Here is a 288,358-nt window from a genome sequence, read left to right on the forward strand (position 1 = left end):
AATCAAGTGTTGCGAAATACATAGGAAACGGACTGTGTGGGCAAACTCTCCCGCCCTATCTCTCCCTCCCTACGTCTAGTTGGGAGAGAGCTCTATTGTTTCGATTGAGGGCAGGAACTGTTAAATTCTTGTTGTCATTTCCTTTGGGGTTTCGACATAGTGCTGAACTTACCCCATGTCCCTGTGATGGTGTGAGTACTCAGGATGATTTGCACTTTTTGTTTTTCTGTACATTTTATCTGAGATTTATTAAATGGTTTTTAACTCCCTATTTTAAAAAACACAGACCTCTTACCCTCAAAGAATCATATATAATGCTGCTTAAACTGGACAATGATGAACTGACTTTTCGCACCAGCACTTTCCTAAGAATGGCCATACGAGCAAGTAAGACAATGGAAAACCCTTGAAATCAGTAATTAGCTACAATGGTGTTACCTTGTATATAATGTTATGAAACGGAACTTATTTTATTGTTATTGTATAATACTTTGAAATGTTTTTAATGAATTATTGTTGTAATCGGTACTTTTATGAATTTTATGAAATTCGAATAAAGGTCTTTTGAACTTGAACTATAGGTAGGTTTATCCGTCACCACTGTCAACCGGAAACAATAGTGAGGGGGTCGTGGACTGATATAAGCACTACTCGATCTCAAATTAAGACCACAACGTTAGGTGCGCCATGTCGTAGGGATTCTGCTCCTACACAGAACTGTGCACAGAGACCCAGGACCTTAGTGAATTGTGGTGTACCAAAAAACTCACCTCAGTGCCTAGAAACCCTACCCCGCTAGCATCAGTGTCACATTAGCTCTTCGTCCTATAGCAAAGGAACCAATGATTAGACAACCCAGAACATGCGACTTAGGTTATACTCAGGAATGATGGGAAGCAAGAACACTCTTTCGTTATACTCTCATACCAATCCACAACAGGAGTAAAAAGAGACACGGGCCAAGTACAAATATTTATTTTAACGATGTGCTCTAAGATACAGTATTTTTGCTAACATAAGCAGACATACGATTAGAAATATTATGGTCAGCATTGTTACAATTCCACATTACGATAAAAAGGAGAAATCAAATTACAATGACGGTGATAACTGGTCTTATAGTGCCTAGTATAACACCCTCCCTAGTTAGGAACTATGATTAATAAAATATAGAAGGTCTCTTAAGCTTGTTTGGGGGACCTCATACCTCTAAGATCAGCAGTAGTGTATCACATTAGGATCTGCAAAAGCTTTCTGTATCTCTGGAAAAACAGGAGTCTTCGAAGTGCCCAAAATCATTCTTATAGTGCATTATTAAAGGCGCCAGAATCACATTGGCTGCAGCTGTATGTATGTTATGGCTAAAACGTGAGCCGATCACACCGAACAACAGCTACTTTGTTATGATAACCTTGGAGGCTTTAGAACACTGTGTGCAGACTAGAGTCTTGATGTAAGTATAGAGATGCTAAAAACAAGCCATTCTCATGTGAAGCATTTCACGCAGCCTAACTTCCAACAACATTCATATGTAGTGTGGTGTGCAAAAGCAGTGTAGAGGTAAAATGGTGTTTAAACTTCTAATAAGCCTATGCTAACATAGCAATGCGTGCAATAAGCCCAGCCCTCACTACAGCAGGACCTGATGGTGCTCCTGGATGCCCACGCTCAGGCCTCAGGCCTTCGGGTTGACTGGCCTAAGTCAGTAGGTATTCCCATGAAAGTGGTCCCACTGTATCAAAGACAGGGTATGCCCCGAACCCTGCTGGAGGGAGCATTTGACACATTTAAGTATATGGGGGTGCAGGTTTATCATTCCAGAGCGGACATCATAGGAGGGAACCTGGGTAAGGCAATGTCCAGAGCATGCACAGCTCTGTCATTCTGGTGCGGGCTCCCCTTGCCCCCCAGGGGCAGAGTGGCTATAGCTAAATGCTTTTACTCTCGAGGCTCCTCTACTTTTTTGCTGCCCTCTCGCATCGGCTGCCAAAGTCCATGTTTAAGGATCTGGAGTCGCTCCTAGTTGCGTTGATATGGGGAGGCTCATGGTCAAGAGTGGCACTCGGTAAACTGTACTTTCCACTCACAGATAGGGGATTGAGGGCTCCAAATTATAAGCATTACTATGCTGCTGCATGGCTTCAGTGGCCAATGAGATGGCTAGCGAGTGCCCATGTGTCAGAAATGTCCAGTTGGGCAATGCCATTAAGATGGACAGCCATAATAGAATGGCTGACGGGTTCCACTACCCCGACAAAAAGTCAGTAGGGCAACCTGCTAATGACGGCAGCCAGACGCAGCTGACTGTTCTATGTGACACCTAAGAGCCTTACAGTGCCATATGCTCCTATCCTACCACTTGAGATTTTACCAGGCTCATTCACCTACCACAACCGACCGGAGCTGGAGTCCTGGGCAGCAGTCGGATTGGATACCTGGGGCGATCTATTCACAAACGCACAGTTGCAGAGCCTGGAAGGGTTGATAGAGAACTTTGGTATCCCACAACTTACTTTCCTTCTTTATGTACTACTAACACAACAATTCCTCCACACATGGGGGGACACGGTGAAAGAGCCAGACACATCGCAGGTGCTGCTGACTTTGCACACACATGGGAAGGGAAGACATGCGTTGACGACACTATACAGTTCTCTTAACCCCGGTTCTACTTCCCTACTGGCACCATTTCAGGCATATTGGGACTCTGAGCTGGCAGTCAACATAACAGATAAACAGTGGACGCAGTGCATAAGGTACCCCAAAATAATATCCACGAACACTAGACTGAAATATGCACAGTTTAATTATTTACATCATACATATTTAACACCACACAGACTACATACAGACTAGCCTGTATGTACCCCACATCGGTTGGCTTATGCCCTTGCTGTTTAGAGACTGATGTAACGTTCCTCCACATGGTCTGGGCATGCCCCCGCCTGGGCGCATATTGGAATGAGATAGCCGTAACACTAGGGGGAGCAACTGATATATTAATACCTGTGCAAGGCCTGCACTTTCTAGTTGGTATCACCAAGCACAATTCAAAGCTGAAAAATTGTAATAAATTCTTAGAGATAGCACTGGCAGTAGCGAACTGGAGTATAGCTAGGTCTTGGAAATGGAGCGCAGCACCTGATGCGTGTGTCTGGATGCTGGGTCTCCGCAAGGCACTGGTGGCGTAACATACGACACAAGCACTGATGGCACCCCGTAACCACCCTCAGGCTAATCCTATGCAATGGCATGAATACTTGTCCTTTGTGGAAGGTAGACTGAATACATCGAATACATCTAGGGGCATATTATCAAGGACCGGTGTTAAAATTATCGCCGTTTTATCGGCAGGAAACTGCAGATAAAACGGCGATAATGGGCTTGATAATACGCCCTTGTTAATTCCCATAGAAGCCCATGTTCTGATGTTAACATGGGCTTCTATGGGAATTAACAAGGGCGTATTATCAAGCCCATTATCGCCGTTTTATCGGCAGTTTCCTGCCGATAAAACGGCGATATTTTAACAACGGTCCTTGATAATATGCCCCTCAGTTCATCACAGGGTTGAGATGGCTTCTTACCCCTGGATTTGATAACAGCACAATTGCATACAGATATGAGCAACTTGGACCCCTCCTCAGGTAGGACCTAACCTAACTAGATAAGCCCTTCGGCCTCCGTGAACACACAGGGGGGAGGTGCGCGTGTCGCTCCAGCTCCTCCCCTATCCCCCCCACTGCTCCCGCTGACTTTATAAAGCATACACATATGCAAATACCCTAGCTTTTGCACGGCTCGCATCAATACGTACATGTGGGTTATTAGAGATTGTAGAGTTTTTTGTGTTTTTTTTTTTTTAAGAATTTTTATTTGACATCTCATAAATTGCAGAAACAGACATAGAGAACAGCGTTTTAGTCTCCGAACAGATTTAACAAGTAGTAAAATAAAACAACAATTAATATAGAGAGCAGATATCAGAAAGAAAAAGGCCACGATATTATTTACATTGGTGGGCAGGGTCTAGCTAACCACTCTAATATGATTACTCCAATTCTCAATTGGTTTCCAAATCTTAATGCCCCGGGCATTAGCACTCAAACCTTTACAGGCAAAGATTGCCTTCTCTTGATTATACATACCCAAAAGTCGTGATAACCACATCTGAAAGTTAGGGAGATCTGTATCTTTCCAGCGGGCTGTTAATATAATACGATACACAGCTTTCCCCAAAAAGAGAGATGTTTCTTCTTCAATGGTGTGTGACAGTGTATTATCATAGCCCAAAATGTACAAGGTGGGGGATTCGGCCACTGGATGTCCAAACACTTCCTGCCAGAATCCCATTATCATATTTTTCAGAACTAATAATTTTTCACATTCATAAAGCATGTGGAGTAAATGTGCCGCATTTTTTCCGCATCTAGGGCATTCTGAGTTACCTCTTTTCCCCCAAGTGTGGAGTTTAGCAGGGGTAAAATATAAATCATACAAAGTCTTATACAGCTGTGCTTTCAAATTAGAAGACATATACAATTTTGTTGACAATATAAGTGACATATCAATATCAACATTGGGGTTGTTTAATTTCCTTGACCAGCCCTGCTCAACAGCAGCAACATCATCCCGTTGACTGTCAATTAAAATATCATAGATTGTGCCGATCCTGGTTAAAGGTCTTAATAGACAGTCAAATAGAGGGATATTCTCTAGTGTGATATCCGCACTTTTTAGGTCTAGAATCGTACTGATCTGAATATATTTTAATACACTATTGCTGGGAATAGAAAACTTAAGTTGTAGCTGTTGAAATCTTTGACCAGCAGGAAACAGTAAAAAATCACCAAGAGTCAGAACTCCACAAGTTTCCCATTTCCTAGCAATCATATCGTATATAGATGGTGGTAATAAGGTAGAGTGCCATAACGAAGTGTACTTATTATGCTTAGTAATGCTCAGATGTCTTCTAGTTTTCTTCCAAATACCCCAGACACTCAATATGATCTTAAATTTCACTTTTTTGAAATATGAAGGTTCAAGTTGTCTTACTAGTAGGCCTCTAGCCTTATCCCCGATAACCAGTTCAAATATTGAGGGAATATAGTTCTCCCCTGCTTCACTTCCCAGAGATTTTATACAGAATAGAGGATTCATCTGCTGAAGCAGGGCTGCCAACATATAGAATCTCAAATTAGGAATTGCGAGGCCCCCTCTTATAACTGGGAGAGATAAAAAGCGGATAGATCTCCTTATCTTCCCATAGCCCCATAAGAACTTGCTCATCTGGGATTCAAGGGTCTTGATAGTTTTATCATCCACCAATAGCGGGATCGCCCGAAACAAGTAAAGGACCCGAGGTAGAATGTTCATTTTAAGAAAATTGCCTCTTCCAATAATCGAGAGATGTATGCCATCTATCCGCTTTAAATCTGTTGTAATTCTTTGTATAAGAGGATCATAGTTTATTTTGATGATCTCGTCAGTTTTAGAGGATATACGGACTCCCAGATAAAGGCACTTTCTACTTTCCTGGAATCTATAAATTGAGTATTTTGGGTACATATAACCATCGTTGTATCCCTATTTAAGGAATACCCCGAGACTTGGCCAAATGTTTGAGTAATCTGTTCAATTTCGATTATTGCCTCCTTGGGGTGTGATGTTACTACCGCCACATCATCGGCGAAGGCTAATATTTTAGTGTCAAATGGACCCAGAGTGATTGGTCTAATTGCCTCGGCATTTAGGAATTTTATAATAAGGGGATTTATATAGAGGGCAAAGAGAATAGGGGAACATGGGCATCCCTGCCTAGTCCCACGGGATATATCAAAGAGCCTCGACTCCTGACCCATCGCCAAAACTCTGGCCTTCGGTGAGAAGTACATTGCTTTTAAAGACTTCATAAAACTTGGTCCCATATTATTTTGCTCTAAAACTGCCCACAAGAAAGCCCATGAGACCCGATCAAAGGCCTTCTCGGCATCTAGGAGGACCACCGACATCCGGCCCCCCGTGACAGCCACGGCATCAAAGAGGGCAATGACACGTCTAGTGTGGTCCGTAGTGCCCTTGCCCGGGATGAAGCCGTGTTGCCACGGAGAGACCAGACGCTCGATAGTCCCCCTGAGCCGATTAGCCAAGATCTTCGAGTATAGCTTCGAATCTGAATTGATAAGAGAAATAGGACGATAGGATGAGGGCAGTTTAGGAGGTTTATCTTTTTTGGGAAAAACCACAATATTCGTTTCCAACCATGATCTAGGGGGAGTGCCGCTGACTTGGATTCCTATAAATAAATCGAGGAGTAGGGGAGTTATGATATTACCCAGAATCTTATAAAGCTCGAGTGGAATTTTGTCTGGGCCTGCTGCCTTGCCCGCAGCTAGTTCTGCTAGAGCAGTTTGTACTTCACTCATAGTTATATCTCTTTCTAAATCTTGCCTAGTATCCGTATCTACCCTTAAGGTGCTTTCAGACTCGGCAGCCCATCTAGCCACTTCTTCTTTAATTGTATCAGAGTCAGAGGAGTCCTCGTTATTATACAGTTTCTCATAAAACTTTTTAAAGACTTCTAATATAGTCTCAGGTGTTGTAAATTCTTGACCTTCTGACTCTATGCACACAATTGAATTGAGAGATAGTTTTTGCCGAGTACTGAGTGCGAGCTGCTTCCCCACCCTCTCTCCTGTTTCATAAATCTTGTTACGGTGGGATTGATAGATCTCAGCTGCCCTTTGAGTAAACTTACTATTTATACCTGCCTTGAGAATCGCCATTTCTCTCAGGATTGAACCCCCCTCTCCGCCCTGAGCAATTATGGCAGTATGCTTCTCTTCTGTTCTGGCTAGCTCTTGAAGCTGAAGATCATTCAGAATTGCACTCTCTTTCCTCTGCCTAGCTACATAGCTAAGTGTCTCACCCCGTATTGACGCCTTAAAACAATCCCACACCGTGTTTGTAGATGAGCTATATCGATTGCAATCCAAAAATCCTTGCGCCCATGCCTTGATATGCTCAATATATCCCCTATTGACGAGCAATTTTCTATCAAAGGTCCAGCTCGAGCGAGGTCTGACCATATTATCTACGCTAACAGAGAATACTAAGGGATTGTGGTCCGCTATAATCTTTGGTAATTTAAATATTCTTGCCTGGCTAGCCCAATTACTAGACATCCAAATATAATCAATGCGGACGTTGTGGGGATATGAGAAGTACGTGTACCCTGGGTCTTGCGGTTGCTTCAAGTCCCATATGTCGGACAAGCCTAAACTTTCCTTCAATTGGGAGAGAGCACTGTAAACTTTAGGCATACGGCCAGCATATTTATTTCGAGCTTGATTATGTGCTAGATCCGTTTTTGGCAAGGAGATATTGAAGTCTCCACAAAATATAAGTACCTGAGACCAAGATGAAAGTTCCGTCTCAAGATCAATAAATATAGAGGGGTCATCTTCGTTAGGGGCATAAATAGAACATATTGTGATCCCGAACTTAAGTTCCACGATGACCCACCTGCCCATAGAATCAGCAGCTACCTGTATGGCCTCACCCAAAAATGGCTTAGCAAATATAGCAACCCCTCTAGTCCTTGAGGTATGAGATGTACATACCAGCAAGTTGAATCCAGGGACCCTTAATATTCCCCTATTCGCCCAAGGGATATGAGTCTCTTGGAGACATATAATATCGAATGCATTCTGGGTAATTATCCCACATATTTGTTCCCCTTTCCCCCTATCATTGAGGCCAGCCACATTCCAGGAGCAAAGTTTTACCCTAGCCATGCTGTGCTGTGTTTTATTTCCCAATCCTGATCTGCTATGACACCAAACTTAACTCTATATTCTACGTTAACACTACAGTTTATTTTTCTGATTCTGCTTCTACAATCATGATTGCCTTTTTAAAACATTTTCCCCCAGCTGCATCCCCTCACCCCCGCCCCTTGACCCTTGACCCCCCCACCCTCCAAAAAAAAAGGCAGTTAGACTCCATTAGAGTCTGTGGTGATGAACGTGCATTGTCACTCTAGTGCTCTCAGTCTAAACTATTAACAAAAATCCCGGACCCATAAGTGATAAATCCTAAAAAACAGAAAAAAGAGAGTGGTCATACACACTTTTTATCCCCTCTTTTTCTTCTCAGGTAAGGCTATCTAAATACTCTTTTGCCTGAACCTCGGAGTTTTTTGTGTTTTAACGTTATAGTTGGTGTGAAAATATGGTGACAAAGAAAGTCTGTTGCTTTATTTGCTGAACATAAAGTGGAGAACAGACAAAAATATTTACAAAAAGTTATTTTCATTTCCTGTTACCAGCATACAATGTAGCCTGGTTCCCCAACCTATTGTCACATTGGTAAATGTCACTGTATGGTATTGTATAATAAAAATGGCAACTTGTACTATGCTTAAACTGTGAAAAACTAATAAAGACAATTTAAAAAAAAAAAAGGACCAAGAGTGGGTGGAGAACAGGCAAGTGATATGAGTGGGAAGAGACGAGGCAAAGGATAGTGTTAAAACCCAGAATTTTGTAGGATATTTTGGGGGTTAAAGATATCAGCACATATACCCTCTCACTTGGACTGTTATGATATACACAAGTACTGCAGGGAGCACACATAGTTAGGGAGTAGCTTGTTTGGTTTCTTGGAAAGGCTGTGAAAATAATTCCAGTGCAGCTCACAAGCTATTTGCCTTGGTGAAGTACCAGAAAAGGCTAATCATTATGTTTCATACCATTAAATTGTGCTCTCACTTGATCAAACAACCAATGATTCATGGTTGAGTAGACAAAGGGGAGGAAGAGAAATCGACATTATTTTCAATGATAATCCAAAACATTCATAAGGAATTAAACCAAAGACTCTTCCATCATGGTATGACAACCAAGCCATCATTCCATTCAGAAAAAACAGCCCTTCCAAGTACACTGATCAGAGCATCCACCGAAGATACCCTGTTTCTTCTCTTCAAGATCATAAACTCTTCACTAATAGAAGGCATCTTACCAGACGTGCTTAAACCAGGACAGCTAACACAGTTACTCAAGAAACAGAACCTAGACCATAAACATTTTTCAAACCAAGGACAAGTGACAACTTTACCAAATGTTAGCAAATGAGTTACAACTCAACACACACATTATTAATAAAAGCCTCCTTAAACATAACACAGATTCAGCCCTGTTTGGCAATATTGATGACATTCTCAAAATACTAGATGTAGGGAGTTTTTTTCTACAAGTGCTTCTGGTCCTGTTATCAGCTTTCAACATGCCACCTTACTCAACATCCTATCTCCCAGGATGAACATTGAAGACACTGAACTTAATTGTTTCCACTCCTTCCTGACTGCCAGAACACAGTCAATTAAATCTAATGCATTTAAGTCATCATCTTATTAAACTGTGGCATGCCACAAGGATCATCCCTCTCGCCCCACACTTTTCACCTATACGTAGACAGCTGCCAGAAATGTTATCAGTGGTGAACATAACACTACATCAGTAGGCCAAAAATACCCAACTCTACCTTATAGCATTGAATACCTTAAAGATATCAACCTGAAAACTGCCTCCAAGTAATGGTTCATTAGACATCTGCCTTTTCCTTGAAATTGAATCCAGACAGGACCAAGATCATTCTTCTCCATTCAAACAATCCCTACCCATCAACACAAAGATGGTTGAATGAATTAGCTGCTTAGGTTTAAAACCCTTTTTTCTCACGCGTGTCGAAGTCTCGTGGTTTTCCACTTGATAGCTTTCTGAGCTTCAGCAATCATATAAAAAATATAACAAAAGTGACAATTTAACATATTGTCCTTCCTAGCAAAATGAAGAACCCCATTCAGCAGAAGACTTCAGACCCACAGTACAAGCATTAGTTCCCTCAGATATTGGCAGCATCAACAGCATCCTTGACAATCTCCCTGAATCATCAGTCTAGTGCTTCAGAGCCAAGGGTCACTGTTGCTGCAATCTGTTCTTCACGTTGAGTAGATGATTCAACAACTGCTAGATTGCCCATCTATATGTTCAAATTTGGGGAATAAAAGTGTTTATATGTTAAATTTTCAGCTTGCGCACATTAGCCTTACCCTACTGTACTATTTCATAGTTAAAATGGTTTTTGTCAAAATGTTTTTCGGGTCACTTCCAGATACCGCATTCAGCATTTCACTTCAGTTATAGATTCTAAGCTACTTCTATTATGATAAACAAAAAGGAATGGCCAGAAGCACAGGTTGTCTGACAAAAAGAAAGAAAAAATGAAGAAAATAGCACCTTCAAAGGATTTTAGTAAAACCCTCACACACCAACCTGGTTGGTGTCATGCTTCATCATCGGGTCCCAGCCTGGCGGCAGAGCGCCACCAGGCTGTGCTTCAACACCTGGTTACAGTGGAGCTGGTTCTTTTTAGGTGGTGTGAAGTTGTGACTAAGTGCGTGATATAACAATTAAAAATACCTCCAGGATACTGCCGTAAACTTTTATTCGTGGAGTCCTGGGGTATGGTTAAAAATAAACAGAGAGTGGATGATATCAGCTGGCTCTACGTGTAGCTGTGTATACCATCAGGTGGTCGACATGTTTCAGCCCAGGGAAAAATAGTAAGGGCTTTCTTCAGGACCTCCCATAAAACAAGTGAATAAAGTGAGTGATTAAAAAGTATCACATGGAATGCATATTTACACTCGCACTAAGGAGTGTGTATCATGCTTGCAGGACAGAACAATTAGTGGTCCGCAGTAACAAAATGTTGAATACCTGAAAAGGAAAATGCCATTATTAGATTCATGCTTATATGTACGGTCATATTAATCCCAGTGCTGGCTGGTGATATTTGGTGCACATACACAGTCAGGCTGTGGATATCGACAGTACTGGTGATCAATAGATGGTGCTAAGTCCTTGTCTTGGTGTCAGATTTACAAGTCCAGTCTACTTGCCAATGCACAAAGACCTATAACAATCACATGTTACCCGTATCAAACTGTCTTAAAACGTGCTTGTGTTATTATCAAGTACCTTGTAGCGTGGAGGACAATGTGTGCCTATTTGTGCCCTTTAATATCAGCTTAGCTGCATCATTCATGGTTTAAACATATTGCTTTCATCATTCGTAGTTTAAACATATTGCTTTCAACTCAGTTGTGCATGCATACCTAAACATGTGTGGTGTCTGGGCATACAATGCGCACAACAAAATACTGGTATTTACATTTATCCAGATTGAGGCTTTTCAATCTTTGTCCCGGGTATGGGGAATCTGTTAACGATCACTTTCTATGAACAGAAATCGTAAGAGAGAATGTCCCTGAAAAGGAGTAGAATGAAGCTACTTCTATTGCCATTATAGCCTTTGGGAGATGGGGAGGAGGTACATGGGGTGACAGGAGAGGTTACAAAGTACTTACCACTTGAAGGTAGGGTACTGATAGAAGAACCCCCAAAGGCCCAATCGCAACAAGGTATACATCTCTAACAAATAACACGCTGGACAGTTATGTGCCTGGGATCTCTCTCTCTCTCTCTTACTCTCTTGTTTTCAGACAAGTGTTTACATGGAGGGCTAGAGGAGGAGAAAAATCCCAGACACCAGCACTTAAAGGGGTCCATGGAAGGTGGATCCTGACGGAAGCTCTCTCACTTCTCTTTCCAGGATTCTCTGCTAAATTGAGATGTAATCTTTGAAAAGTAACTCTTTGGGATTTAGACTTAAATTAAAATGACTACTGCCACAGACTGTAACTTGTTAGGGAGGAGGTGTAGTATCCAATCTATTTCAGAATAAGACTACAGCCAAGAATGTAACCACCTGTTAAACCCTTATAATGGTCATCACAATCTCAATGTGCCCCACCTATTATATGCGGTCTTTGTGAATATTGCAGTGAAGCACTAGGGCTGTAAGAAAGATATCAACTTGAGGTTTGCTTTCATGGATACAAAGCGATGTAGATGGTTCAATTAACAATAACGTTTGTAAATATAAATAATGGAGGGGAAAGGTAGTTTAACATGAGGTAGATTATCCACAGATATTAAGCATAATCCTACCTCCACTTACTGTCTCACAGGCCACAGTGTTCTAGAGGGGACGCCCGGCTTCTTGAGTACGGTGGCTAGCCTCTTTGCCACTATTACTGTAGAATGATCTAGAGGCCTTACTGATACAAAGGGATGTGAAGACCAATAGTATTTCTATATTTGTAAAGGTATTGGCAGGGTAGGAAGTGGCAGCATACCACTTTCAGTTGATAGGATATCGCAGAGATAAAGTAAAGATGTAAAAAAGGAAAAACCATTGGACTTCGGCAAAGTTGGCTTTAATATTTGTTTGCATATATTTTTGAAGCAGCTGGGTCTAGATGCAATTGGCTGCCACTGAAGAGTTAGCAAGTTTCTTGCTTCCTATGTACCTTGGCATGTATGAAAACCCTGCAATCATTGAGACTAGGTGGACAAGAAGTCAGGATTTGGATTCTTTGGGTGAAATTAGGATGCAAAGGGTTGGCAGAGTTTGCAGTGGTAGCAGTTGCAATAGTATGACCAGCAGTAGTGGTAGTAGCACCAGTAATAACAGTAGTAGTACCGGTTTCAGTAGAATCAGTAGTACCACTAGCAGCATTAGTAGTGCCAATACTATTACTATTAGTAGTGATATTAGTAGTATTACTCATACCAGTAGAAGTAATAACAGTAATAGTGCTAGGTTAGTCCCAATACTAGTTGTATTAGTAGTGATATCAGTAGTATTACTCATTCCAGTAGAAGTAGTACCAGTTTAGTCCCAGTACTAGTAGCATTAGAAGTGATATAAGTAGTATAGCTCATACGATTAGAAGTAGATGGAGTAGTAGTACCAGTTGCAGTAGAAACAGTAGTAGTACTACTAGCAGCATTAGTAGTACCCATACTGATAGTATTAGTAGGGATATCAGCAGTACTAGACATACCAGTAGAAGCAGTAACAGTTGTAGTATCAGCTGCAGAAGTAACAGTAGTATTAGCACTAGCAGCATTAATAATACCAGTACGAGTAGTAATAGTTGTGATGTCAGCATTATGACTCATACAAGTAGAAGTAGTAACAGTTGTGCCAGTAATAGTAGCACTAGTGGCATTAATAGTACTTCAATCAGTACTAGCAGCAGTAATCACAGCAGTTGTCGTACCAGATGTACAGGTAACAGCAGTAATCGTCCCAGCAGTAATCCCAGCAGTAATCATCCCAGCAGTAGTAGCAGTACTCACAGTAGTACTCAGAGTAGTATCAGACACGTTGCGTGCAGAACAGCAAGTCTGGTAGGAGGGTGTAGTAGTTGCACATGCTACTGCGATACAAATGACCATTAAAGATATACGCCTCCTATAGTGTAAAATGTAAACAGATTTTACACCGAAATGCATTTTTTGATGATCTTCTTTCATCCTTGTTCATGTGCACGTGCTTTACAACTAAGAGCCAAGGTATGGTGGAGACACCTGCAAGGGGCTTCTGGTATTATCGCTCTGGGTGAAATAGCCCAACTCTTAACCGCATGCGCGCTAGCGGTTTTCCCGCTGCGCGCTGCGATTCGCAAAAACCCTCGTTACGTGACAAGGTCAGCTCGTCACACGCGCAGCGCAGGTAACGCCCATGACGAGCTGACCTTGTCACGAGCGCTGAAGGGGTTAAACAGGTAATGTTTGTGATTCTCTGATTAGATAGGCGTTAAGTCTCTGTGGTCCAGGACAGCAGACTTATCGCCTATCCTATAGAAAATCACGAACATTACTTCTTTACATAACGAAGCTCTGCCTTGAAAAAGCCCACGGCCAGTGGGCCACTAGGGTGAAACATGTGTTGGCTGTTTTTTTCTTCATTCCTGTTCTTGTTTCATGTATGAAAACACAAATAAAGACCACACACATGAAAAACATCAACAAAAGCAAGAGTAACGAACTTCTTGTATCTTTTTCTTATCACTTTCTCCTTCCCTCTTTCCTTTCCTCTTCACACCTCCGCCCCACCCTATAAGGGGACAGTTGGATAAGGGGATCAGCCTAGTATGTATACATCTGTAAAGTAGAGCTACAGGACCCAACGAGTCTGGGCAGAAACCCTGGAACGAGTTATCCATTAAAAGTGTATGTTATATGTCTTATATGTATGTGTATGTAAAAAAAAAAAAAAAGTGCTGAAATCAAAAAAGAAGAAAAAAAGAACGATTGACAATTATTCTGCACTAACGTTGCCAAATCGAGAGGGCACAATACTCTATCTCTCTCTATACTTAACCCCATAATGGCTCAAGCCATTTGTGAGGAATGTACCACAACAAAATTGAGCCCTGAGAACTGTAGCACAAAAGCCTGGAAATTCCACACATTACAGTTACCAACGCTTAAACAGGCCCTATGTGTTTCCATGGATTTCTTCTTATAAGATAACTAATGAGCATGCTGTAAACATTAACCACACAATGGACAGTAATCAGGACGATAACATTTTATATCTGTTATTCTCTGGGAAAATATAATTTTCCTTTGTCTGCCTAGTGTCTCCTTAAATTTTATCTGGAAGTGATTATTTGTCAACATTTTAAAACAATTTTTTGTTCTCACCTTTACCATACTGGACTTTGCACTTTGGTTTTCAAATTTTTTATTACAGGTGATCAGAAGAAACATCAAAATGAACTTGTACTTCAGTTATGTCCTAAATTCTAAATATATGTTTTTTTTCAATGCATGAACATGAACATCATTTGCAAGCTATGTCCATCTGTTCCAGAGGCGAGCCTATATGATGAACATACTTCTACTTCCTGATATACGTCAGTCAAAATATTCAAAGAAACACTCTCCTTTTCTGAACACACAGTTTAAGCAGATACATTATTATGTGCAACATAGACCATATTTGACGCCCAAACGGATAGGCCGATATTTCCGGGTCCTGGATGTGGTTTGTCCAGATGTGGAATAGTAGGGTCTCACATTCTCCACATGTTCTGGGAATACCCCGCAATTCGCACCTACTGTGAGGTAGTCGTAGAAACAACCGAGGAGTGCATTGAGGGAGGTTCTGCATTCGCGTGGACACTGCTCCCTGTGCGGGTTTTCCCTCCCAGCCAGGAATAAAATCACAAGCAGATTCCAGGACCTAGCGTACATCTTCGTAAAATGCAAGATAGTTCGCAATTGGAAAGCGGAGAAGGGGGTTGGCGTGGGGCACGACTGGGGTTGTGGAGAAGAGAGCTGATCAAGTGGGCAGGATGTGAAGAGAGAATCCACCTCAGAGATGCACAGCGGGCCTGGGTAAAATAGAACGTGCCCGAGTGTGGCGGGCACTGGTGGAATGTCTGACCAATCTGGAGCCAGAGAGGCAGACGGGATCCCGATGCAAGGGTCCATGAAGGCACTGAGTGGCCACACCTGGTGCCCGCCCAGCCCCCATTCCCTCACCATTCTAGACCAGGACTGATCAAAGGCCCTCCGGGGACCCAAGACCCACAGATACAGTACACTTGGGATTAACATTGTTAATGAGACGTAGAAGGCGATGCACCGACTCACAAGGGGAGTGGGATGAGGAGTTGAGCTGCTGGAAGGGGCTGTGTTGCCCTGGTTATTGGAGGCTCTTACAGTTATTGACATACAAGAGATGTAGCTGTATACCCAACTGATAACAGAAAACCTCAATAACCTGAACCGGGGAGTCCAAATTTAGGGCCACAGGACAGAGAGTAGAAGGTTGGCATATAATTATAATTGATTCCAGGAGCAAAAACAGTATTTTGAAAATCAAACAATATTCTTGAAGCCCTTCAAATCTATCTCAATATTAAGGTATCAGTTTATTGTACAAAGAGAGAATCAGAAACTTTCTGCCATAAATTGTAGGCCCCAGTTTTAGCCTTGGAGGATGGAGAGTAGCCACCACCTGCCACCCAGCGGGCAATTACAAGGTGGAGGCAAATATCAGGACGATGCTAGTCACAGTCTCTGTCACTGCCAGCATCCCGCCAAACTGCTGCCATGTATGGTGATATTCACCACATGATGGCCTGACAGAAGGATGGCAGCGAACCACCGTCTCACGCCACCGGGGCTCAATGGATACCCAGTGATGCCCATGAGAAAAATAAAGCTTTGGATTACCAGGGACCTTGGTCACCACCTTGGCTTTAGGAGTCTTAGTGATTGCCCTCATGCTGCTATGTATGCTCTGCATTGCATGGAGGAGTCCTGTGATCTTGTGTTTCCACCACACAGCCCTGCAGGACCACCAGCTAGACCAGTGACATCAGCATACAATTCTTGCACCACTATCCTTACGCCAGGCACATCTGTTATTATCTGTCAATGCCCAGCCATGCCTGTCATCAAGTAGATTAAATGACAGTGACAGTGGTAGGAAAACAACAGCACGGCCTACGTCCATATCTAGACCGAATCCATAACCACTTGCAGGTTCCAGGCCTCAGTCGCAAAGAGATAGCTCAGTAGCTTGAGTGTCTGCTGCAGTGATTTCTGTATGTACCTGTTTTGAGCCTTTACTAAGAACATTACTTCTATCTAAATGGGAGCTTTTCTCACTTAAAGTCTTGCACAAGCAACTGTATTGTGTGCCTGGGACCTAGTGAAACGACATTATAAAAAATCAGGAGGTACAGGATAGCAAGTAGAGACACTACCAGACAATCAGGTTTCACTGTGCATTGAGTATTTTCTTAATTCCATTGTGCAATTTAAAGCCTTAAAACATGACCCACATGCTCCACCACAACCCCTAACGCATGCACAATCCACCCTAAACAGACACAAACAAAATAAACAACATTCCACTCTTCACAACTTCACATCTTCATTATATTCACAAGGCTTCTCTACAAAAACAACACAGCTCACCAAATCACTCTCAACCACCACCTCCACCACCTCCTCACGCAGACCCAACAAAGTACCTTCTAAGCCTACTAGACGAGGAATATAAAATAGAAAAACACTATTGCTATCCTCATCCAGTTAATACCAGCACTAATGACACACCTGCTACAAGTTAAAAAAATACTGCTCACTCTTCTAGTCAACAAATACACCACCAACAAAACACAGTCTCTCAACTGTTTACTTATAAATGCTCGATCATTCTTTAAAAACAAGCACCACATCCACAACCTACTCACTAACACACCATTCATAACTGAATCTTGATTGGGAGATGACTTTGCTTCAGTGTTGCATGAAGCCGTTTCTCCAGGCTATCAAACTATCGCATGAAAATTAAATAGGCAAAAGAGGAGACAGCATAGCTATTATATTCAAGTAAACAATAAGTCTCATCAAAGCTGATGACATTTCCATACTAGGTTGGGAGTCCCTCCTCACCAGATACAACCCTACACCAACTTCCTCCTGTAACTTCCTCCTCCTTTACAGACTACCTCCTAGCAATGCAACATTCCTAGACACGTTTCAAGACACAGTTTCAAATCTTATTACACTGCACTCCAACCTATGCATCCTGGGGACCTAAACATTTGACCTAAACATTTGATTTGACAAACCCAATATGCCCGATCCAAAAACTATCATCACTGGCCTAGTCACACGGAACCTACATCTGATCGAACTCAAACCCACACATATCGCTGGGCGCATCCTTGATGTCATTTTTTGCAATTCCAAAACTAGTTACCTTTCAAACAGTTACTGAAGTCACAGGGTCAGACCACCATTTGGTAGCTTTCTAACATAAAACACCACAATTCAACTCACCTAAGACCACCTTACATGCATCTACCTATTGACCCTGAAACAAACTCAGTTTTGAAAACTTAGAAACACAGCTAACATCTAACACAGATCTAGACTCAATAAATACCATTCAAAATATTTATGAGTCGCTACAGCAAGCTATTGATATTCTGACACCACTAAAAACAACAAACCAGGACAGAAAAAAAACAAGCACCTTGGAGAAATACAGAACTGAAAAAGATAAAACAACAAATTAGAAAGCTGCAACACACCTGGCTCAAAACAAACAGCAATCACAACAAACTTCACCTACTCGAACTTACCAGAATATCAAGTCAACAATCAAAAAAGCTAAAAAAAATTGGTACTATTCAGACAGAATTCAAAATAGTAAATGTGCAAATAAAGAATTTAATAAAATTCACTGACATATTGGCAAATCATTAATCAACTAAAGCAGATACGTTGAACTATTATTTAAAACAGAGAAAAAACACCAGCACCAACCCATTTCCAAAAATCCCCTCTAAGAGTAGGCTAACCCCGTCTCTGCATTCCTTCAAACAAATATCACAACGTGAATTTATGGATCTGGTCAAAGCAAGCAGGCCAACCATCTGCCCTTCTGACCCTTGCCCTCCACAAATCTTCAAGAACACTCTTTTAACTTCCTTTGCTGCCACACCAGTAAGAAGAATCATCAATAGTTCTTTAACTATGGGATTTTTTCCAGAAGACCTAAAAAAGGCATACATGTGCCCATTATTAAAGAAAACTAACCTGGACCCACATAACCTTGACAACTACAGACCAATTAGAAATGGACCTTTCTTGAACTAACTAATAGAAAGAGAAGCATTCACCCAGATGTCACAATTCATTGAAAATAACTTCATACTTTCAAACTACTAAAGAGGATTCTGCCCAGGTAAAGGTACAGAATGTGCTCTCATCGCTATCTGGGATGACCTATAAAACACAGTAGACCGCAACAGGGTTGCTGCACTACTTTTCTTGGACCTTTCAGCTGCCTTTGACACAGTTGATCATGACACGCAAGTACAAAGACTCAACGAAGCCAGCAAGGAGGGGACTGCCCTCGTCTGGATCACATCCTACCTTCAAAACAGAAGAAATGTAATCCATATGCCCCCTTTCTCATCCAAACTGTTGTTATGATTCAGAATGTACCCCAATATAGGCCCGAGTAGTCACCTAACCTTTCACCTACATTTACCCTGCCATTGTACTACAGAACGGTTTGTGTGCTGACCTTTTACCTAGTTAGGTGCTGCATGAATGTCATGTGGTTTACCCCGAAAACTACCCTAATTTATTATGCATGAGGATTCTCAGAATCCCAGCAGGATTACCATCTTCTGCATATTAACTGTGTATAAGGTTCATCACCATTGTCATCCTCGGCCGACATGACACCGCAAGGTAGATTCCCTGAGAGTACCTTTTGGGTATATAAGCACCATATCTTTGCTGGGGCAAGCAGGGAAGAAAAGCTTCCATGCTGACACACTGACGTGAGACTCTGAGGTTCCTGCATGCATATACTCCAGCACGAGGGGTATGACCTTCTCGAGACCAAGACGGGGTCTCTCATTCTCTCACACCAGGTAATGGGGTTGGTTTTATCCTATGGGAATTCTTGGCTCTATACCTACATACATGCTAGGCACATTTAGGTCATCTAGTTAGGGTTGCATCGTAGGAGTATTATTGTCATGCATCCAAATACCTGCATATATTTATTGTCTTAGCACTATGGTATAAATCTACCATCCATTTACTCTGTTGGTGCTTATAATTATCTATATCTGTTTCTGTCTTATGGTTGTTACAGCACCCATGTTTTACACTAAAATGACGCTGGCTCATTAAAAGCTTATTGAAAATATCCCCATTGTTTATTCTGTGTATCTCTTTGAGACAAAGTGAGCACGAGTGGTTGAGTGAAAAGTACTGTACTGTTTCCACGAGGGGTCAGGGTTGTCATGTTCGATAGTTGCCAGAAACTATTGTCACCTTGGTAAGAGGGGTTCATAGTGGCACTGTGAGCTAGCTGGTATACAGGCGAGCATATCCAATGGGGGTGTCTGGAATCAGTCTGGACACCAATCCTACAGTTTATATTGTCTAAACGCGCAGATCCTATATAGATTTAAGGGAACTACACAACATTGTAACTTCACATAAGCAGGGGTCCCTCAAGGCTCTATCATATCACTCATGCTTTTCAACATGTACAGTAAATCCTTATCGGCAATGATCGATGAATTTTACCTCACATGCTATAACAATGCAGATGACATTCAAATAATCCTTAAACTGAAACTCCCTAAAGACATTGGAAACTCACAAACCTTCAGGTGCCTCAGAGCCTTCTCAAATTAAAGGCTTCCAAAACTGAAATATTCACATGTGGCAATTGGAAAAATTACGACCCACTCTGCTCCTGATGATGTGGGACCACCTCCTAAATAATCAAAGTAAGTTAGAAACATTGGACTCCAAGTTGTCAATGAATGCTCACGTGGACAAATTAGCAAGATCAAAGTTCATTACCATGAAAATCTGCGACACATTTTCCCCCATATGGGTTTCCTCACAAGCTTCAGGTTACTATCTCTCTTGCACTGTCTAAACATTATTACACCAATAGCTTCTACCACGGTTCTTTTTTATCAACTATGAAAAGACTACAACGGATTCAGAACTCTGCAGCCAGACTATTCCTACATATAAAGCCACAAACCCACATCTCTTCTGCCTTGACGGCCCTACATTGGTTACCAGTTGCCAGTAGATCCACCTTCAACCTGCTTTGTATCACCCACAAAGCGATACATGGGGTAGGACTGCTTTACATCAGGATTTAAATTACAAAATATATTCAACAAAGGAACCTCTGCTCCAGAGTGGCGCCTCGCCTCAAAGTCCCACCATACAAGAAAAAACATAGGTGTTACATATTTCTCTGTTCAAGAAGCCAAACTATGGAATTTATTACCCCCAAACATAATATCCACGGATAACTATATTACCTTCAGAAGACTACTCAGGAGGTGGCACTTACCACCATACTCAAACTTAATGTACAGCATATCCCTTTGCTTGTAAACATTTATAATTTAATTAGATGTATATATCTAGATATATGTGTTTCTTTGTACAAATAGGTATAATCACTAGGGTTTTAAAATATATAGATATTCTGTAGGTCTGCTTAAGAAATGTGTATATTACTTATAGTTAAATATACATACATATATTATTATGTGCTTAACATATTTATAAGTCACTGCATAGTTGTCATATAAGTTATTTGATTAAATGCTTATGGGTCCCTGTTTTATTCAACTATCACAATATGTAAATATTATCATAATTATCTTATCTACAAGTGCTTCTCTATTGAAATATATAGGAATAGATTTTAAAAAATAAGTTATCAAAATAAATAAATTAGCTTTAAATACAATACGCTTGAAAGTTTGGGTTTGTACAACACAACTTAAATCTCAATATATTATCTTTGTTATACATGTATACCCTTTCTATGTAGTTATGTATCTATATATTTGTTAGTTTACTTCTACTGTAGAAGAAGAAAAAAATACCTTTGACTCTCTGCAATGCACTACTCTGTCTCACCCTATATATCTCTCAGTATATCCTCTACTTCCACTCTCTGATTCATCCCAAACCTCATTCTACTACTATGAACTCTAAAATATACGTTTCTAGACACTTCCCTCCTCTATCCCTCCTTGGCTCACCCGAAACCTAATTTTACTACTACGATCTCCCAAGCAACGCCTTCTAAATTCTTCCCTTCTGTATCTTGCCTTTGACTCATCCCAATCCTCATTTTAATACTTTGATCTCCTTAATCCCTTTCTAGAGACTCTTCCCTCTTCCATCTCTCCTTTACTCATCCCAAACCTCATCTTACTACTATGATCTCCCAGATAACACTTTCTAGACTCTTTCTTCTTCTGTCCCGCCATTATCTTTTTTATTCCAGCTGACAGACCTGCATGTTCACTGCTCAAATTAACACATATTTCCCTATACTAATCCACCACTAATCCTTTTTTGATCCGAGTAGCATGCTACTCGCTGAAGATCGCTTTGATGTCTCTTCAGGGGTAGTAGGCGCTATATAAGTACAATTACAATTCCCCTCTGAAAGGTGCACCTACGAGCGGGAGGCGGTATTGAGGGCTGGACTGGAAACCAAAATCAGCCCTATTAAGTATGTTGCACCCAGCCCTACATTGCTGACTGAAGGGAGCCCCAGGCCAGCAGACGAAGGGCCCGAGTGGGAGGATTACCTGTCTGGCCTTGGAAGTCTTGGTACTTAGATATTCAGAGGGACATGCAAATGTGTTCTAGCGCTGCTGATCCAAAGATTACCCGGCTGAGATGGCACTGATCCAGCACGTTACCAGCAACAGGTAATCTAACACCACATACTCAACTGGGCCCATAAATTCATTCACAATACACTGGTAAAATTTGCTGGGGTCATGTTTTTTGTAATTCTCAAGATTAGTTATCTATAGCCCCTAACTAACCTGTCACTGATCAAAAGTTCTTTCTTCTGGTCAATGGACCATTTTAGTTAGAATTAGATGATGGTGAAATAACATAAGATTTTAATGTACTTAAACATTAGAAATGATCACATTACCTTTTTATCTTAAAGTAAAATTCATGTGAACCACTTACACAGCACAGAACAAACTACGTCTCTCACAGGAAGGAAGATTCAAAATCAATCATATACTTTCATTAATACTTTGCAATGCCGCTGCATGAAAAGGAGAGGACAGAGAGAAAAGCACATAAGCGCACACACAATTGTAGAAATATTTACCAAAAATGGTGTGGAAACCAACTCCCAGGCCTAGGAATTGGAAAGGGTCCCCCAGGAAAGATCTGGCAAACAAAGGCTTCAGGACAGGACAGACGACCTCTCTATGACCTACGCTCGCGTAGAACCCCTCTCTGACACTCTCTTCCTCCTCGAGATTCTTCTGCAATCTTCTTCTGAATTAATTTGCTTTAGATTATTGGCTCTGTAAATCGATTCTTCTTCAGCATCACTCGTCACTCCGACAGCATCCCCGTCTCAAGACTCACTAACTAACTAATGCTACCTCAATTATACCTTTCTGTATGCTTGGACCACCCATTAATGTTTCAATTCTGATTGGACAGGCAAGGGGAAGTGATCATCACACCATGCTTATTTCTCATTGTGTCTTTCAGTTCTTTATTTAAAATCCCACCCCTTAAGTTTTATACATCAGTCTTTACTCCCATCCATATTCGCAATCTAATTGTCACATATTAGAAGAAAAAAACAGTAGTTCTCAGGGACTGTCGTTCTGGACCCCACGAATGTAGAAGCTTTCAGCCTTGGATGAAGTTCAAGTTGACATGGCGTCTTCCAGCTAGGTTGCATTGCACATGTGTAGCAAACGAGAGGGAATACACTGTGGCTCACGACTGTAGGCCAATATTAAGCACTATTAAAGGAGTCAAAAAGACAAATGTTAAAATCAAATATAAACGATTTCACTGTATACCACCTATCTCTACTCTAATCCCATTTACTTAATATTATTCTTGAAGCATTAGCATTAGTATAATAGCTGGAATTAGTTTTCAGCAAGCAGGTGGCAAGCATGTGAGTTTTAAGCGGCCATCTTGTTAACTACTGCGCACGTGCAAAACGTTTCCCTCCAAGCATAGATACATCATACTACATAGGTGCAGTAGACGCATGCGCACTAAAGAATTTCAGTTACAGGCCATCTTAGCATCACTCTCGGGTTACTGGTTAGTAAAACACATAGGCAAGCTTCCCTCGAATACTATAATGTCGTGTGAATGAATTGTCATTTCCACAAACCAATTTTTAATACGAGGTTAGTAGTTACATGAGAAGATTGCGTCCGAGCAAGTCTCCTTTTTCACAAGACCTTGCTCCATCAATCCCCTCTCTGATGGTATTTTAAAGCCGTCACACAATTACTCATCCCTCATCAGATGCCAACTTTAGCAATTCTCAATTTCACTTCCCTTTCCGTTCTTACACTTATCTTTGCTCTTTAATCCCTTCATTTGTTCATACAACTTTCCTTTAATTTCTTCTAACTATTTCTTCATTATTTCTTTTGTTTGCCTTTCCATTTATTTCATATCTCCTTCTTCTCAGTTTATTAGTACAACATTTACACCATATTATTATTGATAACACTATTATTACTATACCTACTATAGGAAGTACTATTTATCGTAAGAGACTTTTGCCTATTTTGGAAAACCAATTCCCTACTGAAGAAATACTTTTTGTTAGTCTTTCCAATACATTGTCAACTTTCAGTGGTTTTAATTCTTCTTGCATTTTTGTGATATTCTTTATATATCCTTTGATTTCTGAGTTTTTATTTGGAATGTAAGTACAACAATGTTGTGCCTTCAACAGTTTACAGACTCCGCCCTCTTTAGCTAAGAGTATATCAAGCGCAAGTCGATTTTGCAAAACCATAGACCTAATCGCAACCATTTCTGTATTAATCATCAAGAAGCCTCCAGCAGTATCAGTTGATTGACGATCAACTACTGTTGACAACTGACAGATTCTATGAGAATTTAATATGACTCCCACTGAAGGTATCAATGCACTGAATATGTCACATATTATTACTGAAAAACAAGCTCTCTTTCTGGGGGTTAGTTCATTTGACTTTTCATTGCTTCCAGTGATTCTTTTCACATGATATATTTTTGGAAAAAACAATTCCAAAGTAACAACTCCCATACCACCTGTCAGGCAGCTTATATTAAGCTTTATTCCCACACATGTAGTATATTCCAGGAAATACTGGATCAGTTCCCCCTTTTAGTCCCCAACCTCCCAAAATTAGGAAGTTGTGTTCACATTTACTGGAACCAATAAATACATTATTATAGTCTGTCTTTAATCTATGGAGGCATATTTTCCCTGTCTTCAAAAAATATAGAATACTATAATGTCGTGTGAATGCATTGTAATTTCCACAAACCAATTTTTAATGCGAGGTTAGTAGTTACATGAGAAGATTGCGCCCGACCAAGTCTCCATTTTCACGAGACCTTGCTCCATCAGCACTATGTTCAAGTGAACCACAGGACCCTATGCTTCGCCCATGTCCATTTCTATAGACCCATCTATAGACCCATCAATCAATAGCAACCCACTGTTACGTTTAGCAAAGCAATTGACAGACCTAGCAACACACACAGTCACCACCTATCTCTCAAAGAGCAAAGTATTTTATTCTCCGTTATGCTAGCTCTGCGATAATGTAAAGGGCGCAGATTTGAGTAAGGGTCCAATGAACTATGTGTACTCTAAAGACCACGTGCAGGAGGTCCTGCTCACTACAATGCTGCCCAGGACCCCGATTGATGAGAACGTGCAGAGTCGTGGCAAAGAGTGGAGGGTGTGTCAACATGAAACCAACATGTCAGACTGCCTATATCAAGGATGTAGAGAGGACCAGAAGAAGGATGCGAGATGGGCATTGTAGTATGTCACACGCTCTCCTCTCTGCCCCCACTCATCATCTCAGCATATTTTTAGAGGAACTTCAGATACACCAACTAAGGACTGATGTCCCCAGAAGCAGGACTCATCAAAGAGTGTATTATATCATTCTAGCAGGCTCCTTAAGTGGAGTGTACCACACAGATGATATGGTTGAGTGTAACCTGTCATCATGATGATTTCATCATGTGTAATAATATCATCCTCACAGAAAGAAAATATTGGGAATTATAGTGAATATTACATTTTCATGTGATACATATGGTATACATATATTAACAATCTATGCATTCATGTTTTTATTGTACAAAATGCAGTAGTATAAAAGGCCATATTTCACAGGCACCCGAGAAATATGGGAAATATTTCACAATTGGCTGTGGAATACGGATTGCATCATCATAACAATAGCCACCAACCACACTCTATCTATCTATCTATCTATCTATCTATCTATCTATCTATCTATCTATCTATCTATCTATCTATCTATCTATCTATCTATCTATCTATCTATCTATCTATCTATCTATCTATCTATCTATCTATCTATCTATCTATCTATCTATCTATCTATCTATGTATCTATCTATCTATCTATCTATCCATCCATCCATCCATCCATCCATCCATCTATCTATCTATCTATCTATCTATCTATCTATCTATCTATCTATCTATCTATCTATCTATCTATCTATCTCTCTATCTATCTATCTATCTATCTATCTATCTATCTATTTATCTCTGTGTCCCTATCTATTTATCTCTTTCTATCTCTATCTAGTTATCTCTATCTATTTATATCCATCTATCTATCTCTATCTATCTCTATCTATTTATCTCTGTCTATCCATATATCTCTATCCATCTATTTATCTCTCTATCTATCTATCTATCTATCTCTATCTATCTCTATATCTCTATCTATCTTTCTCTATATCTCTATCTATTTATATCTATATATCTATCTATCTATCAATCAATCAATCTATCTATCTATCTATCTATCTATCTATATATCTATCTATCTATCTCTATCTATGTATCTCTAACTGTCCCTATCTATTTATCTCTATTAATCTCTATCTATTTGTATCCATCTATCAATCTCTACCTATCTATGTATCTATATCTATCTATATATCTCTATCCATCTATGTATCTCTCTCTCTATCTATCTCTATCTATTTAGCTCTATAAATCTATGTCTATATCTCTATATTTCTCTATATCTCTATCTATTTATCTCTATCTATCTATCTCTGTCTCTCTATCTATCTATCTCTGTCTATCTATCTGTCTGTCTCTATCCATCTATCTGTCTCTATCTAGCTGTCTGTCTCTATCTAGCTGTCTGTCTATATATGTCTGTCTCTATCCATCTATATGTCTCTATCTAGCTGTCTGTCTCTATCTATCTGTATCTATCTATCTGTATCTATATGTCTCTATATCTCTGTCTGTCTCTATTTATCTGTCTCTTTCTATCTATCTCTCTCTCTCTCTGTCTCTATCTTTCTGTCTGTCTCTATCTGTCTGTCTCTATCTGTCTGTCGCTATCTTTCTGTCTGTCTCTATCTATCTGTCTGTCTCTATCTGTCTGTCTCTATCTTTCTGTCTGTATCTATCTGTCTATATGTATCTATCGCTATCTCTCTCTCTCTATCTGTCTCTATCTATCTGTCTGTCCCTATCCATATGACTCCATCTATCCGCCTCTATCTGTCTCTCTGTCTCCATCTGTGTCTCTGTCTCTCTATCTGTGTCTCTGTCTCACCAGGCACAATTGTCCAAATTCTGAATGTGCCTACCTGGGCAATACCAAAGAGGACGCTTCCCAAAAGGCCCTTTAAAAGTCAGCTGTGAAAGCTTAAAGCTGACTTTTAAAGGGCCTTTTGGGAAGCTTTCTGACGGTGCCGTGTGTGACGTCACAGAGGCGGCAGTAAACACAGAAGATGGCTGTAAAAAAAATTCATACCGGTACCATGTATAATTGGGTCATATATGGCCATCTCGAGGTTCTGGTGACGCTTACAAACTAGTCAGCCTTTGGCCTCGTGGTTTATTGGATTGTATTGTCATTGCATTTATATATCGCTTACTACCCCTGATGAGGAGTCAAAGCGCTTTTCGGCAAGTGAGGCGCAACTCTGGATTAGTTGTGAATTAGTGTAGTGAAATATGAAAGTAATTTGAATGGTGGATAGGTTAGTCAGTTATTTGGATTGAGTAGGATAGTGGAGGGATAGAAGAAGGAAAAAAGGTGTGCATTTATATAGCGCTGGCTACCCCTGATGGGGTGTTGAAGCGATTTTTCAGCGAGTAGCTCTCTACTCTGGAACCCATAAAGGATTCGTGGTGAATTATTATAGTGAATTATGAAAGTAATGGTGGATATGTTAGTTATTTGGATTGAGAAGGACAGTGGAGGAACAGAAGAAGAAACAAGCATTAGAAATGCAATCGGGCTCGGATTTATTTGAGTTTGAGCTAATGGCATTGTAAATGCCAATGTATTGTTGCTATGTGTTATGGAGTGTGTTCATGTGGTGTGTACTGCCAGTGATCTCATTGTGAGTGTGAGAATATTGCACCGTTACTGCCTGTGTTGTCCTTCTTGTGAGTGTGAGAAGCTTGCACCTCTGCTGCCTGTGGTCTCCTTGTGAGTGTAAGAAGCTTGAACTGCTGCTGCCTGTGATGTCCTTCTTGTGAGTGTAAGAAGCTTGCACTGCTGCTGCCTGTGATGTCGTTGTTGTGAGTGTGAGAAGCTTGCACAGCTGCTGCCTGTGAGTATGAGAAGATTGCATTGTGCATCTCTGTGCTGTGCCTGTTCTTTATAAGGGACTCTTGCTCTGTTGCTGCTGCTGCCTTGGCACAGTACCTGCTGTGAGTGTGTGAGGGAATATTGCACCGCTGCTGCTTGTGATATCCTTCTTGTGAGTGGGAGAAGCTTGCACCTCAGCTGCCTGTGGTATCCTTGTGAGTGTAACAAGCTTGCACAGCTGCTGCCTGTGATGTCCTTCGTGTAAGTGTGCTCTGTCATCGGTAGTTGAGAGTGGTAGTGGAGAGTGGAGAGTGTTAGTGGAAAGTGTTAGTGGAGAGTGGTAGTGCAGAGTGGAGAGTGGTAGTGGAGAGTGGTAGTGGAGAGTGGTAGTGGAGAGTGGTAGTGGAGAGTGGTAATTGGTAGTGGAGAGTGGTAGTGGAGAGTGGTAGTGGAGAGTGGTAGTGGAGAGTGGTAGTGGAGAGTGGTAGTAGTGAGTGGTAGTGGAGAGTGGAGAGTGTTAGTGGAGAGTGTTAGTGGAGAGTGTTAGTGGAGAGTGTTAGTGCAGAGTGTTAGTGGAGAGTGTTAGTGGAGAGTGGTAGTGGAGAGTGGTAGTGGAGAGTGGTAGTGGAGAGTGGAGAGTGGTAGTGGAGAGTGGTAGTGGAGAGTGGTAGTGGAGAGTGGTAGTGGAGAGTGGAGAGTGTTAGTGGAGAGTGTTAGTGGAGAGTGTTAGTGGAGAGTGTTAGTGGAGAGTGTTAGTGGAGAGTGGAGAGTGTTAGTGGAGAGTGTTAGTGGAGAGTGTTAGTGGAGACTGTTAGTGGAGAGTGGTAGTGGAGAGTGGTAGTGGAGAGTGGTAGTGGAGAGTGGTAGTGGAGAGTGGTAGTGGAGAGTGGTAGTGGAGAGTGTTAGTGGAGAGTGGTAGTGGAGAGTGGTAGTGGAGAGTGTTAGTGGAGAGTGTTAGTGGAGAGCGTTAGTGGAGAGTGGTAGTGGAGAGTGGTAGTGGAGAGTGGTAGTGGAGAGTGTTATTGGAGAGTGTTAGTGGAGAGTGTTAGTGGAGAGTGGTAGTGGAGAGTGGTAGTGGAGAGTGTTAGTGGAGAGTGTTAGTGGAGAGCGTTAGTGGAGAGTGGTAGTGGAGAGTGGTAGTGGAGAGTGGTAGTGGAGAGTGGTAGTGGAGAGTGTTAGTGGAGAGTGGTAGTGGAGAGTGGTAGTGGAGAGTGTTAGTGGAGAGTGTTAGTGGAGAGCGTTAGTGGAGAGTGGTAGTGGAGAGTGGTAGTGGAGAGTGGTAGTGGAGAGTGGTAGTGGAGAGTGTTATTGGAGAGTGTTAGTGGAGAGTGTTAGTGGAGAGAAGTTAGATCACAGAAGCTCTTTGTGCTCCACGTGCCGCCAAGCTCTGCAGAACAGGAGCTTAAAGCGAAAGAGAGAAACTGGTGTGCTATAGGGGAGAGGAAAAAAAGAAAAGCTTCAGACTTCAGTTGAAGGCTAAAAACGCGTAGACAGACAGGTCCAAAAAAATATTAACGTTTCTTAACAGGCAGACGAGAGGATGTGGCTTAACAGCTAGAGCGGCCGACCTCCAAGCTGGTACAACTATAACTGCAGGCAAATGCTATTTTTACAGCATAAACCCGAACACATTATCTCCAGGCATGTTCGTGGTATACAGAATAGAATGGTATGTCTTATTTATTAATTTTCCTTCCCAGAAGGTACCGAGAACGAGAGACGTAAGACTACAGGAGAGAAGAACAGGAAAGATGCAAGCTTGTGTGGGAACAGGCACAGAAGGGAGAACTGACACTAGGTGACTAATGGGGATTAGGAGCAGGGTAAAGAGGAAGTGTTACACTACAAATCCCACGATGCACCGGAGAGCTGCAGCAGCACCCGGGTGGCACCAATGTCGGCCCGAGATGCCCACTGGCTGGATCCCGTAGTTTCCCGTTGAATTTCGGCAATCTTGGAAAGGAAAGAGGCCCGGCCCTTTGCCCAGAATCGGAAGGGTGCCCGATCTACGGGGAGCACGTGACATCAGAGCATGAAAAAGGGCACGCGAGAGATGTGCAGCGCGGAACCACAGGCAGACAGCTGGAACTCATCTCTGGCAAGGCGGGGGTGACCACGGCAAGGAGCGCGAGCCCGCCCCTGGGTGCCAGGGAGGGGCGCGCGGTCTGGAAGGAGGCCACCGCCTCCCTTAGTTGTGCTTCCCAGCCTGGCATTCCCGCCTAGAATGCGGCATGATTATGAATCCAAAAGTTGTGAATAACATTTTAATAATATATTAAACATTCTGCACGGAAAAGTAAATTGTACTGGACATTCGGTAAACTTCGCATTAAGCATTAAGCATCTAAAGAGCCGAGCATCGAAATGTGAGAGGCGCTTCGATAAATCATCACGAGGGGGTCGTTGCCTCTAGTCTTGTTATACGCAGATGACATCACTCAGATTAAAATTAATGTTTACCCTCCATGCATGAAACTATTATGTTCGCCTAAAAATACCGCAGGAACGAATACAGAGAAAGAGCAATTCTTGGGCGTTATAAATATATAATATAGCCAATCAGCCGGAGAGCAGCGATGCGCCGCAGTTTTCTTTCCGCTTTCTTCTGGACATCAGCTGCTGCGTAATTCTGCACACAACCCGCGGCAAGTAAAAGACACACAAACGGAGGAAGCAGGGTTTAAACTTCGACAAAGATAGAGAGCTCTGAGAGCGGCAGAAGCTGCAACGGTGTGCACAAACCAGCAAATGACAAGTCCTGATTAAATGACGACTCTGCTTCGTACCCCGTATTTCCAGTGCCCAAATGTAAACAAGCCCCGGAGACCACCGCAATGATCGGCATGTCTGGACCTCAGTGACATACGAAAGAAATTAAAGCGGCGCCATTACCGTATCCCCATTTAGTCATACAACGCAACGTAGTCATAACATGCAAGAACAAGGAAGCTGCGCGCTGAGCGCTGCAGAATTGTGAACGCGCCCGGCCATCTGGATTCACTAACGGAGGCACCCTGACAGCTCCTAATTATAATTGATGTACTTCTTTGCGCGAGCACGAACGAAATATGCCCAAAATGGCGGAACAAAACTACATTTACCCTATCACTTCAAGCCTATTAAAACGAAAACACAAGGAAGACGAATCACTGGCCAGATGACAGAAAACGCTAAGGAATGTGTGGAATTCCTCTCGCCAAGGCCCTAGGAGATACTTCTTTTTTTTCCTTCTTTAACATTAGTTCTCTAACTCCTCCCACTTTCAGTGGGGAGGAGTCCGAGCCCTAAAAAGGTTTGCATTTATATAGCGCTTGCTACCCCTGATCTGGTGTTGAAGCACGCTACTCGGTTTATGATGTTGCCAGAACCCTTTGAAGTCAAAATGGAAGTATATTACAAAATGACGTCATGGATTCTCTAAATATGATAAGGGCATGGATAAATGTGCAAATAAAATAAATGTGAAAAAGTATATAAAATACAAGTCGTTGTATAGTCCAGCTGGATTACCACAGGCAAGGCGAGCTGAAAGGGGCAGGCTACTGTACATGCAAAGAGCCGGGAAGCTGCAAGGCATCGAGATGGATAATGGGAAGCCAGCCCCGGTCCATCCCGGGGGGCGAGTGATGGTTTCCCTCCAAGTGTTTTACATGAAGTCGAAAGTTCAACTCAACATTATCTGGAAAGAATAAAAACGAAGACAAGTCACGATGTGGGAATCTCGGGCTTGTGATGAAAATGGAAGGCGCCACTCTATAAAGCGAGCCCGCCCAATGGGAAGCAGATGGCCGCCTGCTCCCGAGCGCAGCCAGCCCGCTTTCAATCACTCCAGAATTAGAGCCCTAATGAGAAACAAAGCAGGATTATTTTACTTGACATGGAGCTCCCCATACGGATCAGTAGCAGATCTGGAGATGACATCTTAGATTGCTTCCCAAAACAATGCTAACCATGTTATACTCCTCGGCTAATTGGGATTTGTAGAAGAGCTTGTAATGAGACCCCTGACCCTCACCAGCGGTGTTTCTCGTCCACCTGAAGACTACAAATTGGTTCTGGTCGTTTTCAGCCTGTTAAAAAAATCCCCATTGCTACAACTTTAAGGCAACTTTTTCTCTGAGTGGCAGTGCGCGCGAGCGGAGCCCTTAATTATCGAACAACTAGACCGCAAACCAGACAAGTTAAAAACGGGCATAAAATATGCCACAGCCGCTTTAAGCTGTCACGTCAGTACATTAGCGGCCCAATATACCAGGGGCAGATTTACAAGAACTGGCGCATCTCTGTATATCAGCAGAGATGCACCAGTTAATTTGCATCACGCAAAAAAAACCTTGTGCCAGCATGGATGCGTCACATTTACAATGCGGCACACCCGTGGCGCATGGATTGATAGATGCGTGATGCATCAATTGGCGTAAAGGCAATGCATTGCTGGAGTCGTGACGCAAGCACGACGCACCTCCAGGAATGCTTCGGAATGCCTATTTCTATTATGCTGTGTCACTCCGAACGCCTGCTTCAAGCAGGCGTGAGGTTTTGATACAGTGGCATCGTAAAAATGAACTCAGTTAAATCTTACGTCACTTTTACGAGGTTTTCTTGCATCGGAACACCCACCCTGCATACATTATACCTGATGCAGGTATAATGTAGCGCTGGGATTTACAATGTGACGCATCTCCCTAGGATGCGTCACGTTGTAAATATGTCGCAACGTGGTGCATTGTTTATGACCCCCGCTGCGTCACAAAAGGGATGCAACAGTGGCGTGAAAGTGTTGCAAGGGGCTTCAAATCTGCCCCCTAAGGTTTTATGCTTCCTTGGGGGACTCACCTCCACTTGTATACACCTGCATTTCACTATGTCATACAGAACTCCTGCTTCACAGAAGGGGAATTTGCATGCGGAAATTCACTTTTGTGTAGGAGCGGCTACAAAGGGTGCTGGTAGTGACAACAAAGTTTACTTGCTGTTTCCTAATTTTGGAACAGAAAGATACTTCTACTACTTGGAGGAAGGTGTACATTTAGAGCAGGAAAGAGAGGAGCGCGTTGCATCTAAATGTCATTTGTTTTCTTGAAGTCTACGAAATGTTGAGAGATAACGCAGAACCTTCACCAGAACAACCCCCTGAGAAAGAATACAGAAGTTATACAAGGAACAGGTTACCTTCACATGTAAATGTAGAATATGTTACATTATAGCATCATGGGATTTTTGAGTAATGGTATGTTACTTTATGTCAGTCTATGCATCACAATAGCTGATGGAGTAAGGCAGATGCCAACAGCAGCTCTGAGGTCAGTGAGCCAGTGCTGTGTGAGGAATGCCAGACCAGAGGCAAGACCTGAGAATCTATTCTCTTTCCATCAATACAGCATCCTTTTCCCTACTCAGATGTCTTTTCATCTCAGGGATTCAGACTCAGAGAGGGGGCGTTGTGGGACTTTTTTCACTCCTGCTGATATCTGGGTGATAGGTTGGCGCATGGGTGTTCAGTTTCCCATACCACTCTTTCAATATTTATCTTGTGGGGCTGAAAACTTAGGTTTGTGTGATTTGATTAATCGCTGCACCATAACAAATCTTTTTCTTAAAGGAGTGATAAGAACTAGATTTTTTAGAGGGATTGGTTTTATGTTACTGATTACCTGATTTAAGAAATCTTATGCAATGTATGTATCCCAACTTTCTGAGGGCTGTTTGCCAAGATTTTCCATTTTGTCAATGGACCAAGAGTTTAGCAACATATTATTTAGGGGGTCCAAATTGATCAGTTACCCCCAAAAGGACATTTTGGGATTATGGTGTGTGTTACCGACTGCTCAATGGCGATCTTGGCTCTTTTTTCTCAGTTAAGAGACTCCGACCATATTCTAATGAACACATTTACTATTTATCAAGCTATTTTAGCAAATTCCATAAAAAAAATTGTGAAATGTTATATTTTCTAAACTTATGAAATGCTAATATTATTGTATAGTTTACGGTTTGGTGAGACATCAAATAAACTATTTTGTAATGTAAAGGCAATCTCAAAACCCACCACCAAAACAACAAGATTCCAGCCCATGTCAGGCTTCCACAATGTACTCATTCTCGCTATTTGTCCAAAAAGGTTGTTCAAAGAATTCAGAAATTCAGATGCCTCAAGCACAACTACTTCCTGTTGTGGTAGAGGTTGTCTGTTTGTGCTGGTAGTGGGGCCACCCACAGCAGCCTAGGGTACCACTGATAACTCTGTATGGTAAGGGCTAGAACAATAGTTCCAGCAGTTACCACCTCCAACCTGTGGGATGGGAGCCCAAGCAGGGTTTGAAGACAGACTCCTGGTCCATCTGGGGCAAAGAAACGATAGACAGCTGTACGAAATTGGCTTATTAAATGAGGGGGTGGAACACCACTCAAGCAACAACCACAATCCTTGACAGAGTGAAAAACAAAAAGTCACTAAATTAACCTGTGCTCAACCATCTGGTAGCTAGGCACAAAAGTAGTAAGACTTAACCTAGTGGCAATGTGCTAAGTATTTATGCAGCACCCAGTCAGTAACAAAGTGAAAACACAATGCAAGAAAAAATGCACGCCAATATAGAAAAAGCTAGAGTCAATTTTAATAAATAAATTAATTCCAGAACGACAAACGTCCATGGACCTAGGGGGCACCTCTTGGGGATCAGGATTCACTCCAGCAGAGACCAGCAGCAGGGCACAGGCAGGTCTAGTTGAGTCTGATGCAGGACAGGTCTCTGCAGCTTATTATGTAGCTCAGAACAGGATGCAAGTCAGATAGCCACTGGAGTCTCTCTGGTGGTTCTGGGTTCAAGCAGCAGGGCCTATATTCCTTCCGTCCAGCAGCAGTAGGGCAGCAGGGAAGTCCTTGCTGCAGGGCAGTCCTTCCAGCATCAGGGAAGCAGAACAGTGTTTCTTATGAGTCTTCTGTAGAAGTGATACGAAGAGGTGGCCCAAGGGTCCCGTATTTATACCTGGTGCCAGCTTTGAAGTGGAAAAAACGTATAAACTTCCCCCCCACATCTGGTTCTGGAATTTCCTTCCTTACCAGGTGCAACATCAGTGAAATGCTTCAATCATGGAAGTGGTCAGGGATGGGTCAGGCTTACCCATCATGACTTCTGAAGTTGACAGAGGAGTTCCTTAACCTGGATGTCTCGTGCATTTGGACATTTGGGATGAGACCACGTCATGACTCCCGAGCTTGCTTTATTCTTGGAGTTGCACTCACAATGGTTCTTCCATTCAGCTGAACTTTGTTCTGTGGAAAGGTCACAACTCTAGTCAGGCACATTCTAGTTCCTCGTGTAGGAAGGTAGGTCTCCCTTTATTCTTCAGGCCAAGCAGCAAGGCAGCTCCAAAGGTGTTTCCCAGAATTCAGCCCAATCTGGAGAAACGATGGCAACCCAGCAGAGTTTCCCCTTCTGGACCAAGGTCTTCCTTCCTTACATGGGAGTGTATGGCTGCTCTGTGTACAGTTCACATTTGCCAAGTATTTGTGTAGGAAGCTAGCACATGCACTCCACTGGTGGTCAAGGCAAGACTGCCAGAACCAACTAGACTGCTTACTTCATTTGACAGATCGAAAGCTCCTCCAATCTAATCCTCAGGGAGCATTTCTCCCTGTGTTACTAGCCAGATTTTTGGAATTCCTGGACAGTGTCCAGGTTGAGGACATTTTGGGCATTTCGTGTATAGTGTGTATTTGAACTATTCTGGAGAGTAGGAGATGGTCAAAACACAGGACACAGTAAAAGAGTGGGTTTCAGTCAAGGAGGGGAACAACATACGCATTGCAGGAGGGGCTGGGAGAAAGCAGGTGAACACAAGCACACGCACTTGCATGGAGTTCTTACACAAAAAGAAAGGAATAGTTCCCATATGGCAAGCAGTGGCGGGACACATGTACTTTGGACATGCTCCAAGTGAGGGTCAAATAGAAGAGAATGTGAAGCCCATATGGCTTAACAGATTAGATGTAAGCAAATGATATAGATATGCTCTACGCCCACTGTAAGCTAACAAAATGTCTCACAAACGACAGCACATGTGACGTCTTAGGCGAGACCTAAAAAAGGAAATAGCCAACTAATGCAGCATAAGCATGGTCTACAGTGGACTCAAGCACTCTCCAGTCCAATTATTACATACAAATACCCACATAGTCCAAAGGCATTGTTCATACATGATGCACACATGATAAAGGCCAGGCTCCAGGCTGAATAGACCTTTTACAAGAGTTAACCGCTCGGCATTTTCCCACAGAGGAACAATAAAAGGGTTCTGCCAACCTCACTGTAGTCATATTACCATCTCAATCAGTCACCACATAGCCTGGGTTGAGAAGGAAGTACCCACTCTCACTCAAATGCAGTAACACGTTGGTTGTACCACTCCCACAAAAGTCAAAGAGCGCACCTCAAGTGAGTTCTGTCTAGCTCTCTTCTCAAGCCCACTTGGGACAACACCCAGGACTATTCAGCAACATAAAGCTTTTCCAAACCATTTAGAGGACTTTCTTACCAACATGTTTACTTATAATCTTTTAGAAGATGGTCTTTTTTGGTAGAGAAACTGAGTGACTGAACATTGCCTGCTTGCTGATCAATAAAGGTAGGCTGTAGTAAATATACGTTCCAAATTGTGAAAAGCAAGAAACTCAGTGGTCAAGTCTGAGTTTCTCTAGGAGGGGCCTGAAATTTCACTCCACTTATCTTAAAATAAAAATAAAACCGATTGACATTGCCAATGCTTGTTTATATGAGTCTTCCATGTTTGTCAATATTGATGTGGCATCTTCCACATTTGTGCTTCAGTTTTTATTGTGAGTGACCACAAGGTGGCACTGAAATGCAGCAAACTGGTATTGTTTAAATGTGACTTGATTCTTAGATGCAATGTTGCGTCGTTCGGAGAGGAACAAATGGCGAATCTACTGATGGCGAAACCAAAAATCTTCTGAAGAAGTGTAAAATACACAAGGGAGGAAAGCCACAAATAAGACCAAGGCAAATGAGATTGACATGAACGACATACAATCCTGGGAAATGTTGCCTCTGTGGAGTATTGAATACAAAGCTGCCTTCGGTTGACAGCTGGTAAAACTAGAGTCAAATGTTGCACAATTGTTACATAAATTGCCTAAAAAGTTCTTATTTATGCATCGCTTATTTGCTCACTTTTTTACTTTTTAGCACAGCTGCTCCCTCTCTGCAGCATTGTGACTCTTAGGTTTTGGTCTCATGTGGACACTGTAAAGGCGTATTTATGTTTATTAACTATATTTCAATTTACTTTAGACAAACCGTCACCAGCAAATTGACAGTATTGATTAATACTCTTCCTAAAAATAGACACACATTTAACCCAACCACTTCAACAAAGACCCAAATTGCAAGATTCCCTTTGCAATTAAATGGCTTTAAAAAAGTGGTTACCACCTACCTCCAGTTTCACATGTGATCCCACAGGGATACCTTGATGCGAACTGCTAGGCTTCCGTCCATTCCACTCTAAAATCATGAACATGGGTTTCCACAGCATTTAGACCTAGAATCACAGACAGGGGCTCCCACAGCATGCAGTCCTATAACCACAGACATGGCCTCTTTCAGCATGCGGACCTAGAATCACAAACATGGCATTCACAGCATGCAGACCTAGAATCACAGACATAGCTTCCCGCAGCATGTAGACCTAGAATCACTGACATCGCCTGTCAGAACATGGAGACCTTGAATCAGAGACATAGCTACCCACAGCATGCAAACCTAGACCCACAGACATGGTGTGGTATCTCCCTCTTCTGTTCCCCCCCCGGCGGCTCTGCGTGTGATGGTGCTGCTCGCGGTGACATCACTTAGAATGTCACCGCGACCAGCATTCCAAGGCGAGCGCCGGGGACACTCTGAAGGCGACAAGAGTTCGAGAGTCTGTGGCTGAGGTCACAGGAGTTTGTATCTTGAATAAACTCTTCTATGCTATTCACCACTCTGAGTACGGAGTTTCTTTTGGTGAATTCTACACTGGCGACGAGGGTTAAAGCCTCTTGTGACCTCAACACGCCCAGAAGAGCGCAGCTGTCGGAAGGAAAGATTGAGATCGGCAGCTGACTCGAGTAACCCAGTCAAGGCAGCGAGTCAAGGTGTAACTGGCTGCGACGCGGAGAGCCGGCGGAGTGTGAAGCGGCTCAAGGAAGGGACGTGTGCCCACTCGAAGGAAGGCTGAGGGATTGTCGATGCCCGGGGAAGGACGGGTGACTGACACCCTGAAGGAGAGGTACGCCTGTTTGTTACCCTGCGCGCTGGCCCCAGACCTTCCACCCACGTTTGTGTGGCGAGCTTTGACATCGGAAGCTGACGAGGGGAGGTATCTCCCGTTCATGTCGGAGCCTGCCAGCGGCAGATTATAGCGCTACGGAGCTTTAACTGAAGGCAAGAGCCAGGCGCGTAGTTTTCCAGCCCTTCGCCAGAGACTTTCACCGCGCGCCTTTGTTTTTCATCAGCTACAGGGCAGCGTTGTGTGTTGACGCCACAGGGGCGTTTTAAGACTGACCTCCCTTGATGTAACCTCCCTCCTCAGGGCAGCGCGAGAAGAGTGAATTAGTGGCGATGTAGTGCGGAACTCCCTACCGCATCTGAGGACGAAGCACAGCGTGTTGGGCTGCTGCTGGATGTTAACTGGCCAGCGCTGCGAGAAAGTAAGGAGCTTTTAGGCGACCTCAATTATCGTGTGCTGGAACACCTAGAGGCCTCTAGGAGCGCGACGTGGGAGAAGATAGGAGCCTAGGAGCGCAGTGAGACTGTACACCTCATTCAGTAGATCCAGCCACGTCTTTGAATGACCGTGGGTTGAACTGACAGCGCGGCGTGGGAAGTGGAAAACATTAGGAAGAGCAACTCGTTGTGGTGGCATTTTTGGGAGCACAGTTTTGTAACAACCTTGGTTGTACACGGATCTCGTACTGAATAGCGCTCATCTTTATGCTCTGAGGGGTTTTGGTTTTTGTGTTTTGCATCCACATCTCTGTGTAGCCGTTCTAGTTACATTTCAATGAGGGTGTAGCGTAGTGGTGTGCACCACAGGAAAGTAAACAGTCTACTGTCTCCACTGTGAAAATACGGTACTGGAAGCAACAAGGGTGATTTGCACGAGGATGTAGGTGCCCTACCAGTGGTTTATCAGTGCATTGTCCTGCACTTGTGAAGGATTGCTGACGATTTTGACCCACGTGGAGCAGTTGTAGAAGAGTATGCACATTGGGGAAAATTGAACCCCCCTGGGAGTGCTGTCCTGACAGACTGCACCAGGAAGTCATAATTATTTTGAAACATTTTGTGTAAAGCATTGTATTTTCAAGGGGCAGGTTATAGTGCACGTTTGGAGGGTAAAGTTTATCTCTGTCTGTTGTGAAGTAAGCATGCAAAATGTGACCCCTCCACCTTTTTTCTTAACCAGCCCAGGTGACCCCACCATTCTGTGGAAAAAATGGAAAAAAGTATTCCTAAATTACGCTACTGTGTGTGGGCCCAACCTAGGACTAGAAAGGAAGGTTGCATTGCTGGCCTATTACCTGGGCGCAGAGGGAGAGGAAGTCCTAGACCATCTCCCAGATTTAGGAGCACAGGAGGCAAGGGGTCTGAATGAATTTGAAATTAGCCTAAAGAAGTTAGATTTGCACTACCTCCCTAAGACCAGTACAATCATGGAGAGGTATCATTTTGGTAAGAGGGCACAAAAGGATGGGGAATCTATAGAAGATTTTGTGTCTGAATTGAGGAAGTTAGCTGCAACGTGCAAGTTTGGGGGAGCGAGCGAGGAGAGAATTAGGGACCAGTTTGTTTTGACCTGCAGGATGGAGCGGGTGCGTGAAGAGCTATGGCTTAAGGATGACCCGCCGTTGAGAGAAGTTCTCATCATAGCCAAGCAAGTAGAGCACATGTTGCAGTGTGTCAAGGAGATTAAACAAGATGCAGGGGAGAAAAAGAACGATGACAAGACCAATGTCAGTGAGGTGGTGTCCGAATGTGAGACTGTGTCTGTAGTTAAGGGTCAGAAGGTAGTGGGCAAGGAACAGAAGGAAGGCAGGCCGGGAGGATCCTTCAAAGGTACCTGTTACAGGTGTGGCAAACAAGGGCACCTTGCCAACGACAAGGAGTGTCCCGCCCTCAGATTCGCATGTAGCAAGTGTGGTAAGAAAGGCCATTTCAAACAATATTGCAAGAGTGGGCAGGGCGCCAGTAGACAGGGTAGAGACAGAACGAATGTGGTGTGCGACGAGTTTGTTGTGCAAGTACAAGAGTTGAAAGCACCTGGTCCCAGAAACCAAATGTGTGCAGAAGTTACAGCACAGGTTGATGAAGATCATGTTGATAGTCCAAAAGACACCATAAAAGTAGGGGAGGTTGACCTAGAGGCATTGTTTGACTCCTGTTCTAGAATTACAATTATCAATGCCAAGGAGTTCTTACGTGTGTCCAAAGGAAAGATAATTTTGAAGAGGTTAGACCTGAGGCCAGGAGGGTATGCGGGGCGCCCCATCTCCATGAAAGGATACTTTCTGTGTAAAATTGAGTACAGAAACAGGTCTACTGTGTCTAAAGTATATGTATCCACTGTAGGGGACAACATTTTGGGGTGGCGTGCTCAGAAGGGTTTGGGGGTGTATCTCAATCCCAACAGCAATCCCCAGATTTTGGTACAAGAGATACAAGAATGTGAGTCTGACATCACTAAAGAATTTGAAGAGGTGTTCAGGGAAGGGCTTGGGTGTTTGAAGAACTACTGTCATAAAATAAAATTGAAGGCGAATGCCAAGCCCGTTGTAGCAAAAGTTAGAAGACTCCCAATAGCCATTCAGGAGGAGGTCAGATCCGAATTGAAGAAACTGTGTAAGGCTGGGGTGATCGAACCTGTGGAAGCGACCGAATGGTTGGCGCCCATTGTGGCAGCGAAGAAGAAGGATGGGTCAGTCCGGCTCTGCATTGACTTGAGGGCACTCAATAAAGAGGTCGTTGTTGACCGATACCCCTTGCCGAACATCAACCAAATGATGAGCATGTTAGAGGGGGCAAAGGTGTTTTCCACCCTCGATCTCACCTCGGCCTATTTCCAGATAAAACTTCACGAGGAGTCTCAGGAACTCACTGCTTTTGTGACACCCATGGGCGCTTACAAATTCAAGAGGATGCCTTTCGGCCTGGTCTCGGCGGCTGCCGTATTCCAAAGAATCATGGGTAACATCCTGAAAGGCATCCCAGGCGTCATGTGTTACCAGGATGACGTGCTGGTCTTCGCTAGGAACCAGGTTGAGCATGATGAGAGACTGAGATGTGTGCTGAGGAGGTTTTTGTCCCAAGGCCTTACCGTAAAGAAGAACAAATGTGTTTTTAGCTGTGCTGAGTTGGATTTCCTGGGTCACAAGATAACGACAGAAGGCATACGTCCCAAGGCCGAACTGCAAAACACCATTGTGAATCTGTCACCCCCCAGAAGCAAGGACGAGATCAAATCATTTATGGGGATGTTAGAGTTCTATGGAAAGTTCATAAGAAATTTAGCAGGCAGGACTTACGCCATCAGGCTATTGCTAAAAAAGGAAAGCGAATTCAAATGGAGCCAGGAATGCCAGAGCGAGTTTGAGGATGTAAGGAGAGCTCTTGCTGAAGCCCCTAGCTTGAAGTCTTACCTGCCCGGCCGGGCAACGATCCTCACCACTGACGCAAGTGCAAAAGGGTTGGGGGCTGTCCTCACCCAGAAAAGCGTGGAAGGAGAGGAAACCGTAGCCTTTGCCTCAAGGTCGCTCCAGAAATCTGAGAACAACTACTCAGTCATCGAAAAAGAAGCGTTAGCGGTATCCTGGGCAGTAGGAAAATTCAGAGACTTCCTGTGGGGTACGCAGTTCACCCTCCGAACCGACCACAAACCGTTAGTAGAAGTGTTCAGCAAAAAGGGTTTGGACGCCATCTCCAGTAGGATAAGGCGTTGGGTGGTCAGCCTCCAGGAGTACACATTCAATGTCGAGTATGTCCCAGGAACTCAGAACCTTGCAGCTGACTGTTTGTCCAGACTCGTCAGTGGTGTAGAGGCAAGTGAAATGCAAGGAAAATCAGATGAAGATGAAGAAGGGTACATGGTTGAGAAGGTCTGCACCATCCAGAAGGCTTTGGGTGAAGAAACGTGGAGAAAGGCACAGGAAGAGGACAAGACTATGGAGGAAGTTTGCAGAAGAGTGAGGGATGGATGTAAGCATGGCGACAAACGAGATGAAGAACTACGGCCCTTCCAGGCCGTCAAGGACGAGTTAACCATTGTCGACGGATGTCTGTTCAGGGGAACAAGGCTCGTGCCACCAGCTACAGTGAGAGACAACCTGGTCGAGATAGCTCATGAAGGGCATTTGGGCATCACCAAAACCAAGCAAAGACTCAGGGAGAGCTACTGGTGGCCGAACATGGACCTGGTCACCGAAAGGAGAATCAGGGAGTGCATCCCGTGTTGCAATAGCGACAAGGTCCTGAGGCAACAGACACCACCCATGGTGTGTAGGCCGCTTCCGTCAGGACCATGGGACGAGTTGGCGTTAGACATCGTAGGCCCGTTGTCTGGGGAGCTGCGGACACCTTACATCTTGGTGCTTGTAGACTTGTATTCTCGGTGGCCAGAGATAAAACTCGTCAGTGAAGTCACGACAAAGACTGTCATTGGCTTCTTACAGGAAGTATTTATCCGAGAGGGGCTCCCCAGCAATATCCTCACTGACAACGGAGTGCAACTATGCTCGAAAGAGATGGAAGACTTCCTAGGAGAAAGAGGCATCAGACACAAGCGATGCGCATTGTACCACCCAGAAACCAATGGCATGGTCGAACGCTTTAACAAAACCATCAAGGAAAGCATCCAGCTGGCCAAAGCCAGCGGCATAAGTTGGAAAGAAGAGGTGTGGAGGTGGCTAGAGGCATACAGATTCACGCCTCATCAGACGACGGGTGTCACCCCGTTCGAATTGCTCCGCGCAAGGACACCCAACACTAAACTTACCCCAGGGTGGATGGTGTGGCACAAGGGGTGGTTGGACCGTACCAAGGAAAAGGATAGTCTGAGGAAACAAGAACAGGCCATGAAAGTGAGGAAAGAAAGTTACGACCAACGCAAGGCCACACGGGAGGTTGAGTTCAGAGTGGGCGACAATATCAAAATCAAAGCTCCCACAGGGAAGGCAAGCTGGTCAGAGTACAGCAGCCCCACCAAAATCACCAAACTTTTCAAGAATGCGGTCAAAACTCAAGAAGGGAAAATATGGAACCTAGGGAGAGTGGTCAGGCACCACCCTCCAGTAGATGTCACTGAAGGTGCAAGGGAGGGGGAGAGTGGTCTAAGACTGGATGGTGGTTGCGCTATCAGGAGGCCGTCGTGTGTCCCTCACCCAGGCCACAGGCCCAACAGGAGAGTGACCAGGCCTCCCAGGCACTTTGACCAATATGTAATGATGTGACTGTTGCCATTCTGCCTAATGCAAGTGTTTTCCTGTTTCTGTTTCCTGCTCATTGTTTTATCTAATGTTTACAATTTCTGCAGGGAAGGGGGATGTGTGGTATCTCCCTCTTCTGTTCCCCCCCCGGCGGCTCTGCGTGTGATGGTGCTGCTCGCGGTGACATCACTTAGAATGTCACCACGACCAGCATTCCAAGGCGAGCGCCGGGGACACTCTGAAGGCGACAAGAGTTCGAGAGGCTGTGGCTGAGGTCACAGGAGTTTGTATCTTGAATAAACTCTTCTATGCTATTCACCACTCTGAGTACGGAGTTTCTTTTGGTGAATTCTACACATGGCCTCCCACAGCTAGGGTTGGGAGGGAGCTCCGCTCCACCAGTGGAGTTTGCAGAGTTTTGTCTACTTCGCACTCCGCTTGGAGCGTGGAGTTCGGCAAAACTCCACCAACCACCGGCAGAGCAGAGTTTACAAGTGTGCGCCCAAATGGAATGAAGAATACAGCGTCCCTGGGGAGACAAAAGAGTTGGCTGGTGTCACCATAGAGACGCTATGGCAAGGACTCTAGACTGCGATTGACTGTTGGTTTTTCCTTTGCCAGTGCTCTGCTCACTTCCTGTTCCTCCTCATGGACATGGCCTGGACGAGACAGTGCCGGAATAGAGGAGTCACTCTGTATCCTGCACCACACAAACTGCGAAGGAGGAAAACAGTGTCGGCCATCGCGCGTGCCCTACTCTGCTTCACCCTGCTCTGTGTGCTTGGCCTCTGGTTGGGCATCACTGTATTCGGGGTCAGATGACTCATGAACAGCGGCTGCAGCAACAATTATGGTAGGGAAGAAAGCCCAGCAGTTCATGCATACTGCCACCGCTCACTGTAAAAAAACTGGGACTGGGAAAGAGCTGAACTGCTGCTGTTCCCTTTGAGTGCTGCTCGAGCTCTGGTGCCAGACATGTGCTTGGTGCCTTCAAGTAGTCAATGCTGCACATACACTAGTGTCAAGCGTGTGTTTGGTGCCGTCAAAGTACTCGATGCTGCACTTGCACCGATGCCAGGCATTTGTTCGTGCATAGCAAGCAAGTACACAATAGTGCGCATGCTCCTGGTGCCATACATGTACACTTCTTTCATTTATATAGTGCAAGCCAAGTACTTGAAGGTGCACATTTACCCCATTGCTGCACATGTACTCTTTGCAGTGCAACAGTACGCAATCCTGCAGGTGCGCCGAGTGCCAGAGCTGGACATTACCCTTCACCTACACTCTCCCTATATTACACTTGTCATGTTTTACCGGGACTGACCTTTTACCTAGATATTACACTGCATTTAGAATGCAGGTTTCCGCTAGTTTGAAATCTCATACATTATGCATGAGGATTCTTGGAAGCACAACAGGGCTACCATCTCCTGTATAAAATCTATGTATAAAGTTCATGCCCAACATCATCCTTAGGCCGACACAGTAATACAGCAAGGTAGGACCCCTGCGGAGACCTATAGGTATATATACATCACATCTTGCTAAGATAGACAGAGGAGACCGAGACTTCCCGGCCAACACACTGACCAGAGACGCTGAGGTTCCTGCAAGCAGATGCTCCAGCTCGCAGTGGTCTAACATCCCTTGCGGGGTGTCCAACTCGAGACCAGGATGGTGTCACATGTCTCACACGTCAGTTAATGGGGGAGGGATTCTTGGCTTAACACCTATACCCAAGCTAGGCACACAATGGTAAATTTAGTTAGGGAATGCATTGAAGGAGTATGCATCTTTTATCATGTGTTTCATATACTTGAATGTATTCATGGTTATAATAAGATGGTGAAACTATACCATAATTTTTCCTTTACAGTACTGTTAATCATTTATATCTTACACTGTCTAACGGTTGTTGCAGCACAACTATTTTAAACACGAATAACAACTGTTCAATAAGTGCGTATTGAAAACGCCCAGCCTATTTTATGCAGTGTATCTCTCTGAGACAATCTAAGTAAGCACGAGTGACTAAGCGAAAGGTAGTATATTGTTTCCACGATCCTGAGGGATCAGGGTTGTCACGTTCGATGGTTGCCAAGAACTATTCTTTCCTTGGTAAGAGGAGATCCTAGTGGAACTGTGAGCTAGTTGGTACAAAAAGGGCCAATATACCCGGTGGGGGTGATCAGATTTCGTCTCACACCAATCCCACAATACATGTCTAAACGCGCAGATCCTGTATGTTTTCAATAGGAACTACACGTCATGGCGCCACCAACGTTGGTTGGGTACTTATTAGACAGTAGAATCTGAGTAGTTCAGTCGTGCTATTCTCAGAAATCCCTATTCACAATACACCTGATGTTTGGAGTGGGTAGGCTAAACTCTGCCACAGCTGAGTAGGCGAAATATCCTATTTAATGGCTGTTGGTTAATCAAGCTTGAAGGACACAGTGCTCCAAAAATTGTGCAACACACCTTATCTTAGTTGCCTTGGAAAATACTTCTTCCTTAAAACAATGACTGAAGACGTGGATAACGTGGGCGTAGTTGTGTAAAACTTGCACCTTATAAACGACGAGGAAGATGCAAATGCAATTCCAATTGCAGAGAATATTAGAAACTGCTTGCGCATGGTTTAACACCTAGGGGTGGCATAGTAGCTTTCGTGATTGAGGCACATGAATAGTACAGAACAGAGGTATTTTATTCGTGGGTTACATTCCCAGCAGCAACTGCAAAACAAAAACATTTCACCTCTACGCAGAAGGTGATGCAACAGCGGAATACTGTCAGTTTGAGGACAATGAGGTTCCGCTCACGTACCAGGAACACTTACACTGGTTTAAAGGTTACCTACTCCATATAAGAGGTAGAGTAAGACTTGGTCCGGAGAAGGAGCGACATGGCCAATATTAGCAGCTTACACCACATCCTGACATCGAAACAATGCCAGGAGGAGACTTACTCATACTTCACAAAGAACTAATACAACTTTGCAGAAACATGATGCAATACATTATGAGGACACTTACAGTCCTGTAGTGTAGTCCCTATTATCCCAATAGGCTCTGCGCATTGGAATAATACCTTCAATAGTATAGGCCTAGACCAGACGTTAACTAGGTCTTCTATTGTCGATATTAGACTTAAAGTTTTGGGTTTGCCAGCTAGCTCAGAGTTCACTAGAAACTTTCTCGAATAGGCAAGGAGGAGTTGAACCTCCCTGGATAGACAAGAAGGGATTTAGTTTCTGACAACCATAGAACATGACAACTTTGCTCTCCCCTAATCAAGAGTGTATCTCTAGAGTCGTGTGAAAACAAAAGACAACTTATTTTACTCAGTCAGTACGTGCATTCTTAGTCTCACCAGATTGTAGAGAAAAGGAAGAGACGGGCGTGTTCAATAAAAGATGGTATTTATTGATCAGTCTCTTTTCTCATACAAGAGAAATGGATCGATATTATCGCAATACTTATGGTTAAGTAAAGTGCATACAATAAAAGCAGAAGTATAAAATAATACTGTAAAAACATTTATATGGTTTCTAAGCCATAAGGTGGTTTAAAATGGATAAAATAGATACATACACATATACATTTGACTAATCGTACTCAACTGGTGTTTCTAACTACGCCTACCCCAGTGTACCTAACCTCAGCCTAATACGTGGGCGGGAATAGAAAGTAGCAGTTTAAGTTAAGTTTGTTTTGCCAAGTGACTGACTCAAGAATTCTCTGCAAGGGGTTATTCAGTTCTGTACCTGGAATCTAGGATGAATGAGGGATGGTATCTCTCGTCTCTGGTCTCGATATTCCAGGCTGCCTGCGAGGGCTACCCGGAAGTGCCGGAGCTGGATTTCTCGGCAGGAGAAAGCAGCGTCTCGTTCTCAGCACGTCAGGAAGGCAGGGCTGCGCCAGCGGGGTCTGCTCTGCTCTGGGCTTCGGCAAGTCTGGCTGCTCCGATCTCGTCACCACCGCGTGTGTTTGCTTAAGGCAATACCAGTAATATTTATACCTGTAAGGTGCCGAGATTGACGTAAGGATGGACATAGATACGTCAATAAGGATGTCATACGAGCTGGTCGTTAGCACATTCTTTTGCTGAAGTTCTCGGTGAAATCAAAACAATGGCCGCAGGGTTTTTCCCAGGTTGTCATAGGTTTGATTTGTTTTGAGAACTCCGTATGCCTTATCAGGGGCTGGAGGAATATTGCTTGTCTAATTAGATGGCAAGCGTTATGACCTAATCAGATAACACGTTCCTGTGCCGTGGTGTGGCTTCATCAGATAACGGTTTCTGCATCATGGGATGGCTGCTAGTTAACTTGTTAACCAGAACAGGGTCAGGAATAGGGGGATCGATACAGAACCTATAGGAATACATCACACCCACTCCACGCTAACTATGGCCATATTTACGAATCTAGGCATAGTAAAACATACTGTAGAGTATCGTGTATACCTTACCACCCCAAAATACATATAATGCATTTCGAAATTATCTAATATACGGAAAAAGCAGTCACATGTATTATATGCACTCAAGCTGTAGAATAATGCTAAAGTAATCACGCATATGTATACACTATTGCTAAGTTGTATATGAGAATTTACACATTAAATGGCTCTTAATACAGAAAAAAGTTCGAGACCACTTCATCACAGAATAAAAATAATGTCTATAAGGTTTCTAAAAATAGAAATTTTAGTTCTCTAAGAATAGTTCTTACTTTAAGCAGATGATAAGTGTCCCGAAAAAATCGTAAAAATATTTTGGGGCTGCTGAAAAAATTGCTGTCCGTGAACTGGAGGGGAAATTGTTCAAGCTACTTTATTATTAAAGTTGAAGGCCAAATTCAGGGTGTTGGGAACGCCGTGTGCTAGCTTGCTCAAAAGTCGTTATTTCTGCTCTGGTGAGAACATCATATCATTGAGACTTTCGAAAAAGTTGTCAACAGCTTCCTGGGACAGTTCCACTAACTAGGAAAAAGGTGTAACCATGCATTCGTGCGCATGATTGTCTCCATTGACTTTTTGATTAGTATTGCTGACAGAGGGTCGTACCTGATCGATGCTGCTTTCATCTTGAACTTCACTACCCCTTAATCGTAGTGGTGAAGTTTCCACGAATGCCGTCATCAGGATTGGTAGCCGTTGAGGGCAGCACAAAGCATGAGCCGTTATTGGACTCAACAATGTTTCTGCATCCATTGGCGCATCTGATTGTAGCGTCAGACAGGTGTCCAACACGCATTCTTCTCCGCACAGCAAGCACCTTAATACAGGTAAAACACATCGATGCCACATTGGTCGCAATGAAAGAAACCAAGTCATGTTCAGGTCTCTAAGCCGGGAAAGTCCCAGGATTTTTGATATCCGGTCCCGGTATCCAATGGCTCGGATTGTTTCTTCCCTTGTCGCAGGTGTTTTGTCTGTGACATGGTTTGCCATAACGAAATATAAGGACTAAGAATAGGATTCCTGCAATAAGTCCCAAAATGAGGGGAAGTCCGCCAAAAATCGAATGGACGAAATCTGGAAAAATACCCAGTATGGCTTTGAATGGTGTTAATGCCATCGAAAATACTGTCTTAAATACTTTTGAGACTCCACTGGTATCAGAAATATTTAAGATTTCATTCAGGATTTCTGCGAAATGTATGGGGGAATTAGTTGATAACAATGAGTGAATCTCTGCAGTCGTCCTTGCGACTAGGAGATCGTATGTTTCTTTTGATGACGTGAGTCTGGTCGGCGTCTGAAGAAGCACTGTTTTCATTCTGCTTAAAGTATCTATTCGAATAGAAGTAATTTTCAAGTTAGGCCATGCACTTGCCTCCCTGTCTGGAAAGGAGCTGGGGAACAATGAGTGTCCACAGCACATGACCTTCGCAGTCGTAGTTATGAGATAAGGAATCCCGGGTAGAAGACTACAACATCTGCGATCCACAATTAGAATGTAACTCCCGTTATAGAGTCTTTTAAAGAATGGTTCTATCTCTGTTGCAGGTGCGCCTATCTGGTGACATGAAAGGTTATTTGAGTTCCCTTCACAGGCTCCATGCAAACTAATTCCGTTACACAGAAGTGTACCGCTTAGTGACATCGCACAATTATTGCCACTAAGAAACACTTTCTGTCCTTTATTACTGACACATGCATGTGAATAGGGCAAGTTCCATGTTGTCTTAATGTACCCTTTTCCCAATTTTTCGTACATGCCAGCCTGTATATATTTTTGGCAGTATTGAAACCTGAAGGTTGATATTGTAATATTAATTATCCCATGTATTATCCATTCACTGACAGGTCGTTCTGACATTGTCACTGGTAATCTCTCGAGTTTCTCAATGCTCAGGATTGTATAATCAGCACCCTTCTGTGCCATACTGACTTGTTTATCAGTAAGGTTAAAGATATTGAATAGTGACGTTGTGTTGATTAAACGCCAAGGCACATAGCCTGAACACAGATTTTGTAACGTCCAGCCAAGCTGTACAATAGAACGCAATTGAGACTGACCGTGTTGTAACAACAGTAAGTCTTGCGATATTATGTCGATTGCTGAAGACACAATGCTGTCCAAAGAAAAAATTCTGGAGGACAGAGTCATTAACCCATTGTCCACTACAGAAAGTGATTTTTCCAAATTAATACGGTCAATTTCCCGTATACTTTCTGCTGTCTCAATTTGAGTCACCTTCCAGGCCTCGTTGTAAGCTGCATATACAGAGGCTGCTATGAAACGTTTTTGACGCTGTTTGCGCGGTCCCATAATGAAATCACGCAAGTCAGCACCATCAGTAAGTAAAGTTAGGTGTTGCTTAATTTCTGCCAGTGTGGAAGTTTGTAGCCATTGAAGGCATAATTTGCCCACACTGTAGGTGGTTATTTTCCCTGGGTGTTGTCTTTGGGAATATCTAGGGTCTGGCCTGGTCAATGTGAACCCCTGTGTTTTGTTCAGGAATCTGTCTTGACAGTTATTAGTATCTGTGGGCCAGATTAACCATTGTTTCCAATCAGGATGTGTTCTGTTTTGGTTTAATACATAGTTTACGTCTATCTCTTCATCTGTAGAGCTATTGCTGTTCATAGTTGGCTTCGGAATAGACGGTTTATTTAAGTCTTTGATTTTGGCTAGGCCAAGACAGGTAGTTTGTTGAACAGTGTCATTCAAAAATTTAATTTGTTCTGGGATCATGCAGGCTCTAAACAATGATTCTATACCTTGTACTTGCCATTCTTTTGTACCCCAAACACTTTTTACTTCAACATTTTTGTCCCAATAATCAAAACCAAAAGTATTCATTTGTTCAAAAAATGAGTCTGAATATATCAATTTCGTATTTGTTATCATGGTCTTTGTCCCTGTCTTATTTGACAATTTGAAATAAAATGTTTCAGCATTACTTGTTTGGAACCCTGAAAAGTATGAATATTTGTCATAAAAGGTTCTTGAGCTTCCTTTTGGAGGGGTTGCACAATGTTCCCATTGATTACAATTTAATACATTTCTAGGTTGTGCAGATTTATGTAGAAAATGGTTACCATAGTGGTTGTAACAGTACATACTATCATAATTAGTCGAACCCTGCAAATAATCATGTTTGGTAAATTTAGCAGACATCACTAAGTCAGACATCATATTATTTATACTTTCAAAGTCCCAATCATCAGCAAATGAGCTTGGTTTTACAAAGTCACTCAATGAGATCTTGATTTGGTGTGGATATTTCAGGATTTCGACCGGACCATAAATTTCATAGTCAGTATTGTCCCATACTACCCCACCCGGTATAGGATTGGCTGTGAAGTTAACTGAAGAAAGTTCTCTTTTCTCGACGTGTGAAGATGTGTGTGGCTTGAGGATCAAGTTGATTTTCTGACTTGCTGTGTCCATTTTAGCATATTTTCCCTCAATGAAGCGTCCCAAAGTTAGTACCATGATGAGCCAAAGTATGAGGATAAATGCACCAAAGCCCACCCAAAATTCAATCCATGGAGAAATCAGATAGGTTTCTTTCAGTTGTTTCAAAAGTTCTTTAGCTTTATCTTTAAAGGTTTTTGTTGATGGCTGTGTTTTTGATTCACTGAGGTCTTCAGAGGAATCATCGAAGTTTATGAAGTAGCCGGATGCAGTTCTGTCAATTGTTCCAATTGCTTCAGGATTACTGTTTCTTGCATATTCGTTTGTTACTTCATTGTAGGTTGGTGTGTCTTTACTAAATGTTTTTATTTGGGTTTTCAGAGGTTTAAGTTCCATTGCATTGTTGCACAGTCCTTGTTGTTCTTCTGTAGGCGTTTCGAATGTGATTAGCCTCTTAGTTAGGACCTCTGTATTGGTAGCAAACCTTGGTGTTCTACTACTTATCGGGAGTCCACTTGGCCTACTGTTTGTTATCGGCCACATGATTGTGGTTTTACCAGGTCGATGGATACAACTCGGTTCTCCTTTTTACCAGCAAGCGGCGGTAGTACAACTGATCTTGTCCCGTTGATAGACAAGACAGGAACTGCTTTTCTGTAAGAAGGCCCAAATTCCTTCTTTACCGCAATCTTTTCTCTGACTAGATCCCCGACTTTTGGAATCCAGACAGGTCTTGCTGGGACAGGTGGTGGTTCTTCAGTGGTTGTTGGCTGCTGTTTCAACTTTATGTTGCTCAGGTCTTTTCTTGTTTTGTTTAGGTCCTGCAAAATAGCCAAACGATCTTTGATATCAAAGCATTTTTCCTTCACCACTGAAGTCTGACTGTCAAGATCTAAGACTAACATCCTAGTTCCAAACAATAATTCGTACGGACTGAATCCCTTCAGAGAATTTCTTGGCAGGTTGCTTAGACTACGTTGGACACTTATTAGATGTTTGACCCACCCAGCTCCCGAACCTAATATCCTTTCCGTTATAGATAGCTTTATGCCTTGGTTTTTTCTTTACACCATCCCGTATCCCTCAGGAAGGAAGTGAGAAGAATCCTGCCGTGCTATGCTCATTTAGCCATGTTTCCCCACAGCCTTGAGGGCTAAAGTGAAAACATTGGTCAAACGTAGCATGCTCCTAGCGTATATGCCATTTAGACTCGCAAATCTTTGTATAACAGTCCAGACGTCAGCCGAGTGCTGGGGATCTACATTATAAGTGGAAACTAGCCTGTATATGTTAATCGGACGCTTTGCTTTTTACTGTTGATCCTTTCTGGAGTGAAACGCCACGGTAGTATACCGTTTCTCTCGCCACTGCGATCTCTGTTGCAGTCCGGGCATTTTTTTACAAAAATGTGATGCTGCAGGCTCATGCCTGGCCACCAGTACACTGATTGTAATTCTTCCAGAGAATCTTTTAGTTTGAGGTGTCTGAGACCCTCGCCCATATGTGCATCTGCTATTAACAACGTTCTCCTGTCATTGTTTGGAATTACTCTATCCCCCACTCCAGGGATTCGAGCAAAAGGGACGGAGTTTGCATCAATTATGTATGTATAATTGAGTGGATAGTTGATCGGTAGCGCTGAGCAGTCGCCTTTTGATGACGTTTTCACCGCCAGCACTGTTTCACCGTCAATGTATTTCACTGTACGCTTTTTTCTAGCTACGGAAGCCGATTTAGTTGCTACCGCTGTGGCTGTCTCAGCCAATGAATTCCCTGCAACGTGAACGCCATCACGTTGATGACTCAGTGTATGTATCACGTGAGTCTTTGGTAGTTCTTTTTGTAACAGAACTATTTGTTCCCAAAGCAGTTTATGCTTGATTGTGCCTCCTTTTGCATCCTTAAAACCATTCTGAAGCCAGATCTGCAAGTATTCATTGTAAGACTGAACGCAATAATACGAATCGCACACTATGAGTGTGGGGAATTCTCGATCGGTATTTTCAAGTGCCATCTTGAATGCCAGTAGTTCAGCTCGCTGAGCTGTACAATCTCCTAGAGATTGTGTTTTAGTGATAGCTGGTTTAAACTTCCCTTCGTGCCAGCGACCTTTAACAATCGCGCACGCAGCACTGTAAGCTTGTTTACCCCCCACTGCGGGTTGTGCTGATCCGTCTGTATATATTATACAGCCGTAATGTTCTAGAGGCAGAATTTCGGTCGGCGGAGGACATTCGAATTCGTATTGGAGAAATTCTTGTGTTTTTAAGTTGGGATCAAATTCGTATACCACGTCTGTTGCAGCAAGAGAATTAGCCCATTGTATCCATCTCGGATGGAGCGCTTTAGCATTTGGAATGCTTGCTTTTGTTACAGCCTCTAGGGCTGGTATCGGTGTTACGATTATTATTCGTTTACCTTGTGCCAGGGCTCGTTCTTTTGCTATAGCTGTCTGTGTTGCAGTTAGAATTTTTTCCGTTGGGCTAAATTTCATTTCAGCTTTAGTGTACAAGTGTGATTTGAATGCAATTGGTACCTTTTCTCCCTCATTAGAGGTCAGGTATGTGAATCCACATCTTCCTGGGATGACTCGAATCACAAGATTGCGTGTGTTATCACGTGTTTCTAATTTTGTTTTTATTAACATGTCTGTTTGTAAGGATCTCAGAATTTCTGTGTGTATTTGAGTCCAATTGGTTCTTTTAAAATCTGGTTTCATTAGATCATAAAGGGGCTTGACCCTTTCTGCGTAATTTGCAATGTATGTTCTTCCGAAATTTAGGAAGCCTAGAATTGACTGTAGGCTTTTTAGTGTTCTAGGTGCTTGGAGTACGGCACATTTCTCTAGGAAATTGTCAGCCAGGCTTTGCCTTCACTTGATAATTCATATCCTAAGAACAGGACTGTTAGATGGGCAATTCTAGATTTTTTAAAGTTGAATTTGTAACCCTCTGCTGCGAACCCAAGTATTATGGTGTTCACTCTCTTCAAGTGAGTATCCAAGTCATCATGTGTTAGGTATATGTCGTCGACATAAGATAATGCTTCGTCATCATATGTTTGTAGTAACTCTGTTACTCTCGCTGAGAATAATCCTGGGCTGTTCTTGAACCCCTGGGGTAACCGACAGAATTGTTTTTGAGCGCCATTTATTGAGAACGCGGACAAATATCTGCTCTCTGGTGCTATTTTTTGACAAAAGAATCCATTAGAGATGTCTATGTTGTTTTGTATTTTTTGCGCACTATGTTATTCATTAGTGCAGCACTATGCGAGTTTTGCACTGCAAACGTTTTGCAACATGAGTTAAGGTGTCTGTAATCCAAAACTAGACGATATGTATTGTCTGGTTTGGAAACCGGAAACAAAGGGTTGTTCATTTGTGAGGTGCAAGTTTCAATCACCCCCTGGTATTCTAGTTGATCTAGGATTTCTTTTACCTGTTTTTAGCTTCTTGCTTAATTGGGTACTGTCTTTGTGCAGTAGGTTGTGTTTTTAACTGGATTTTGTGAGGAGGAGAGTCCTCATCCCATCCTACGTGATTTTTATATAAAGCAGGAGCTTGAGCTACTGCCCACTTTCTGGCAAGTGTGTATTTTTTATGAATTGGGATATGATTTGAGAAGGCAGGCATAATTATTTCTTCGCCATGAGGGCAGTCCCTGACAAACTCTGGTGGCCAGTCTTTTTCAGCTAGAAGGATGTCATAGCCCTTGGAGAGATTATCCCAAAATAGTCCCCTTATTTTCCTAGTCTTATCCCCCTCTATACGTAATGTTATTTCATATATTTTGTGAGGTTTGCTAACTCTGGTGTCTGCAGTTTCCACTTGAAGGTATTCATTCGTGTCCACTTTCTCCAGATGATTCATAAGGACTTTGCGTGCTATGCTCACTTCTGCTGCGCTGTCTAGCATTGTCTGAGCCCACTCTCCGTTTTTCAGTTGTGTCCTCAGTATTCTCGGCATTGTTAAATACTTTAATACTGGCTACCTTCTTTTTTGGAAATTGTAATTTCTTTTTTAGATGAGCAGGTTCCTTGGACTTGACGTGCTCTTCTCTTTGTTCTGATCGTCCTCTTCTTTCCGATTTCTGCGAGGAAGTCTGAAAAGATTGAGAGGGGCGTGTATCAAAATCTTGATATCTATCAGGTTTCTTTATATTATCCCTATTTCTAAGGTTGTATTTTTTCACAGAGGGCTCCCTTTGGGGAGACCTGTGTCCTTGGTTTGGAGATCTTTCTCTCCGCCGAGGAGACCTTCCTCTGGACTGGAATTTCTTTTCTTTAGGATTGGATTGTTTGTTTCCATCCCAGCTCTTTTTTTGTGATGTTAAATTATTATTAAAAAATACTTTTTCAGGACTTTCAATCAGTTGGGGTTTTACTGGTATTCCACCTAAACTATCTCTACCTAGTTCCTCATAGGATTTTTCTATAATTCTGGCAATTTCAGCTGGTTGGTCTGCTATATCTGTTTCTTTTAACCTTTGGCGGATCGCCACGTTTGCTGCTTCTCCCTTTATATTGGCTAGTAATATAGCCGAGACCTGCTTGAAGTCTTTTAGTAATTTCATACCAAGAGTTAAAGCGGGTTCTGGACCGTATTCATCTTGAATTTGTTTTAGCACATCTGGTATTACCGAGATGGATGGAACACCATGCGTTTTTGTGTAAATGGAAGCAAAGACTGTACCCCAAGTGTCACAGTCCTCCACGTGTGGTGCGATTCCCATTGGAAGAAAGATAGTCAGAATCCTGTGTTTTTCCAACGGGGTGGTGTCTGGAAACACCGCCTCTATTTGGGTGATTTTTTGTGCTAACCAGAATGGTATTTGTTCCCTTTTAGCTGGTACTTTACCTAGGCAGGACTGTATGTTCTGTGGTGTAATTTTATTTGTGTTCCCCTGATGAGGGGTCAGCTGTGGAATTTTAATTGCTGGTTGGATTGTTGAAGTCCGCATTACATATTGGACTAATTGTCTATGTACTTTTATTAATTGTTTTAGTTGTATTAAAAGATCTGCTGCAGACATTCTTTCGATGTCTGGATGTGGTGTGTATCCGGCTAGGACCGGCCACGTTGCTCCCGGTCTACCTAATGGACCGAGCCTGGTGATGTGATTATTATGTTTTAGGGCGCCATTAAACAAGAGCAGGTGCTCTTGAAATTTGAGTGGTACTTCCACCTCCTCGAAAGGAGTGTACTCATTAGGAGGATCCTCTGTTTTGTAATAGTGGAAGTGCTTTGTTACAGCGTTTGCTGCTGGAAAGTGTATCCATGAATAAAATACCTCTGTCTGCCGATATTCGTGTGCCTCTATTACGAGTATGACTGTGCCACCTCTAGGTGTCAGTCCATTTTCTATAAGTTTTAAAGTTATAGATTTTCTTACGTTGACCGGGATGAGTATTATATCCGGGTCTGCGTCTTGCATAGTATTATCAGCTGCTACTAGTTCAGCTGCTAATCTAGCTGTCTCTCTTTCTTCATCACTGTCTACCATTTTACCGACAGGAAGGTTTTTCCGTTTGTTTGCAGATCAGGTTTCTTATGGAAACAAAGATTACATGCACAATATTTTGGAACAGTGTATCCTTCAACGTTGATTGAACCAAGAACCATACATAGGAGTTCCCTCCTGCGAGGTTTGGCGGATATGACCTTTCACCCACTCCAGACGTCTTTGGAGTATTATGGGAAAAAAGGGGTCTGAGTGAAAAAGCACGACTGAGTTACTCTAATGTCTTGCGTTAGTTTTATCGCCTTTCCAAACGTTTGGGCGCCATGTAGTGTAGTTCCTATTATCCCAATCGGCTCTGCGCATTGGAATAATACCTTCAATAGTATAGGCCTAGACCAGACGTTAACTAGGTCTTCTATTGTCGATATTAGACTTAAAGTTTTGGGTTTGCCAGCTAGCTCAGAGTTCACTAGAAACTTTCTTGAATAGGCAAGGAGGAGTTGAACCTCCCTGGATAGACAAGAAGGGATTTAGTTTCTGACAACCATAGAACATGACAACTTTGCTCTCCCCTAATCAAGAGTGTATCTCTAGAGTCGTGTGAAAACAAAAGACAACTTATTTTACTCAGTCAGTACGTGCATTCTTAGTCTCACCAGATTGTAGAGAAAAGGAAGAGATGGGCGTGTTCAATAAAAGATGGTATTTATTGATCAGTCTCTTTTCTCATACAAGAGAAATGGATCGATATTATCGCAATACTTATGGTTAAGTAAAGTGCATACAATAAAAGCAGAAGTATAAAATAATACTGTAAAAACATTTATATGGTTTCTAAGCCATAAGGTGGTTTAAAATGGATAAAATAGATACATACACATATACATTTGACTAATCGTACTCAACTGGTGTTTCTAACTACGCCTACCCCAGTGTACCTGACCTAAGCCTAATACGTGGGCGGGAATAGAAAGTAGCAGTTTAAGTTAAGTTTGTTTTGCCAAGTGACTGACTCAAGAATTCTCTGCAAGGGGTTATTCAGTTCTGTACCTGGAATCTAGGATGAATGAGGGATGGTATCTCTCGTCTCTGGTCTCGATATTCCAGGCTGCCTGCGAGGGCTACCCGGAAGCGCCGGAGCTGGATTTCTCGGCAGGAGAAAGCAGCGTCTCGTTCTCAGCGCGTCAGGAAGGCGGGGCTGCACCAGCGGGGTCTGCTCTGCTCTGGGCTTCGGCAAGTCTGGCTGCTCCGATCTCGTCACCACCGCGTGTGTTTGCTTAAGGCAATACCGGTAATATTTATACCTGTAAGGTGCCGAGATTGACGTAAGGATGGACATAGATACGTCAATAAGGATGTCATACGAGCTGGTCGTTAGCACATTCTTTTGCTGAAGTTCTCGGTGAAATCAAAACAATGGCCGCAGGGTTTTTCCCAGGTTGTCATAGGTTTGATTTGTTTTGAGAACTCCGTATGCCTTATCAGGGGCTGGAGGAATATTGCTTGTCTAATTAGATGGCAAGCGTTATGACCTAATCAGATAACACGTTCCTGTGCCGTGGTGTGGCTTCATCAGATAACGGTTTCTGCATCATGGGATGGCTGCTAGTTAACTTGTTAACCAGAACAGGGTCAGGAATAGGGGGATCGATACATAACCTATAGGAATACATCACAGTCCAGCCAGCGATCGGAACAAAAAATACAGCTCACGTTCAGAACACAGCAACTAAAATGACACCACAAACATTACATGCAGTAATGGGTAAAATGCCCGCAAAACATGAACGAATGCCATTCTGGATAGCTCAGACAATAACACAGCTAGAAGCAATATTCCAAAATACTAGCCATTATGAAAAACACAATATGCTCACAATCTGCTTGGTCATGGGGATAACACCACAGATAGGATTGTACCTCGTGGGTATAGTTTTCGCTGCCATATATACCAGAACTCATTGTATCCCGTCATTAGCAGTAATACCAGACGTATTAAGACAAATACAAAATGAGTACGGAGCAGAGCCTGCTCTGAACTTGGGGATAAAGTTACTAGGTAACTATGCCCAGGTCTAAGTCATAATATTAGCAAATATTAAAGGAAAGGCAGCATCAGTGGCCATCCGCCAACGCCTAAGGGAGTTCAGTCCATTACAACAGGAGCACGAACTACCCAAAATAATTGAAACTACATATGCAGAGTTAGGCAGGGACAGTTTGGGTGGAAAAGCGCTAAAACCACAACTAATGTGTAGTCCCGAGAAGGAGACTTTTAAGCAGACTCCTACTTCTTCTGAAAAGAAGTGGGACAACAACAAAAAACAAAATGTTAAAGAAAACAGATCTCAGTCCATAGGCAGATCTCCTCCACAGGAGCCCTACGAAAGGAGGTATAACCTTAGGAATAGGGATTACATTAGGAAACCTGACAGGTATAAGAATACTGATACACGTTCCTCTCATTCCTCTCAGGGTTCATCGAAAAACTCAGAGAGGAAAGGATGGTCAGACAGACAAGAAGAGTGTACAAAGTCCAGAGACAAGCAGAACGCTCAAGACTATACTTCCAAAAAAGAAGATAAAGCCAAACCAAAACCACAGTTCAAAAAGATGAAGGTTGCAGGTCCAAAGATCAGACATGCCTAGAATTCTGAGGACTCGACTTCTGATCGGGGAATGGGCTCTGACGATGCTAGACAGTGCGGCAGAAGTAACAATATCTCACCAGAACCTGATGGAATTTCTGGTGACAGCGGACTTGAATGATTATATCACGGTGGAAACACCTGACACTAGTGTAAGTGTTCCACATACATTATATGAAATAACATTCCAAATGGAGGGGGACAAATGCAGGACAGTTAGAGGTCTCTTTTGGGGTAACCTGATGTTTGGCTATGACATTTTGTTAGCTGAGCAAGATTGGCCTCCAACATTCGTCATGGATTGCCCAAGGGCGGAAACAGTAATTTTACCAGCATTTTCTGACCATGTTCCCAAATACCCAAATATCTAAAATATACATATGCATGGGAGTGGGTGGTAGCCCAGGCCCCGGCACTATACAAAAACCATGTTGTATGGGATGAGGATTCAACCCACCACATTATTCCACTAAAATATACTGCAACTGAACGAAGGCAGTATTCAATAAAGCAAGAAGCTAAAAAGCAAGTCAAGGAGATCTTAGATCAACTTGAATATCAAGGGGTGACTGAAACTTGTACCTCTCAAATGAATAACCCTTTGTTTCCAGTATCAAAAGCAGACAATTCACATTCTTTAGTTTTAGATTACAGACATTTAAACACTTGCACTAAGACATTTGCAGTTCAAATGCACACTCCACCGCATTAATGAATAACATTTTGTGGAAAAAATACAAAACAAATGATATCTCAAATGAATTTTTTTGCCAAAAAATAGCGCCTGAAAATAGATACTCTGCAGCATTCTCAGCGCTTGGGTCCCAGAATCAATTTTGTAGACTCCCTCAGGAGTATAAAAACAGCCCGGCGTTGTTTTCGGTTAGGGTAACTGACGATGACCTGGAGGAACACTTGAACAGAGTGAATACCATCATTTTGGGATCCGACTCTGAGGGTTATAAATTCCCCACCTTAATGTCCTTTTTATAGGATATGAGCTTTCAAGTGAAGGGAAAAGCCTAGCATCTAACTTTTTAGAAAAGTGTGCGCTGCTCCAACCTCCAAAATAATAAAACCTGACTTTTCAGTTAGACAATGGACACAGAACACACATATACTCTTCGTTCCTTTCAAGCTTTTATGATAGCTTCAGAACACTTACAGACACGCGTAAACGTACACAACTTGGTTATCCGAATAGTTACCGGTCACTCTGGATACACCTATCTAACATATAATGAAGGTAAAACAGTACCAATAGCATATAAATCACATTCATACACAAATGCTGAGATGCATTTTGCATCAACTGAGAGAATACTAACAGCAGTACAGACTGCTGTAGTTAGAGAAAGAGCACTGGCTCAAGGGAAACGTACAATAGTCGTTACCCCGGTACCAAACTTAGAGGCTGCGACAAAGGCAAACATTCCCAACACTAAAGTCTTACATCCAGAATGGATACAATGGGCTAATTCTCTCACTGCAACAGATGTAGAATACAGGTACGACCCAAATCTTAAAACACAAGCATTTATGCAATATGAACAAGAATATCCTCTACCAAATGAAATAATGCCTCTAGATCAGTATGAATACCTTATTTACACTGATGGTTCTGTTCAACCGGCTAAAGGGAGCAAACAGCAATACAGCGCCGCGTGTGCTATCATCAAAGGACATATGCAGGATGCGAAGTTTCATCCGAATTGCACAAAAACAACTCAGTCTCTTGACGACTGCATGGCGCAGCTGGCCGAACTAAAAGCACTAATACTGGCACTAGTAAATACGGATCGAGAATTCCCCACACTAATCATGTGCAATTCCTTTTACTGTGTATAGTTATACAATTAATATTTATTTACATCACTGGGAACAGAATGGGTTTAAAGATGCAAAAGGGGGCACAATTAAACACAAAACACTATGGGAACAGGTAGTGGAGTTGAAAAATGAACTACCAAGGGCTCATGTGATACACACATTGTGCCGTCAATGTGATGGCGTTCACGTTGAAGGGAATTCATTGGCTGCCGAAGCAGCAAAGGGGGCTGTACATACGGCTTTCGTAGCTGCAATCACTCGTTCAAAAACAAGGATAGATGTGAGATAATGGTTACGATTATTGCCACACGCAATAACTCCGCAGTACCAAAAAGATTTCCACTCAAGTAGTGGGGGATAGAATAATACCAGATATGGATCAAAGGTTAGGATTAATTCTAGCAGAACACAAGGTTATCGGTTCTGCACATGAAGACGTTTTTTGCAACAGTTTCTCTATTGAAACAACGCTACTGATGGCCAGGGCTAAGAAAGCAGACCAAGAACTATATCTTGACTGGCGACATCTGTCAGCAGATGAAAGGCTCCACAGTCGGACTTCCAGTGCAGACACCATTACTAATATCAGACAAACCACTTGCGTGTGTTTATTTGGACCACTGCGGCCCCTTACAATTTGATGGGGCTTACAAGTATAGCAGGGTTGCAGTGGATTCCTGCTCTTGGTTCCTATGGGTGTGGCCCCAGCGCTCGGCTGACGCTCGAACTGTTATAAAAGATTTGCGAGTCTTTCAAACAGCACACTACATTCTGACCGTTGCCCCGTGTTTAGCTCTAGGGCTTTCAAGAAAGCTATGGGAAGTCTGGGTGTAGCATTGCAGTACTCCTCTCCGTACCATCCTGAGGGAAATTTGGTTGTGGAGAGGAAAAACCGGGACTTGAAGAAGTCTTGAAGAGCTAGAGTACCTTGATGCAAACTGGGTAAAACATCTGTATGGAGTCCAAAGGGCATTAAACAATCAGCCAAGAAGCTCTCTAAGGGGGCCACTCCTTATGAGGTCCTATTTGGGAGGAGAATGTGGGTACCTGATCTTGATTGTGAAGGCACAGTGGTGGATGGAAAACCTTTTGATATCCATAAACGTTTGGCTGTTTTACAGGACCTGAACAAAACTAGGGCGCTACAGAGTACTGTCCCGACACAAAGGGACGCCACTGGGTAGGTAAAAAGTGTCACGGCAAGACCTGTCTGGATCCCTAAAGTTGAGGATCTGGACAGAGAGAAAATAGCGGACAAGAAATAATTTGGGGCATCATACAGAAATCCTGTACCTGTCCTGGGAGTTGAAGGAACAAGAACAGTACTACTACCACTCCTTGCCGGTAAAAAGGAGAAAAGATTAGTCTCAATTGACCTAATCAAACCACACTATGTGGCTGATACTGAGTAGTAGGCCGGTTGGACTCCGGAGTAACAGACACCCTCCTCTAACAACTATACAAGAAGTTCATACAGAAAGACTCATCACGTTTGAAGGGTCACCAGCCCGGAATGAAGGACTAAGCAACAATGCAACGGAACGCATTCCTCTTGATGCTGAAGTTCAAAAATGAGAACTCAACTGAAAGACAAATTTCAATGCGACCAAACACGGATATCTACATGCCCCAACAATAGCAAGCTACAGTTTCCACAAAACCTGCGGAACTACCGAAAATTGATCCAACTGCATCTGGCTATTTCATTGACTTTGACACTTTTTCATTAGATCCAAGTGAACCTGAAATGACGCCAGCCCAAAAACTCTTCCACGGTGATTTAAAGATTTCCGGAACTTTCTTAAAAAGACTTACCTGGTATAACCTTGAGAGGAAGTCTGGGTATCTACAGGAATACTTTTCTTTCTTTACTGGATAGGCCTAGTAACTGTTTTTAGTACGCTTATTAATGGAACTTATCTTCGAGAAAGCTCTGCGGCACAAATAGTAAATGTGATTCTGAAACCACATCTATTATCATATCGTGAAAAGAGAGACCTATCATCAGTGAACATTACAGCAGTTCCTATACCTGATGGTATAGTGTGGGACAAGGTTGATTATGATATATTTGGCCCGACTGAACTTTTAAAAATACTACACTTATTTAAAATATTGTTGAGATATATTATTACCTCCAGTACATTTTCCGATGATTGCGATAATTAAACTGTAAATAATATGTTGTCTGATTTAGAGAAATCTGCTTCTTTTTCTAGTAATGAAATGTTAGAAGACACGTCAGACTTTGAAAAAATGTATTGCTATCAACACTATGGTCATCACTTTCTGCATAAATCTGCTAACCCTAGGAATGTTTTCATGTATCACCAAAGGGAACATTGCCCAACACCGCCAAAAAGCAGTTAATAAACATTTGAACAAAAATTTCCATATTTATCAGGGTTTAACACATCCGACCCAGATTCATATCACTATAAGGTTGCACCTACACCAGCACAGAAAATATGTTGACAAACACCAAACATATTTATTCTGCTTCCCTTATAGCACAGTTGTTTGAACAAGGTTTTGCCTTTTGGAAGGAGACTATAGACTTAAAATCCGTCTAGGGTACTAGAGACTGGCAGGCCCAGGGAACAGAGGCACTATTTAGAGCATGCCTTATTCCTCAACAAATAATGTTTTTTGAATGAAACATGTGCTACAAACAACCTGTCTTGATTAGCAAGGAATAAAGATTTGAATACACCTCTGGTGCAAGCCCCATCACACACTGAGGATAACCTAACATCACAAAAAGAGGTTACAATAGATCAGACCCTGATTGGAAAAAATGGTTAGTTTGGCCCGTAGACATCCATAACAGTCAAGAAAGATTCTTGGGTGAAACTAAAGGATTTAGTATTAATAGGCCAGATCCACGTTTTGTACAAAGACAACACCCAGGGGTAGTGACATCATACAGTGTTGGGAAGTTATGCCTTGATTGGCTACACACCTCAACACTCACAGGTGAAACAACACTTATCCTTACTTCCAGGGGATGTGGATGAGGTCCTAGGAAACCACGCCACAAATGTTTGTATTATGCTGTCTTCAGTGAGATTTGGAAGATTTCAGAACAGGAGGCAATGGAAAGATTATGAGCAGTAGATCATATTAAGCTCTAGCAGTGATTGCTAATAGGTTAATAACATTAACAAGTCAAATAAGAAAATCCCTGGAAAGGGTAATTTGGTAAATAGTTGTTTCACTCACTCACACTTCACACTACAGGCAATATTTTGAATCACTGGTCATAAACTAATTTATACCGTTCACAGTCTTTTTTATTAAAAATATATAAATAAAAAGGAAGGAATTCATTACATAATCAATTTCATAATACATATAAAATAAAAAACCTTATATTGTACAATAGATCAAAACAATATTAAAACAATTGTGTTGTTGTGCAGAGATGAAACAAGCAAAAGAATACACATTTTAGGGTGTCAACATGGTCCTAGCAAAGTTAATCAACACTTTATTTAACACAGACACGTATTTACATAATAGAGTAAAAAGAAAGCGGAACCCCTATTCAAGAAAAACCTCTAATAGTGTTACAGATTTTAAGATTCAAACGCCCTTACAGTATTTTAGACACTAATCCCATGTCACAATATGCCAAATATCAAGGATTTCCTGGGCTTGAATTCTACAAGACAAAAAAAAAAGCGTCGACGCGTTTCGGTGTAACTGCCCTTGAATGTTGGCACACCTTCCTCAGGACATATCGGAATCGTTTGGGGTTAAAAACAGAGATCCTTCCTTATGGTTAGGGATCAGAATCTTTTCAATTAGATAGTGGCTGTTTCTTCGCGCAACTGGACCTTAGACTCATTCTCTCATTGGAAATTAAGTAGAGTCGTAGGGGGTGTACACTTGCCCTTACGTCTCATGGATTGCCCTCCGGATAAGGGGACCTCCAACCATTATCTTGATCGATTTTATGAATAGGGACCCTCAAGATGAAAAGGGTGATCCCTTCCCCGGGCTGTTCTTTCCTGGTTAAACTCACACCCGCCTCAAGATAACGGGTGGTGGGTTAAAGAAGCTTCGGATGATCTTAGTTGTCTCCCTGTCTCGGGCAGCCACGGGTACGTCCAATTTTCTGGTCCTCTCTGCTGACTGATAATAACATTAACATCCAGGATATATTCACTGGTCAACATTCTATCATATGCTATAGATATACTAGAACACGATTTGTCCATACCACAACACGGGCAGTCGCAATTGTGTTCTATTATGTTATTAAGCTGGACGCTGCAATCTTTGTGCGCAGGCTATGTGCCATGGCGTTTCATAAATAGCCAGTCTCTATTTTCCTCCTACAATCTGACAGAAAAACAGATAGAAATGGCACAGAGGGGAGCAAAGTACACAATGCTGTGCATTGAAAAACTGGACAGATTACCCTTCACAGTGGCAGAATCACCGTCCACAGAATGGTTAATCCATGGCCGCAAAGCTCTTCCGGTCACAAACTTTCAATTCCAAAATTGCATAGAACAAATGCAGGCAGGCATATATGAAGAAATGGGTAGGAAATTCATCAAGGAATCTTGGAAATTGCCGTACAGATTTCAATGCCGGAGTAGGGAGAAAGAAGTATTTCTAAGTGGTACTAACTGCGAGAATACCTTAAGTGGATCACTTCTATGCCAGGATATAAGGCTTCATGGGGCCTGTAATGGTTCAGTAGGAAACTTGTCCTGTCACTTAAAGGGTGCCTCAGCTGCCGCGATCACTCCAGTATTCAGACCACTTTCAAATGAGAGTTACTTGATGCTAAATGATCAAGGTTGCTGTGGGATGTTATGTTATGTTATGTTATTTTTTATTTGTTAAGCGCACATACGCCCGAAGGCTTCTTGGCGCTGGAGAGAATCAAACATAACAATACATAAAAGACACAAATCACTGCTTACAATAAACCTGAGAAAAAAGAAATGTTTTGAATGTCTTCCTAAAGGTGAGGAGGTCCCTGCTGTGTCGCAGAGTCAGAGGGAGAGAGTTCCACAATGAGGCAGCTAAAAATTGGAAGCTGCTACCTCCCTGACGTTTCCTTTTAAAACGAGGAACCTCAAGTAGATCATACTGGGCAGATCTCAAGCTGCGGAGAGGTTGATATCTACGCAGCAATTGTCTAAGAAAGATAGGGCCCTTGCCCTCCAAAGCCTTAAACACAATACAGCCCACCTTGAACATTGCTCTCTGCTCCACAGGCAGCCAGTGCAAGGTCTCCAGTCCATGTCTGATCGATTCCCACTTCGGGACTTTACAAATAAGTCTCGCTGCTTGATTTTGCAGGTATTGCAATCTTTTCAACTGGCCAATTGGAGCCCCCAAATAGAGGCCATTTGAAAAATCGATGTGAGACAGGACAAGAGCACTGACTGTTTGAATTAAGGCCAAGCCTGTGAGGAGATGTGCTATTTTCTTGATCTTCCTCAGTTGGAAAAATCCCGTGGAAACCACTGTTCCAATTTGACTTTCCAAGGAAAGATCCTCACTGAGAGTCACTCCCAAGCTTTTAGTTGTACGGGATTTTTTAGGAGGCGAGCCCATGTCCGATGGCCAAAAACAAGGGTTCCAACTGATCTCACTCTTCCCAGGTAGAATGAGCTCAGTTTTTCCCGGATTTAGCTTAAGGTGATTTAGCGACATCCACCTTTGAATAAAGGACATGGTTGCTCGAAAATCCTCAGCCGCGTTGTCTGCGTTTAGGACAAAAACCAACTGCAGATCATCTGCATAGTTGTACACATCAACATTAAACTGTTGTAGGGAGAACAAAAGAGGCCGCATATACAAATTAAATAATAAAGGGGACAAGGAAGATCCTTGGGGAACCCCACAGAAAGAGATATTTTTAGGGGCTGTAAAAGAACCCAGACGAACCGACTGGGTGCGTTCTGAGATAAAGGACCTGATCCAAGCCAGAGCCGAATCTCGAAGTCCGGCCTGTTCGACACGGTTGACCAAGATGGTATAGTCAACCGTGTCGAACGTGGCGGACAGATCTAATAACACCAAGGTCTGGTGCAGGTCCCCGTCAGCATTGGACCTCAAGGTGTTCTGAACGGCCAATATCACTGCCTCAGTGGAATAACCTGGCCGGAAGCCTGCCTGGTTAGATTGTAGATAACCAGAGGCTTCCACAAAACCTGACAGACAGTTGGTCACATGGGCCTCCAATATTTTAGATAGGTAAGGCAGTAACGATATTGGCCTGTAATTTGAGAGGTCGGAAGAGTCAATGCCGGGTTTCTTTTTTAGAGGGATCAGCAAGGCCTGTTTAAAACTAATCGGAACAGTCCCTGACATCAGGGAATTATTGAGCAAAGGAAGTAGGCTATTGGGAATTGCCCGACCAATCTCCCTCATTATTTGAGGAGGACAAACATCCTGAGGAGACCCAGACTTAACTCTAGTAAGCAAATCTGGGAGGATTTGGTCAGTGATTAAAGGGAAAGAATGCAAAGTAAGGGGGTTAAAAAAGGTATCATCTATCGGCATGCAAACTGGAAGCCTAGATAGAGTATCCTTAATCAATGCTATCTTATCATGAAAATAGTCATTCAAAGAATTACATAGGGATTGTGAAGGGACAACTGGAGGAGAAGTTCTTTCATCATTGCACAACTCAGTCACAATCCTGAAAATTTCTTTCGACTTGTTAGTCGCATTAAGTATTTTAGAAGAGAAATAATCAGTTTTGTGAGTGTGCAGTGTTTTTTGGTAGGCTTTACGAATTAAACAATATGCAATCCTTGCATGAGGGCAGTAATTAATACGCCATGTCCTCTCATATTGCCTCACTTCAAGTTTTAATTTCCTCAACTCCGGTGTGTACCACCTATGTGCACCCGCACCGCGTGAGTTATCGAAGCGAGTGAGAGGGACACAGGCATTGATGGCCGAATTAAGCCATTCTTGAAGCCTACAATCAGTAGTCTCCACATCCAAACTCTGTTCTGGCAAGGTAGACTTTAACAAATTTAAAAAAGTTGAAATGTCCAGAGAGGACCATTTCCGAATCAGACTGGTAGCCTTCAGTTTAAATTGAGGGGCTTTCACAACACAAAAAGAGAAACTGATAATAAAATGATCAGACCAACTACATGGTTTAATATCAATAAAATCAATAGGTAGGTTCAATGACCAAATTTGATCGAGACTATGGCCCTTTTGATGAGTTTGAGTGTCTATATGTTGTATTAAATTCAGATCACTCAAAAGAACCTTCATTTCAGCTGCTAGGGGGTCTAATAGTATGTTATCAAACCAGAGATTAAAATCCCCGATCAAGAGTAATTTAGAATTATTAGTGGTCAGCATGGCCAGTTGCTCAGCAAAAATAGCAGGAAACATAGCCATATTTTGGGGCGGGCGGTATAACAAAACCACCACAAGTGTCCCATTAACAGTATCCAGTTTGGCAACAATGTTCTCCACATTAGGTAAGTCCAAGGAGGAGAGTTGTCTAAGTTGATGTTTCTTGTTAGAAATAATGGCCACCCCGCCCCCAATTTTACCTGCCGGTCGTAACACAGACATAATGTAATACTCAGCAGGCAAGGCAGCCAAGATGTTCGGTAAAGAATCCGGTGTGAGCCATGTCTCGGTCAACAAAAGTAAGTCCGGTTTAAGATCAGATAGCAGCAAGAAAATGTCCATCTGATGTTTGGGCATAGAGCGAGTGTTTAAATAAACACATTTAAAATTGCAAATAGCACCAGCCGTACTTTCCAGCACCGCATAATTAGAGCCAGGGTCCATAGCAATATTAGTAGGATTAGTAATGCCTAAGCGGAATGTCCGTTTCACCGTGTTAAGGGGTACGGGGGGGCATGTGGTAATAGAGGGTCGCAACGCTAGCAGGTCAGCGGATGTATACACTACTGGTCCAACAAGGTCCTTAGCCCCTAGCCCCGGACGCTCGCGGACGAGCGCAGACGAGCTTGACTCTAGCGCGACTCCGGCGCGCCTCCGTCGCGCCCGCTGCGCTCCCTCCAGCACATTACGTTTTATGTGAGGGAGCCTCGAGCGACTGGACCGCTGCCACAGGTCCCTGCGCTCTCGGACTCCTCCCAATATGGCGCCCGTTCCCACCACCGGACCGGCACTAGGAGCCGCGGTAAGTGAGCCGCCCTCCACACAATCGGCAGAAGCCGCGATGGAACGAGGCAGAGGGGCCGCAATTCAGGTGAGAGTGCGAGTGGTGCTATTAATCAGCCGCCCTGCACACCTACAAGTTTAAAAGCACTCGCGCGAGCAATTGGCAGTTATAATCACCGCTTTGCACAGAGTGACAATGTAACAATTAAAAACACAATATGGCCCAAAATTAATACAATTTAAAATAAGAGCGATTGTAGTCAGGTCTGCCGTTATGCAGTCTCTCAACCAATGGCGCCGGGCTGCTACCACCAACCCGGAATCCACCGGCTTCTGGCTTCTGGCATCGCATATCTGGTAACTGTGAGCTGTATGCAAGTGTTGTTTCCCCCAACATATACAGTCAGGGAGGCGCCTCTATGGCCTTCATTAAATATTTCACAAAACGGTTTGATACTTTGAGCAGAATAAAAGCCAAGCCTTGACCCTGTTTCCAGCAGGTCGCTCCCCATGCCGCACAGCTCCACCTGACTGTGCCCGTGTTCCTGCTCTCACTGCTGCCGCGAGTTCATGCCGCCGATATTCTGTGTCTGCTCTGTTACCCTATTTGCCTGTTTTCTGCTTGCTGCTGCTTTTTTATTCTCTTTGCCTTTCCTGCTCCTAATTTTCCCGGTAGCGCTCCCTTTTTGCCTTTTAGCTTTTTTTGCCACTTCCCTTACTGCTTTTAGTCATCAATGGAGCGCACACCGCTAGCCCCTCCTCCGGATCGCCCCTCTGGACTCTGGTACTTGTAGTTCTTTAGTGGATCACCCAGGTGGGTGCAAGTCGGTACTTGTTGGACTGATGAATCTCTAGACCCGATACATGTCCCGGGTTTTAGGATATCGCCCGAGACATGTCTCGGGTTTCGGGATAACTTCCCTCATCAGTAGAGAAAGATCGTTAGGGGTGGAAGAGAAGGCCGCCACACAACCGTCAAAGGCCTCGATGCCAGAACCGGCACGCAGGTGCGTCGTCCAAGAGCCCGTCGGCCCAAAGCTCAAGGGAGCCATATTGTGTTTAGTCATCAATGGAGCGCACACCGCTAGCCCCTCCTCCGGATCGCCCCTCTGGACTCTGGTACTTGTAGTTCTTTAGTGGATCACCCAGGTGGGTTCAAGTCGGTACTTGTTGGACTGATGAATCTCTAGACCCGATACATGTCCCGGGTTTTAGGATATCGCCCGAGACATGTCTCGGGTTTCGGGATAACTTCCCTCATCAGTAGAGAAAGATCGTTAGGGGTGGAAGAGAAGGCCGCCACACAACCGTCAAAGGCCTCGATGCCAGAACCGGCACGCAGGTGCGTCGTCCAAGAGCCCGTCGGCCCAAAGCTCAAGGGAGCCATATTGTGTTTAGTCATCAATGGAGCGCACACCGCTAGTCCCTCCTCCGGATCGCCCCTCTGGACTCTGGTACTTGTAGTTCTTTAGTGGATCACCCAGGTGGGTGCAAGTCGGTACTTGTTGGACTGATGAATCTCTAGACCCGATACATGTCCCGGGTTTTAGGATATCGCCCGAGACATGTCTCGGGTTTCGGGATAACTTCCCTCATCAGTAGAGAAAGATCGTTAGGGGTGGAAGAGAAGGCCGCCACACAACCGTCAAAGGCCTCGATGCCAGAACCGGCACGCAGGTGCGTCGTCCAAGAGCCCGTCGGCCCAAAGCTCAAGGGAGCCATATTGTGTTTAGTCATCAATGGAGCGCACACCGCTAGCCCCTCCTCCGGATCGCCCCTCTGGACTCTGGTACTTGTAGTTCTTTAGTGGATCACCCAGGTGGGTGCAAGTCGGTACTTGTTGGACTGATGAATCTCTAGACCCGATACATGTCCCGGGTTTTAGGATATCGCCCGAGACATGTCTCGGGTTTCGGGATAACTTCCCTCATCAGTAGATAAAGATCGTTAGGGGTGGAAGAGAAGGCCGCCACACAACCGTCAAAGGCCTCGATGCCAGAACCGGCACGCAGGTGCGTCGTCCAAGAGCCCGTCGGCCCAAAGCTCAAGGGAGCCATATTGTGTTTAGTCATCAATGGAGCGCACACCGCTAGCCCCTCCTCCGGATCGCCCCTCTGGACTCTGGTACTTGTAGTTCTTTAGTGGATCACCCAGGTGGGTGCAAGTCGGTACTTGTTGGACTGATGAATCTCTAGACCCGATACATGTCCCGGGTTTTAGGATATCGCCCGAGTCATGTCTCGGGTTTCGGGATAACTTCCCTCATCAGTAGAGAAAGATCGTTAGGGGTGGAAGAGAAGGCCGCCACACAACCGTCAAAGGCCTCGATGCCAGAACCGGCACGCAGGTGCGTCGTCCAAGAGCCCGTCGGCCCAAAGCTCAAGGGAGCCATATTGTGTTTAGTCATCAATGGAGCGCACACCGCTAGCCCCTCCTCCGGATCGCCCCTCTGGACTCTGGTACTTGTAGTTCTTTAGTGGATCACCCAGGTGGGTGCAAGTCGGTACTTGTTGGACTGATGAATCTCTAGACCCGATACATGTCCCGGGTTTTAGGATATCGCCCGAGACATGTCTCGGGTTTCGGGATAACTTCCCTCATCAGTAGAGAAAGATCATTAGGGGTGGAAGAGAAGGCCGCCACACAACCGTCAAAGGCCTCGATGCCAGAACCGGCACGCAGGTGCGTCGTCCAAGAGCCCGTCGGCCCAAAGCTCAAGGGAGCCATATTGTGTTTAGTCATCAATGGAGCGCACACCGCTAGCCCCTCCTCCGGATCGCCCCTCTGGACTCTGGTACTTGTAGTTCTTTAGTGGATCACCCAGGTGGGTGCAAGTCGGTACTTGTTGGACTGATGAATCTCTAGACCCGATACATGTCCCGGGTTTTAGGATATCGCCCGAGACATGTCTCGGGTTTCGGGATAACTTCCCTCATCAGTAGAGAAAGATCGTTAGGGGTGGAAGAGAAGGCCGCCACACAACCGTCAAAGGCCTCGATGCCAGAACCGGCACGCTGGTGCGTCGTCCAAGAGCCCGTCGGCCCAAAGCTCAAGGGAGCCATATTGTGTTTAGTCATCAATGGAGCGCACACCGCTAGCCCCTCCTCCGGATCGCCCCTCTGGACTCTGGTACTTGTAGTTCTTTAGTGGATCGCCCAGGTGGGTGCAAGTCGGTACTTGTTGGACTGATGAATCTCTAGACCCGATACATGTCCCGGGTTTTAGGATATCGCCCGAGACATGTCTCGGGTTTCGGGATAACTTCCCTCATCAGTAGAGAAAGATCGTTAGGGGTGGAAGAGAAGGCCGCCACACAACCGTCAAAGGCCTCGATGCCAGAACCAGCACGCAGGTGCGTCGTCCAAGAGCCCGTCGGCCCAAAGCACAAGGGAGCCATATTGTGTTTAGTCATCAATGGAGTGCACACCGCTAGCCCCTCCTCCGGATCGCCCCTCTGGACTCTGGTACTTGTAGTTCTTTAGTGGATCACCCAGGTGGGTGCAAGTCGGTACTTGTTGGACTGATGAATCTCTAGACCCGATACATGTCCCGGGTTTTAGGATATCGCCCGAGACATGTCTCCGGTTTCGGGATAACTTCCCTCATCAGTAGAGAAAGATCGTTAGGGGTGGAAGAGAAGGCCGCCACACAACCGTCAAAGGCCTCGATGCCAGAACCGGCACGCAGGTGCGTCGTCCAAGAGCCCGTCGGCCCAAAGCTCAAGGGAGCCATATTGTGTTTAGTCATCAATGGAGCGCACACCGCTAGCCCCTCCTCCGGATCGCCCCTCTGGACTCTGGTACTTGTAGTTCTTTAGTGGATCACCCAGGTGGGTGCAAGTCGGTACTTGTTGGACTGATGAATCTCTAGACCCGATACATGTCCCGGGTTTTAGGATATCGCCCGAGACATGTCTCGGGTTTCGGGATAACTTCCCTCATCAGTAGAGAAAGATCGTTAGGGGTGGAAGAGAAGGCCGCCACACAACCGTCAAAGGCCTCGATGCCAGAACCGGCACGCAGGTGCGTCGTCCAAGAGCCCGTCGGCCCAAAGCTCAAGAGAGCCATATTGTGTTTAGTCATCAATGGAGCGCACACCACTAGCCCCTCCTCCAAATCGCCCCTCTGGACTCTGGTACTTGTAGTTCTTTAGTGGATCACCCAGGTGGGTGCAAGTCGGTACTTGTTGGACTGATGAATCTCTAGACCCGATACATGTCCCGGGTTTTAGGATATCGCCAGAGACATGTCTCCGGTTTCGGGATAACTTCCCTCATCAGTAGAGAAAGATCGTTAGGGGTGGAAGAGAAGGCCGCCACACAACCGTCAAAGGCCTCGATGCCAGAACCGGCACGCAGGTGCGTCGTCCAAGAGCCCGTCGGCCCAAAGCTCAAGGGAGCCATATTGTGTTTAGTCATCAATGGAGCGCACACCGCTAGCCCCTCCTCCGGATCGCCCCTCTGGACTCTGGTACTTGTAGTTCTTTAGTGGATGTCTCGGGCGATATCCAAAAACCCGGGACATGTATCGGGTCTAGAGATCATCAGTTTAACAAGTACCTACTTGCACCCACATGGGTGAACCACTCAAGAACTCCATGTAGCAGATTCCCGAGGGGCGATCCGGAGGAGGGGCTAGCGGTGTGCGCTCCATTGCGATTGCTTATACAAATTGGCTCCCTTGAGCTTTGAGCCGACGGGCTCCTGGACGACGCACCTGCGTGCCGGTTCGGGCATCGAGGCCATTGACGGTTGTTTGGCGGCCTTCTCTTCCACCCCTAACTATTTTCTCTACTGATGAGGGAAGTTATCCCGAAACCCGAGCCATGTCTCGGGCGATATCCAAAAACCCGGGACATGTATCGGGTCTAGAGATCATCAGTTTTACAAGTACCTACTTGCACCCACATGGGTGAACCACTCAAGAACTCCATGTAATAGATTCCCGAGGGGCGATCCGGAGGAGGGGCTAGCGGTGTGCGCTCCATTGCGATTGCTTATACAAATTGGCTCCCTTGAGCTTTGAGCCGACGGGCTCCTGGACGACGCACCTGCATGCCGGTTCGGGCATCGAGGCCATTGACGGTTGTTTGGCGGCCTTCTCTTCCACCCTTAACTATTTTCTCTACTGATGAGGGAAGTTATCCCGAAACCCGAGCCATGTCTCGGGCGATATCCAAAATCCCGGGACATGTATCGGGTCTAGAGATCATCAGTTTTACAAGTACCTACTTGCACCCACATGGGTGAACCACTCAAGAACTCCATGTAGCAGATTCCCGAGGGGCGATCCGGAGGAGGGGCTAGCGGTGTGCGCTCCATTGCGATTGCTTATACAAATTGGGTCGCTTGAGCTTTGAGCCGACAGGGCTCCTGGACGACGCACCTGCGTGCCGGTTCGGGCATCGAGGCCATTGACGGTTGTTTGGCGGCCTTCTCTTCCACCCCTAACTATTTTCTCTACTGATGAGGGAAGTTATCCCGAAACCCGAGCCATGTCTCGGGCGATATCCAAAAACCCGGGACATGTATCGGGTCTAGAGATCATCAGTTTTACAAGTACCTACTTGCACCCACATGGGTGAACCACTCAAGAACGCCATGTAGCAGATTCCCGAGGGGCGATCCGGAGGAGGGGCTAGCGGTATGCGCTCCATTGCGATTGCTTATACTTCCCTTACTGCTGCTGCGTCCCCTGTGGCCCCACCCCACTCGCTCGCCCATTCGTTCCTGCACCCACCTCCCAGCTGCTCCTCCCTCACACTTCCCCTTCTTAATGGCTGCAAGCCCGTCTGCGCCTGTCCACGCCTGGACCGCGCCCAGTGCCAGACCCCCTGGCCCCCGCAAGTGCCCCGATGCCCGACACTGCTACCGCTATGAGACCAACACCCTCCACTAACTCAACATTGGCCACTCATCCACCTGCTTCCAGGCCACCCCGACGCTCACCCACGGATCCTTCTTCTTCCGGAGCTGCAGCTTCACCAGCCACTGAACACCAGCACGCCTTGCCCCTCCTACCAGGGCAGGTCGCAACCATCTCAGATGCATACTACTCAACACCCGCTCCGTCCACAGGCACGCCTTTGAACTCTGGGACCTACTCGACTCTTCCTCCCCGGACATCGCCTTTCTGACGGAGACCTGGATGAACCCCTCCTCGGCACCCGACATTGCCATAGCCATACTGGATGGCTACAAGATCACCCGCAGGGACCGCACCAACAGACGAGGAGGAGGAATCACCATCGTCCCCAGGAATACCCTCAGAATTTGGACCAGCTCCAAAGACATCCTCAGCGCCGCCGAACACATGCACCTCCAGATACACATCGATCCCAACATCACCCTCAGAGGAACCCTCGTCTACAGACCCCCCCGGACCCCAGCCGCAGTTCAGAGACTCCATCACAGACGTCGTCAGCACGCACACCCTTGCATCCACAGACTACATCCTCCTCAGAGACGTGAACTTTCACCTCGAGAACGCCAACGAGAGCAACTCCACCACCCTGCTCGACAACCTCGACAACCTCGGACTCAAACAGCTTGTCACGACTCCCACCCACTCCACTGGGGACACACCTGACCCCATCTTTACCGCCAGCAACCACGTCACCTTCAGCCACACCACCGAACTCTACTGGACTGACCACCGCTGCATCCACTTCTCCTCCGAGAAACACACCACGCACAACTACCCACAACGGATCCCCCACCGCAGCTGGAACAAGGCCAGCTAATCACCACCCTTGCCCGTATCCCACCAACCGACCCTACCAACACCGATACCGCTGCCCGCAACCTCAGGCAATGGATCGACAACTGCACCAACACCCTCCCCCCGATCAAGAAACCCTCTAACAGACACACCAACAGAAACGCCATCTGGTTCACCACTGACCTCCAGCCATCCAAGCAGACCTGCCGAAAACTCGAGAAGAAGTGGCACCACAAACAGACACCGGACAACCACGCAGCCCTCAGGCACGCCAGCCGCAAGCACCATCAACTCATTCGAACCGCCAAAAGGACCTCCTTCAAGGAACGCATCAACAACAATGAGCATACCAGCAAAGAGCTCTTCAACATTGTGAAGGATCTCACCAACCTCAGCTTCAGCTCTAACAACATCCCGCCGTCGCATGACCTCTGCGACTCCCTAGCTACCTTCTTTCACCACAAGATCACAGACATCCACAACATCTTTAACACCCAGACCCCCGACAGCCGTCGACACCTCAGACTCACCGCCCCCCAGCCACATCGGCCTCCTGCTCTCCTGGAACCCCGTCAATGATGACAACATCATCAAAATCATGAACACCATCCACTACGGCTCACTATCCGACCCCTGCCCTCACCACATCTTCAACAAAGCAAGCTCCATGTTGCGTGGCGCGTCGGTAGGGGTGCAGTTATGGGCAACAAGCGGGCTCGAGTTAAAGAGGGTTTTATTGATGCAAGCAAGTGATCAGTACAGTTTGCTCTCCGGTGATGGGGTCGCCGCGGGGACCTGCTTCTACTGCGTCTCCGGTGGCGGGCCTTCTCCTTCTTGCGGAATCCTTCGGGACTCTGAGGGGCCGGTTCTTCTTCCTCGGAGTCCGTCGCGGCGGGACGTGTGGCTCCCCCGAAAAGGCAAACAGAAACAAGGGGGCCGTGAGATCTCCGTTCAATGTAACTTTCACAAGGGAAGGGAGTGAGAGGATTCACCGGTGCTCTATTGTACAAGTGTGTCCTAAAGTGGGGGTAGGGTAAAGTGCACAGTGAAAAGGGAACCGGGATGTTAGGCTTCCCGTGGTTTTGTACCTAGAGTACCTCTACCATCCACCCAGCCCCGCAATCGGTCACGCACCTGGGTTAGCCACGCACCTCCCCTGGGTGAGTGGCTGGGCGGCTCGCGGGAACGGTGGCCTCCTGGCTTCTCTCCGTCCTTGGCAGGCGCCGACTCTGCTCCCTGCAGGTGCCTCTTCTCCTCTACTCCCCCGGCCTCGGATGTTCCTCGCCGCTCTCTTTCACCTCCGGTATTCTCAGCTCCTTCCTCCGATGTTCTTCTCCTCTCGATCTCTTCTCCTCTTGACTCCGTCTTCTCCTGAACCTCCGCACTCCAAACGCTCTTCTCTTCCGACCTCCGGGTGTACAAGCACACCTGGGTTTCCGGGCTAACTCCTTTTGACGGAAACGCGTAGTATGCCGGCTCCTCCCACTGCGCCTCCTTCCACGAATTAAAGGGCCATTCCTCCTCCTCCGAGGTATCGGTAACACCCGCCTCAATGTCCTGTGGGGAGGGAAGAGAGAGAGGGGGTGTGGTAAACGAGCATTGTGGTGCACCGCCACAGACTCCTGATCGCCCTGATGCATTATGGGACTTGAAGGCGGTGGGGACGAGCCACCCTCAGGCGATCTCCTGTACACCCCGTTACACTCCATCATTGTACCCCAACTCCGGAAGATCCTCAACAGCTCCTTCGAGACTGCCACCTTCCCAGAGAGCTGGAAACACGCTGAGATCAACGCCCTACTCAAGAAACCCAAGGCAGACCCAAAGGACCTCACGAACTTCCGGCTCATCTCCCTGCTCCCGTTTCCAGAGAAAGACATCGAGAAGATTGTCAACAGGCAACTGACCCGCTTCCTCGAGGAGAACAACACCCTGGACTGGTCCCAATCTGGATTCCGCAGCAACCATAGCTCAGAAACCGCCCTCATCGCCACCACCAAAGACATCAGGACCCTGCTGGACAACGGCCAAACCGCAGCCCTCATCCTCCTGGACCTCTCGGCCTCCTTTAACACCGTCTGCCACCACACTCTACGCACATGCTTCCACAACGCAGGGATCCACGACAAAGCCCTGGACTGGATCACGTCGTCCTCACTGGCAGAACCCAGAGAGTCAGCCTCCCTCCATTCCAATCCGAAGCCACCAAGATCACCTGCGGTGTACCCCAAGAATCATCCATCAGCCCAACCTTTTTTAACATCTACATGGCACCACTTGCCAACATCATGCGATCGCATGACCTCAATATCGTCTCATACGCCGACGACTCCCAGCTGATCCTCTCCCTCACCAAGGACCCTGCCACCACCAAAACCAACCTCCATGAAGGAATGAGGACCGTCGCCGAATGGATGCAGAACAGTCGCCTAAAACTGAACTCGGACAAGACAGAGGTCCTCATCCTTAGCTCCACCCCCTCCGCCTGGGACGACTCCTGGTGGCCGGCCACGCTGGGAGGTGCACCGACACCCACCGCCCACGCACGCAACCAAGGGATCATCCTGCACTCATCACTATCAATGACCCAGCAAGTCAATGCCGTCTCATCCTCCTACTTCAACACTGTTAGAAGGTGGTTCTGACACTATGGCCCGCCCGGATTTTTCAATTTTTGAGCACCTAATTGTTGAGCTTTTACTGTGGGGGAGCCTCATAATCTGGGACTCACCCACAGTGAACTCATAATGAAGGAGACTGCATGGAGATTTTACTGGTGTACCCCTGGCTTGACTAGGCCGCTGCGCAGCAGCTGGAGTATGGGACACCGTGCTGGTTACATGCAGACACGGGTGTACATGCGTGTGCACACGTGCAGGTTCTGCGCAGGGGAGATTCCTAGCGGGCGCAGTCCAGGAGCAGCTACAGAGTGAATGATGTGGGGCCCATGGCTAAAATGACTTCCACAAAGCCTACAGTTCCAGACACGCACTAATGTCCAGTGTAGCAGATGTGAAAATTAGTATTCTGCAGAGTCCAAAGTCATATTGGTACTGCTTTCGGGTCGTCCGGAAATGTCATATTTCTCTGAGTCCCTGGCTGGGGTCTGGCCATAGCAGGTTAGATTAATAACATTTATTCCCAGAGCGAAGATCTTCCCTCCAAGGAGAAAAGATAGGTGGAGCTAAAGCCAATCAATCAACTGCTGTCGCTGGGTGCCAGGCACCGGCTTGCACCCAGGAGGGAAGGCACTGAGGGGGGAAGGAGTTGGGTTTCAGAGGCCATATGGCCAGAGACATTGGACAACGCCATTTTGAACAAACCCAGAGGCTGGACAAGAAGGAGGGAGCAGGGGCAGGGAAGTGAGGTGTCGCTGTTTGATAGGACACCCAGAGACTTCCTGTCATCCCCCTTCTCAACTTTTAAAAAGTACTTGCACAGGAAGAGAAGCTCTCTCTGGGGTGTGGTCTACTGAGGCGAAAGGTGCTGGAGCCTGGTGCAATGGGCAGTTGGAAGGAGAGACCCCCCACCTACCAGGGCCAGAAGAAGAACCCAGGACCCGGGCGCAGAAGAAGAGGCCTCTGCGCAGGGAGAAGAGAGGCGCAGGGAGCCAGTGAAGACCGCTCCCTGCAGAATGCACCCTCTTGGAGACACGCAGGATGAAGGAGAGTGCTCCCAGTGGTTGGGGGACGCCACAAGGAGCGAGAAGACGCAAAAATGGGACAGATCGGACCCCCAGGGGCTGAGATATGGCCCCCGGAAGGTAGGCGACCTTTGACCCCTAAGAAGACTTACGATGAAGTGCGTGGGGCTCTGCCGCCGGTCTCAGAGATGCCCACAGGGTGGGTCAGGTCCCGGGGGCTGCCCCCCAAAGAAGTAAAGCTGGGGTGCGCCCGTCGCGCACCCCGTGAAGATGCCCCCGCGGGATGCCAGGAGCCCACCCAGGCCCCCGCTGAACCGGAGGCTGGGGAGCGTCGTCACGCCCCCGCGAACATGGGTCCAAGGGGCCTGGGACCCCATCCCTGGGCCCCAAAGCAAAGCTGGGGAGCGCCGTCGCGCTCCCCTTGAAGATTCAGCCCTACGGGGGCCAGGAGCCCACCCTGGCCCCCAACGAAAAGGAGGCGGGCCCGGGACCCCAACTCCGGGCCCCAACGAGAATGCGGGGGCAGGAGGCGCCGTCGCGCCCCCCACCTCCCCCCGTGAAGAAGACAGGAGGCGGGGCCCGGGACCCCATCTCCGGGCCCTGAAGTGTCAGGATGAGCCGGCGGGGGCAGCTGGGGGTTGGCTCCCCAGGCTGCCCTCCAACCAAAGGGGACAGCGGGGGTCCCGGGTGGGACCGGGCCCCAGGAAAGTGGAGGAGCGGCCAGGGTTGGGCTCCCCGAGCCGTGCATGCTCACCTGGGGGTCCGGGAGGGACCGGGCCCCCCACCAAGGCCCTAGAAGTGGCCGGAGGCCCACATCGGGAAGAGCTGCTCATCAAATATGCAACCCAGCCTTCAATGCCTTGCAGGCCAGGACCGGCCTGCAAGGGCTAACCGTGTGTTCTTTGCTTGTAGTGGCCCCAGGAGGACGGGGTCACCACCACATGAGTGCAAAGGTGCCGGGGGAGCTGCAGGAGCAACGCAGTCTCCCCCAGCGCGAAGATGACTAGTCACCCTAGGTGTCCTGGGGATTTGAAAAGAATAACCCCTCCAGGGCTCAACCTGCATTTAACACCTTCTGGGCTGGAACTTATGTTCTTCAGCTAAGGGTGTTTTGATAATTGCATCAAGGAGGAAAGGGCTGAGTGGGGGATGTCTGGAGAAGGGCATCCCCTCGAGATGAAGAGTGAAATTGCACCGAAATGCATTTATTAATGGTTATTTCTTTTCAAGAGATTGATGTTCCATCTGAAGTACTGGTTTAAGGTGATGTCATAAGCGAAGTGGATTTAAGTAGCTAGACACTCCTGCTAGGGTGACTGACTGTATTTACTTAATCCTGTGATCATCTGTGATGCCTTTAGGGGCTGTAAATGTACTGCATTTTTAAGGATATCCAAATGTGCTGAGTACTGTTATTCTAAAGTGTGCGTAAACATGTATTCTTGCTGCTGCGCTTAGGTGAAGACCCCAGACTGTTAGCCCTTAAGATGAAGAGGTGCATACTGTATGGTCAGTAGGAGATGCTCAGTCAGGGTCATGTGTCACCAAGGCAGGTGTAGCCTGTTTAATGGTTGTTGAGGTTATAGGGGGGGTCGCCACTGGGATGGTGCCAGTGCGCAGTGCCCTCGCTCCAGGTTAAGACCTTTTCACTGCATTGGGGGCTGGATGATGTGCCTACATGGGAGTGGTGGTACTCGACCCCACCCCGCCTGCGGGAGGGGTGGAGATGTTATGCAATGTCACAAAGTAATTCCATCAGCTTATGTATATTTGTAAATTGGTGTATAGTATTGAGTGGTGTGTGTGTGTTTAATAAATGTACTCTTACTTTTATAAAGCAAAGTACAGACTGGACAATCAATTATTGAGTGTTATTTTTGCACACCTGCAAATGGTTATTACTAGCCCACACCACCTCCCTTGAGTAAGTTTTATAAAGCAAAGTACAGACTGGACAATCAATTATTGAGTGTTATTTTTGCACACCTGCAAATGGTGATTACTAGCCCACACCACCTCCCTTGAGTAAGCCTCAGACTGCTCTGCAACGCTACCCTCTGAGAGTCAGGCGCTGCCCTAGGGTGTTTGGTTCCCAGTGAAGGACAAATGTGTCATGGTATTTGTGCAGGCCTTACAGATGCTTCCTCGTTTTCCAACAAACACCCTCCGCATGCTTTGCAAGATCTACAGATGGAACCCCACCGGAACCAGAAGGATGGTCACCCAGGCCCTCATCAGCAGCAGACTTGACTACGGCAATGCCCTCTATGTGGGAACCACGGCCAAACTCCAGAAAAGACTTTAACGCATACAGAACGCCTCCGCACGCCTCATCCTAGACATCCCCCACCACAGCCACATCACAGCACACCTGAAAGACCTGCACTGGCTCCCCGTCAATAAGAGGATCACCTTCAAGCTACTCACCCATGATCAGAAAGCACTCCACAATGGAGGACCAGCATACCTCAACAAATGGCTCACCTTCTACACCCTGAACCACCAGTTTTGCTCTTCTGACCTCGCCACCGTTACACGCATCCACAGAACGAGCCCCAGTGGCAGATCATTCTCCCACCTTGCCACCAAGACATGGAACACCCTCCCGATCCACCTGCGATAGACCCAGGACCGGCTGACCTTCAGGAGACTTATCAAGAGCTGGCAGTTCGAGCAGTAGCAGGAGCCCCCCTCCTACACCCTCCTTAGCGCCTTTAGACCCTCACCGGTGAGTAGTGCGCTCTACAAATGCTCTGATTGATTGATTGATGCTTATAAAGAAATCTGTGCCCTTAACCTCCGCTCGAGAGACTTTTGATCTTCAAGAAGCAAGGTCTTCAGCAGAGATACAGGCTCTTATACCTTAAAACAACCCTTTCCATTTCTCAGAAATGGTAAATCGTATCTATAAAATGTCTGCTATGACAGGCATTGTTTACCTATTTAAGAACATAGATTCTGGACTGATAAGCACCTTTCAGATGGTCCTCTGAGGTATACCAAACTTTATACACTACGTATTTGGAAGCATTTTTGGAGGGCTGTCGCTGATCCTGTTTCTAATGGCAGGTATCCTGATTGTCGTGTTTCTGCTACGCAATGGACGTCCCAGTCACCAAGGAGATGGAAACAGTACTCCTGGAGCGAAAATACCGTGATCGCATGGTACAACTTCTAGGCACACCTTGCTTAAGGGAACTAAGTGCTTCTTGGTTCTTGTTGTTTAGACCAGTCTGCATCTTACCTGTCCTCTGATGCCTGTTTTGCAGAGAAGAATATGTGTTGGATGGATCTCTGTCTGACACTCCCATCCTTTTCGCGACCGGACATTGATGTTCTACTGGACCCGATAACAGCCCATGTTCTGCAGTGTCCCCAGCGTATTCCCATGTTGATGTCAGCCTTCTTAGAGCCACCTCAGGTAGTATCAGCGCCTGTTAGTACAGACACCGGCTCCTCCTCTTTCACCCAGGCCTTGGACGGTGCACAGGCTGCCCTAGCACCGGCTGTGGACAATATGGTAAATCATCTGTCCTCAATTGACATAATCTGCGAGGTGTTACAGGGACCACCAACTGTGGAAGCAAGCAGCGAGAATGTTGCGTCTACCAGCTAGGACACATAAACATTTGACTCATTTGGCCGGTCGTGTCCTGGGAAGAAATTCTGCTTTTAAAAAACAAAACAGTAAATTAGAACTCTATATCAAAATTGACATTCCTTTTGCACATGTATGGCTTTCTAAATGCGTGTAGTAGTTCTGTATATACTTAAAGACTTATTAAAACTATAGCTTAAGTGTCATTTTCTAATATTTTTCTTCACACTTTTAAAACTTTTTTAAACATTTGAAACACATGTTTTTAACTCATTTTTGCGTACAAGTGTCTAGTCCACCTAGTAGTATGGTTAGAATTTAACTATGTCATCCATTCGGAAGAGAAGTGGGTGTTATAGTCCATATAGTTACTTTGATATAGGTCTTGATAAACACGTTACCCTTCACCTATATTCTCTCTCTACATTACAATTGTCACGGTTTACAGGGACTGACGTTTTACCTAGATATTACACTGCATTCAGAAAGCATGTTTTCCCTAGTTCGAAATCTCATACATTATGCATGAGGATTATTGGAAGAACAGCAGGACTACCAGCTCTTGTATGAAATCTATGTATAAAGTTCATGCCAGACGTCATCCTTAGGCTGACACAGTAATACAGCAAGGTAGGACCACTCGGGAGGCCTATGGGTATATGTACATCACATCTTGCTAAGATCGACAGAGACCAAGACTTTTGTGGCCAACACACTGACCTGAGATGCTGAGATTCCGGCATGCAGATGCTCGAACTCGCAGTGGTCTAACCTCCCTCGCGGGTTGTCCAACTCGTGACCAGGATGGGGTCCCATAGTCTCACACTTCAGGTAAAGGGGTTGACTAAATCCTAGAGGGATTCTTGGCTTAACACCTACATCCATGCTAAACACACGTAGGTACATCTAGTTAGGGAAGGCATCGTAGGAGTACGCATCTTTTATCGTGTGTTTTATATACTTTTTTTTTTTTTTTAATTTTTTTTTCTTTTTTTTAATTTTTTTTTAGTTTTCAAATCTGCTTTATTGAGAAAAAAAGGCATAGTAAAATACACAGCTTGGATCGCCTACAACCCGGAGGCCGGCAGCGAAAGAGGAAATGCAATACACAGCCTGTTTGTCGGCATCCCGGGGGCCCGACGGCATATTAAAATTTGAAACATCATAACCTCTGCGTCCGACGACGTAGGCCAAGCTAGGATGAGCAGCAGTCGAACAGGCTTTTTTGAGCGAGAGAAGGCTCTCACTGCTGTTTTGTAGATTGCTTAACAGGAACCAAGAAACTCCCCAACCAGGTTACAACTAAGAGGTGGTGCATGACTGCGTAGTGGAAATGTGTGTCAATGGTGTATTTTGGTGGTCTCAACAGGAGGCGCGGTGTGGGTAGTGATGTGTCCAGTGCTCATTCTCAAGGGCCATTGGTGTTCATGGGGTGTCAGTTTTAGAAGCCATGGGGCACGAAGGACACAGCTCGCCAGAGGAGGCGATCCCGCGGCGTGGTGGCGATGGGGACGTGTAGGCACGGACAGGGGAGAGAGGGCACTCCGCCCAGGCAGGGCAGCTCACTCTACGGGGAATCTACAGGGGCAGTGACCTATGTCCAATGAGGGGAGTCTGCGAAGCCGTTCCAAGATCACAGGACATGCATGGGAAGAATGTCAGTGGCGCTGGGGAGTGGCAGGCTCGTCATCCGACTGCACATCGTCGTTTGAGCGCTTAAGCAAGTAGTGTACCAGTGGATCCCAAACGTCCCTGGGTCGGCACGAAAGAGGCAGCAGTTCAGCAAAGGTGGTATGTTGGTCCTGGCAGTATGTTAAGTCAGTCAGCCAGTCCTTGAACTTGGGCGCTCTGCCCCTACTCCAACGGCAAGCAACACGCCGCTTGGCCAGAAGCAACGCCATGTCAATGAATTTTCTGTATTCTCTGGGCAACTGCTTGGTGTATCCGAGGACGGCTACCAGTGGGTCTGCAGGAATTTCCTCGTCTACCATCTCCGCAACGGCTTCGAGGACCTGTCGCCAGTAGTCTGCAATCTGGGGGCAGGACCACGCCAGGTGAAGAAAATCAGCATGTTCTGCACGACAACGCTCACAGCGATCATTATCGGCCAGCCCAAATCTATGCTTCCGGACCGGCGTGTAATATATTCTCTGAAGAAATCTGTAATGTATAATTTTTAATCTGCAACTGGCAGAAATGCGGGAGGTTAATGCACAGCAGTGTTTCCACTGATCGTCCGAAAGCTCCAGTCCAAGCTCCGCAGACCAGTGCAGGCGGGCAGCAGAGGCTTGCAATGGGGCAGCGCTTCGGATTTGGCGGTAGAGCCCAGCGACCAAATGGGACCCATCCTGTGACCCTAGAAGGAAGTGTAGTGGCGGCAGGGTCGCCGGCTCATCAGGGTAATCGGGTAGGATGTCCCGCATCCCGGCTCGCAGCCGAACATAGTAAAATAGTTCAAGGGGTGTATGTTCGTGCGTTTTGAAGAAAAGGTCAGCCGATTTAAAATGACCGTCTTGGAACAGATCTCCCCAGCGGGTGATAAGAAGCTTGTCACATAGCCGCTGGAACCCCAGCTCCGACAACAAGGAAAGCCGCGGGTGATAGGTAAGCGGTAGCCCGGGGGAGTAGGGCAGTACGCACAATAATCGCCGAGCGATGCGGCGCCATGCATCCAATGTGCAGGATACCGAGGTATCTGCAGTGTCGATGGAAGTCTCGGGACAGTGCAGCAGGCCATTCAGCGGGAGCGGGTGTACTATCCAGTCTTCCACCGCTATATGTGGCATGAAGGGAGTGGGAGCCATCCAGTGATAGGCAAAATGCGCCTGTGCACTCAAATAGTATGTTTCAAAATCGGGGACATCGAACCCTCCCTGGTCATAGGGAAGGGTCAGCGTTGACCACTTTAATCGGGGAGATTTGCCACCCCAAAAGAGTCTGCGCAGTTCTGTGCGGAGTGTCTTGAAGAAGAAGGCACCAGGGTAATAGGGGATATTTAGGAAAAGGTACAGGAAGCGGGGCAGTATCACCATTTTTATGAGGGAGGCCCTTCCAGCCATGGAGAGTGGCAACGTGATCCACCTATCGACAGAGGCAGTCAATTTGGTCATGGCTATTCCATAGTTAGATCGGAGTGTCTCATCCCTGTCCCGAGCGATACGGATCCCCAAATAGCGAAGATCATCTCGGCACCATACCAGTGGATAATCTAGGGGGAAGTCGTGCACCGCGTCAGTAAGAGGAAAGAATTGCGATTTGGACCAATTGATGTGAACACCAGACAGCCCGCCGAAAAGGACGAATTCACGAAGCAGGGGATTGAGGTGTAGGGACGGGTATTTAACGTACAGCGTGATGTCATCTGCATAGAGGGACACATCGATTTGCCGCTGCAGGCATTGTATCGCTCCTGCTCGGTGTAATTGACGCAGGCGACAGGCCAGAGGCTCGACCGCAATGGCAAATAGTAGAGGCGAGAGCGGGCATCCCTGACAGGTGCCTCTTGTAAGGTAGATGGGTTGTGACAGTGTTCCATTTATTAGTACTCTTGCCGTAGGGTCCGTGTATAGGAGGCGCACCCAGGCCAAGAACAGTTTAGGGAACCCCATACTGGCCAAGACCGAGAAGAGGTAGGGCCATTCGACAGAGTCGAACGCCTTGGTGGCGTCTAGGAACACCGCCGCCACTGGGACGTCAGGGTGGATCGTGCGGAGCAGGGAGAAAAGGGTGCGGAGATTATGGGACGTGGATCTGCCCGCCACAAATCCAGATTGGTCGGGTAGGACAATTCTGGTCATGAGCAGCGAGAGACGTGTAGCTAGAATCTTGGCTAGGATCTTGACGTCGCAGTTTAGAAGGGAAAGTGGACGGTAGGAGTCACAGGAGGTGGGCTCCTTATCCGGCTTCAGGAGGGAGGTGATAACTACCTCGCGCATAGAGCAGGGTAGTCTCCCATCAGTTAGGGATTCGGTAAAGACTTCACTTAGCACTGGTGCCATTGTATCGATATAGGCTTTGTAAAACTCGGCCGGAATGCCATCAAGCCCCGGAGCCTTACCATTTTTGAGGGACATGATGGCCTCACGAACCTCGTCCAGCTCGAAAGGCGCTGCTAGGAACTCCCTATCCCCGTCGCTAAGCCAGCAAAGTGCTACGTCGTTTAGGTATTCGGCATATGGTGCGTCCGCCTCTGCTGTGGATGTGTATAATGTCGAGTAGTGTGCTGTGAAAGCAGTGAGTATCGCATCTGAGTCTCTAATGGTGGCACCAGTCGCATTGGTAAGTTCTAATATAGTGTTGTGTTCTCGTGGTACACGTGTGAGTGCAGCTAGTACTTTTCCAGGCCTATCCCCCTCACAATATCTCCGGGCCACCCAGTGTTTGCCCCTGTACTTCGCTTCCCTGGCAGCCTCTTCCTCGTATTTGGACAATGTCTCCCTAAAGGTTACCTGTAGGCGTGGGTCAGTATCCGCCGCCATTTGTAGCTCTAGGTCCCGCAGCTCCCCCTCCAGTGTGGTGATGGTACGCAAGATATCTCGTAGTACCCCGTGGCTTTTGGAAATGCAGAACCCCCTGATAGTGACCTTGAAAGCCTCCCATATGTGCTCAACCGACTCGACCGAGCCCTTGTTCCTAGGGAAGAAATCTCTGATCTCCTCTCCCAACTCAGTGCGGAAGAGATCGTCAAGGAGCACATCGGGGCCTAACCTCCACTGTGGTCTCGGACTGTCCCACCCAGGGGTCTGGAACTGCAACCTAACAGGGCTGTGGTCTGAGTAGGTTCTGGGCAAGTGGTCAACTCCTAATAGTCCCCTGGTAACATCTCGGGTGACCAGAAAGTAATCTAAGCGCGCCCATGTCCCAGTGTGAGACGTGAAATGTGTGCCCTCTCGACCTATGGGATGTAGGTGTCTCCAGGCATCGAACAGTCCACCCTCCTCTACCACACCCTCCAAAGCTTCCCTGGCACGAGGCTTGTAGGAGCTGACACCATCAGCTCTGTCAAGGTGGGGCGCCAGCGCCAGATTAAAATCACCACCCCAGACGATGTGTCGCGCCCCAATGGAGACAATTCTACCCCACAGTGTGGAAAAAAAGGCAGGTGAGTCAACATTCGGCGCATACATTGAGACAAATAAATAGGTGTCATGTCCCACCCTACCCCATAGCAAAACATACCGCCCCTCCCCGTCCATCTCCTCCCCAAAGCGGTGGAAAGGTACGCCACGGGCAACGAGAATCGCCACACCCCTCGCATAAGACGAATAGGAGGAAAAAACGCGGGCACCAGCCCATTTCAATGCAAAAGATGGGACCCTACCCATGGGCATATGCGTCTCCTGCAGCATGGCAATCTGTACATGATGTCTGTTTAAGTAGGCAATAACATTCCTGCATTTTTTGGCATCGTTCATCCCTCGGACGTTCCAAGACAAACATGTCAGTCGCGCAGTTGTGTTCATAGCAGCCATGGACATAGTGACAGTAGAGGCGGTAATGCCCAAAGGGGCCAAAACTTGAGTCCACATCCGCCTCCGCAGGCCCAAACCACACACCAAGTTAGCAAATAAATACACAGCCTATGCAGTTGCAACCTCACAAAATCTAACACCCCCCCACCCACCCCAGCATCCCAAACATGCCAGTAGCCATGGATCCCCCTAACGTGACCCCCCCCCTATCCCCCCCCCCAACTGTGATGTGGCAAACAGCCAAAGAAACAATAAGTCAATGGGGAACACCCGATAGGGGTACATCAGAAAGTACGCACTGCCACTATCCGGCCCATAGCTCCAGAACTGTACCGCCCTCGGTGGAGTCTAGGGCCGAAAGAGTGGTCCTTGGTATACGTTACCACTGGGGTGCAAGGTCCAGACAGTTCGCCGCTTCTGTATCTACCCAGCCCACAGGTGGTGAGCCGTTGCCAGCTTGTAGGTCGGTATGATGCTCATGCAGTTCAAAGTACGATAGGTCCATCAGTCTTCATGGTGCTCTGGAGGTAGATCAGCATTCTCCTGTTCGTCCGCAGGCACATGGTCGTCCCTGCGTGCTCTTCGGATCGTCTTCAGGAAGTCCTCAGCTTTTTGCGGGTTGGTGAAGAAACGCTGTTTGCCTTGGTGGGTAACTCTAAGCTTCGCAGGATATAAGAGGGCATAGTCTATTTGGGCTTCCCGCAGTTTTTTTTTCACTGGAAGAAACTTGCGCCTTTCATCTTGAACCATCGGCGTGAAGTCGGGATAAATGGAGAATGTAATGCCTTCATACCGCAGTGATTTCTGAGTCCGGGCAGCTCTGAGGGCCGTATCGCGATCGCGATAATTCAGAAGTCGAGCGATTATAGGTCTCGGTGGCAGGCCAGGCTGGGGTATGGGTGCCAGGGAGCGGTGGGCCCTCTCCACGATGAACTGGGACGAGAAAGCTTCCTCTCCAATTGAGCCCTTGAGCAATTTCTCCACATATAACTCCATCCTGCCCGTGGCAGTGGACTCCGGCACATTGGTAATGCGAATGTTATTCCGGCGGCTGCGCGCTTCCAAGTCCTCGTTCTTTGCCGCTATGATGCGGAGGAGATTGTCCATTCTTGCCAGCTGCGTCGTGTGGGCCGTGGCGGCATCGGTGTTGTCAGAGATTCTCTGTTCCGCAGTTGTGAGGCGCTCCTCATGGCGATCCACCTTGTGAACCAGGGCGTCCAGTCGAGCCGTGACGCCATCTACCTTCTCCACTACGGTGGCGAAGCCTTGACGCATCTCCTGTATCAGGCTGGTAAGGTCCGCAGCAGGAGCAGAAGGTGGTGCAGGCTGCGGAGGCGGTTGGCTGGGTCCCGGGTTCATCTGTGTCGACGTGGCGTTCTTGCGGGTGTTATCGAAGCTCAGCTTCGGCTGGCGAGTCTCAGGTCGCCCCATGGCAGTGACCGGAGTTAGGTGAGACGCCGAAGCCGAGGGATGGCAGCACACTGCAGGTAAGTACCAGCCAGCAGCAGGCAGGTAGGTGTCGGGCTTGGTGCGTGTCTAGGTATCGCAATATGGTCGTGCTCAACAGTGGCGCTGCGTGGTGACCAACCGCTCAGTAGTAATGGCAGTATGTCCAGGCCTGGGCAACCGGCTGTAAGATCATGCACTCGCTGCGTGGACGCCAGGCAATATATGGGTCAAAGTACCGGCATGCAGGGCTGGCTGCAGGGTCAGATCCAAGGGAGCAGATTGCCAGCACAGCGGCGGGGCATCACGACTCACTGGTCGGCGCCACTCGGAATGGTGGCTGTGTCGCGTGTGTATGGCCCCCAACACACCCGGCTCCCAATTGTGCACAGCGCTCCCCACGCGGGTGCTGCGGGTGGCGACAGCGGGACTCTGCACATCAGGGGGCAACCGCAGCCCCTGGTCGAAAGTCCCGGCGGACAGCGCCGCGCAAGTCCGGGTCCGCAGCGCTATGGCCGGCAGGTGTGGCGGTCTTGAGGAGCCGTGGCAGCAGGCGTCACAACAGTAGTAGTCTCCTCACAAAAACCAGCAAGGTGACGGCTGGGGGGAGAGGGGGGGGGAGACCCAAGGCGAGTGTCCGTAGCGGCCGCCTACCTTCACAGCCCCCTCCGCCCGTCGACCCAGCAAGGATCAGGAAGGCGAGGTCTCGGTGCGGCCTGGGGGCCTCGTGGCAGGCCTCGGGCTCGCGTATAAACAGTGCCCGTGTGTCCGCCTCAAGCAGCTCCAGAGCAAGTGCCGGGCATTCGTCAGCAGCCTGTAACTTCGGCGGCAGGGCTCGCAGGCATTCCAAACTTGGAACGAGTGCAGAGGGCACCCCTCCGGTGCAGAATCCGGTCGTCTGGGATCGATGTGGCACCCCGTGGCGAAGGATCTAAGTAGGATCACTGACCAAGGAGCGGGAGCTGCGGGTTCAGGCAGCCATTCCGCAAGCGCGCCCTCTAGCGCCCCCCCTGTTTTATATACTTGAATGTATTCATGATTATAATGAGATGGTAGAACTATACCATCCTTTTACCTTTATAGTACTGTTACTGATATATATCTTATACTGTCTTACGGTTTTCGCAGCACATCTATTTTACACCAGAATAACAACTGTTCAATAAATGCTTATTGAAAATTCCCAGTCTATTTTATTTGGTGTAGCTCTCTGAGACAAACTAAGTAAGCACAAGTGACTGAGCGAAAGGTAGTGTATTGTTTCCACCATCCTGAGGGATCAGGGTTGTCAAGTTCGATGGTTGCCAAGAGCTATTCTTCACTTGGTAAGAGGAGATCCTAGTGGCACTGTGAGATAGTTGGTACAAAAAGGGCCAGCATACCCGGTGGGGGTGATCAGAGTTCGTCTGACACCAATCCTACAGTCTATGTTGTCTGAACACACAGATCCTGTATATTTTCTATAGGAACTACACGACAATGCATTCCTAGAATCACAGACACGGCCTTTCATAGCATGCACTCCAAGAGTAACAGACATGGGCCCCCACAGCCTGCAGATCTAGAATCACAGGCAAGGCCTCCCACGGCAAGCAGACCTAGAATCACAGACATGGCCTCTTGCGGCAGGCAGACCTAGAATCACAGGCATGACCTCCCATAGCTTGCAGACCTAGAATCACAGGCAAGGCCTCCCACGGCAAGCAGACCTAGAATCACAGACATGACCTCTTGCGGCAGGCAGACCTAGAATCACAGGAAAGGCCTCCCGCAGCAAGCAGACCTAGAATCACAGACATGGCCTCTTGCGGCAGGCAGACCTAGAATCACAGGCATGGCCTCTCACAGCATGCATACCTAGAATCACAGGGATGGCCTTTCACACCATTTGGACCTCGTAATACAGACATGGACTCTTGCAGCATGTGGACCTTGAACAACAGACTTGAGCTACCACAGAATGCAGCATTAGAATCACAGATATGGCCTTCCATATCATGCACTCCAGGAGTAACAAACATGGGTCCCACACCCTGCAACTCTAAACTCACAGACATGGCCTCCTGCAGCAAGTGGACCTAGAATCACAGATATGCACTTCCACAGCATGCCAACCTAGAATCACAGGCATGGCCTCCAATGGCATGAAGACCTAGAATTATAGACATGGACTCCCGCAGCATGCAGACCTTGAATCGTAGACATGGACTCCCGCAGCATGCAGACCTAGAATCACTGACATGAGCTGCTACAGCATGAATTTCTAGAATAACAGACCTGGTCTTCCACATAATGCAGTCTTAAATTCATTGACATGGCAGCCCAGAGCATGCAGACCTAGAATCACAGACATGGGCTTTTGCACCAGGTGGACTTGAACAGACATGGGCTCCCACAGCACATGGACTTAGAATCACAGACATGTCGTCCAGCAGCATGCAGACCTAGAATCGCAGTCATGGCCTCACGGCAGCCTTCGGGCATGCGGAGCTAGAATCACAGACATGGCCTACGGCAGCATGCTGGCCTAGAATCAAAAACACAATAACAGATCAACAAGTGTTCCTAAAGGAATAATTTAACACTATTTATAATTTGAAACTTGTCACAATAGTGAGCATGAAATCACAATACTCAAGAGACAATTCTATCAAAAATATTTTTCTTTTGATGTATCAATTTTTCAGAACATATACTTTTTTATATATTGTATAGATATTGTTCCACATATCCATTCATGTACGGCAACACAAATAGTACTGCTATTCAGTTTTTCTACAATCTCTTGAGAACATGATATAAGCCGTCTGCTCACTTTTAAACCGGTGCCATAGCCAATGCTCAAATATATACATATCTATAGACCATCACCACACCAATAGTGTCAACAAACCCAATACTCTCTCCTACACCAATGTGTCACATCGATATATATGTATGCAGACGGCTTATATCATGTTCTCAAGAGATTGTAGATATACTATTGATTATACTTATATTGTTTTAGATTCATGGTGCAACGCATGTCCTGATGATGGACTCGTGGAATGACTATGTGAGACCGAAACGTCGACGCTATTTACGCTTTTTTGTATATATTGCCATCACTGAATGAATTTCAAATATGTATAAAGTTGTAAATTAATGTATATATATGGTTGATTTGTAAATACTGCCCATATAACGTTTAAAAAATGTCAAAACGTACTGCACATGCTGAGAAAAACTGAATAGCAGTACTATTTTTGTTGCCGTACATGAATGGAAATGTGGAACAATATCTATACAATATATAAAAAAGTATATGTTCTGAAAAATTGATACATAAAAAGAAAAATATTTTTGATAGAATTGTCTCTTGAGTATTGTGATTTCATGCTCACTATTGTGACAAGTTTCAAATTATAAATAGTGTTAAATTATTCCTTTAGGAACACTTGTTGATCTGTTATTGATTATACCCAGTTCCTTAGGACTATTGGGTTGCCCTATTGTTGTTCTACGGCCTAGAATCACAGACATGAATTCCTGAGGCATGCAGACCTAGAATCACAGACATGGCCTCCCGCATCTTGCACACCTGGAATCACAGACATGGCCTCCTGCAGCATGCATACCTAGAATTACCGACATGGCCTTCTGTAGCATGCAGGCTTAGATTCTCAGACATGGCCTAGAATAATAGACATGAGCTCACACAGCATGCGACCTAGAAAACAGATAGGCCTCCCGCGGTATGGTGGCCTAGAATCACAGGCATGGTCTTCCACAGCATGTGAACCTAGAATCAAAGGCATGGCCTTCCACAGCATGTGAACCTAGAATCACAGGCATGGGCTCACGCAGCATACAGGCCTGGAAGCACAGACATGGGCTCTTGCAACATGCTGGCCTAGAATCACAGACATGGCCTTCCGCAGCATGCTGACTTAGAATCACAGACATGAATTCCTGAGGCATGCGGACCTACAATCACGGGGCCTCCCACATCATTCAGACCTGCAATCACAGACATGGACTTCTCAGCCTGCAAACCCATAATCACAGTGAAGAGCTCACACAGTATGGTGGACTAAATCACACACATGCCCTCCTGCATCATACTGACCTAGAATCACAAATATGGGCTCCCGCAGCATGCTCATTCTATTAAAACTCTGTGACACCATCATGATTTCTGCTTTTTCTAATGTTCATTTGCGGTGCACTCTCTACTGATGCGTACAGGACCACTGAGAGGTCACCAACCTCATTGGGACCTTGAACAAACCACCACCATATTATCTCCAAAAGCTAAGCTTAGCTTTATCTCATTCAAAAATAACCTACATAGAAATTGAATAGTTTATATGTCTTATCGTGTTTGACTTCGAGCTCTTGTACGACACAGCAGGGTAAACCTGGCCGTACCATCTCCTCATACCATGCTTCTGCACCATGCATGCACGGCATCCCACAGTTTTATACAAGTGTGCAAGCACTCACTTCTCACATTACAGAGCACTATGAAAATGCCTTAACTACACGAATATTGTCACCAGTGCATACAAAGTAAAGGCCTATATAAAGAGATGCAGGTCCTGGCACTACTTTATGCGGATGACGCCGCTCTCCTAGCAAGAACTGCAGTGGGACTACAATCGCTTTTAAATTCCTTTGCGGCTTTTATGAAGTCATTGGACCTTAGTGTTAATTTCACAAAATCACATATAATGAAAATTGGCCGAAAGTCCACAAGAGATAAAACCTTTCATTGCGATGGAAATGTGCTGTCTAAGGTCTCTACCTTTCCGTACTTAGGAGTCATATTTGATGATCAAGGCACTTGGTCTCCACAAATTATAGCTAAAAGCAATATCATGGCAAGATCAACTGCTGCCGTCCTGGGCTTTGCTCGTAAGTTGGGGGCAAGACCCATGCAAGCCCTCCTGAAAATATACAGCGCAAAATGCGTCTTCCTCGCAATATACGGTGCTGACATTTGGGGAATCAGGAATGTGAAATCAATACAGGTTGTGGAGGACAAGTTTCTTAGAAAACTTTTATGTGTCCCACACTCGACAGCCGGTTATATAGTCCATCAGGAGTGTGGTGCCAGATTTGTGGAAGATCAGATCACCATGGCACCCCTTCTAAAATGGATCTCGACATGGCTGATCCCAGAATTGGGACTAAACCAGGAAATCTTTAAAGATTGTTTAGCCCTTGACCATGGGAATCATATCCCATGGCTTAAATATGTGTATAACATGTCAGTGTCACTGGGTCGCCCTGAGCTATATAATTCACCCGAGAAACTGTCGAAGGGGGACATCAAATGGGTGAAGGATTCGTATATTTTAATGGCTAACTCAGCCAGAGAGGATAGGGAGTTGGTTAAACAAACGGTAAGAGCCCATCAACTGCGGAAAACCGTCTTGACTATTGAACCCTATCTGGTTATTGTTACAAACCCAAATCATCGATTTTTATTGACCAGATTTAGGTTGAACCAAGTCCATTTATTGTTTGCAGAGTCACCAGATTGGAAAAGGGTGGAGGAATTGGGGGTTTGCTCATGTGATGATGCCTCCACCCAGGACCCGATGCACTTTATCCTTCTCTATAAGCACTTTACCTTCATCAGGAAGCGTTTTATCCTCCCTATCCTAGCTAACAAAGGCTTTCTTCAGGCGAAGCCAGCACTACTATATTTGCAGCTTTTACCAAATGTGTGGGAAATTTTTAATGTTGCCAGCTTCCTCGCAGCAGCCGTAAGATTCATGAGAAAACTTAGGCTAAGCTCAACTGATCTTAATGCACTTTAACTGATTTAAATGAATGTTTGTTATGTCTCAGCTTAGTAACTGGGTTTTATGAATTTAGCCCAAAAAGAAATTTGAATATTTTGTATTGAGACGGTACTCTGTCACAGTTGTGATGGAGTACCCTCTCCGCCAAACTTTAAATCAGGCACAGAGACTTTAATCCAAAGATTTCACAAGATCATCGCTTAAAATCCACACCCAATCACATAACTTGTTTGCTTGACCAAAAAGACCAAAATAGGAAGCTCTGTAAGCTGATGGTGACTAAGCATGGGCGGATTTTGCGAATTGGCAATCCGTGAAATTGCGTATTTACGGATTCGCAATCCGCAAAATCCGCGAACTCTCGCGAATTTTGCGGATTCCTTTTTTTTTGTGTTCGCAAGAGTTTCTGCCATTTTGCAAGGTTTTTTTACCAGTTCGCAAACGCGAACTTACTTGTCGGGTAGCAACGGTCGCGACCATGTTGTTTCTACGTCTGGTTCATCACAGCACCCTCTGTTTCACCACTGCCACCCTCTGTTTCACCACTGCCACCCTCTGGCTCATCTATGACACCCTCTGGCTCACCCATGCCACCCTCTAGTCCATCACTGTAGATTATGGGGGGAAAAGCACACCTGCCCTGCCTCAACTGACATGAATGAATTAGGGGCTGATTAATGTGTCACTGAATTTGAACGTCCAGGCTGGCACCTGCTTCCTTCCTGAAATTGCTTTCTGTTGCAGTGTAATTTTTTTAACAGGACTTTGTTGTATACTTGTAGCTATTCTCTGAGCCTGCTGTGAGGGTCAGAGCAGGGTCATAGAATAGTTGCAAGTAGGCAACTGAACTCTGAAGGGGCCCCTCAGGAAGCACTACAGGGAATGGTTACTAATGATAAGATTGAACTTTTGCACCTGCTGAGTGCTTTCAGTTTTGCAAAAATCCAAATATCCAGCAGCATCCACAAAAAGTAATCCTTCCAGGTCAAGATCCAAATCAAAGTGACCAGCACAAGAAGAAAGCACTGGGAGGAGCCTGCTGGACAGGAACAGGAAGTTGGAGACTGTGGGGCACTTCCTTCCTCCCACCCCCCCCCCCCAAAATCGACTCCTTTCCAAAAAAAAGTGCAGGCAAATGTCAACCTGAGGAGTCATTCTGATAAAAATCATAATTTTCAAGATTTATGCTGCCTGCTGGTGGATTTCTTGTGCGAAATTGCAAATTTTGCAATCTCGCAATTGCGAGATTGTCGCTGCCCGCCGCATCTACGTGTTCGCAAGTGTTTACTCCCGCCAAATTGTATAGTATTCTAGTTGGCAAGTGCGACCAAGCAAAAAATCCGCTTCGCACGGATTTTACGAATTTTCGGCAAGTTCGCGAGAGTTCGCGGATTGCGAATTTGCCAAAAATCCGCAAAATCCGCGAGCGGAACGGATTTTACGCCCATGCTTAATGGTGACTTGTAAGCTGATGAATTTCTCCTCCAATAATGACAAGTGTACAAATTATATTTATCTCAACTTAGTTGAGTCCTTCAGTGACAATCAAGCCTCTTCTGTTTACCTATTTCTGGGTCTTGACAATTTAATTCCTCCTTGAAAGAGTGACATGGCACCAATCCCCAATATGAATAATTGGTTTCATTAGAAACATTACCCCATTTTTCTAACTTTTCCAGAATAACATTTTACAATTACCCTGAGCAATGGAAGCATTCAATAGTCAGTGAACATTTGTACATTATTGCTAACGGGCTCCTAGAATTTCAGCCATTCTTTAGACAAGGAGGCTGCAGATTTCTGGAAGGCTCTTAAATTTGATCCTTTAATCTTAGAAATAGCCAGTGGTGGCCGGCACAGGTAAGAGCGGTGAGGCGCTGGGGCAGGGCAGGGTGGGGAGGAAGAGGTCAGTTGACAGGATGGAATAGGTAAAATTAAATTAAAAACTATAAACAAAACCACTTACCTTGCGCTAGCCACATCGCCGCACCCTGCCAGTGCTATGTTTTGTTTTTTAGTGCATTCTGTGTACCAAGAGAATGTTGATCATGGCACACCAGTCCGCACCGCAGTTGGATCTGTAGCTGTGTTGCTTGCGGGACGCTGTGCTATGCTGGTGACAATAAATGTGCATTTCTACATATTTGGATTGATCTCTGCAACTATGGCAACGAGTTAGAGGAGGTATCCTGTCATCGCATGCAGCACAGCAGTGGAGTACCTCGCTTACCCACAAATTTTCTATTTTTTGTTTGTTGGATTGTCGGTTTGGCAATCATTACACAGAGGAGATTCCCTGAGAGTACTGGGTGTTGAAAGACATTGTTTCTGGTGTTCATATCAGCCACATTTTTGGGGGGGATATTTTGGGAGATAAACATGGTGTTGACGTTTGAATTTGATACTGACCTGAAGCCTCAAATGGGTTCTGGAGCCAGCTGTCAACACAGCTCTCTGGAAGGTTTTGCATGTCAGAACCAAACCACCAGCTAGAAGCTGTCTCATCATCGTGACTGGAAAATTTGATCTTTGAAACCTTTTCGCTGTTTGGAAGTTGGACCTTCATTATTTATGGAACACTGGGGTGCAAGCTGCTGTATGTGGGCATGATGCAGGGAGAAGTAGGGTTGTCACGTTACTTGCCATGCTGCCGCATAGCGGGCTTCGCCATCACGCTGCATGGTGGTTAATTTTGTTTTGGGAAATATACAGAATACTGGCTCAGAGGCAGTTGTGTTGTGAATATTATGACTGGCGATTATGAGATATTGCAGTTTCGGCAGGAGGTCAAAAGCAGTTGTTGTGGTCAGTACCTTTGGGGCTATTGTTCATGCGCTTGTGTCGGACAATTTCTGGAGAAGTGTATAGTTGGATATTCAGATATTATTCTCACCTTTGTCCATAGACTTCACTTTTCCAAGGGGCTGAGAGTTTTAGTTACCTGTCGTTATAACTTTTAGGTGCTATATTGCTGTTGCCTAATTGGATATAGAAGCTATGTAGTGCGATCCGCCGCCTACATTTTTTTGCAAAGCAAGGGAGAATCTCCCATCCCATGGGTACTTTGGAAGGAAGAATTTTTCACCTACATGAAAGCCATAGTTGGCATGAGCACGGTGCAGCATGGAAGTTAGCGGTCCGGTGCATGGGACTCTGATTTAAACCAACCACTAACATTGCCTTGAACAGGTTCAAATTTTACACTAGAGCGCAAAAAGAAGGGGAATCGCATGAAGAATTTTTGACTGCGCTGAGCGTACTATCTATGAATTGCAATTTTGGTCCCATCACAGATAAAAATTACCCAGGACCAGATCATTGTACATGTTAAAAATAGGAAAACTCAAGAGTGATTATGGGTCATGGGAGATCCTAAGTTATAGGATGCCATTTCTACTGCAAAAGCATTGGAACAGTCCAAGAAGTGAATGTCTACTGTAAAAAGCACTAGCATACATGTGGATGGTGTTGAGGATGTGTGTGTGGTCAAATGTGCGTAGGACCGTCTTGCTGATACATCCACCACAAGTGGAACATGAGTGAACAACTTTGCGGGAGTAGGAGATCTGATAGAACAGAGAGAGGTGAAGCATTTTATAGGTGCGGTAATAGTGTGCATATAGCATTGCATGTGGGTTGTCCCGCTGTGAACAGAGAATGCAGAATGTGGACGTGTGAGATATTTTGAGCATGTGTGTTGGCATTTAAGGAAAAGCTCTAGGGCCATATGTATGAAAATAGAGTTTTGCGATTCTCAATTTGCGATTTTCAGCGAATCGCAATTAGAGAATCGCAAAATGCAATGTATGTGGGATTTGCTAATAATTTTGCGAATATAACATATTCCTTAATTGCGAATCGCAAATTGAGATTCGCAAATAAGGAATACCTTCCCATTCATTCCTATGGGCTAAGAGGCCCATTGGAATGAATGGGCCTGTCAATTTGCGATTAGTAAATAGAGAATCGCAAATTGAGAATGCAATTTCAAGGGTGCCAGGTCAAAAGGACACCCTGAAATGTGCATGTGTGCACATGTGGCAAACATACATGCACTGAGGGCATGTATGTGCGCCACATGGCACTTTAAAAAACGCAAAATTGTGCATTTATAAGTGAAATCGCAAATTACCACCAACTTGAAGTTGGTGGTAATTTGCGATTCCTTGAGGCCAAATAACACTTTCTTATGTGCTTCTTACATTGCATTAAGGAAATCGCAATTTGCGATTACTTAAATGCAATTGAAAAATAAGGAATTGCAAAATTTGCGATTCCTAATTTTGCAAGGGGTTTTTGTGTGCTACATTCAAGTTTCAAGTTTAAAATGTATATAGCGCCCTACTCACCCAGGGGGGTCTCAAGGCGCTTGAGGGAGGGGGGTACTTTACTTATCGAATATCCAGGTTTTTAGTTGCTTTCTGAAGGAGAGGTGGTTCTATGTAAGGCGGAGGTGGGTGGGGAGAGAGTTCCAGGTTTTGGCCGCTAAGTAGGAGAAGGATCTTCCCCCCATGGTGGATCTATGGATGCGCGGAATTGCGGCGAGGGCTTGATTGGACGATCGTAGTTGGCGGGTGGGGGTGTAAAAGGACAGGCGCGTGTTGAGGCATTCGGTTCCTAGGTCGTAGAGGGCTTTGTGTGCGTGGGTGAGGAGACGGAACGTTATTCTCTTGTTGACGGGGAGCCAGTGGAGGTCTTTCAGGTGACCAGAAATGTGAGCTTGGCGGGGGATGTCTAGTATGAGTCTGGCTGAGGCGTTTTGGATGCGTTGGAGTTTTTTCTGTAGTTTGGCTGTGGTTCCGGCGTAAAGGGTGTTACCGTAATCCAGTCGGCTTGTGACAAGTGTGTGGGTGACCGTTTTTCTTGTTTCGGCGGGGATCCAACGGAAGATTTTTTTGAGCATGCGTAGGATGTTGAAGCATGATGAAGAGACGGCGTTGACTTGTCTGGTCATCGAGAGGGAGGAGTCTAGGATGAAACCCAGGTTGCGCGCATGGTCCGTAGGTATGGGTGCGGTTCCCAGGGCCGGTGGCCATCATGAGTCGTCCCAAGCAGAGGGGGATGAGCCTAAGATGAGGACTTCCGTTTTGGCCGAGTTCAGTTTTAAACGGCTGTTCTTCATCTAATCGGCTGCATCTTTCATTCCTTCGTGTAAGTTGGTTTTAGGCGGAGTTTGGGTCTTTGGTGAGGGAGAGGATCAGCTGGGTGTCGTCTGCGTAGGAGATGATGTTGAGGTTGTGTTGGTGCGCGATGGATGCGAGGGGACTCATGTATACGTTGAAGAGGGTGGGACTGAGTGATGATCCTTGTGGTACGCCGCAGATGACTTCGGTGGCCTCTGATCTAAAAGGGGGGAGGCGGACTCTCCGGGTTCTTCCGGCGAGGAACGAGATGATCCAGTCCAGTGCTTTTCCTTGTATTTCGATGTTGCTGAGGCGTTGTATGAGGGTGCTATGACAGACGGTGTCGAAGGCTGCGGAGAGGTCAAGTAGGATGAGGGCAACTGTTTCTCCGTTGTCCAGTAGTGTTCGAATGTCGTCTGTTGCTGCGATGAGGGCGGTCTCTGTGCTGTGTTTGGCTCAGAAGCCGGACTGTGAGGGGTCGAGGGATTTGTTGGATTCGAGGAAGGTGGCGAGCTGACTGTTGACGGCTTTCTCAATGACTTTGGCAGGGAATGGGAGGAGCGAGATGGGGCGGTAGTTCTTGAGTTCAGTGGGGTCTGCTGTGGGTTTCTTCAGAAGGGCGCTGAGTTCGGCATGTTTCCAACTTTCCGGGAAGGTAGCCGAGTTGAGGGAGCAGTTGATGACGTCTCGGAGATGGGGAGCGATGATGGAGTCTGCTTTGTTGAAAATGTGGTGGGGACATGGGTCGGTAGGCGATCCTGAGTGGATGGAGTTCATCAGGCGGATGGTATCTTCAGTGGTGATTGGGTTCCAGGCGCAAAGGTTGTTAGAGGGGGGTTTTGGTTCGGAGGTGGGTGGGGTGGACTGGTCTTCGGACTGGTTTTCAAAGCTGTTATGCATGTCGGTGATTTTGTTGTGGAAGAATGAGGCTAGGGAGTTGCAGAGGTCTTGGGAGGGAGTGATATCGTTGGTTCCGGCGGTGGGGTTGGTAAATTCTTTGACGATGTTGAAAGTTCCTTGCTGTTGTGGGCGTTGTTGTCAAGTCGATCTTTGAATGCTGATTTCTTGGTAGATCGGATCAGTTGGTGGTGTTTGCGGGTGGCGTTCTTGAAGGTGGTCAGGTTGTCAGTGGTTGGGTTTTTTCGCCAGGCTTTCTCGAGGGTACGACAGAGCTTCTTGGATTTCTTAAGGTCATCGTTGAACCAGGGGGCTTTTTTGCTACCTTGCATGATTTGGTGGTTTTTCAAGGGTGCTAGTTCGTTGGCGCTGTGGGTGATCCATTGTGTGAGGTTGGTGGCTGCTTGGTTTGGGTCCGATGAATTGGTGGGAGGGTTTTGGTGGAGCGATGTGAAGAGTTGTTCGGTGGTGATTTTGTTCCAGTTTCTTTGGAGAATTGGTTGTGGGAGGTTGTGGGTCGAGGTCTTTTTGTAGTTGAAGTGTACGCAGCTGTGGTCCATCCAATGGAGAGCTGTGGTATGGTTGAAGGAGATGTGCTTGCTGGAGGTGAAGATTGGGTCGAGCGTGTGCCCGGCATAGTGGGTGGGGGTATCAACAAGTTGTTTGAGTCCGAGGTTGGCCAGGTTGTCCAGAAGGGTGGTGGTGTTGCTGTTGTTTTTCTTTTCCAGGTGGAAGTGGAGGTCTCCCAGTAGAATGTAGTCCTCGGAGGGGAGGGCGTGTGGGCTGATGAAGTCAGTGATGTCTTCGCTGAATTGAGTGCGGGGTCCAGGTGGCCTGTAGATGAGGGTGCCTCTGAGTGTGGTCTTGGGGTCGGTGTGGATCTGGAAGTGAAGGTGTTCGGCGACTGTGAGGGTGTCGTCGGAGCTGGTCGTGATGCGGATGGTGTTCTTGTGGACGATGGCGATGCCTCCTCCTGTCTGGTTGGTGCGGTCCTTTCGGATGATCTTGTAGCCGTCCGGGATGGCTATGGCGATGTCGGGCGCTGATGAGGCGTTCATCCAGGTTTCTGTAAGGAAGGCGACGTCCGGCGATGTAGTGTCGAGTAGGTTCCAAAGGTCAATGGCGTGTCTGTGGACTGAGCGGGTGTTGAGCAGGATGCAATTCAGGTGGTTAGTGTTGGAGCTCTGTTTGGAGTTAGTGGATTTGGTGTGGGTCCTGATGCAGTCGAACTTGCAGGAGTGGCAGGTGAAGGGTCCATGTGTGTGTCCTGGGGCAGCTTGGTAGCAGTTAGGTGGTCGGCTGGGGTTAAGGGCTGAGAGGGTTGTGGAGTTGTACGTTATGCGGGTGGAGTGGATTTTGCGGGGGCCAGGGGGTCTGGCGCTGGGCGCGGTCCAGGCGCGGACGGGCGTAGACGGGCTTACCTGTGACGCACCTTCGGCGCACATGGGGCGCGTCCGCTGCGCGTGGACGCTGCGTGCAGATGCATCGGTCATATGTGGATAGTGGAGGGGGGAGGGGCGAGGGAGGAGCAGCTGGGAGGCGGGAGCGGGGTGGAGAGCCGGGCTGGGAGGCACAACAACAAACAACAAAGTGGCAGCAAGCCCAAAAGAGAAACAGGACGAGATTGGGGCACAACCTGGATTCGCTATTAAATGGGCAGTGGCACCGGTACAATCAGGCACAGATAGTTTGAAGCAGGCAAAGCGAGCAGTGCACAGTTGTAAAATTAAAGCAGAGCACTCTATCACTATAGCGCTACGATGTCGATATCATCAGGCACAATAATTAATTACAGTGAGCAGAGCGAGCAGTGCGCAATTCGAATAAAGGCAATGATTAGTCTGGCAGAAGCGCTACAATACCAATTCTATCAGCAGGGAGCAGCGTGGGGAGCGACCGCTTCTGAGCTAGGCAGGACGGTCACAGCGTTAGAACTATCGGGTCGAGCCTTAACTTTAGTGGGAGGGAGGAGCAGCTGGGAGGCGGGAGCGGGGTGGAGAGCCGGGCTGGGAGGCACAACAACAAACAACAAAATGGCAGCAAGCCGAAAAGAGAAACAGGACGAGATTGGGGCACAACCTGGATTCGCTATTAAATGGGCAGTGGCACCGGTACAATCAGGCACAGATAGTTTGAAGCAGGCAAAGCGAGCAGTGCACAGTTGAAAAATTAATGCAGAGAACTCTATCACTATAGCGCTACGATGTCGATGTCATCAGGCACAATAATGAATTACAGTGAGCAGAGCGAGCAGTACGCAATTCGAATAAAGGCAATGATTAGTCTGGCAGAAGCGCTACGATACCAATTCTATCAGCAGGGAGCAGAGTGGGGAGCGACCGCTTCTGAGCTAGGCAGGACGGTCACAGCGTTAGAACTATCGGGTCGAGCCTTAACTTTAGTTCAAGTTCAAGTTCAAGTTCAAGAATTTATATAGCGCACTACTCACCCATAGGGTCTCAAGGCGCTTCGGGGGGCGGGGGGGATCATTGTTTATCAAATATCCAGGTTTTAAGTTCTTTTCTGAAGGAGATGTGGTTCTGTGTAAGGCGGAGGTGAGTGGGGAGAGAGTTCCAGGTCTTGGCTGGCAAGTAGGAGAAGGATCTACCTCCCATGGTGGATCTTTGGATACGCGGAACTGCGGCGAGGCCTTGACTGGAGGATCTTAGTTGGCGGGAGGGTGTGTAGAAGGATAGTCGAGTGTTGAGGCATTCGGGCCCTAGTTTGTAGAGGGCCTTGTGTGCGTGGGTGAGGAGACGGAATGTTATTCTTTTGTTGACGGGAAGCCAGTGGAGGTCTTTCAGGTGGTCGGTAATGTGATCTTGGCGAGGGATGTCCAAGATGAGTCTCGCTGATGCGTTTTGGATGCGTTGGAGTTTTTTCTGTAATTTGGCTGTCATTCCGGCGTAGAGGGTGTTTCCGTAGTCTAGTCGACTCGTAACCAGTGCGTGGGTGACGGTCTTTCTTGTCTCGGTGGGGATCCAGTGGAAGATTTTTTTGAGCATACGGAGTACGTTGAAACAGGAGGATGAGACGGCGTTGACTTGTTTGGTCATCGAGAGTGAGGAGTCTAGGATAAAGCCAAGGTTGCGTGCGTGGTCTGTGGGTATGGGTGCTGAGCCCAGATCCGAGGGCCACCATGAGTCGTCCCAGGCAGAGGGGGATGATCCTAGGATGAGCACTTCCGTTTTGTCTGAGTTAAGTTTTAGGCGGCTGTGTTTCATCCATACGGCTACTTCTTTCATGCCTTCGTGAAGATTGGTTTTGGCGGTCTTGGGGTCTTTGGTGAGGGAAAGGATCAGCTGGGTGTCGTCAGCGTAGGAGATGATGTTAAGGTTGTGTTGACGCGCGATGGAGGCGAGTGGACTCATGTAAACGTTGAAGAGGGTGGGACTGAGTGATGATCCTTGTGGTACACCGCAGATGACTTCGGTGGCCTTTGATTTGAAAGGGGGAAGTCGGACTCTCTGAGTTCTCCCAGCTAGGAACGAGATGATCCAGTCCAAGGCTTTTCCATTTATGCCGATGTTGCTGAGGCGTTGTATGAGGGTGCTGTGACAGACAGTGTCGAAGGCGGCGGAGAGGTCGAGTAGAATGAGGGCCACTGTTTCTCCGTTGTCCAGTAGTGTTCGGATGTCGTCTGTTGTTGCGATGAGGGCGGTCTCTGTGCTGTGTTTGGCTCAGAAGCCGGACTGTGAGGGGTCGAGGGATTTGTTGGATTCGAGGAAGGTGGCGAGCTGACTGTTGACGGCTTTCTCAATGACTTTGGCAGGGAATGGGAGGAGCGAGATGGGGCGGTAGTTTTTAAGTTCAGAGGGGTCTGCTGTGGGTTTCTTCATGAATTTGATGGTAGCTTGGTTTGGGTCCGATGAGGGGACGGGTGGGTTTTGGTTGAGCGATGAGAGGAGTTGGTCGGTGGTGATTTTGTTCCATTTTCTTCGGGGAATAGGTTGTGGGGGGTTGTGGGTCGAGGTGGTTTTGTAGCTGAAGTGAACGCAGCTGTGGTCCGTCCAATGGAGAGCTGTGGTGCGGTCGAAGGAGATGCGTTTGCTCGAGGTGAAGATTGGGTCGAGCATGTGTCCGGCTACATGGGTGGGGTTGTCAACAAGTTGTTTGAGCCCGAGATTGGTCAGGTTGTCAAGAAGGGTGGTGGTGCTGTTGTCGTTTTTCTTTTCCAGGTGGAAGTTGAGGTCTCCTAGTAGAATGTAATTCTCGGAGGCGAGGGCATGTGGACTGATGAAGTCAGTGATGTCTTCGCTGAATTGTTTACGGGTTCCTGGAGGTCTGTAGATGAGGGAGCCTCTGAGTGTGGTCCTAGGGTCGGTGTGGATCTGGAAGTGAAGGTGTTCGGCGTTTGCAAGGTTATCATCGGAGCTGGTCGTGATTTTGATGGAGTTCTTATGGACGATGGCGATTCCTTCTCCTGTTTGGACGGTGCAGTCTTTTCGGATGATCTTGTAATTGTTCGGGATGGCTATGGCAATGTCGGGTGTTGATGATGCGTTCATCCATGTTTCAGTAAGGAAGGCGACGTCTGGTGATGTAGTGTCCAGTAGATCCCAGAGTTCGGTGGCGTGTCTGTGGATCGAGCGGGTGTTAAGCAGGATGCACTTCAGGTGGTTAGAGTCGGAGTTGTGTTTGGGGTTGGTGGATGTGGTATGGGTCTTGATGCTGGTAAATTTGCAGGAGCGGCAGGCGAAGGGACCGTGGGTACGTCCTGGGACAGATTCGTAGCATTGTGATTTGCGTCCGGTGTTAAGGGCTAGGAGGGTGGCGGCGTCATACGTTAAGCGGGATGATTGAGGTTTGCGGGGGTCAGGGGGTCTGGCGCTGGGCGCGGTCCAGGCGCGGACGGGCGTAGACGGGCTTACCTTTGGCGCACCTTCGGCGCGCATGGGTCGCGACCGCTGCGTGTGAACGCTGCGCGTAAATCCATCTGTCATAAATGGATAGTGGAAGGGGAGGGGCGAGGGGGGGTCAGTTGGGAGGCGGGAGCGTGGTGGGGGGACGGGCTGGGCTACCCAACAACAAAATGGCAGCGGGCAACTAGCACTGAGTAACTAGGGCTACACAAACAATGCTGGCAGCGGAGCGTTATCACAATTACAGGAAATGACAAACTAACTTCAGGCACCAAAGCGCTGCTATGCAACAAAGCGCTATATTTAATTAGTGTCAGAATAATTCAGGCACTCAAACGCTGTTTGGCAGAATGTAATCACAAAATAATTCAGGCCCCAAAGCGCTGCTTGGAAAACAAAGCGCTAAGTCAATTGGTTCAAGGCACGCTCAGCAAAGCGCTACGATACCAGTCGGCAGGGCGGGAGGAGAGCGACCGTCTCCGACGGGGTCAGGTATGGTGGGAGGGAGGAGCAGCTGGGAGGCGGGAGCGGGGGGGAGAGCCGGGCTGGGAGGCACAACAACAAACAACAAAATGGCAGCAAGCCCAAAAGAGAAACAGGACGAGATTGGGGCACAACCTGGATTCGCTATTAAATGGGCAGTGGCACCGGTACAATCAGGCACAGATAGTTTGAAGCAGGCAAAGCAAGCAGTGCACAGTTGTAAAATTAATGCAGAGCACTCTATAACTATAGCGCTACGATGTCGATATCATCAGGCACAATAATTAATTACAGTGAGCAGAGCGAGCAGTGCGCAATTCGAATAAAGGCAATGATTAGTCTGGCCGAAGCGCTACGATACCAATTCTATCAGCAGGGAGCAGCGTGGGGAGCGACCGCTTCTGAGCTAGGCAGGATGGTCACATTGCACACTGCTAATTTGCAATTGCAAAACGCTGATATTCTGAGAATTTCAGTGGTTGCGATCGCAAATTGGCTTCATACATATGGCCCGGAGTCAGACATGCAGTGCGGTGTCATGAACTGCTGAAATGTGTGAGGGAAAACCGAAGTGCGAATGTGGGAAATGTACTGACAGCAATAAGGGTGTGGAGGATGTGTAAGTAATGACCACGTGAAAAATCCTCCTAAGTGTATTGTGAGTATTTAGGGGTCGAATTAAACCTCATGGTGAACTCAGGGTCGCCCTGGACCATCATCAGCACAAATATTTCAAGGAGTGATTTAGGGGAGTTTTGGATACAGAATGTTTACATCAGACTGATATTATTGCTGAGAGTTTTTATGGCTCTAACATTGAGATGGATGGATATGTATGTGTAAAGGTAGAGTTCAAAGGGAGATGTGCGCAAATCAAGCTCTATGTAGCAGTTAAAGGTGTGACTCTGCTGGGTTGGAGAGACCAGTGGAAATTGGGCATAGAATCGAATCCCAGGTGCAAGGAGCTTGTTTTGTGTGTGACGAGATATTTGATGAACATGTGTCTTTCATTGAAGATGACAAAGGGGAACGCTGTAAGAAGGTTTTCTCTGAGGAGTTGGGGAACTTGGTAAACTTTGCACACAGATTCAAAGTAAATAATGATGGTATCAACGTGAGGGATGAGTTGAAAGATGTGCTTAATAAATTAGTCAAAGAAGGGATCATCAAGGAGATTGAGTCAGCTGAGTGGGTTTGTTTCATTGTTTTGGCCAGCAAGGCTGATCAAATGGTGCTGCGTTTTCAATTAGAATTTAATAATTGACTGTCATCCTTTACCTAATATAAACAAAGTGGTGTCAGTGCTGGAGGGTGCCATTTTTTTTCTACTTTGGCCCTTAGGTCAGCGCACTACCATATTGTTTTGGCTGAAAAATGTAAGCAATGGACAGCTTTTATCATTCCACAAGGGTTATACCAATTTACCAGAATGCCGTTTGGTCAGGCCTCTGCGGCCTCTGTATTTCAGAGGGCCATGTTCCACATTTTCAGAGATGTTGATAAATATGTTAAATGTTTTCAAGATGACATTTTAGTATTTTCCAGGAATGAGGAAGAACATATGCAACACATGATCGAAGTGTATACCAGATTGTAGAAAATGGTTTGATGCTAACACATGGTCGAAGTGTATACCAGATTGTAGAAACATGCTTTGACACTCAAATGTCACAAGTGTAAATTGTTTAAAAATCTGTAGAATACCTGGGCCACACTCTTTCGGATGAAGGAGTGGTACCAAAGATGTCAAATGTGGAAGCAATTGTAAATGCTCCCGCACCCTTCAAACAAGCAACAGTTGCTTTCGTTTGCTGCCATGTGTAAATACTACAGCAAGTTTATAGAGGGTTTTACATCTAAGATGGAACCCCTGAGGGAATTGCTGAGACATAATGTGATGTATCTGTGGACAGAGCGTCAGCACGTGGCGTTTAAGAACATTAAACAGGAAATTGTGAGAGCTCCCACACTTAAACCATTCTGCATGAGGAAGGAATGTATTATCACAGTGAACACCAGTATGTATGGTGTTGGGGGTGTTTTGTCCCAAATGTGTGGGAAGAAGGAGTGGAATGTGGCATTTGCCTCTCGCACTTTGAGTGAAACAGAACTCCGGTATGCAGCGACTGAGAAAGAGCTGGTTGCCTGTGTTTGGGTTATTGAACATTTTAGAAACTATGTATGGGGTGGTAAGTTCATCTTGAGGACGGATCATAAGCTGTTGGTAAATAATTTATCTCCGGCAGATAGATGGAATTTGATGCCATCTATTGCCAAGCTTGTCTCAAGACTGCAGGAGTGCAGTTTTATAACCGAGTATGTTCCTGGGAAGAAAAATGTGACAACTGATTTTTTGTCACAGTTGGCATGCCCGGCGGATGACATGGGTGCCATGTGTGAATGTGAATTGATTGCCACATTAAAGGATGTGATCACAAAAGAATTTTAGGAGATTTCAGTGGAATTTTGTAAAGAGTGTGAAGAAACAGATGAAGTGTAGCAAGCTACTAAAAGGTGTGTTTTGGAGGGGTGGCCCACGCAGAGTGAGGTTAAACCTGAGTGGTTATCCATGTACAAGGAAGCAGAGGAATTGGAGCTTGTGAGTGATTTGTTGTTCAGAGGAGGGAAGTGTGTTCTCCCAGTGGCTATACAGGGAACCTTTGTCAAGTTAGCTCATAATGGGCATCCTGGCATGTCTGCTGTGAAGCTTCTTGTGGGCTTTTACTTCTGGTGGCCCAAAATGGATAGGATGATAGACAGGACAGGGAGAGAATGTGAGGTGTGTGCGGGAAGTGAGAAGATGCGGAAGGTCAGTACCCCTCCTCTTAAAAACAGTGAGTGGCCGGAATTGCCGTGGCAAAAGGTGGCTTTTGATATATCTGGTCCTTTCAGTTTCCTCCCTGCAGACACTTGTTTTGCATTAGTTCTGATAGACTATCATTCCAGATTTGTGTCACAGGCTACCACTGGTGCAATGGCAAATTTTTCAAAGAAGTGTTTGCCAGGGAAGGTTGTTCCTCTATTTTGGTTCCAGATAATGGAGTTCAACTCATGAGTCTAGAGATGGAATCTTTTTTCTCAGGCATTGGTAATGTCAAAAACATCCCCACTGCATTAAAAGAACCACATGAAAATTGTCAAGTGGAGAGATTCGACCACGTGTTGAAAGGATATGTGGTAGAGGCATTTGGACAAGGCGATGATTGGAAAAGCGCTTTGCTGGAAAAGCTATGGTTGTAGCGCATCACACCTCATACCATTACTAAGGTTAGGCCTTTCAAATTTTAAAAGGGCAGAGATTTGGCTTCTAGTTTATGCCCTTGGTGGTTTAGAGAAAAGTGGAGAAGTGGAGAAGGAAAATGTAGTGTAAAGGATGTAGCGGAAAGAATTAGAAGTTAACAAAGTAAATCGAAGAAGTGGTATGATGCCAAGTGGAAAGTGAGGCCTCACCAGATTAAAGTTAGAGATTGGGTTAAAATACTTAAACCAGGATTCCTTATTAAAGATGTGTCCAGATTTAGAAAGGTTATGAAAGTGCTGAATGTGTTCACTTACTCAAGATTACTCAAGATGGTAAAGTATGGAATGTGAAAAGAGTAGGAAAATGTATTAGTGAGGGGTTGTTTGGCAATAACAGAGGGTATGATGAGGAAGAATGTGAGGAAAGTGGATTTCTGGTGAAGTTTGACAAGAGGGTACAGCACGACCACCTCATTAATGAGTGTCATGGTTCCTCCAGCAATTCTGAAGAACCTGCTTATTCTGTAGCTTCTAGAGTCAAGGTAGCAGGCAGAATTTGACAGTCACCATGGACATTTGCTGATTTTGTTAATTAGGAAATGTATCTTTAGTCATTGTTTGTATTCTGTTAGTTATGTGCTCTTGCTTCTTTGTTTCTGTATATAGGCCTTTTTATCTGTTTTTGTCTTTAAGGGGAAGATGTGTTGCATTGTGATCTTCTACTAGCATATCTTCTCTGCACATGCCATGTTATTTTTTGTAGTTCATTCTGTGTTCCATGAGAATGTTGATCATGGAACACCAGTCTGCCTACAGTGGGTTCTGTAGTTGTCTTGCTTGCAGGATGCTATGCTGTGCTGCTGCAATAAACTTAGATTTCTACATATTTGGATTTATCTTCCTAACACATGCGTATATGGGCGCAGGAGAGTTAAGGGTTGATGTGGACGACCGGGGGATGGGGAATATCTTTCTGAGTTACGTAGCACCATACCAGATGTATCTAGAAAAAGGGCCAAGTTTTTATGTTGGAATATAGCTGGAGTTCGATCCAAATTTGAAAATCTGGATTGGTTACATTTTATTGGTAATTATCTGGTTTTATGCTTTCAAGAAACTTGGGCGACTGACCCCTTTTTTCTGGAAGGGCATCCCTCCTTCTGTCTTCCTCCTTTAAGATCAAACCATGGGAGGGCGAAGGGGGTTTAATCTTCCTGTTATCTTTTATCATTCAAGGAAACATAACCAAGAATGTTGTACACTCTCCACAATATCAGAGCATTAGGATAAGTTTGAAGGGCACAGGGGACATTGTGCTAATCAACTACTATAACAACATCTTTGATAGCTCCAGGACTGATGTGGTAAATGCCGTAGAAAATGATTTAAAAAAAGTTTTAGAAAAAAAGGGAAGAGAGTTTTTTTATCATATGTCTCGGGGATTTTAACATAAGTACATGTTGACAAGATGCAAAGGCAGTTTGTGGGTTCATAAATAATTTGGGTGGAGGGATGATGCCCTTTACCCATGATAATTATACAAAATGTTTTGAACAAATGTTTAATGAAAATGAGTTTGTGTTTTGTTAATGATATTTAATCTGCATCTGAAGGCCATCTCCCAACCTTTGTAAGGAGCAGTTGTTCAAGTATAATTGAGTTTGTGCGTGTTTCAGAGAACACCAATCCTTTTATGGAGGGACTTCAAATAGTGCCAACCTGTATTAGTGATCACAACCCCCTAGCCCTTTTTAGGTATCGCCTATGCAGCGCGCATGCGCTGCTTTGCAAAAAGACCTTTTGCAAATGCTTTGGCTTTTCAGCCAAAAACGTGCACGCGTTCCATTGCCTTCAATGGCAACGCGTGCACGTATGGCGATTCATTTGCGGGAGCGCGCAGCGCCATATGGTAGCAATTATCACTCCTGGCGCTGCTCGCTCTCGCAAGTGAAACGCTTTCACTCGCCCCCTCCTCTCGCCCCTCCCCCTGCTGCCTTCTTTTAACGTGAAGAACGCGCTTGTTACATTTCCTTCTCCCTCCTGCCCCCCTGTATTTTCAAAATGTCTTTCACACCATGAATCTCCCTTTTGCGACATTTCTGCGGTGTAGCCTGGCGGAGTCGAGACACTAGGCTTCTGCTGATTGCACATAATATCTAGTTTAAATTCCTGCTCAGCAACGTGTGATAAACTGCAAAGACAAATAGCTCACCTATTACTCAGCCAGTCAGCCATGGAGGAGGCCTGGCCGCAAGGGTTTGTGGTCCTGCCTGACAGTGTGGGCTTAAAGCAGCAGTACTGTCTGAAACATAATTGCTGGTAGATGCAGTCAAGCCATTGGGGAAATCAGGACATTTCCTGCCAGGCGAGCTGCAAAATTTTTGAGCTTGCTGATGCATGACATTTGCATGTTTTCAGAGTGCTTGTGCGTGACATTTCAGTGCATTATGTGTCATATTTTTTTGTGACACCTTATCATGGACATTCACTCCGGTGATCATTTCACTCCAGGATATTTGTTTCAATCCTGATCGTTTTACAAGCACATTATTGCTTTTCCGTGCATTGGTCTAATTAGTTTAATAGAACCAAAACAACACTACAACACCAGAATGCATTGTATATCAAACAAAAGGCCATGACTGTAAACATCAGTGAAATGAGACAAATTTCAGGCATTACCACCTTAAGTGCAAAATTAAGATCAAGAAATAGAGTTATAACAGTAACACTCCTGCAGTGGAAATAAATCAAGTTTAGAAACGATTTACCTTTAGTAACGAGGATGGTGATAAGATGCAGAGAAACAGCAGACAACCCGCTTTAAAACCTTTAAGACAGCCGGGTGAAGTTTAATGGCTTGCTCGCTGTTGGCAACGTGCAACTACAAATCCCAAAATACAAATTACTTTTAGATCAAAAAAGACAGGATAGGCCAAAAGTGTCAAACACGTTCGAAACACACACTTGGCAGTCATTTCATGAACGTACCGCGCCACCCTTCACACGCAAACATATTAAACATAAGGATTCATATTAAATGATATGCCAAATCCCCCAACTAAAAGAATTTCAAATATGTAACTTTTTCTGTTTGCCTAAACTGTTTTATGAACAGACATTTTCACCTATAAAGAACAATATGCCATACTCCTGCCGTCAAATACATTTTCGATTCTTAAAATAATGTGACCACAAGGCAGGGCATTCATGACTCACTTTCATAGGGAGGAGCTGGAATTCTGGCTGGTTGCTGTGCAGCCGCATTAAAATCATTACAAGATAGGTGAAATGATGTCCAGCGCAGCTGCTAAGAGTACCGCATCATGTGTGACATCTTCAGCCAATCGTAGTGTTTCATGTGTGACATCTTGAGGCCAAAATTTGCATATTAATTGTAACATTTTCAATCAACCTTAAATGTTCTTAGCCCAACCATGTTGAATTTTGTGACTTGCAGTTTTGATTTCTCTAAGTGCTGTTGTTGACTAAAAAATCAAAAATCATCGGAAATGTCACTCAGTACAGCTGAAACTAAGCTCCAAATATGTTATTTTAGTTTAAGGGCAAGCAGCAGTTGCTACTGGGTGGGGGGAAACAGGCTGCAGCAAATACTGTACATTTTGATATAGACTGCTCTTAAACATCAGCAGTCTAGAACGGAATGCCAGCTTTTCCTCACCATAAAAGGAAGTGTACATGAAATGTATGCTCTCGTATTGCTACATGCTTATATGTTGGTCCGCACATTGTCTACTTGCCAGGGTTCCATTTAAATATCATGTCACTGACACCATCCATGCAAGTTGAAAATATTGCAGGGGGGTGTGTGTGAGATGCATGGGTACCACAGACCCTGATCTGAACTCTACTCAGGGCCCCACGTGAACGCAGCATCTCAGATGCTAAGATCTCTGCAAAAAATCATCCGGCTGCACAATATCTGATGGTGAGGAGTCGTTGAGATGAAACACCACAGTAGGCACAGGAACATCATGTAACTGTTTAATACTTATTACAGTAAATTAAATGACCAACAGAGAATACGTTACCAAAAAAGTGATCAATACCTGCTCAATCAGACAAAACAAAACATAAAACTAAGTGAGATTGGAGTCAGTCATATTCTTGCATTAGAGGAAGTAGCAAAACAAACAAGCATTGGCATAGCCAATAGGTCTCTCTTTGGTAACCTTATAAGTGTTTAGTTATCTAGCACAATATCCTTGGTGCAACAACATCAACGATTGCATGGCTAAACACTTATAAGGTCCCAAAGGCAAGACCTATTGGCTATACCAATGCTTGTTAGCAAATGGGTGGACCAGAGTGCTAAACCGAGTCTGCCAGGACAAGATCTAGAGGTGGGAAGTAGGAATGGCCTTGTGCTCAGGTGGGACAAAATTGATTTAGGGAAGTTCCTACCAGATTTAATCAAGAGGAAATGGGAACCTGTCTTGACGAGACCGCAGAGGGAGGCTCCATTGTTACCGCTTTTTCGGAGCTAGGTAACCATATATGGGCGACCTTATTGCAACGCCTCACAAACAGCCCAGAGAAAACACTGGGTTGGTTTGATTCAATTGAACAAAAGCTCATAAGATGTTAAAGAAGGCTCTAAAGCTAACCCAAGGGATACAGGCAAGGCCAATGAAAGCAGGAGACTTTATAAAGAAGCACTGAATAAGCGCAGGGCTTTTCTAAAAGAGGAGGCATGGGAGCCTTGCAGAAGGCACATGAGAAATCAGGTTGGATGACCTTTTGGAGGGTGGTTAATACTCCATACTTAAAGAATTTAAAGACCTCGTCAGTGGAAACCATCATCCCCCTGGGGGAGTGGGTGAAGCATTTTTCAGCCATGTAAGCAATCAAGGAGGAGTGTATTAATGTGAAGATGACCCAGGATAGCTCTCGATGTTTATGTTCAGCTCATTTGAAGCTGAGCTTAGATAAGGTCAGAAGAGTCATTAAAGGATGAAGGAAAGGTAAAGCACCAAGGCCAGAAGGTGATCCTTGGATATGTTTGTGGAAAGCTCTTGGCCCCATTATTCATAGGTTCTAACAGCTGTGGAAAACATGTCCCTCTCCCTACATAGCACCGGTCTGTGATTGCATACAACCTTAAAAAGGGTAATAAGATGAACCCAAGTTGTTATAGGACAATTTCTCTGTTGGACTCTACCCTTCAGGTAATGGGTAGGATCTTATTGACCAGATTAGAGGCATGGGCTGATTTTATTGAAACAGAATAAAGTATTGAATTGAATTGAATTGAATTGAATTGAATTGTATTGCTTTGCTTCTAACCTTTGAATGGCATATTCCCTGTATACTGCCAAATCTTTTCATATAGGAACAAACAAAGCTTCATCTTGAGTCTGTTATTCTTATTAAGAACGTTTCAGTCCTGAACTTCTTTAAGTGTATTAGAGACGGTTCCAGTCGGGAGCCCCGAAGTTCGTATCACAACGACACCTCTCCCAGTCCTAGCTGTTGGCGTGCTACTAACATGATCAAAGACACTCTCTCCATTGTAACTTGTTCTGATGCTCCACCTTGCACTGATTGTGATGATGGAGGATAAATAGTAGATGGGATGTGGGGACTGTTGATGGTAAGGCTGATATTTAATATGTCAGCATTTAAGGACTTCAAAGGCAGTTTCTGTGCTGCAGAATCCATTCAGCAGCTCCTCAGGTGTTTACAGGAGCCTCCAACCTCCTGTTGTGTTCCAATAGAAACAATAGAGACACCCACTGTGCAATGGAACATTCAGAGGTGATAGACTAGCTCCTCCATTCATCCAGCAGTAGTGAAGGTCACTTAAGGTACACTGTAGGCCCAGGTAAGCTACCACAGATCAGACATGTAGGATATTGACTAAATATCCATCCCGTACACCAGTAAAACTCTTTGGAATGTGTAGTTTTCTTCTTGACATTATGGACCAATGCATCAGCAAATCGCTGCTCGCCGTCACAGTGGCAAACATATTTTTCATTCTACAAGGCCTCTCCCTAAAGTGATAGATCAGGGTTGTCTAATGTAGGCAGGATGATCCACGGAAAATCGACAAGCTTTGAAGCCCTGAATATGTGAATGTCCCTATGTGTGGTCATTCTAGCTACATTTATCTCATGTCAGTATCCTATATGACATTGATTGCCACCATGGGTCAAAGGCTAGACACCTATATATGAACTATAAATCTCCAATTGCATTTCTCTGATTGAGACTCTCACCCGTGAGATCTTGGTCCATCTGAGATATTCTTTTGTGAATCCAGAAGATATACCCTGAATCACGCATGCTCTTGTGCTACGTGCAAGTCATGGGTCTACGAGAAGGCTGAGCCTGTGTTTGCTTTCTTGGAAACAAGAGGGTGTAGGCAATGTTTAAGGCGTATCAAAGTTAACGAGCAATTTAAACAATTTACCAAATAACATCTGGAGATAAGAAATAATGAATTCAACAAGCAATTATGATAACTCTTTGTAGATGCTTTGGTTAATTATTGCACAATCCAATTACTGTGATATAGAAATTACATGAATGATTTATTGCATTTATCTAGCTCATTAACCATCCTCAAACCAGCTCCATTTCCTTTGAGTCATTGAATGTATTCTTATCTTTGACCCTATACAGCGCTCCATTGCCTTTCAGCTAGGTTTGTCATAGAAATACCATTTACATATATTCATATACAATCTCTGAGCTTTGGGGATAAGTAAGAGAGAGTCATCAGTAATGACTTAACCATGAAGGCCCAGATCAGTTCAGTGGTCTCTGCATGTTTTTTCCATCTCCGAAGAATTTGGAAAATTAGCAGATTTCTGTCCACTGCAGCTTTGACCCAAGTGGAGCTTGCTTTAGTTATCTCTCGCATTGATTATGCGAATTCCCTGTATACTGGTATTCCAGCCTACCAGTTACATGGACTGCAATTGGTTCAGAATCAGGCAGCTAGGCTTATTTTCGGTCAAACCAAGCACAGACGTACGAGCCCATTATTGAAAAGCCTTCATTGGCATCCTCTACCTCAACGCTGCCTGTTCAAATTGGGCTGCACCATCTATAAAACCCTCTCTGGACGCGAGCCCGCCTTCATTGCTTCTAAAATACAGAGTTACATTCCAGCCCGTGGCCTACGTTCTTCAAATAAAAATCTGCTGGTTTACCATCGTTTCAAACTAAAGAAACATGGAGGTCTCAGATATACGACTCTGCCCCCCCCCCTCCCAGTTCTGGAACACCCTCCCTTTCAATTTGCGCACTGCTGGCTCTTACATTGAGTTTAGAAAGTTACTCAAGACCTGGCTATTTACTCAAGCGTATAACTAAAGTCGTTCACTTTTATATAACTGCATCCTCCCTCAGCGCCAAGAAACCGCCTGGTGAACGTGCACTCTACAAATTATATTTAACGTAACATAACATAACCGAGAGCATACCCACCCATGTGAGTTTTTGTAATACAGAGAACTACCAATGTAAGCAACAAAGAGGACCTAACAAGGTGTGATGGAAGATAACGAAGACACTTTATGAGATATGTAGGGTAAGAAATATGAATGGCCCAATATGTAATGCAAATTGATAGGGTTTTTTCACTGGAAGTCAGTGATGGTATTGTCAGCTCCTCCACACAGGCGAAGGAGCACTGCCCCACTGCTTAAAAGTGAAAAAAAGGAAAAATTAAATGATATTAACACAATATTATTATCATTTTATTTTCCATACTGAAGCAGTTTTATGGGACAGGTGGGACTGGGCTGGGCTGTCATCACTAACCACCAGGGGGAGGAGTGGTTGGGGTACTTAAGTGCGCATCAATGTTTGATCGGCCGTCTTGGGACAACCAAACAGTCATGCACACTTAGCATGTTTCTCAACCTGGCTGTATTGCACAGCCTGGATAGAGAACATGCACAGACTCCCACTCCCTATCTGAGCGCCGAATCAGAGCACTCAGACCAATCACAATGCTGCAGTGTCGTGATTGGTTAATGGGAGTCTGTGTGCTTCCTGCTTACAGGAGGAACAGAGGAGGATGTAGGAGAGGCATCAGCCGGCAGCCACGTAAGTGATAGTTTCTTTTTTTTCTAATCTATCATCCCTGCTCCACCTGTACTCTTCTGTGGCAAACGCTACTGAGTGATGGTAGGAGACTAAAGTGGTTGCCGAAAGGTTAAGAATTGACCAGCTGGCTGATTTTAGGACCATTTGCAATGAGTGTAAAAGGTTGTACTGAAGCCCTATATAAACCTAATCAATCAATCAATCAACCAATCAATCATATCATTTGTAAAGCGCACTACTCACCCGTGAGGGTCTCAAGGCGCTGGGGTGGGGAATGCTGCTACTGCTCGAAAAGCCAGGTCTTGAGGAGTTTTCTGAAGGTCAGCAGGTCTTGGGTCTGCCGTAGGTGGATGGGGAGGGTGTTCCAGGTTTTGGCGGCGAGGTGGGAGAACGATCTGCCACCGGAGGTCGCTCTTCGGAAGCGGGGGACTGTGGCGATGGCGAGGTCGGCGGAGCGGAGCTGGCGGGTGGGTGTTATCCTCTTGTTGACCGGGGACCAGTGCAGGACTCTCAGGTGGGGTGCAATGTGGCTGCGGTGAGGGATGTCGAGGATCAGGCGTACAGAGGCGTTCTGGATGCGTTGGAGCCGTCTCTGTAGTTTGGCCGAGGCTCCTGCGTAGAGGGCGTTTCCGTAGTCCAACCTTCTGCTGATGATGACCGTTCTCCTCGTTTCAGTGGGGATCCACTTGTAGATCCTGCAGAGCATGCGGAGGGTGTTGAAGCAGGAGGAGGAGACGGTGTTGACCTGTTTAGTATGGAGAGGGTGGAGTCGAGGATGACCCCTAGGTTGTGTGCGAGGTCGGTAGGTGTTGGAGCGGTTCCCAGTGCAGCCGGTCATCAGGAGTCGTCCCAGGCCGAAGGGGTGGATCCGAGGATGAGGACCTCCGTCTTGTCCGAGTTCAGCTTCAGTCGGCTGTTCCTCATTCATTCAGCGACGGCCTTCATTCCTTCGTGAACGTTGGTTTTAGCGGTGTGGGGGTCCTTGGTGAAGGAGAGGATCAGCTGGGTGTCATCAGCGTAGGAGATGATGTTGAGGTCGTGCCACGGGCGACGTGGGTGAGCGGTGCCATGTAGATGTTAAACAGAGTTGGGCTGAGGGATGAGCCCTGGGGTACGCCGCAGATGATCTTGGTGGCTCCGGAGCGCAAGGGGGGAAGGCGGACGCTCTGTGTTCTGCCGGAGAGGAAGGAGGTGGTCCAGTCCGGGGCCTTCTCTTGGATCCCGGCGTTGTGGAGGCGTGTTCATAGTGTGTGGTGGCAGACCGTGTCGAAGGCGGCTGATAGGGCCAGGAGGATGAGGGCCGCCGTTTCTCCGTTGTCCAGCAGGGACGTGATGTCATCGCTGCGGGCGATGAGGGCAATCTCGGTGCTGTGGTTGTTGCGGAACCCAGACTGGGAAAGGTCCAGGATGTTGTTCTCCTCGAGGTAGCGGGTCAGTTGTTCGTTGACGGTCTTCTTGATTACCTTTGCCGGGAACGGGAGCAGAGAGATGGGCCGGAAGTACTTGCGGTCCTTGCGGTCCGCCTTGGGTTTCTTGAGTAAGGCGTTGATCTCGGCGTACTACCAGCTCTCCGGGAAGGTTGCTGTCTCAAAGGAGGTGTTGAGGACTTTCCGGAGATGGGGTGCAATGGATGTGCTGGCTTTGTTGAAGATGTGGTGTGGGCATGGGTCTGACGGAGATCCGGAGTGGATGGTGTTCATGATCTTGATGGTGTCGTCGTCGTTGATGTTGGTCCAGGAGAGCAGGCGTTTGGTGTGGAGGTGGTCGTGGGGGCGGAGGTCTCAGTGGTTATCGGGGCGGTCGTGGCGTTGAAGCTGTGGTGGATGTCTGCGATCCTCCGTGGAAGAAGGTGGCTAGCGAGTTACACAGGTCTTGCGAAGATGGGGCGTCGTTGGTGTTGGAGCTGGGGTTGTAGAGTTCCTTCACGATGTTGGAGCGCTCTTTGGTGTTGTGCGCATTGTTGTCTAGGCGGTCTTTGAAGGAGGCCCTTTTGGCGGATCTGATGAGGTGATGGTGTCTGCGGGTGGCGTTCTTGTGGCCTGCGTGGCTGTCCGGTGTTCGTTCACGGAGCCAGATCTTCTCCAGCTTTCTGCAGGTTTGCTTGGAGGCCCGGAGGTCTTCAGTGAACCAGCTGGCTTTCTTGTTGGTGTGACTGTTGGAGGGTTTCTTGATTGGGGCAAGGGTGGTGGCGCAGTCGTTGAAAAAAGCAAGCACAAGGAGATGATGGACAGAATGCTGATAGTTTTCAGACACTCAACCCCAGTCACAATTCTGGCTTGAATCCATCATCATTCTTTAGATCACTTTGCCACCCCAGGTCAGACCCAGTCATATGCAAATCAGTATTGACCCTATTCCTCATGGGAACAGTCCAGCCCGAACTGCCAAGCCAGGTCTTCCCTGGACCGGAAACAAGCATCCTGGGACCGATTTTGGGGTAACACCCCTCATCAGCCTGGCTAGCTTGAATCCAGTGGCAAAGTGAGCAAGGGACCCACGTCTGGGCATACCCTACCAACTTAGGGCAAACAAAGCAAACACAAGCAGATGATTGACCGAGCGCTTAAACTTTTTTTTGTAGAGCCTGAGACCCCTGCATGCCAGGAGAAGCTGCAGCGAAATTAGCTGTGTGTCATACTTGGCCAATCGGGCAAGAGCCCGCGCGTAGTAGTGAAGGGGCAACCCCATATACCTGGAGTGGAAAGACTGGCTTGTGGTAAGGGCAGAATTATTTTGCTACAGCATTGCGGCGACCCCGTATTCCAGGATTGGCCTGCGTAGATAACTTCACTGTGCTGATAAGGCCGAAGCTTGTGGACAGTGAGTTGCAGTGACCCTGTATGTCGGAGTGGGTCACCAGGAACACAGTGAACTGTGTTTTGTTCTTTTATCCATCTGAGAAGTGAGGATGCCATGGGAGCAACCGTGCAGCTTCACCCAGCCTGAGGGACCTAAGACAGGAACGTCATAGCCACTCCTCAGTGGAAGCCTAAACCTGCAGTAGGAGCTGCCGAAAGCTTCCAGTTGTTTCAGAAGCATGACCGTGAGTAAAAGGCTTCGTACCTGCTGAGTGCAGCTACCTAGCTGCATGCAGCTAGCTTATCTGAACTTATCTGCAACCACTGAGAGTGCCCACAGACAGTCAGGAAGTTCTACAAAAATACTATTGTGAAGGTGACAAACTATCTCTTTGCTGAGTGAATTTAGAAGGGGGTTTAAAATGCTATAAACCTGTTGCAGGCTATGAAGGTTTATGCTAACCCAAGTATTGCTCTCCTTTATGAGCTTCCAGGAAATTGGATTACAGAGGCAGAGCGATTTTTTAAAGATTTAAATAAATCTATCCTGTCTCTGTTCCATTCTGGTGATACTGATGTTTGAATCAAACCCAGTGTCATGTCGTTGGATTTTGATGCTCTATCCTTTAAGAAACAGTAGATTTCCCCAAGTTTCAGAGTGAGTTTGCAGCCTCATAATCATTTAAAACAAATTAATAATACTCTAATTTTACCAAGTAGTGCTTCTATCAATATTATAATTGAAGGTAAGACCATCAAAGCTGTTAGTTAGTGTCACTCTATGAGCCAACAGTTTACCAACTTTCTCTACATAAACTTAGAATTAAGTTGCCATATACCCTTTTTGCTCTCATAAGAACTTGAGTATCATCAGCATTCTGGGTATGACCTTTATAAGCTCCCTTACAAAAATAACATACACACTCATCACACCAACATATTTTATCTTTTGTTATTATAAGATGAGCCACAGAAAAATAATTCCAGGGCATTTGAACAAGAAGCTGAAAATTGTGTATTCGCTATTGTAGCGTACGCCATAGATTAAAGATATCTAAGACTCTAATCATGTTATGCAACTTTTTTGTTGACCTTATTGTGGCACCTAGGCTGGGCAGGGGAATAATCCATGAAGAGATCTGAGGTCCAGTCCTGTTAAGGCTCCTTTGAAAGAGGACAAAGGTAATATGTAGGTGACACGATTTACTAAAATATACGTCATGTGACCTGACATTGGGGCGTGTCAGCATGAGGGTGATTTTTAACATATACTGACCTCGAGGGCCAGATGCAAAGAAGAGCTGCAATTTGTGGCACATCATTCTCAGAATGCCCATGGTTCAAGAATAGTGGCAGGATAAAATAAATACCCTATGGCCAGAAAGTGTCATAAAGTTAGTTGTCGTTGGTTGGTTATGGTTGTAACTCTTTCCATTGTAACTTGTTCTGATGCTTTGTTCTTGGTTTTTTTTAGTGGAAGAGAAGTTTTCCACCTAGCATGGAACATGGATTTTGAAGACGGAGGATAAAGAATTGGTGGAAGTAGCGGGCAGTTGATATGCAAGGCTAATAATGTATAAGCATTTAAGGAATTTAAGACTTTTTTAGTGTTGGAGAACCATTTAAATTCTCTGTGTCAGTCATAGGAGATAGATAAAACCTGGAAATATCCAGAGGATAATATAACATTCAAAGGTAATATGTTAGTTCCTCCTGTAATCTATCAATTTATCCAACATTGGAGAAGGTCACTTAAGACACGCTGTAGATCCAGGTGGGATTCTACGAGCCAGGCATATAACAAACAAGGTCATTCTATGGGTTCACACTTGAGTATATGTCCATCTCATGTATCAGTTCAACAACTACGTTTCTTGTCACCGGTACTTGTAACTGTTTCCTTGCAAATTTTACAGCAAACCACTGCTCGCCTTTACAGTGGCAAGCCTCTTTTTCTTTTCCAGGATTTCTATTTCTATTTACCTGATGACCTGACATTGACATCATCATTTACCTGATGACCTGACATTGACATCATCATTTACCTGATGACCTGACATTGACATCATCATTTACCTGATGACCTGACATTGACTGCTATCTAGGATCCAAGGTCACTTATGCAAGAACTGTACATGCCTGTGGTTGAGACTGTCACCCTGGAGATCTTAGCTCTTCCAATTTACTCATTGAGAAACCAGAAGATATTACCCTGCAGCGCACTCTCTCGCGTGCCTTGTGCAAGCCATGGGCTTCTCAACCAGAAGGGTGAGCGTTTGTTTGCTTACTTGGTAACAAGAAAGAGGAGGCAATGTTTAAGGTGTATCAAAGTTGAATAGCAATGTCATCAATTTACCAAATAACATTCCATGAACAGAAATAATGAATGCACCAAGCAATTACAATAACTCATTGTAGACACTTGGGTTGTGCATTGCACAATCCAGGTGCTGTGTCATATACATGAAATGACTGATTTATTACATTTATCCAGACATTATTACTTGGCAGCATTAAAAAACAAATCCAAATCAAAGAAAGTTTTGGATGCAGAGGATGAGTAAACAAAGAAAGAAAGACATGTATCTTAGATTTGGCATAGAAACACTAATTTATCAGTTGTTTTGAGAACAGTGTCATGGAAAACTATGGATTCCACCCACATAAATGTGAATCTTTGCCAAACAGTTGATTGAAGCTTGGATCTAAGCACGTCAAGTTTCAAAATAAAGAAACTCACAGACAACCTATAAGTAAATTCGCAGATATTTATTTCTTCGATAAATACTTTACTCACTTTATCACTTTTTCTTTGGGGGTCTTTATATAGCTCTGGTGTAGCCAGGAAGGTTCTCGGGGCAATTTACATAGGATCGGGCTTAAAATAACTGGTGATGCCTGTTTCTAGAGCACATTCAAGGTAATTTGTATAGGTCATCTATGTGGATTTAAAGGATGCTCTAAAATCTCCCTGACTCTCCTGGTGTATTTTGCCAATTAGATTAGAGGGAGCAATAAGAGGTGCACGGATGTACACATACCACTGTGCCTCATCCTTGTTGACTTCAGCTTTATGGTGTCTTCTCCAATTTCCTTGCCTGTGACCTAGGAACGTATTAATATGACTTCACAAACTACAGTAGTTGAAGATTTTATGCAAAGTCTCTTTTGTTCACACCCAGTTATGCCTTCTTGATTCCAAAGATGTCCCACAGTGACAGAATCCCCATCATCCTCATTGGTATCAGACCATGGAGGATTCTTTGACTCTTTGACTAGGGGCTGGCTGAATTAGTTGCCTAACCAACAGTGCATTCCCGGTTGTGATGTTGTGTAGGGTGAGTGTGGCCATCTCTTCAGGATCCATTTTGGCAAATCCTTCTCAGGTAGTACATCCTTACAAGTAAAAAAATAAAGCCAGGCTCAGAAGTGTGATATGATGTGATACACTCAACGTGTACCTGTAGCATGGAGTCACTGATGGAAGTATAGGGAAGTGTGTCGGCTGGGGACGTGTTTACAGGTTTTATAGTTGATTTGTTTTCACGTGTATTGGTGACGTTTGTTGTCCTTACCTCAGAGTGACGTATGCACTCACCTTCTTCTTGTCTTGCCACTTTCAACTGTCTGAGGTGCAGAGGGGTCCACAACAAACAAGCCATCAACATATGCCATCATCTCTATGAGATGTCAGTGGCAACGAGCATATGCCTCCTACACCTGAAATTTTTTTGACACTTGCAACAGTTTATGCTTTTTTAGGTCTAGTGTTAGCCATGACCTTTTCATTTACAAAAATTTTAAACATAATATGCTTTCTCATATGGGCTTTTGGCTAGTCTTTTTCATCCATTGGCCTGTTCTGTCATTCACATTTTCCTCCACCCACTAATAAAGCCAGTATGCAGGTGGTGAAAAAGATCTTTATACCAAATTCATGATGGAGTAAATACTATTAATGCCCTGTTCCAGGCTCCACAGCTTTTGCTTACCCCGATATTGCTCCCCGTCCTGAGTTACCTAGAAATGGATGTACACAGGTACAGACATTTTTTAAAGATATCATCAACTCTATCAATGACCAGTCCCCTTCTTGGCATACTAATGGGTGGTTGAAACTCAGGGGCATATTATCAAGGAACGGTGTTAAAATTATCGCCGTTTTATCGGCAGGAAACTGCCGATAAAACGGCGATAATGGGCTTGATAATATGCCCTTGTGAATTCCCATAGCAGCCCAGGTTCTGATGTTAACATGGGCTTCTATGGGAATTAACAAGGGCGTATTATCAAGCCCATTATCGCCGTTTTATCGGCAGTTTCCTACCGATAAAACGGCAATAATTTTAACACCGGTCCTTGATAATATGCCCCTCAGTGTCATGTCAGTGAACTTTTATGCCACACCTTTTACTTTCCTTGAGATCTTCCTTGCTGAGACCATCACTATTTTGAAGAGTGTTTATTCGTCTTTCTGTTCGGGAGATCACTGTCCAGGAAGAACTTTCAGACAGGGCATTAGGAGCCGGCTCTTTAATTCAGAAAAGTTAATAACACCTCTTTTGGCGAATTAATTATTCCCTATATTCTAAAGCAAACCTAAGAAACACTGCTCCTTAGGAAACCTGGCTTGGGTGCCACTGGTTTCATAAATTTTCTCTTGATCTCTAATATTTCTTGGATTCTCAGACTGATGGAAAAGTGAGCTATCCTGCAATTTCATGATCATTTTAAAGCAGCCAGACTCACTGAGAAATTTCAGTCTGGTTTTCGCGTAATTAGAGGTACAAAGACAATGCTTATTAACATCCGGTGCAGCATACTGAGTATATTAGTTCTGATGTTGCGGGCATTTCTAGTCTGTTCTGGTCTCCTGGAGCAAATATCTTGGGTAGCTGTTGGTCAGGAAGGAAAGAAGCTTTACCTGTGGACTGTGGCGTGGCAGGGTTCATGCTTATCCTCGTCTCTTTTTAACATATACATTAAACCCCTGCATCAATATTTAATTAATCTGGGAGTCCGCTTCCAAAATTGTGTTGATTACGCACTAGTAGTGTTTTGGTGATAACACAACTCAAAAGATCATCATAGGATAATTAATTATGAAAACTTTATCCAGAATCCAGGACTGAATGAATGCCAACCATCTAAGTCTGAATGGTTCTAAAATGGTATTTCTCCTTGTTGATCCAACTATTGGCTCAAGAATCAGAATGAGGAATGCCACCCCATTTATGCTGGAAATAGCGTCATCCGAGTTAATTATAAGGTTCAGACCGAGGGAATATGGTTTGTTGATCAAATGTTCACCGACTGTTAGGTGAATGTTATAGTGATGTCCTCAAACTATCATTTGATGCTGTTGCAGAAAACTCAACTACTCGACCTGAGGATCTTGCTGTCATAGATGCAAAACTAAATTATGGGAACTCACTGTCAGCGGTGGGTGTCTAAAGCACAAATTAAAAAATTGCTAGGGGCATATTATCAAGGGCTGGCGATAACAATATTATTACTGCGGAAGGCGGTGGCACATGTTGTGTCCAATTTGCAATGGTCATCTCAGACCTTGTCTTTGTTGAGAAAGCTACACTGGCTTTCCTATCTTTTTTAAGGCTAGGAAACAGTATTCATTCATGCGCCCAAGTAGCTAATGCACTTTTTCACTGATTGCTTCCCAACATGCCTTCTTTGATAGGCAGGTACACACCTGGGTATTTCCCCAAAATTTGTGAGGGAAAAGGCAGGAAGTAGGTCTCTTGTCGTGGTTACAAGTGCTGAAATGAACTCTATGCCTGAAGCCGTTAGATATATGACGGAGTTCTACCATGCAGAAAAGGATTTGTTTTAGTTACTATGTAAATCTCTCTAGAGCTTCGACACTCCTCCTTACGGGTTTTCTGCACTATATAAATTACTCATTGAATGATTGATCGGGGACTGGGTCTGCAGCGTTGCATAATAGCTTGACTGTATTATCCATTATATTCTCGACCAGGGCGAGTTCAGTGTCTTTGATTTTTATATATGCTGTCTGCAAGGTGTGTTCTTCACGCTTCAGTCACTGTAGTGGTGTGTTTTGCTCCACTAAGCCTGTCAGGTAGACTGGCAGATATTTCTGTAACTGGCCGATATATTATAGCTGGACAGATGAAATAGGTTATACAGTACTAACAATTAAGTTGGTGTTGTACAAGGTTGCAGAATACAACACGTTATTAGAGTCATCTCTCAAAGATATTCATATTCCATTACATTTAAAAGTTTAACACCATACATTCATCAATCTTTAAACACTCTTTTGCCCAGAAACAGAAACACCATTGTGTGTTGCTTATGTTAATAACCAAACCCATTTCTTTCGAAAAGCTTTATAAACTATCAAGAAGGTGTTGAAGTCATTTGGGGTTAAAATAAAAATACTAAGCCCTCTGTGTATATAATTTGTATATGATTAGTAAAATTAGAGTTTACCCAATTTTAAGTGGCTATGCCCTAATAAAAGTTAATATTTTGGAAGATCTGCAGTTTAAAGTGAAAATAGCACAGAAGCCAATGCACAATACATCCCAACCAGGGATTTTCTTCATGTGTTGATTGTTAGGATTTACAGATAATCTAACCATATTGTCACAGCAGATCTACCGGTATACCCCCTTTACTCACTTGTGACAAATGTGTCTGCGCAGTCAAGAACATTAGAAATGTCAACAAAAGTTGCATAGACTTTTTGTTTCTTCTTTACAAAATAGTTCTTAGAAATTATTCACAAGAGAAATACATTGTCAGTAGTAGAGCATAATGATCAAAGACCTCCCCGTTGAAGTGGTATCAGAGTTATTGAAGTAGACCATGCAACAATGTGTTCTAACACCACATTGGCAAAGAGTTTGGAAAAAGCATCCAATTAGTCAGTTTGGTGATCACTTCTAGTTGCAAGCCTTTTTTTGGTACAATGGCATTATCAGCTTCCAGGCTAAGAAAAAGGCACATTCATTTAGAACATGTGGAGGCCCATTCATAAAGGTAAATTTGGCCTCTAAACGTATGTTTACCACCTAATTTACCTTATTTATGACTGCCAGGAATCACAATGCGATTCCTGGCAGGTAGAAGCCTATTTACATTTTCAAAGATTCCTGCTGCGAGTATAGAGGTCTCCACACCCATAAATCCCATTCAAAGGATGGAAAAGTGGGCATTCGAATGTGTGGTTCCCCTTGGAAGTTTGTGAATGCCCACAAACATTAACATTGTTTGGAATTCACAAACTTCCCTCCTTTCCCTTTCCACCATGAAAAGGTCTTATTTTTATTCCAGTCAATGGCTGACATAAATCGCATTCCAAGATGGAAGAACGGCTCACCCCCAGATTTAGTGGGGGTACAAGGACGTTCTCCACAGCTAAAACTATTTTCACTGCTGAAGGGAAAAGGTGTGTGTTGGCACAGAGGATACTGTTGTCCCTGTGCGTGCTCTCCACTATTGGAGCATTTGTGAATTCCAAAAAGTAGGAAAGGTAATGGCTGGTGGAGGCAGAGAGCTCCACCCATATTTTTCCTAATTTCTTCATGAACCAGACCCAAAATGTCTAAACAGAACCAAAAACATCTTAGCCCAAGAGTGAGTCTTGCTTGTAAAGACTTATTGGTGCTCCATCAGGCCACTGAACAAGAGACCCTTTAGAAGAAATATTAAAGCAAAAATTTGTTTTTCAAGATATTTAAAAATAATCTCCATATAATCAAGGTTTGTAGAAACAGATATTGGACGTTTTTAGCGAAAGATTAAACTTTATGAAGCTCTCCAAAATACAAGACCATTGCATTTCACTTATTGGAACATATTTCCGTGTAATTTCTCTGCCCAACGTAGGAGCCATCTTGTCCCTCGCACATTGTTTCTTTAGGCATTATTAGATTAAATGGGTTCTTTTCACATGCTGGGATTCTCTTGTTGCTCATGTAGTTCTAGCTGTACTTTAAAATGTGGGCGCATTTTGTGTGTTTAGGGAGGGTAACGAGTGAAGAAATGAAAATCTTCATTCTCAGGGAATACTTATTAATAAAAAAGAACTTGGCACAGAAGCTGAAAATATGAAAAGACATCTTTATTAAATTTTAATTAGTGAGGCTACGTCACCCAGCTGCCTTAGCAACTGAATGAGGCAGTCTGAGGAATACAGAGGACAGAGGCCTTTTATATGTTTTAGGGTTACATGACTCAGTACAAAAGTAAGGGGCAGTCCTAGCTTTTGCAAGCATGCAAAAAAAAAAACATTCCTTCTTACACAAGCTGAACAAACCCATAATAAAAGACCCCAACCCATATCGTAAACAGGTCATAAAAAGAAGGAACAGAAACAGATGAGAAGAAAGATAGCAGGGTGTCTGCATGTACCATAAACTCAGCAATGTCCTACTCTTTGATCTCTATCTTGATCAGCTACTGGGCAAGGAACTGGTCTAACAAGGTCAGCTTCAGGCAACAGGGTCAGTTCACTCAGGTCATTCAAAAGTCAGCTAAAGTCATCAGCCTATGTGAGGGCAACTACAAAATGGCTGCCATGCACAAAATGGAACCCAAGGATTCAGAACGAAATCTTCAAATACACAGTGAATCCATTGGTGTAACATGATGAAAATACTCATACTTGCTGAGCTCACTGTTTACGGTTCGCTGTTACCAAAATCGCAACAGAATCACGACCTTTATGACCCTGGTTCAGAATTCACGGAACCTCACGAGGTAGGATGATGATGGAACGTTCAAAGCGGAAGGCAGTATTACCTTGCCAGCTCTGGGCAGCCATTGACTGTAAGTCTAGGATTGAAAATGTCTATAGCAACCCTCTGTTCGACTCTTTAAAGTCTCCATTTGCACATGGTCAGAGAAAGTCTTGACTATGTAAGGCATCATCTGCCTCTTCATTTTGGGTTTACCCTGGTGCTACAGGACCTGGTCCATGTAGAGATGGCCAGTAAAACTGGGAAAATCTTGGATCCACGGTTCTTTTTGTTTTCTTTTTGGAACGAAGGAGGGTATGTAGTATCCTGGGTTGCTATCATTTATGCTGTATCTGTGGAACCCTGCCTGGGTGATGTAAGATGGAATGTTGGGAGTGAGAACTCACAGTTGGAGAAGGGCTGAGCGCCTAGCTGGGTGCTCCTGGTGGGGCTAATATCTACTGTACGACTATGCTGTAACCAACCTGAATAAATCCTCATGAAATACTACTACCAGCGTGGACTTGGTTACTACAGCTGGCATGACCTTAGTCCTTGACACCCTGGTGCCAGCATTCTAAGTCACATCCATGATAGTATATCTTTTGGCACTCATAGATGACTTAATCTTCAGCTCCACTGAGAAGACCTAGGGCCGTATTACGGTGAAGTCGCACTTTCAAAAGGTGTGCCCGGGGCAAACAATGAAAATGAGTCCTATTATGATGAATGCGCTGCCCCCAGGGCAGTCGCAGACTCGTGCTGCCCTTGGGGCAGCACATTTGGTGAAAAAACGGAGCGGCTTCTTTACAGCCGCTCTGTGTTTTCACTGGGTAGGCTGCAAACCGCCGGCACTTTTAAAGATAATTAGAGATCTCCTTGCAGGTGGGTGCAGTCAGTGACTGCACGGGGATGTCCATAGGACCCCTTTCCCCCCTTGCAGGGTGGGCTGCTCTCCAACATGGTACCTGCAAATTATACTTACCAGAAGCTGCCCATGAATATTGTTGGATCAAACAACTTAGTGACAAGTCTCTTACAAAAAAGGCCCTAGCCTTATCTTCTGTTATTCTCCTGACATACACAAATGCAAATCGACCCCCTCGCAGATACACAGTCCTCATCTACACCACCAATATTTTGTCAGTTGGAGCATCCTTTTCTTCATCTTTTTTGAGGAAGTAATTGTGAGGGATGTCTAAGTGTAGCTGTGGAGAGTGGCCAATCCCTGTGCAACATGTACCAAGGTGCCAGAAATATCCAACGAAACCCGCACAAGCTCTCACAGCGGGTGTGTGTAGTTTTAAGTAGTTGATGTTTACTTTTATTTATGGCGTCTCTGCGGTTCGTGGTCCTTTTTCTGTCTCTGGTCATTCCACAATCTATGCTATGCATCTGTCCCTTGTTCCTGATGGACCCTCTGCTTCCCGGTGCCCTCCTGATCCAGGGCCTTCTTTGCGGCTAACCTTGTCCCTTCTCATACTGTTAATGCCCAGATGTGTTCCTCAATCCTTTCCTGATCCAGAGCTGTTTTCAGATATGTTGTGATGATCAGTAAACAGAAAATATTGAAGGGTTGTACATTATATGTTCTTTTAACCAATAAAGGTTGAAGGGATAGTTTATGATATGGTCAGTCAAAGTTTATGTTATAATTTTGCATGAACGCTAATTCTAAGAGCATTTGCTTTTTGCATCTTCTGACACCATATTGATGCGTAAAAGGTCCTAAGCAGTTTATCCGCTCCTCAATTCGTTCTTGAAAAACACAGGCAGTATGTACAAGATTTACTTCACAAAGGCCACACATATATCAAAATGAATGATGCCTGCCTCTCAAAAATACAAAATCTCAAAAGTGTTATTCTAGCTCTCATTACCCTTGGGATAGAGCACGACAAACAATATTTCAAATAACTGTGAATTGTATACCTCAAGAACATTTTAGGTGAAACCTTTCTTAGGTCTTCAGAGTGAAAGTTTGCCAGGAGGGTCAGTTTAATTACAGCCTTAAAAAAATCACAAGGCACAACCATTTCCCAATCTTGCAAACCCTCTGGCGCTTTGAAGGCGGAAGAATGGTAGAAAGACCTCTAACTGCATGCTTTAAGGGTGCTTGGGTCAGCAGTATTGCAACAACATTCACCCCATCCACCTCAAAGTCATGCCTGTTGCAACTCACATCCACCACTTGACTACACAACCCACCACTGCACCAAAACCTACCTGCAGCAAACACCAAAGCAATGAGAATTCTTAAAGCCCTCCACGAAAGTCCATCTAGTCCATTCTCCACTAGTCAATCCCAAACAGCTGTAATTAGCCCTGACATCCAAAGTCTGATGGGCAACCGGACAACTACCCTATGAATAAGTCAATCAATCAATCAATCAATCAATCAGGATTTATAAAGCGTGGCTTATCACCCCATAGGGTATTCAGGCACTTCAAGCTACAACTGTATCTTCCCACATGTATTAATCTAAATAATAACCCCAACTCCGCCCAGTGCATGGGTGACGCCGCTGCCCACAAAGCTTAAGCACTGGATACTCAACCACATAAAGCCAATTCATATTTAATTTGTTTAATTTCTTTCCATATAAGCTCTCAAAAAAATACACATCGGCTTTTCTGGATAACCAAACAGTACACTTGATCATAACATGGAAGAAGAGGTGAGAAGCCATTTACTGTATCCTTAAACAAATCAATAGAAAAAAATCTTTATTTACAGCCGAACAAACAGATGCAAAAGGGAGAGAGAGAAGTAAAGGGAGAAGCATAAAATACAAGACCGGAGAGGAAAAGGCAAAAATATTTAGTGAAACCACAAACCAACCAATTAAGCATGCTACTCACAGAAGGCACTTTATATTTCATCTCATATAGCTCATTCAATACAGTGAGGGCCTCATTACAAGTGTCCTTGTAAACCCCCAGTTTGCTGTGCTCCCTCTCCGCCCCCTGGAGTTACTGATGACACAGCAGAATTAATGGGGCATTACAAACTGGACCCTGAGGGTCCACCAAGAAATGAAGACTTTGCTCTGGAATAGGGAACAAAGCTCACTATTTTCCAGGATTTCCTAATTATTTTCCAGTGTTCCTCCCATATATTTTGACTTCTTGGGACAAGTGAAACCTGGGCAGATTACAACCATTGACCCGCTTGGCCCCAGCCTACCCCACCAAGGGTCAGTTGTACAAACATTAGGAATAGGGATTTTCTTATTGTGATTATCTCTGAATCGCCATTAGGAAATCGCTATTCCTAATGTATGAAACTTCTTACTTTACAATAGTGATTCCTAGTAGGTCGCAAAGTGACCTCTCTCATGAACATTAATGAGGTAGGGTGCAATTTGCGACCCTCTAGGGATCGCCGCGAGTGCAGGGATGGAGGCCTGCTAGAAGTAGCAGGCCAACATGTATGTGATTGCTTTTTATTAAAGCAATCTTTTTTGTTTAAATGCAGCCTGTTTTCCTCAAAGGAATGTTTCATTTTTAGGGCTCGGCCTACGCCCACGAAGTGGGTGGAGTTTCGAGCTCCTAATGTTAAAGAGAAAAAAAAAGTATCTCTAGGGCTCTGGCCAGACACATTCCAGACACATTCCTTAGTGTTTTCTGGCATCTGCCTAGTGATTCGTCTTCGCTGTGCTGGGTATTTTGTAGCGTTGATGTGATAGGCTGTAAGTAATTTACGCGTGCCCGATGTGGCATATTGTGTGCGAGAACGAGCACGGCAGAGTGATTAATCTTAATTAGGAGCTGTCAGAGTGCCCGTGTAATGCAATCCAGATGGTGCGAGCGCGTTCACCCTAACATTGCATGTATTATGCGCGCGTTTAACATTTACCTTTCGCGCACGGCAGTCCATTCAAGTTTACTCGGCTAATTTCAATGTTTGAATAGCTGAAATGCTTTTACCGAAATTAAAAATGTTTGTTTGGAATAAAACGTTTACAGTTTTCAGCTACCTTGCACCTCCTTGTTTGAACACGGAATGTAAAGCGAGTTTGTTTTAGAGCACTGATGTGCGATAAAAATAAGTGGGAAAGTGCAATTTCGGATGATATTGAACATTCAACTTATTTCAACAGGTGGCGAGTTCAGTAAGAGGTAAAGAGTGCGAATTTCATGGCGGTGCAGAGTGGCGGTGCAGAGTGGCGGTGCAGAGTGGTGGTGCAGAGTGGCAGTGCGGTGGTGCAGAGTGGCGGTGTAGAGTGGCGGTGCAGAGTGCGGTGCAGAGTGGTGGTGCAGAGTGCAGAGTGGCGGTGCAGAGTGGCGGTGCAGAGTGCAGAGTGGTGTTGCAGAGTGGCGGTGCAGAGTGGCGGTGCAGAGTGGCAGTGCGGCGGTGCAGAGTGGCGGTGCAGAGTGGCAGTGCAGAGTGGCGGTGCAGAGTGGCGGTGCAGAGTGGTGGTGCAGAGTGGCGGTGCAGAGTGGTGGTGCAGAGTGGCGGTGCAGAGTGGCAGTGCGGCGGTGCAGAGTGGCGGTGCAGAGTGCAGAGTGGCGGTGCAGAGTGGCGGTGCAGAGTGGCGGTGCAGAGTGGCAGTGCAGAGTGGCGGTGCGGTGGTGCAGAGTGGCAGTGCAGAGTGGCGGTGCAGAGTGGCGGTGCAGAGTGGCAGTGCAGAGTGGCGGTGCAGAGTGGCGGTGCAGAGTGGTGGTGCAGAGTGGCGGTGCAAAGTGGCGGTGCAGAGTGGCGGTGCAGAGTGGCAGTGTAGAGTGCAGAGTGGTGGTGCAGAGTGGCGGTGCAGAGTGCAGAGTGGCGGTGCAGAGTGGCGGTGCAGAGTGGCGGTGCAGAGTGGCAGTGCAGAGTGGCAGTGCAGAGTGGCAGTGCAGAGTGGCAGTGCAGAGTGCAGAGTGGCGGTGCAGAGTGCAGAGTAGTGGTGCAGAGTGGCGGTGCAGAGTGGCGGTGCAGAGTGGCAGTGCGGCGGTGCAGAGTGGCGGTGCAGAGTGGCGGTGCAGAGTGGCGGTGCAGAGTGGCGGTGCAGAGTGGCGGTGCAGAGTGGCAGTGCAGAGTGGCGTTGCGGTGGTGCAGAGTGGCAGTGCAGAGTGGCGGTGCAGAGTGGCGGTGCAGAGTGCAGAGTGGCGGTGCAGAGTGGCGGTGCAGAGTGGTGGTGCATAGTGGCGGTGCAGAGTGGCGGTGCAGAGTGGCGGTGCAGAGTGGCAGTGCAGAGTGGCGGTGCAGAGTGGCGGTGCAGAGTGGCGGTGCAGAGTGGCGGTGTAGAGTGCAGAGTGGCGGTGCAGAGTGGCTGTGCAGAGTGCAGAGTGGCGGTGCAGAGTGGCGGTGCAGAGTGGCGGTGCAGAGTGGCGGTGCAGAGTGGCGGTGCAGAGTGCAGAGTGGCGGTGCAGAGTGGCGGTGCAGAGTGGGGGTGCAGAGTGGCGGTGCAGAGTGCAGAGTGGCGGTGCAGAGTGGCAGTGCGGCGGTGCAGAGTGGCGGTGCAGAGTGCAGAGTGGCGGTGCAGAGTGGCGGTGCAGAGTGGCGGTGCAGAGTGGCAGTGCAGAGTGGCGGTGCGGTGGTGCAGAGTGGCAGTGCAGAGTGGCAGTGCAGAGTGGCGGTGCAGAGTGGCGGTGCAGAGTGGCGGTGCAGAGTGGCGGTGCAGAGTGGCGGTGCAGAGTGGTGGTGCAGAGTGGCAGTGCAGAGTGGCGGTGCAGAGTGGGGGTGCAGAGTGGCGGTGCAGAGTGCAGAGTGGGGGTGCAGAGTGGCGGTGCAGAGTGGCGGTGCGGCGGTGCAGAGTGGCGGTGCAGAGTGGCGGTGCAGAGTGCAGAGTGGCGGTGCAGAGTGGCGGTGCAGAGTGGCGGTGGAGAGTGGCGGTGCAGAGTGGCGGTGGAGAGTGGCAGTGCGGCGGTGCAGAGTGGCAGTGCAGAGTGGCGGTGCAGAGTGGCGGTGCAGAGTGGCGGTGCAGAGTGGCGATGCAGAGTGGCGGTGCAGAGTGGCGGTGCAGAGTGGCGGTGTAGAGTGGCGGTGCAGAGTGCAGAGTGGCGGTGCAGAGTGGCGGTGCAGAGTGGCGGTGCAGAGTGGCAGTGCAGAGAGGCAGTGCAGAGTGGCAGTGCAGAGTGGCAGTGCAGAGTGGCGGTGCAGAGTGGCGGTGCAGAGTGGCGGTGCAGAGTGGCGGTGCAGAGTGCAGAGTGGCGGTGCAGAGTGGCGGTGCAGAGTGGGGGTGCAGAGTGGCGGTGCAGAGTGCAGAGTGGGGGTGCAGAGTGGCGGTGTAGAGTGGCGGTGCAGAGTGGTGGTGCGGCGGTGCAGAGTGGCGGTGCAGAGTGGCGGTGCAGAGTGGCGGTGCAGAGTGCAGAGTGCCGGTGCAGAGTGGCGGTGCAGAGTGGCGGTGCAGAGTGGCGGTGCAGAGTGGTGGTGCAGAGTGGCGGTGCAGAGTGGCGGTGCGTTGGTGCAGAGTGTATGTATAGGCATTTATATAGCGCACTACTTACCCGTAGGGTCCCAAGGCGCTTCGACCGCTGCGAAACCCTTCCTGGCTTCCCTGAGAGATGGTCCCTTAATGGGTATCTCCAGGGTGAGACCAGGCATCCCCGGCGGTCTGGTGGGGCCGTTAGTGAAGATGAGGCAAGCTAATGCCCAGAGTTGCCGAGTGTGAACGCTGATCAGAGTGGGCACCGAGGCGAGAGAATTATCGAGTCCGCTGACCCTGGTCCAGAAACCTGCCGCGCCGGGAATCGAACCCTGGTCCCGGGCCGTCCTCTGCTCTCGGGTCTGCCGCCTCTAACCAGTGAGCCACACTACTTCACTGTGGCGGTGCAGAGTGGCGGTGCAGAGTGGCGGTGCAGAGTGGCGGTGCAGAGTGGCAGTGCGGCGGTGCAGAGTGGCGGTGCAGAGTGCAGAGTGGCGGTGCAGAGTGGCGGTGCAGAGTGGCGGTGCAGAGTGGTGCAGAGTGGCAGTACAGAGTGGCGGTGCAGAGTGGCGGTGCAGAGTGGTGGTGCATAGTGGCGGTGCAGAGTGGCGGTGCAGAGTGGCGGTGCAGAGTGGCAGTGCAGAGTGGCGGTGCAGAGTGGCGGTGCAGAGTGCAGAGTGGCGGTGCAGAGTGGCGGTGCAGAGTGGCGGTGCAGAGTGGCAGTGCAGAGTGGCAGTGCAGAGTGGCGGTGCAGAGTGGCGGTGCAGAGTGGCGGTGCAGAGTGGCGGTGCAGAGTGGCAGTGCAGAGTGCAGAGTGGCGGTGCAGAGTGGCGGTGCAGAGTGGGGGTGCAGAGTGGCGGTGCAGAGTGCAGAGTGGGGGTGCAGAGTGGCGGTGCAGAGTGGCGGTGCAGAGTGGCGGTGCAGAGTGGCGGTGCAGAGTGGCGGTGCGGCGGTGCAGAGTGGCGGTGCAGAGTGCAGAGTGGCGGTGCAGAGTGGCGGTGCAGAGTGGCTGTGCAGAGTGGCGGTGCAGAGTGGCAGTGCGGCGGTGCAGAGTGGCGGTACAGAGTGGCGGTGCAGAGTGGCGGTGCAGAGTGGTGGTGCAGAGTGGCGGTGCAGAGTGGCGGTGCAGTGGTGCAGAGTGGCGGTGCAGAGTGGCGGTGCAGAGTGGCGGTGCAGAGTGGCGGTGCAGTGCAGAGTGGCGGTGCAGTGGTGCAAAGTGGCGGTGCAGAGTGGCGGTGCAGGGTGGCGGTGCAGTGCAGAGTTGGTGCAGTGGTGCAGAGTGGCGGTGCAGAGTGGCGGTGCAGAGTGGCGGTGCAGAGTGGCGGTGCAGAGTGGCGGTGCAGAGTGGTGGTGCAGAGTGGCAGTGCGGCGGTGCAGAGTGGCGGTGCAGAGTGGCAGTGCAGAGTGCAGAGTGGCGGTGCAGAGTGGCGGTGCTGTGGCGGTGCAGGGTGGCGGTGCAGAGTGGCGGTGTAGAGTGGCGGTGCAGAGTGCAGAGTGGCGGTGCAGAGTGGCGGTGCAGAGTGGCGGTGCAGAGTGGCAGTGCAGAGTGGCAGTGCAGAGTGGCGGTGCAGAGTGGCGGTGCAGAGTGGCGGTGCAGAGTGGCGGTGCAGAGTGCAGAGTGGCGGTGCAGAGTGGCGGTGCAGAGTGGGGGTGCAGAGTGGCGGTGCAGAGTGCAGAGTGGGGGTGCAGAGTGGCGGTGCAGAGTGGCGGTGCGGCGGTGCAGAGTGGCGGTGCAGAGTGCAGAGTGGCGGTGCAGAGTGGCAGTGCGGTGGTGCAGAGTGGCGGTGCAGAGTGGCGGTGCAGAGTGGCGGTGCAGAGTGGCGGTGCAGAGTGGCAGTGCAGAGTGGTGGTGCAGAGTGGCGGTGCAGAGTGGCGGTGCAGAGTGGCGGTGCAGAGTGGTGGTGCAGAGTGGCGGTGCAGAGTGGCGATGCAGTGCAGAGTGGCGGTGCAGTGGTGCAGAGTGGCGGTGCAGAGTGGCGGTGCAGTGCAGAGTTGGTGCAGTGGTGCAGAGTGGCGGTGCACAGTGGCGGTGCAGAGTGGCGGTGCAGAGTGGCGGTGCAGAGTGGCGGTGCAGAGTGATGGTGCAGAGTGGCGGTGCAGAGTGGCAGTGCGGCGGTGCAGAGTGGCGGTGCAGAGTGGCAGTGCAGAGTGCAGAGTGGCGGTGCAGAGTGGCGGTGCAGAGTGGCGGTGCAGAGTGGCGGTGCAGAGTGCAGAGTGGCGGTGCAGAGTGGCGGTGCCGTGGCGGTGCAGAGTGGCGGTGCAGAGTGGCGGTGCAGAGTGGCGGTGCAGAGTGGCGGTGCAGAGTGGGGGTGCAGAGTGGCGGTGCAGAGTGCAGAGTGGGGGTGCAGAGTGGCGGTGCAGAGTGGCGGTGCAGAGTGGCGGTGAGTGCAGAGTGACAGTGAGTGCAGAGTGACAGTGAGTGCAGAGTGACAGTGAGTGCAGAGTGACTGTAGAGTGAGTGCAGAGTGAGTGCAGAGTGACAGTGAGTGCAGAGTGAGTGCAGAGTGACAGTGAGTGCAGAGTGACAGTGAGTGCAGAGTGACAGTGAGTGCAGAGTGACAGTGAGTGCAGAGTGACAGTGAGTGCAGAGTGACAGTGAGTGCAGAGTGACTGTAGAGTGCAGAGTGACAGTGAGTGCAGAGTGACTGTAGAGTGCAGAGTGACTGTAGAGTGCAGAGTGACAGTGAGTGCAGAGTGACAGTGAGTGCAGAGTGACAGTGAGTGCAGAGTGACTGTGAGTGCAGAGTGACAGTGAGTGCAGAGTGACAGTGAGTGCAGAGTGACAGTGAGTGCAGAGTGACTGCAGAGACAGTGTGTCAGGGTGCACATTGTGTGAGTGTGCAGAATGAGTGTGCAGGGTAAACAGTGTGTGACTATGCAGGGTGACATTGGGAGTGTGCGGGTGAGCAGTGTGTGAATGTGTAGGGGCAGTGTGTGAGTGTGCAGAAAACACCACACACACATAACGCACACACAAACCACACACCTCAGTCTCTCAACACCACACACTTGTCACCACTCAACACAACACACTCACCACCACACTCACTCCCCAGGCTCACCCCCACAGACTCACCACCACACACTCACCAGCACACAGAAAACAACACACACAACAACACACCCCCAGCCGTCAATGAATGCTTTCACTATGCACAAACACCAACAACCATCATCCATCTGTGCACGCTTTTACCAAGCACACACCCACCAGCCGTCAGTGCACCCTTCCACCAGGCACACACAGCTCCAGCCGGCAGTGCACTTTTCCACCAAGCAATCGCAGTATGGTACACTTTACTTTTAAACATATTCATATAAAGCACAGCATGCCACCATTGGTAAAATTACAATTCAACCAACATACTTCCACTACACACCACATGCACACACTCCATAACACATGGCAAAAAGACATTGGCATTTACAATGCCATTAGCTCAAACTCAAATAAATCCGAGCCCGATTGCATTTCTAATGCTTGTTTAATAGGCAGTCGACCATTGCCTGCTCTTAAAATGTTCTTTTTTACATTCTCAAAGGGGTACCGCAGGGACACTTTCGCAGTTGCAAAAGGGTTAACACCACTTTTGAATTGGTGGTAAAGTATTAATGTTTTGCAACGGAAATTCAGTCACAAAACAATAATTTATACTACTGCTTTCATTTTGAAACTCTCTGCCTTTTGCAGAGAACCAACATCTTATCCTTTCACAAGCATCTAAAGACTCACCTTTTCTGCCAGGGGTTTGAGTCCAAATATAATTGCTTGGTGCTGCTGTCAACTCCCCACAATAGATCACTGGCACTCAGGGGTTTTGGGCTGAATGAGTACTGCACACAATTCATTCAATTAATAAATAAACAAACCACCAGCTGAGGTTCGTCTGGAAGTTTCTAATCTTACTGCAGAAACATATCCTGTGTGTCATGACCCTGACCTCCTTTTGTTCTCACTCCTCCTGACCCCTTTGTGTGGGGGTCTTACAGAATCGAGCTCACCCCTCAATGTATCCCTGGTTGTTTAGGGGACTCATTTCTTGACAACATTCTTGGCATGGTAATTATCTCCCGGGTTCCTAGGCCACCGAGTCATAAAACATCAAAGTACAAACAGTAATATCCCCCAGGGCCTTCTGGCCGACTCATCATGACTATGGTGATATTTGGGCTGACTCATAGGCACATGACTATGGTGATATGTAGGCCGACTCATTATGACTATGGTGATATTTGGGCAGAATCATAGTCCCCAGCGGGCGCTCATGTTTAGATTGCCTTGCTAACTTGGATTTGGGAATGGTATTTATATTGCACCTAAACCATGAGGCAGTGCTTGGCTTACCCACTGGTTGAAAGGGACAGATCCTCTGCAGCGATCCTTCTCACCTGAACCTCTCCACGACCCTGCCAAGCTTCTTCTGCATTGCGGCTCTCCTGCGAGTCTCCGATGCTGTGGACATCTTCTCCCTTGCAACTACAGCAATGCAGCAAACACCATCCCTACAACACTGCATTGCTCTCCTGCGAATCTCCAACGCTGTAGACATCTTCTCCCTTGCAAATACACGCATGCAGCGAACTCCATCCTTGCAACGCTGCACCTACAAAATAAAAGGAGAAAACATGGTTGAGTACCATCCTTAAGATTAGTGCACTAACGGAACATGCATCAACCAAAGACTTGTTTTTATGATGCTGAAAATCAGAAACAGGACAACATTGAGACATTTTGGATATTATTTAACGCACATACCAAGGCCTTGGTATTAGCACACAGTGACATTCTTATGTGCCATCCTTTATTGTGCTGCAGTCTGTGAATCCAGCATCACACTCTTGTGCGCCTTGCGCCTAGTGTTGAACAAACAAGGTGTACCTTAGTGTGTGATGTGAAAACATGATATGACTTCTGCTGGGAATGCCGCAACTCCAAGGGGAACAGTTGATTATCGGAAGTCTATGCAGCAATAGTTTCATTATCGTGTAAATGACTGTTAGTACAAATGTCAAAGGCAGGAGGGAATATTTCACGACTACTCATTTGTTGATTAACCTCTACTTTTATTTGCAGTACAGGTCACTGCTCACTACAATACGAACATATCACGACGACACTCTCCAGGACTGACCTAAAAGGCATGCAAGTCTCTGGGGCATATTTATAAGCCCTATCGCCACAGGAATGTCACTTTTAACAACGATCCTGTGGCAATAGCGGCTTTGCCTTATTTACAAAGTGGGGCTAAGTCACTTAACATGGCTTAATGCCGTCTTGTAAATAAGGCCCCCTTTCATGCTACACTAAGTGTGAAAGGGATAGGCAATGGGTGTTGTGGTGGGCGTTCCGCTGCAACACCCATTGATTTTGACGCTGCTCCTTATTTACAAGGGTGGCGTAAATAGGAGGCAGCACCAAAATTAAAACGAGGGAAAACTTTGTCGTGAGATAGCAAAATGAGGAGAAATGCATTATTTCTCCTCGTTTTTGTTGTTTCTAAATGTGCTGCATTGTGCAGCACACATAGTAAGAGCAAAATGCCATGAATGATTGTTTAAAAAATGACGATTTACAACTTCTATGTGTGCTGCACAATGCAGCACACATAGAAGTTTCAAAGTGCTGTTTGTGATTGTTTATGTGTAGGAAGGGACACCTTCCTGCACAAAAACAATCATTCCCTCAACACAGGCCCCCTTGCACTATTGTGCAGGGATGCCTGTGTTGGCGCTAGGCAGCCTAATTTAGTGCCAACGCTAGAGAAAACAAAGGGATGTGTCGTATCTTTGTAAATACAGCTCATCCCTGCGTTTTCGGAATGGCGGCGCGTGGTGTTAGCATTTTGTGATTAATACCACACACCGCCATTCCCTTGCACAAATGCCCCCCTGCTTGGTTTTTTATCTTAACTCCCCTTCCCTTCTGGGGCAGTAGTTGATTTGAATATGACACTTCACAACGCACACGTTACAATGCTTGTCAATATAATGCATTTTTTGCATCGCAAAATCCATTACAACGCATGTCATTACAACACATTTCGTTACAACGCATAATCCATTGCAATGCAATTACTATTCTAACGGGGCTGGGGTGTTACTTTGGGGAATGGGTTGTAATGGATTATGCGATGTTATGACATGCGTTGTCATTGATTTTGCGATGTAAAAAATGCATTGTAATGACACGCGTTGTAACACATGCGTTGTAAACAATGTTTCCCAGTTGATTCACTGTTACAATTCCCTGATCCAACGCCACCCTAGGAGAGATAGGAGGTCCCACTCACTGAAAACAATGACCTTGATTTGTACGATTTTGGAAGGTTTAGGGAGACGATGCATCGCCACTTTACATCTTCATTCAAGCAAGCGATAATGAGCTGCTGAACCTACGACAAGGAAGTAAGGATTTACTTTCATATATTGCATCATTCACTAGGTTAGTCATAGAAACTCAATGGCCAGAGGAGATGTGGATCCCTGTCGGATTGTACTGAATTCATTGATTTAGTTGTGCGCCTAGAACACAGGTTATCTGAGCGTAGTGATGAAAGACCTTGTGGAGAGCCTAAGCTAATAATAGTTTGGTCAGAACAAAAGGAATCCGATCTTGTTGTTTTGTTACAATCCCTCTTCCCTTCTGGGGTGGCAGTTAATTCACAGTTACAATTTCCTGATCAGACACCACCCAGCATTGTCTCTGCCGACAAGAGCCAGGTGAGTGGCATGACAATGTGACTCAAGAACCATTCCATTCAATAAATTAATTTCGGTCTCAAGGACCATAAAAGTGCACTGTCATAAAAACACAAAAGATATGTACAGTTACATACAGGATGTTTCAAAGCATTACAATTAGTTCATCTATCAATAATAACACAAACCTGTACATTTAAAAACCTTTTGATCAAAATAAAGTGCATTAGTTATTCTGCTCGGACTGGGTCCTGATCCGAAAATAGGGTACAGTACATTCATCTGTAGAGGAACATGATCCAAGATACCTGCCAAAATAAAATAAAAATTAAGACAATAAAACCAGAATAAGATGAATAAAAATGAAGTTAAAATGATACAACCATAGATATTAGCCTAAAAAAGTCCGCCGTACGTGCCACCTTGAATTAAAAAAACAAGATATAGCAAAGACAATGGGGGCAAGGGTGTCATACTTTAAAACTCTCAATGCCTCAGCTCAATGAACAAAACCTAAGTTCCTACATAGTTGAATAAGCACTTACCCTACTGTTGCACCCCCTGGAGTTAGAATAGTAATTTTTACATCTACACTATCCACCACTTACCCTACTGTTGCACCCCCTGGAGTTAGAATAGTAATTTTTACCTCTACACTTTCCAACACTTTCCCTACTGTTGCACCCCCTGGAGTTAGAGCCTAATTCCTGTTAAGGGGTCCTGGTGGGATGTATTCTGTTTGAGTAGATCTCTCACAGCTCTGGGATTTCTGAAATTTATAATTATACAGTCACCTTGCCCTGTCTTTTGGCGTTTTCCCACCCAGCCTACTACTCTACAAACCTTTAGAATTTCACCTACCCCGCCGCAGTCAAACTGCCTGTGCTTTGCTAGCCAGAACAGGCATTTATTTCTGAGGTCAAGTTGTGATTCCCTCTGATTGGTTCTAACTCCGGGGACTCCAGCCAATATGATTACATACAGGGAACAAACAGGGCGTAGATTTATGGTCGGCAGCTTTACTGGTTCAGGCCCATCCACAGCGTGTTCTGACCTCGCGTGCCCACTCACATTCCCACTAGACTCATGTGGAGGAGAACTATTTTTGTCCCTACCCCTTGGAGCGGGAGCTCCTTGATTTATTCTTGTGCATGCCTGGTGGTTATCAACATTCAATTCCCTTAGCTCTTGAGTTGTGGTGGGACAAGCATTGGTCTGTACACCCAACCCGTCCACAGATATTAGGTTTAGAGTGTCTATCTGGCAGCCAGAGTCAATTCCCCTTGCTATTATCTGGGTTAAAATTGTGTCAGAGTTTATTTGTCTACTTTTCCCCAGCGTTATCAAGTTATCTAAACGGTTAAGAATGGAGGTCAGTTCTTCTCTTACAATAGCTCTTAGTTGGCTCTTCAAATCAGTCAAGAGGTTCAGTGCCCAGGTAGGGTGATTCATATGTGCTCTGGTGGGTGGTTGGCCATTAGGAGTTTGAGCCTGCTTCTTCTCACCCTCCTCTATGCTAGATATTACTTCCTCACACAGTTTCTTTCTTTTAGAGCCCGTCTCAGACGTTTGCTTTCACTTTCCATTCTTTGGCATGGTGGTGATGTTCCTGCCTCTTCGTGGGGCTTTTGTTGGTGAGACGCCTAAGGGTGGTGGTGTCATTGTTAGATCTAGAGGGACTTGAGTAGCTGTTTGCTTCATTGATAGATCGGATGCTGGAATATATAGGTCTGGGGTAAGTGATAAACGCCTCTCTGTGAGCTCAATTTCTGTGTTGACCACCCCTATAGCCCTCTGCAGCATCTTATCAATCGAGGTTGATGGGAGTGAGGATGCACTAATAGCTTTTGGTTTTGCCAGGCATGTGCGCTTCCCCATTATGTAGCCTGTTTCAGCCAACCCCCCAACCGTCCTACTACAGCACCCCCACTCAGAGTGATTTTTAAAATAAAGCGTTTACAAATAGCTCTACTAATAATTGGAGGCAGCTGAAAGGTGATCCAACATACAAAATCTCAAGGTCCCTCTCGCAACGTTTCAAGGCCACCAAAGATCATATGTAGATGAAACTAACTTTTCAATTCATTTTTGAGTACAGTGCAAAGTTAGACCAGTTTTGTTGAAGAATGGTTGCAAGTCTGGCACATTCAATTGCTTTACAATTCAATGGTAAACATGGAGACATTATGACTCGCTATATCAAGAGCTGACCTGATTTCATCTTGTGATAAAAATAATTATAAGATAAGACATAATTACGGCTTAAAGAAGAACCTTGTGGGACTGTTTGCCTTACAAACCTTGATTTAGATTAGCAAGTAGCAACTTTAACTGCTTGCATTCTACCCTGTAAATAAGACCTTAGTCACATTAAAGCTGAGCCAGAGATACCAATCTCATGTTCTCGAAACAACAAAATAATATGAGGGATTGATTCAAATTTGGCGGAGAGATTAAGGAGGATGAAAGCTGCCCTATGCCATCATCCAGTATCAAACACAATTCATCAACCACCTCGATCAGAGTTGACTCCGCACTGTGAACTCTTCAAAGGCCCGACTGGGTAGAATCCAACATTATTCTTTTCATAATCTGAGCTTCTCAAAATAATTGATACCCGACTTGACACACTCCTCCAAGACCTTAATAAGAGTCTAAATTGGATGATAATTACAAGGTAAGTGAACATCTGCAGTGACATCTTTTAAGGATAGCGGAAAAAAGTGCTTATTTCCCATGAGTTGGTATCTGAGTAGAAATCAGGGGAGATAGGTGTGTGATCATAGTGGAAAGTTTGCCTATGCCTAGGTGTAAGATCTGGCCTGGACATACACCAAGAGGTAAACCAGATTACATGGAAAGGAACAATGTTTTTGTCAGCTCAAGAGTAAAATAATTGAATTCTATAAACCCTAGAGGCTGTTGTCATTGGTGGAACCATTATTGAAGTTGGCAACTAGCTCCAAAAGAGAACTCAAACAGAGACATTTAAGTAGATGGTGGTCTGTTCCTGTTGGAATCATACATATTTTATTAATAAAGAAATTTGCCAATATCTCATGAGCCGTGGGTATCATGGGAGAGGGGCCCTGTGTGTGAAGAAAAAATGTCTACAATTTTAAACGTTTCTTTTGACAAATATCCGTAGCATGCAATTTATTCCTAAACTAACATATCTATGAGGTTTATACCAGAAATGCTTTCATTCCCATCGCGCTCAAGTTTTTTTTACATTCTCTTTTGGAATGCAAAGGTTCTGTGTTGCACTCAGTCAAAGGCTGTGCACATGGAGGTTGGTTGTAAAAAGGAGTTTAGGCACAAGGAAGAAATGATAATCAAAATACTCCATAAATTCACTAAATAAAAACAAAGGTCAACATTACTTTATGGTTAATTTTTGTTATAAGAACTTAATGAATATTTAAAAAATCTCAGAAATTCCCTGAAAAAAACACAGTTGAAGTGCAGTTATGGTTACAAAACAAACAGTAAAACCAACTGTTGTTCATCTGTTATGCTTAGGTAAACAAGGAACGTAAGCACCAAGGGCCGTGCGTTCTGGGGATTGGTTGCCCAGTGAAGGCCCTGCCAGTGGAAACACAACACTTCCCTCTTAAAAGAGGGATCGAACAGCAGGTTTGGTGGGGTGGGTGCACGGCTGATTTACGCTGGTGCTCGCACTCCACCAAACTATAAATGAGGTCCTGGGTATTATACTTAAGCACTTGCATTGTTTATTTATTAATACTTCCCAAAGTTCCCATATCCTGGAGGAAGGTATAAGTTATATATTAAATATAATTGGCTGTCACCTACTTAGGTAGGGAAAACCCTATATAGCCTAGAAAAGTGTTTTTATCAGTGATAGTGCTTTTTGACTCTTTATGATTTTAGCTCACTATGTCCAAAGTGTGGGGTCTCTTCTACCTTGGACTTTAAAAGGGCTGACGCTTATGTCAAGAACCACCACTCATCTTAAGACAAGTGCAGGATATCCTCTATGGCTAGGAGTGGAGAGTATGGCAGTGAGGTCTATTGTAGTGACTCTCAAATATATCGATGTTTCTAGACAAATGAGGCAAGCTGGGAAGATTTGTGACTTTTTCCTCCATTGCCCGACTCATTTTCTACCTTGGCATCAGCCATCCTCCATATAACTTGTATTCATTAAGATCCAGTAGAAGAGCCAGTGGACACTGAAATTCATCTACTTATCCCCAAGCAGGACCAGGAATTGGTCTGTGGTTTTTGAGCTGGAGCCAAGACCCTTCAGTAGCGCCTTGTCACATTTCACTCATCCCGTTGGCGATTACGTTTCTTGTTGTAGCTCTCGCGACCACTATCGGCTCTGTCTGAGACATTAATTAGGTGTTCTGGCCTAAAATGAGGTCACCCCATGGATTCAGGTGGGAAACTGATTGCTTTGTGGCTGACTGCAGTCCTGAAGGTTCAGCGTATAAAGATATTATTTCTTCAGCAAATTTAAGAATTTGATCTCTGCATACAAGGAAATCTTACAAGAAGTGAATTTGTATGCTGGCCAAGACACACAGAGACTGACAAAATATACCGGACTTATTTCAAATTAGCACTGTCAGATACTCAGCAGAAGTGTATGCAGATACAGATAGACCAATCTCAGATGGAGGTGGACTGGAATAACCTCTTGGAGAAAATGAGGACCTGCTTATAGCGCATTTATCATTCCTTTTTCAAGCACAACTAAGGAAGCTTTGATACTTGTCTATGAATGAATGAAAAATCTTATTTTAATATTAACATAATCATAAAAGGGCAATACAGCCAAAAAATAAACAATACAAATAATAAAAACAAATAATACAAATTATAAATAAGTGTCCATCCTTAGGGGTAGAACAGTGCACATGCACTACTACATTAAAAAAATAAGATAAATCACATTAAGATACTCCTTAATGATGAAATGACTTTAACAGTCATGGCATTCATTTCAAATAAGATAGGACTACCCTTCCTTGAAAACAAGCACGTAAAACACACATAACTGGCGAAAGAGAGTATCAGACATCATCATACATGGATACTATCAATAAATATAAAAGAATAAAAAAATCACAAAAATAGCATAATCCAAATAGATTAAAACCTGGCTAAATTGTGTCAAAAGTTCATTAACTTGTGCCAAAATAAGGCCCTTTTTAATAAGACCCGAACAGCAAAACAGAGGGCTGGCTCTGAATGCATTTGAAGAAATAAAAATGCAGGAACCAGTCTATTTAATGTGGCTTAAAGGCGCTACTTTAATATCCTATCATCTGTAGAAGGGTGCACGTCCCTGCACATCTAAATTTTCTCTACAACTTCTGTAAAAAATACTTAAGACGTCGCCCTTGGAAAAGGACTGTTGGTTGAAAGTAAACTTTAATGATGGTCATTAAGGACCACTATCTTAATTAATTCAGCCATTTTTTGCAGACTGTTGAGAAATAGAATAGATTTTTTGTATGAACCAGACGGGTGTAGAGCTCTTGGAATCTATAAGAATATATTCTGTTCCAGGCAACTGAGTTGCCAAACCAAAATTCATTTTCAATTATTCATATTAGATCATGTTGGGCTGGAGTACATTCCTAGGTGTCGCTTGTCGAGGGCGGCCCTGTATATGTTACACATAATGATGACGATAGCTGTTCTGTGCATGTCTTGGCTGCATCCGCATCCCAGTTCACCAGTTTCAATTTCCAAAATCCCTTATCGATTTCTACCACTTCTGCATGCCTCTTCCTTTGATTCGCGGCGGGAAGAGCTCTGGCTCAGATCTGGCTCGCAGGACACTCCAACCTATTCATTTATCCACATTTTAATGAATTTCAGCCTTCTGGAGCACGCTCGCGTATAATAGTTTCCTCTGTGATTTCATGTATTCCTCCAGAGAGGTTTTCATGCAGAGCAACTTGGTTGGAAGAACAATCCTGCTGTTTCTCCGTGTCATTCAGGCTTGTACTCAATAAAATGTTGCATTAATCTTTTATTTTGCTCTATGATCATCTCTCGTCAAAAAGGACTAGTTGCATTCGGTTCTTGTCCTTGACAGCCATGGCCTGAAGAAGGATGGCTGCTTCCATGGTAACAACTGCCCCACTTCCACTGCCCACCTTGTTTTAGAATGACACGTGTTGTAGATTACTTGATTTGAGCACATTGAATGAAACCTATTTTTGCCAATAATTTAATTTATTTATTTGCAGCTTTATATAGCGTGTGTACCCCAGTAGTCCTACCCCAGAGCCCGCAGCCGATCACATGCACACACAGAGTGGAGGAGTGTAGCGGAAAGACCCCGAGCGGTCTGTCCCTGTTTATTTATCTCCTCGCGGTGAGCCCGCCCTGAGGAGTGATACATTTGAAACAATGTACGAGAGAGTCCGGGTGGCTCTCTACATCCCGAGTGGCTCTCTACAGCCCTGCTTTTCTTTAGCAGCTACCAATCACATTAACATCATGCTCAAGGTAAAATATACACAAAGTCTATGAGGCGTTGGCTGGGCGCAGGATTCGACTGGAGGCCATACTTCTGGCTCCGGGAGCTGGAATCGGACCTTGCTTCTGCTGGGCTGCAGGCCAAAGGTGCACTCGGGACATTCGGACAGGGTGTCCTAGCAGCCGTGGCTGTTTCATCAGTTCTTGCACCTTCTTGGCTTCTTTTGGGGTTAGTGAGGGCGGCAAACTGTCGCTGAGGGGGTCCTCTGCTACTTCGAGGTCAGTGGGTCTGTCCTGACTGGGGCGAGACTAGGACAAGTTTCTGGTTATTGTTCGCGTGCCCCTCTAAGCGGAGACCCTCTCATGTCGATGACTCTCCACACTTCAGGCTCATAAGGAGCCTGGAATTTCCAGCCAGGTTGTCTGTCCTTCACTACTGCATAGTCGCCCACGCACAGGCATGGTGACTCGGCACCTCGGATGAGGCTTGGCTTTCGTTGGTATTTTCTATCCGTGCCTGCACAGCCGCACTATCCCGTTCAGCCGGGCGCCAGGCGGGACCCTGTCAGTATGCTGTCCCACCTGAAGGGTAGGTGGGATGGTGTGCACTGTATGGTGCTGTTTGGGGTCTGACTATATGCGTTGAGGAACTGGTGTAGCGATTTTTCTTCATCCTCTCCTCTTTCCACCGCAATGCGCAGCACCCGGTTGAGAATCCTCATAAAGCGATCATCCTCTCCGTTTGCTTGGGGCCATTGTGGTATGATCTTCCTGTGTCGAATGGCCTTACCTGCCAGATATTCCTGGAACTCTTGTCCCTGGAACGGGGGCCCATTGTCAGACTTTATCTCATCAGGGAGGCCTAAAAGCGCAAAAGTTTTGTCGAGGGCAGCTTGGACCTGGAGGAACGCTGTGAAGGCGATACCTTCCATGATGGGGAATTGAGAGTGTGAGTCTATCAATACCAGAGTGCTGCGGCCATTGGGGAAGCCCCCGAAATCGATGCTCACTTTTAACCGGGGTGCTTCACTGGGTTCCTCCATGAAGACTGGGGCCGGAGCTGGGTCACCACCAGTGATTGTGCATGAATGGCATCTCCAAATTTCCTCTTCCACCAATGCATCTATGCCCCCGAACCACACTATGCTGCATAGTTGTGCTTTAGTTGTGGCCATCCTCTGGTGTGCTAAGTTGACGACTTGGTCTTTCAGTTTCTTCAGAACTATAATGGCATGGCCTTGTAGTATAACGCCATGTTCACCTTCACTGAGCTCACTGCGGACCCTCCGTAGTTGCTGTCTCAGGTGGTGATCCTCTGCATTCAATACATGCGCCCCATCTAGGAAGTGTGTCCATCCTCTGGCAGCAGGGCTTCCTTGACTCTTGTCAGATTTTCATCCAGTGTTGTGGCTACGCCGATTTTCTCCAGGGTCAGTGCCTTGGGGCACTTCTCTCATGTGACCATCCTGGTGAGCGCCTCAGTGCGCTCCTCTTCTGTCTGCAGCTGTTGCAAGTCTGTCATGACCTGGTGTAGTGACAGGTAGCCGGCTGGGTTGCTGGCACCAGGGCGAAACTTGACCTCGAATCTGTACGCTTGCAGCTGGACCACACACTGTTCTGTTCTGGTGAGAGCTAGTCTTGATGTTCCAGCGAACAGGGGGACTTGTGGTCTGTCACCACCTAAAACTCATGCCCATGGCTCCCTCTTGATCTGGGCGTATCTTGTCTCTGTGTCTGACATGGACCGGCTGGCATATATGACGGCTCACAAGTTGCTTTCACTCTCTTGGAGGAGGACAGCCCCCTAGGCCGACTGGGCTTGCGTCAACGATTAGCTCGGTGTGCCTCCCAGGGTGAAAATACACCATGACTGTTTTGTCCATCAGGGCAATCTTCATGGCCTAGAATGCAGCGTTTGCTCCCGGGGTCCACTCCCAGGCTGCCCCACTGCATGTGAGGGCTCATAGTGGTTCTGTGGCTGTCCCCAAGAAACTGTGGACCTCTGTCGGTGAGGTGGGAGTTTGGGTCGTTCGGATGTCTGGTGCTTTCTTCGGATCCACCCGTAGCCCCTCCCTCAAGAAGATGTACCCAAAGAAGTCGATTGACTCCTGAAAGAAGGAACATTTTGCCTTGTGACGGGTCAGGCCACTGGTTGCCAAGCGTTGGAGAGTGGCTCGCAGGTGCATGTGGTGTTCTTCCAGAATGCTCGAGAACATCAGAATGTCATCGCTGAGGTTGATGACTCCCTGTAGACCAGGCAGGGTCTCCCTGATAGCGTTCTGGAACACCTTAGCGGCCGACGACACCCCGAAGCTCAGCCTCTTGTACCTCCTGAGGCCCACGTGGGTGGAGAACATGGTGATATAGCTGCTTTCGGGTGCAAGCTCCAACTGATGATCCCCAGCATTCAAGTCTAGCTTTGAGAACCATTTTGCCATGTTGAGGTCTGCCGCAATGTCGTCCATTGTGGGCCTTAGGTGTTGTTCCCTCTTTACAGCCTGATTAGGGAGGCACATGTCCACAGAGAGCCAGATGGCCCTGGGCTGCTTGGGCTTCGGTGTGATGACCAGCCGCGACGCGCTCTATGACGCCCAGATTCTCGAGCTTTTTCAGTTCTTCTACCTGCGGGCATAGTTGGAAGGGTGCTCTTTGGCGTCTCAATGCCGTTGACCTGCTGGAGGAGTCAATGTGCAGTTTGAACTGCTTGCCCTTGAGCTTGCCCAGGCTCTCAAACAGCTGAGGGAACTCCTGCAAGATGGTGTCGCCACTGGAGTCATGCACCTGGTTTGTGAAAAAGACCAGGCCCAGGTCTTCGGCCATGTGACAGTCGAGGAGGGTGCCCTTCTTCCCGTATGTGACGTGGAACCTTGCCTATGTTATGTGCTTGTCGCTGGCGACTTCCACTTTTATCACTCCTCTCAAAGGGAGCGGGTGTGTCCCACAGTAGGTGTATATTCTTGCGCTTGTGAGGGAGAGCGGGGGTGCGGTGATAGGCATTAATATTGCTCCGAGTCCATGACATTCCCTGATGCTCCGAGGGCCGATCAGCAATTGCACTTTGGAGCCAGGCACCTGGATGGAGCACATGGGCGGTGGTCTCCTTCGCTCATCAGCACGGCCTGCAAAGGATATGATGAACACATCATTGTCATCCTCGTCTATGTCAAAACCAGGTACTTGTATTGTGCTATCCTCCTGGGTGGTATGGTCATCCATCGTCTGTTGCAGGATGTTGGGGGTGAGACCACGTGGCTTGGTGAAAGCTGACCAAGATTTTCCATTCCTGCACACCATCACAAAATGGTTTTGTTTTCCGCAGCAGAAGCAGACCTTCCCTTTGGCTCCACAGTTCCACAAGGCCCACCCGTCTGCACCTTCGTGCTGGTGCGGGTTGGGTTCAGGTGCCTTTGAATAGCCTAGACTCTCTCCTCTTTGACCTGGACAGGCCGGGGAGTGTATGACGCGGTGATGCTTCTGTTGAGGACGGCTTCCATTTCGTCAGTTCGGGAGTATGATAGCTCGTGTGACCTGGCCAGTATGAGGATTTCGTCCAGTGACATCCCAGGTTGGTGAAGTATTACCTGCTTGAGTAGCACCAACCTGCACCCCTGGATAATCTAGGCCCTTATCTCTTCTCTTTGATCTGCAAACGTGCAAGTGCTTGCTAGCCGTCGCAGTCGAGCATAGTACATATCCACTGATTCTGTTTTCGACTGTTTGGTCTGCTGTAACTTGGAATGCTCAAAGTCTGAGTTGAGCTGGGGGTCGAAGTGTGGGTCCAATCTCTGTACTGCCCTGTCTGTCTCTCTCATGCCCCTGAAGTAATGAAATGAAATGAAATACCAGCATTTGTAAAGCGCACGGCTACCTCCGGAGGGGTGTCCCGGCGCTGGTGGCCTTCGGGAAGATTAGGCAAGCTATTGCCCAGAGTCACATGGTGCTGGGCTAACTTGCTGCCTGAGCTGGGGATCGAACCGTGAACCCTGTGGCCTGGAGTCAGGCACCCTGGCCGCTGCACCACACCTCTTCCACATTAGTGGTTGAGGTGACCTATCCAGGATTTCCAACGTGGGGCCGTCGTCGTGGGGTCGGTGAGCTAGTTGAAGGGGCGGGGTCACCATGGGGTGACTGTAGTACTGGGGTGGTTTACCGGCACCTGCCTTAGGGCTAACTGCACCAGCTTGAGGGCCAGCTGCGCCTGTTTGAGGTGGCGTGCTCATGGTGGCTTGTCTGTCACGTAAAAATTGGCTTTTCTTGCATGTGTTTAATCTGCCCAGGCGTGTTGGTGTTCACCATACTCCTCGGGGGATCACCCATGCTTACCCCTTTCAGAACACCTTGCAGTCAGTGCGATATGGTGTGTGGCAGGCACCCTTCTGTGCTTCAATGCTTCTGTGGATCTTCTCTAGGCAGTTTTTTCTTTTCACCCCTTTTTTTTCTCTTTCTATGTTTTTCAATGAGGAGCTGTATAATTCTCCTTTCTCGGTCTTGAAAGTGTCTGTGTTCCCCTCCTGCTGCCTAGCGCGCTCACCTCCTGATCAGCCTTGAGATTCCGGCGCTCCTGCGCTTCACGCTACTGGCCCCTTCCAGCCGGCGTGCAAGTGCAGTTGGAAAGGGAGGCAGGGCGGAGCCAGCGCTCGCAGGCACAAAAGGCACAAGAAGGCCGTAGCACAGTGCCCGACCGTCGGCGCCGATGGGGCTTACAGGTGGCCTCAGCAGGGACGTCCGGTGCCCCCGTCCTTGTGGAAGGCGGGGGCCCACAGCAGATGTGGTGATGACAGGGTGACTGCAGCGGCAGCGGAGGAGACGCTCTGTCTCGCGCCCTTCTGGACAGCGTGGAGAGCAGCTGCAACGTCCGGAACAGGTGAGCTGGTGAGGCGCGGATCCAGCACCGGCCTCGTCGCCAGTGTAGAGAGTGACACTCGTTTAGTAAGGCCTACCCCACAGCCCGCAACTGATCACATGCACACACAGAGTGGAGGAGTGTGGCGGAACGACCCAGAGCGGTCATTCCCCGTTTATTTATATCCTCGGAGCGAGCCCGCCCTGAGAAGTGATACATTTGAAACAATGTATGAGAGAGCCCGGGTGGCTCTCTACAGCATGAACTCGACCCCAAGGTATTGGAGCACTTTACATGAGCACCAGTTACATTATACAAGGATACATTCAATTTTATTAGGAACAGGGAGATTAAGTGATTTGCTCAGAACGCAGGATTTTGAGGGGACTCTGAGACTCAAACTTGGTTCCCCAGTTATTGCAGAAAAAGTTGAAATAGGCGATAAATATTGCAAAATATCAATCCGGAATTATCGCACTCCACTGGCGCTCCTTGTAATGAAGCCCAGGCATCAGGCTGTAAAGGATAATGTTTTGAGGAAGAGACAAAATTAGAAAAATTACTAGAGTGAAGTTGAGTGTTCAGGGATATATGAAGGATTTCCCAAAAGAAAAAGAGAGAGTTAGGATTGTAAACTTGGGGCGCCTAAGCGGGTGGAGGGCACTGTTTGGGGGTTTCTCCTAGTGGTTTTTACTGAAAATTTCCCAAATTCATAGCCTGAGAATTACTTGAGCAATATGAATCTCCAAAAATTACTTGGAATCTACTAATTCAACAGCCCTGTGTCCACTGTTTCAGTATTAATTGGCTCACAGAAGGAGTATGAAGGAAGGTCTGGAGCCTGCTAATATCAACAGGTCTCGGCCCTCCACCAGTGTGGTCATGCAAACACTAACTAGAGACCCTGTTAAGATCTATCCAAGCTAAGGTTCATGGCTTCTGTCCAAACCATGATGTTGGATTGCCATGCTAAACACCGATGATCCGCCGTGAACGGGTTCTTGGTTAGAAAGTTGTTTACCTGAATTTCACGGTCCCCTGTACAGAGGCCTCCACAACAGGTGCATCAATTGCATGTGCACTTAGCCTATTCTTCGCATGTAGCATTTTTTCATTGGCAAATTACAGCCCAGATATACAAACACTTTGTGCAGTTTTGCATTACTTTTTTAACCCCGACCTGATGCAAAGTGCTGGGTTGGTATTCACAATCCTACAGACTGAAAACTCAAGCAAAGAACCTTGCAATAAAATGAAATTACTGCACATGGCCGGGGGGGGGGGGGGGTGTAGGTGTAGGACACAGTGAACAACTCGCAAGGGGGGAACCAACGGGGTATGAGCTGGGAAGAGTCTGCAAGACCACGGGGAAGTTAGAGACGGCCTGCAGAGGCAATTTAAAAAAAAAAAAAGCTTTGAGGAGAGAAGGAGGCCTGCAGATACAGTTGTATGGAGTGCATGTTCATAAATAAAAAGCATTGGCCAGGCGGCTGTGAAAGTAACGTGACTGCGTGGCTGTGAAAGTGATCGTGCCCTGAAAGGGTGTGTACACTAAATTAAACAGAAGCAGAGATATTAAAGAAAACATAAGAACAGAGCAGACGCGCAAAAAACAGAGAAGGGGACATGTAAATTTGAACATCAATGTCAAACGGCAGAGAGGGGTTTGAGAAAGGGGGGCATCAACACAGAGACAGCGATGTACGAGGATCAAAACAGAGATAAAAAGTATGCACAGTCAGTAAAACAAAAGCAGAGGCAGAAAACTGAAACCCGTTACACACTGCATGCAAAAGGAATGTGCCTAAAGTGCAGTCATAAACAATTGCAGAAATAAAAGAAACAAGCATTAGCCCCGGGGCCGTGAAAGTAACGCGGCAGTGAAAGTGAAAGTGATCGAGATCGCGCCCTGTAAGGGTGCCCGACGAGAGTGAATGAGCCATGACGAGAGAGGAAAGCCAGATGGTGCCTGTGAGCATAACCGCACGCTCTAGGCCACACAAAAAGCGTGTGGTCGGATTTTTAAAGCCCTCTTACTAAAAGTCTTGCCAGAGCAGCACATGCTCAGGCGAGACCTAAAAACCTTTTAGTCCCTTTTAAAGAAGAGTTTTTGTCGATCTATGGCATACTTTAAAAAGTAAAATTATAAGTAAAAAACTTAAGACATGTAGGTCATATTAGAATGACATACTTATATAACCATTTTATCTACAACAGCATAGGTGTACTCCAAACGTATATGCACTAACCCAGACAAATCACTGTTTTTCTCTCATCTCAAGATAAGATTACGGGGCAGGCTAGATAGAGTTCTAAGCACTCCATCTAGCCTGCTCCTGGATGGTTAATTACATTTAATGAGTTAACCTAATTTTAATTTTATTAAAACACTGCAATATGCCGTTACCCCTCTGCTACCGATGGCGTAAGCGCACTCTACTACTGTATACCAACCTCATGTACAGAATTACGCTATTCTGGCCGTATTGATCTAAAGCACATACGTGTTGTGAATGCCTCTTTTACAGTCATTTTGCAGTACCTTGCTACTGTCCTTATGGACTTGTAGCTTTCACTAACATAACGCTGCTAAACCTTACATCATTTTTTAATCAACTAAGGTTTGCCTCAACTCGGCTGTATCTTTTGGCCTACCTTTGGACAGTCAAGAGTGTTGGTACCCATAATAATATTTAAACAAACTGGTAACCAATATTTCTCTAGTTGGTACACTGTAGGTCCTGGCTTACATATCATACCTACTTCTTTAATTTTCCCCATAGATTTCACACTGAGGACAAAATAAAGGACCTGAAATTAGCATCTCTACCTTGGAAAATGGTAACAAGGTTAACGAGTTATTTAGAGTGCCAGTGGGCGCAATTTTCTGGTTAAAATCTAACTTCGACTTCTCTTTAAGCTTACTAATCCATTTGACCTATAAGTATGTCTTTCTATTATGACCTACATTCTTACGTTTTTTACTTATAATTTCACTTTTTAAATTATGCCATAGATTGACAAAAAACTATTCTTTAAAAGGGACATAAAGGTTTTTTTCAGATTGTTTCTCTGAGTACGTGCACAACTTGTAGGACAGAAGTCCAGGAACACTACTTTATGTGCATTATGCTTCACAAGAGGTGTTATATCTTGTGATGTTTGCATAACTCTATCAAACGTTTTATTCTTTCTAGCCTTGAAAAAGTCCCCGCCTAGCAGGCAACAAATGAAGTGAAACACGTGTTGGCTCCAAAACGAGAGGTAATAATAAAAAAAAATTAAAATACACAACAAATTCGTCCATAATGTCTTTTCATCAAGGACCCTAGATGTCTTATAACTCAGTCATCCAATGTCTTAAAAAGAATAATAGGAAAATTAGATATTCAGCACCACAATAATCGTAATACAGCAAACCTGACTTAGTTATGGTAGCAAGACAGTGATAAAGGCTAAGTTTTGTACGATCCCATAGGTTTGATATGGTTATTCAGAAAAGTGATGAGAAATGTAGTAGGCCTAACCAATTTATTGTGAAAAATGTTTGTTGAAGCCAATCGGCCTTTAAGAGTGGATTGTCACTGAAATGTGATATAGGCTGTAGACAGATGTTTTAGTACGTGGAATCTCAAAGATTGCCATGTTAGGCAAGGAGCTGAAGATTTGCAATGGGAGAATCCTTGTTAGATCCATTGCACAAGGTATGTATATTGTTTTCCAAATTGTAACTTTGTATATATTTGTAATTTTATCACTGTATGTCCGGGGGATGCCAGTTTATGTGCCATACAAGAGGCCTAGGTTGGTTATGATGACAAGTAAATGATGAAGGCAAAAGGGTTGATTGTGTCATTGTGAAAAGTTATCTCAGATGTCGTAGGTCTGCAGTTTTTTTAAGGAACAGTTCTAACAAAGGTAGTAGGCAAGATTTATTTACTGTGAAGTGCATTTGTTAAAGCCAATAGGTCTTTAAGGGTGTATTGTTATTACCCTCTGTGAAGGATAAAGACTGTTATTTTGTTACATGGAATCTTGACAATTAATTTAGAAAGCAGGGATTTCCTTTTTGGTTACCTCCTTGGATAAACCCTTGGGCTAGAAGATTTGCACTGTGAAGGACAGTGGTTGTCCTTTTTTTCCTGTCGATCACAAACAAAAAAAAACCATAAGGACCCCCACACCCTGGAAGAGAACTCCCAGGGTGTCAGGGTATTCATCATTTATTTTGCATAAACAAATCCCTGCTTTGGGAGTTTGTTTTTGAAGAACAAAAAGGTTTGGTGAGTGGCCGCCTTAAAGATGGCGGGAGTGCACCAAACCATCAGGGTCTTCAGAGGAGTCACCATATTACAGTTCCTCTGAAGGTACAAGAATCACCACAGGGCTGGTAGTGATCTCATAATTTAGAGAATGGTAGCCCTCAATCAAACCTCTCTCTGTGGATGCTCACTCACCCCTACTCACCATTGTCAAGGCCTCACTTACACAAGGCACATTACCAGAAGCTCTCAAGACAGACAAGATCCTCCTAATCCAAAAGAAACCCATACTAGACCTTGAGCACATTACCATCTACTCACATACCCGTCACTCACCAACCATATATTGACAAGATCATCCAAAAAGCAATCTATTTTTAACTTCAAGATCTAATTAATGCTTACCTTCTCCTGCATGACTATCAGTTTGGCTTCTTATCACGTTTCAGCATGCTGACTGTACAAATGGTATAGGATGTCCTCCTGACTACAGACGAAGATGACCGTAGACTCCTGATACAGCTAGGCCTATCAGCTGCCTTTGACATAGTTGACCATTTCACCCTTATACGCATCCTAGATTCGTGAATGGGATTCACTGGGAATGTCCTTCACCGGTTCTCGTCTCCCCTTTCCACCCGACACCATTTTGTTCACATGAGCACCTCCAGATCTCAAAAGGTCCATATCACCAGCGAAGTGCCCCAGGGTTCCGTACTGTCCTCTATCATCTTCAGTATCTACATAGAGATGGTTGGTGCTCAACTCTCACAGATAACAGCATCACGATTCGCCAATATGCTGATGGCACCCAACTCGAATCGAAAGTCTCCTCTGGTTCAGACATCCAACGCCTCAAACACTGCTTGCGCATCATCCAGATCTGAATTTCCAGAGTCTACCTGAGCCTCAACTCAACTAAAGGGCTTAATGGGCCCTAAATATCACATACCCACGCAATGTGGTTGCATTATATTTTAGCCTAAGTGCTTCAATCGCAAATGGTTACATGAGAACAACCTATTTTTGTTGTAACTCATTTCATTTCGTATATCGACAGATCCCTAGTTTCTTAGGAAATATGGAAGAGAGAATTTAATATTTATGCAATAGCTGTTTGTAGTGAAAATCTTACCAATGAGTGTAAAAAGGCTCTGTAGCTTTAATATTTTAGCTAAGTCTTGTAAGATACTATATTGTGCCTAACAGTGAATAAGTGCTTCAATGGCTGTAAATAGTATGAGGAAGCATTGATTTTAAGCTCAGTGTAGACTTTATTTTAACAATACCTTAGTTATAGTGAAAGGAACAGGAAGATTCACCAAGTAGGTGTGAATTTTGAATGCAACATCTATAACATCTAATCAAAAAACATATATTGCTCAGTGATCAAGTCATTATTTATGTGTTTAAAATATAACTTTAAGGCATATGTAAATGGAAATGGAAGTACTGTCCATGTAATAAAGGACGTAACAGAAAACAGTTTATTCCATGTGAACATTGCAGAGATGGCCGCCACCCCTACAAGATCATTCCATATTGGCACAGCAAGCTCTTCTCCTACTTACTTCTTTGTTGAATTAGTGGTACCCCATTGGGGTCGTTTTAGGTCATAATAGCAAGGTTAGGTGCCGAGAAGCATAGTGGCATTTTCTATTTGTCTCCCATGAGGAAGAGTTCGACCACCCCATTCGGTATGCCTTGAAAACCGCTGAGCTCTACTCATACAAACATCATAAAGTCCTCTTGCTTCTTAAGCCTCTATAAAATGAATTTGGGTACAACCTGGGAAAAAAACTCCAAAAAAGAGGAACCCAGAAGACATGCCTTCCTCGTCCATGCTTCCAGGATGAGAAACAACGTCTCTATGAACATCAGATCTAACCTAAATCCCTCTACTGTCTGAAACATCCCTGGAAGACAAACAGGAGCAGACAGACAATGTCTTCTATGGTGTTCCAGAGAAGCTGGAATGTGATAATGGACAGAGCGTCCTTGCAAGCTTCCTTCCAGCGCTGCGTCGCAGTGAGGGGCATATTTATGAGAGGCTTGTACCGGCTCTGCACCATGAATTGTGACGCGGCAGTGGTGGAAGCAATAAGTCATATTTATAAAATGACGCATTTACCAAAATGCAGTGTTTCATAAGGCTTACGTGGGGTAAAAGCTGCACCAAAACCAGCTGCGCCACACATAATATAATAAATGCAATTATGGCATTACCCTGCGAAATTAGCCATAAATGTAACACAGTCATATTCATGGGTTTGCCAATGCATCACGCATCATTGCGAAGCGCATCGCAAAAGCCGGAAATGCGCCAGAATTGCTGCGCCTAAGCAACCCAAGCAAAGGAAATGCTGCAGTGGCTACGGTACAAAAAGAAAAAGCCCACAAAACATTGTGGCAATCTCAGCTATGCCATGGATGGCGTCATCCTGTAACTAGGAGTCGCTAGGGGACCATCACCACTTAGGCAGAAAAAAAGAGGAAGCGTGCATCCTGCAGTGCATATCCCTCATTGACCTCAGGAAAACGAGGTCATAAAATTACAGACTTAGGAAGGATCCCATCATGCAGGTGCTGCATAACGTTGGGCCAAGTCTCCAGCCACCAACTGCAAGGCCCAATAACATTCCCCCACATGCAAAACTTATTGCTGTGCTCCACATGCTGGCATCCCGTTCCTTCTAGATCTCAGCAACCTGATTGACAGGAGTCTCACAAGGAGTATTTTCAACATTCCTACCCTCTGTCTTGGATGCCATCACCAAACTCACACCCCAGTACCTCCTTTTCCCCAAAACTCAACAAGAACAACTGGACACCAATTTTATGCCATTGCTGGAATACCACATGTGCTTGGTGCAATTTAATGCATTGCACACATCTGCAGTTGGTACCCCCTGCTGCAATATCCCACCTCTTCCGAAACCAGGGGCACACATATTCAATTAATGTCGAGGCCATAATGGATCTCCAGGGATGTTTCTCAATGTGATGGCAAAATAGCCAGGGAGTGAACATGATGCCTACATTATCTGCACCGGAATAATAAATGAGCAGTTCCAGCATGGGAGATATGAGAATGGCCTCCTCATTGGTAGGGAAAGCAAAAATATACATCATACTCACTAACAAGGTGCAATGTATGACATGATAGCCAGCTCTGTGCTTGTCTATGGGGGTTGTGTCATGTGCACTTAGTGGGAAAGACTCACTCCAATGTGTAGACCATGTTGTTCCATTGTGTCAATCTCTCACTAACCATGCAATGTCAGTAGCAAAATAACAACTGTGAGATGTATTGTTTCGTCTCAGACTGTGGGAAAGGACAGAAAACATAATCTGCAGTGGTCAACTAATCAATAAGCAAATCACGTGGCACAGAAATAAAGTCAATATGAGTACAAAGGAAACATTAGCTGAGTGTGATATGAGTGTATATTCATTGGTGTTCCTAGTCTTGGCATTAGATAAAGTTCCACTCATATAATGGTTCACGCACAAATCCTGTGTTCTAAAGTAAATGTGTCACACATGCCAGTAAACCTGTATGTTGACTAAAGTATCTGGAGCATACTAGAAGAAGTAGTTTTAAATACCCTTTGTGGCATGCAATGTAAGTATAGGCCCAATTCTTGTGTAAATGTCAAGTCCTGGTTCTTATGTGATAGCAGAAGTACAAGTACACATATGTCTCAGCTATTCTTAATCTACGTTGAAGCATGCACATAGTTATCAACCCACATTTATATACTTCAACAATGTCACACATGACCGATTTTGTGCGGCATGTTGGCAACATTATCTGCATCTGAGCCCATCAATAGAATACTCCCAAAGTCAATAAATATGCAGGCACACATGCCATACACCAGTAATGAACATATTAAAAATGCAACCAGGGTAAGGGCTCACGGTGTACTCTGGTTCTCAATCTCAACACTCTCTTGCCGCATCAATGATGTCATAATCGAGGCATATAATTACTGAATCACCTACAAGTCGAACTCACATACATGCATGTGAATGCCTAAAGTGTTGTGCCCTGGTCTGTCATAGAAAGGTATTTGTATCTACAATAATTTGTCCCCTAAAAAGATGCTTGTCATTGCCATATGTATGTTTCAATCTAAGATGACCATGTCACTTTGCCCTCCAAAAAGCATTATCTGTTGGTTGACTACAAAATATATAAAGATTCATGTCACATGTGTGAAATGCACTACATGTACTAACCAAATAGGCAAGCTAAATTAAGTGAAAAACTCCAAGGTGTTGTTACTGTTATGTAGGCAAGCAACAACATTAGAGGTGTCAAAAGGACAAATCTATGTGTGATTGTCAAACATGATGGAACTGTAACACCCTACCTAGGGGTGAACATATGCCAGATGAATTTTTTTTTTTTTTATTTTTTTTTTTTTGGGGAGTTTTATATAGCGCGAACTAGAACCGAACCGAATCAGTTATCAGAGCGCTTTACATAGCACCAGTTACGTTACATGGAGGACACACTTTCATTTTTAATTTTTTTTTTTAGGCACGGGGAGATTAAGTGATTTGCCCAGAATCACAGGGGGTTTTTTGGCGTCGTTACCGAGACTCAAACCCAGATCCCCAGGTCCGAGGTCGAGCGCCTTAGTGCAAATAACATAGAGAGGCCAAGAAAATTCCAAAAAACCTATCATAGTAAACTACTGCCTAAACTTGAAGGTACACATGTTGAAGTGTCCTAGGTATCAAGACATGATCAACATTTGTAATTACTCATTGAACATGAAGATACATGTTTAAACCAATGGTCAACAGAATCTAACACATTTTGATCCAAAGTGTAACAATGTGTCTGAGTTTGTCAGCAAATATAAGACACATGGACAGTTATGTCTCTGTAACAATGTGCATAATCATTTACTGTTAAATCATTGGACCTTGTGGTGACTAAGGATATGGGTGCAGCCATGGGTCATGACCACATTCTCCCATCCCCAGATGGAGGCAGAAAATGATACAAGCTGGCACAGAGCAAGCAAAGGAATGTCGAGGACCTTTAGAGTCCTAAAGTCCAGTTTTAGATGTTTGGACATGTCTGGGGGAAGACTGTTGTACTCAACCCCTATGGTCTGCAAAATAATCCTCATCTGTGCAATATTGCACAACATCTATGTGAAAACAAATCTCCCTTGGGACTATAAACCAACACATACAGAGGAAATGGTAGAGGATGAAGACAGTGAAGAAGACATCCAGCACACATTGGACTAGATTGTGACTCATTTCTTTAGCTTTAGGATACAATAGACAGAAATTATGTCAAATGATCAACAAATAAATTATTTTCTGAACTCATTCATTGTGTTATGTCGATGAAAATGTCAATGTAAAATTAAGTCACTCACGTCTTCTCAACTAGATGTAGGCCACAACATTTAACAATCATGTAATCTGAGTTGTTGATCAACATGGGGCCATAACTAAAACAAAAATAAACCTTCAACGCAGCAAGCAAGTGTGATGCAGTGTATTGAATGAAAGGGACAGAGCCAGATTGCCAAATATCCACATAATAATGGTCAATCCCTGTCCCCATGCACTTAAGCAGTGCAGTGCAGCACAGCACAACTAGCAGTCTAGCTGTGCTCTGCAGCTGCAACGTGTGTTTTGAATCAATCAATCAATCAATCATAGCATTTGTATAGTGCACTACTCATCCGGGAGGGTCTCAAGGCGCTTGGGGGAAGGGGGCAGCTACTGCTCGAACAGCCAGGTCTTGAGTTGTCTCCTGAAGGCGAGATGGTCTTGGGTCAGCCGAAGGTGAATGGGGAGGGAGTTCCATGTCTTGGCCGCCAGGTAGGAGAAGGATCTTCCTCCGGCGGTGGCTCTTCGGATGCGTGGTACGGCGGCGAGGGCGAAGCTAGTGGGTCGTAGCTGGCGGGTGGGCGTGTAGAAGGTCAGGCGGTCGTTGAGGTACTTGGGGCCCAGGTCGTGGAGAGACTTGTGTGCGTGGGTGAGGAGCCTGAACGTGATCCTCTTGTTAACGGGGAGCCAGTGCAGGTCCCTCAGGTGGCCGGAGATGTGGCTGCGTCGGGGATGTCCAGGATGAGTCGGGCGGAGGCGTTCTGGATGCGCTGGAGTCTTTTCTGTAGCTTGGCTGTGGTGCCGGCGTAGAGGGTGTTTCCGTAGTCCACTCGGCTGGTGACGAGTGCCTGGGTGACCGTCTTCCTGGTTTCGGTCGGGATCCATCGGAAGATCTTGCGGAGCATGCATAGGGTGTGAAAGCATGATGAGGAGATGGCGTTGACTTGTCTGGTCATCGAGAGGGAGGAGTCCAGGATGAAGCCCAGGTTGCGTTCGTGGTCTGTCGGCTTGGGAGTGGTGCCCAGGGCAGCGGGCCACCAGGAGTCGTCCCAGGCAGAGGGTGATGATCCCAGGATGAGGACTTCCGTCTTGTCTGAGTTCAGTTTCAGGCGGCTGTTCTTCATCCACTCGGCGACGTCTTTCATCCCTTCGTGTAGGCTGGTTCTGGCGGTGTCGGGGTCTCTGGTGAGGGAGAAGATCAGCTGGGTGTCGTCGGCGTAGGAGATGATTTTGAGGTTGTGCTGGCGTGCGATGGCTGCAAGAGGTCTCATGTAGACGTTGAAGAGGGTGGGGCTGAGTGATGATACTTGCGGTACGCCGCAGATGACTTCGGTGGCCTCGGATCGAAACAGGGGGAGGCGGACTCTCTGTGTTCTTCCGGCGAGGATCGAGATGATCCACTCCAGTGCCTTCTCTTGGATGCCGGAGTTGCTGAGGCGTTGAACTAGGGTGCGGTGGCAGACAGTGTCGAACGCTGCAGAGAGGTCCAGGAGGATGAGTGCCGCTGTTTCTCCGTTGTCGAGCAGGGCTCGGATGTCGTCGGTGGCTGCGATGAGGGCGGTCTCGGTGCTGTGGTTGGCTCTGAAACCGGACTGTGAGGGGTCGAGGGATCCGTTCGTCTCGAGGAAGGCGGCAAGCTGTCTGTTGACGATCTTCTCGATGACTTTAGCAGGAAAAGGGAGGAGTGAGATGGGGTGGAAGTTCTTGAGGTCGGTGGGGTCCGATGTTGGTTTCTTCAAGAGGGCGCTGAGCTCGGCGTGCTTCCAGCTCTCCGGGAAGGTGGCGGTGTTGAAGGAGGTGTTGATGATGTTCCGGAGTTGGGGTGCGATGGTGGATTCGGCCTTGTTGAAGACGTGGTGGGGGCAGGGGTCGGTTGGTGATCCGGAGTGGATGGTGTTCATCGTGCGGGCTGTGTCTTTGGTGGTCACCGTGGTCCAGGTGCGGAGGGTGGCAGTGGGGGGCGTTGGTTCGATGGTTGGGTGAGTGGATGGCGCGCCGAAGCTGTTGTGAATGTCTGCGATCTTGCGGTGGAAGAACGAGGTGAGGGAGTCGCAGAGGTCTTGTGATGGAGTGATGTCGTTGTTGCCGGTGCTGGGGTTGGAGAACTCCTTGATGATACTGAAGAGTTCCTTGCTGTCGTGGGCGTTGTTGTCCAGTCGTTCCTTCAGTGATTTCTTTTTGGTGGTGCGGATAAGCTGGTGGTGCTTGCGGGTGGCGTGTTTGAGGGCGGTCATGTTGTCTGTGGTCTGGTCCCAAAGCCAGGCTTTCTCGAGGGTGCGGCAGTTCTTCTTGGAGTCCTTGAGTTCTTCGGTGAACCAGGAGGCCTTCTTGCTTCTGGGTCTGCTGGGAGGGTTCTTCAGTGGTGCGAGGTCGTCGGTGCAGGCGGCCAGCCACTGCGTGAAGTTGCGGGCTGCTTCGTTGGGGTCCATTGTGCTGGCGGGTGGGTTCTGGCTGAGGGAGGTGGTGAGCTGGTCGGCGGTGATCTTGCTCCAGCTTCTGTGAGGGGCCTGTTGCGGGTGGTGGTGGGACGTGGTTCTTCTGAAGCTGAAGTGGACGCAGCTGTGGTCAGTCCAGTGGAGTCCGGTGGAGTGGCTGAAGGTGATGTGCTTGCTGGATGAGAAGACGGGATCAAGCGTGTGGCCGGTGAGGTGGGTGGGTGTGTTGACCAGTTGCTTGAGTCCGAGATTGGCGAGGTTGTCCAGCAGGGCGGTGGTGTTGCGGTCCTTGTTGTTCTCCAGGTGGAAGTTGAGGTCCCCTAGGAGGATGTAGTCAGCGGAGGGGAGGGCGTGCGGGCTGATGAAGTCTGTGATGTCTTCGCTGAATTGTGTGCGTGGTCCGGGGGTCTGTAGACGAGGGTGCCACTGAGGGTCGTCTTTGGGTCTGTGTGTATCTGGAAGTGGAGGTGCTCGGCGGCTGCGAAGGTGTCGTTGGAGTCGGTCGTGATGCGGATGGTGTTCTTGTGTGAATGGTACTCAGTGATTATTGGAGCACAAATCTCCCAAAATGTCCGTACCTGAAGCAAAGCCCTCATTGTAGTGCGTCTCACCAAGGAACTAGCATGCAGATTGGCAGCAATTTGCAGGAGCAAATGTTGTTGTTGCACATACCATCAGAGATCATGAGTGAGATTTTTGTCATGGACAATGCTCAAGTGCCAGGTGTAGGTGTTAAAATATCATTTGTAATGAAGGCACACATGCATGTGTGGTGATCCCCAGAACACTACACATGACTAATTTCCAGGGCAGATTGTTAAACATCTCCCATCTACTCACAGTTAACAAAATAGACATTTTCCATGAATAGTATAGCAATGCAATAAGGCACAAAGGCCTGTAACACAACACTATGAACAGATGATCTTGCAATTCGTGGCATTACCCAGAGAAGTACGACAATGGAGATGTTTCTGCAACCATCATATCACCTCAAGAATACAGAGATGGTAAAAGTGTGAAGTGTCCATGTCAAAACCTAAGCACAAATGTATGTCTACATACACAATCTAATTGCCAAGAATCTAATCTGCCAAGATGGCCACCGGAGCAGGAGCCTGCTAAGAGCTCCTGGTGTTTGGGATCCCCCTAGAGGGTTTTATCCCTGTCAGCGCCCTCTGCTCCGCGGAACCGAATTCGTAAGAGTAACAGGAGTAACCAGAATCGTTTTATTTCCTCATACCTGTCCGGTGGAAGGCTGGAGCCACCCGTCGCAGCCTGGGTCAGCTGGAGACATCGCCTCTCTCAACGGACGTCTGCTGAACACGGGAATCGGAGGCCCCGAGCCTGCGGAGAGTTGGCACTCTGATGCGTCGATTTGAGGCTCCCCCAGCACGACTGTGATCACGCAAAGGGCTCTTGCCATCGTCGAGTCCCGTGCCCACGGTGGGTTGTGGAGCGACCTGAAGCTGACCCCCCTCCCCCACCCCCGCATCGGAGCAGTAGATCTACCGATCGATGGGCCCCAGCGCTGGTCGAGCCTCGAGCCTCTGGAGGATCGCCGCCCAGAAGCCCTGGAGTTTGTAGTTGGTGACCAGCGCTGGCTTCTTGACAAACAAAGAAGAATAGCATCAAACCCGGCGTGCGTTCCACCGAATCGCGCAATTCCAAAAATGGCCACCGCAGTGGAACGCATAACCCTGACTCTGAAGCCGGGACACCACCACCATCTCTGATGACCCCGCGGGGAGTTCTGACTACCGCCGTGTACGGAGAGTGGCCCCCCTCCCACCCGCTCCAAGGCGCAGGCTGCTGATTGGGGTGCCTGGACTGGCCGGTGCCTGGACTGGCCGGAGGACGTCGGCGGACAGCCCCTCCCGCCCGCACCACAGCATAGGAGGTTGGATTCGGAACCAGGAAGGACGCCGGGTGAGTTGTGTCGGCTCCTGGAAGCACCGGGAAACGGATGGAAGGTATAGAGGCTGGGGAACTGCTGATCTGGGCTCTGGGGCCAAACAAGAGCTGAAGGACCGACATGAGCCGCCCCCATCCGGGAATGGATATGTGTCAGTGAGCCCCCCACCTCCCAGGGAAATACAGGTTTGGATCATCGAGGCAAACACATAACTACAGTCCGATCTATCTGCGCCACACCTGGATCAAAGCAGTACAACAAAACCTGATGGCAAAACCAACACGCTTAGGGAGGCATAAGGTATTTATCTCCCCCCACCCGCCTGCGCACATTTCTTAGACTACCTCCTTTGTACAAAATGGCTGGGGCCATAAAACTGCTCACTTTCGCAAGCTACCTCCTTGAGCAACATGGGGCCATAAATCTGTAGAAATAAATCCTCGCTAGTACCTTTGATGTCCGCGAGGCTCTACAGCTCTAACTCCCCCACTTTTCCATACCAGCAAGCTATGAGCAATGCCTGCCTGAATAGAAAGTGAAATGGTCCTGCTCTGAGCCCAAAGTAACAACAACAGACAAAGGACCAATAATTTTCTATCTCCCCCATCGGTTCGGCCATCTTAGCTGGTCTATCTTGGGGAGACCATCATGGTCTAGTCATTTCTACCATCGACCTTAAAGACCTAAGGCCTCTTAGACTCTCAGACTACTTTTTATCGGTTGCACAATTTACACAGCTGGGCGTTTTTCACGTCGGATTTAGTCTACTTTTTCACAGTGATATGTATTATTATATTCCTGATTGTTTCCAGCACATTTCACTTTTTCTGCACCAATTGCAATTGCTACCCATATATTACTGCCTCGTACAGTAGCATTATATTCTATATATTTCTAACTGTATCTTGCACGTCCCACTTTATCGTCAGCGGTAATGCACCGTTTGCTACCTCATACATTTTTCTTTTGCTGCTCGCTAATGCTACTTGTTGTGCCATTTAATCTGTGTCATCTAATCTATGTGTGCAATTGTATTCTGTCACTGTACCTTACATATTTTTGACTACTCACTATTGGCACCTTCGATTTAGCTATTCTTTATGGTCTGCACAGTTAGTTTATTTTATTCAAGTGTTTTTCTCAGTGCTATATATCATATTTTATACCTCATATATTTTTCGTTGCTGCTCACTAATGTCACTTGCTGGTTCATATAAGTTGTGTGTGCAATGGTATTCTGTCACAGACTCACTGTACCTTCATATTTTTGACTACTCACTATTGGCTCCTTCGATTTAGATATTCTTTATGGTCTGCACAGTTAGTTTATTTTATTCAAGCATTTTTCTCAGTGCTATATTTCATATTTTATGCCTCATATATTTTTCGTTGCTGCTCACTAATGTCACTTGTTGGTTTATATAAGTTATGTGTGCAATGGTACTCTGCCACAGACTCCTGTACCTTACGCTTTTTGACTACTCACTATTGTCACTCCTCACTCCTATTCCTAAAATGTATTGTCGATTTTCTCACATAGACCTGTCACTGATGTAACCTGCACTTACATGGTCCCTTCCCGTATACACTGATTACTACCGCATATGTGTTAACTGCTTGCATTTTTCTGCACCCTTATATCCTTATTGCGCACCCTATACTTGTGCAACTCGCACCCATCTCAAGTGTTAATCTTGTATGCACCGAGTACTACCTCAAATACCTTGGCAACTCACTAGTGTCAGTTAATCCTGTATGCACCAATTACTACCTCAAATACCTTGGCAGCTCACTAGTGTCACTCCCAATTATCTCACTATTTTTGTCTGCAGCGGTACACTGCGCATAGCATTACTGTGCACGCACTAGTATCACTTTAGGCCCTCGCAACTGTTTAGGACAGTGTACCCTCCCTACACCCTCCCTCCTACACCTACCCTCCTACACCTACCTAGATTGTCCTTCCATCATGGAACCCGTCGGCAACCACACATACAAAATCAACTACCCACCCTCACTCACTAAAAAAGCCGCTAAACGTTTTAAACACAACTTCCTGAGGTCCCACCCTGAAACACCTTGTGCAGACACCTACTTCTCACCAGTCAATGGTTCGCTGAACATTGATATTATCTTCCACACCACACGCAGAGCCCAATGGAGAAACACGTTCCGCACCCTACTCACCGTCTCCACCTCCAGGAATTTCGCACATGGCCTAAAACTCTCCATCACTCCATCACAACTCTTCCCGGGCAGAACAACCATCACTATATACAATAACGGGATTATCCTGATTCAATCCACAGACAAGAACCTGGAACTACTAGACAACCTGTTCCCCACGTTCAAACAGCACCTCGCCATTCATCGGACCCCCACTCATAGCTCCCGCAGGCCTATCACCCCTGAATTCACAGCCCCCAACCACAACCCTTCTAACCTAGCTCAACCACAAAACGACACGCACCTTCTCTCCACCCCCTGCACCTTAGACATTCACCCACCTAATGTAGCTACCTCGCACTCCACATTTACAGACATAGATCCCTCACCCACACATTCCAGCGGCACCCTCTCCCCTCCCTACAACCTCACCTTGTCACCCTCCCATACCACACCCATTCCCTTCACCCCTGACACCACAGCCTCAAACCACACTCATTCTAACCCAGCCCAACCCCAAAACATGCACCTCTCCTTTACTCCCGACACCCCAGTCACTCACCCACCTACCGTATCTACCTTCCTCCCGTCGAGCACAGACATAGATTACTTACCCTCTTACACCACCCACCTCACCCCTTCCCCCCACACACCAGCCCTCATCCCCTTCCCCACCCCTGATACCACAGCCCCCACCCAAAAAGACATGCACCACCCCTTTACTCCCGGCACCTTAGTCATTCTCCCACCTACCGTAGCTACCCCACATCCCTCAAGCACAGACATAGATCTCTCTCCCTCTTACAACAACCACCCCACCCCTTCCACCTACACACCAGCCCTCATCCCCGTTCCTCTCATCCCCGTTCCTCTCACCCCTGATGCCACAGCTCCCACCCGCAACCGGCCTATCCTAGATCATCAACATCAGACCGACACACACAAAGGCAAACCCCACCCTTTACCCCCACCCATTCTCAGCCCCCACTTCCTCCCACTAACTAATCACACAGAACACGCCACCTCCATCAACTCAACTCGACCCCATCTACAATCCCACTACCCCCCCAGTCTCACCCCCCATTACCCAACCTCCACCCCCGCCACCACTAATAAACGCCCATCCTCCACCCTGCACTCTACGCCCACCACCAATACTCTCATCCGCACCACCAACCTCTCCCCTATGTCATCCTCGCCTGACCCTCCCATCCCCACCTCCAACACATGTCCCACTGTGGACCACATTACGGCCTCACTCCTCCAACTCAAAGAAGACATGTACATCAAACAACAACTACTCTGTCTATCACACTCCAGTCACCCCCCACCCAACACCCTCCACCAGATCAAACAAGACATTCACATCATCAAACAACTACTCAGCACACACCCCAGACACCACTCACGCGCCTCCACCATCACCTCCCCTCCCAACTGGTCCTCCACCCGGGCGGCGAACTCTCGCACTCGACCCCCACCGCACTGGACCTCAATCCCTGCTCTCAATCGTGAAAACCGCCCCCATCGCTCCTGCAACCCTCTCTCGGACCTAGACACAATCATCCTCCTCCGCTCCTATGACTCAGCTCCCCTTAGCAACACACCTGACACTCTCACTGCCATACCTACGATTCACTCCAATCCCCTTAGACCCCCCACACTGAACAACAGAGTCGCTATCCATAGTAACCTGAGTAAAGTCCCCCTCGCTCTAGAACACCCTTCCACCCTCGACACACCCCGTCTCAAATGCACTCTCATAAACTGCAGATCAGCCGCTAGACACTCCGCCGCTATCGCCGATCTCATCCTAAAATTGGATCTTGACTTAATCATCATGACTGAAACATGGCTAACAGAATCTTCTACACCTATAATGGACATTCTGGTTCCCCCCAACTACCACATCACTAGACTTGACAGGTCTGGCAATAAAAAAGGTGGCGGAATCGCATGTATATACAGGAGCAACCTCTCTGTCTTGAAAGTACCTTCCCCTTCCATACCCTCCCCAACGTCCTGTGAATACATCAGCCTAGATATTATCAGTGAGGGCAAACCGATCTGCACTCTTCACGGCATCTACCACCCACCCGGTGACAACCTCACCTTCTCCCAACAAATCATGGACATGATCTCAACCAACTCAGGGCGGCAACTCACACAAATATACCTTGGGGACTTCAACCTCCACTGGAACGATCATAATGATGCGGTGGTAAAAGGTCTGAAGAATTTCCTTAACGCCCTTGACCTTACACAAATTTGCAACAGCCCAACACACAAGAAAGGCTCTACCCTCGACCTTATCATCTCCAAAGAGGCCTCTATCCAACTCGAATCTATCCAACCCTGTGACTGGTCGGACCATCATATTATCACGTTCTTCATCAATGAAAAAGTTAAATTTAACCCTATTCAATCCGCCAGGCCCAAAGTCTGGAAAAGAGACATGAAAAAACTAAACTCAAACTCTCTGCCCCCCAACAGCTGCAACTTACTACTTCCTCCGGCTGGCGTTAAGGACGTCCAATCCTTGACTGATCACTATCTTAACAATATGACCGCAATAATTAATGAAGTCGCACCCTTGCAGCTAAAAAAAGCCACCACAAAAATCTCCAATCCCTGGTACGACGGGACTCTCAATGACGATAGACGCGCCATGCGAATGGCAGAGCGTTCCTGGAGATCAGCTCCCTCTGCACTGAACTTAAAAAACCTGAAGAAAAAGAGAAATGCCTACTTCAGGAAAATAAAACTATCAAAATCAGACTTCTTCAGCCGTCAGCTCGACCAAGCCAAAAATCGTCCGAGAAAGCTGTTTGAGCTTATCCGAACACAAACCAAAGAACAACCCCAACCTCTCAACACTATGTGCCAAGCTCCCTCCTGCGAAGACTTCGCCTCTTTCTTTAACCAAAAAACTGACAACATAAGGAATGATCTCCTCTTGGACGCAAGCCTCTATCCCAAACCCCACCGCATAACACCCACTAAACCAAAAAACAATGCAACCTGGTCAACCTTTGTCACCTACACGGAAGAAGAAATTGGCAAACTGCTCAGCACTCTGAAACCATCCAATCACCTCACGGACCCCCTTCCTGCTAACGCTGTCAAAGTCCTTACCCCGTCGCTCCTTCCACTCTGGACCAAAATTATCAACAGCTCACTTCAACAAGGGATCATTCCCGACTCCCTCAAAGTTGGACAAGTAACACCTTTGCTAAAGAAACCCACAGCCGACCCCTCTGACCTAAACAACTACCGTCCCATTACCAACATTCCGACTCTTGCCAAACTGCTGGAAAAATGCGCACAAATACAATTGACTAAACACATTACTCAATTTGATCTCCTCAACTCTCATCAATCAGGCTTCCGAGCTAATCACAGTACGGAAACTGCCATGATTCACATAATCGACGACGCCCTCCAAATCCTAGATCATAACGATACCTGCCTCCTCATCCTCCTTGATCTCTCCTCCGCATTTGATACCGTCAAACATGAGAGCTTACTCGAACTATTAAACACAAGAATGGGCCTATCTGGAACTGTGCTCAAATGGTTCACTTCCTTTTTGCAAAACAGGTCGCAGAAATTCAAGAGCAACAACTTGATGTCCGCACCAAGACCCGTATCGCTAGGCGTACCACAAGGATCCTCCCTATCCCCAACTTTGTTCAACCTAGTTATGGAACCTCTCACCACCTTGCTGCAAGAATCCAATGTTCACTTCCACATGTATGCTGATGACACCCAACTTTATCTCAAACTACAATCACCCAAAGACATCACGCTCTTGAACTCAACGATCAGAAGCACCCAATCTTGGTTGGCCGCTAATCATCTCAAACTCAATGCCCTTAAAACAGAGTTCCTTCTGATCTCACCTACAGCGAAGATCACTACCGCACAAATGTGGCTTAAAGATCTAACGGCACTCAATGTTCAACCCACCATCGTGGACTCAGCGAAATCTTTGGGCATAACACTTGACACCAATCTCAGCATGCAGGAACACATCAACAAAGCAACTAAGGGAGCAAACTACCAAATCAACACCCTTAGGAAACTTAAACCTTTCCTTCCAGCCAAAGACTTCCAGTCTGCGGTACAATCACTAGTCATACCTCGAATAGAATACGGCAGCACCGCCCTCTGCGGTCTCCCCCTAGCTACTACGGCACCCATAAGAGCCTCTCTAAACGCCGCAGCGAGACTTATCACTGGATCAAAAAACACTCACACATTTCCCCTGACTTCAAATCTCTGAACTGGCTGCCGTTTGAAGCCAGAATACACCTGAAAATCGCTTGTTTGACCCACAAGGCTGTCCACCTGAGCTCACCTAGATACCTCGCTCAGAAGCTGACGATTTCTGGAGGCTCCAGAAACACTAGAGGCACAAACAATCTTTTGCTAAAGCCTAAAAGATTCCGCAAGGAAAAAACCTATAAACGCTCTTTCTCAGGAATGGCTCCCAGGATTTGGAACTCGTTCCCCCCTGAAACAAGGCTCATCACCTCTACCATACTTTTCAAGAGAGAAGTAAAAGCGATCCTCATGGCTAAATACACTTGAACGACTACTGGGGAAAAACTACAAAGACTCGATACTCATCTGTACTACTTGTTCGAACCCTTGTATTTTTATTTTTGACTTTGAAATTGACTTACTTGATTGTTTTATGATATCACTTCAATGTACTGTTTATGATATCACTTCAATGTACTGTTAACATGATTGATGTATCTGCGTATACATGCTCCCCTCCTCTGTAAAGCGCTTTGATATCTGCGAAGATCTTGTTCGCGCTATATAAAACTTTCAAAATAAAATAAAATAAAATTGAAAATGATGCAAATAAGGTGTTCAGTATGAAATTACCACTGCATGGTTAAAGTAGTGTACCCCTGCCCTGAGTGTACAACTGCATAGTTGTGGGGCTCACTAATTCTTGTATCATCCCAAAGGGGAACATGGAATATGAGTGTGTGCCATTACCTAAGCCTGTGTTCTGGTTTGCAGTCTTCTTGGACAAGGAGGGCCACACACTGACCTGCCCTTATAGTAGACGTACTGCTACTGCCTTTTGCCAGAAGTACGTCAGAGCTAAAGTGGGGATGGCACATTGCTGTGTAGTGGACAGCAGTAGTGCACAAGACCATGTGACCCTGGTTCACTGCAGTGAGGCATACTGGCTCACTCACCTCTTCAAAAGATCTGTTGCTGTGTGTTAAGACCACCCCTGCACAGCATCATGTTGATCATAAAAACAGTGCATTATAAAATCATGTGCAGAATACATGTGCTGGTGCAAGACATTTATAACACATAGGTTCAAATGTGGAACAGTGTACACATGATTAATGTGTGTGTGTGTTAGATGTGTGTGTTCACCGTGACACACTATAGTACAGTGCAAAGGGAGTGTGAGGCATATTCCGCCATCTACGTGTGCTGCAGATTCCAAAACACATTGAGAGATGAAATAAAGAGGAGAATTAAAGGTATAACACCATGTTGCCCCACTCCTGGGAAGGTTGTACTTTCGGGGGCATTCACAGGATTACCTGGTTTTGTAATTCTGGGAATGCGTCTGAAACCATGGGAGTGGCATGGGTACATCCATGCAACGGTCATGGAATCTCTCTCTGGTGCAGAGCAAGGTAATGCAGTAATTTGTGATGCATTGCCTCACTCGAGATGAATGACCCGTCACAGGGTTACACAAGGTAGCCTTCGGTAGCTCAACAAATAACATAATAGATTTGCATTGTGCATGTACCATGATGTGTTGTGCAAGCACCCCACACCTTGGGACATACATATACCCTTGAGTGCAAAAGTGTCACTACAATACCTGGAGGACCTTGCCTATTTTTGTGAATAAGACATGGCTGGCTGACTAAAATATGTGGAATATTGGAATTACACTAGATGAATTTGAAAGTTCAGTAAATCTGCCAACTGGGTGGAATATACAATGGAGTTTGCAGTTAAAAAAAAAGAAAAATATTTTTTTTTTTAAAAAGAGAAACACTGGGCATTGTTGGATGGGGTCCTTAGGGTCGTTATCGGCTATGGGAGGGTGGTCCGTGTTGCCCTTCTCCCCATTCTAAAAATGCCTGGCCCTAGGGTTCTGGTCCCGGGGCAAAATACTTTATACTTCCAAGAAAAGAAAATTATACCGGCATGATGCTGGAGGCCTGCCCCCTTTCTGCACCACTCTCCAATTCCACCTTCTGGCGCGCTGCTGTTTAGGGGATGAAGTGCCCTTGGCTGCTGAGGGTCATTAGGGGTCAATAAGGCCTCTTGTTACCTCCAGTAAGTCCCACACTGCAGGATTGCTGAGAGGTGGTTGGAGGGCATGCCCCCTTTCTTCACCACTCTGTTGTGATGACGGACGCCATTTGCTTCTCCAATGGGTCCAACTCCTCCTGGAGATCAGTTCCACCTCTGGTCCTCAGAGCTGCCCTCAGGTTCTTGCCCAGTTTCTCATTGGTCCTGCGCTTATAATCATGGCAGCGCTTCTTGCACTCTGGCACTGTCCTTTTTGTTTGGCCTACACTGTCGATCTTATCCACTATGGACTGCCAAATTGCTTCCTTCTTCCCTAATGGCAATTCAGAGGTGACAAAGAGAAGATGTTCATTCTTTGTCACTTCAACTATTAATAAATTGTTCTTCTCCTCACTGAAATTGATCTTCATCTTCCTCTTCCCCTGGGCTGCTGTCTGGTCATCTTAGCTGGGGTTGTTGTTGTTGGCCTCTGTTTATGAGTCTTTGTGATCCTAAAGTGTAGAGGATTCCAATGCGTAATTTCTTCCAGCAAATGTGCGCTTTTTTACACTTCCCATCATGCAACGCACTCCTTTGTGTCACACAGGTCGCAGTTGCATTACAACACTTTTATTCGTTTTACTCTCTGAAGCTTTGGAATTTCTGACGAAGCTTCAGTGCTTGCGATATGGTGCGCAGTACCATAAATATGGAGCAGCCAAGTCCCACAGAAGTAACGCAATGCAGTGCAACCTTTTGTGACGCAACACTGCTGAAACGCAATGTTGCCTCAGTTCTCCTAAATATGCCCCTGAGTCCCACCTTTACAGTTCCTCTTGTCGACAGAACAAAGTTGTGCTTCTTATGACACCAACAGTTCGAACAGGTGCTTCAAATTGTGATGAAACACTGATCATATTCCCAAAAGGGAGCTGCTATCAACATCACAGCTGATTTTTTGCAAAAAACACATTTGAGAGGGTAGAAATTCTATGATCTGAGACCTGCGCTACACAAATGGGGTATCAGCTTTGGTCTTCTAAAACCAGCCTTCAAGCAAAATAAGAGGAATACTTAAGAATGAATTATACTTGTCATCTCCAAATGGTTTCAGGTTAACGCACAAATTATTGTCTTTATTACAATATTTAAATGCTCAACTTAATGAAGTTCTAGCATGGGAACTCTTTTTTTTTTTAAACAGATTTTATACATTTTTCATAACATTCTCATATGCCTCCTACATGTAATCGTACAGTATACAGTAAACCTGCAAGACCCATCCAACAGTTGTGATCACAGCATGACATTGCCTCGCCTCGCATTAGCTTGTCTAGTCCACCTGCCTTTTCAGCGCGAGGAGTGCGGCGTTCCTGGATCAAGAGTCATATCTCAGCTGTCATGTGGCATAGCCCTGTGGGGCTCAATCGAGTTGCTCCTCGCTTCAGCAAGCACCGTTGGCATCTATTCATCAGATCAGATAACAAAGAATACAAGCCCCCCTCAACTCAACCCCCCTCCCTGGGCCCCCCTTCGGCCCCACTGCCCCCTCCCCTCAGACATGCCGCTTCCCCTAACATTGCGCGTATTACTCATTATGTATTCCGCACACTCCATTCGATTGCTATGGCAGTAGCACATGTCCCAACCGGGAGGATGCGCCCACTTTAGTGATCTCTCCACCCACCTTCTCACCCCACTGCCTGCGGCTGAGGTCTCATGTAGCAAAGGGAGCGCTCATAGCCAGAAGGATCAGTCATCATCGTCAATCGGGTTTTTAAGCAGATCTGCCATCGCCACCCAGGCTCTCGCCGTGTCCCACATTTTGTCATTGGCAGCTTTCTGAGCTAGTTGGAGCCGGAGGGTCCCCTCGCAGTCCGCCCACTTTATAAAGGCTCTGATCCAGCGCGCAGCACTGGGGGCCGTGACCGCCTTCCAATGGCTAGTGATTTCGTGCTTGGCTAGGACTAACCACATATCCAGGAACCTACTGGTGGTTTTGTTGCAGACAGTGTGGGGGAGCCAGTGCAACAGGCACACCCCTGGAGTATGCTGTAGGTCCCTTTCCTTTACCTCTGTCAATTTGGCCAGTACCTCTCCCCAGTACCCCTGGAGCAATGGACAATCCCAGAACTTGTGCATAAATGCTGTGTTTTCCAGTCTGCATCGCGGGCAGGCAGTGTGGGAGCAAAATAATTCATTAATTTTGTAAGGAGTGAGGTACGCCCGATGAAACGCATAGAATTGGATGAGTTGGAATCTCGCGTTTCGGGAACACTTCCATGCCCGTTCCATTAGCATTTCCCAGGGTTTAGGCTCTATAGGCGTTCCCAGGTCAGCCTCCCATTTAGTGCGCAATTTCTCTAGAGGAGTCCTCAAGCCCTGCATCAGTCTTCGATACAAACACGTAACCGCCTCGATCTTACCCGCAGAGGTGACTACATACTGGCAAGGGAGGAAGGCCCGTGGTTCCTCCAACCCTTTCTTCCAATGTTTGCGCACAGCAGCCGTCACGACTGCCTGTATAAGAAAGTCCTGAGCAGGCAGTTCGTGTCTTTCCATGAGATCTTGAAATGGTAGAAGTGTACCATCTTCATACAGATCTCCAATGGAGGAGATCCCCAGCTCCTCCCATTCATGTTCCCCTCCGTGAGGGAGCTCCACGCAGAACCACACCGGAATCTCTGGTGCATATGCCGGACACCCTTTATTGCGTCGTAGAGCCCTATACCAACATTGCCTCAAGACCCAGAACTCTCTGGACATCTCCCTTTCAAGCCGTAGCAGAATCTGAATCAAGTGGCGAAGCCCTAGGTCTCTGCCTCTCTGATCTATCTCCATTCCCAGTTGCCCTGCTATCCGTTGTATAAACCATTGGAACTGAGCCGCATGATAGTAAGCCTCGAAATCAGGAGCTGCAAAGCCCCCTTCCTGTCTTGGGCGCATCATAGTAGGCAGTGCCACTCTTTGCCTTCCTGATCCCCATAAGAAGCTCGAAACCATGGAATTGAGTTGGGCGAAGTACTTCCCAGGTATCCAAAGCAGCAGAGTAACAAAATAATAAAGCAAACGGGGCAGGGTTATTATTTTCAGTAATGCCACTCGTCCCGCAACCGACAGAGGTAAAGGCCCCCAGAAGTCAAGGTTACTCTTGGTAGTTCGCAGGGCTCGTCCTATGTTACCCTCAAAGAAATCAGCTGCCTCATGGTAAATTCTAACCCACAAGTAGGGTAAGCAACTGCCTTCCCATCTCACATCAATCCCCTCAGGAGGATCACAGCGCTCCCCACGCATCGGGAACAGACAGGTCTTGGCCCAGTTAACCTTGAGTCCTGTGACTCGCCTGAGTCTCTCCAGCAACTCCCGGGCTCCACAGAACTCATCAGTAGCGTTGGCAAGGAACATCAACAAATCGTCGGCGTATAGGGCAATATAGTGTATCTGACCCATCCCCTCTATGCCCCTGTTTTGTCCCCCCATCCGCGCTCGAGCCGGCAGTGGATCCATTGCCAGGGCGAACAGAAGGGAAGACAGCGGGCAGCCCTGTCTCGTCACCCTGCCCATGGCACACGCAGCCAAAATTATCCCCCTCACCCCCGTCCGGACCCTGGCCATCGACCGGGAGTAGAGAATCTTCGTCCATGCCACAAATCCTTCACCTAAGCCAAAGGCCCTCAAAACCCGAAACAGGTACGGCCACTCTAGGCTATCGAAGGCCTTTTCGATGTCTATGGATAGTACACATGCCTCGTTGTCTGCAGCAACTGACATAGCCTCCGGATATTCATTGCCGTGTTCCAGGTAGGGATGAACCCAGACTGGTCCCTGTGTACCAGAGTTGTCATGTGCACCATCCAGCGTCTGGCCAAGATACCGCTCAGGATCTTATAATCAATGTTTAACATCGCCAGGGGGCAATGCGCTGTTCGGTCCCACTCTGGCCTACCCGGCTTGAGGAGCGGTACGATCACTGCTTCCCTCGTCGAGGCAGGCAGATATCCCACCTGTTTTGATCGGTTGTAAAGAGACACCTCTCTGCGGAGCCAGCACGTCGATGTAAGTGACGTAAAACTCCGATGGTAACCCATCGGTGCCTGGGGTTTTGTTCTTGGCCATACGCTTGAGAGCTCCCCGGACCTCACCCAATTCTACCTGTCGGCCCAGGCTCTCCGCCTCTTCTGCTTCAATCTGATGTAACTCTATGTCAATGAAATCCCCTTCCTCTAGTTCTCTGGGGTCCAGCGTGCTACTATAAAGTGTGAAATAGTAATCCAGGAACTGCGTGTTAATGGCCTGCTGCCTATAGTGGAATGTTCCCCCCTCTTCCTGTATTTCGAGGATCGGTGTGCCCCTGCGCGCAGGATTCGCCAGCCAGGCTATGAGCGCCCCTGACTTATCGCGCTCCACGTGTGCCCGCACCATGTAGGCCCTGTAATCAAAGCACCTCAACCTCTCCACTTGCCTTGCCAGCTCTTGCTTTGCCCTCAGGAACCCCTCTTGAATATCCTCCCGTCCCGGTCTCTCCATTTCTTTCTCCAAGAGCTTTTGCTCTGCCTGCTGTACCTCACTCAATAGAGTTCTGCGAACTCCCACGGCTTCCCCAATGCACCGCCGGCGTATCACCGCTTTGAATGCATCCCACTCATTGTGCAGACTGGAGGAGGTGCCCATGTTGTGCTGGAAGTAGTCCTCTATGGCAGTTCCTATGATGGTTCGGAGGACCTGATCCTCCAAGACCTCCGGCCGGAGACGCCAACTAGGAATCGCCGTTCGAAACCAAACCCAGTTCAGGGCCACCAACAGGGGGTTGTGATCACAGGCTGTTCTAGCCAGATTTTCCCTCATCGTAATCATTATATGGACATCAGGGGAACACAACACACCGCGTCCAGCCTGACATGCAACTCATGGACTGCGGAAAAATAACAGTAGTCACGCTTCCTGTGGTGATGGGTCCTCCAAGTGCTCCGCTGCCAATCCCGCCTGACTTCTGCTATTCTACGGGTAGGGGCGTCAGGGAGTGGTGGGTGGGCACGGTCCAGGTCTACGTCCGTCACACAATTGAAGTCCAACCCCTAGTAGAACAGGGCCCGTTAGTTCCCCCGCGAATTTCTGTGAGAGCTGTGTAAAAAAGGTGGACTGTTCAACATTGGGGGCATATATGCTTCCTAGTGTAATGTCCCGCCCATCTAGTCGCCCCGTGACCACAGTAAACCTGCCCTCAGGGTCAATCACCTGCCTCACACATTGAAATGGTAAGCCTGCCCACACCCAAACTAATGTCCCCCTGGCATAAGCCGAGTAAGTGGTCTGGAAGACCTGCCCTCTCCAGCGACATTGTAGTACCACCCCCTCCACCTTTGTCAAGTGAGTTTCCTGAAGCAATGCGATTTGCACTCCCCTTCATACTAAGTAAGCGTGTATTTTGTGTCGTCTACACATGGTGTGCATCCCCCGTACAGTCCAAGACATAAATTTAAGGCCTATGGTGGTGCCCATGGATCCAGCGCATCCACGCGCTTGCCTAAACCCCCCTAGCGACATGTCTGACCCTCCCCCATCCCACCCAACTCTCAAACGTCCCCCAACTCCCACACCCCAGGACAGGCACACAAGAACAGGTTCCCATCCAAACCAAACTGCTAATATCTAGAACCGTAACTAGGAGGTAACTCATGGCTCACGCACAATGCCCCCAGAACCCCCCCACCCCACCATCTTTTGAGAAAAACCTGCATAGCCAGCTGGGACCCCGACATTCCTGAAAAGTCATCACCTGCCATGCTGCCCCACATCAGAGTGGCCCCCGGGACCAGTAAGTGCAACAACCCTTGTAGCATTTGCCCCGCATATCCTTTGCAGCCCCATCACTCAAACATCCCATCAGCTGTTTGTGGGGTGACATTCGGCAGCTCCATGTCCGAGAGTCCTTGGGCGCTACCAGTTCCCGGTCTCTCTGTTCCGCTCTTCTCTGATTCGGTATCAATACTCGCCGGGCTGACCACTCCTCGGCTGATGGCCGCCACAGCTCGCACCGCACTGTCTCGCCCATAGCCGCTGAGCCACCGGGGAAGTGGGGCTCCCCCTCGGCAGAGTAGTCGCCTGTCGTTCTCGAGGCGAGGCCGCCCGTGAGGCCCTCAACCAGTCCCACGCCGCTTGCGGAGTAAGAAAGAAGTGGGTCTCTTCGTCTGCCGTCACCCGTAGACACGCCGGGAAGAGCATGGCGTTAGGGAGACTGAGCTGACACAGCTTTCTCTTGACAGCCAGAAAGAAGGGCCGTTGACGTTGGACCTCTCTGGTGTAATCCGGAAATTTCAGCACCCTACTGTTTCCTATTTGCAAGTTCTGTTGTTCCCGAGCCCTCTGCAGGATTAAGTCCCGGTCACGTTAATGCAACAGTCTCGTCACCATTGGCCGTGGTGGAGCTCCAGGTTTAGGTGGGCGAGACGGGACCCTATGTGCTCGCTCCAGCGCATAAAATGGGGAGAGGTCTGCCGGCGCTACCTCTGTCCGCAACCAGCTCTCCAGAAACCAGACTGCATCAGCTCCCTCCTCGTGCTCCGGGATCCCCACTATACGGAGATTGTTGCGCCGCGAGCGCCCTTCACTGTCCTCCGCCCGTACCTCGAGGACTTTGACTCTGTGTGTTACCTTGTTACATTGTATAATAATGCCACACCCATGGCTACCACCTGGAAAATGTTGGAAACAGGAAAGTATGTCTTAATGCGTTATACCTCCAGGGCAGGAAGCAGATAACAGAGAACTATACGGCATTCTCCAAATACCTAATCAAGGAACTGGATCAGCTCGCTCCAGTCAAAGTCGGTAAGAAAAGAGGAAATCCATCTGCCCCTTGGTACACGGAGAGACTGAGGAGCCTCAAGCTCTCGTGTAAAAGGGCAGAAAAACAATGGAGGAGGGAGTATTTGGATGAAGATCGACTTAGCTGGAGGTACACAATTGTGTGATGGACTGGCATGTGTTTTTCTAGTTAAAATAAATAAAATTGTGGAAAGTATGAAGGAACAATCTCACCCTACCTCAGCGGCCCAGACAGGGGGGCCAGAGGACTAAATAAGGAAGGCGCTATTGAGATAAATAAAACAAATTTTGTTGCGTGCACTGCATCGCATTTGGTGATGCAGTGCACATAATGAAATTCGTTTTATTTATACATACCTGTTAAACTCCGTAATCCATACATTACTACCCCCCACCCTGCCCCTCCCCCTCCCCACATCACCGCCCGGCCAGTACTCCCACTACCGCCCGCGGCTGACTACTTCACATTACATTGGCCAACTCTCCAAGGCAAATCCAGAGTTGTATGGGAAAGTAAATACCGCCACATCGATTTGCACATTGTTTGTGTTACCAAAGTAATGTAAACCCTGTGCAAACTGTTAGTAAATCTGGGCCTATCCCTCAGTGAGATAGGAATCAATCAACCCACACAAACATCATAATTCATTGTACAAGATCCTGAATTGAAACTCAGAACTTTCACCCTTATTGAATGCCCCACTACTCGTTCGCTAGGTTTGCTCTCTACAAATTCCTAGACTACACACACCTTGTACTCTGTGACTGGTTCTAATTAGCATGCACCTCATGCCTTTCGAACCAATCTTAATAGATACCATGCAGTACTTAATATCTTTAAGAATAACTTTCTGAGTCCTCATTTTCTCTCACTACAGCATTCTGTATTTCAAAAGCATAAGTGCATTTTTTTCTCTATAATATCAATACCTTTCCTCACTTCAACTTTTCGAGTTTCTATTAGGTAGGTTTCACACATATTAAGAGTGTTACCACCACAGACCACGATAATTAAATTATTAAACCTTGGCCCAATGAGCCAAAACGTATAATTGATATTTCACAAACTTTAGCATATATTTCCCTTCATTTGTTGCAAATTTATTGCATAATGTTTACATTTCTTCATGTAATTTTCATTTTCTCTCAGTGTGTTACGCGATTTTACCCATCACTTCATCAGCAGAAGAACATTTAGGGCCTTGAAACAAGTACGGCGGTCCTACCACCGCCACCACCAGGATCCCGCGGCTGTCACACAGCAGAAGGGGGCACCAATATGCAGGCGGTGCCGCTGCGGCCCCACCATGCATATTACCAGTTGCCTGTCCAGCGCCTCTTTCATGGTGGTGAGCCCGACATGAAAATAGTGGCAGAGCGGCCTGCCACTTCTAGGCCAGGCGGTGCATGTGGGTGAGCACATGTTTTGCCCCCCTAGAACTTCACCCCAATTCCTGCAGTGTGGCACACATGCCACACCATGCAGGAAAGTGCTGCAGGCACTGTCCCTGCGATGTCTGCAGTTAAGGCCCCCCTTTGAGCCTTATACAGCTGCCACCATGAGACCGCCACAGCACCGCCCGCTATGGATTTCAGTTGGAATCCGGCAGGCTTGGCGGTCCTCCTGTCAGTGCGGCAGTGGGGGGGGGGGGGGCAACAGGAGGGCTGCCAAACTCATAATAAGGCCACAAATGTCTCCTTTGCCTCTGTTTGGTGCAGACAGCTTCTCGCAAGGTTCTCCTGATAAGTTGAAGGTAAGAGTATTTCAATTCTGTCAACTGCAAATCAGATTCAAACACTGCTGCCCAAGTGTTACTCAAATGATGGATGGTCATATTCCCCTTGATCTGTATGTCATACTTTGACATCTGACTTAGAAATGAATATCTTTTAAATGGGAAACAGTTGGAACAACACGGCCAGAGCCACCCTTGTTCTGAGTACGTAAGAGCTACCATGCTTGCCTTACCCATGCATATCTGTGGTTAAGGCGGTGCGCGATCTAGTTGCTGGCTGCAGCTCGTAGGAAGCAGGAAGACGCCAAGAAGAGGGGACGCGGTGGGTGGGGCTGGGCCTGGGTTTTGGGGGGTAGTTTGTATGGGGTGGGTGGTCGGTTGTTTTCAGGGCTGGGCCAGCGTTGTTTTTAGGGCTGAGGGTCAGGGTTCATTTTCAGGGCTGGGTGGTCGGTTTCAGGGCTGGGGAGGGGGGTCAGAGGTAGGTATCAGGGCGGGCCATCGGGGGTAGTTTTTAGGGCTGGGGTCGGGTCGTTTTTTTAATTAGGGGTTAGGGTATTAGGCCTAGGGGAAGTGGATGGGGTTGGGCTAGTTTTAGAGACAGAGTGGAGGTGGGAGGGGTCGAGGTAGTGTATGTTAAGGGACAGGGTTTTAGGACTTTGGGCAGGGGGGAGAATAGGTAGTCGGGTAGGTTTTAGGGCTTAGGGGAGAGCAGGGTAGTTTTTTTAGGGCTCAGGGCGGGTCAGGGTAGTTTTTTAAAATAGGGGTTAGGGTTTTGGGCCTAAGGGCAGTGGAACGGGTTGGGGTAGGTTTAGGGACAGCACGAGAGTGGTAGGGAGTCTGGGTAGTGTATATTAAGGGTTAGTTTCAGTGTGGGCGGTGGGAGGAGTTTCGGGTATTTGGATCTAAGGGCGGGAGGAGGCAGGTAGGAGGTTTGTAGCTTAGGGCGGGGGAGGGGGATAGCGAGCTTAGCCACGAGTACCTCTTTACCATTCTCGCCTCTACCACAAAATTCTGTGGCAAAGAGATGCGTGGTAACGAATGTGTGGTTAAGACACATTTGTGGTTCTGGCTGCGTGGTAGAGGCACCCATGGATTAACCATGCGTGCCTCTATCATACAACCATTTTAAATCGCGGCGCCAGGACGCTCCTTCGCTGGAGCAGCTGTGCGCCTAATAAAAGTACATAACATAACATAACATAACATAACATGTCTTTGTCACCTGCACAGAGCTGTCTGCAAATCTGGTGTATTTTACTTGGTATTCGGCTGGCCACATCATCCCCATCTGCATGACTGTAGCATCTCTACTGCAATGAATCCACAGTAGAAACTATCCGTCTGTGCACTTACTTTTCGCTTTTTTGTCCCTCGATAGTGTGGTAACAATATTCTGTCCTGTCGATATTTGGGAATCGATATTCCTTACTACAACCTCCATGAGCCTAGTGGCATAACATAAACCCCGGCGGTGGGGGGGCTACCCTGAGCTCAGGGGCCCCCTCAGAAAAATTGAGAGGTGGTGAGTCGGGGGGGGGGCGTGTGTACTTTGCAGGGAGGCCCCCTCAAGTTTTGTTACTCCACTGCATGAGCCAGCCATTAAAGAAATGAGAGATGAGGTAGGTGAGGCAGGGATGAAGGAGTTTCTTCCGAGACAGAACGGTTCCGTCATGAGCGTCGGTTGAGCTGTGCTCATGACGGAACCGTTCCGTCATGAGCCTGTTGGCTCATTAGAACGTTCAGCACAGCGCAGGAATCTGCGCCGCGCTGATGTACTGTCATTTCCAGTGGAGAATCAGGGTTTGACCCGGTATCAACCGCGGGTGCAAAGTATATCTAGAATGGGGTCCTGGTGAGTGCGTGCGCGCGATATGCACTTTGGAGCAAATAATGAGACACCACGTGCAAAAATGATTACTTCTCGTTTTTTATTATTACCGAATCTTACAGTTTTTGCTCTCATAGTCAAGACCAGCAACATTATTGTTTCATTAATGAGCTCAAAACACGAGCAAGGGGGGTGTGAGCTGGACTACAGATTGAGAGAGTACATAACAGGCACATTGAGGTTGCCCTACATTTTTACACTGCAGCCAGAGTGCGGATGACCTTGGCAGTCCTTGAAATACCTGTCAACCACACACTGCCCTCAACTTCCAGTTGCCCCTGTCTGCTCTCTCTGGTAAGGCAGACAGAAAAAGACTTAGAAGTTCAAATGCCAAGAAGAAAAATATCATCAAATCGGATGCATGTATGTTATTTTTGCTAAGAAACCAGAAGATCTGAACAAGAATTCGAAATATTGCCATTAATGTATCCCTTTCAGGATGTCAGATCCTTGGGCAATGCTGTAATCGCTGGCTGCGGCTTCTTCTGTGACATACCATGTACCTTGTTCTAACCACCGCAGTTAAGAGAGAAGAGCGGAAAGGCACGCATTGCAACCATTCTAAGCTCCTAAACCACGGATTAAAACCCCACCATGCACTTGGGAAGATCAAATTCCAGGTTCATGTGTTTTTCAATTTTTTTTTGGGTAACAGGCTGAAATTCTTGACTCCTATTGAATGTAACCTCTCTATAATTTGAGCAATATGTTCTCTTTATTTTGCGAATGTTGCCTTTGACATATAGCATCCGCCGGTGTTCCAACTGGCGCGGCTTCAACAGTAGGGTTCGCTTGCCACATTGGCAAGTGGGCCGAACAGTTGAAAGAAAAAGTTTATTTTGCATATTCATTTCAGATTGCTGGCGAACAACTTCTGTTTTCAGGCCCTGCCAAAATGGAGGTTGCTCACAAAAGTCCTCTTACCCGCTGATTTGTATTGTTTTTGCAAGCTGCAGAGAGTCCAGGCATTCTTGTGCAAAGATCTAACATGCAGGGCAGCCGCAGAGGCGATGACACCCCCCCTTCCAGTTCATGGACATAAAAGTATCCGGCAGTGGATGTATGAGGTATGGTTATGATGTTGCTGCGGCTGAGGTTACCACTAGTGCACTTAGGATCTACGGCACAACGTAAAGAGCGCGGAATGCACCCCAGCTGCCAAGAGCAATCAGCAACCAAGGAAGAAGGAACTGAGCTGCCAGGCTGGGTCCCACAAACTGAGTTCCGGCCTGGATCGCGAGCAATAAAACGCAAGGAATGAGGCGAGCTGTGCCAGCATGTTTCACAATGGAGACCGAAGGGAAAAACTGGATCCAAGAAAATTTGCCAGGGTGTGAAGTCTGCAATTTTCGGGAATACTTGAAAGGAAAGAGCAAAGAATCCCAGGGACCATTGACAGCTTCAATAGTTCCTCTTTGATGGTGTTTGGTTGTGAGTGCGTGCTGTTGAATGCTGGAATGTTCTATATAATGTGGGAGTTTGAAACACACTGGCTACAGTGAGTCATGTGATGGTATGTTTTGTTAATGTGTGCAGGTAACACATATATTCTGAAGAAGGTAAAAAACGCTAAGCAAGATGTGGAATGTTGAGCCTGATTTGGAATTGGGTAGGATTATTTGGTCCTTATAAATCGTATGACTTTTTGGAGCAATTGCTAAACCCTGAGGATAATCAACCAATTACACTTCCTCAATCATACGAAACTTTGGTGGAGGAACCAACACGGATGGATACTCTTCGAGATTTAGGACTTCTCTAAAAATCACGTGTTCTTTCTAACCCCCAGGATTCTGTGAAATTGACTCTCCTTGCCAGCCTGCACCATCTTGAAAACTAGCTGCATCATTTACAATGCCATCACGATCAGCTTGCCCGCTTGTCTTGCAGACTAGCTCCCCACCTCTGGCGGTACTCAGCACACCTGCAGCCAGTACACCATCAGACTGTAGACTAAGAAGTGTAAAAAAGATTTTAAAAAGTCACCAGGCTTTTTCCATCTATGCATTTAGGATCTGAAACAACATCCCAGTATCCTTCATCAGCCCCGACCAGTGTCAAGCTGACCGTAGCAAGCACCAGGCGTTTCCCTGGTGGGCCACCAGGGTGGGGGCCGATTTTGGACCCCTGGGGGCTATTTTTTTGTTACCGGGGGCCGGTTTGGCAGCATAGCTGCAATATCTGCCCCCTGTAACAAAATCAGCTGCAGTGTTTTACCCGGGCCCCCTCACCGTCCCCCCCCCTTCACCCATGGCCAGCCCAACTCAATTGCTAGGGTCGGATTGAATTCACAGTCCGACTGATCCAAATTAAGAAATAAAAGAAGCCTCTGCTCTAAAAGAAACATTACTTCACAATTCAGTAACCATCCAAAATGCAGCTATCTTTCCTATCACCGCTTGAATTCAGGCTTGTCTTTGACCCTGTACAGTGCTCCACTGCCTTTTGGCTAGGTTCACACTATAGAAATACCATACCCATACATACATACATGCTGTTATTGGGTGAAGATTCATGTCTAAGGGCCCGATTATGATGTCGGTGAGACCGCCACAACAGGCCGTCGGTGCCGGTCCAACCGACATCCGGCATAGCGGTCTGACCGCCGCATTAGGATACGGTCGGTCAGACCGTAGTGGGTTGAGGGACCGACCAACGCCTCTGACAGGCTCAAGGAGCCCGTCAGAGCGCCGGTCCGACCGTAAATCCCTACAGTGGGGTGGTGCCTTCGACGCGTGTCTGACTGCCATCGTAACGAGGCCCTAAGTGTCTTCAGGTTCCCTAGATATGCAGGTGTGCTATGGAGGAAGACGGGTGGGAATTCCACGAGCAGCATTCTGTAAACTGAATGACAAGCCCCAGGGATGATTCCAAATGACTGGGGAGTGAACAGTTGGCTGCAAACTTCTCCTGACATTCGTGTCATAGAAAAAGTTGAGATTTCTGTCTGATGGGCAAAACACTTCCAATATTAATTTACACACATATGAAATGTTTCAATAGACAAATAAAGATAATATTTAATTGTTAATAGAACAGCAGATGGTAGCTGCGAATGCCATGTGAAATAATTGTGAAATGTGTAGAAAATGAGTAGATTGTTGGAATTTTACAGTAGCGTTTACTTTGATAAAATTGTCAAAGCCGTCTTCGGATGGAAACACATCCAGCAGTCCATTGCTTCCATGCTTGTGACAGCTCTCGTTTTCGGTCTGTCTACAAACAGCTTCTTCCCAAACCTTCAGCAAGAAGTCTTGCAGAGAGATAGTCGCCTTTGGGTCGGCTGGCTCGCAGGTGTTTTTCTTTGTTTTGCCTTCTCTTAGGTGGGCTGTCTGTCAAGGTCATTGCGTTCTGGGGACGTTCTGGCGTTCACATTGTCCCATATATGTTTCCAGGAGAATTTGATGATGTACGCATCAATTAGTCTGTCCTTTTGACAGAATGCAGATGCAACGTTTAGCTTGCATACTTTGCTGACACAGCAACATTTTAATTGCTGAATTAATACTAGGAAATGTGTGCAGTTTGGATAGCTTACTCTTGATGAAGAAATATTGTTATTCACTAATCGCCCTTGCTGGTTAATTTATTTCATCGTATTGCCATGTTTTACAGCTTTTTATTTATTTCCGAAATAAAGACCCCACTTGGTGAGACGTCTCTTATGGGGTGAGTTTTTAAGAACTTATAAAGTTTATTTTCATCTCATTCGTGCACTATCATTCAAATGAGAGTCCCAGCAGCTCCGACAGCCCTGCTGAGCAGGCTTTCCTTGGGCATTGGGTCATCTCCCGGTGCTGAGTTTTTTGTTTTGCTCGCTCAGAGTCTTGCTGGTATTTCAATCATGCTCGGTGTTTAGATACTTTGGTTCACAGAGTGCCTCGTGTCTTTTTTTTGTTTTTGAACCCCGTTTGTTCTTTTTTTGCCCAGGCATCCCTTGTCGAGCGGCAACACCACAAAAATCTTGGACACCAATTCTGCTTACTGTACCAGTTTTTGATTGTCTTTGGAAAGGGAATCGGGTTACACTGTCACGGAGGCATTCCTGTGTCTCTCTGCTTTGCCAAAGGCTTGTCCCACAACAAAGAGAAGTGCCCACTTTCATAATGACTTCCTTTTGTCCGGTTATCGACCCCGCAATTCTCAAATATCTGACAGAGAGAAAGTGAGGGTGGGGGGTCTGCAGACTGCGCATGCGTAAAGATGGCCTCAGCAAACCCCCTGGAAGATGGGCTAAAACATGGCGCAGCGCGCTCCTGCGTTGTCCACATGGTCTTGGACTGCCGGCCACCTCCCCCCTTGAACACCGACTGAATTACCCAATTCAACCAGTCAACACATGGGGGTCTTTGGAAGTCAAGGGGGGGGGGTACGGGCCCCCCCCCCCTGGCCGTATTTATTAAAATATAAAAACAAATCAAAAATTTTAATCAAATAAACATTTCTGACAATTATTAAAATGCACACTTTTCAGAATATTAGATTGACATCCGTTTCGACATGGTATGATGGGCTAACCTTAACAAATAGCTAATACAGCGTGTCTCCTAACGTAATCTAATCATCCTGAAAATTAAACTGCATTCTAATATTTCCAATACTTTTTAATAACTTTTTAATAACTTTAATAAAGGCCTACGGCAAGGTCGCCAACCGGTGTCAGATCCTTTTACAGCTGCGCTCTCGCGTTGAAGATGCGCATGCGCAACCCAGGGCACGTTACACCCACGTGCGCTCCCCGAACTCCATTTAACCATAACAGGAGGGCCCAGACACTCGCGCACCTTAGTGACGTCATAGTGTTGTGAGGGGTGGCTACCAGCCTGAGGAAAGCGTAGACTCCCTCCCCCGCACCCTTTAAATTAATGGAGACCATCTCCTGCCCCTGAAGTTCTGAGAGAGACCAAATGGCCCCTCCCGCGGGCGGCCCCTTTCGTGAATGGGTCCGCCCCCCCGTAAGGACCTTAAAATGCTGCTCACCGATTAATGACCTTACCGCCAGACACACATAATAAATACGACAATGCTATTCTAAAAGGAAAAAAGGCCTAAGGATAAAAATTGTTAACACACAGCAAAGCATAAACATCTACATATACAATTACTCCTGTAAGCGGGAAAAAGGGGCCTAAGGAAAGAATTGGTTAAAATCACGGCACTGCGCCAACGTTTAAATTCTGTACTTCCTTCCAGTAAACAGGAGGTTCAAAGCCTCTGGATCAAGTCTCCCTTACATCTATGTTCCGGCATATTGACAAAACCTGATACTCACCATTTGCCAAGCCCCAAGGTCTGCTAATAAGGGATGGAGGGTGGGGAAAATTAAACGGCCCCACGGTGGGGCGAGGAGCGAGCCTGGGGAGCGCGGGCACAAAGAGGCCGCTTCCCGCGCTCCCCAGGCTCTTAACCCCTTCGCCGCCGCGACCCCGCCCCCTCGCCCCGGAAGCACACCAGTACTTCCGGGGCGAGGGGGCGGGGAACGCGGCCCCGAAGGGGACGGGTTATGGGAGGGACCGGGCCCCGCCATGCTTGCGTGGGGGCCTATTGGCCCCCCCTTGTATCATGGTCTTGGACTGCCGGCCACCTCCCCCCTTGAACACCGACTGAATTACCCAATTCAACCAGTCAACACATGGGGGTCTTTGGAAGTCAAGGGGGGGGGGTACGGGCCCCCCCCCCCTGGCCGTATTTATTAAAATATAAAAACAAATCAAAAATTTTAATCAAATAAACATTTCTGACAATTATTAAAATGCACACTTTTCAGAATATTAGATTGACATCCGTTTCGACATGGTATGATGGGCTAACCTTAACAAATAGCTAATACAGCGTGTCTCCTAACGTAATCTAATCATCCTGAAAATTAAACTGCATTCTAATATTTCCAATACTTTTTAATAACTTTTTAATAACTTTAATAAAGGCCTACGGCAAGGTCGCCAACCGGTGTCAGATCCTTTTACAGCTGCGCTCTCGCGTTGAAGATGCGCATGCGCAACCCAGGGCACGTTACACCCACGTGCGCTCCCCGAACTCCATTTAACCATAACAGGAGGGCCCAGACACTCGCGCACCTTAGTGACGTCATAGTGTTGTGAGGGGTGGCTACCAGCCTGAGGAAAGCGTAGACTCCCTCCCCCGCACCCTTTAAATTAATGGAGACCATCTCCTGCCCCTGAAGTTCTGAGAGAGACCAAATGGCCCCTCCCGCGGGCGGCCCCTTTCGTGAATGGGTCCGCCCCCCCCGTAAGGACCTTAAAATGCTGCTCACCGATTAATGACCTTACCGCCACAGGCCAGGTAGTTAACCGACTATCTGGCCCCCCCCCAGAACTCCCCCCTTCTAGAAAGGTCATACTCCTCCTGCAAATATTTCCACCCATGCCAGGATGTTTCTTATAAAAAGGGCATTCCCTTCTTCTGTTAAGTGCACCCCATCCCGCAAATAGAAGTGTTCCCCCCAAATGCAACCGTGAGGGATGGTCTGTAAGACCGGAGTCCTAAATAACCTGTCCAGCTTGTTGTTGACCCTCTTTAACGAGCTGTTCAACGCGCTGACTGAGTTTCCCCCCCTCCATTGCATCCTTGGTATCAGTTGTGACCATACTACAACACTACCTGGTAATCGCTTCGCCAGCCAACCCGCTGCAGATATAATTTCTTCCAGGAGGACCCTTCTGCCCAGACCTGCCAGATCATTCCCCCCTAAGTGAAGTATTACCGCCGAGGGTGGTGTAGTATGTCGCGCTAGTAAGTCCGACATATAGTCCCTGAACTGATTGAGGCGGAGCCCCCCCTGCCATGGAAGGCGACCCTGCACCCCCTACTTTCCACCCTTTGTTTGCCTGAACCTGCAAGAAAAATTTTGTTAGCACGTTTGACATACGAATGCCCCACTACCCAAATGACTACGGTCTTCTGTCTGTCCTCCTGGTCCCTCCATGCTGTATTAAAGTTGCCTTGATGCTCCATGGGTAGTTTCCGTCCTGCGTCACAGGCCCGTGAAACTGTAAATAACCAGAAAAACAGCAGGTATTAGCAATACTCCCCATGGCGGCAGCTCTCACAACATGTGCAACCGCACGTAGCGTTTATAAGCGCTTGAGGACCATCTCCCCATTCTTTGCACACTCTTTGTGGTCAAACCCCTAGCTGTTGCTTCCGTGGCTGCCCCTATCCGGAAGGAGTGTGTCCCAAACTCTTTGTGATTATAACCCGCTTTTGCCATGCTCATGGCTAGTACCCTCTGGAACTGAAACCTGGTAAGAGGAGTCCCATCCCCATGCATTAGCAGTGACCCCACACACCCCTGTGGCCGCTGTCTTATTAGTTCCTCCACATGTGTCACCGGGCAGCAGGGATTGTTCCTTGCCCGATGTAACGCCAAACTTTGGCCCCTAGCGTCCTGATCAGTTTTAGATTTCCTGATGCTGATCCACATAGTGTCGCCCCTTATGCTGATATCCTGCAGCTGAAGGCCGCCTATCTTATCACCTTTGTTGGCCGCCACGAGTTCACCTACCCTGAATGCCCCATAGAAGGCTAACGAAAAAGCCGCTTTAAATAGGCCCACCTCAGGTGTAGAGCTACATGTGTCCGGCAGCGCGAGGAGCACAGCTGACAGACGTTCAAAACCTATGGGTTTCCTGGAATCTATGGAGGGGGGCTGCATGCGCCGCCACCCTTTTAATGCCCTGTGGGCCTGGAAGCTGTGTGTAGGGTCCCTGCCCCCCCGTGCCCGTGCGAAAAATGAGATAGCGGCCTTGTGCCTGTTGGCTGTTGCCGCCGTGCGCCCTTCCTTGTGTAGGCTGCCTAAATACTCATTGAAGCTAGCCTCCATAGTCCAACTACTCTCCCAGCCCTGTCCCAGAAAGTGACAGTAAGACCTGAACGCCCCTTCGTATGCCGTCCTGGTCTTGGGTGCTAGGCTGGCTGCCACGAGGTCATGTAGTTGGGGGCACCAATTTGCCAAAGAATCGCCGGGAATTGGGCTGGCGCTGTCTCTGCCTCCGGCAAGTGATCTCTGAACACCTGCATCTTAAAGCGAGAAAGGGCATCAGCTGCATTGTTTAATACCCCTGGGACATGTTTCGCTCTGAAAAGTACATTCCTTGTCATGCAACACAGTACAATCTCTTTTATCAAGCGTAAAATGAGTGGACACCTTGCAGCTTGTTGGTTGATGCATTCAACCACTGACATATTGTCTGACCAGAATATTACCGATCTGTTGGCCAGCTCCTCTGGCCAGACTTTCAGTGCCACCCAGATTGGGAAGAGCTCGAGGAAACCAATGTTCACCGTCAGCCCGTTCTCCTCCCACCAGGCGGGCCACTTCTGCGCCACCCATTTCTTGCCAAGGATGGCACCAAATCCAACACTGCCCGCCGCATCTGTCCATAAACCAATGTCCTCTGAAGACACCGTGGGTGCACCCCACAGCACTCTTCCATTGAAATCCGCCAGGAATGCCATCCATATCCGCATGTCCTGGCGCACTTCAGCAGACAGCCGTGTCCGGTGATGTTTTTCACGAAGACCCCTCATGGCCTGTGCAATTGAGCGTGAACATGAAATTGAGCAACCCATGGGCATACACTTATCCATGTAGTACTTTCCCTTAAAGGAGAAACCCAGCAGGTGCTGGTCCTGTGGGTGAACCGGGAGTAGTCTAAAGGCTGACTCAATGTCTGACTTAGCCATCAGTGTACCTGCGCCCAAACTCCTCAGCATGCCCGCTGCCTGATCGAAGGACGCATACTTCACTGAGCAAATTGTATCATCAATAGCATCGTTTAATGATGCCCCCCTTGGTGCGGATAAGTTGTGGATGAGCCTAAATTTCCCTAGTTCTTTCTTAGGCACCACCCCCAGAGGAGAGCACACAAAATTCTGCGTGGGAATGGCGTGAAATGGACCTGCTACCCTCCCCAAACGCACTTCTTTAGCTATTTTTGTTGACACCACTGTTGGATTGGCAAGGACTGATAGCTGATTCCTACACTGTGGTCTCCCGACATACCCCCCAGCAGGAATCCGAAAACCATGTGTGAAACCCTCTTGTAATAATCTAGCAGACGTGTGATTCGGGTACCTGTTCAACCAGGGGATCAATGCTGACAGCTGGATGGGTGAATGTGCTATTAGCGGGTGGATCTTACTATTCAGGTTTCCTCCTACCCCTGCTTCCTGCACCACTATTTTTATTTCGGCATGTTGTTTCGGGGTGGGAAGTGTGGCCACACACGCTACATGCGTGCCTGAACTTACAGGTACCTGGTGCCCTGTTGCATGTCCGCCTATTGAAGTCCCAACATACCCCTTTCGCCCCTCCATTCGCTCTCTGCTTTTGGGCCGTCTCCCCTCCCGGTGCAGATCGAAAGGGCTGTTGAAACGCCTGCTGCGGCCTGGGGAAATAACCTCTACCCGCATTTGTGCTTGTGCTTGCCCCCTGACCCTTCTCGAATTGATTGTGCCATGAGATAGAGTCTACCTTGTCCCATGATAAAGTCTTATCAAATTCTTTGGACTTTCTGAAAGCGACATCATATTCCTTCCATACATCCCCTGCATGATTCTCATGGAACATTGTTATCCTACTTTGGTAGCAGTTCATGGCTGGTTGCATCCCCTTAAAACGTTCGCCCATTACTGCGCCGAACACTGCAAAAGCCCTCAGCCAGTTGATGAGGTTTTCTTCCACCCTAAACTTGTACAACTTCGCTCTCCATTCACTGGGCAACAACATTTCCTTCTGTGATTTTGCATATTCCCACTCCCTGTTATCTATCAGCAAAGAAAACATGTTCACATACTTGTCGGCCCATATCATTTCCTTTACACACTGTGACACATGCTGTGCTAAGCACTCACCCCTAGAGGGCAATGTTCCTTCGCCCAGCAAAGGCAGGGCAATCTCCTTACCATTCCCATTGTCGTTGGGTAACATTGCGTCCGCGGTCTTGGCACTGCCTCCATCATTCGCTGTACCTGTTTGGGGAGAAACCGGTGCAGGCGGCGTTGCGCCCCTACCACTAGCCAACAATATCTGATTCACCAATGTTTGTTGCTCCATTGTCAGAGCAGTATTGACCGGCAACGCACCCCCCCCTAACCAAGGGAGAATAGCTGCCACCTGAGCTGCCAGGTCTATTGGCACGGGCCCTGGCGCGGGGGTGGGAGTAGGGCCCGCACCTAGGGGCACCGGAGCCTGTGGTGGCGCGACGGGTGGCACCGGTGCCGCTGCTGGCATCACTGGCACATTTGGTGCTGCCACTGGCAACTGGGGCACCGGGGCTGGAACGGGCACCGGGACCTGAGGTGGGGGGAGTGGGGCAGCAGGGGGTACCTGTGGTGGCATAATTGGTGCAGCAGGAGGTAGGATTGGAGCAATATTCTGTGGCTGCCCCCCCACCCTCTTATTTCTTGGTCTCCTGGGTGGTGTCACAAAAACGCCCCTTGGCTTGGGCGGTACTATCGTCCGCTTGGGTCTACCAGACGGACCGGCCTGGGCATCTACCTTGGCCCCCAGAACCGCTAAAGCCTTATCCATTTTATCAACTTTCCCCAGTCTCTTATCTATTGCAGACATTCTGCGCATCATTTTCTGTAACATTGCACCCACATTTGGATTGACACGCCCCCTTCTTTGAGACATATTTATGAGCACACCGTGCTCCGTACCTGACTCAGTTGGCGCTGCACGACCTGTAATACCTGACCTGATCCCAAAGCGCCTGTGCTGATGTATGGCGACCACCTAGTCTCGCAGTCCTGAAAAACAAAGAGCGTTACCCTCCAACTAGTGACCATGAACTAGAGTAACCTTGTACTGGTAAAACAATATTAGTAAATTCCAGTTAGCTTCCTCACCAATTCGCATAGATACACAAAGCCTTAACAGGTAGAAATGCAAATTCCTCTGTTGCCCTGGAGGTCCTTCCCCTCTCCGGATATTTAACTGCTTGATCGACAATACTTAATTTCAAGATCTTGACTCAGTTTGCCAGCATATAGAAATTATCACAGCCTAAAGATGCACTGCTAAAACCCCCCTCAGTACGATCAAGCCCAGTGCCCCCACAAACTGAATTATGCGTTTTTTGAAAATCACATGTATTGCACAGACAGAGCACACACTTAATTTCAGATCGTTCTGTCCCTTATGCCAATGTTGATGCGAGGGACCGGCCCCCTGCCCCTGCAGTCCCTGCTTAACTTTCCTGTAATACACGTATTGTACAGAGAGATACAAAACCCTTACTTTCCAAATGCTCTGTCCCTATCGGTCTATGCTAATATTGACGCGAGGCACAGGCAGGAAAAAACATGCACCACCGACCAGACTGCAATCACCGGAAGACGCTCCGCCCTCCCGAAATACTGGCAGTAAAGTGACCCACTTATCGTTAAGTATACTTGCACCTCTTATCGTACGAGAAACAGGCAGGCAAATTAGACCAAGGACTTAATTACGCTCCGCTTCCTTACTTATTGGCGGGAACTTGACTCTGGTGCCGTTTAGTGGTACCACCGCTGTTTGGGGCAATTTGGCACCGGCTCTTTGCACGTCCGCCCCGCCTTCTTGCCGCAGCCCACCCGCCCCGAAAAATACCTCGTGTTACGCTGCTCCGTCTAACCGCTTTGCGCTGTACGCCGTGTGGGCTCTTCCCGCTCTATGGCCAGCCGCTTTGTCCCAACGCCTCTCCGCTGCAACCGCTCTCCCGGTTCCGCGACCGCCCGACACGTTCTCCAGCTCCTTCCCACCAGCTCTCGTGATCCCGGGAACAGTTCGAAAAAACTCCGCCGCAATTTCGAAATCCTCCGGCGACACCTATCGACTCCGGGACCTGCAAAAGAAAAGAGAAAATTAAACGGCCCCACGGTGGGGCGAGGAGCGAGCCTGGGGAGCGCGGGCACAAAGAGGCCGCTTCCCGCGCTCCCCAGGCTCTTAACCCCTTCGCCGCCGCGACCCCGCCCCCTCGCCCCGGAAGCACACCAGTACTTCCGGGGCGAGGGGGCGGGGAACGCGGCCCCGAAGGGGACGGGTTATGGGAGGGACCGGGCCCCGCCATGCTTGCGTGGGGGCCTATTGGCCCCCCCCTTGTATTGCGCTGACACTGCCATTCAGACCACTTATGCTCTGGCGAAGGTGTGTTGCTTCTCTTTGGATAAGCACAATAATTCCAATATTTGCGGCTCTGCTTTCTGTAACGCCATATGTTAGCGCACTGACAGAGTCTACAAAGAGATGCGTGCCATCAGCATGCCTGGAAGAGGCTCCAGGCTGAAATTCAATCCTATGACTCCACTGTCGGCCATATTTAAGGTAGCGCTTCCTTCCATTCCTAGCGCCACACTACCAAACCAAAGATGATGGTTTTATCGCCGCGCGGCTTCTATGCTGTTGCATGCCCAGTGTCTTAAAGAGTAAGGGCAGGGCTTTAAGTGGGCCAGGTCTCAAGGGGTCTGAGCACCGGCAGTTTTTTAAAGGGGGCCTCGAAACGGGTCTCTTTCGGGCTCTGTTTTGAGCCCTGGCACAGGCATTCCGTTTTTTTCCCCGGACTGCAGTGACAACAGTTTGCTATCACTGCAGTCGAGAAAAAAAGTGCCAGGGTGCAAAACTGCCCGAAAGAGACCCCTTTTCGAGATTGCCGGCACTTGATTTGAGCTGCCCACACTGCTTACTTCTCACTAGTGGAGAAGTTACGGCATGACGTCATGCCAGGTGAGCATTGTGGGGGAAGGGAAATCCTTTAAAGAGTCATTTTCTTTCTGGATTTCCCTTTTCTTTCTGAAACGCAAAAGCAGCAACATTGTCGTGGTGTCAACAGGGCTTTAATTTGAAGCTTTTTCAATATTATCTGTAACAAGCCATAGTTGCAGCTTATTTATTTTATGCAACTAATAACCATTGACAAAGGCAACAGTCCTTACTTGTTATAGGTATGATTTTACTTGTTGTATCACATATCTGGATGCAATGACAGAAACAGCAAAATACAAGTCAGGCGGCACACAATGCTAAACACAGATTTTTAACGTAAGTGTTTTAAAGCCACGCCCCTAATTACACTGGCCACGCCCCTCTGAGAGACCCCCCAGTTTTTAAATCCCACTTAAAGCCCTGAGTAAGGGTACATAACTTGCAAAGTTCCTGCAAATCCTATACACTGTAACACTTACAGTTTAAATGTTCCCATCATAGATTAGTTTTACAAGTTCTACCATGCTTCTCAGGTTAGCCCAATTGTTTTATGTTTATGTCATTACTCGTTTCATATATGGTGGTTTTGAAGACCTTGATGCCAGAGCGCGTCACATATTTGATGAGCATGGTATTAGATTCAATAAGAACCCACTTAGGAAGACAGTGAATCGCCCATTTCCATAGTTGGGTCTACATTTGATTGCTGTTTGACATACAGCCATCATATCAGATCTGGAAAGGAAAGTTCTCATGTTATGTTTTAGAAGTTAGTTTGTGCTCATTGGTATTACCTTTATATGAATGTCCGGGTTGAGTTTTGTGTTTAATATTACACTTAGGGACAAAGGGGCTTATTTATGAGCCCCTGCGTCACTTTCGCACCGCCGATGTGTCTTTTTTTGTGACGATGCGGTGGCGTAAATAATGCGCCATATTGCGCCATATTCACGAAGTGACTCATCTAGGCAGATGCATCTGAGTCAGGTATAATGTATGCAGGGGGGGCGTACCCCCGCAATAAAGGCTCGTAGAAGTGGTGCATTGAAATCTATGAGATTTCACGGCGCCACTTCTAGGACGCCAATGCGTCAAAACCTAACGCCTGCCTCATGGCAGGCATAAGGGTGACGCACGCCCTGTCACATGGGGCTTGCTGGAGTTGTGTCACGCTTCCAACACAACTCCAGCAATGCGCCACTTTTGTGCCGACAGATACGTCAGTAGTACTGACGTATCTGTCATTCCCTGCGACATGATGCCTCATACAGTAAATATGACGCATCCATCATGTCATAAGGACGGCGCACTGAGAAGTGTTGCATCGCTGCTTTCAAACAGCGATGCAACACTTCACATAAATGAGGCCCGAAGATTTTTGCTTCCTGGGAGCTGAGCTTCAGCTTCATATTTTTCTCCCATTTTTGGATGTACAAGGAGCTAGGTTCGGAAGATTGTTTGAGAGGTCCACTTCCAGTTACGTCTAGGAATTACCTGCACACAAGTGAATGGAAACAGCTTGTTTATGTAGGAGATCGATTAAGTGTTCATCGTAAAGGTTAAACAGACTAAGGCCACTATAGAGATTTGTGGCGTATTCAAGGGCGGGGTCTATTTATTATTGGTTTATAACAGTTTGTGAGATAAGAACAGACAGTGTATTTGTAGCCCATACACTCAGATAGGTGGATGAGGACGATGTTGTGGTCAATTGTAAAAGTGCTGAGGATAAGCCAAGTTGCTATAGAAGAAGAATTCATTTTAATAATTAGAATTTTTTTTTGATACTGTGGTTCCAGATCTAACTCCTGACAAAAAGGACCTCGGAGTTTGTCATTCATGATAGGTTTGTTTTGTTGGATGACCGCACTTTTTTTGAGTAACTTTGAGTTAAGGGTGCACATGTGCCACAGGCACTAAGTTGATGGCTGCACGTAGATTTATTGGCAAGGACATCTAACCTGGACTTCTATTGGAATTCTATAACGCATATTAGCAAGCCCATTATCGCCGTTTTAGCGACAGTTTCCTGCTGCTAAAACGGCGATAATTTTAACGATGTTCTTGCTAATATGCCCCAAAATTCATTCTGTGCTGTCTGTTACAATACCATTGTAGCTGCCAGATCGACTCATGGGCTGACACCTAGCAACTGAATTAGATATCGGAGTACAGATTTTACTCGGTCAAGGCAACGGAGTGAAAAACTTCATCGCCCTATGAATTTAGAGATGTCTACCGCTCCAGTGGTTATCTCTTACATTGGCAGGAACCATGGCTGTTCCTGTCAATGTGCTGAATGTGTGCCGTATTCAATTATTAGCTTCGTAAAACAAAAGAGGGCACGAAATAAGGAGGGCAGAGCCCTGATGCCAGTAAGGGCGGGCCACCAGTGCTTATCTTGAGGTTTGAACTCTCTCTTGTCTCCTAGGGCAAGTGTGGAATTCACCAAGAACCAGGGACAACACAAGGCCCTTTGTCTTCCTCATATAATTGATTTTGCCTGACTTCGACACACACCTCATTGATGCCAGAGGAAGTGTTGTCATAAGACTTCCGATCCTGATGATAGCACCTGAATTTTTGATGGGTAAACAAGAGCCTTTTCAGCTCAGCATTCTGCTGGAATAAATTGAGATAGATTCTTGGAGGAGTAGGAATATATTTCTAGACAGAATTCATATTTAAAATTGGCAGATTTGTTTATGAATGATTTTATCCCCGGGAGGCATTTTATTTCTCCTCTTTGATTTTCTATTTGCAAGTTTTGTGTTAGCTCCTTTTTTTCACCTAAACAGATGCCCAGAAAGCATCCTCCCCCTCCCCTCTCCTTGACAATCTCAGGTGTTCACTGACAAATGTCTGCTTCTCCATCTGCTGTTCCCGCCTCCTCTCCCCTTCATCGAGTCTGCCACTTCCAGCTCTCTCTACCACTCCCTTCCTCCCACTCATGGCTGCCAGGAGCTCACCGCAGCGCCAGGTGTTCTCACCTTGCGAGCTGTCCTTTCCTGCCAGGGGCCACAGCACATCTCCAGTGGCTACGCCCTCCTCATCCTCTATATCATCGTTAGCCTATAGATTGGATCTGGTGGCTCACAGTTTTAATGGATTCCCTGCTCCCTAACGCGTGTGTGCCCTCGTGGTCACAAGTCCACGTCCACTCTGTTTTTCATCCTTTTGAGGATGATAAAGTGAGTATCATTGTGTTTGGCAACAACACCCATCTGTTATTTCAGCAGCAAAATACTATTCAAGGTTATGGTGGCACTTACATATATATGTGTTATGATAGATACTTTTATTTATTTATCTTTATAATATATGTTATCATTTTATTTTACATAAACAAAGATTTGAATAACTGTATTTCCACTGTACTTAGCTTCATCCACTGTTCATTCTGCCAGGCATGCAATGGCATGGATTAAGGCCTGAGGGGGCAACCTCCAAAACAAGGACTCCTGGGTCCCCATCACACCTCAGGGGCTCTGGAGGCCTCCGTTATACCCCTGGATAGAAGGGTGTTCCTGTGCAGCCACCCATGGACATTGATTTGTGCCAAAATAGTGCACCTGCCTGAAGCTGACATAAGGAACAGAAATATTTGTATTTCTACAAGTTGTTTCCACTTTGTTATGTTATATAATGTGTATTTGTGAAGTGTGGAGGGTGTGTGGCTAGTCTCGCGAGGGTTGGGTAGGTTACTCGATAAGCCTGGTCTTCAGCTTCTTGCAGATTTCAAGACGATAGGAGGAAGCTCTGATGTGTAGTGGGAGGTCGTTTTAAATTTGGGAGTGATGGAAGACAAGGCCCAGCCTCCGGATCTGCTTTCTGCAGAACACATTCAAGGAGTTAATATCCTCAAAGGATAGTTTTGTACAAGAAGGGGCCCTTTCCTACACAAAAACTATTCTGACCTTAACACTCTCACTCTTGCACTATAAGTGTCATCGCATCGAGTGAGCCCAACTCTGACATTTCTTTGAAGGTAGAGCACAGTTTTGCTCTCTCCCGTTCATGCAACACAACACAGCAACTTTGCTTGGTGTGTTGCGTTAACTCTTGGAAAATATGCCCCTTGGTATCAACCGTGGATGCCAGTAATGGGTATCTGCAAGTGCGGAAGGTTGTGGTGTGCACCAGAACTAATGTTTGGGACATCCTAACACTTTGACTGAGAGCAAGAGATCAAAAAGCACGTCTATGTTAGGCAGGGCGGTCCTGTTTAAAATGACGGCCCTGCCTCGCTTTCTCTATGTGCTCCAGAATACAATGGATCCGGTCCCCGCATCCTACTTCAAAGAAATTGAGAGTCTCCAGAGACAGCTTCTATGGGAGGGTAGACCTCAAATAGCATTTTCCAAACTAACGCTTAATTGGGGGATTAGTCTTCCAGATCTGAAGAAGCACTACTGGGTGTCTCATCTGGCAGCTATCAACCACGGGATATATGGTCATCCGGGAGACCCCGGGTATGCCATGGATAGATGGCAGCTCCCCGGGGGTGACTATACTAGAGTGTTATACGCCAAGCCTCGTAGGTACACACTGACCGGACCAACTGCGCACACTGTCCAAGTATGGCACACCATCACCAAACACTTAAAGTGGGATAAAAGACTCACGCTCACCACACCATTGTGGAACTTGGAGAAACTCGGAAGCCTCTGGAAATCCAAGGGTTTCGATAAGTGGGATCGTATTGGGATCTCCCGAATCAAGGACATCTAGGGGAAGGGAGCGGTGCAATCATTTGTGTCATTTCAATCCCAATATAAGTGGGCAGACACTGAGTGGTTCTGTTACCTTCAGATCCGTCATGTCCTGCTTGCCCATGTACCGAGTGGCACATCGCTTCTGGAAGCCTCACCACTGGAGGACAGAGTAATCGACGGACATCGACGGACACCTCCTGGAAAAAACATCTCCTTAATATATAAGAAATTAATTAACAATATGGAAGACCCATTACTGGCCCTCAGAGAGCAGTGGATTAGGGATGGTCTAGAAATTGACGTTGAGGACTGGCAGGAGGCGGTCTACTCCCCGCGAGTAGGAGTGATTCTTGCCAGGCTGAGACTAATACAAATAAAAATATTGCATAGGATATATGTCACTGGTCCTGGTCTTGTTCGTATGGGACGAACTGGAAGTGGGGACTGCAGGAGGGGATGTGGGGAGCTGGGAACGTTCATTCACATACTATGGCAATGTCAGTGGATACAACAATACTGGAGTGACATCCACAGCGTATTGTGGTCTGTGTTAGGAGTAGATCTACAACCAGAAGCCCGTAGATGCCTATTAAATATTTGGGAACCTACTGATCTTAATACATATACCACGCAATGGGCAACCTTGACATATACGGTAGCCAAACGTAATGTCGCACAAAAGTGGGGGGCCTGTCAACCGCCCCAACTGAAGCACCGGAAGGAAGATTTGGACTGGTGTATGTATAGAGAAAAGTCAGTCTTCATTGCGAGGGGATGCCCCGGGAAGTGGGTTAAAGTATGGGAAGCATGGAACCGCTATAGAGGTGATATTTGTTTCCCACCTAGTCGCCAATTGGATACGGACACTGTTGATACCCCCTGATCTGATTTATGTAATAATGACAATGTATTCAGAACGCTGTACGATATCGCTGTGATACTGAAATAGACTGTCTATATTTGATGACTATGCTGTAATTTCACTGTTTAATAAAAAGATTTTTAAAAAAGCAGAACACGAAGACAGGAAATGGAAGACAAAAAGTAGGAAAACAGTGATAGAGAGGCAAAACACTGATAGAAAAGGACCCGCAAGAATGAGAGAAGAAAACAGGGAGCATAAGTGGGGGAAGAAAGATCCATAGTGTGGAATCCAGACTGAGCAATGGTGGGAATCGGTAATCCCAGCCTTCAGCAGCACTGAAGGTTGACTCATAACAATACTTTGAGTACCTGCAGTTAGCATTTTTACAACTAAACAATGGGTAGTTGCCATACCTGACATGCATTTTGGTACCTTCTGCAGTACCCTTGCTGTGTCTGATCTTCAGTCTTGGAGACAGCAACTACAATAGAACTTAGGCAGGGCTACAACAAGGTTTAACTGTATAGCGGGAGGGCGTGGGGGGGTTCGACATATGCTGACAAGGAAAACCAAAAGTAAAAAAAAAAGAAAACCATGGATTTCTTTTTTCATTCATTTGTTTCCCTCCTTGTCATATGTTGAACCCCCCCTCCCCATTGCTCTTACCTGCACTGGCCGCGCCTACTTTTTGCCCATACACTAGTCCATCTACAGCAAATATGAGGCTTTTGAGAAGGTAAGGGGACGTAATTGGGCGTTCAAAAGGCACCAGAAGTCACTTGCACTATTCCTGCCAATTTAGTGAATCGTCATCTGACCACCCATTATTTATCCAATAGTCACTGGCCTAGTGTGATCTTCTTTATTTCCTGATAGGTATAACTTTTGAAGGAGAGCAAATGAGTGAGTGATTATCTACAATACTTTAGAAGACCTTTCAAGGTATCTAAAGTGTTCTCAACAACTGTGAGTGTTTTGATTTAAGTTACTGCTTTCTAGGCATTGTGAGTTCAACCACTCATTTTTAGAAAGAAACTTAACTAATTTAATTGTAATTCCCTTGATAAAATCTTTATTTTCTCTCGCTTTCTCTGTCTTATTTTAATGCAGCGCTAAGCGACCCTTGGGTGTATTTTGCGCTCCTTAAATATTCCAACTATACTAAATTGAACCTCTTACATTTAATACACAGAGGGCCGATTCTGATGCGGTGTGGAAAGCATCCCGACCAAATTGGTTTGGGAATGGTTTCCAACCGAATCGAATTGGGAGAGTCCATCCGACCGAGTACGATGCATCTGGATGCTTCCAGATACAATTTGGTTGGACTCCCATTGACTTTGTTCTGACCGAATGCATAGGCTCCGATTGAAGAAAGGGGTGGCTGGGGAAAATCTGGTACCCTGTGGGAGGCACCACCTGGTGCCTGCCAGACTGTGCATGGATGGTAAAGGAAGACCCATGGGTACCCCCACGGGCCCGATTGGGAAGGCTCCAGGTGCAGGGGGGCCCACTACGGGCCTCCGATGTCTGATTCCGACTGCTGATTCAAGTTGGACAGTACGATTAGGAAAGGCTGTCCAAATCCAGCATCGTACTCTGTCGTTTGGAAACGTGGCCCATAGAGGCGTACAATTCTGCTCCGTATGGCTCAGTCATTCCAAATGCCATCGGGTTTGGATTGGGATATTCCTAACGCCTAACTCACATCGTAATTGGTCGTTTGGAAACCTTTCCGAGTCGGTTGGAAAGACACATTCCCGATCCGATTTGGACGGAGCAAATGCCGTTAGGAGGCCTTCCTAACCGCATACGAATCAGGCCCAGAGTGTGTTTGTGTAATCCCCCTTTAGACCACTGGCCTACTTGGGACCTCCCATCAGCCATTGGAGCAGTTCAGAGGAGTATTCTAGTCTCACCATTAAGCTGTTGGCTGTCTGGGTGTATCTGTTTGCCTTCTAGGAAGTGTTTCCATTGGAACACAAGAGAGATTATTTTACATATAAAAAGTGCACTCAATAATCACTTTTTGCTCTGGTAAATCCTGTGAGTATGGTTTATAAATGAAAATGCAACCCATACATATTGGCTTTACAAATGCTTGTTTATTTTGTTTCCCAGCCGTTTCCACCTTGTCCTCTATATTGCTATCAGGTTCTCTAAATGCACCATAGATTATTAGACTAATAATGTATTGTGCATGCATTAAACATCATGAAAAATGAGAAGATGATTATGATACCCACCATCGCCTCTCTTATATTGACATTTAGCTATTTTAAAACACTTCAGCTTACTCCATCTTAAACTTGATGTCTGCAGCCACTAAGAGAAAACAGATGTATATGATGGTTACAAATGTTACTCCAAACCGTGTTGAAACTAAGAATGTATGTCCTGGGGCCCTGTGTCAAAGCTGAGCTCCCTCTAGATATAAAAGTTCATGTATCCTAAAAACAAATGCAGTCCATGCTGGGTTTGATTGTCTAAGATCAGCTTCCCCCCAAGATGACCCCCCTTGACGGTATTGGCTCCATACTGCTAGTCTCGTCTCCCATTATATGAGTCCAAACCATGAAGAACAAAAAAACAGATATCTTGAGAAATGTCAGCCTACAAATTTAGTAACATATAAAATAACACCTTAATATAAGATAATGTTTTCAAAAAGGCTACACTTCTTGAAATGGAAGGAAATGGCAGCTTTTACGAAACGAGTCCAAACCACGTTAGCATGCTCGGATAATATAGATTGTGTTAAGCTGCTGTGAGACAGTGCATCTCTGTTGTTTTACATTGTCCTTCCTTGTGTCTGATACTGTCATCCACAGCCAAGAGGCTTCTGTATCCCAGTAAGTCGGGTCATCTCATGAAGCAGTCACCCCATCAGATCCTGTCAGACTCATCGGGCAGTACTGTGCAATAATCACCCCATGAGGCGGTCCCCTCACTACACCCCCACACCCTTCACCAGGCAGTAATGATCAGGCACGTGCACCCCAGAGTGCACTTGTTGCATCTCCCGCCCCATCCGGCTTTTGGTATTTGTGTCTTCAGTTGAGGGCCAGGCAAAATACTTATAGGGGCCAGGTGGAGGGTGGCGCCACAGAGGAGACTGCCTAAGTGAAGGTACTGCCCAGGTCTCAGTGGTAAAATTATACACGGACTTTGAGCCCCTTCACAATCAATGTAGGAGCAGTCCTGGCTTACCAATTCAGATGCCTTCAGCTGGTCCAGAATCAGGCTGCCAGTCTGATTTTTCAACAACCAAAATGGCATCACGCTAGGCCACTGATGAAAAGCCTTCATTGGCTCCCAGTGGCCAAGCATTGTGTATTCAAGCTGGTATGTACTAATTTCAAAGCTCTTCACGGCAACAGTCCAGCCTTCATCTCCTCCAAGATTCTACATTATGCCCCCTCTCGTAACCCGCAATCCTCCCATCTGAATCTGTTGATCACTCCCACTTTTAAACGCACGAAACATGGTGGCTCCAGATTTACGGCTTTAGCCCCCCAGTACTGGAACTCGCTCCCCGTGGAGATGAGGTCTATTACCTCCTTTGCACTATTCAGGAAATAGCTGAAGACCTGGTTGTTCTCCCAGGCGTACGATAACTCCGCTACTTTCCCTCCGCTGCTACCTTACCTTACTTACTACCCCAGCACCAAGAAACCGTCCGGTGAACGTGCATTTAACAAGTATTTTTAACATAACATAACATAACATAACATAACATAACATAACAGTCCAAATGTGGGACCATGTGTCTAAATTCTGTGGGGGTCTACAAAACTAGCAGCACCCTTTTCCTTATGCTTTAATCTCTAAACTCAATATCACAGCAAAACACACCCAGCCATACTCCTAAACCATCCAAAAACTGAATCCGAAGCCAAATAGAAATAAATCTAGCTAAAGAGCACACCGCTAAACCATTAAGGCAAAGCTAGGCAAACTCCAATGTACCAAAGCCAAAAACCTAAAAGCACAAACAAACCAACAACCCCTAACACTAAAACACCATAAACCACAATTTAACATGCTTTACAAGAACATCTAGGTACATAACACACAAATTCCAATATCATGTAGGCTTAAAACGCAACATGCAACAAATTTAAAATCCACCACAAACGTTCCATCCAAGTCCTTAAGCTGCCCAAAACCACATATGAGTGCACCCCTCACATCCCCTCTGCACCAATCCAAAACCACCATCGAGTTAAAACAGTAGCAATGTTCTCCTTGCAACTCCTGAATATAGTCAAACTAAAGTGAAAAACACCAGAAAGAAAGGTTCACAATCTATGAACCCTGCAATTTCGCATTCAGACACACCTCTAAAACCACTAGACATAAATCAAAAGTTACATTGAATTTAAGGTGACAAGAATCCCACCACAACAACAGAGTGACTAGGTCGAAGCCATGCCTAATATATCAAAACACACCACAAAATCTTTCAAAATGGAACTGAATTCACAGACATTAACCCCTTTCCGCCTTAGGATCTTCACAAACCTTCTCTCATGAAAACAAATTCTTTGAACACTTTTAGGGCCTCATTTATATATTGGCGGTGAACCCATACTCTTGCAGGGGGACAGAGTAAATTATTCCATAGCCCTGATGGAGGATGGGCTGACCGTCAAATTTTGAAATGTGTGGGCCGTAAGACATTTCAAGCATAGACAGGAACCGCCATCAAGGCAGTTCCTACCAATGCATTGTATCTCTGCCAGATGGCTCCGTCAAATGCAACGGAGCATAATGGCAAAGCTGCATTTTCTTTTTACTTTCAAAAAGAAAACTCCCAAAGCGGGATTATCTTTCTGAAAATAAAAAAAACCAACGCCTCCCTCACCATGAGAGTTTTCTCCAATGGTGAGGGAGGATATTGTCAAACAAAGTGGAATCCACTCAAGAAGAGGTGGCGGTGGTCCCTAAAGTGATGGGGAGCACACAGTGTTGTTTTAAATGCCCCTCACACACCAACAGGCCCCTTGGTGTCATGCTTCATCATCGGGGCCTTCGCACCCCTCTACGGGATGAGGCGTGCTACGACTCACGAATACGCAGGAGCACTTGATAGTGAACTATGTGAGGGAGTGTGTTGACTAAAGGAAAATGTGAGTGAAGTGAGGTGAAAGTGAGTTACTTAAAAAATACCTGGCACGTAGGAAAAAATTATTTATTATGTCCTCGGCTGGTATTATTAAAAGGGTGCAAAAGTGGGTTGTTTAAATACGAATTAGGGTATTTACAACCAGAGTGTCAACATGTTTCGGAGCGCAGGGGCTCCTTCTTCAGGACAAGGGTATGCACTATATCCTCACCTTACTCACATGAAAGTGTAAAAGTGTATAAAAATCTTATTATAATAAAAAGAAATGTGTAATGTACCTAACAATGTTAAATGTTAAGGTGAGTTCAGTTGCGCCCAATTGGCGTTGCAGAGAACCTGTGAAAAGAAGACACAATAAACAAAATAGTATACTGTACAAAAACTCAGGAAAAACTGGAAGTCCAGTTAAAAACTTTCATCTCACCAGCAGACTTAAAGAAGGGACTAGAGGAATTAAACCAACAAATGAAAGATTTTGAGGCCACCTTGAAACAAAGTAAGTTTAATAAATTTAAGAAGGATAAAGATCGCTTCACCCCTGAAAGAGCTTATCCATATACACGAGCAGACTATGTGATGAAAGACAATGGAAGTGACAAAGACAGTGTAAGCTCTGATAGTAGCACTTCCAGCACCAATGCAGGTGGTTTCCAAAAGAAACAGAGAGGAGGGTTTCGACAACAGAGATCCCAGTTTCCCTGCCAGAGAGGATGGCGAGGCTTCCAAGGACCCCAATTCAATCCCTATCAGAATCCTTTCCAATTCCCACAGTACCAATTTGTCCCTCCACAAATGGGACAGATGTACCCCCAATGGGTTCCAGAACAAACCGATGTACCCCAAAATGCTCAGCCTTTTTTATCCTGGGGCCAAGGACCCCGCAGAGGGAGGAACAAGAGGGGCAACAATGTCAACTGGCAACCCACAGAGGAAACAGACCCGAGGGTCCTGACAAGGAGCATGACGGCGAACCAAGCGTCGACGAGCACTGGGGAACCTAGTAATTAACATTACTCCATGGCCCCTCACCGATTTACAACAAAGGGTACTGAACAAAGGCTTAGGATACGTCCCTACCAACAAACCTGACCTGTTCCTACTACATAAAGAAATGCAGGACTTTATATGAACTATCAAATTAAGGGCCTTCCTCATAGATAAAGAGCCTTCTTTGAAAGAATCAGACACAGGGTTGAAACCTAGGTCGACTTTCACACCACTGGATAACCAACTTCCAGTGGAGGTACTAGCCTTTGAAAAAGCTATCATGCAAGAACTCAAGAATATGGACACCAAACACAAGGTGTTCCAGAATACTAGCAGACTTGAGAATGAAGCTATAAATGAACTGAGACGTAACAAAAACCTAACCATAAAACCTGCAGACAAGGGTGGAGCGGTGGTTATTCAAACTACCACAGCCTACGACATTGAGTGCAGAAGACTCCTTGCGGACAATAGGAACTATCAGGTCTTGGTTCAAGATCCCACTGAGTCTTTGCGAATACAAATAGAAGGGATGATTGAGGAGGCACTCGCACATGATTGGCTCACTAAAAAAGAATCAGAGTTGTTGGTTCAGAAAAATCCCCGTGTTCCATATTTCTACACTATACCAAAAGTGCATAAAAACCTTGAGAGTCCACCAGGACGCCCAATTGTGTCCGGCATCTCGTCAATTTTGGAACCACTGTCCAAATTCGCTGATGCTTTTTTAAGACCCCTGGTACAGGCCACTGATACGTACCTGAAAGATACGAAAGCAGTACTACAACTATTACATAATCAGACCTTTGATCCAAATTCCCAAATGCTACTTAGCCTTGACGTGGAGAGCCTCTACACGAGTCTCCCACATGATGAGACACTACAGATCATCGAAGAAGTACTTCATTCCACCAATTGGAAATACCACACTCCCCGCAATGTAGTGATGGAATGTATCTCATTAGCGCATACAAAGAATTTTTTTGAGTATGAAGGCACTTTGTTCTGGCAAAGCCACGGGACCAGCATGGGAAGCACTTTTGCCCCTAGCCTGGCGGGACTTTATGTCCATCATTTGGAAGCTACCAAAATCCTCCACCCCAACAACCCTTTCAGAGGGAGAATCCAGATGTGGCGAAGATATATCGACGACATCTTGGTGATCTGGGAAGGAGATGAGAATTCGATCTCTGAGTTCATGCACTGGCTCAACGACCAGAACATGTTCCTCAAATTCACCCACCAAATGTCTAAAACAACCATGGTCTTTCTGGATTTGAAAATATATCATGAGGCAGGTTTTTTGAAAACGGAGACCCACTTCAAACCCACGGCCAGGAACTGTCTCCACAGGTTTGACAATTTTCATCCACGTCACCTGAGGGAGAATCTACCATGTAGGCAGTTCCTCCGCCTACGTCGGAACTGCAGTGATATAGTAAAATACAAAAGTCAGGCGAAGGACCTGAGTCAAAAACTGAGACAAAGAAGATACCCTGACCCAGTGATCCAGAAAGCTATGAAGAGAGCCAGGAATAATCACCGAGAGGCCCTTTTGGAAGACAACCCACGTAAAGACGATCAGGTAAACAGAACAGTCTGTGTTACCACATACAGCCCTGTAACCAACCAGGTTACCAAATTGGTTAACAAACATTTTCGCATTCTTTCAAGTGGCACTCTATCACTGGACAAACCTTTGTTTGCACATAGACGAGGCAGGAATCTGAGAGACATGCTTGTCCATACTAGACCCACGCCCATCAGAGAGAAACAGACTAGGCTGCAAGGAATACAGGGCCATCACCCTTGTGGTAATTGCAACAACTGTCATCTTACCAAAAAAGCCAAACCTTGACTTTTTCCAATGGCACTAGCTGGGAACAGCGTACATTCACTAATTGCAATAGCAAGAATGTTGTGTACTTGATCACATGCCCGTGTAGTAAGGAATATGTGGGAATGACAACGAGGTCAGTAAGAATAAGGATTAACGAACACAAAAGCAATATCCGCTGTAAGAAGGCTACTACCAAAATGTCAACCCATTTTGTGGATCACCAACACAGTGTTAACGAACTGCAATGGACAGTGATCGAACAGTTACCTTCAGAGGTTGGACTCTTGGAAAAAGAGCAACGGTGGGTGTTCCGTTTGGGGACCGATACCATCGGCCTCAACGATTCCATTCCCTGGAACCTTTTGCGATGAGTACCTGTTCATATAACATCTAGCTTTTACAGTCTTCAATTTGAGGGCAAAGCCTTGGACCTAATATCAGTCATGTGTCCACATCCCACAACAATTGCAGCAATCTATTAATAACCCCTTCAGTAATATATAAACTCAATGATTGAACCTCATATACCTGCTCAAAAAGTCTGCGCAGTAACCTGATTGACAAACACCTCTAGCCTTTATTATATGCCTATTCCATTTAGTGCTCCTCAGTGGACTTGTGCAGCAATCTTCTAATAAACCCCTTCAGTATTATTTAAACTCAATGTTTGAGCCCTATATACCTGCTCACAGCACAGTTCTAGTATAAAATCTGCGCATTAATTTGTTTGACAAAGCAACTCTAGCCTTTATTATGCGCTTATTCCATTCAGCGCTCTGCAGTGGACTCGCGAGCAGTGTCAGTTTTCTACGCATGCGCGCCTGTATCGCAGGTCGCGCATGCGCAGTCACCGCAATTGAATATACGCATGCGCGTCGCCCACCGGCACTACACCCGCTCGGGCGCGCAGTACCGGAATAGAAAGGCGGATTTACTCCGTATTTGGGCATACCTTTCCGTTTTTAATCATCCAATTGTCCACACTAATTGGTCTGCTACGAGGAGTATAAATAGAAAACCGCCACATCCCAGCCTCACTTCTTCGGAGCAGCGTTGAGGGGAAGGCAGGCGATTTGCAATGCAGTGACCGTGAGTAAAGTTGGTACCTGGGACCACGTTGGTACTTTTGGCACATTGTCCTTTCTACAACTTAAGCCCATTATTGAATATTCCCTAAGTTGCTTTACTGAGCAGTATGGAAGGATCCCCCCAATACTACGCATAGGCTCATGAGGTGATCAGACTGAGAACATTAAGTAAGCCTTGAACTATTTTTCCTCTCCCTCCTTACCACCTACAGGGAGAACAATTACAGTTGTATGTGTTTTTGTGTATGTGTTTTTGTCATTTTTATGTTTTACAGGGTTTTTTTGAACCTCATTTGGGTTCTACTACTTACCCTTTTACTCAAAGGAACCATTTTTTCCTGAGTTTTTGTACAGTAGACTATTTTGTTTATTGTGTCTTCTTTTCACAGGTTCTCTGCAACGCCAATTGGGCGCAACTGAACTCACCTTAACATTTAACATTGTTAGGTACATTACACATTTCTTTTTATTATAATAAGATTTTTATACACTTTTACACTTTCATGTGAGTAAGGTGAGGATATAGTGCATACCCTTGTCCTGAAGAAGGAGCCCCTGCGCTCCGAAACATGTTGACACTCTGGTTGTAAATACCCTAATTCGTATTTAAACAACCCACTTTTGCACCCTTTTAATAATACCAGCCGAGGACATAATAAATCATTTTTTCCTACGTGCCAGGTATTTTTTAAGTAACTCACTTTCACCTCACTTCACTCACATTTTCCATTAGTCAACACACTCCCTCACATAGTTCACTATCAAGTGCTCCTGCGTATTCGTGAGTCGTAGCACGCCGCATCCCGTAGAGGGGTGCGAAGGCCCCGATGATGAAGCATGACACCAAGGGGCCTGTTGGTGTGTGAGGGGCATTTAAAACAACACTGTGTGCTCCCCATCACTTTAGGGACCACCGCCACCTCTTCTTGAGTAGATTCCACTTTGTTTGATCGTATTAATTAGGGAGATCGAATCCACTGACTCTCTCTCTCCCCCTCCTGGTTATATACGAGGGAGGATATTGTGCACCTCTCATTGCCCGTTACCGGTAAGTTTTTCCTGGCAGTAGTAGGCATTAAAAAACATCTATATACCCACCTAGCTATATTATACAGATGGACATATAGCCAAATCTCCCACTGCTCTTCCTCTATCGGGCCGTTGGAGAAGCTTGACCATGGCAGAGAAGGAGTAGTCTTTGCCGTCGTCAAACTATGGTCCAGCCAAATCAAATCTAGGCGGATGGAGCCTCATGTTGGCTAAGATTTAAATCAGACCCTTTGTTTCCAGGTGGTTGTGAAGTGACAGTTCAAGGAACAACAACAGGGAGGCGCCCACTGCCAGCACATCCCACTCCACTCTTACAGTTGAAAGAAGTGCCTACTGGGGACATGGTTGATGACACACTAGCACAACCCAGTCACCCAGAAACAGAGGGCATACAGTAGGGTTTACATGGGGAGTTCTGAAGCAATGCTTTCTATGCCTGCAACAAGGAATATTCACCCTCTGAATGCAGGGGGCCTGCTGGAGGTCTGTCATATGCTCCACAACATGTTTGTCAACAGAGCCCTTCCAATTCAGTACCAGGCTGGAAAACCCCAGCTAGCCCCATCACCATAACCAGTGTAGAAGAAACACAACACTTCAGGGAAGCCTAAACGTCTAATATGTTATGTTATAAATGTATACAGCGCACAATTACCAATGGTGTCTTGGCGCTAGCAAACCGCAAAGCAAGCAGAGGGATTAATCAGTGAACAGCCAAGTCTTAATGGCCTTCCTGAACAGAGTCAGAGAGGGAAGATTTCTGATGTTAACAGGAGGGAGATCCAGAGTGTGGTGGCTCCCACCACAAATCTTCTACTACCCCAGTATGATTTAAAAACTCAGTGAGAAAGTATCACTTTTGCTCCTTGTGATCTCAGACATCCGTTTGGGGAGTACCAGTGTAATGAACATCTCAGGAACAGAGGGCCGGACCCGTGAGGTGCCTTGTATGTGATGCACAGGGTTTTAAACTGGATCCGTTTTTTTTATTGGCAGCCAGTGCAGACTTTGGAGAAATGGACAAAAAGCCTGTATGCAAGCTACACAGTGTGCAACAAATGGTGTCTCAATGGACCAGGGCTTCTGCTTTCAATCAGTTGGAGCATACAGTGATAAAATCCATACTTTCTGAGGACTCTTTTAGGCAGTTTCTTTTCAATGTATGTAAATAGAAACAGGAGCATGTGATCAATTCTGCTACTAAATGAAACTAAATATTGATCAATTGACAGGTTCTTCTTCTCACAAGAATGAATATGAGAAGTCCTTGAAGGCTAAATATGGAAGACACAAACAAGCACTGACTCCTCTACTTTCTAAAACTCACGCTTTATTGCGTCAATCCACAAAATCAGGCTGCACTTTCAACACGGTGCAGAAAATATGCAATTGTACAAAACATAATAAAATGGCTTTGGTGCATTTTAAATACATTAACTTGAGCATGTTGCATGACTATGTTAATGCACTTTCATGGGCACCTTGCCCTCCACAGTCATTAAAATAAAAAAATTGACTGATGGCATGCTGTCAGTCACTGCTATTTACCCTTTTCTACATTCCCATCCATCATTTTTTTGCTTGCCGTTCCACTCTAGGTATGGTTCTATCTTATGATATCAGTCTTGGCCTGCCGATGTAAGGAGAGTCAGGCACGACCTAGCAGACCAGAACCCCTCTGCATGTGTGCACTGCTCACCAGAGGCATACTTCAACACTGAGATGCAGCCTGTGTCCCAACCTGTGCTCACCCATCGCATTACTGTGATGAATGGCATGGTAAAATGTATCTCAACCACTGGGAATTACTCTTGGAACCATTCCAATTCATCGTTATAAATAACTGCTCTCTCACCTTTCAAGTTTTGTTTTACTTTATTATGTCCACATTTAGTGCATACGGTTTTGGTCTTAGCATAGGGAAGAGTGACTTTATTTTATGCATGGAGCCATTTGATCCACATTTGGTTATACCTTCTAGCCGTAAATTGAAGTATGAATTAAGGATAATATCACAATATCTATATCTGTGTCGCTGATGCTGGGAAGTTGCTGTTTATCTTATACCACCTGAGGATATTTATGAGAATTATTCTTTATGGAATGAGTAGTTGGCGGAAATTAATTCATTACATCTTGGAGTAATTGAATTTATTACGCTCAGTGAGAGGGCAGTTTTAGCACAGTATAACACATTTTGACAATTGTAAAAATAAAACCTCTGTTGTAGGTGACATTCTTTTCTTACCGTTTTACAATATAGGTATCTTAAATGTTATAAGACGGTTGGCTGTATTTATAGGTGTTGTGTTGTTCCGTACCAATTCGCCGGTAGGAGCACTGGCGTAACGAAAAGTGAGTGGGGCTCCCTGCACGGTACTTAGAGGGGCCCCCTCTGGGCTCAATCAGGAGCTCTCCAGCCACAGTGCAGTACCGAGGGGTCCCTTGGAGCTAGAGGCCCACCGCACCGCGGGGGCTGCGTGGGCCTGTGTTATGCCCCTGGGTAGGAGAGATCTTGCCATACCTCCACCAATGCCCCCAGTTAGCCCATGCGTCGGTTACAGCGGCAAATAAAAGGCATCAGATGCGGCTGCCTTTTGTAGGTCCTGGGTGATAAATGGGAACATCTTCTTAAGGACCCTAAGCAGAAAGAAACCCGAAGAGGTGATTTGATTTATTTGTTCAGAGAATCCATGTTTAGTGTAGAAGATAACTCCCCGATTTCTACCTTTTTGCACCGGGACTGGAAGCAGGCCAAGATCATCAGGCCACTTACTTCAGTTCCAGAAGGCGGTATCTTTCCCATGTTTTTTTCTGAGTTCAATTTCAGGCAGTTCCTTCCTATCCAAGCAGAGATATGGGTCATGCAGCTGCAACAGTTGTTTGCTTACTTTGTGATGCTGGAAGATATGGAAACCACAATCTGGTTATTGACGGCATAGGAGAACACTGCAAGACCATAGCTTCGGATGAGACTGATCAACGGGGTAACGTAGATATTAAAAAGTGTAGGGCTGAGCAAGGAGCCCGGAGGCAGCCCAAAGGGGAGGATGAAAGGATCGGAACTCGCCTCACCTTTCTCTACATGCTGTTGCCTACCATCTGGGAACGATCTCAGCAAAGCCAGCGCAGAGTCCTGAACGCCCAGCTGCTGGAGCCTGTTTATGAGGATCGAGTGATGGACCGTATCAAATGCCGCAGAGAGATCTAATAAAATCAGTGCAGCTTTGTCTCCCCTATCAATCACCATCTTCAGATCTTCTGATGCAGCTACCAGGGCAGATTCTGCACACTTCTTGGCTCTGAAACCAAACTGTGAGGGATCAAGAAGCCATTTCATATTTAAAAGGGCAAGGATTTCCCCATTCATTGCCTTTTCTACATCTTTAGGGTCCAACGAGGGCTTTTTCATCAAAGGCAGAATGAAGGCCTCCTTCCATATGCCTGGGAACTGACCTACTTTCAATACGTTATTGAATAATTCTGTGTGTGGACCTGCAGCTGCACTTGAGATTGTATTGAAGACCTGTGGAGGGCTAGGGTCTGAGGGAGATCCGGATTTAATGGACTGACTTAGGTTGATCAGCTTTTCTTCTGTTACAGGAGTAAACCTTTCCAATTTATGACTGTCTGGACACTTGTGCTATTTAATAGACCCCCTTTCTGCAAAGTATTTAGATTTTGCCTCTTTGATTAGCTCCTTATACTCCACCAGTAATTCTTTATATTTAGTCTTTTCCTGTTGGCAGTACTCCTTTCTCCACCTACGCTCTTGGGATCTACATTTCATTTGGAGGGTTTTAATTCTTGAGTGTACCAGGTGGCTGAGGTTTTTTCCTTGAAACATTTTATACATTTTTATAGCACATGCCTGATGATAGCTGAGTCTAGCCAGTGTGTATAATTGGATGCTGCCATGTCCACATTTTTATCTAAAACCGGGTTTGAGTTAAAAAAAATTATTCCTCAGCTCAACCGCATTAAGCTTTTTCCAGGGTCGCATCTTAAAGGATCTAAATATAATTGTTCCATAGCCGCTATTTGGACGAACCTTAAGGGAGAAAAAGATGGCCCTATGGTCCGACTTGACTACGGGTATGACCTTGTTTTTTCTTAAATTCTGATTGTTTGTAAATATTCCATCTAATGTTTTGTTTGCTATGTGAGTAAGTTCCTCTATTAATTGCTCTAGGTCAAGGCACTTAAGATTGTCCACCAAGTGATTCGAGTCCTGGTTGTTTGTAAGTTCTAAATGAAAATTTAAATCGCCCATGATCATGAAGCTAGGATATTCAGCACATGACTCCATGAAGTCATGGTCTTTTGGATGAACTTTCCTCTGGAGCCTGGTGGTCTATACATCAATAATACCTGAAACGTCTTTTAGTTACTCAGTAACCTGAGTGCCTCACCCTCCAGGTGGAAACCTGGCTGAAAGTTTGCTTTGATAGAATTAATATATACAACTGCAATACCCCCTTATTTTCGGACCGAGGAGGTCCAGCCTTTCAACATTCTAACCCGTGGAGATTGCAGTTTTGAAATTCGAGTCAGAGTGACTGTCCGCCCAAGTATGTGTTGTGCCATAAAGTCTGCAAACTCATATTTATGTTTAATGATGGATCTTGTCTTAACCCCTTCGATGCTTGTGACGGAAGAGCTGTGCTGATGACAGAATGGTTCCGTCACGACCACACCCTGTTCTGGAATGTCCAGCACCGGGGGGAAATCGGCGCAGCACGCAAGGTGTTAAGCACCACAAAGGAGAACTCCCTCCTTAGAGTCTCCCTCTCTTTTGACTCTGCCTTGTATACCTTGGTGGCTGATGGGCCATGCGGGATGTGGGGGTCTTTGTGAAATACAAATTACACCTTTGACATTTAAATTCTTCATGATTCATGTCCCAGTTATGGGTCTGACAGAGATTCCCCTTACCAGTCATATTTACTCCCAGTAGGGCCTCTCTGAGGTAGACTTGCCGTGTGAAACGGGCAGGAGGTCTGGTGCCTGGTACCGTCTGGGGGTGGACAGTAGCAGACGGGCTTGTCTTTGGTGCGTCTTCAGTGCGCCAGCGGCGTGCCCGCAGCGTATGTCCCCTGCATGCATTCGCGGCCTCCCGGGTCTGCATCTATTTTTATATCTGACACGCGGTACACTAGACCTCTAACCTCAGTAAATGGTAGGCGGGGGAGTATTGCAAGCAGAAGTTATGTATTTCCAATCTCTGGCTTTCTCTGCACAAACGGGCAAGCCAGTGGTGGACCGGAAAGCTAGATGTACTAGCCAGAAAAGTGCACCCTCTGCACAAAGGAAGAGTCCCCTCCTACTCCTGGAAAGCTGGAGTATGCTGCCAGACCACAATTAAAATATTTAAAAAGGTATAAAATTATGTTTGCTTTACTGCAGGTGCGACCTGTTGTCTTAGGAGAAATCACCGGTCAACTGCACAGCCAGACACCACTAATACCACGCCATCATGTATGCCTTCCCTACCATACAGCTCTCTGCCCTCATCATGCAACTTTATTCGATCCATAAAAGAATCAAAAAAGTTTGAAATTCAATACAAACTTAAAAAGAAGTTATTCAAATCATTAAAAACAGATTCAATAAAAACATTTACAGATTTAGGGTGCTGAGCTGTTTGCCATTGAAGGCACGCCCTCACCACAAGCACCCAAGTGGAAGGATTGGGTGGTGCACCTCCGGTTTTACTGATAGCAGCGGAATTCACTTAGTAGGCAGGAACATCCACAAAGTGCATAAAACCCACGGAGGTGATGCCCCACACGTACACCATAGCCCTAAGTGTGCACTATGAGCCAATGGCAAACATGAACTACAAGCGATTCATTTTTAGGCAAGCCTGCCAAGAACCAGGAGAGTTGCTCGATGTTTTTCATGGAAGACTCAAAGAGCTTGCAAGCACCTGTGGATTGCATGATGAGCAAGAGGAAATTACCACACAGCTGAAACACTGAACCTAATCTCATTTGCATTTGGTGTGCAAGTCAAAGAACTGTCCAATATATTGGCGGAGTTTGAGAACGTATTCAAAGGAATTGCCTTTCTGAAAGACAAAGACGTGCAACTGCATATAGACAGCTCCATACAGCCAGGATCGCTACAAAATCGGCGCATCACGTTCCACCTCAGATGTAGGAGTTGGACAAGTTATAAAGTGCCACAATCTGTGGGTATCACCAATAGTAGTAGCGAAGAAACAAACACAGCCTGGAGAAGTCTGCATCTGCATTGGTATGTGGCCACCAAATGTCATATTCAAGAGAGAACGCCATTTGACACCCACTATTGCCAACATAATAGGGGAGTTCCACGGAGCACAGTGGTTTTCCAAAGTAGATCTGCACTCGGGGTAACACCAGCTCCATCTACATCCTGACTCGAGGTACATAACCACATTCTCCACCCACGTGGGCCTCCGGGGCTTCTGGCAACTCCATTTTGGAATATCAAGCGATGCTGAGGTATTCCAGAATATCATCCAAGAGATTGACAGCAGTCCATTTACTCGCATGCATGACACTGGTTCTGCATATAATACCTTGACTAATTTTATGAATACCTCACCAACGCTCACATGCCCTAACACTGCCAATAAAAAATTCCACTCCACTGAGTCAAATGCTTTTTCATCATCTAAAACAAACGATGCAGTCTATACGGGTGAAAATGCAAAACAAAGTGCATAAATTACTTGTGAGGGAACTACCAGGTATGAAACCTGACTGCTCTGGCCCCACCAAACCCAGGAGCAGAGGGGATAATCTATTTGCCAATATTTTGGCAAGGAGTTTTGTGTCTGTGTTGATCAATGATAGTGGTCTCTATGAGAAGCACTGCTCCAGCGTTTTCCCGGGTTTTAGTAGAGTGATCAATACAGCCTTTCTCATGGTCAGAGGCATTATGCCTTCCCTGGACATCTCTTCAAAGAGATTAATGAGCTGTGGAGTTAATTGGTCCAGATAAGCCTTACATAAGGCCACTGTTAGGCGATCTGATCTGAACGCATTATCATTTGGCATATCTTTTAACGCAGCACTTATCTCGGTTGGGCGGAGGGAAACCAGCAGTCACTTCCTATGAGCATTAGTCAGCCACTTCATAGCAATATGGGCTAGATGATCCTCCACAGATTCTTCTTTGTAGGATTGCTGAGAGGTGTATAGTTCGTCATAATACACCAGTTGTCATCATGTAACAGTAATACGTCTCTGCCTCCCCTTTCGGGCTGAGCCGGAGACGCCAGCGTGTTGCTTTGTCTCTCACCTTCTCCGTACACCCTGGCTGTTGCATATTTCTCTAAATGTGTTATTTCGGACTGCGTAGTTCATTGTATTCATCCAGTTTTTCCCTAATCTGGTCCCTCCTGCGGAGCATGCTCCAGCACAATCAGTTAATTTTACAATCTCTGCATACTATCTCAGATAGATCAAAGCACCCCTGCATGTTTTGAGATTACTATACTGCGAATACAGGCTTTGACTGCTTCCCAGATACAGGGCACGCTTCCAAGATTAATATAGAAATAGTCATCTATCGCTTGCTCAATTTCCTCGTGGAACACTGTGACTAATAGTGAGTATAGCGGAAATCCCCAGGTAAAGGCCCTACGTTGCATGTTTCTAATTGCTAGGGTCACTCTAACTGGTGAGTGGTCCGAGTATGTGCGCAGTAGGGGCTCGCATTCAAGTACAAAGGGCAACAAGTTGCGTGAGGCTAACCAATAATCTATGTGGTGTGGATATCATGAATGATGAAAATAACAAAAGATGGGAGAGAGAGTTATCGTATGGATTCGTTCTCCCTAGTTGAGTATGTATAAACAATAAGAATCCACCTGTAGATGGAGAGTGTTCACTACAGTGGTGGGGAGCACCCAGAGTTTGTAAAATACCCCACAAACACCAAAAGGACCCTTGGTGTCATGCTTCATCATTGGGGTCTTCGCACCCCTCTACGGGGTGTGGCGTACTACTACCTAGGACAACGCGGAGCTCTTACTTAGATGGCTATGTGTGGTGCGTGTGAGGGTTTCAAAATTATGTGCGTGAGTGGTGAGGTTATAAAGTGAGTGATGATTAAAAAGGACCTGGATCGTGGGGTAGACAAGAACATTTTTTAATGGGCATGTTTTGAGATTACTATACTGCAAATATAGGCTTTGACTGCTTCCCAGATACAGGGCACGCTTCCAAGATTAATGTGGAAATAGTCATCTATCGCTTGCGCAAGTTCCTCGTGGAACACTGTGACTAATAGTGAGTATAGCGGAAATCCCCAGATAAAGGCCCTACGTTGCATGTTTCTAATTGCTAGGGTCACTCTAACTGGTGAGTGGTCCGAGTATGTGTGCAGTAGGGGCTCGCATTCACGTACAAAGGGCAACAAGTTGCGTGAGGCTAACCAATAATCTATGTGGTGTGGATATCATGAACTCATGAATAGTGCATATATTCCCTACCCTGGGGTGAGCGGGAGCACCATACATCTATCATCCCGTCCGCTTCAGCTATTGCTGCTATAGCTCTGGCTGCCACCGATGGTCTTCTGGGGGCACGTACAGATCCCTCCAGTTCTGGGGATTGAATACACTTAAATTCTCCACCATAGAGTTGTGGTATGTTTACGTAAGTCATGAGTTTAGTATGCAGGGAGTGGTAGAATTGAGGATCATCATAGTTAGGTCAGTAAATATATAATACTAAAGCATCAAAATTATCCTTATGGCAGTGCACCATTATGTGTCTAACCCCAGAGTCAACACAAACCTCGTACCTGCACTTCGTCGGGCCCACATCAGGACTCCTCGTGCATGAGTTGTGAATCCCGCAACAATACATATGCACTTCATTCTGTGTTGTGAGAGAAGTCCTATATGGGGAGCTAAGTGTGTCTCTTGCAGTATGTCAATATCTGTGTGATGTCTCTGTAACTTGTGACTAGGCTCAATGTTTCCAACCTGCAGGTTCTTCTCCCTTACAAACCAAGATTCTCTCCTACAACTGTGTGGGACACACATGAGGGCGGTGAATACCCAAGCTACTCATAAGCTCCAATTACTATATAACCATCAGATATCTTATATAAAACATCCACGGGGTTTGAAAACAAAGAGGTAGCTTAAATACATAGCAAGGCTAGTCAACAACCAGCAAGTGTTGCATACTTCGTATTTCGTGCACCCTGAAAATGACACATATCCACTATGTATTGCTGAATTCCCAATACCCCCACTCGCCTCCACAAGTCATTCAACACAGAGAGTTCAGAGCCTTCATAGCAAAGCAACTAAAGTTCTCTGGCTCGCCGTAGAGCTGCGTCCCTGTGTCTATAATTCAGGAGCCAGGCTATTAATGGGTGAGGAGCGGGCCCAGAGGCCAGCCCGGGGGGGCAGGGAGCAATGAGTGCATTCCACCCTGAAAACTGACGCGAAGGCATTGCGGCCCAACACGGTGGTGAGTAACTGCTCCACTAAGAGCTCCATATTTCCAGTCGTGGCAGTTATGTGCAGTCCAACTATGCACAGGTTATCACGCCTTGAGTGTGCTTCAAGGTCTCTCGCTTTATTCTACAGTGTCAAGAAGCTTTCTCATTTGCGTCTGTGCGCCAGTAGTCTCAGCCTGCAAATCTTCTGCCTCAGATACTCTCCTTTCCACCATATCCAGTCTTTCTGCATGCTTATCAATACGTTCTGACATACGATCCATGTGATAAGAAAGTGAGTCTATCTTGCCATCTATGGTGCCATCTATGGTGGTGAGGCTTTGATGCATCATTGCTAAGATTTGTCTCAGGTCTCCTCCCATCTCGACGCCCGGGTCCCCTTGTTCTGTTATGGTCGTCTCTGCTTCTTCTTCTCTGATCCTGGTGAATTTGTGCTCCTCAAACTGCAACTCGTACTGGTTCTTGTCTGGCTTTTCCATGGTGGTGTGTATCTCACGCCCAGCGTGCTGTGCCGGAACTGTGGTATCTTATTGGGCTGTGCAAAGTGCTCCCATCTCGGTACCTGGGGCCCCTTGTCCTGTTATGGTCATCTCAGCATCATCTTCTCTGATCCTGGTGGATTTGCGATGCTCAAGCTGCAGCTTGGGCTGGTTTTTGTTTGGATTTTACATGGTGGTGTGTATCTTATGCCCAGCATGCTGTGCCAGTGCCTGTGGTATCTTATTGGGCTGTGCAGAGTGTCCCGTTTGCGGTTACTTGGCTTATTATCATGTGCTCTAAGGCTTATACTTGTTGTGCTGCAATGTATGGCTTTCTCATGCCCATAAGTCATGCTGGGCAACTGTTTTTGCTTCACTCCGCCAAGAGGGGATATGCAGTAGTGTAATGCAGATGACTCACCGCTCCTCCGGCCGGTCCACCACAGCTGGTGGCACCAGCCAGACCTCGCCTCCAGGCCCTTCCGTTGTTGTGCAGGTGGGCCCCCGTACCTCCCATCTGCACCCCAGGGAAGTGGAGGCAGCCCACAATTTTTGGGCCGACTCCCATGCTGCCATCTCCACCAGGTATGCGACTTCGAAGAGGTCACAGCGTGGGCTGCTACGCACACCGAGTCCCCCAGCCAAGGCCAGCGGCCCACCTCACACACTGCATGGGACAGTGGACAATTACTACTCTCTTCGGCTCAGAGTCTGACACAGACACTGGCTCCATGCCGGCAGTGACAAGTGGGTCTGAAGGAGGCGATACCCACCCCGCAGAGAGGCCAACCCAGCAGGTCACGCTGTCGGCAATATAGCCCACTCTCACCAAGGCGCCCAGAGTGGGACTCTAGCAATGACAGGGGCCTTGTTCAGCAGATGTTGTCAGTTCCAGTGGATACAGGCATTTTTCGCCCATGGATGTTGCCGATTCCAGACGGATAGGTGTAACGGTTTCGGGAGCTCGCCTAAATAGCGCCCAGGTAAGCTCTGCCCCTCAGTACCATCCAAGAGATGCTTACGGAGCTACGTGGCATAATTAACATCAGTGACAACATCCTGATATTCGGCACGTCTATTAGATTAGATTAGATTAGCAATTTGTCGAGCGCTTGGTTACTCCAATGGAGTGTCCCCGCGCTATGAGAGAACATCATGAGAATCCACGAGTCGCGACTCACGCTCCACTAAGAGAAGTGCGAGTTCCTGAAGGAACAGATCAGCTTCTTTAGCTACATCTTCTTGGCAGAGGACGTGGCTCCGCATCCTGAGAAAGTAAGAGGCATCTAGGAGGCCCCTGCTCCGACTAATGTGTCAGCGGTGAGGAGCTTTTCAGGGATGGTGGACTACTGGGGGCGCTTCACAACCAGTCTCACAAACCTCACACAGCCCCTTCAGCATCTCACGAAGTCTGCAACCCCATGGACCTGGGGCGTGGAGCAGGAAAAAGCAATCCAACAGACAAATGAGGCCCTTTACCATGAAGACGTGTGTATTTTATAGGGTTTATACTTACCTGTAAAATACATACGTTCACGTGGTACAGACATGCGTGGTAAAGACATATGCATGGTAAAAATATTAGTTGTAAAACGCATTTGTTGTAATTGACTCGTTGTAAAGGCATGTGTGGTAAAGGCATGCGTGGTTCAATCATACAACCAAGAGGAAAGTGTTGTGAGACTATACAGATACATATCTTATAATAGGCTTATAAGGGACTTTAGAGGTTTTACCATTAGCTTAGATTTTTATTTTAACATCCATAAATGTAGTCCTTTCAGGGAACGTTATTACCTACGAGCTGCGCCTTCCTTTGTGAAAAACATATATGGTGATTATCTGATTGTCCGGGTGGAGAGATTGGAGGAGTGACATGGTGTATCGCTGGGTAGTGATTAGAGCAGGGCTCGTGGTGCTGGGCAGAGTCCAGACATGTACCTGCACAGACGGACTTGACTTGAAACCCGAAAGGAGATAAGGCGGAGCCTCGAGGCAGTGGAGCCGGTTCCGAATCAGCTTGGATTGGCCTCAATTAAGTGTGCATGGGGGAAGGGGGGGTTCTGGGCCTAGGCACCTGCTGAAATACATGGGGGCTTATTTACACCCCCTTGCATCGCAAGTGTGTCACTCTCGTTGATGCACCAGCGGCGCAGTGTGCTGGCCAATATTTACAAGGTACACAAAGCCACCCTACATGTCTTTTCATGGCCTTGTAAATACGGCCCCATTTCACGCATCCTTTTGCATGAAAGGGGCATGCCATGGATGTTGCTGTGGGTGTTCCCACACAACACCCATGAAACCTGCTGCAGTGCCAGATTTAAAAGGTTTCGTAAAACTGGGAATGCGTCAGAATCCTATGCCTCCCCATTGGAGGCATAGGGAGGTTAAACGAGGAAAAATACTTTTATTACTCCCCCTTTTTTCCTTTTTCTATGCGTGCTGCAGAATGAAGCACGCATAGAAAGAGAAAAATTGCATAATTCCTGCTCAACATCAATCATCCCCACAACTCGGGCCCATTGCACAATGGTGCGCAGGTGCCTATGTTGGCGCATGGAGCCAATTGTGCGCCAGGACAGGGGAAAGGGCAGGTGTAAGAACAGGTCAAGGACAACCAATATTTGCCCGGCGGTATCGCCTCTTTAACCCACAAAATATTAATCAATGAAGAGGCAGGCGCTGGAGACTGGAAGGCAGGAAACAAGGTTTATTCTCTCCGGAGGAGAACACATCAGTTCGGACAGCCAGTATCGTCACGAGGTGCTCTAACCGCATCTCTGAGGCCTGGCCTCTTATACACAAGTTTATGAATTTTATTGCAGGTAACACATTCTTGCAATGCTTTGAAGTATGAAAGGACATCCTCGGAATCTCCCCTTCAGGCCCGTTCCCACACACATTTACAGTTGAAGTCCCCACCCCGGTCACAATAGGTGATGATTATCGCGCAGCTGGACATTCCGCCGATTCACGGAATGTGTGGGGTTGATCGGATATCATAGGGTGGGGGCTTTGATCAATTCGAGGGCCCTTTAATGGGGGAAGCTTCCTACTGTACGGGGGGGGCAATAAACAGTATCCGCAGGGCCAGATGGCGGCCTGGGAACGAGGAAGACAAACGGGCACGCAGGAAAGGGGGTTTGTATCAAAGGGCCTGGGACCATGAAAGGAGTGAAGGGAGGTGTTGCGCTGGGAACAGGATGGGGTTCCGAGGCAGAGCTGCGCTGAAGAGGGGTTTATGACCCAAGGCATGTGAGAGCGGGGGGGGTGGCCAGTGCGTGGGGGCTCGTGAGGGCGAAGGGCTGTGCTGGGGGCCAGTGGTGTGCAGAGGGTGGTTCTGATCGAGGCACCTAAAATGGCGGGTGCGTATGACAAAAAGTGTGGCATCAGGGGAAAAGGCAAGATGGCGCAGATAATGTTTACCAAATCGTACTAATTTTCCACAGTCCTCCCTTTAACATTTCCAAGACATCTTGCTGGCCTATTTCCTATCCATGTCTACTGTGGCGGTCATAAGTAAAGAAGTAGGAACCCAGGTGAAGGAGCTATAAACATTACATTTAAAATCTTTCGTCTTAGGAGGCGGGCCTATCGATAAGCTCGTTTGCAGGAAAGTCATAGTAATGCAATATCGGACAAAAACGATTCTGTAGTGAGAGCGTTGGGTACATTTCATTGATGCTTATAATCATTCGGAATATGAACGGATAGGTTATTACATATGTGAGTTCTTTTTGTATTCGGTTGGAGCATAATCAATACAATGGTGGCTGGGAGAGAAATGAGACGTAGTAAAAACGATAATCAGAGGTGTCATTGTTCGAAGGGGAAGTCCTATTGTCATGGACCATTATTAGGGAGATCTCAGCATTCTTTGTCGTCTTCTGTTGGCACTGTGGAGCACCGGCGGTGGAGCTACGTGTCCAGCTCTATTATAGGTCCCGCGTTGCAGGGCATGACCTTTTCCTCGCTTTCCTGGTCAAAAAGGTCCTTTTCGCCCTGTGTCCTTTTGAGTCGATTGTCAAAGAGTTCATGTGAAGAAGGGGGGTGTGTGAGTAGTCCTTAGGGTAGGTCGGAGGAAAAGGGGGCTGGAGCAGGGCCAGATCGGGAACAGACCAGGGGGACGGAAAATTTTAGGTAGGTGGGCCCATGACCGAGTTCAGAGAGCGGGGACTTTTCGGCACATGTTGATCATCGAGCAGGGGCATCAGGTCAGCCCTTTCCTCTCATTTTGTCGGAAACAGTGCCTCGTCCTGCGACTCCTTACTGTTGCGGTCTCGCCTTGGCCAATGTCGCAGATGTTCCACGATCTGTAGTCAGGCCGCGTGCTCCCACATCCGGTCTCTCTCTCCTCCGACAGTGGTACCCTTAAATGAGTTTGAAAAGACAGTCTTTAGAGAATTGGCAGAGGAAGGTAATCACATAAGTCTATTTCTCTCCCAGCTCCAAGCAAATGAGAAACATCCGTTACATTGGGGTTCACAACCAACATATAAATAATTGATGATGGGCCTGCTGGATTTCCTATAACTTTCTTTCGTAACTATTTCTTTGGTGTTTGTTGGTGTTACATTCATTGTCGTGGTACGAGATCTGGTACTTATTCATTGCATTTTGTTTATTACAGTTGCGTCAGTTCTTCTGGCAGAGACCCACTTTCCTAGTACGAGCCTTACGAAGCTATACTGTTCTCCAGGGCCTTATATTTTACGAAAAAGTGCAACGTGCTATCACCATGGTCTGATAGGTATCTTTCTGAGGAGCGAACATAGGCTAAACAATTTTCCATTCTATCAATGCATCCTACCTTTCAGCTAAACATTTTACTTTTAACAGGGTTTATTGCAACAATTTCTTCATTTCGGTCTAATCTTAACTTTGCAACCATCATTCTAATTCTTACATAGTCTCTTACAACCTGACTACTTCATTAAAAAACCGGGGGCTTGCGATAACTATCCGACTCATTCCTTGGGGTGACCGGGGTCTTATGGAAAACAACTAGGAACATAGCAAACTGTGGTGAGGGACTATCGTCTTGCTTTGTGTCATGAGGGCGTTATCTAGCAGAAGGCCACAGTTCAGTTGGTAAGCGTTCAGTGACATTTCTCGAATTCTAAACTCTGTAGCTTGCTCATCAACAAATCATTTCTAGGAACAACGGCTGGCCTGTGTTAGTCGTAAGTCGACCCATCTCTTACAACCGGGGGTGAGGGACATTTTTTAAACTCTCGTCCGGGGCAGCTGATACAAAACTGGGGCGTTCTGGGAAGATGGGGATGTTTCGATCACTTTTACTGTTTGGGTATTGAGACAATTCGGGACGGGGAAGGTCGCGTCATCTGAGGCATTTTTTTATCATAGAAGCCACTGACATGTAGTTCCCTTATTACGGGTCAGATTAGGGAACCTCAGTCATCTTACCTGTCCTTTCCTTTTTGGTCAATTCTAGGTTTCATCAATATTTAGCAGAAAGGAGAGGTAGTGACACGGCATCAGGGTGATTTTATTGGAGACAAATTTGTGCAAATACTTGCGGTAGTTGGAGCCAATTGGGTGGTGCACCAGGGGTGGCGGTTTGCCAATTAGGTGCTAGTCGTTCAGAAGAGTGGAAGAGTGAGAGTGTGGAGGAGAGAGAGAGAGAGAGAGAGAGAGAGAGAGAGAGAGAGAGAGAGAGAGAGAGAGAGAGAGATGTGCAACAATAGGCTAAATAGTACACGTGCGACATGGGGAGTGGCCGTGTATTAAGATAGGCTATTCAGCGCATTACACAACATGAGACATTACGAGTCTGTGTTAGAATTTCGAAAGCATGCAGTTTGGGACGGACGAGCATTAGGCCGGGTACAGGGGACATGCATTGAGTAAAAGGCACCATTGTGTCGCACTTCTCGCACTCTCGGTCCTTTGACTAGTTAAGTCAACGCTTCAGTCGCATAAAAACATTTTCTCATAGTTTCAGACATACGTGACATGTGCCCATTCACGCAACACGGATTAGGGGTGATCGTGTTTCCTCATATCATACAACTTATTGGCTCTTTCGTTACAAGAGCAGTTTGTGGGTGTGCTTAGGTGCCACCTTGCAGCGTTAGTCCGCTTCATGTAACAGACATGGCGAGGCTTCAGATCTTCACCATACCTCAGTCGTGATTCCAATGTAACCTGTAGAGGGAGGAAAAGAGGGGAAGGGAGGGGGACAACATTCGAGCATATCAAATGCATGGGCACGAAAGTCCTTTACTTACCACATACTCGTCTTATCTCCTCGGGATGGAATCCCTGGGGTCTTGGTTTCTGAAGCCAGGGGGGGGGGGGGGGCAGTGTGTCCTTATAGGCCGTGTGTAGGGAAACGTTAAAAAAATCAGAGGCACTTAGTGCGAGGTATCTAGTTGGTAGATGTACCTAGCTATCGGGGTCCTTAAATCTTTTCCAACGCTGTGATGTTTTAAGGCATATCAGCTCTTCGGCCAACTCTGTTCCCTAGTACCTTTGAGTGCTGTACCTTTATAACATTCTATCATTTACACCGCTTCACTTTACCCGTCCTCGGAAGTCGAGGTCCTTCTCCATGCGTTAGTTCCTGAGCCAGTCGCATACTTGGAGGCAGAGTATCGTGTCTTAGATTCGATCCTCCATCCAGGGCTGAGCAACCATCTTCTAATAACCTTAAAAAGAGAACAAAGCAGGGTGCACAGAAAAACTCTCCCGCTGATCCCACATTTTTTTAAAAAAAAAGCATGCAATACCTGTTCATAGTTTGGAAAACTTTTATTTTCACAATCGTTCAGCATGTAGATATGAGAGTGCAATCGTATTTGACCGGACACGGCGATGGCTGAAGCATGTACAGTAAGGGGGGGCTATTTTGCAGTATTAAAAGCATTTAAAAGGGTTTATTTAGTAATTTTGCAGGAAAAAAAGGTCTATCAATAGGTGAGGGATCAAGGGGCATTCATTTCATAATTGGAAGCACAGTCAGACTAGTTGCAATCAAATTCCCTAAATGCATACTGTGGACGTGTGTCACAAGCGAGGTTATGTATCAGTTACAATAATATCATAATAAATCGTACATTGAAACCAACATTTTTAACAGGGTCCTTTTACATGTTCGTCGAGTGAACCCTTCCTCTTTTTCGTCAAGTGTACAAAGGATCATATACATATCTCAGAACATCAAGTCTTATTAGCTAAAAACACCACGAGGTGTTCGTAAGTTCTCATTGACACCGGCGCCATTTTGGGCGGGGCCGGGTTAGTCCGGAAGTAGCATCAGGGACAAAATGTTTCCCACAACCGGCGGTTGGACCAGAGTCCTTTTCGGCAGTTCAAAAAACTCGTGCTAACAGAAGGGGTGGCTATGTCGTGGTTATTTCGTTAGCGATCAAGGCAGTTGTTCCTCATCGGAAGCCTGTAGGGGCCAAGGGCTCCGGGGACTTTTGTAGAATCTTCAAGGCAGTGGGGATGCTGTCGGAGGTGGGGGCTCGTGCCCCGGTGGGCAAGCGTCCGAGTTACACTGCTGGTCAGAGTTACTTTAGCGGCCTAGACCCGCCTTCCAGGGGGCCCAGACGCCATTTTGAGGCCCTGCAGCAGCCGCCCTTCGTCGAGTCTGCAAGAGTGGAAGAGGCCCTTTGGGGTGAAAAAAATGGAACACCGTGCCGTAGGAGCAGGACATTCGGCTAGGGTGCAGCTGTGGTGCCCCCACCTGGGGGGGCGAGGGAGACTCGTTCGCGCCGTCTCCCTCTCCCAGTGCACCCCACGCCGCCCCTTCTCACGGGCATACATGATGGCCACCCCACATCCCGTGCTCCACAAGTACACTTGAGGGCCATCGTATGTCTTGTGCTGCGCAAGTATGGCCGGCGCCATCCCATGTCCTGTGCTGCGGAAGTATGGCCGCCTGCGGTGCATGTCCTGTGCTGCGGAAGTATGGGCGCCGCCGTTGCATGTCCTGTGCTGCGCAAGTATGGGCGCCGCCGTTGCATGTCCTGTGCTGCGCAAGTATGGGCGCCGCCGTTGCATGTCCTGTGCTGCGCAAGTATGGGCGCCGCCCGGCTGGAGGACTTCGGCGCCGGGCCGGGGCTGGGAAACCTCCTATCCGAGGAGGTGGGAGAGGCTCGTTCGCGTCGCCTCTCCCTCCCAGCCCACCCTGTACCAGTTTCAGCGGAGGTATTTGTGATGGCCGGACCAGGAGATACGAGGGAGGGGGTCATCTGCATCCGCCCCCTCCCTACTCGTGGCCCGGGGGACGCCACCCCAGGAAGAAGGGGATGGGAAGGCCATTTCATGCCGGGCCCGTGGTGCCTCCTGGACATCCCACTGGCGATCTTTTCGATCGATGGCTGTCAGCAGGCTCCGCCCCACACGTGCTGTGTGTTTCACCTTCCGGATGGGCGTGACCGGTGACCTGTGGCATTTCGGGAACTTCCGGAGTGGGGGTAGGTATTTTGTTTGGACAGGCATGTCTGGGTAATGGGGGTTGTCTAAGCAGGCCTGTAATTGCTCCCTTTTTTACAGAGTGGGGGGGCAGCAGAGAGTAATCAGTCCCATTGCACTCGAAGTTTGAGTTCATTAATGGAATGTATACTAATCTGTCCGAGACTACTCTGTGTATTGTTTCTGTAGGTTATCCGAAAAGGGTGGCTTTTTTTTTTGTTTGTTAGGGAACAGTAGCGGTAGTACGGGGTTCGTCACCGGGTAACTTAGAGCTAGACTGGGTTTCCCGTCTTAGCGTTGTTCGATCTATGAGGACTCAAACATGTCGCTGAAATCGGTCTGGCGAAATCTGTGCCATCGGGCATAATCAAACGTGGTGGTTCTATCTGGCCTGTCCGTGTCAGTCTGATTCATCTTTGTCTCACGCCTTTTCCCTTTCTGCCGGCCTGTTATTTCTGTCGGCCCTCTGCTCTTACCCTCGTTCAGTAGAGTCGGGCATTGGGCTTTCCAGTGCCCGGAATATTTACAAAAAGCACATTGGTTTTGCCCTAAGTCTGGTCGTCCTGCGCGTAGTGTCGGGGGATTACTTTCGGGTCGTTGTGTCTTAGGGTTGTCCTGTCGATATATCCCTTTACACCGTTCCCTTCCTGCGTTTACTCCTTGGAACCGTGTTGCCGCTATCCCTTCCTTTTGCCTACCAGATGCTTGGAAGGTTGTCTGTCGCGTTTCTTTACCTACTCTGACTTCGTCTCTTTTCTTTCGTTGCATTGCTTCTTTGCGCCACATACCGAGACTGTCGAGCATAATAGGCGTTGTCTTATTACTACTAAGGGCTATTTCTAACGTTTCTATTTTATCAAGATCAAAGGATCCTATCAGTGGCCACTGTTTCTCTTGATTTTCTTTGGTATACCTGTGCCACAGCTTACTATAGGCTATGGTGACTAATCCATACTTTGTGAACATGTCTTTATTAGGGGTGCCTTCCAGCGGAGCTAGATGGTCCACCTCTAATAAACGGTCCGGGCTGAACCAACTACCAATCAGTGGGGAGAAGACAGACATGACGGCTCACAACGAGGACAAAAGTCAGCACTGCCTATCTTATCACTGCGTGCAAAGACTAGACAGAATATTTCTATTCTACGTTGTTTGCAGGCAGTGAATACCTCATGAACCAATATCAAACAGTCAATAAACAATCAGTGGGGAGAATAAGTAGGCCCGCAAAAGGTCTGCGTCCTCTACCCTTTCACTATCTGCAAAGAGGAACCTGTTCTTTCCTGTTTGCAGACAGAGAATCTCCAGAAAACAATCCGCGAACAGTAGTTCGGGGTCAAAAACTATTAATCAGTGTGGGAGAGGGAAATCTCCCGAGAGTTCAAACAATCAATCAGTGGGGGAGAAAGATAGGCACGATGGCTGCGTTACCTATCCTTCACTGTTTGCAAAGAGAGAGAGCCTGTTGTTTCTCCGTTTGCAGACAGTGAATCTCCAAACAAGTCAACAAAGAGTAATACTAGTATTTTCCGAACAATCAAACAATCATTTTGCAATTCGTCGTGTTTACACGACCTTACCCGGACCGTATGGACAGTTTCTTGTCTTCCGAATCCAGCGCCCGATCGTCCTCTTTTCCTCGTATTCTTCGCGGCACTCCTGATGGTTCCCAGTCAGGACCGTAGATCACTCGAGAGAGGTCTGTTCGGAACCAGTGAAGTTCGGATGATCGGCTGCCAGACGAGGGTCTATTGGGCAGGAGCTCTCCCGATCGTTGCAGTCGTTCACTCTGTCGTCAGGACCTCTCCCACTGGATCCACGTGTCGCTGATGGGCCCCACGCTTGGGACGCCAATTGTAAGAACAGGTCAAGGACAACCAATATTTGCCCGGCGGTATCGCCTCTTTAACCCACAAAATATTAATCAATGAAGAGGCAGGCGCTGGAGACTGGAAGGCAGGAAACAAGGTTTATTCTCTCCGGAGGAGAACACATCAGTTCGGACAGCCAGTATCGTCACGAGGTGCTCTAACCGCATCTCTGAGGCCTGGCCTCTTATACACAAGTTTATGAATTTTATTGCAGGTAACACATTCTTGCAATGCTTTGAAGTATGAAAGGACATCCTCGGAATCTCCCCTTCAGGCCCGTTCCCACACACATTTACAGTTGAAGTCCCCACCCCGGTCACAATAGGTGATGATTATCGCGCAGCTGGACATTCCGCCGATTCACGGAATGTGTGGGGTTGATCGGATATCATAGGGTGGGGGCTTTGATCAATTCGAGGGCCCTTTAATGGGGGAAGCTTCCTACTGTACGGGGGGGGCAATAAACAGTATCCGCAGGGCCAGGTGGCGGCCTGGGAACGAGGAAGACAAACGGGCACGCAGGAAAGGGGGTTTGTATCAAAGGGCCTGGGACCATGAAAGGAGTGAAGGGAGGTGTTGCGCTGGGAACAGGATGGGGTTCCGAGGCAGAGCTGTGCTGAAGAGGGGTTTATGACCCAAGGCATGTGAGAGCGGGGGGGTGGCCAGTGCGTGGGGGCTCGTGAGGGCGAAGGGCTGTGCTGGGGGCCAGTGGTGTGCAGAGGGTGGTTCTGATCGAGGCACCTAAAATGGCGGGTGCGTATGACAAAAAGTGTGGCATCAGGGGAAAAGGCAAGATGGCGCAGATAATGTTTACCAAATCGTACTAATTTTCCACACAGGGATGCGTCGTATTGTTGTAAATGCGATGCACTGTGTGATTTTGTTGTAAACGAGGCCCATGGACTTATAGAAGTTGCTATTTTGACAATGATATTTCTGAAGCATGCTATTTAAAACGAAATATTCTGGCAATACAAACTCTTCAGGGTCTGATGGAAAACAACTTCCTCCTTGACTCCAGCCTCATTCCTTTATCTCTCTCCTGAGAGCCAGCAGTCGCACACAGCTTTCAGTCAGCATCAGTCTCAACATTCTGCAATGTCATCACAGGCACTCAACAGCACTGGCCGGCCCAAGAATGTTGTCTGGCTGGCCTGTAGGTCCAGGACTAGTTGGCTCTGGAATGTTCCTCTGAGCAAAAGCACTGCCAATGTTCACATTGACATCAGCTCAAATGCACACACAAAAGCATAATATTCAAGAATCTGTGTTAAATGCAAAAGTTAAAGTCAATCCATGATAATGGCTAATGTATCCCAGGGCCACGTCTGGGAAGCAGCCCATGAAAATACGCCTTCAGTGCGCTACAGAAGACTGGTATTACGCAGCTCCTCCCAGAGAAGTAAACTTTGGGCCTCATTTACTTATTTTTAGCAGAGGGCAGAGCCACAAGCCTTCCTACTGTGCTTCCCTACGTCAAAAGAAATGCAGCATGTCTATGAGATTAGGTACATTCCTGTACTCCTTTACTGTGCTGGTGCACCAATGGCAGCTTAGCTCCAACAGAGGCACCCTTGCACTATGGTGCATGGGTGCCTGCGGTGAAACCAGGTTGTTTTGTGCAGGAAGGGGCACCTTTCTTCACAAAAGTAACCATTACACCACCCCTGGGGAGGCATAGGCTTTTGATGCATTCCCAGGTTTACAGCATGTTGTAAATCTGGGAATGTGTCAATTGCCATGGGTGTTACGTGGGAACACCCACTGTAGCGCCCATGGCACTCCTCCCCATTGCAGTTTGAGGCAACGCAGCCACTTTCGTTGCGTTGCCTCACTCCATACCTACGAGGCTATGAAAAGCCACGATGGGTGGCTTTATAATGCCTGGTAGATATGGCTCTGCATTGTGCTCTGCCAGAGGATCATTAAAAGTGACGTTCCGGCGGTGCACGGGCCTTTTAGATGAGCCCCTTTGTCTTTGTGCTTACAATGCCTTGTACATCACCTGTGTGTGAGCTCTCAGTGCTGGTCTGATTTCCGACTATGGCCTAGATGTAGGTAATAGCAAATTACCGAATGGTAAATACCGAATTTTACCTATTTGGTATTCACTATTCGGTAATTGCTATGTAGGTAAAAAATTCGGTAAAAATACCAAATCGGTATGATTCGGTATTTACTGATACTGTAATTACAGAATCGGTATTTGTCATTGATTCCTATGGGCCTTGAAGCCCACAGGATTCAATGGCAGATACCGATTCGGTAATTACCGAATCGGTAAAAATACCGAATTTACATGGGGGACAGGGTGTCACTTTGACACCCTGTTGCACCCCTGTTTCTGGCTTGTGTGCCATGTGGCACACAGACATGCCCTTAGGGCCCATAAGGCCCTAAGGGCATGTCTGTGTGCCACATGGCACGGGTGTACATGCACAGATGTGCATGTACACAGGAATTCGTTATTTACCATGGAGTAGTATTCCATGGTAAATAACGATTCGGTAAGGGCCTGTGGCACTGATTACAGTGCCACCTACATATTGATTTACAGAATCGGTAAATTTACCGATTCGGTATTTTACAGACTCTGTATATTTACCGAATCGGTAAAATTACCGATTCTGTAAATCAATGGCCCCCTACATTACAAATCCCAAATACCGGTCAGTAACGGCCGAAATCGTCCGTTACCGACCGGTATTTGGCGAGCTACATCTGGCCCTATGAGTTCAAGTTTGGGAATTTGGTAGTAAAAAATAAGAGAAATTCTACTCCTTACTAAAATATATAATTTTTTTCATTAATCAAGAATATTCATTCTGTAATACAAATTTAAGTATGTAGGGGCTTATTTACAAGCCCCTTCTGCCACCGGTGTGCATCTTTTTCCCATTTGACGCACTGGCACTGCACAAAGCTTGTAAATAAGCCAAAAGCAAAATCCAAATTGATGCATTCGAGAAGTTTACAGAAGGGATTACTAACCCAGTGCAGTAATATAATGCACATGGCTTAGCTCATGGCTAGAGACCTGTGCTTCTATCATTAACAAAAAGATTCAGTGGTATGAACACACTGCTTATGCACAAAATTGAAAAATCCTGGTTGGTCTTATCGAGAATGAAATAAAATATAGGTAATCCAGGCACATGATATACCTGAGCGTGTGGAAAATTAGTGCGTTTTGGTGAACATTATCTGCGCCATCTTGTCTCTTCCCCTGATGCCACACTTTTGTCGTGCGCGCCCGCCATTTTAAGATGCCCCGATCAGAACAAACCCTTTTGCATGCCGCTAGCCCCTGACATAGCCCTTTGCCTTCGCTAAGCCTGCACGCTGACCACCCCCTGCTTGCACCTGCCTTGAGTCATAAACCCCTCTTCGGCGCTGTTCTGCCCCCGGCCCTCATCCTGTTCCCAGCGCGACACCTCCCTGCTTTCCTTTCATGATCTCCGGCCCTTAGATGCAAACCCCCTTCTTCCCCGTGTGCCCGTTTTGTCCTCCCCGTTCCCAAGCCGACACCCAGCTCTGCCGATACCACCCTTGCCCCTCCCCGTACAATAGAAAGCTTCCCCCATCAAAGAAATCCCCGGGTTGATCAAAGCCCCCACCCCATGAGACCCAATCACACTCCCCACATCCCGTGACTCGGCGGATTATCCAGCTGCGCGATGCTCATCACCTGTTGTGATTAGGGTGGGGATTTCAACTGTAAATGTGTGTGGGAACGGGCCCCAAAGGGGGATTCCGGGTATGTCTTTCCGTACATCAAAGTATCAACGAGAATGTGTTACATGTAATAAAGAGATAAACTCATGTATAAGAGGCCAGGCCTCCGGGATGCAGTTAGAGCACCTCAGAACGATACCTTCTGTCCGTTTCGTTGTGTTCTCCTCCGGAGAGAATAAAAACCCTTGTTTCCTGCCTTCCAGTCTCCAGCGCCTGCCTCTTCATTGATTTAACTGACTAGAGGGTCACAGAGGCAATACCGCCGGGCAAATATCGATTGTCCCCGACCCGATTGAAATTGTTTTTACAATTGGCGTCCCAAGCGTGGGGCCCATCAGCGACTCGTGGATCCAGTGGGAGAGGTCCCGACGACAGAGTGAACGACTGCAACGATCGGGAGAGCTCTTGCCCAATAGACCCTCGTCTGGCAGCCGATCATCCGAACTTCACTAGTTCCGAACAGACCTCTCTCGAGTGATCTACGGTCCTGACTGGGAACCATCAGGAGTGCCGTGAGAAATACGAGAAAAAGAGGACGATCGGGCGCTGGATTCGGAAGACAAGAAACTGTCCACATGGTCCGGGTAAGGTCGTGTTGCCACGACTAATTGCGAAATTTGTTTTGATCGTTTGATTGTTCAAAATACTAGTATTGCCTTGTTTATTTTTATTTAGAGATTCACTGTCTACAAACGGAGAAGCAACAGGCTCTCTCTCCCTTTGCAAGCAGTGGAGGATAAGTAGGGTAGCAGCCGTGCTTATTCTTTTTCTCCCCCACTCAATAATTGCTTGAAACTGAACTGTTGTTCACAAACTATTGTTTCCTGGAGATTCTCTGTCTGCAAGCAGGGAAGAGACCATCCTTTTTGCAGATAGTGAAAAGGGTAGGTAACGCAGATCTTTGCGATCCTACTCATTCTCCCCATTGTTATTTTGTTGGTCTATTGGTTTTTTTGGGATCCATGAGGTATTCACTGCCTGCAAACAACGTAGAATAGAAATATTCTGTCTAGTCTTTGCACCTAGTGATAAGATAGGCAGTGCTGACTTTTTAGTCCCTCGTTACGAGCCGTCATGTCTGTCTTCTCCCCATTGATAAATAGCCTGTTTAGCCCGGACCGGGTGTTAGAGGTGGACCATATGGCTCCACTAGAAGGCACCCCTAATAAGGACATGTTCATAAACTATGGGTTAGTCACCATAGCTTATAATAAATTATGGCATAGGTATACCGAAGATAGCCAAGATAAACAGTGGCCACTGGCAGGATCCTTTGACCTTGATAAAATAGAAACGTTAGAAATAGCCCTTCGAAATAATAAGACGACGCCAATTATGCTCGACAGTCTCGGTATGTGGCGCAGAGAGGCTACGAAACGACAGAGAAAAGACGAGGATAAACCAAGTAGGGAAATATACCGACAGGACAACCCCAGGACACCGCTACCCACAACTTACCCCCCGACACTATACCAAGGACGGCCAGACTTAGGGTCAGACCAATGCGCTTTTTGTAGGTATGTCGGACACTGGAAAGCCCAATGCCCGACTCTACTGAGCGTGAGTAGGAGCAGAGGACCGACAGGAACGACAGACCGACAGTACGAGAAAAGGCGCGAGACAGAGAAGAACCCGACTTACATAGACAGGCCAGACAGAACCACCACGTTTGATTATGCCCGATGGCACAGATTTCGCCAGGAAAATCTCAGCGGCATGATCAAGTTCTCCTAGGTCGGGCAATGTCAAGACGGGAACCCAGCCTCGTTTAAAAAACTTACAGACGGAAAGAGATAATTATGACCGATAACTGTTTTTATATTTGTCTTGGGTCTTTGTATGTCGCACTTGTACTGCCCCCCCCCCGTCTGAGTTCGTGTGTATGTAAATGTACAAATCTGCGTCACCCCTCTACACGTGTTTCCGTGTTACTCGACCCCTGTTAACAGAAACTTAGCATAAAAGCAACCTGGAAAGAAAGAAATGATAAAACAAAATCCGTAGAACATTAATAAACTTGAACTTTTAATTTAGCACAACAAACAAGGAACAATAACGATAAACTGTAGAAAATGAAAGTCAAACAGAACATTCGCCCCCCCCCCATTCTGGAACCTTCCAAAATAGGGCAGGGTTACGGCTACGCCCAACCAACGGCAACCCATATAAGGCGAGCCCCGCCGCCAACTCTTGGTCAGGAAATCTTAACGTATGGGGGAGCCGGAGGAGAGGCAGGAGCCCGCAGCCTGGGCATTTGCAGGTAGTCCCGCCACATGTCTCCTTGGCCGGCCGCAACGGGCCTGGAAAGACTAAGGTAGTCCCGCCACATGTCAAGAGGAGAGCGAGGCATCTCTTCCTTTTCTCTTCTGTCACAGCCGCAGCAGTCCTGGACGGCGGGATGTCCTGCACGTACCTCCACAACAATTTGTCCAAGTTGGGCTGGGAGGGAGAGCCTCTCCCACCTCCACCGGTAGGAGGTTTCCCAGCCCCCAGTCCGACGCCGAACACCCCCAGTCAGGCGATGGTGCCCATACTTCCACAGCACCGGACACACCATGGTGGCACCCCAGTACTTGCGCAGCACCGAACACACAATGGTGGCACCCCAGTATTTGCGCAGCACCGAACGTACAATGGTGACACTTAGGGAACACCGGATGTGGAGAGGCCTTCATGCAGGGCGATGAAAAGGAGCGGCATGGAGTGCACCGGGAGAAGGAGACGATGTGAACGAGTCTCCCTCGCCCCCCCCCCCCCCCCAGGTGGGGGCATCACAGCTGCACCCCAGCTGAACGTCCCGCTCTCACAAAACAGGGACCTCTTCCTTTCACTCCGAAGGGTCTCTTCCATTCTTGCAAACTCGACGAGGGTGGCCCCTGTAGGGCCTCAAAATGGCGTCTGGATCCGCTGGAAGGCGGGCCCCGGCCACTAGAGTAACTTCGGCCAGCCATACAACTCAAACATTTGTCCCATGGAGCACGAGCCCCCACCTCCGACAGCATCTCCGCAGCCTTGAAGATCATGCAAAGGTCCCCGGCGGAGCCTTCGGCCTTTGCAGGTTTCCGGTAAGGGACGGCTGCTTCGATCGCCAACGAAACAAACATGACATTGCCACACCTTCTGTTAGCGTGAATTCTAGAACTGCCGAAAAGGACTCTGGTCCAAACTGCCAGTAATGGAAACATTTCCCCCTGATGCTGCTTCCGGACTGTGCCGGCCCCGCCCAAAATGGCGCTGGTATCAATCGGAACTTACGAACACCTCGTGGTGTTCCTTCGCACTAATATAAACTTGATGTTCTGAGATTTTTGTGATCCTTTGTACACTTGGCTAGAAAAGACAAGGAGAGCTCACTCGACGAACAGTATGAAAAGATCCCCGTTACAAACGTTGATTACGAATATACAATGTATTATATTTTTATAACTGATGTAAACCTCATTTACGATACATGCGTACGGTATGTATATAGGAAATCTGATTACACCTGTTATGCTTATGTTTCTAAATTATGAAAATATATGCCCCCGAACCCCCAGCCAATTAATAGACGTTTTAGTCTCTCACAAATGAATGAATGAAACTTTCCGATGTTTTTACTGTTGCAAACGACACCCCCGCTGTACGCACTTTAGCCATTGCCACGACCGACCAAATACACCCTCCTAATCCATATGCTGAAATGAATTTGCAAAATAAAGTCTTTGAAACTATGGACGGGTATTGCATGCTTTATTTTAAAACAAATATGGGATGGGTAGGAAAGTTCTTTTTCTGTGCACCCTACTCTGCTCTCTCTTTAAGGTTAAAGGAAGATGGTTGCCCAGCCCTGGAGGACGGATCGGATCGACAACACGACACTCCGTCTTAAAAGTACGCGACTGACTCATGAACTCTCGCGTAGAGGAAGACCGTGACTTCCAAGGATGGGTAAAACGAATGGTGTAAATGAGGGAATGTAAAAGGAGGGTGAAATGAAATAATGTAAATACTGTAAAGTACAACGTTCCAAAGTAGCAGGGACCCAAGAACCGAAGAACTTTAGAACGCCACGGCGTTGAAAGAGGTTTAAGGATCCCGATAGTGAGATATATCCTTTGACTAGATACCTCGCACTAGGCACCTCTGGTTTCCTTTTATGTTTCCCCGCACACGCCCTACATGAACACACTACCCCCCCTCGACTCCGAAAACCATATCCCCGGGGACCCTGCCCCAAGGAGGAAAGACGAGTTAGAGGTAAGTAAAGGACTTATGAATCCATGTATTTGTATGCGCGCGAATGCTGTCTCCCCCACCCCCCCCCTTTTTTCCTCCCTCTGCAGGTTACATCAGAGATTACAGCCAAGGTGTGGCGAAGATCTGAGACCTTGCCATGTCTAAGTGCACGAAACGGACTAGCGCCGCAGGGTGGTGTCTAAGCACGCCTGCAAAACTACTCACGTATCGAACAAACCCGAAAAATTAGCACAACCTGATAAAAAGTGATCACCCTTAAACCAGACCGGACGAATGAACCCACGTTGCGTATGATGCGAAACTGTGAGGGAATGTGTGTGTGTGTGTGGCTGAGGCGTTGACCCAACTGGTCAAAGGACCGAGAATGCGAGAAAGTGCGACAAAATGGTACCTCCTTTTTCTTCTTTCCTTTTCCCAAAGCACGTCCCCTCTACCCTGTCTAATGCTCAAACTGCATGATTACAAGCTAACGTGGACTCGTGAATACCCTTTACTGTGTAATGCACTAAATAGCCTTTCTCGAACGCACTGCCGCCCTCTCCGTTGCACGTGTACTATTTAGCCTGCCGTTGCACTCTCTCTCTCTCTCTCTCTCTCTCTTTCCCTCTCTCTCTCTCTCTCTCTCTCTCTCTCTCTCTCTCTCTCTCTCTCTCACTCTCTCTCTATTTTCTCACTACCACTCTTCCGAGTGGTTAGCCCCGAAATTGGCAGATTGCCACCCCTAGCACACCACCTAATTGGCTTCAAATACCGTCAGTATTTGCACAAACATTTGTCTTTAATGCAATCACCCTGAGGCCGCGTCATTACCTCTCCTTTTCCGCTAGAAGTCAATGAACCCAGGTTGGGCCGTAAGGGAAAGGACAGGTAAGACGACAGAGGTTCCCTAATCTGGCCCGAAATAAGGGAACTACATGTCAACGGCTCCTATAGTATAAAACAAGGACCTCAGAATACGCGACCCTCCCCTCCCCGAATCGTCGCAATACCCAAACCAGAAAACGATCACCCCCGTTGCCTCCCCTGTCTATGTCCCTGGTTGTTTCCCATAAATCCCCTGTCCTTCCTAGTTAAGTAACCGGGCTGTAAAAGGTTACGTAGGACCCAGAATGATGTTTTACAAGGTTAACAGACTAGACCAAGGTAAAGAAATCGTCAAAATGAACCTCGCAGTAGCTGAAAAACAGGATGCACTGATAGAAAGGAAATGCTTAGCCATGTTCGTCTCTCAGCGAAATACCTGTGTAGTACCATGTTGACGACTCACTGTACCCTTTTGTAAATGTGAAACTCTAGAGAACGGCATACCTTTGCCAGATTTATCTCCCGAAGGTGGGTTACCATCAGATGAACTGTCATGCCTGTAATAAATGATTATGAAGGAAAGTCATAGTAAATCCAGCAGGTCCGCCACCGGTCATTCATATGCCAGTTGTGAACGTTAAAAATGACGGACATTTTCATTCTTTGCCTGGAGCTGGGAGAGAAATAGACTTTTTGATTATCTTCATCCGAAAATTTTCTAAAAGACTGTCTTTTCAAACTTGTTTAAGGGTACTGCTGTTGGAGGAGAAAACGACCGGATGTGGGAGCACGAGGCCTGACTGCAGACTAAGGGACACCTACGACATTGGCCAAGGCGAGACCACGACTGAAAAGAGCTGCAGGACGAGGCACTGTTTTCGACAGCATGAAAAGAAAGGGTCGACCTGATGCCCCTGCTCGACGTCCAGTGCCTGTCGACAAGTCCCCGCTCTCTGAATTCCGTCACACGCCCGCCTATTTGAAGTCTCTCGTTCCCCTAGTTTGTTCCTAATTTGGCCTTGCTCCATCCCCCTCTTTTTCCTCTGACCTACCCTATAGACTGTTTTGAACGCTCTTCTTCCATCGGAACTTTCTGACAATCACCTCAAAGGACACGGGGCGAAAAGGACCTTTTCCGACCAGAAACGCGAGGAAAGGGTCGTGCCCTGCAACGCAGAACTTAGACCAGAGCTGGACTCGTAGCTCCACCGCCGGTGCTCAACAGCGCCAACGAAAGACCACAAAGAACAATGAGAACTCGTAAACTTCGAACGTTTGACCTCCTCAACCACCGTTTCTTCTACGCCTTATTTCTCTCCCAGCCACCATTGTATTGATCCTGCTCCAATCCGAATCCGAAATATGTATTAACCTGCCAGTTTACGTTATGATATGTACTTGCTGCTCGCCGTTTTTGTATTTCATTCCTATGACTTTCCTGCTGAACCAATTTATCAAAGTTCATCAAATAGGTGCACCTCCTAAAAACTAGTAACCTCAAAGTGTATTGTTTACAACTCTTTATCTTGGGTTTCCTACCGTTCTCTCTCTCATGCTCACCACAATAGACCCGAGTAGAAAATGAACCAACAAGATGTCTTGAATATGTTAAAGGAGGGACTGTGGAAAATTAGTGCGTTTTGGTGAACATTATCTGCGCCATCTTGTCTCTTCCCCTGATGCCACACTTTTGTCGTGCGCGCCCGCCATTTTAAGATGCCCCGATCAGAACAAACCCTTTTGCATGCCGCTAGCCCCTGACATAGCCCTTTGCCTTCGCTAAGCCTGCACGCTGACCACCCCCTGCTTGCACCTGCCTTGAGTCATAAACCCCTCTTCGGCGCTGTTCTGCCCCCGGCCCTCATCCTGTTCCCAGCGCGACACCTCCCTGCTTTCCTTTCATGATCTCCGGCCCTTAGATGCAAACCCCCTTCTTCCCCGTGTGCCCGTTTTGTCCTCCCCGTTCCCAAGCCGACACCCAGCTCTGCCGATACCACCCTTGCCCCTCCCCGTACAATAGAAAGCTTCCCCCATCAAAGAAATCCCCGGGTTGATCAAAGCCCCCACCCCATGAGACCCAATCACACTCCCCACATCCCGTGACTCGGCGGATTATCCAGCTGCGCGATGCTCATCACCTGTTGTGATTAGGGTGGGGATTTCAACTGTAAATGTGTGTGGGAACGGGCCCCAAAGGGGGATTCCGGGTATGTCTTTCCGTACATCAAAGTATCAACGAGAATGTGTTACATGTAATAAAGAGATAAACTCATGTATAAGAGGCCAGGCCTCCGGGATGCAGTTAGAGCACCTCAGAACGATACCTTCTGTCCGTTTCGTTGTGTTCTCCTCCGGAGAGAATAAAAACCCTTGTTTCCTGCCTTCCAGTCTCCAGCGCCTGCCTCTTCATTGATTTAACTGACTAGAGGGTCACAGAGGCAATACCGCCGGGCAAATATCGATTGTCCCCGACCCGATTGAAATTGTTTTTACAAGCGGCCTAAGCCCCCCCCCCCCCCCAGCACATAAAATGCCTGAGTGGTCTTAGCCCCCCCACCGGAGAGACCAAACTTCAAGTTTAAGAACAGTAAGAAGGCTGGCTCATTTGTTTGTCCTTCCAAGATCAACAGATTTTCCAGTATTATGGGTGTCTTTCATAGATTCACATGCCTGAATCATTCCCCGTTGTCGAGACGGGAGTCTCCGGTACATAGAAAAGTAATGTCCTATAGACATATATAGAGAGAAATAGGCCTAAGGGCTTCCCCTTAGTAGCCTATCTATGTCCTTTTGTAAAAAGGACCAAACTCTAGAAGAGAGCCAATAAGATAACACCTCCCTCTAGAACCTTCCTGTCAGGAGCCTCAGCCTCTCAGATTTTCTACCGCACGTTGTGCTAAGGGAGTCTCCACCTGAGTTCTCCTCAGGTTTCCTTTTTTCTAGCATATTTCTTCACAAATTTGGATTTCTTCACTTCAAGTTTGACTATGGCTGATCCTCAGAAGAGGGGTCTCTTCAGGGCATGTACTTCTTGTGGAAAAAAGAGGTTACATGTGGAAGACCAGCATAAGACATGTTTATATTGTCTATATCCGGACCATTCAGCAAAAGACTGCAAAATTTGTACAACCTTTTCTACAAAAACGCTAAAAGACAGAGGACGCCTTTTACTCTGGCTTAACAGGCTCAAGACCAGGGACAATCTGGAATCTTCAGAGGAAGATGAGTATTCTTCAGTTTCTTCAAAATTGTCTTTAAAAAGGCCAAGGGTGGCTTCCCCATGCCCTACAGACGCTCCTCCAAAGAAGGCTGTCAAAAAGCCTTCAGAGACCAAGTCATCAGCATCTGACAAGGAGATTCACTCCTTCAAAAAGCCTGCGCCGTCGACGACAACCTCATCGACGTCCTCATCGGCGCATAAGAAAGCTGTGTCTCCCGTCTACGTTTCCACGTCAACGACGACAGTATTGACGACGACAGCTTCGTCGACGTTTTCTTCATCGACGACGACTACACCTTCATCAACGGCGGGTAAGCCTTTGTCGTCGATTATTCTCATAAAGAAATCGTCGACGGCTACAGAGCCGACACCAGTGTCGACGACGAGGCCAGCACCGTCGACGTCTGTGTCGTCGACGAGGTCATCATCGTCGACGAGTGTACCGTCGACGAAGGAATTGGCGACGAAGAAGACACCAACGACAGTGGCATCGTCGACGAAGGTATCGTCGTCAAAGTCATCGTCGACGAAGGCAACGCCGATAGAGCTACAGTCGTCAGCCATACCGTCGACGAAGACATCGCCAACGCCTCAATCGCCGACGGTTCCACCGTCGATGAGGCAAACACAGGAAATACAATCTGTAGACGATGGGTCATCCAGGATCCTGCTGTCGACGAGCCCTTCCATGATAAAGAGCTCAAAAAAGCGATTACGCCAGAGTTAACGTCCCCAAGTAGAGTGCAAGGATTGCCACCAACTTGTCTCCTATAGGATGAGGAGTTGGATGAGGAGGATAACACACAGGCTACTAGTCCATCCCATCTAGTGGTCAAATGCCAAAGCACGGATGAGGATGTTGCTGATGTTGAGATTACACAGGAACATGATGTTCAGGCACAGGTTCAGACTCAAATTACGCCCATGATATGTCTACCAGCGTCTATAGTGTATGATTTGCGATTTTTGATAAAGGATTACAAACAGCGATTCCCGAAGTCCTCAGCTCCAGCAGCTAGACACCCTCCTCCAGCAACGGGGACGGCTCCGTCTCCACGGCCCAGACCACCGCCATTGGTACTCCATCAGGAAAGGGAACAGATACAAGATCCTCCATCATCGGACGATGAGGAAGAGGGGGAGATCCAAGATGACCCTTCCAATCATGATGACGGGGATGATTACATAATTTCTTCTCCTGCATCCCCGGAGCCCACTACCTCAGGTTCTCCTCCAGCGGACATAGGGGGGTTCCACAATCTGATGGAGAGAGCGGCCAATAGGTTCCACATGACGATGGAGTCTCAAGAAACTGACTGCTTCCTTTATGATTTTAAGGAGCCACTTAGGAGAACAACCAGATCAATTCCCATAATTGACTATATATGGAAAGAGGGCCTGCAGTTGATGCAGACTCCAGCCTCAGTTTCAGCCCTGGTTCCACGGCTGGACAAGAAATACAATGCCCCAACATCAGCACCAGCCTGCCTTACAGGGCATACCAAGCCAGACTCTGTGGTTACACAGGCAGCGCAGAAAAATTCCAGGAATACTTCCTCTCCGCTAACAGCTCCACCAGATAAAGAAGGCAGGAAACTGGACAATATCGGAAAGCGTTTTTCCACCACCTCGGCAATGACAGTAAAAGCGGCAAATTCCATTGCGCTGCTAGGAAGGTATAATAGACAGTTGTGGGCCGACATTGCTCCGTATTTATTTGAGCTGGCAGACGCCACGAAGGAGGAAGTTCAATCCCTACTCCTAGAGGGTCAATCTTCGGGCTCTGAATTGATCGACTGTGCTCTGGATGTGGCAATGACTGGATTCAGACAGCTAGCAGGGGCAGCTGTCCTGCGAAGGCAGGGGTGGCTCAAATCTACCTCATTTCGACAGGAGTTACAATCTAAAGTCCTGGACATGCCATACGATGGACAACACCTGTTTGGAGCCAAGATTGATGAAGCGCTTCAAACAATAAAAAAGGACACGGACACAGCGAGAGCACTCGGCACGCTACAATTTAGGAATCAGTCCTTTCGAGGGAACCGAGGCAGAGGACAAACCTCTTACAGAGGCAATTATCAAAATAGATCCTCATATTCTCACAGCCAAGGCAAGTCACAATACCAACCTCGCCAACAACAGCAGGCCAGACAGTCCTCTTTGGGAAAGTCCAACTTTCGGGGAAGGAACCAACGGAAGGCCACTGGCGGACGCCAATGACCTATTCCTACAGCCAGTCCATCCATCATTTCCTTCTTTGAAAATTGGAGGAAAATTGACCCAATTCCTCAGCAATTGGAGGAGAATAACAACGGACCGATGGATCCTCCAGTTAATTCAATTCGGAAATTCTATAGAATTCGAAAATATCCCTCCAACAACCCCCCCCTCGCCCAATGCCCCACAAAAACCTGCGATTGCTTCTTCAAGAAATCTCAATATTGCTACAAAAAGGGGCAACAGAGCGAGTACCAACAGCTCACAAGGGGAGAGGATTTTACTCCTGCTTCTTCCTCATTCAAAAGAAGGAAAAGAAATGGAGGCCCAATGTAGACCTCAGGGCACTCAATGCATTCTTAAAAAGGCAATTGTTTCACATGGTCACGATTCAGGAGATCTTGGGTCTCTTAGAGGAGGGAGATTACATGACGTCCTTAGATTTGCAGGACGCATACTTTCACATCCCAGTCCACAAAAATCACAGGAAATTTCTATGATTTGCAGTGGCGGGGCGGCACTATCAGTTGCGTATCCTCCCTTTTGGCCTCAAGTCGGCACCCCGGATCTTCACCAAGTGTCTCTCCCCGGTGGCAGCATTCCTCAGGCAGCATGGCCATCAAGTCTTCCCGTATTTGGACAACTGGCTGGTGAAGGCACCATCCTTGACAGGCGCTGCCAAATCCTCCAACGCCTGTTTGAATCTCTTCAAGCACTTGGGTCTTACACTCAATCAAGAAAAATCAACTTTACATCCCTCTCGAGTCATTACCTTCCTCGGAGCAACACTGGATACAAAAGCTGCGAAGGGATTCCCATCTCAGGAGAGAAAACGCAGACTCGTCTCTCTGGCCTCATCAGTGGCTTCAAAGAAAACTTTACCAGTCCGTACCTTCAAATCCCTCTTGGGAATGATGTCCTCGTGCATTCTGCTCATACCACACTGTCGCCTCCGGATGCGTCCGCTCCAAGAGGCTTTGTCCAAACAGTGGACGCAATGCACGGGATCGTTTGAAGACCGCATAAAGATCACAATGCAAATCACCAAGGCATTGCAGTGGTGGAGGTCGCTCGAAAACCTCTCGCAGGGATTGCCGTTCTTGCTTCCAGCAGCTCCTCATATTATTACAACAGACGCCTCCCTGGAGGGTTGGGGAGCAGTCCTACAGGAATTACGGATCTGTGGCAGATGGTCAGAACAGGAGACGCAGCTCCATATCAACCTGCTGGAGCTAAGGGCAGTCTTCCTAGCCTTGCAGTCCTTCTTGCCAAGGATCAAGAACTCCCTTGTGGTCGTCAGGACCGACAACACCACGACGATGCACTACCTGAACAAACAGGGATGGACGCGTCGGCTCATTCTCCACAATGTCATGTTGAGGGTGGAGTACGTCCCAGGCAAGGACAATGTCATAGCAGACGCCCTAAGCAGACAGAGGTCTTCATCACACGAATGGGAGCTAGACATGAGAACCACAGTTCACATCTTCTCAAGGTGGGGAACGCCGCAAATTGACCTATTTGCGACCAGGGAGAACACCAAATGCCAAAACTTCGCAAGTTGGCATCCCCAGTCAAGGTCTCTCGGAAATGTATTTTCCATCGCATGGCGCAACATCTTTGCGTACGCATTTCCGCCATTTCCAATGACTCCCAGAGTCCTCAGAAAGATGAAGGCGGAGCCCTGCACTTTAATCCTGATAGCCCCATTCTGGCCGAGGCAACATTGGTTCACAGACCTTCATCGCTTCTCACTACAGTCGCCGATCCATCTACGTCAGCACCCATCTCTGCTCACGATGAGCAACAAGCAGATTCAACATCCGGATCTGAAATCTCTCAGGTTATCGACTTGGCTCCTGAGTACCGAGAATTCAGCAATATGAACATCCCACAGGATTGTAAAGACATCCTAGCAAGGGCAAGAGCGGACAGCACTAACAAGACTTATTCCTTAAAGTGGAAACGCTTCTGCATCTGGTGTGCGGACAAAGGTCTACGTCCCTTCGCCACCTCTCCAGAACAACCCTGGAATTACCCTACTTGCTACACCTGGCGCAGTCGGGCCTGGCCCACTCCTCCATAAGGGTACATTTGGCGGCGATCTCAAGGTTTAAAAGAACATCTAAAGGGCCCTCTCTCTGGTCTAGTAGACTTATAAAACAATTCCTTAAAGGTCTCTATAGATCTTTTCCTCGACCACGGATTATACCTCCAACATGGCACACCTAAATGTGGTTCTTAACCAACTGATGAAACACCCTTTTGAACCCATTCACAGGGCAGACGTGAAATACATCTCGTGGAAGACGGCTCTCCTCCTGGCGCTTACATCAGCAAGGAGGGTCAGTGAACTGCAGGCTCTTTCCATTCAAGACCCCTTCCTGCAGTTTAGGGATGACAGAGTGATTTTAAGGACCAATCCTAGGTTTATTCCTAAAGTCCCGTCGGACTTCCAATTAAATGAACCACCTGTGATTCTCAGATCATTCTTTCCAAATCCCAGCACCGAACTGAGAGATCACTGCGCTCATTGGACCTTAAGAGATGTCTAAAATTTTATATTAATAAAACCAAACATTTTAGAAAATCTAACCAACTCTTCATAGCCTTCAGTAAGCCTAGGAAGGGTCTACCGCTTACCAAACAAATCATCTCCAGATGGATCTCTTCGGCGATTGCCTTTTGCCACGACAGAGCCGGGCAGCCATTGCAATCTAATATCAGGGCGCACTCTACAAGGGCCATGTCGACTTCTATGGCGCTATTTGCAGGAGTGCCAGTTCTCGACATCTGCAGGGCGGCAACGTGGAAGTCGCCGCATACCTTCACCATGGAACAACTGCCTGGATACAGAGCTGATGAAGGATGATGTGGTGGGGCAGGCAGTGCTATGCCATCTTTTCCAGTAAGGTGAGCCTTCCTCCATCTCTCCATCCTTTTCTGGTATGCACATTTCTCTGTTACTGCTTCTGGTTGATGTATAATGATGGTTCATAGTCGCATGATATGTATTATCTAATGACTTGTATATGATGCTCCTTCAGAAATGTGCACAAGATATTGCTTCCTACTCTGATTTAGGCATGTGAATCTATGAAAGACACCCATAATACTGGATAAGAAATGCGTTACTTACCTGTAACTGCAGTTATCCAGTATTGGTGTCTTTCATAGATTCACATGCAACCCTCCCGCCTCCCTTGGAAGGACTCACCTATCTCTCTATCAGTGCTACGCCTACTTAGCTTGATGCGTACGAAAATCTGAGAGACTGAGGCTCCTGACAGGAAGGTTCTAGAGGGAGGTGTTATCTTATTGGCTCTCTTCTAGAGTTTGGTCCTTTTTACAAAAGGATATAGATAGGCTACTAATGGGAGACCCTTAGGCCTATTTCTCTCTATATATGTCTATAGGACATTACTTTTCTATGTACCGGAGACTCCCGTCTCGACGACGGGGAATGATTCAGGCATGTGAATCTATGAAAGACACCAATACTGGATAACTGCAGTTACAGGTAAGTAACGCATTTCCTAAGCACTATAGAGTTGTGTAGGAGGAATACCACCTATGATTAGAGACCCTATAGAAAACAAAGGGCCTGATTTAGACTTTGCCAGAAGGAGTTACCTCTGTCGCGAGGACAATCAAAACACATAAGATGAGGGTAGAGAGGTACCTCTCCTCTTTCAGCCTCCCTCACAAGTGACTTAACATGCACTAAAAGGTAAAAAGGAGGTGATCAAAATGGGACTCCAACCTCTCTGGGAAACCAGCAAAGTTTTTTAAAATGCCCTCACCCGCTAATGTTGGCATGCTTCATCACTGGGCGTGCCACAACATTCCGGCGCACACCAATGCTTGGAATGGAGCAAAGTTGTTTTTGGTTTAGTTGGAAGAACACAGAAACATTTAAAGGGCTTCACTTTGCAGATAATCTAATTAAAACTACCTAAGGGACAGCCCAGGTTCCTATTTAATACTGCCCCCCCTGGGTAGGATTACAACAAACATCCAATGACAAATTGGGGGATTAATGCCTCTGCATCCTTGCATCTGCTTTCTGTCAACATGTTTTGGCCTATATTTTTGCCCCTATGCGTCGACCGGCTGTCTTCAGGACTAAGATCCCACAACTTGACCTATCCACAACTTGTTCCTAAACATTACTAAGTGAGTGGAAATGTTTCATGCAGTGACCTTACTTGTCATTCCTTGTATTCACACTCCAGGCTTTCCTCAAAGGACAAATCAAAATATAAACGTACTTTTACCCTGCCTATCGGTGAACAAAGCCCACCTGTGTCTACAGTAACTGGCATGAGGTGCAGCACGCGGTAACTTATGAGATGGCCTCACAGTAGCCTCTGATGCAAATTGACCCCACACATCTGTTAGTGCGGGTTACCCAAATGAATGCTGTGAAGCATATGTTTGATTAGAAAAATGGCAGTATTATCCTGTGAAGATGCTCAACACCATAGGTCTCACACTGGGTACATGCCACTGCTTAATAGGTGATCTAGCAGGTGCCCCTTGTCCTCTGTGCCCCAATGCTGGTGTATCTGGTATCCTGAGTTTTATCTTGGCCCTGGTGTCATAATAATCTTGCATGTGGACAGAGGCCTAGAACTATCTCTTGCAATGTAAAGTCCTGGGCCTGTCCTGTGACTTTGAGTGGTTCACCAAGCACGCCCTTGTAGTACACAAAGGACTACTATCCATGTGCTGGGTTTAGCACCTAGAATGGTTGTGGCAGCATACCATGTTTTGTGACCTTATAGTCAGCCAGACCTTTGTATCTGTGTCAGTTATATTGTGACCTACTGGCCCCTCCTGTGTAAGGTTCCTTTAGTATTGTAAACCCACAACTTTGCATTGAAATCCTGAGTATATTTCAAGTGGGTGTGTGTGTAGTATGTGGGTAGGTCATGTGCGGTAGTAAGACTCCTTGTGCGTATGAGTCTGAGTAATGGAGCACGTGGAATTCCATTTTGGAAACCCTGGTGTGGCACATCACAAGATGGAGAATGAAGACAGCTTTCCCAGATGGTAGAAGTGTATCGTCTACAATATGGTGCATGGGGGTTGGAGATCCAGACACTGAAGTGATGAACGTAGAGGCAAGGCTACTTTAGAAATTAAATGAAGATGTTGTTTGCAAGGGGCTGCCAATTTGTTTTTACTGAGCACCGCTCTTTGGCTGATGGCAGGAGTGAGAATAGGGACTTTAGTTTCTATTGTGCAATTTAGGGATTTTTCTAGGCTGGGTTTGTCGGTTACATTTTCAGGAAGACTAATGAAATTATTTCTTGAGGAAGACTAAATACAGCCAAGTGCAGAAAGCCTTACACTTCATTATGTCCGTGGTGTGGGTGCTGTAGCTTGGAGACAGCCGCGATGCTACCTGATATGAGAAACATAACTGCACACAAAGACAGTTTCTGGAGAGCAGCCTGAGAAGGACACTTGAAAGATAACCATCCCAAACGGCTTCTGCTGTTCGAGGTAGTGAAACAACATTATCTGTTGAACAAATGTGTATAATATTGAGATCAACATTACTCCCATTTTTTCCAGTACCAAGTTCTTGATGGCAAACTAAGGGCATGCTCCAGAGAGTACTGGAAGGACTGAAGCATGATTATAGCTGGTATCAGCCTGAGAGCCACTCTCCCAGAGGGGAAGGGACATCATCTGAAGTCTGCACTTCCTGCTGGAAGAAGGTGCTGGCTAGTTCCTAGAACCTTGCCTCCCGGCTTAGAAATGGAAGGAGTCTGCCTGGCCCCGTAGGAGAAGAGACTATCCAGGAAGAGAAGCCAGCATGTTCCTGGCCCGAGATGCAAGTCTACTGCCAGGGAAAGGGAAGCCAGGAGTGACCTGTGCTTTAGTGGGTATCCTAGTCTTTCAACAGACAACTTTATTACTAAACCATCACATGCTGGGTTACAACTACTGTGCTGCAGGAGTCGCACCCAGGCCTGAGTTGGGCTAAAAGGGCCTTGCTGAGTGATTTGTGCTCTGGCCCGAAGCCGGCTGCAACTGAGTTATTGTGGACTCCGCTTGCACCAGCCAGAAGAAGACTGCAAATGCTGATGACTCCAGGATCCTGCCCCACGGCCAGCCTAGCAGCATCCATATGTTACCTAGAGAAGCTGAGTATGCCGAAGACATGAGCTTCTCCCAGCCTTCTCTACAAATGCTACAGGGACAGCAGGGGAGAACCGCTGGCCTCCTCCTGCAGTTGGGAAGTGAACTCACTACCCACTACAACACAAGCGGTAGAAACAAAAGTGAACAAACTATGGGGCAGATTTACTATTCTTTCAGGCAATGTGCTGCATGAGAGGACAGAAATGCTCCATATCTGCAAAGATATGGAACTTTTCTTCTCTCTTTTTGTGCTGGAGAAATGTGTGCTGCCTAGCCCCAGCGCAGTCACCCTTGCACCATTAACTGTGTTTTGTTCCTTCTGTATGTATTGCATCATGCAGCACATGTCGAAAGAGGAAATAACAAAGAGAAATTAAGGACTTTCTCTTTGTGTACGCTTCACTGGGAAAGGTGTACCATTTTAACGCATTTCCAGGTTTACAATTCATTGCAAAACTGGGAATACGTCACAATCCTTGGGTGGAGCATATGAACGCCTTCCCAATGCAAGATAACTCAAGGGAGCACTATGCGACTGCCTTGCATTTATTTTGTATTTACTCAAACATGCAAAGTGCCTTTGCATGGCTTAGTAAATAACAAAACATTTTTTGCGACTGGCTGTGCCACAAAAGTGATGCAATGCCAACACAACATCTTACTAAATCTGCCCCTATGTATTTCAACCTGGAGGGAACACAGCCGGCACCTTGCCTTCAGGCTTCTGCCAAGGATTACTGGGTATCTTTAAATATCAGGGTGGGGAAGAGCCCGGAGAGAAGGAGGAGAGGGGCGTGGCACCCACAGAAGAATCACAATACTTAAACTGGATTGTGTAGTATTTCGTTTTTCTGTGTCATTCATAGTGCTTTTTTCCGAAAAGAGAAGCCCTTGGCTGGATATTGACTTATTGAGACTGTTGTTTGATTCTTGAGTTCTGAGCTTGGTCCCCCTTTACTACCTCCCTGAGTAGCCCAGAACTGCACTCCCTCAATACCATGAATGTCACGTGCTTGGTTCTTGGCCCAGTTTGTAGAGTCAATCAATCAATCAATCAGGGGAATTGTAAGCACGCTACTCACCCGTGGGGGTCTCAAGGCACTGGGAGGGGGGCCACATATCTATTTAGCAGACAAGCCAGGTCGTGAGAGTCTTCCTAAAGGTGTTCAGGGAGGGGTCACATATGATGTCTGCCGGTAGCTCATTCCAGGTCGTGGCTGCGATGTGAGAGAAGTATCTTCTGCCTGCTCTGTGGATGCACGGGGTTTATGCCAGTGCGAGGTTGGAAGATCGGACGTTTCTTTTGGGCACTTGAAGGTTGATTCTGTCTTTGAGGTATTTGGGTCTGTAGTGTAGGCAATTGTAGGCATGAGTGAGGATTTTGAAGTTGACTCTTTTCTCCACTGGGAGCCAGTGGAGTCTTCGTAGGTGCTGGCCAATGTGTTCGTGTCGGGGGATGCCGAGGACGAGTCTGGCGGCGGTGTTCTGTATTGTCTGGAGTTTGCGGAGTAGGGACTTGTTGATGCCAGCGTAGAGTGCATTTCCATAGTCCAGTCTGCTGGTGATGAGTGCTTAGGTGACTGTCTTTCTTGACTCAGACCAAATTGTGCATGTATTGGAATTTCAGGAATATATTAAGTTGGTGTGACTGTCTGAAATTCAGTAGGTGGTAATTGCAGTGTAGTTACTGCAAACTTCAGTATTCTTATTCCTGTGTAAAAAGGGGTCTACACAGGCATCTGAAATTACCAGTACACTTTGCACCAGTGCTTAATTTGTGCTGGTGGTTTCTGGTGTTCGGCACCAGCACTTAATTGTCAACACCGGCACTTATGACAGTCTGCCACATGGTGTCACTGTTTGTCTAATGTAGAGATAGATGAGCAGAACAATGGCTGATAATTAATTCAATATACATTTAAAATAACTCTTACCTGCTACCCACGCCATTGTCACGGCTTTGGGGCCTGGAAGAGACTGAATAAGTAGTTGTTTTGGTACTCTCATTGGCAGCACTGGCAGGGGCAATGGGTGGTGCAAGATGCAGTGGCCTCCTGACAAGGGTCTAGCACATATATCTTTTTTTTTTTTTACAAATGAAGCACTACTTTCTACCCGGCCTATGCGTGCACCTTGGACGTGATTACGGCTCTCGCTCACCCAAACACTGAAAACTGTTTTTTTTAAATTTTTTTTATATATAAGTGGGTCAACCAGAGGTACTGCAGAAGGAAGTGGATCTCAATAACAGCCGAATTGAATTTCATCACCAAGCATACTTTTTGGGGCTAGTGTTTTCAATATGCAGTTCCTGTTTACTTCTGTTGCATTTAGAAGGATGTTTGCAATCACTTCACAAGAAATCATTTCCAAATGCGATTACAGAGGCGCTCAGCACCAGGACGGTGGCCACCGACTGGGCCGTCCATCAAAAAGTTGAAAAGGGCGCAGTATGAAACTAATCAAATGCTTGTTATGAAATGGGACATGCTGTAATAAACACAGGGCTTCTTCGAACAGAGGAGGGATACACTGACGCACAGCCCTTTTGCAATTTATAATGAGATGCACCGAAGCGTGGGCTCATTTTCTGCATTGCATGATTCTGGAATTTCAAAATTATTTATTTTAGGAAAAACAGTGATTGTAATTCTCGTTGTAAGGTAAGACACATTTTTGATTGAAACCTTCCAGAACCAGCAAGATCCTTTCCTTGTCCTGCACAGACAGAATAAAAGCAAAGTTAGAAGATATTATAACTAAGGGGACTCAGTAATAATGCCGCACATGTGTAGGATGGCCACAGAAATCCATGCATTGTGAATATTAGAGAAATGGAGAAACGTCAACTTGATAATGGCAGGCTGGTGCACCTCCATTTTGGGAAAAATTCTAAATGTTGAAAATCATTTTAGTAGAAAATCTTTGTAGATGTTATGATTTTCATGTGGAAAAAAGTATACTGACTCCAGGATGGAATTCCAAGTCTAATGGAAAGGAGGTCCAGATGATCATATATATATATATATATGTATATATATATATATATATACATACCCTTTAATATAAACATATAGGATAAATTGCCCCCTGTTGTACATTATGAGGATATTGCAAGCCACTGAGGAGTTCCATAATCATATAGAGGAAGGAGACAGAAGGCCAAGTTCCTTTATAAGGTTTTGGAACTCCAAGGTGACTTGTAATATCCTTATCATTTACGCCAGGGGGGTACTTTATCCCATATAATACATGGTTACACCATCAGCTTTCCCCAAACCACTTAAACCTTGGTGTGTAGCTCTTTCATAGGAAAGAGCAAGCATGTTTGCAAACATGAAGAATAAAAATAAAACCTCTAGGGCGAAATTAAACACATTAAAAACCTGTTACTTATGAATTGGAAACAGATATTAAAAACAATTCAATAGAAGTGAGTTTAAAAAGCTGAACTGGCTCGAATGTGTAGTAACATATGGAAAGATGCTAGCTTTTCTCTAACTATGCAATGAGTGCAAAAAATAAACATGTTTTCTCTGCTTGTCATTGTAAGCACAAAAAAAAGAGCAGATGAAAGAAAAGCATTGCTAGTTTTCGTTGCCTTAAACAGCTGTTACAATTATGTGCCGTGACCTGACCTGCCATTCACCTCCACTGTTGGCTCTGGCAGCAGGCATTGTGATGTCAGAACTAGACTGCAATAACTTATGATAGTCGAGTTCTGATGTTTTTTTTTTCTAATCGGCTTGGCGACTGGGTACGTCACAAGTCGCCAATTACAAAGAAATCAGAGACTGGCATTTTATAAAGGGATTACAGAATCCCATGTATCATTAAGAAATTAGACACATGTTTTTAATGCAGGGATTTTGCATTCCCATGTAATATATATATATTCACTGAAAAACTGAAAAAAACATAGGTTTCAGGGATGTTATAGTTAGTTGGACATTTCACTCGTACAAAACCATAGAAATTCCCCCGTTATAGTTAGTTGAACTAACTATAACTCGTGCCCCCGCCATGAACTGCTGATGACGTCACATATTACATCATTCATGACATGGTCAGTGACATCACTGATGACATTACTGATGACATCTCAAATGACATCACTGATGACATCACTGATGACATCATCCAGTGAATGTGTGTTTGTATAAAGTTTAAGGGGCAGATTTATGATAACTGGCGCATCCCCAGGGATGCGCCAGTTATTTTGCGCCGCTGCTCCGCCACCCATGGTGCGCCGCATTTACAATGCGGCGCACCATGGGGCAAAAACGGCACAGATGCGTGACGCATCTGTGCCGTAAAGGTGGCGCATTGCTGGAGTTGCGTCGCAAGCGTGACGCAGCTCCAGCAAGGCTCGGGGGTGCCCCATCTTTACAATGCTGCGTCAAGACCTACGCTTGCTTCAAGCAGGCGCAGGGTTTTGACGCAGCATTGGCCTGAAAGTGACTGAGTGAAATCTTATAGATTTCACTCAGCCACTTTTGCGATGCGCACCAGCCTCGGAACGCCCACCCTGCGCCGGAACGCCCACAAGTGGCGCAGGGCTTTACAACGTGACGCATCTGCCTAGATGCGTCACGTTGTAAATGGGTCGTAGGGATGCGCCACGTTTACACCGCAGTTGCGTGACGCAAACGTGGCGCATTCCCAACATAAATCTGCCCCTAAATATGTATTATATATATGCCAAGGTGTATTGAAGAATGAGTGGCTGTATAAGTGTCTGGATGGAGGATTTAGTAGGTATGTGACTGACTGTTTAAGTGAGTGATTACATGTGTCTTACTGAATGCACACGTTAGTGACTGATACAGACATTCACACAGTTTAATTTGACAGTTGGTGTGTAAGCGGATTCATGGGTTGGTGAGTAGCTAAACGAGGATATATATGGTTTATTGATTGGTTGTCTGAGTATCTGTATGGGTGCCTGTGGGAGGTGTGTGAGTCTGTGGGAGGTGTGTGAGTCTGTGCATAGATGTTTGAGTGGTTGATTCACTGTGTGTACGGGTTCAAGAGTGCATGTGGAAACAGCTGTATGAGTGTGATGGTCAGTCAACTAAAGCATTCCAGGTGCTACCTTTGCTGCCTCGGCCGCAGCCCAGAGGTAGGTTTAATCCCCCTGCCTGTTAGGTACTAGGGCCTTACAGAGGAGAACATGCTAATCACAGGGGTACCCCAACGCATAGTGTTTCCTAGTGTATGTAGGTGTTTTCACTGTATTCTAAGTGTCTTGGTGTGTTGGTGAGAGAATGGATATCTGAATGTTACATGTCCAAGTAACTACATATATAAAAGGCTGTGTATATGAAAGTTGAAGTGTACAAATGTCTATACATGAGGGTCAGTAATTATAACATTCGCTGCATGGATGAGTGTGTACTTGAATCAGTGATTGTAGAAAAGAGTAAGTATGGATTTGTTTCTGTTTGAATAACTGATGTTGTGTGTGTATAACTGTATAGGTCATTACATGGAATTGTGATTGATTCTTTGCATGACTGAGTAGGTGTGTGAGTAAGTCTGGCTGAGTGGTGGTGTGTGAGTCTATACACATGTATGAGTGCTTATGATAGTTTTGTATTCATGAGTGACTACATCTATGAGCGATTCTATGGGTAAATGAGTGGATGTGTATGTAGACTTAGGAATCAGTGAGAGTGTATGTAATAACTGGTACAGTGGGTGTATGAAAGGTTAGATTACAGTGTGAGGAGGTAGATCAGATTTTCACCAGGATGATGTCATCAGTGATGTCATTTGAGATGTGATCAGTGATGTCACTGACCATGTCATGAATGATGTAATATGTGACGTCATCAGCAGTGCATGGCGGGGGCGCAAGTTATAGTTATTTCAACTAACTATAACAGGGGGATTTCTATGGTTTTGTACGAGTGAAATGTCCAACTAACTATAACGTACCTGAAACCTATGTTTTTTTCTGTGAATTTCTAAGGTTTTTTAAATACTCATTTTTAACTATACCGGGCCTGAAACCTATGTTTTTTTCAGTGAATTTCAAAGGTTTCTTAAATGCTAATTTCTAACTATAACATGTCTGAAACCTATGGTATTTTCAGTGAATTTCTAAGCTTTTTTAAATGCTAATTTCTAACTATAACTTACCTGAAACCTATGGCTTTTCAGTGAATTTCAAAGGTTTTGTAAATGCTAATTTCAAACTATGCCTACAGAGATAGGACATGTGAAGAAAGAAGAAAAAATGCACAGAAAGAAGCAACAGAAATGCAGAAAGAGGCAACAGAAGTCCAGAAAGACAAAGAAAAGTGCAGGAAGAAGAAGAAGAGATGTGCAGAAAGAACCAACAAAGGAGCAGAAAGAGCCCTTGTTGCAAAATCATCCTGTGCCCACAACTTTTTTTAGACGGTTACTGGTGGTAACTGACTCTGACTAACCAGGCCTAGAGCCAGTGCAATGCTAAAAGACACTTAGAATACAGTGAAAACACCTACATACACTAGGGAACAATATGCGTTGGGGTACCCCTGTGATTAGCATGACCTCCTCTGTAAGACCCTAGTACATAATTGTAGGAGAGTAGGGTCTGCAATCCTATGATCACCCAGATTTTTGCTTTTTGCTGCACTGGTTTACGACTTTCCCTGGCTGTGGGCCTGCTAATCAGACCCACAGCCTAGCTGTTCTCTCTATCCAAATTGTACTTAGGTACTGAATTGGCACTGGGCCCTCTCCAAGTCCCTGTACCCAGGGCTGAGGTGCACCCAGAAGTCTCCCAGGGGCTGAAGCATGTATTATGCCACCCCTGGATTGACTAACTAAAACCGACACAACTGGCTGCACGACAGCTGGGGCAAGGTGGTGTACTCACCCTTTGCTTTAGATATAGTATACCTATATCTAACCCTAAAAATGGACACACAGATCTCCTATCAGTCACTCCTATAGCAGGCCTTAACAATCCTGAAGGCAGAGTGCTGGGAATCGTGTGAGATGGTGCTCTAGCATGAGCTGAGCCTGTCTGCGGCTTTCGGGATCCATCCCTTAGCCGTTTCCATGATATCGCATACCATATACTCTTAAGTGCATTATAATCCTCGCGGTTATGTGCCAACTCTGGTAACGCTTTATCAAAACATGTCGAGTAAGGTGTCATACGAATTGGAATACTAACCCCTCGCCAATTCTGGCGACGGGGTTAGCATTCCACCCTTCTAGAGGGACACGACATGCCTGTAACCTATAACCCGGTTAAAAGTCAGACAGAGCCTTAGCATCCACAAAATGGATGCTGCCACCGAGACACAAGTCTGCCCTCCTGCTGCTGGGAGTCCTCCCAGAGCAGGAGATAAGGACAAAGGGTTTCCTGCCAGGGGCGGTGCCAGCACCGTCCCAGACAGGGTTTTGTGTATTGTAGGTAGGCAGGGCTTTAGAGGAAGGTGACTGCACGTGGCACCCCGGTGCTCACTGTGCATAGGCTGGCTGGAACCAGTTCCAGGGTCACTCCAGACCCTGTGCTGGGGAAAAGCCCGCCAAGGAAGTGGGTGTAACCACCCCCCTCCTGGTCCCACCCATAGGGCAGGACCTAGTCGCGTGCCACCCCCTTTTTACAGGATAAAGGTAGAGACTGGCCCCCTTCCAGATCAGATCATCTTTGAATCCTGAAACTACTTTCTGCGAAAGGAACTCAAGACTTCTTCCTAAGATTTCTCCCTTGTGACTAAGGAGTAGTCACCCTGCATCCGCAGGCACCATCTAAGAACACTGCGGTCTGCTGTAAGTCCTTCCTCCGGAATCCGACTGCCCAGCTCGACGAGAACCGGCTTCCCTGGCACCTCTGACCTCTACCCACCTCTACAGCCCAGCTGAGAACCGTGGGTGCGACGAGACCTCAAGGGACCGGCCATCTGCAAGACTGCACGACTTCTTTCCAGCAAGCCCGTCGAGTAATCTACTGGTGAGTGCTTTGGGGTCCGAGAAGCCCCGACTCTGAGCAGCTCCAGCTCCGAAGTGCAGCCCCCCAGCATCTCCACGATCTGCGTGGGGCCCTTCTGCTTTCCGCTGCTCACCGCGTTGTTTGGCTACTAGCCCGTTGGCTTGTGGCCTTCCTGACGACGCCCGACGACATTTCTGCTGCTGGTCTGGTTGCTCCAGACTGGCCCTTGCTCCCTTCCCGAAGAGGAGCAACCTGGACCCTCCTGGTCCACTCAAGACGCCATTTTGAGTCCACCGCGTGGGCTTGAATTAGCCAAGGCTTGTTGCCCAATCCTGGGTAACTTCGACGCCAACGACTTCATCCTTCGTGGGACAGCTCGCACCTCCATCCTGGTCGCCGACAACGCCTCCTGGTCCGAGAGACTGCAGAGCCCAGCAGCGCCCACTCACCTGACTGCGGTGACTTCGCCCGGTGCCATCCTGGTGCCCACTTAATCACTGGCTAGTGATTCAAGAACTTGGTCCCCTCTGCTTTCAGGTTTTCTTCTTCCTTGATCCAGGCTTGGATCCATCTAACTTTTCTTCACTGGTCGCCTGCCAGCAACTTCTTCCTTCCAGGCTCCTGGTCCGGCAACGAGATCCCCGACGTCTTTTCAGACCTATGCAGCTGCAGCCCCTGGGCTAGGTAACTTCGGCACTCCGGTGTCCCAGCATAGCCTCACTATCCAAGGGTCAGGATCCACTGTCATTTTCTCCCTACCAGGTCGGGTTCGCCCGTGAACACTAACTTTGTGAATTCTAGCTTCCATAGACTTTGTCCCGCATCCCGCGTGAGAGTGCACACTCTGCACCCGAGTCCCCTAGGCCTCCTAGTAGTAATCTAACGATTCCCTAGTCCAGTCCTAGCGATTCCAAAGCCTATTAGAACTGTTACTTACCTGCTAGTAATTCGCATTCCACTTTTAGCGTATATGGTTTTTCGTGCCCCTCGGGCATTTGTGTAACGTGCTAACTTAAAAGTATTTTCGTAAGAGTTTTGTTGTGTGCTTAGCACCCTGTCCTCATAAAGAGTACAGGGTTGTTGTGATTCTAATAAATACATTGTTTATTTTCATAACACTTGTGTGGTGTCCTTTCACTGGGTGTTCAAGGGGTAATGTGATGGTAAAACAGCTGGCTTAACACGCCCTCTAGAGTCTTAGCCTTAGACTGCTCGTATCCATGCTACTAGGATAGCTGGTCTATAAGGTTGACTTACAACCAATCATCAATAAGGGTTGTTTGGACTGATATATAGTGATCACTAGAATAGTGAGCACTGCACATCAGGCCAACTTCTCACATTGGTGAGCAGCGGTTGGGATTTGAGCTTGCTGTTGTTTTACCACACATGCCCTAAGAATATCTTGTGAAAGATCACATAAGTACTAAAGGTACATATAACTTAGCTTAGAATACTCTGAGTTCTACTGAACCAGCTGTTGTAGCTCCTAGGGCCTAGCACACCCTAAACTACAACTCTAGCAAGGGATCAGTAGGCAAACATATAGTGTAGGTAAGTGCACCACTTACACCTCACTAGAAAAGCATGTCGACTCAGGGGGACTCTACTGAGACTCCCCTGGTCAGTGTTGACCCTCCACAGGTCACTTCAAGATATGCAGCTCTCAATTTTCAGGAGATGAGACAACTCTGTGTCTCCAGGAAACTGAAGCAGGGGTCTAACCCCACCCTTCCCTTTCTGATAGGTCTCTTAGAGACATATGATGCCAGAAAGCTCTCTCAGTTACATGAGAGCATGCCAGCCTTAGAGGGAACCTCTGGGGATCCAGACCTCCCCAACACTGATTCAGCAGTTGAGGAGGAGGATGAGGAGGTACTCTCTGGGGATGAGGTAGACAAGGGTCTTGAGGTAGTCAGAAGGCTAACTAGGACCAACTTAGACTTACTTGGGCTAGGATCTGGGGGCCCCCCAGTACTAACCCGAAGTGGGCCTAACCTTGGAGTTAGGAGAGATAGATCTCTTTCTAGGGACTCCAATAGATCTCTGCACTCTAATGCCTCTTCTCAGGGGAGAAGGAATCCTCCACAGAGGAGATTTACTTCCCCTCAGAGAAGGGAGCATGAGGCTAGGATGAGACAAGCTGAACTGAGGATTGAAAGGGAAGAAATTGCCCTGGCCAAAGAGAAGCTTGCCCTGGCAAGAGAGCAGCAGATGAGTGGGCTAGCTCCCACTGGTGGCAGCAATCTCCCAAGAGATAGAGAGAAGGGTTTAGATACTAAACACCTGACTAAAATAGTGCCCCCCTTTAAGCAAGGGGATGACATCCAGAAATGGATGGCTGCTCTGGAGAGGGCCTGCACTGTGCAGAACATTCCCCAGAGTCAGTGGGCAGCTATACTGTGGCTCTCCTTTGATGGTAAAGGTAGAGATAAGCTCCTCACTACAAGAGTGGAGGATGCTAACAATTACCATGTCCTGAAGAATACACTGGTTGATGGGTTTGGTTTAACCACTGAGCAGTACAGGTTGCTGTTCAGAGACACCCAGAAAACTCAGTCTCAGGACTGGTCTGATTTTGTGGATTGTGCCACTAAGGCTTTGGAGGGCTGGTTGCTGGGTAGCAAGGTTACAGATTACACAGGATTGTATAATCTAATGATGAGAGAACAAATTTTGAACAATTGTCAGAACCAGTTGCTGCACCAGCACCTTGTTGATTCAGATCTGACCTCTCCCCAAGAATTGGGAAAGAAGGCAGACAAATGGGTCAGGACAAGGATCAAGCAGAACCAGAACCAGAACCAGGGTGGTCAGAAGAAAGCAGACCAGAAGGGTAATGTTAAGAATGAGCAAAATGACCAGAAGTCTTCACCAGGTCCCCAACAAACCAAAGAGGGTGGGGGTCAGGCTTCCCAGAAAAAGAAGACTCAAGAAGGCCAGTCAAAAAGGTGGTGCCAGTACTGCAAAAGTAAATCTCACTGGTTTAGTGAGTGCACCAAAAGAGGAGGAGGACAAACTCCTGCCACTACAGCTCCTAAAGCAACTGCACCCCCTAGTACAGTCAGTAGTGGTAGTGTCACTCCCAAGGCATTAGTTGGGTTAACCTTGGGTACTGAGGGGTCTGACAACTTAGTTGGCACACTCACTCAGGCTGTCCTTGTCTGTACAGGGGATATGGATATGTCCCCTGAAATAAGTCCCAATACTTTGGGCAAATACAGGCAGACACCTTTGATTAATGGCAAAATGGATCAGGCCTATAGGGACACTTGTGCCAGTGTCACCATGGTGACACCTAACTTTGTGGACCCTGGACAGATCATGCCAGGTACTGATTTCCTGGTGACCAATGCCAGCAATGTCACTACTAGTCATAGTGTGGCAATTGTAGCTTTCTCCTGGGGTGGAGTGAAGGGACAAAAGAAAGTTGTAGTCAGTTCAGACCTCCCAGTTGATTGTTTGTTGGGCAATGATTTGGAGTCATCACAATGGTCAGAAGTGGAGCAGAGGACTCACATGGAGATGTTAGGCTTGCCAGCACATGTGCTTGCTGTGACTAGGTCACAGGCCAGAAGATGCCCCACTGAACAGGTGCTGGATCCTGAAATTATGGACCAGACACCTCCCAAGAAGAAGAGCAGTAAGGGTAAGGCTTTGCCTTCCCCCTTGCCCCAGGTTGAGGATCAAGTCTCGGAGGAGGCTGATCTAGAAGAGCTGAGGGAAACTGAGCCTAAAGAGCTTGAACTTGATCAAGTTGAGTTTCTGGGCTCAGGGGGACCCTCCAGAGCAGACCTGGGGAAGGAACAGTTGAGCTGCCCTTCCCTTGAACCCCTCAGACAGCAGGCTGCTGCTGAGGCTGCAGGGAATGCCACAGGTGCCCACAGGGTATACTGGGAAGATGGACTCCTGTACTCTGAGTCAAGAGACCCCAAGCCTGGTGCAACCAGGAGGCTGGTCATCCCCTTGTCTCTGAGAGGTTTCCTTCTCACCTTGGCCCATGAGATTCCCCTTGCAGGTCATTTAGGTCAGACAAAGACTTGGGACAGGCTTGTCTCACACTTTCACTGGCCCCATATGAATGAGAATACCAAGGAGTTTTGTCGCTCATGTGTCACTTGCCAAGCCAGTGGTAAGTCAGGTGGCACAACAAAGGCCCCCCTTATACCACTACCTGTGGTGGGGGTTCCATTTGAAAGAGTGGGGATTGACATTGTTGGTCCAATGGAACCCCAGACAGCATCAGGACACAAGTTTATACTGGTGGTGGTGGACCATGCCACCAGGTATCCTGAGGCTATTCCCCTTAGGACCACTACAGCCCCTGTAGTGGCAAGAGCCCTAGTTGGAGTGTTCTCCAGAGTGGGTTTCCCTAAGGAGGTCGTTTCTGACAGAGGTACAAACTTCATGTCAGGATATCTGACTGCCATGTGGAAAGAGTGTGGTGTGAACTACAAGTTCACCACACCCTATCATCCACAATGCAATGGGCTTGTTGAGAGATTCAACAGGACCCTGAAAGGGATGATTCATGGACTACCTGAACCTCTTAGGAGAAGATGGGATGTCCTGATCCCCTGCCTCTTGTTTGCTTACAGAGAGGTCCCACAGAAGGGGGTTGGCTACAGCCCTTTTGAGCTTCTGTATGGGCATCCTGTAAGAGGACCCCTGTGTTTGGTGAAGGAAGGATGGGAGAGACCTCTCAAAAAGCCTGCAACCAACATAGTGGACTATGTACTTGGTCTCCGCTCCAGGATGGCTGAGTATATGGAAAAGGCATCTAAAAACCTTGAGGCCAGCCAGGAACTTCAAAAAGCTTGGCATGACCAAAAGGCTGTACTGACTGTGTACCAGCCAGGACAGAAGGTGTGGGTGCTGGAGCCAGTGGCCCCAGCAGCTCTGAAAGACAAATGGTCTGGGCCCCACACCATCATTGAGCAAAAGGGAGAGGTTACCTACTTGGTGGACCTTGGAACTCCCAGGAGCCCTCTCAGAGTGCTCCATGTTAACAGGCTCAAAGCATATGTTGACAGGAAGGACATGAGCTTGCTCATGGCCACAGATGAGGGACAGGAGGAAGAGAGTGACCCTCTCCCAGACCTGCTCACTCAGAATCCTGATGATGGGTCAGTTGATGGTGTTGTCTTTTGTGGCAGCCTCACTGAACATCAGCAACAGGATTGCAGGCAAGTTCTGCAATCCTTTCGACATATGTTCTCTCTGACACCCAGCCAAACTGATTGGTGTACCCATGATGTTGACACTGGAGACAGTCTGCCTGTCAAGAGTAAAATCTACAGACAGCCTGATCATGTTAGAGACTGCATAAAAACTGAAGTGCAGAAAATGTTGGAACTGGGAGTCATTGAGCCCTCAGATAGCCCTTGGGCTAGCCCAGTAGTTCTAGTGCCAAAGCCTCACACCCAGGGTGGTAAGAGAGAGATGAGGTTTTGCGTAGACTACAGAGGCCTCAATGCAGTCACTAAGACTGATGCCCACCCAATACCAAGAGCAGATGAGCTTATAGATAGATTGGCTTCTGCCAACTTCTTAAGCACATTTGATTTGACAGCTGGGTATTGGCAAATCAGGTTAGCTGAGGAAGCCAAACCTAAGACAGCATTTTCTACCCCTGGAGGGCATTATCAATTTGTGGTAATGCCCTTTGGACTGAAAAATGCACCTGCCACCTTCCAAAGGTTGGTGAATCAAGTCCTCACTGGGCTGCATGACTTCTGTGCAGCTTATCTTGACGATATTGCTGTCTTTAGCTCCACCTGGGAGGATCACCTGGTCCACCTGAGGAAAGTGTTAGAGGCCCTGCAAAAGGCAGGCCTCACTATCAAGGCCACAAAGTGCCAGATAGGGCAGTCACAGGTTGTATACCTGGGCCACCTTGTAGGTGGAGGCCAGGTTCAGCCACTGGAGAGTAAGATACAGGCCATCAAGGACTGGACTCCTCCAATCACCCAGACTCAGGTTCGAGCTTTCTTGGGCCTGACTGGGTACTATAGGAAGTTTGTCAGAAATTATGGGTCCATAGTGACCCCCCTTAATGACCTGACAAGCAAGAAGATGCCAAAGAAAGTTCAGTGGACAGCAAGCTGTCAGAAAGCATTCAATGACCTAAAGCAGGCCATGTGCACAGCACCTATCCTCAAGAGTCCAGATTACTCCAAGCCATTCATTGTCCAAACAGATGCTTCTGAGTTGGGTGTGGGAGCTGTTCTGTCTCAACTGAATTTTGATGGTAATGATCAGCCTATTGCTTTCATTAGCAGGAGGTTGACACCCAGAGAGAAAAATTGGTCAGCTATTGAGAGGGAGGCCTTTGCTGTGGTCTGGGCCCTGAAGAAGCTGAGGGCCTACTTGTTTGGCACTCACTTCACCATTCAGACAGACCATAAGCCCCTCTTGTGGCTAAATCAGATGAAGGGTGAAAACCCCAAACTGCTTAGGTGGTCCATTTCCCTACAGGGGATGGATTTTACAGTGGAGCATAGACCTGGGACTGATCACAGCAATGCTGATGGGCTCTCCAGGTATTTCCACTTAGAGCAAGAAGACTCACCTGGTCAAGGTTAGTTTATTGTCCCAAAGTTTGGGGGGGGGTCATGTAGGAGAGTAGGGTCTGCAATCCTATGATCACCCAGATTTTTGCTTTTTGCTGCACTGGTTTACGACTTTCCCTGGCTGTGGGCCTGCTAATCAGACCCACAGCCTAGCTGTTCTCTCTATCCAAATTGTACTTAGGTACTGAATTGGCACTGGGCCCTCTCCAAGTCCCTGTACCCAGGGCTGAGGTGCACCCAGAAGTCTCCCAGGGGCTGAAGCATGTATTATGCCACCCCTGGATTGACTAACTAAAACCGACACAACTGGCTGCACGACAGCTGGGGCAAGGTGGTGTACTCACCCTTTGCTTTAGATATAGTATACCTATATCTAACCCTAAAAATGGACACACAGATCTCCTATCAGTCACTCCTATAGCAGGCCTTAACAATCCTGAAGGCAGAGTGCTGGGAATCGTGTGAGATGGTGCTCTAGCATGAGCTGAGCCTGTCTGCGGCTTTCGGGATCCATCCCTTAGCCGTTTCCTTGATATCGCATACCATATACTCTTAAGTGCATTATAATCCTCGCGGTTATGTGCCAACTCTGGTAACGCTTTATCAAAACATGTCGAGTAAGGTGTCATACGAATTGGAATACTAACCCCTCGCCAATTCTGGCGACGGGGTTAGCATTCCACCCTTCTAGAGGGACACGACATGCCTGTAACCTATAACCCGGTTAAAAGTCAGACAGAGCCTTAGCATCCACAAAATGGATGCTGCCACCGAGACACAAGTCTGCCCTCCTGCTGCTGGGAGTCCTCCCAGAGCAGGAGATAAGGACAAAGGGTTTCCTGCCAGGGGCGGTGCCAGCACCGTCCCAGACAGGGTTTTGTGTATTGTAGGTAGGCAGGGCTTTAGAGGAAGGTGACTGCACGTGGCACCCCGGTGCTCACTGTGCATAGGCTGGCTGGAACCAGTTCCAGGGTCACTCCAGACCCTGTGCTGGGGAAAAGCCCGCCAAAGAAGTGGGTGTAACCACCCCCCTCCTGGTCCCACCCATAGGGCAGGACCTAGTCGCGTGCCAGCCCCTTTTTACAGGATAAAGGTAGAGACTGGCCCCCTTCCAGATCAGATCATCTTTGAATCCTGAAACTACTTTCTGCGAAAGGAACTCAAGACTTCTTCCTAAGATTTCTCCCTTGTGACTAAGGAGTAGTCACCCTGCATCCGCAGGCACCATCTAAGAACACTGCGGTCTGCTGTAAGTCCTTCCTCCGGAATCCGACTGCCCAGCTCGACGAGAACCGGCTTCCCTGGCACCTCTGACCTCTACCCACCTCTACAGCCCAGCTGAGAACCGTGGGTGCGACGAGACCTCAAGGGACCGGCCATCTGCAAGACTGCACGACTTCTTTCCAGCAAGCCCGCCGAGTAATCTACTGGTGAGTGCTTTGGGGTCCGAGAAGCCCCGACTCTGAGCAGCTCCAGCTCCGAAGTGCAGCCCCCCAGCATCTCCACGATCTGCGTGGGGCCCTTCTGCTTTCCGCTGCTCACCGCGTTGTTTGGCTACTAGCCCGTTGGCTTGTGGCCTTCCTGACGACGCCCGACGACATTTCTGCTGCTGGTCTGGTTGCTCCAGACTGGCCCTTGCTCCCTTCCCGAAGAGGAGCACCCTGGACCCTCCTGGTCCACTCAAGACGCCATTTTGAGTCCACCGCGTGGGCTTGAATTAGCCAAGGCTTGTTGCCCAATCCTGGGTAACTTCGACGCCAACGACTTCATCCTTCGTGGGACAGCTCGCACCTCCATCCTGGTCGCCGACAACGCCTCCTGGTCCGAGAGACTGCAGAGCCCAGCAGCGCCCACTCACCTGACTGCGGTGACTTCGCCCGGTGCCATCCTGGTGCCCACTTAATCACTGGCTAGTGATTCAAGAACTTGGTCCCCTCTGCTTTCAGGTTTTCTTCTTCCTTGATCCAGGCTTGGATCCATCGAACTTTTCTTCACTGGTCGCCTGCCAGCAACTTCTTCCTTCCAGGCTCCTGGTCCGGCAACGAGATCCCCGACGTCTTTTCAGACCTATGCAGCTGCAGCCCCTGGGCTAGGTAACTTCGGCACTCCGGTGTCCCAGCATAGCCTCACTATCCAAGGGTCAGGATCCACTGTCATTTTCTCCCTACCAGGTCGGGTTCGCCCGTGAACACTAACTTTGTGAATTCTAGCTTCCATAGACTTTGTCCCGCATCCCGCGTGAGAGTGCACACTCTGCACCCGAGTCCCCTAGGCCTCCTAGTAGTAATCTAACGATTCCCTAGTCCAGTCCTAGCGATTCCAAAGCCTATTAGAACTGTTACTTACCTGCTAGTAATTCGCATTCCACTTTTAGCGTATATGGTTTTTCGTGCCCCTCGGGCATTTGTGTAACGTGCTAACTTAAAAGTATTTTCGTAAGAGTTTTGTTGTGTGCTTAGCACCCTGTCCTCATAAAGAGTACAGGGTTGTTGTGATTCTAATAAATACATTGTTTATTTTCATAACACTTGTGTGGTGTCCTTTCACTGGGTGTTCAAGGGGTAATGTGATGGTAAAACAGCTGGCTTAACACGCCCTCTAGAGTCTTAGCCTTAGACTGCTCGTATCCATGCTACTAGGATAGCTGGTCTATAAGGTTGACTTACAACCAATCATCAATAAGGGTTGTTTGGACTGATATATAGTGATCACTAGAATAGTGAGCACTGCACATCAGGCCAACTTCTCACAATAATAGGGCAGGGGGATTAAACCTACCTCTGGACTGCGGCCGAGGCAGCAGAGGTAGCACCTGGAATGCTTTAGTTGACTGACCTTAGAGTAGAGTAATTTATTTGTAGACATTTATTTGTCAAACAGTTTCCTCCAAGAATGAAGAGGCAATAAACCCCTCATGTTTAAGAGCAACTTTACTGGCTTGTTTGTGGCGAAATGGAAGGCCTGTAGCACATCTATTATCATGTACACCCTAACTGGTTTAGCATACTAATCATGTAGGCAAGGGCTTCAGCACCACACATAAGGGTAGCAAGAGCTATGCAATACAAAACAATACAATGTAAAGAGGCCATTGCTCCCTAGCTAGGTTTGTGCTTTATAAATACCAATATTTGCATACATGACATCAGCAGGGGGGGAAGATGGCGGCCGAGTAAGAGGCTCGGTCGGAGAGCTCCCGGCACTCCCGTGATAACCTCAAAGGAAGTTGGAGAGGAGCTTAAGCATGCAGTAATATAATTCTGCAATGATATTCCAGATACACTCTAGATGAATAAGTGAAGTAAAACTTAAAAAAAAAACGGTGTTTTCTACCTGCGAGCGAGGTGAGCTGAAACCGAGCTGTTCGTGGAGTGGTGTGGTCCGCGGCATGGTGCAATTCTTTGGACTCTCTCCTCTCCCGTTGAGCACTGAAGAGAAAGGCTGCAGTGGAGTGGAGGCGGAAGGCTCGCTTTTCGATCTGGAGCCAGACCCTGCTGCCATGAGGATTGTCGTGGAAGAGGACGGGAACAGTGGAGTGTCCAGCGGAGCAAGAAAGGCAGCGAAAAGTCATTGCGGCGCATTGGAGGCGGAAGGCTCGCTCTTCGACCTGGACCCAGAGCCGGACCCTGCTGCCGTGATTGTTGTGGAAGAGGACGGGAATAGTGGAGCGTGCAAAGTGGCGAAAAGTCCCGGAGCTCACTCCACAGCGGAACCAGGTACAGGGAAGTGGAGCGCTGCGAGGAGGGCGAGGCTGCACTGCCGCCGTGTCTCCGGAAGACTGAGGTTTCAGTTCCGGGGCACGAGCGACAGAGTTAGAGGGGAGAGGCGGCAGGTCGAGGGACGCTTCAGGAGAGGCTCTGACTCACTCCCAATAGCGGATGAACTGGAAGATACAGCGGCAAACGTAATAGAGGGTAGAAATGGATGCAGAAATATAATAAGACTAACAAAAGTCTGCAGAAAGAGAAGGTTGGAAAATTTAAAGCGCAAGTATAAAGGAGAAGAGATAAACAACATTTTTGGATTAGAGAGCAGTTGGATTTTGGAAAGCCTGCACTACAAAGCTTACCAAAAAAACTTATGTTACAACACAGGCTTTAACTTTAACAATATTAACAGTATTAGTAGTATTAATAACCAGTTATATCAATTTCTCCTGCTTTGTCAGACATATAAACATTGTCAACCCTGTCAAATTACATATACAAACATAAAAGAGAAAACCTCAACAAACAAGCAGCTTATGAGTGAAATAGCAGAGTCAAAAGAGGAGGGAACAGAGGAGAAACCACCTCAAGATTCGAATAATCTTCCAAAAAATCGTGTCAAACCTAATCTCGAAGTGGAACCTCAGCAATTAGAAACTCAGCTCAATACAGCGAAATCTTTCTACAGTTTGCGGAATAGAAAGTTCCTAAGTCAGGAGCAGTTTCCGAAAGGCATTACCCCAAGAGTGAGTAGAAAAAAACAAAAAACTTCACTCAAAGGTTGCTTAAAGAATAATTTAGAGAAGGGAGAAAAAAACTTGGAGTCTACTCAGAAATCTAAAGTTAAAATAAAAGTTACTCCCTCTCTTCGGTCATACTTTAAAATCCAGCAACAAGACCAAAGTTTAAGATCTTCTAGCTCTTTAGAAGCACAAAGAACATTGGAAGTTTTGGAAAGTGAGAAAGAGGAAACAACAGCCAAACTTACAATCAAACTACCAGATACTCACCCACTAAGAAAAGAGAAACAGCGAGCAGCTCCCATTCTAGCCGGAAAACTGAGTACAGGGAGCGCAAAGAAAGGGAGAAAGCCACGAACTAAGAAAAAGATTTTGGTAGAGAACATAAGTCTGGAAGAAATTTGGAAAATCAAAGAGAGTAGCTCGGAAGAGAAAGCGGAAACACATATGGCGGAGGGGGGTGCAGACCTCTCCGCTGTTGCAGCAGCAAGTATAAATGCCAACATAACGGAAGAGGTTGAGGACAAGGAAGATGAGGATTCAAGGTCTGTAGAGTTCAATAAGGATATAACAAAAACTCATACAGATGAACTTCTTGAAAGAATATGGGTAGAAATGAAAGAGAAATTATCTATTTCCGAATCAAAACAAAACAAAATACAGGAGGCGTGTGATAAATTGGACAGTAAGCTGAACGAACTAGGTGATAGAGTTACAGTAGTAGAAAATGAAGTTTCCAGTTTAGACAAAAGGGTGGAGAAAAACAGAAAGGAGATAAACTCTCTGAGATTGGAAAATAAAACCATAAATGAAAAACTGGAATCCTTAGAAAACCAAGCAAGGAAAAATAACATAAGGATCCTAAATGTGCCGGAGAATCAAGAAGGCAAAGATGTAAAAGCATTTGTAGTGGCACTACTGATGGAACACTTCCCATGGGCGGACAAAGAGACTTTAGATGACGATATACAGAGGGTACACAGAGATCCTTATGGAAAGAGCAAAGAAAGGAAAACCCCTAGAAGGATCCTAGTAAACTTCAAAACTTATATACTGAAGGATAGGATCCTGGGAGAGGCATTGAAAAAAGGGACGTACAACAAAGATAGTTGGAACTTTAAAATAAGATCAGATATGTCAAAAGCCTCCCAGACAAGACAATGGGAATTGGGTAATCTGATGTCCGAATTGCATCAACTAGGTGCCACGGTGCAAATGAAATTTCCACCCTCATTACGGATTATGTGGAGAAATAAAATGCGTAATTTAAGAGAACCTGATGAGGTGAAAAACTTGATAGAGCAAATCAAAGATCAAATACACGCAGAAGAACCTCTGAGTTAAATGTAGCCTGTAACACATATAATCCTGTATAAACTTCGAAATACAAAAAGAAAAAAATAAATAAATAATGCATATGTATATATATAACAGGAGTATAAGAGAAATAAATCTAAACTACACTTAAGGATAAAACATAAAATTAAGTATGAAAGAGTTACAACCTAACCAACTAATTTCACTATTTTAACTGTATATAGATAAAAATCACGGGGAGGGGATCAGGAAGCCAAAAGGGTTACGAAGATAACCGAAGGAGAAGAAGATGGAGGCTTCCCCGGGGAGGGTAACTTTAAAGCACGACTTAGCAAGTATAAAACTACACGAAAAAGGGTGGGGAGCAAAATAGGGGAAAAAAAACAAAAAATTCCTCATCTGCGAATACTCGAAAAATTAGAACAATTGGGAGTGAAACATAATTTACAAAAAGAGAACAGAATAAATGGGGAGTGCATGTAGGGATGTAAATATTCTATCCTGGAATGTAAATGGTTTGAGAACAAAAAGCAGAAGGAATAAAATCTTAGAGTATATCAGAACTGGGAAAAGCGAGATAATAATATTACAAGAAACCCACCTGTTAAAAGAAGAATGGGATCAAATAATGAAGAACCTTTGGTGGGTAGACATTCTAATATGCACAACGCAACAATGTAATATAAAGGGAGTAGCGATAATTTTTAAAAAGTCATTAAAAGCCACTATAACCAGCTCAGAAGTAGACAGTAAAGGACGATGGGCCATAGCTAATGTTAGAATAGGAAATTCTCCCATTACTATCACAGGGTACTATGGTCCGAATTTGGATGATGCTGATCCTCTGCGAAAATTGTATTCACAGCTATTACTAGTTACCTCTCCCATAATACTGGGAGGTGATTTTAACCTAGTGATGGACCTAAAACTAGATAGATCACCACCAGGTAGACATACCAACTTAAAGAAAACGAGGCAATGGATTGGGACTTATAAAAAAGATCTAAATTTGGTAGACATCTGGAAAAACAAAGGAGAAAAGTCACAACCGTTCACTTTATATAACAAAAAACTGGGACACAAATCCAGGATCGACTTCTTTTTGGTTAGCAACGAACTGTCAAAGAAAGTGAAAAGAATATCTCATTTACCAGCTCACCTTTCAGATCACTCAGCAGTACAGCTAGAACTACAAATTATAGACAACATATCTGAAAGAAGATTCACGGTCGAAAGAGTTTTGCTGGAAGATGAAGAGATCATAAAGGAGCTGGAAACAGAAACAAATATCTTCTTTGAGTTAAACGCGCTAGGTACCACAGAACAAATAACCTGGGATACCTACAAAGCTGTTATAAGGGGTAAACTCCTGAGCTTAGGGGCACATAAGAACAAACAAGCAAAACAAGAGATATTAGATTTGGAATCAGAAATCAGATTCTTAGACATCCATATATCCACAGAACAAGAGGAGGAAAAGAAACAAGCTCTTTTTAACAAAAGACAGACTCAAAAGGACAAAATAGATCAAATTTTGGAAGAGAGGCTACAGAAAAAATGGGATTCTAGCAAACTGGCGAAACATGAGTTTGGTGAAGGTTGCGGAAAATGGCTAGCGTGGAAGCTTAAATCGGATCTAGCTAAAAACAAAGTGGAAAGTATTATCCCGGATGATCAAACAACTCCTTCCTCTGATGAAGACATTATCAAGCATGAATTTTGGAAATTTTTTAAAGACCTTTACACGGAAGACATAAACCCCTCAGCTCAAATGATAGACTCTTACTTGAAAGATGCAGCATTACTAAAACTGGAAGAGAACGAAAGAGAAGCCCTGGATAAGGAAGTCCAAGAAGAAGAAGTGGTAGAAGCCATTAAAAGTTTGAAAAGGGGAAAAGCCGCAGGGCCAGACGCCTTACCAAACGAACTATACATGAAGCTGAAAAATTCTATACTCCCCCATATAACCAAACTAATTAACCTAATTCTAACACAACGGAAAACCATACCAGACTCCTGGAATGATGCTATAATTACAATCATTTTGAAACCCGGCAAGAACCCTCTTAAATGCGAGTCATATCGTCCAATCTCGTTATTAAACACAGACTATAAAATATTCACTAAAATAATGGCAGCACGACTAGGGAGAGTACTATCAAAATTATTACATCAAGATCAAAAAGGATTCATAAAAGGAAGATATCTACATGAAGTAACTCAAGAACTTTTGATTTCAATAGATATCGCAACAAATGAGAAATCCCCACTTACCATACTCGCCGTTGATGCCGCAAAGGCTTTTGATAGGGTCAATTGGGCTTTTCTCGAGAATGTCTTGGTTAAGAACAATTTCGGACCCTACTTTATTAATATGGTAAACCAGATCTATAAAAATCCAAGATCAAAGGTCCTAATTAATGGTTGCTTAACAGAAAATATAAAGATAACCAGAGGAACGAGACAGGGATGTTCACTCTCCCCTTTACTATTTAATTTATATATCGAACCGCTGGCAAATAAGTTAAGAAACAACAATAATATCATTCCATTCAAATACGGTTCATGGGAGAAAAAAATCGCTCTTTACGCGGATGACCTAATGATTTTTACTGAGGATTATCCAAAAGCCAAGGCAAGTATCGAGAAAACCTTAAAGGCATTCGGGAAAATATCAGGATACCTGGTAAATCAAACCAAGACAGAAGTCATGACATGGAACACGACCTTTCAAAGCAATTTTATAAAAAGCGAAATAAGGTATTTAGGAATTTTAATAAACCATGATATAGCGAAGATTGCAAATAGAAACCTAAATAAAGTCGCCGGAGAGGTAAGGAAACTGCTTGAGACATGGACCTCACTACCGTTGAGCTTGATTGGGAGATCAAATATAATCAAGATGACTATCCTGCCAAAGTTTACTTTCCTATTCAACGCAATACCAATGGAATTTGGAAAGACAGAATTAGTTCGAGCACAAAGAAACATAACAAGCTTCATATGGGCAGCAAAAGGATCAAGAATTGCATGGAAAAAGATCAGGAGGAGCAAGAAAGATGGTGGATTGGCCAGCCCAGACCTGGTGGAATATTGTAGAGCTTTCCAATTCAAAAATATCAGAGTGTTACTAAAAGACCACAAACACTACCCTGACTATTTTAAAGCAATCACAAAATCAGAGCATCATGTGTTGTTTAAGTTTGGACACCCCAAATACTTTAAAAAAATAAAGCTTAAGATATTAAGGGATTCCGCAAAGATGTGGACACAAATCAGAGGCATTCTAAAAATACCGTACTACAGCAAGTGGGCTCCAATCTGGGAATCTCCTGGAACCCCAGAATGCTTAAAAGATGCTCTTGCATTGACACTGAAAAAAGTCAACATCAAAAATTGGGGACAAATACTAAATGGTTCAAACCTAAAAACGTGGTTAGAACTGCAAGAAATGACAAATAATACTATATCCAGATTTAAATACTACCAAATGTTAAGCTGGTCCAGAACTTTGCCCAGTATAAGCGGCAATGAAAAATTGGAAGATGACATGATCAAATCAACGCGACAACCAAAAGAAGTGGCAAAGTGGTACTGGGCTATGATTATGGCCAACAACATTAACGTTAACATGGAAACCCAAATATGGGGGAAAGACTTTGCAATAACGGATTTGGATTTAATCTGGGAAAAATCAGTGGACAAATGCTGGTCCAACTTGAAATCCGCGGCCCTGAAGAGAAATCATTTATATACAATTCATAGGGCGTATTGGACACCAAAAAAACTCTCCAAATTTAAGAATGCTGGAATAAAGAAATGCCCTAAATGTGGAGAGGAAAAATCAGACGACATCCACATGTTTAAAAACTGCCCGCAATTGAAAGAGTTTTGGGATCAAGTCGGTAAGACCCTGTGCACTATCCTGTCCAAACAACTAACTGTGAGTACTACTCTTGTTCTTTTTGGGATATTAGACTCAGGTAATGAAGGGAGGCTTACCAAGGAGCAGGAGCATCTCCTCTTTGTGTTAATAGTTCTTGCTAGGAGAGAGATTTGTATCAAGTGGATAGGATTCGCCTGTCCGACTCATGCAGAATGGATGAACTCGGCAATAAGAATCAATAAACTGGATAAGTTAAGCAATGTAAGCAAAAGATTTAAGTTCTGGGATAGTTTTGAAACCTTCTTAAACCCCAAATAAGTACCACACTTAAGTCCTATGATTAAAGCGATACATCTTCTGGTGGACAAGTATGGTACTTGCCGAGTAGTCAAGTTGGCTAGCTCCCCTCGATCCGATCTAAGCCAGAAGCATTGCTATGTAATGAGTAAAGGAAACTCCTCAAACTAACAAGAGGTCAAAACTCCCCAGCCAAGAGAGATCAAGGGGCAGTGTCGGAAAAGATCAAAGAGGCAGACACCTGATACTCCGTAAGCATATAGTAATCGCAAGATGAGGACAAAAAAAAAAAAAAAATACATGACATCAGCATTCACTTTCTGCCCTGCACTGTCCTGCACAAATGTACACAAAATGTCAGAACCTATGCCTCGCTTCCTGTGCATGTATTGTTCAGGTCGCTGCACAATAAACTGATGCTCAAGGATACTACAAGCCATCTGCACAGTGAACTACCAGCAGTGATAACTGAATAGGCAGCCAGTGCTTAATTTGTAATACAAATATAAGTGCATGGGCCCTTGTCAGGAGGCCACTGCAGTGTGCACGACCCATTGCCCCTGCTAGCACTGCCAATGGCTGGACAAACACAATTACTAACCATCACACTCCTACAGGTGTGACAATTCAGCCTACTCAACGCCCTCAAGGCTATAAGAATGGCTTGGGGCAGTTCATAGTCTTTTTTAGCAGCACCACCATGTGGCAAACTGGGACAAGCCCCGGTGTTGACAATTAAGTGCCGTTGCTGAGCACCGGAAACCAACAGCTTAAGTTACGCACAGCACACAGCATTATAGGTCGCAGACGAAATTATCCCATGTGGGTACATCAATGAACTCTGGGCAAGTGGTGGGCTCTGCCCTTACTGCCCCTGTCATGATAAGTTATGTTGTCAGGGAGCCACATGAGATGGTGGTTGAGTGGTCATGCTGTGACTACCCAATGGGTGACTGTGGTTAGTTCAGTGCCTAACTCGGGTGGTGCAGGAGTGGCTTGTGGGGAGCAGGTACAGAGGCTACTAGGAAGGCGGCAGGTGGACTTAGGAAATTGTGTTGAATGGCAGATGGCAAGCAGTCCTTCGGACAGTGGCTAGCTTTTGGTATGCTTTGTAGAGTATTGGATTTACTACAGTGGGAAGTGTGCCCACTGTTGGAAATGTGCATGAATCAACTGTATCTTACACTGCTCCCTGGTGAAAATGTGCATGACGCAGCTGTATCTTGTGCTGCTCACTGGTGAAAATGTGCATGACGCAGATGTATCTTGTGCTGCCCGCAGGTGGAAATGTGCATGACTCAGCAGTATCCTGTGCATGGCAAGCGCTGTTTCCACTTGAGGTCCCGCTATAGTGAGTCCTGGTAGGTGACACTGACATGCATTTCTTTGTTTTCATCAGCTGGACAACAACAGAGAGCAAAGTGAAGAGACCATGCAAACATGCTGGAAGTTAAGCCTGGGAGGTGAACTCTGCTCCGCTCTCGGAGTTTTCCGCACCCCACGTTACGCGAAGTTTCGAAAAACTCCAATCCGCATAGTGTAACGGAGTTTTTTCCTCGCTCGCGCTTATCAACATCAAGTTGGCGAGCGTGAGCGAGGAAATACACCTCCTGGCGAAATTTTATTTTCTCATTCACATATGTCAACGTCATGTTGGCAAGTACGAGTGAGGGAAATCAATCTCCTGGTGAGATTTCTTAACGCGGGAAGTCGCATTTCTCAATGCATATGCTTGCAGCCGCTAGCGTAGAAAAAACATCTGTTCGCGTTGAGAAATCTGCTGCTTGAGCAGAAAATCTACTCAAGAAAGGAAGCAGCGCCCGCTTGCGCCTGCTTGCGCTGTGCATGGTGCCGTTTGTGATAATTTCACAGTGCGGACAAACACCTGGCACTGAAAATTGCAGCAAGCAGCAGTTTTCTAATGCACTCTATGGCTTGCGTGCTCCGCATGGCGCGGCAGAGTTTTTTTCACACTTTGCGGAGATCCGCGTAGTGGAACTCCGCGAACTCCGCACAGGCTTATTGGAAGTGCGTACAGTCAGAGTGCCTTAATTTTTGTAAGCACTGACAATCTTTCCAGCACCTAGATATTGGTGCAATAGTTATTTATTTATTTATTTTATTTAGAAGTTTTCTATAGCGCTAACAAGACCCGAAGGTAGCAGAGCACTTTACAGTAAAGGGAATGAAAAAAGTGAACAACATGACACGTAACAAGTAAAAGCGATCAACGAAAGACAATTTGGAAGGAGGAAAAGTTCGGACAGCAGGACTTCTTGGTAACAGGATTCAGAGTTACCACATAGTTCTGGGGATGCTTGCTGATCCTAGTTACCCACAACCTAGGGTACGGGTAAGGAACAAGGATTTGAGTTGGCTCTTGAATTCCGCATAAGACGGTATGGTTCTGATGTGCGGGGGGATGGAGTTCCATATTTTGGGGGCATTTCCTGTGAAGGAGCAGTCCGCAGTTCTCTTCTTTCTGGTTTTTGGTAGGATGAGCAGCAGGGAGTTGGAGCTTCTCAAATTTCTAACTTGGCCTGCTTTTTTGAGCTTGTTTGCCAAGTATTCTGGTTTGCCGTTATGGAGGGCCTTGTGGATTAGGCAGGCCGTTCTGAAGGCACTACGCATTTCCACAGGGAGCCATTCGAGTTCTTTGAGTGCTGGGGAGATGTGGTCAGATATTTTGCAGCCTGTGATAATTCTCGCTGCCGCATGAAGTGTTGTTTTTAGTGGGCCAGGTGCGATTTGGGGATGCCTGTTAGGATTGAGTTCCCATAGTCCAGTCTTGATAGAACTAGAGATTTCGTGGCTAGTTTGAGGTCCTTGTTGGGAATGTTAGGTTTGATTTTGTTAAGAAGTCTGAGGTTAAAGAATGCAATAGTTAGCCATCACCTAGTGACCTGCAACTCGGTCTTCCACTCACTCACTGAAACTCCTGCGGCCCTCTTGCCAGATAGATGACACAACAGCACGTAGTACTCATGATAGGTTTGGGTCCTACTTGACTGTCAAAACAACATCATACAGCCAGCCCTCACTGAGCAGACCCATCTCTGATGTGGTCTTCTGCACACATCATCAGCTACTTGCCTTCTCTCCGGGTCTGGCACATGCACTTGGATACTTGGATGCCGGATCTCGTGGCTTAGTGGACTAATGTGTCCACTGTATGGGCCTGTGTCTGACCTTATGGTCACAGGTTGAAATCCCAGCAGGTCCACTCAGCCTACCATCCTTATGAGTTCTATAAAATGAGTACCATCGACTTGGGTAACAATAAACATCTGTTGCTCAGCATACAGGAGTGCTCAGCAGCTAAAATCTCATGTGCAGCTCTCTTTCTGAAAGTATACATCCCTCCTTGGTATCAGCTCAGAAACTTCCCTCCACGGCTGGTTGTCCTGGTCTCTTTGGTAATGTATGATTTAAGCAAGAAGAACCTGTAGATTCTATGTGTCCCCTGCACCGCTGGCTTTGACTCTCCTAGTGGGGAGGGGTCTCCAAAAAGCCGGTTCTACACCCACTTTGTGGAACGGCTACACGCGGCCTCCATGGCAGCTACAAGACCAGGAGGACAAGATGCACTTCAAGATAGATGCTGACAACACTCAAATCTACATCAACCCTGGTAATAACTCAGAGGAACATGATAGCAACAATGACTGGGATTAGACACAACATTGGATATGAGCTTCCTATGATGAAACAAGAAAAGGCATCCTGATCTTAGCTGCTGTTGATGCTGCCTATCTACTGTTTCAATGGTCTTCCAATTTAGAAGCAGCTTCCCCAATGACACAGAAAGCACAAATCGAGGCATCATGTTTGAACCTTCTCATTAACCCGGCAAATCAAAGCTATGGTCAAGGGAGTGAACGGACAACTTGACAAAATCCTCTGTCATCTGAAAACCATGTAATGAACTTACAAGATGTCTTCTTTCGGACAGTAAGGTGAATGTACAAAGAACTGAAAAGAACCTGATTGAAAGATTACAGAGACAACATAATCAAGCTGCCAAGAGTTTCCTGAACGTATGTAGACATGCCCATGCAAAATCAGCCATGAGAACACTCCATGGGCTCCCAGTGGTTATAGAATAACATTAATTTCTCTCTGCATCGTCCACGTGTCCTTCTGACATAAAGAACTACCACTCCATAACTTCTCTACTAGAAACCTTTGAACAGCATCATGGCACCTGATCTCACTTCTGCCATTCAAACATCAGAGTCTTGAAGAGGCTGGACAGCCTTCTCAAAATCAAACCTAATAAACCCTGGAAGCCATAATCAACAAACCCTGGAAGCCATACCTAACAACCTCTGGACGCCATACCCAACCTCCTCTGAAAGTCTTACCCTACAGCCTCTGGAAGCAACATCAAAAAGCCTCTGGAATCCATACACAACCATTTATGGAATCCCTACCCAACAACCCCCAGAAGCCATACCCTAAAACATCTGGAAGCCACCCCCTCCAACTTCTGGAAGCCATACCCAAAAAACCCTGGAAGCCAAGCCCAACCACTGGAAGCCATACCCAAGGACCACCTGGAAGACATACCCAACAACCTCTGGAAGGCATACCTAACACCCCTAGAAGCCAGACCAAATTAACTTTCGAAGGCATACTCAACAACCTCTTGGAGTCATGCCCAAGAAACTCTGGAAGTCATACCCAACATCCTCTGGAAGCTATACCCAACAACTGGAAGCCACACCTAAGACATCCCTGGAAGACATACACAACAACCTCTAAAAGGCATACCTAACAACCGTTGGAAACAGTACCCAATAATCTCTGGAAGGCATACCTAACAACCTCTGGAAGGAGTGCCCAAGAGCCTCAGTAAGTCATAACCAACAATCCCTGGAAGCCATTCCAAATAAACTCTGGAAGACATATTAAACTACTTCTGGACGCCATACACAACAGCCTTTGGAAGCAATACCCAAAAGCATTTGGAAGCCATGACCAAATACCCCTGGAATCCATACCTGGAAACCCCTGAAAGCCATACCCAACAAACTCTGGAAGTCATACTCAACAACCCCCCGAAGCCACACCAAACAACTCCTGGAAACCATACCCGGAAGCCTCTGAAAACCATACCCACTACATCTGAAAGTCATACCGAACAACACCCGGAAGTCATACTCAACAACCTCTAAAAGTCATACTCAACAACCTCTCGAAGCCACACCCAACAACCCTAAGTGAATCCCAGAAGAGAAGGCGGCAGGGACTGACACCCGAGTAGAAGTGAACATACTACGAGTAGAAGTGAAAGGACTACGCAGGAATCTGATCCATTGTTTTTTTTTTTTTTTTTTTGAAGACCTTTATTGCACATAATATATATACACAGCGGTGTGCCTACAACCCACTGTCAGGGCCGGCCGCAATCAACGTAACAGTCAATGTAGCTGAATTTTCAAACAACCTTCAGTAGCAAAAGTATTCAGCAAGTCGAAGTTTGTAAAAGCAATAAGAGTCAGCATTCTGAGTCATTTGTAATACTTCAATTGTGTAGCCCCTATGCAATCTCGGTCTCATTTTTTGTCTTTTTCAAAACAAACTCAATCAACAGTAAACTCCAACTCCCACCTGGTCAGTTCTGGTTCCTGGTCATAGTAAGTATTCGGAGCTTTTGAAGCAGTATGGCAATGGTACGTTCGATCCTCTAAGTGGCAAGAAAGCGAGCAGCCAGGGCATACAATCCTTAATAACTATTCCCGTCGCCCTACAATATTCATCAATTCCACACTTAAAATCGCAGCAGCGGAAACTCGCTCAAGGCCATGTGAACCCCAAATCCAGACGTATGAGTCACTCGAACCAACCATGTCACGCAGCAGTCCCTTTCATGGCAAGCGCTCATACAGGCCCACCCTCTCCTTCCAAAGACCCTCCACTCCCACTCACCACACTATCTTCATCAGCTAGGGAAAGCATATATAACGTATACTGTGCCCATATATCTCGTGGCCTCGCCGATTCCGGCAACCCCTCATAGTAACAATTTAATTGATCTCTGCAGTAAGCTATGTCAGTCAGCCACAGTTGAATATCAGGCGCTCTCCTTCCCCCCCATACCATGGCAACCCTCCGCTTAGCCAATTGTAGCGCCAATACAATGAAACGTCTCGATTGCGCAGGTATACCAGAGGCTATTCCCAAGAGGCACAGGCGCACATCCAACTCAATCTCAATCGAAGTCATGGCAGTTAGTTTCTCAGAGACTGCCCTCCAGAATGCATACACACGTGAACATCCCCAGGCCAGATGCACAAAATCAGCGTCATCCTCCCCACACCGAACGCACTGAGCATTCACCCGTAGGCCATACCGTACCAGTTGGACCGGTGTGTAATACCACTGATGCACAAACTTATAATGAAGAAGACGGAAATTGCCATTGGCCACATATCCCCCAGTCATAGTGCAGCATTCAGTCCACTCATCATCACTCAGTGGTTCTGGAAGGCTCCTATCCCATCTAGTCTTGGCTAGCACCGCGCCTCCCCCTTCATCCTCCTGTGCAGCTCGGTACAGCTTAGAAAGCAGCTTAGCCCTGTCCATAGTAGTGTAAAGCAGTTGTAAGGCACCGAGTGCCGGTGGTTCTCCCGGATAGGTTGGGTATAGCGCATGAATGGCAGCCCGTAGTCTGACGTATGTAAAAGTGGACATAACTGCATTAGCAGAGTGGTCCGTCATAGTCTGCAGGGAGAGGAATGAGGCCCCAGGGAATAGGTCCCCCATGGTGTGCAGCCCAGCCCCCTGCAGGGACTGTAAACCTCCAATTTCACCCGAGACCGAGATGTCTGAGTGATAGAGAAGTGGCATAGCTGGCGCATATAGGGGCAACTTGTCAGCTCGTCTGCCCAACTCCCGCCAGGCGGTCGCCATGGATTTTACCGTGTCTACCTCTCCCTTATCGAAAATGGAATGATCGTTGACTATTATGGCTCGTAGCGGGTTCGGCATGACAGCACTGGCTTCAAGCGCCACATGCGGAGTATATGGAGGTGCAGACAGCCAGTAGCTTGCGAAATGTGCTTGTGCACACAAATAATATAGTTTCATATCCGGCACTGCAAAGCCCCCCAGCTCATATGGTTTGGTCAGCACTTCCCACGTTACCCGCGGTTTCTTACCAGCCCAAGTCAATGTA

This window comes from Lissotriton helveticus, chromosome 2_1 (genome assembly GCF_964261635.1).
Source record: "Lissotriton helveticus chromosome 2_1, aLisHel1.1, whole genome shotgun sequence".
NCBI classification, from domain to species: Eukaryota; Metazoa; Chordata; class Amphibia; order Caudata; family Salamandridae; genus Lissotriton; species Lissotriton helveticus.